The sequence below is a fragment of the Rhynchophorus ferrugineus genome, unplaced genomic scaffold, assembly GCF_030347505.1.
Source record: "Rhynchophorus ferrugineus isolate W39M unplaced genomic scaffold, kcgeb_rfMv2 rfM2, whole genome shotgun sequence".
Classification (NCBI taxonomy): Eukaryota; Metazoa; Arthropoda; class Insecta; order Coleoptera; family Curculionidae; genus Rhynchophorus; species Rhynchophorus ferrugineus.
In genome coordinates this window covers 80789762-81003768 of record NW_027472581.1, presented here as the reverse complement: position 1 = coordinate 81003768, position 214007 = coordinate 80789762, and the positions used below count along the sequence as shown (strand labels likewise).

At 31.2% G+C, this 214007-nt stretch overlaps 1 protein-coding gene across 1 annotated transcript; it reads right to left on the bottom strand.

Moving 5' to 3' along the window:
- Positions 1 to 12439: 12439 nt before the first annotated feature.
- Positions 12440 to 187439, bottom strand: Gyc88E (Guanylyl cyclase at 88E). Its single transcript, XM_076396476.1, has 17 exons — positions 187300 to 187439; positions 118220 to 118398; positions 114529 to 114810; positions 95637 to 95842; positions 86297 to 86420; positions 80095 to 80230; positions 50035 to 50161; positions 49767 to 49971; positions 44820 to 44966; positions 42397 to 42529; positions 39995 to 40070; positions 36461 to 36612; positions 21705 to 21938; positions 18577 to 18787; positions 15561 to 15741; positions 12869 to 13012; positions 12440 to 12718 (listed from the first exon to the last, which is right to left on the bottom strand). Exons 2-17 carry the CDS (start codon positions 118385 to 118387, stop codon positions 12578 to 12580), a joined length of 2667 nt encoding a protein of 888 aa, XP_076252591.1. The 5' UTR covers positions 118388 to 118398; positions 187300 to 187439; the 3' UTR covers positions 12440 to 12577.
- Positions 187440 to 214007: the final 26568 nt, after the last annotated feature.

Sequence of the window (214007 nt, the reverse complement as noted above, 5' to 3'; positions counted from 1 at the left end):
TTTTTTTTTTTTTTTTTTTTTTTTTATAACATCTTTATTAGATGTAGTTCAGTTCCAACCTTCGTAAGGTGAAGACGTATTTTCAATACGGTCCAAGCTATAAAAAGATACCTTTCTTTAAAAAAACCCAGTATTTTATTACGGTTATTTAATTGAGTGTTAAAAACGCATAACAGACGCGGCTATCCGTCTCTCAGTGGACCTAAAGTGTAGTGAATACGTGTTTACGTGACCAGACAAAAGGACTGCATCTCATTTTTATTAGTGTTTAAAATTATTTCATCTTATTTTACAACAGTCCTTTTGAAATTCATTTATAGTATTTATAGTAAAAAACTAGTGCTAAAATAACGTAAGTGGAAAATGAAGTGCGTGAAATAAACAATGTATTTATTTTATTTTTTTTATCCTCTGGAAGTAAATTAAATAAAATATTAAAAATTAAAAAATGGCAAACCATAGTGATTCAACCAAATCACCTGCACACTTTGATATAAGATTAGAACAAACAGCAATAACGCAAACTCCACCATCAGAATGGACTACAGTCATTAACAAAAAACGATTGAGAAGTCCAGAAGAAGAAATCGCGAGGAAACAAACAAGAATCAGTGACTATTGGTTGCAAAAACCGATAGAGACAAAAAACAGTTTTAGCAACCTGTCGGAAGAAATTGAAGAGAACATACAACCAAGCCCTGAAAAAGTTGTTCCCAAACCACCACCAATAACAGTCTATAAGGTAGGAATAATAAAAAACATCCATGACTTATTGAAAACCATTACTACGAACTACACAATTAAAACAGTGAGCTATGAAACAATTAAAATCCAATTGTTCGAGGCGGATCACTTTAAAGTTCTTATAAAAGAATTAGATGAAAGAAACACCCAATACCATACATTCAGGCCAAAATCCGAGAGAACATTTAAATTCGTATTAAAAGGATTACATCACGGGACGGACTTTAACACCATCAAGGTAGCACTAGCAGAAAAAGGCCACGAGGTCGTAAATATTCACAATATACGACATCACACGACAAAAAAACCTCTGCCTATGTTTTATATAGACATAAAACCTAATGGAAATAATAAGGCGGTGTATGAAATCACCAAATTGGAAAATAATATTATTAAATGCGAACCACCACATATAAAGAGAATTATACCACAATGCACAAGGTGTCAAGCCCACGGGCACACAAAGACTTACTGTCGCAAATCATATAGATGCGTAAAATGTGCAGGAGAACATAAGACAGGAGATTGTACTCGTAAAGTTCGCGATGAAAAAGTGAAATGTGTTAACTGTAATGGAAATCATCCAGCGAACTACAAGGGTTGCGCAGTTCACAAGCAACTACAGCAGAAACTCTATCCTGCCTTAAGGGAAAAAAGGCATCAACAAAAACAATCCACTACTACCAATCTACCACTACCCACCAGAACAAGTCAACCAGACATAACTTATGCCCAAATAGTTGAAAATGGTTCAGCACAAAAACGAGAGACAATATCTCAACCTACTGAAACTAGCAACATCTCAAGATTAGAAAATATGATGGCCAAACTAATGGATCAAATGAGTACGATGCTTGGTCTACTCACAACCGTCGTAAGCAAACTTGCCTAATGCCTGAAACCAATAGCTACAAAATCGCCGTCTGGAATGCCAATGGGCTCCAACAACACGCCAGGGAACTAAAAATGTTCGTAAATGAACAAAATATTGACGTTATGATGGTTTCCGAAACACACTTTACGGACAAGAATTATCTGAAAGTTCCTAAATATAAGCTTTATCATACAAATCACCCTGATGATAAAGCACATGGAGGTACAGCCATAATAATTCGAGATGATATAAAGCACTTCGAAAAAGAAAAATTCCGCAAAGACTACCTGCAAGCCACCAGTATAACTATAGAGGAAGCCCATGGACCATTAACAATTTCTGCGATTTATTGCCCACCCAAACATAACAACAAGGCAGAACAATTTCAAGAATTCTTCAGTACGCTAGGTAATAGATTTATAGCAGGAGGAGATTATAATGCAAAACATTTAATGTGGGGTTCAAGAATAATAACCTCAAAAGGTAGAGAACTGCTTAAAGCCATAAGGAAAGATAACTTACAACATATCTCTACTGGTGAACCAACATATTGGCCTTCAGACAGAAATAAAAAACCAGATACAATAGATTTCTGTATTACAAAAAATATTGATCCAAAAAAGTGTCAGGCAGAATCATGCTTCGACCTGTCTTCTGATCATTCACCAATAATAGTAACAATTTCTTCAAAAATTACCATCAAAGATAAACCCCCTTCCCTGTGCAATAATAGAACTAACTGGCCCTCATTTAGAGAAAACTTAGACCAAAATATCTCTCTAAATTTACCGTTACAAACTGAAATGGATATAGAAATAGCAGCAATAAATCTTACAAAAAATATACAGGAGGCAGCATATTCCGTGACTCCCAACAGTGAAACATTTCCAAGAAAAAATACACAGATATCATGTACAATACAGAAAAAGATAGCAGAAAAAAGAAAGTTACGACGAAATTGGCAACAGCAAAGGACTGAAGAGAATAAAAGAAAATTTAATAGGGCCATAAAAGAGCTGAGAGATCTAATCCAAATTGAACAGAACCAAGGCATTCAAGAATACCTAGAAAACTTGACATCAACTGAGGCTACAGACTATTCGTTGTGGAAAGCAACAAAAAAGCTTAGGAGATCCCAGCAGCATAACCCACCTATTAAAACAAGCGAAAATAATTGGGCGAGAAGCAATAAAGAGAAGGCCGACATTTTCTCAAAACACTTAAAAAATGTTTTTAAACCTTTCCAGTCTCAGCTACATAAAGATGACGAAAATAAAATTACTAGCTTTCTAGATTCGCCATTTCAAATGGATTTACCGCACGAGAAATTAACGGTCAAAAAAGTTAAACATACAATAATGAGAGAGATTAATATTAAAAAAGCTCCTGGTTATGACTTAATTACTGGCAAAATTTTAAAAGAACTATCAGAAAAGGCTATAAAACTATTAACATATATATTTAATGCTATGCTACGAATTAATTACTTCCCTAGTATCTGGAAAGTAGCTAAAATATTAATGATACTTAAACCAGGAAAAATACCAGAAGATGTGACCTCCTACCGACCTATAAGTTTATTACCAATAATCTCGAAAGTTTTCGAGAAATTATACATAAAAAAACTAAACTATATAATAGAAAAAAGAAAAATTATTCCAGAACATCAGTTTGGCTTTCGCAATAAGCATGGGACCATAGAACAAGTGCATAGACTTGTAAACCAAATAAACGCTGACCTAAATGCCAAAAGATATTGTTCGGCTGCTTTCCTAGACATATCTCAGGCTTTTGACAAAGTATGGCATACGGGCTTGCAGGTTAAACTAAAGAAACTTCTCCCTCATCCGGACTATCAGCTACTAAAATCTTATCTCACTGACAGACATTTTATTGTAAATCAAGGCGATGAATATACCGAACTAAATCCCATTTATTCAGGAGTTCCGCAAGGTAGTGTACTGGGTCCAGTACTGTATCTTCTGTATACGGCTGATCTGCCCACCACAAAAATAACTACTGTGGCAACATATGCAGATGATACAGCAATCTTAGCATCCCATGAAGACCCAGTCACAGCATCAATAAACCTACAAACCCACCTGGAGCAAATACAATTATGGTTGAAGACATGGCGCATTAAAGCCAATGAATCAAAATCCACGCATATAACGTTTACCCTGCGTAGAAGAACATGTCCACCAGTAAATATCAATCATCGTCAACTCCCCCAAGCAGAGCATGTTAAATATCTTGGTATGCATTTAGATCGACGCCTAACCTGGAAGAAGCACATACTCTCTAAACGGAAACAACTAGGACTAAAATTATATCAAATGTATTGGCTCATTGGGCGCAAATCCAAGTTATCATTAGATAACAAGGTATTGCTGTATGAGTCTATACTCAAGCCCATTTGGACATATGGAATTCAACTATGGGGTACCGCTAGCAAATCTAATATATCCATCATTCAACGGTTCCAAAATAAGGTGTTGCGTGCCATTGTTGATGCTCCATACTATATTTCAAATAAAGTGATACAACGCGATATTCCTCTAGAACCTATAACGAGTGTAATCCAACGTGTTTGTGTGAAGTACTTCGAAAGAGTGTCAGTGCATCCCAATGTACTCGCTAATCAGCTAAATATGCGACGTGATAGTGAAGTGCGTAGACTAAAACGTTTAACACCACCTGATCTGATTACTGGACATATGTAGAGTTTAGAATAAGCATTAGAATAAGACTAATTAATTAAGATAATATTTTATACAGAAGATTGCTTAAGGAAGTGATTTTCTACATGCCATGTATATATAATATAAACAGAAGAAATACTTATTGCCAATAGGGCAGATTGTGGACTCACGAAGAGTAATAAAAAAAAAAAAAAAAAAAAAAAAAAAAAAAAAATCTTTATTAGATACGCTTAGTACAATCTTAATTATAAATTAATTTATTACTACATGTGATTTATATTTGGATTAATTCACAAGCAAGACGAATAACTTATAACTCTAGTTTACACTAAAGGTATACACTTTATATAAGTTCGTATGGTTTGGTTCGTTTCAATCTCCTGACGTCCTGCGCGCTGTCCAGCAGTTGTATTGCTTCCACGTTAGTATGATTTAGTATTCTTCTTTCCTGTTTCAAGGCGAAATCTTGGATAACCTCGCAAATCCATTTGATTTCCAGGTCATCGTGCAGTTCGTCGTTGGTTACGTAGCGATAAGCATTGGTAATCAATCGAAGAACCTTGTTTTGACAGCGTTGGATAACAAGTTGATTTGAATTTTTAGTGCAACCCCATTTTTGCACCCCATAGGTCCAATTTGGCTTTATAATTGTCTTATAAATCAACCTCTTTGAAGTAAAAGACAATGAAACAACACGTGATAAGAGGTTATAAATTGGCAAACGTTATTTTAATGCTTTGCTTGTTGTGAAAAATATCAAACTGCTGCTTATTATTACTCTCAGTGAACATTCCGAAGCCAGACAGAACAGATTGCGTCTCAAATCAGTTACTATGAACGGGAACGAGAACGAGATAATGGAGGCCCGCTCTTGCCAGTAAAATTCATTAGAGAGGTACGCATTTTTACTGTTAAACATTAATTTCTTGCTATTTTTATTGAAAATATTTTTTGCGTGTTGCAGCTACACTTAATATTATTATGGACGCGGTCACTGAGATATCTCAAATAATCAAAAGTATAACCTTGAATTCACCGAAGAAATATCGCCCTCATACGAATCAAGATCAGCTTGATGTTAGAACTGTCAGGGATTAAATATACGAAATGTATAAAAACAGTGAGTAGTTTTTAAATACAAATACAATGTAATACAATTATTTGAAAGGTAACTGTTGGTCTGAAAATTATCGATGAGGTCTAATGGAACATTCGGATATTGTTTTAAAAAGAATACAATTTTTAAAAGCGCATATTAATATGAAAGAAGACTTATTATTCCAATTTATGTATTTAGATGAGAAATGGATATTTCAGAATGGGACTAACCCAATGGTTACTAATGACAAATAAAAAAGTGCTATGACAACAAAAGTTGATGGAAAAAGGTTGATTAGATTTTATTAGTCATAACATTAATTAAAGATTCATTGCAGATATGTTGTACTTCATGCTGGTAACAGGAATGGTTTATAATACCTTCGGTTTGGATGAAATCGATAAGACAGATTGAAAAATAATTTGAATGCTGGAATTGTGAACAAATGTTTGACATATTGGCAATTAACAGCTTACTTATTCAGTTGAGTGAAACTTTCTGCATTTGATATCATTCAATGCTGCCCATTTCCAAGACTGAATGATGAGAGTGGGAACAAGTAAAGGTAAACTTATATAATAACGTATAATAACTGTAGGAAATGTGGCTGAAAAGTGTAAAAGATTTATGAGCAAAGATATGTGTGTAATTGTTCAGAATGCATTCATTAAATGTAGTTTTATCAAGAAATATGCATACAGGTATTAACACAACAAACTAAGAAGAAATAAAGTGATATCAGAACGTCTTCACAATGAAACAGCGTACCGAAGGACACAAGAACAAAGCGTAAAATGTAAAAATCCTCTCTAATGGATGTAAAATATATTACAATTGTTAATTAGGTATATTAGGCCTCCAGTAGATACAACTACATAAATAACGTGCTTAGGACTCTTAACTCATATGTCCTTCGATAATATATGCATTAGAATTACTATAATGTTAAAACAAATTATATAGGATAGCACTGTTTTTGTGTAATTATTTTATTTAGATTAGAATTCTGTTGCATCAAAGTCAGCATTTGTTTTGACGTCACAAATTTAGATGACGTATGTATAAAACTTATTTGGATAGACTATACAACTGCTTTTTGCACGTAATAAAATTTTTATAAATGAAAGGAAACTACGAATTATTAAGAAAAATTATTTATTTGAAACAATTTTTCACATACATCATATCGTTCGATAATAAACCGAATCAACTGATAAACTAAACATAACAAGAACCTATATATTAATGTTCCCGGTTTACCTTGATAAGGGTATAATTGAAACCCAACACGATCATCAATGATGTGAATTTTACAGATAAAATCTCTAAACAGTATTGAAAATATATTCCGCCGTCGCATCTCTTCTTCATTTTTCATTTATAAATAAATAAATCTTTAATCATTATTATCACATGATGTTCTGAAAAAACGTTACAGATCTATTTAGGCGTAAAAAGTTTTTGTGATATCTTCTTTTATGAATAGTTCTTCTGTGTATATACGCCAAAAAAATATTTGCCTTTATTCTCTTCTATATCTTCATCGAGTAATATCTATCTTGTTTATTGTACTATAAAATATTATGCTGAAAATCATGTTATCGTGGTGTTTTTGCTGTTGTATTTATTGTAAAACTATCTTAAAATTATATTGTTCGCATTGCTGGTATTCATTTCTATCTATGTGTACTTTATTAATTATTATTATTATTATTTATGAGACTACGTAATACACACAAATTAAAGTGTACTAAGAGATTTTTCAGGTTCACATTTTTGGTTATGTTTGACGTTAATGACATTGATAAATGTCATAATTGTCAGTGGGGTTTAATATGTTATTTAACAAAGGAACATAGATTAATAACTACATATTCAATTTTATCGGCATTTTTGATTAATTGTTTCCTATTGTCCGTTCATTAGTGGCACTGTTTTTATATCTTTATATCATTTAACGGGAGTTAAAACTGTACGCAACCAGTCAAGCCGTTATTATATATTTAACATTTCCTTGTGTAACTTTTACCCTTTATTGTTGATATAAATATTGGATTTCAAATAATTATTTGATTATATTTCTTTTTGACTTTCTTTTGCATCTAAAACTAAATAAAAAAGTAAGCAAATCTGAAAAATTTCAGAATTTTTTAAATAATAAGCTTTAGCAGTGATATAACATTTTGATTATTATTTTTACATTACATTTGACATTTATTTGAAAGTATGTTTGTTGAGTTCTATTGAATAAAAACATTCAAAAGTTAGGGAAATGAGATAAATTAAACTGAACAGTGCGAAGTGATGATTCATTTAATCAAAGTAATACTAACTGAAAGATCTAATATCTCTGATTAATGAGTCTGTTTTCTTTCTGGCTTCTTACTCTACTGGCAGATCTCTTATTTTCTCTAATATTTCAAATGGTTATTTTTATATCATTATAATAAAATATACTAAGTACTTGTTATTAATTAGTTAACAATATCTGTTAATCTGTTATTTCAAGTAATTATATTTATATTATTATAATAATAAAACGTATTAGATACATTTTAAATTTTTGAAGATTTATTTTTGTTATATTAACATAGTATGTAATTTTTAATGAATTAATTAATTTTAATGTCTCTATGTCAGAGGAACATCTTTTATAAATCACCATATTGCAATAATGCCTTTTATTCTTGTTTGAACCATTAATTGACAGTCTGTCAAAATTTCATAACAAGCGGAAATTAAGAGACTAGTTATTTTTTGTATTTGACATTGTTAAACAGAATAAAGCCCCAACATTAAAAGATAGTATTGAAAACTGTCTTTTGAATAAAGTATAGTAAGAGCGTTTATCTCGTACTAAAGTTTTGTTGTACGCGAAATTTAAAGCTGATTATGAAGACATGGATTAGTTTTCTTTGATTATAATATCGTAATAATAATACCCAGCATTATTGAACAACACTTATCGTTAATTATTTCATTCAATGAACCCTCAGTATTTTTCCGATTTAGTGCCATGTGACTTTAAATCATTCTTAAAATTGATTTACAACATGGCATCTTATCCAAAAGGTATTTATATTTTTATAATCGTTGTCATAATATTTTTTTTGGTTGCATATCTAAATCGTATTTCATCGAAATTGCTAAATCACTGTATATATTCTAAGGGAGATTAACTGAAAGTAGATGAAAAATTCATCTTAAATTTAAACTCTGTTTGTTTCGATATCCACCTCGTATGTCTTTGTGTCTTAAATTATATCTTTATTGTCAATAAAACGCGATGTTACACATAAATCACGTGACTTTCTAATGAACCAATCAAACGTCGTATATAAAACGATATCAGTGCCACCCATGGAGGTACATAGAAATGAATTCTCGACTTTCCTTTTTTTAGGACTAACCATTCTAATTTATAATAATATGCCAATAAAATAGACGTTATTTGTTACGGTAACGTGAAAAATGTTTTCGCTTTCGACCAGAAAAATCAACGATATCAACAACAAAAATAAACAAACTAAATCTAATCAGCTTTGAGTACTTAAAATACTGTATTGGGTTGTACTTTGTATAATAAATATTATAGAATAATAACGAAGATGGTAACGCTAATATCTACACGAACACGCAATGTTTGACAGTTAGAACAGTTGTTTCAGTTTCGAATAATTGTGTCACTGTCACTGCCCCACCCTTCTGCGCCCCAACCGGCCACCTATATACTATATTAAAAACTAGTTGTTTTAGATTTAGATTACGACAACAAGTAAGAATCTTGTATTAATAGATATGATCACATGGATATTATTAAGTTGATTTCTTCTTCTTTATTTGATTAAGCCTAAAAATGATTTATTAATGTTTTTTTTAGTTTAGTTCCGGTTTTAATTTAATATATCTTTGATGGGCGCTTATATCATACGTTGGTCGCAACAATTCTATACATGAGCTGATTGACAGCTAAATATATTTAGTACTAATATATTTAAAAAGTTTATATTCTTAGTTATGTGTACAGCAAATAGTGCACATGTATCAACATACGTTAAAATTCTAAATTCGGATCTAGTCGGCTACCCTTTGAAAATGATCTGCTTGAGTAGAGTCTGATTCCCGACATGTTCACTTCGTATTTAACAATTGCTGTTATTCAGTGACAGATAGTTGTTGTTTTTTTCAATGAAAATTGTTCTTTTTTAATTAAGGAAGTTATTAAGAGTAAAGATACGTATAGTCCTTCCTATAAAACAGTCAATGCCGTCAGTCATCAAAACCGTATTGCCAAATTAAGTTTACAAAAACGCAAAATCCTTTTTAAAGCGGGAACATTTTTCTGTCTCATTTTACTAATTATAGAGTAATGCTAATTAATTGTTAAAAAGAGATAGAATGAAGTCGAACACGATGCATCCGAACATACAATGTCATTTGTCAATATAAATATATTAAAAAAAACTCTAACCTACAAACTATTATGGCTGTTTAATTAACTGTAGTTTAAGTCCTTCAATAAATATGCAATTAACACTATAATGTTAAAATAAATTATATTTTATAAAGTTATTTTTGTTTCATTATTTTATTAATACTGGTATTTTGTTGTCAGAGTAAAAATAAACGAAAAATTAAATTTGCTACGTCAATCTTGCATTATACATTTTGATGACGTGTATTGGCTGTTTTATCGGAAGGACCATATATTATTCTTGTTTTAGCTTGTTAAAATAACAGAATAATTACTTATTTAATAGACACATAACTATTAAATAAAGACAGCAGATAATATAAAAATGGATTCAGCATTTTAAAGAAGTTGTGTAATTAATAAAATTTTGTATTATTTTGTCAACAAGTCCAAATATTCAAGAAAATGTCAATAAGTAGTATATAATCTTCACACAATTAATAATAATGTAAATGTAAATGTAGTGCAACAATAATAATGTAAATTTGTCATGCTTATATATAGCCCGCCCAATTAAACAGCCGACTCACGTTATAGATGACGTCGAATATATTGCCAGTTGCAGTTTGATGTGTTGAAGTATGAACCGAACCGAATCAGCTAATAAAACTCGATTGACTCGAGTATTGACAGATCATGTTGCCAAATGTCTGAAATATTCTTCAAAACACTAACGATAATAATTAGAGGTTATAAACCGGTAAATGTAAACCAACAATAAAATCGCTGACATTTTACATTTTGATGAGGTGAGTCGGTTTTTTTCTTAGTTTTGTCATGTTCAATGTATTTCTCTGATATTGCGGAAGGTATTATTAACTTATGAATGTTTTAAAGGAAGAACAATCGATCGTAGATGTAAATAAATACAAACAATATTATGAAGAGTAGGAGAACGATAATTAATTTTGAAAATTAAAAACAAAAACTATTAGCTGGAATAAAAAATCTATATATCAATAAAATAAAGTTGTCTTTTAATTATTTTAACTGTGTATATTAAATGATTAATTAAAAAAATAATAAAAATATCATTGAAAGCAACGCCCGTTTTTAGTAAATGACAGAACAAGCAAACAACGTGGTGGAAACTGCAACGTGCAGGAACCGATCATTTCCGAAGGATAAGTCGACTATATCCGATCAAGAGTTCTGATGATATATGCTCGTATGCGTTCGTATTCGTTAATAGATGTTATATAGACGATATTATATATCAAAGACAATACAGATGTTGTCATTTCAAGTATTTAAACATGTATATATTATGATGAATTTAAAGAAATTTGTTGTATATTATGTTTTGTTTCTTAAGTATTAATAAATAGATTAATGGAATCTTTTTTCTGAATGTTATAGTTATTAAATAACTGTTTTAAGAGTGTTGGTTAGTTGATTAGATTGCGAAAAATTGATATAGACAATAAAACAAATACCATAAGATATTCACAATATTATCCGATTAGTGATTTTGTTGTGATATATACTTATAGTCGGAAAATGTTTAATTATTTTGTTTAAAATGTACAATTATTTCAGAGGAATCTGTTAGGCTGGAAGGTATTTATAGAAAGTTTTGAGATATCCAGCTATATAGGATTTGGATGGCGTAAATATAATCCACGAAGAGGCCTAGTGAACCAGACATTGCATTTAAAAGAATACAATTTTTAAAAGCATACAATAAAATCATGACACAAACTAAGGAGAAATAGAGTAATATCAAAATGACCTTTTAAGGAAATGGTGTAACCAAGGAAACAAGAATTAAGCGTAATAGGTAAATATGCGCTCTAATGGAAGTAAAATACATTACTTGGATATGCAATAGTTAATTAGGTGGATTGTGCCTCCAGGGGAAACCACTAAATAAAAATGTGTTAAAAAATGAACATAAAAAATGAAAAAATGTTAATGAAGTGAATGAAATGTTAAAAAAATGAACTGTAGCTAATAAGGGGCGTGGAAGAGTTCAATGTAACTATAAAAAAACGCAAGACTGTATAATTAATTGTAGTTTAACCCCTTGGATAATATATGCATTAGATGCCCAATAGTAATAAAATATAATTTATTAACATAATATATTTATAATTTGATAACATTTTTGTTTCATTATTTTATTTGTATTAAATTTTTTTTGTCAGAGCCTGAATGAACTAAACCTAAGAGACAATGTGGCAACATTGCGACGTTTTGACCTCACAAATTTATTCAGATGACGTGAGTTCACTGTTTTATTGAACGGACTATATATGGATAAAAATTTTATAAAGATGGGTTTAATTACTATATTAAATAATACAATTGGCATTGTCTATATGAATTAAACAAACTTGCCGAATCTTTCATGATATATAAACTTTTTGAATTATTGGTTGCGTGCATATCATTAGAATTGTTACGGCCATGAACCTGTTGCGCCTATTATGGTAAAAAATGTTACGTTTCTTGACATTACAAAGCCTACTTCGACGATTTTGAACGAATTTCTAACAAATGACATTGCTCACTGCGATTGACAGTATCATACAATATTGGCAAGCATTCCCGATCGTTGTTATTCGAGTTGACAGTTATTATTAAACATTTAAAAAACGTACTGGGTCCGTTTTTCAATCGATACACGGAAACGACAAAATATTGCGTGGGTTTATTGAGATTTGTCCGATGAAGGGACTAGTTTATATTAAGACGCAGGCGTTGTTTTGTAGTTTGTGGCGGTGGGTAGCGCTGAAACCTGAACAACACTGCTGGTGATGTCTGTGGTGTGAGGGTTTGCTGAAGTTCGGTTGACTCTTGCTATTTGGTATGCAGACAGTCATCTGCAATAAGAACCACGGGCTAATTTTTTAACACATGTTGAACGAATGATGTTCCTTTTAGGAAACTATTATCTTGGAGAGAAAGAAGGAGAAAGAGACTCCAAGAGATTATGGATTATTTAATACATTATTTCCTGCTGGTTCACTTACCATTTCATTGGCCAGAAGGTCGCCATCACTTTTTGATTCAGGTATCTCCTTAAAGGTATGATTGCAGTTGTGCTTTCCCAACTTCTTCGCATATTTGTACATTGCACGTCCAAATTCTGGTGTCCTACTGGGGCTGGGTGTTTCCTGGCAATTTGATATAACCATTAGGTTCATAAAAATGTTATTTCAACTACTATAACTATTTATTTGAACATTTTAACATTATGTGCCTTAATTATATGACGTTGGCTGGAAAGAATTGTAAGATATGATAATTAGCGATAAGAAATATATATATATATATATATATATATATATATATATATATATATATATATATATATATATATATATATATATATATATACAAATGTGAACTAGTTTTTAAATAACATATGTTATTAAAAATTTATGTTTTAATTTATTCCTGTAATAAATAAATGTGGCGACCGCCACGACCCTTTAGGCCACCACGCATACACCTACAGCAAGTTGAAAGGTTGGCAACGCCGGTAGATTGGTACCATGCGGTTCCCGGTTATAAAAGACCACCACGACGACGTCTCGCTCTCTTTTCTTTTCTATACTCCCTTGTAAGAGTACCACTTCCACAGCGCTACCGTACTTCATTTACCTAACCCGGTCAATTCTCCCATCGACCACATCTATCATTCAATGTTCAAATAAACAAGTTTTATTCAACCAGTGTTTTCAGTTCTCGTGAATGATTCCTTTCTAAAAATAGTAGTGAGTGTTCGGACAAACAATCGTGTCGACAGCCACACATTCATACAGACTGATCGACCAGACGAACATTCCTACATAAACTCCTACTACTGGTTAAAAATGTACCCGATGAGATTTAATTTATATATATATATATATATATATATATATATATATATATATATATATATATATATATATATATATATATATATATATATATATATATATATATATTATTTTGTAGGATTTCATTTACTTAAACAAATGTGTATTGATTAAGATACTTATAATTCATATTTTGTGTTAGGATTTCTTAACCGAGATAGGTGGGATTTCTTGAGATATAGTCATGAAGTCAGAAATATGAATATTTCAAGTATGTTAAAAATATATACAAAAAATTAGATTAATACAAAATAAAATAATAAAATTCGTAGACCAACAAGGAGAGACTGATTTTATAGACAGGATAGTATGTCATGATTGTTTTCTTAATTATTTAATAGATCTTTAAGTTGTCTCTTCGTTTTACTATAACAAGAGCACAGCAATTATAGTGTATAATATATATATATATATATATATATATATATATATATATATATATATATATATATATATATATATATATATTATACACTTTAATTTTTTGTTGCTGTTCTTTAAACTATTAGTTTTTGGATTATTTTCTTTATTCTCACCTATACGAATATTTCCTCAATATATTTTTGTGTTCAACAAGTAAATAGTGTTATTTTACTATATTAATATAATAGTGTGAAGAAGTTCTTATATTAGTGTTATACTATATTTAACAGACACATACTTAGTATGAAGTAACAAAAAGATAGGAACTTTGATACATCTTATTAAAATTGATAGCACTAAAGAAATATGAAAAAGGAAAAAGGCGCTATAGATAACTTTGACAGCAGCACCTTTCTTATATTTACATTTTATCTTATCACAATTTTTTATATACATTATATGTTTATTTATTATATACATTATATATACTTATATTTTATCATTTTAATATTTAATACTCTATGTTCCATCGAAGGTTCTATGTTCGACTGTTTATTATTTTTATGTATCTTTACCGATTTCTCCGTCAATTATGCACCGATTTTCAAAGTTCTTCTTTTATTCGAAAGAGTGCATTTCCGAGGTGTTCCCATTGGAATCGGTGCCATTTAATTTGTATTTTATATTTGTATCATATACACAAAATTAAATTACCAACAAAACAAATCTAATTTGTTGGTCGTACCGACTTCAAACTGATCAGTTGGTGGTAATTAAAATAATACTGGAAATAGATAAAATGGGTAGGATTTGTGTTAAAAATCTAAGTTATTGTTTTTTTACTCTTTAGCGAGTTCCTTATTTATTTTTCGAGGACGGTTCAATTTTTTAAAAATATTTTATTTTAATGATTTTTTTGAGAAAGTAGGTTTTGTGTTTTATTTCAATTTTAACTGGGCAATAGAATGTGACGTCAGGGGTTAGACACGAGATACGTGAGATATCGCCAACCAATGAAAAGCCTTTCCATTAATAAATATTCTTTACTGTGACAGTCATTTGAACTAAACAATTAAATTCAGCGAAATAGCGATTTCAGCGCTTTCCTGCTGAGACAACACAAAACAATTATGAAATTATATGTATAAAGCTAATATTCTACATATAGTATTCTATGGATATATTATTTGTCAGGAACCTTGGTTTTCATCCGTATCAACTTTGTTCTTTGTGTTAAACTAAAATAAAACTGTATATTAAAATTCTCGACGTTTCTTCCTCGTAGTCTTTCGACGGCGACAACCGATAGCTCTTAGGAGTTGCATAAAACTAAGTTAGGGAAAGTTAGCATTATCTGCGCTCGGCAGGCGAGCCAGCAAACTATATCGTGCGACGTCAGCACCGTAAATGCAACTGAGCCGCCTATATAACTTACTTCTGTTCGAGATCTAACTTTGAAATTTGCATCGTTCCTTCGGGGACTTCCTGCGGGACTGTCTCTTGTTTTCGGAATGTGGTTGCAGCTGGGAGTCGAGCTTTTCTTGTCCTTCGTCGTTGATCGACTGGCCGAACTGTTACTGCTGCCGGTTGTTCGCAGTTCTTTTGATATTGCTTGTCTGAAAAAAGTCAAATCATCGTTTTCAGTGTAAAGAACAGCATTTTTTTAAAATGTTATTGGAGACCTTTCGGTTGGTATAATAGTTGCTTAGCGATTATCAAGGATATATTGACGTCATAAAAATGTTAGTGCTAATATAAATATGACTCAACAAAGTGGCTAAATCTATAAATTGTAATACACAAATTGATTATCTAGATCAGAATTCCATTGTAAATGTAACGTAAATACAAGGTGAGGCTTAATAAACTATTTTTGGCTATAATATCTTTATTACTAAATAATATCTTGCAATTTTACAAAAAATTTCTAATTCAACAATAGTTGTTCAATGAGTAATAATATGTAGTCCTAAGTTACTACAAAAACACTGAATATTGTTGTCGAATGTTGGTATGGTGCAAAAGGCTTTGCTCATTACTGTGGGTCAGTTTTTTAATAGCCTGAATAATGGTATTCATTTGTTTTTTCTTAATAACATGTTTAGGCGGACTATGGATTGTGAAGATAATTAACAGGTCAATTGAAAAGTCCCCGGCCTGACACATAGATGGCACTACTAAAATTAAATCAATATGTTTTTTAGTAAGTCCGAACCTTCAAAAGATACGTGTATAAATTTGACCGCTGTCGGATCATTAGTTTGTGAATTATAGCATTTTGAGTGAAGCAACTTTTGTTATTGTGAAAATGGATACAAAGGAATTTCGCGTGTTGATAAAATATTGCTTTTTGAAGGGAAAAATACAGTTTAGTTATAGCAAAAACTTGGCTTGCTTGCCATCAAAAAATCCACAAAATGATTTTGAATGACCGTAAATTGCAATTGAATGAAATAGCAGACACTCTATAGATATCAGCTGAACGTGTACATCATATCATTCACGAATATCTGTAGCCCTGTGCAAAAACAACGATGAGTTGATGATTTGGAGATTCGATATGTGACAATGGATGAAACATGGCTCCATTTCAGTATATCACTCCAAAGTCCAATCGAAAGTCACCCGAGTGGACTGCACACGATGAACCCGCTCCAATACGTGGGAAAACGCAACGGTCGGCTGGCAAGGTTATGTATTATGGGATGCGCATGGAATAATTTTCATTAACTACCTTGAAAAGGGAAGGACTATCAACAGCGACTATTACATAGCGTTATTGGACCGTTTGGGGGACGAAATCGCCGATAAAGAAAGTGCTGCTTCACCAAGACAATGCACCGTGTTACAAGTCAGTGAAAACGATGGCAAAAGTCTATGAATTGGGCTTCCAATTGGTGCCTCATCCACCGTATTCTCCAGATCTGACCCCAGCGAATATTTCCTGTTTTCAGATCTCAAAGGAATGCTGGGAAGAAATTTTCGTCGAATGAAGAGGTGATCACCGAAACTATGGCCTATTTTGAAGCAAAGGACAAATCGTACCACAAAAATGGTAATAAGAGTCGCTATAATCAGTGTATCACCCTTAAAGGGAATTATGTTGAATAAAAAGAACTAATTTTGCCAAAAAAAAGTGTAAATATGTAGGCCGAAGACTTTTCACTTGACCTGTTAATTATGTCATATGTTTTAGTTTTAACTTTTACGCAGGTAGAGGCCCCTATGTTTTGTATTCTATGTCTTCATGTAAAATCCGCAAATTGTTATCCCAAAATGGATATTCTAGACCCGATATCATTTAAGGTGGTAAAATAATTAATTAATTTTCTTGTTTGCATAATAAATCTTACATAATCGGCATACATTCATCTAAAATTCGAAACCATGGCGAGCGAAAATTAGAATTTTAATAGAGTTCTAGAGTTTTCGATTCACGAGTATAAAGTTAGGTGGAAAATTATAAAAAATCTGTTATAATCTATACATAGTATAAAACAAAGTCGCCTTTTCTGTCCCTATATCCCTATGTGCGCTTAAATCTTTAAAACTACGCAACGGATTTTGATGCGGTTTTTTTTCAATAGATAGAGTGATTCAAGGAAGGGTTATATGTATAATACATGCATAATATACTAAGGCAACATTGCTAATTTTAGAGGTTTCTAACGTGATGTCGTAAATTAACCTATTTTTTTAGGCTTATTTAGCAATTAGCAAAAACGCTGCCTAACCCTACAAGTTAGATCAAATTAATGTACTACAGTATTGTACACCATAAAAAGGTCTACAAAAAAGTCCGCCATGGTATATGTTTATCTTTTAGGAATAACCCACATTAACCATTTTTATTGTTTACTTTTTACGTAAGAAAATGGCTTACTTACGAAGCTATTTTAAGCAATACGGCATTAATCCTTATCGAATTAAGTACCTTAAATACAGTGTGCAATTAATATAGATCAATATGGTTCCTTACAGCATGTAAATTAAACAAATATTTTCGGAGATATTACAAATTTAAAATTTGCGTTTAAAAATGTGTAATGTAATAAAAATTGTATGAATTTAGATATTCCAAAGATAGCAGGAAATCTTCATAGTAAGTATAGGGGAAGAGGAATTGTTTTACTCCAAATTTAATGTGTGCAGGCCAAGGGCAGTAATGAATAAACCAAAAATACTGGATCGATTTTAATCATGTTTTCATTGAGTGACATAGGCATATATATTTTATGCCCGTGCAAAGTCGGAGCGGGCCGCTATGTTTTTATATACAACGTTCATATTTTTTCTGTGGTGTATTTAATTTAGTATCAGCATTGCACCCGTGCGAAGCCGGGGCGGGTCGCTAGTGAACATTATAAAACGTTTGGTATGTAAAAGACTGGTGAAGAATTGTTTCGTGAAGAAATAATAAATGATGAAGTGATAAATGTTTCGTATGTTACCTGTATTCTTTGAGAGAAACAGCTGACGCTTTAAGGGGCGTACGGCTTGGCGAGGTCCTGCTAGAGCTGACCAAGCTTCCGCTGTCATCTCCATCATCCCCGTCTTCTTCTTCATCCTCTATATCTTCTGATTCTTGCTTGGGAATGGGCGATCCGAAATATAACGTTGGATCCCAGAGAGGTGCCGCACCATCTGAGTTTGAACGTTTACCTGTAAATATTAACGCTGTATTATACATCAAATGGCTCTAAACATTTTTTATACGTGAATACGTATTGATATACTTGATATTTGATTGAATACCTTTTATAAAAGTATTCCATTCTTTTTCAAGTGTTGATAAGCTTGCAATTCATTGTGTGTCCATTAATGTCTGTCAGAATGGACAGTTTTAATTTACTTACTTACTTAAACTTACAAGTAATTTAATTTGGGCTGTGTAGTAATTTCTATAAATCAAATACAAAAAGTAATAAATATCTAGTACGCAATGCTATGTAGTTTATTTATTTAAATTATATTTATATTCCATTAATATTATTAAATTTAAAACATCTTTGTAATTAGTGTTATTTTATATGAACGTAAAAAGAACAGAAATACTAGAAAGTCAGAAAAAAATTAAATGAATATTTGGTTTAATAGTGGATAAGAAATTGAAAGAATTAGAGAGAAAAAAAAAGATAAAAATATAAAAATAAATAAAGAAAACCATGAGATGTTGTAACAAAAAAACATGAGGTAGAGTATACAGAGGAGAGAACCAAGAGACCACTGTTAGTAAAATTGTTAACAGAACTTTGACAGAGGTACAAATAAGTGATGGACGATGGCGACAACCGTGAAATAAAGAATCATATATTAATAGGGAAGAAAAATTGAAAAACATATTATAGAAACAAGATGGAGAGTGATCCACTCGAAAGGATCTAGAAAACTTCTTTATAGAGTCATTCCTTCCCTTCTATGCAATTATTAAGTGTTGGAATTAATTTCTCAGATTTGCCAAAGTTGGGCCAAGTAGTACATTAGCCAGTTGCGCTCTTTAATGAAATGAAATAAAAGGAATAAAGTAGTTTCTCTAACGAACTGAGACTTATTGACTGAAATTAGAGTGTATTAGCAATCTACAGTGATTCTACCAACTTCACTTGATGGGATCGAATTGTTCACTGAAAAACCAACGGAATAATACGACTTTACGAAGTAACAAGAACGACTTCGCAAGAAAATGAAAAGAAAAAGAAATGCTTGATGATTGAAAATTGAGCTTAGTCAGAAGAAACGGCTGACACAACACTAGACAGGAAAACAGTGTTAAGTACATAGTTAAAAATATTTTGATGATGGAAAGTAAGTTTTATGGATTGACAAGGGCTGATCTTCGCAGAATAGCATATATATAGACAGAGCATAACAACTAGCAAAATACATTCCGTGATAGTAGGTAAAACATGATTAAGATTATTTATAAAATGACTCAAGATAAGCTGTCACTTAGAAAGTCTACACGAACGTCATTTGCAAGAAAATTTTTTAAAAACCTTTGGACGAGTTGTATGAGCAAAATTAAGGCAAAGAAGAGAAAAAATTTAGAAATAAGAAAACAAAAAACTATAATGAAGTGATAGACATTGAAGATGAACAGTTGATTTAGACACTGAGTCAGATACCATAGTAGGAAAACAAGCCACTGGCTCTGTAAATGCAAAATGTATGTTCTGCCAGCAACTTTTTTCAGAAAACACAAAAGAGTAAGACTCTGGGTTATATCTTGAGGTGTGGGTTTTGGGTACATAATGACTGTGCAGGGCCAGAATTTGACACCTGGATATGTGATTTTAGCTAGTAAAATAATTAATTTCTTTACCAAAGTTATTTGATCTATTTTGCAATTTTTCTCAATGCACAATTTTGATAATATGGTTTATCAACAAAAATATAAAAAGATTATTGTGTTATCTAAAAATATATGACTGATTAATACTAAGTTAACAAAATGTTGATTTTTAAATTATTTTTTACTTTTGATCCGAAAAAATAAATGGTTACCGTACCCATTTTGAGATACTTTCGTCTACATTTTCCTATATTTTAACTCCAGTTTATTGTTCTTTAACATGTTCCTTCCAATGAAGTTTTGCATGAAAAGTTATTCTGAGATCAGATTTGGTTCTAATTATTTATATTGTCACAGGACTGGTGTAATTTTTGGGTTGTTTCTTGCCTATTGACTCCGACAACAAAATTCGCAGTATCATCAGCTAATGTAGCCATAGTGATATTTTTGACACAAGTTTGCATCCTTATGATAGTGAAGGCCTGTGCCAATTTAAATAACTGTAGCTAAATTTTGTAGTCTTTTTTTATTGTAGTATTGCTAGACCTCCTATTGTTGGACTATGAAGAATCTGACTGTGTGTTTCTGTATTCATTCACTTTTATATCTTCATAATTATTCTTAACCTGATTAGTTCTTGAATGTTTGTTAATAAACCCAAACTGGTGTGTAGTATTAGGTTTTTTTCTAAAAGGCATTTTATTTGCTACTTCAAGTTTATAAATTTACCAGATGTCAAACTGTAATAATGTAGAAAATATGGATTTTAGACTTGATTGTAATATTCTTGTCTTACCATAATTAGTGATTAATATTTTTAACAGTCACATGTTTATAATTCCCTTTTAATGATTCTTTAACAAAAACCCATGATATAATTTCAACGTATAATAATATTTTATCCACATTTATTTATTTTTGTAGGATAATATAAATAAATTAAAAATGAAAAAATAATAAAGGAAACTTCTATCAGTACTAATACAAACATTTATGTTTTGAAACCATAGATGGCGCTAACATCGCCATACATATTAAAATATATTCTTTCCATTACTATATTAACTATCAGACATGATGTAAACTTTAAGAAGACGGAACTTATTAACCGTTATATAAACCGTTTAATTATAGTTACGGGCGATTCGAAACCAATTTTTTCTCGGATGCTATGTTCGGAAAACGTTTTTTTTTATAATTTTTAAGTCCCTCATTTTCGGGTGGTCGTTATGGAAAGTTATGGAAATTTATTCGACGGTGGTGGCGGATCATTTTTTTTTATCTTACCTCTGCTGGAAAGGTTCGATTTGTTAGGGGAGCTGACGATACTTCGTCGGGCAACGTCCTGGAAGGTTATGGGGGAGTAGACCACGGGCCTGCCGACGGTTTCCTTCTGGTTGGATGGTTCGGGGTTCGAACTTTCGACTCTCTCGATTTCCTGGTTGGTGGTGAAGCTCTCCTGCAGCCTGGGGACGGGCGTTCGGCATTCCCTTCCTTCTAGCCAGTACGTTTTCATTGTTCCTGTATTGTAATCGTAATATTGAATTACCGTATTGAATTACCTTGGGTAGATATTTATTTTGGTTATTGATAATTCTATTAAAACTACACTTTATAACATTTGTTACTTTCGAACAGTTAAATTCGACTATTTTGGCATATCTCTACATAATATAACTGTTTTCTATTTAATATTATTGAATTTATTTTAAATTAACTGATTAACTTTTGATTTTTAAAAACTGTCTGAATGGTGAACGAGTGAGACGGTTTGGTCTGTTTTCTAATAAACTCTCTCCTCTTCTTTACGTAAATAAAACAGTTTTTTAAGTAAAATAATTTTTCTTTCTTTATAAACCCCTTTCACATTCTATAATTCCAGTCATATCAGTTTTACGACCAGAAGAGGAACACGTTCACCAGTCTATATCAATAATTGTCAAATCCCGCGAGCAGACGATGCTAAATATGCACCTATATCGATGCCTAACTATACCATATTTATGCCATAACAAATACTTATTGCCCTCGGGGCAGATTGTCCTCGGGGTTCAGTTTTTTTGATAAAAATATTTTATTTTTCTCTTTTTAGTATTAGATATTTACTCAATAACCTATGCAGTTATTTTATTTAATATTACAATGGGTAGGAAAAATAAAGTTGCAGCCGTATGAGGAAAATAGGTGATTTGACAATTGTGTTAACAAAAAGCTATTCTCCCCGCCGGGAAACGAACGCGCGAACTCCGTGTGGAACTAAACGCTCTAACCATTACACTATAAAAGCAGTTGTATACAATATACCTACGACGTTATATATGTTATAGTTTGTACTTAAAAAGCAAACTGAACGGCTATTGCACTGAACGACTTCCGATTTTCCATCATATCTGCTCAGCAATAACATTATACACATATGTATGACTATTATAGACAAAAAGTATGTGAAAACATTGTATGTGCCTGAAATTCGGGTGTTTTCATCGATTTTCTCCCTTCCCCCCAACAGATCCTGATTTGGTTCCAATGGGACCACCTCGGAAGTGCACTCTTTCGAATGAAATTTAATAAATAAAAAATATAATGAAATTAAAAAAAATCATTTTGAAAATTGGTCCGCAATTGGCAAAGAAATCGAAAAATTAAAATATATATATATACATCCGAACGTAAAACCTTCTCCTTTTTCGAAGTCGGTTGAAAATATTAATAATGGCGGATAAAAAATCATTCGGGACAGACAATTGATGAAACTATTGAAATCGAGTGCGATTTAAGGGCTTAGGCGATATGAAATATGTCTCTGTATATTCTTCCAATATGTTAAATCGATTAGAGTAAAATTTTAAAAGTGCGGACTAAGCGTAAGACTTTGTGGAAGTACAGTCCATCAGGCCATGCCAATCTGCCACGCCGCCGGTATATTTAAAAGCAGTTGCAGCTGTTGTTTGTTTTTCTCGCTTGCCCTCACTTCCTCAGGATAACTTGTCTTAGACTAGACTAGGAGAACTTACCAATGAAGTTCTTTGGAGCGGTGGGTTGGTGGCTTTACATAGAATACTGTTAAAAATTTGAACCTGCTAATTCGGAACATTGCTTCAAACATGCTTCCAGCTAATCCAAAAATAATCGAGGGTGCTGCATTGGTTGGTTGCTAAAACCTTCAACGGACCACCTTTATTGCTTTTTATATACGGTATGGGTTTGAAACTTGGTCTGACTGTTAAGACGAGTAGGTTCCGTACTTTATGCTTTACTTTAAAAAAAATTCTGCATGTTTGCAACGGAAAATGTTTACACTTCTTCAAAATAACATTATCTGGTGATTGAATAATATATTTTTCTAATAATTATTATTTTATCGCAACTTACTTTAAGAGGCAAGACGTGCTAAACATTTCATCAAGAATTGCGAGTTTTTGTTAACGCCACCAAAAACGCGAATTAATTTTTTTCCTTTGTTGTAATACGAGCTCTATACATATATCTGTAAATAACACTTGGTTTTTTAATTTTGATGAATTATACAGGAGTTATCCTGACTACGCCACAATATTTCAAAAATTATTTGTTAAATATGTTACTTTGATTTACTAAATTGTTTGAAATACATCTGGTCTATTCAAACTTTTTTTTATAGATACGTCATCAAAATATTTAATGTATTTATTAATAAATTCGTTTTCGAATCCGTTAGGTTCGTTTTATGATATAGAATATTTTTCTTCTCATTTTATTCTAGTTAAAAAGAGACATAATGCTGTCTGATTAGTTCGAACACATAAACGAATGAGCCTGTCAAAGTCGCCGGTTTGTCAGACGTATGCAAATTTCTTGAAAGCAATAGTGATAAGAGATTATGACTCTAACCTATAAAATATTGTGGCTGTATAATTAAATGTAATTTATAGATGTACTATAATGTTCAAATAAATTATGTTTGATAACATTTTTGTTCAATTGTTTTATTTAGATTAAAATTTGTGTGTATGTCAAAGCCAAACTGAACTGAAACTCAGAGTTGATGCGGCAACATTGCAACGTTTGGATGTCACAAATTTAAATGACGTATGTACAAAATAATTTTGAATAAACTGTATGTCATTTTATATATTAAAAAAGACATGCATATTGATAAAATTGCTGTTAGTTAAAATACATACGTTTTTATTAAGTTAAAATGAGAGCGTCTCAGTCGTTTGAACAACATTAGTCAACAATAACAATTCCATTAGTCCACGGTCGTTTAACTCCTCTAGAACATACTTCAACTGACTTATAGCCCTCTTAACACCTCCGTTTATTAAAAACCGAAAATAATGTTCCAATATTGGTTCTGGAAAATCGATTTCAATTTCCATTCGGCGGACGGAATGTCGTCGATGCCGTTTTAAACAAACCGTCGTCATTTTTCTCTTAATTGGATCCGAAACATGGCCAAAGAGAGCGCGACAAAACTGAGGGACGGTTTTAAAAAATGTCATCACAAAAGACATCAAAGGTTAACGACGACAAAGAATGTAACTGTAATTTAATATCTAATTTAATTTAGTCAAATAGAAAATAGACGTAGTAATTTTGTTGTATCTTAGTTTGTAGTTGTATATGCATTTTGGTGTACACAAATGGACACAATGAAAAAAAAAAAAAATCTCATCTTAGGCAGGAACTAATGGTATAACATGAAACAAGAAACTACAAGGGCGGTCCGATAAATATGTACTGCTGGATGACGCCACTATCGCAAGACAACTTTAGTATCGTGTGGTACATTATCGTAAAATATTACTGTCGAAATTTCAGTTGCATCGGGTGTGTCCGCGGATTTTAGAAAAATGGAAAAAGAGCGATATCGGTCGGTGATTCCATTCTTTCTTTTTGGAAGGAAAATTGGGCAGCGAAATCATAGAGCGTTTGGATGCTATGCACGGCGATTCTTCTCCCTCCAGGGTGACCGTCAAGTGGTTTACCGAGTTTTAACGTGGTCGAACATGGTTTTTATGACCCACGCCCAAGTGTCTCAAAAAGACCTACCACGGAGCATTGGCAGACGTCCGGTTGAAGTAGGCATCTCAAAAGACTGCGTGAGTTATATTCTGCATGAAATGTTGGGTATCAGAAAGCTGTCGGCGCGATGGGTTTCGCGTTTACTTTCTCCGGACAACAGGCACAACTGCGGAGCGGCTTCAAAGCAGTGTTTGACGCTGTTTTAGTGCAATCCGATGAAGTTTCTGCATCATTTCGTAATCGTCAACGAAACATGAATCTTTTGGTACACACCAGAGGCCAAGGAAAAGTCGAAACACTAGACTTTAGCTGGAGAACGTGCTTTGAAGAAGCCGAAGACTATCCTATTGCCCCAAAAGGTGATGTCCATCGCTTTTTGAGATTCACAAGGTGTGATTTACATCACAAATAGAGCATAGAGAAAGACAAAACTGTATTGTTAAACTTTTAAACTTTCAAACAAATAAATAAAACTTATTTGTTTTTCGGTCATTGCTTGTTGATCTCTAGTTTTAGAGATACCAGTGACATTATATAATTTCTATATTTTCAATTTTCAGTTCATGAGAAATCAATTTTTCAATATTGACACATCAGTTAACTGTCCGACTACAAATGATTTAGTGTAAAATAGTTTTACTGTTGGTGACTGCTGTTTTTGTTTGACTTCTTCTATAGAAGGTGGAATGCTGGTGTATAAAGGTTGAAAGCAGTGAAATAACCAAATCTTCCAGTTTTTATTCAACAAATTACATATTCAGACAGTTTGCTAGTTCTATTCCACGAAAACGAAGACAGCAGGGAAGAAGAAGTGAACAACCCTTAAAAATCCTAAGGGTCACATATTTCTTTCTGAGGAATGAATAATTTTTTCACAGACATCACTTATCAAAATTAATATTACAGCAAAGTAATTTGGTAAATATTTTAAACCGCTGATAAATATTAAGATTATTTACGGTTTATGCAATAATATATGTAAGTATATGACAATTTTATCTTTGAACCTTTTATCAATTGTTTATTGGCATCAAAATTTTAGCGCTACTTTTGCTTCACATTGTATTAATGCAAGTATAACAGAACAATATCAATAAATTAATTTATAAATTATGATTGTACTAACCATATCTGATGTGTAACAGACTTTTTTGGTAAAATAAACCTTTCTTTTTACGAAAAAAGTCCATTCAACAAGTAAGATATTCTGAGAGTAATAGCAGTTTTTATGTTTTAAAAATTCCGCCTAAAACATTGCGATGAACAAGAAAAAACCCCGCGATAAATTTGCGATCTGCTTATATCGCCAAAGATATTTAAGACCCTTTCGGCGCGGTAATGTTCATAACCGGACGGTAACGAAGAGAGCGTCTTTAAAATTAACGATCTCGAATCTGACGCCGGGGCTGGTTATGGCGGCGTGATAAATGGTCAGCGAATGGGTGTGGAAAGACGTCCTTAATGCAATTTATTTCTTTTTTCGTCGGCTTCGATACTGTTGCACTCCGAGATAACTCTGACGGATTAAACGCGTGAAAATATCGTCTATCATTTTTCGTCTAGTTGGGAAAAAAGTATCACGTGGTCTCCGAATCTTTTCCCAGTTTATTATTTCACTTGATGTAAAAACTATAAATTTATTTTGAGAGATTTCTTCGTGAAATCATTAATTTATTGTGCAGAATTGCAAACATTATATGACAACATTATTTATAGCATATTTAATAAAATTATGATTATTTAATAAATTATGTTGTTTAATAAATTTGATGATAATCGCCAATTTTCCAACAGTATTATGTCTTTTCATAAATTTTGGACGGTATATCTAGCGGAAATGCAATCGACTATTAAAAAACCTAAACTGTAAGAAAAATCACGATATTATAACAGTTTATATTAAACTCTATTAGTTATTATAGTTACTCACTATATGTAGATCTTAATATTGCCTAATATAAGGTTGGGCAAAAGTCCCACTACCATTTTGATTGTGCGTCATCTTGGTTATGTGATGTTTAGCTCAGTTTCACTCACCATTGTGTTGAGTTAAAATTTTGTTATGGGTAAATATACGCCAAGAACGAGCAGAAATAGTGACTGTTTTTATAGAAGATTTTTCGTCTAAATTAATAAGGAGCGATGAAGACCATTTTCTTTTCAGTGGCCATGTCAATAAACAGAACAGTCGGTTTTGGGGAACACGGAATCCTCAATTAATTCATTAAATATCATTACATCCACTAAATATGGTGTGGTATTCAGGGTGAAAACATCATTAGTTCCCATTTTTTTGAAAATGACGAAGGTGTTGCAGTTACTGTTACTGCTGATCGGTACCAAGACATGATTCGAAATTTTCTTGTGCCGGAAATGGAAGAGCAAGGACTAGGGGACATGTGGTTTCATTCAGATGGGGCAACAGCACATACAGCTCGTTCGACAATTCAATTATTCAATGACGTTTTTCCACGAAGCCTAATTTCGCGAATTGGCCATTTAGCAGGGCCAGTCAGATCTCCGGATTTAACAGCACCAGATGTATTTTTATAGGGTTTTTAAAATCAAAAGTTTATGTGAATAAGCCTCAAAGAATTCAACATCTTAAAGACGATATTCGTCACGAAATTGAAGACAGTTTAGACACCGCCTTAAATGTTGCAGTTTGTTTTTATGAAAACCAAACATACTTATATTTTCTTTGAGCAAAGTTATAGGCAATCAAAAGGGTAGATATTTTAGATCTAGTTTCTTCTATATATTAATAGTCTTATCTAAGAATTTTTCTCCGTTATTGTGGAGACGTGGCACGGTTAAATCTTATACATCACGTAAATTTATATTTTACATTTTTTGTAGAGAGAGGAAATTAATGTGTCTAATCGTAAGGTATATACAGCTGTGAGAGAAAAACCCGACACACGCGAAAATTTCGCCCCAACATAGATTAAAAAATTTCGACAATAACAAGAATCGTCTGCCCTCTTTGTTTACAAGATATTGAGATTTTCAAAATCAGCTATTGATTTAGTTTGATGTCCGGTGAGCAGAGAACTATAAAAAACGTTTCTTAAATTAAGGACTGATATGGTTCTGGAGACATAATATATAGTAAGTACTAGAGGTAATTCTAAAGGTTAATAAGATTTTTCTGTAAATTTTGGAGTATTGACTTCTAATTCATTTCAGGTTTCATTAGTAAATGAATTTCTTAACAATGCACTAACCCAATATTGCAGGTAATAAATACTTTCATTTGTGCATCAAGACTTAAAATGGAACTTACAAAGAATATTAACAATTATAAAATAGCTTCATAGAATTTTAATTCCTCATTTGTTGGTAAGTTGTTAGTCTTCACACGGGACATAAGACAAAGTGGAAACCAGCAAATTAAAGAAAGCTAGAGAAGGCAATTTGAAGATGAATTATCTGCAAAGGTAAGATAGAACAGTGAAATACTCGCATATAAGCAAAGAACGATGTAATACTATTTAAAAATTTAGGTAAAAATATTTTATTAATGAGCTTGGTGTATTTATTGTTTGCAATATATATTTTATGTGAGAAATATGGATAATAGATAAGGACTATATGGATACATAAATGAAGTAATGAAAAGTTGGTTCGAATCCTGCTGGGGCATGGTCGTAAATTTATCGGACAAGGAAACAGATCCCAGTTACGCCAGTAACCAGTCTGGGTAAGACCGGATATTTTATGGGATGATTTCTAAAGTTGGTTACTCGCCAGTCGGTAGGTTTAATGATGAGGACCGTGGTTCGGAGCCCACGTTAAACTTTAGGAAAAGGGCAAATAAACCCATAGTTGGTAAAAGGAGACTTTAATATATATATATATATATATATATATATATATATATATATATATATATATATATATATATATATATGCCTTCTATATATATATATATATATATATATATATATATATATATATATATATGTATATAAAGTAATGAAAATATGCAAAGCACTGATAAATATTAAGGTGTTTAGCGATTAGTGTAAGATATGTGACTATATATTTTATTCTTTGAACATTGTTTCAATTGTTTTGATTATTTACTTTATAGACCTAACTTTAGAAAAATCAATTGTTAATTTAATGATTATTAAAGGAATGTGTTTCTTTAATATACATTTCTAAAAAGGTAAAAATAAATTACCTGGTTTTATTTGCTTTTGTTTTAATATCTATGTTAAAGTTAAATATCAATTTCAAAATTGTTTTATTCATATATCCTTTTCTTTAATATACATGCACGTATTACTTTATTTAATATTCCACATTTATGGTTATTACAGAAAAGTAAATAAAACCCAAATATACTTAGATTTGATGCTCTGAAGTTGTTGCAGTTCTGAAAATAATTTTACTTATTACTATGTTATAATGTTCACTGGTGTAGTAATTTAAACTTATTAATACTGTTTATTATGTTTTAGTATACAGACATTTATTATTTTAATTAATGTTATTTATCAAATACATTTCTGATCTTATATTGGAAATACTGTGAAAACAAGTTTTAGTAACATATAATTTTTAAGTTATTCCCTTTAATCTGTTATGAAAGAAACACGACTAACTTAATAAATTGTGGACGAATTTCGACTACAGGGCGATGACTAGTATAAAAGAATATGCGCATATTTGAATGAGATGCTGGGACGAAAGAATCCGTAAAGAACTTTTTATTTTATACAAACGAATATTTACATTTTTATTTGTAATATATTGTCAAACTTACTCCACAACGATGGTGTAGAATAATTTTCTGTTTTTCTACAAAACTAAACACAGTTTTTTTTGTAAACATTTTGTTTTTTTGCTTTAAATATAGAACTTCTATAGCTGTTAGTATTTCTTGGACATGTATATTTCAATGTAGAGTTATATCGATTCATTTATTTTTGTTTTCGCCACATTTACCGAGATTTCTTCGCTCTATCTATTGTTGGTGATTCACTTCCGTTTGTTTTATTACCTTGTTTACATCGCGTACTCGTATTTGCTTTCCAATCGAACCTCCAACCTTTCTATCTCACTGAATCATATCCGGAGTATTTCTTTTCATTACTTCGCTTTTAACATCTGAACTGGTTAAAACTAGTACAGTATGTACAGTAGGAAATTTGAATTTTCAGAGTATTATAAATAGAACAAAGGTAATCGTAGAAAAGAATTTGTATAACCATAATGATTTCATATCAAATAAATATATGTGCTCATTTAATTTTATTTATGTTTTTCAACAACTTTAAAATTTTCAAGTGCACGCATAATGTTATAATATTTATCAGATTTAGCGTCCAACAATTTGTTCATATTTTAAATACTGAAGAACTTTACTTGAAGACAACAAAATGAACGACATGAGTGAGGAATTTTCAGTACTGGCTATTTCTGGAGAATCCCAACCGGTATTTGACAAACTTCGGTAGTTTTCTGCCTGATTATGTGACGTTGTCATTTAGATCTTGAGGTTGAAGTCAATGTATTATAGCAGCCGCTTTGAATTTGTCTCTGGTATTGGTCGCTCTATTTTATAAGATTAAGAATTGTTTATAATTTTTGTCGTTCTTGCATTCTTCACATTTCAATTATAAATGGTAGGCAGAAATGGGTCATTGATGTGTGAATATTGTCAAAAACTATTATAACATTTTAATTGAACATACATATGAGGACATCCATCCAGGTACGTATCCATTCAATTTTAATTTTAACTTCACTAATTGGATTCAATTGTACGCCGAATTATTCATATTTTAGGCATAGTTAACTGCGATAATACAGATAAATATGTCTCGATGTTCCTATTTTGGTAAAAATAACAGGTCAGTTGAAAAGTCCCCGGCCTACCATAGTAAAACAAATTTTTTCGCAAAATTAGTTTTTTTATTCAACATAATTCCCAAGGGTGATATACTGATTATGGCGACCCTCCAACTTTTCGATACCATTTTTCTAGTACTATTTGTCCTTTGCTTTAAAACACGCGTCAGTTTCGGCGATCACCTCTTCATTCGACGAATATTTCTTATCAGCGAGCATTCTTTTGAGATCTGAAAACAGGAAATAGTCGCTGGGGGACAGATCTGGAGAATACGGTGAATGAGGAAGAAGCCCAATTCATGGATTTTTGCCTTCTTTTTGACCGACTTGTGACACGGTGCATCTGCATCCCAAAATACAGACGCCATAATATTGTCAGCCGACTGTTGCGCTTTCCCGCGCCTAGGAGCCTCGGAGCCTAGAATGACTGTCGATTGGATTTCGGAGTAAAATGATGGAGCCATATTTCATAAAACTCTTGTTTATTACGCCTGATCATATTCAAACACTGCTCCGAATCATCAGCTTGTCGTTGTTTTTGGTCAAAAGTGAGCTCACGCGGCACCCACTTTGCACAAGGTTTTATCATACCCAAGTATTCGTGAATGATATGATGTACACATTCAGTTGATATCTATAGAATGTCTGCTATTTCATTCAATATGGTCATTCAAAATCATTTTGTGGATTTTTTAAATGTTTTCGACGGTAACAAACTCTTTTGGTGGTTCACTACGTTCACCGTTTTCGGTGCTCATTTTGCCACGTCTAAAGTTAGTATACCAATCCTTGATGGTTGATTTTCCTGGGACAGTGTCCGGAAACTCGGTATTAAGCCAAGTTTTTGCTTCAACTGTATTATTTCCCTTCAAAAAGCAATATTTTATCAACACGCGAAATTCCTTTTTCTCATTTTTTTTCACAATAACAAAAGTTGTTTCACTCAAAATGTTATAATTCACAAAGTAATGATCCGAGAACTGTCAAATATATACACGCATCTTTTGAGGGTTAGGGCTAACTAGAAGACATATGGATTTAATTCTAGTAGCGCCATATATGTGTCATCCCGGGGCATTTTTATTTGACCTGTTATTACTACTTCTACATTTGAGCGTGATCGATCAGGAATTCATAAGGGAGTATCAAAAAGTGAGAGGTGAGAATTATTAAAATCAGTTAAAAACATGATTGCTGCCAAGCTAGCTGTTAAAATTCCAATGGATGCTACATTGGATGAAACACTTGATGCTACATTTGATGAGCTAATTTAAGTAGTGACTATTTGAAAAGCTAGATATATTGACTTGACTTATAAAATATTGAGCAAGCAAACTAAAAGTGGGGCTGTAAGTGTTGAAGCATGGGTAAATGAGATCAAAAATACAGGATGTGTGTTATGTAGCCACAATCCTAGTTTTTGAGTATCTAACTTACATTAAATAAAGAAGACTTCATGTTATGTTAAAAGTTACTTTATGTTAAAAGAATATAGCCATGAAAGTATAGTTTATTCAAAGTTATTTTAACATTATAGTATATCAAAAAATACAGTGAGTTATACAGTCACGATAGTTTATAGGTTAGATTTATAACCTCTTGTCAGTATTGCATTCAAAAATTTTGCATATGTCTGACAACCGGACGACTTTGACAGACTCATTCGTTTACGTGTTTGAGCTAATCACACAGTACTGTGTCTCTTTTTAACTAGAATAAAATGAGAAGAAAAACATTGATTCATTCTAAAACGAATTTACAAATTGCGGCAGGCAATATATTAAAGATCTTGATGATACATTTGTCATCAAGATCTTTCAGAAGAACTTTGAATATACTATAGTATACTTTGAGTATACTATATGTATATTCTGCACACAGGCTTAGTGCATATCGACTTGAATTGCATTCCTTTTATTGCAAGGATTGAGAGACGAATTTCCATGCTGTTGTTACATATCGAAGAGATTCAATGAGAAAACAATGAAGACATTTTTTAGTGCTGTGCAAGATATATTAATAAGTAATTTTAAAGATAAATGGATGCCTGTATTTTATATATTGATAAATAAATTATATTTGTTAGTTTACATGTTGTTTTATTTTTTATTTTTAAAATAAAATTTATTTAAAAAATATTAAATAACTTACTCGTAATATATAAATTAAAAATGATAAACAGTAAATTTAGTGAATTTTGAACTTTCAAGTTCGATTTGAGCTTCAAGTGAGAATTTAGTTTAATTTGTGAATTCCAGAATATATACTGTATTATTCAAGTACAGTATATATTCAAGTTCAAGTACTGTTTAAGCATAAGAAAATTACAGTAACTGTAATTTTGCTTTTTTAATATAGTGTGTATATATTGCTAAATAATTACATATTGTTTTATTTTCTCTTTCTTCTTTCCAAAATTATTTTAAAATGAAAGATATTTATAAAAGATTCTTCATTTTATATTTTCTATATTATAGAGGGCGAAAAATATACAAAAACATTTTAATTTGTGTGTCAATAGAAATGTTAAGTTAGTTAATGCATTTAAGATAATTTATTTATATATCTATTTATATTATATTCTTTTAATATAGGTATAATTTTCAAGAAGTGGCGTTGCAAACTTAAATCCTTGTATGTATGCGGGTATTCTCCAGAACTAGAACTAGATTCTTGTTTTTTAAAAGATTAACTAGATTTTTTTTTGTTTTGAATTTATGGACAAGTTAATTCTGGAATGTCGAATAGAGCCCCACAATACTGATACTTGTTATGATTTTTAAACGTGCCAGCAGGTGTATTCTGTTGACTATCGTTTTGATTTTTCTCACCCAAAAGTGTACTGTACCAGTAATAATATAAGTTTGTTGTTTTATCAATTCAGATATATTCCATGTGAAAAATTCCTTTACATTTCAACAAACTGATCATTTTAATTTAAGAAAATCGTTCTGGATGCGAATAGAATCAATATTTTAAGATTTAATTTTATTAATTTTATTATTAAAGCTTATATTATGAAAGGTTGGATACTATTAGGTAAGTTTTCGCATGTAATCTGATCATTCAATTTATAAAGCCTTTTATTGAGAAAAATTGGTGGCACAGTTAAAATATGTTCCATCGTTTCAATTCTCTCCCATCTTTCTGGTAACATGGCGATACCGTGTCGAATTAACGATGTTGGATTGACAGCGATACAATCATCAATTTGTTGTGGCAATTCTTTGGACCCTTCTTAAAACCGTGTGCCAGCCAAGACAAGCTGAATTGATCTGAATAAGTGATGAGCAAAAGTTACTGTGTCTGGTGAACTTACCGGGAGCTGTAGAAGATCATATTCAAACTTAAATAATATATTCTTCACAAGTCCCTTCACAACCAGGCTATGCTGCATCTGAAGAAATGATAATCAGAAGGCGTTGATGATATTTAGTGGGTACTCTGGATATGGCAAAGCTTATTCTAAAAGCAACAGTGTATCCTTCACAACTCATTACAACGTAAGGTCGAGTATTGTCATGTAAGAGAAAGACCTTGCATCTGTTACTCGCTATTGTTGCTCTTTTTTGATTCGATATGTCGCTCAATTTATTCAATTGAGGTTGATTGAGATCTTCAGTTTTATTCTGTTTTACAAGCTCAACATATTACTTGTTAGATAAAACTTGGTTGTCTTGTCGATATTGGAGAACCTCTTCGATAGCTTCGGTAATAAAATGCCTTCGGAGCCCTTTTATCAATTTGTAATGTTAGCACCAGCGACTCATAGATTGAAGCTAACTTCAATTTGCCTTGATTACTCACAGCTGACGATTTTAGCTAGACTTGAATGTTAATAATAAATCACCCTCTAGTACTTACTAATGATTTATTAACTAATTAAATAGTTCTTTACTAGATCTTTTGAACGTGAATATATCTGTATCGTAACGTGGCGGGTATACAACCCCACCTGAAGAGAATATTATATTTTCCAAGAACCTTACCCAATCAACGGATTTACAAATGTACTGTGAGTAATTACTCATTAACCTTGGAAAGAAATTTCCATGAAAATACTTAGATTCCGGGTACAGCGGCGGTGGTAAAATGCCCCAAAAAGGGTACTCTTTGCCCTAAATATAATTTTACAAGGGTGGCTGATAATTGCTGTTGGTTCATTAAAAAATTCCCTAACCGTACTACGATAATCCCACTATATACTTTCTAACCATAAATAATCTGCTTCATCATCGATGCGGATGACTCTTCTGGACTATTCTGTACCTTTTAATACTTGGGATTGCCAAACCTGACGTACATTACAATGTTAGTTCTAATACGTCTCAGAATGTTCTTCCTTGCCTGACAAGCAATAAATCCGCGATGTTGAAACGGTTCCAAATGGAATTTTTACTCAATTCCTATAGCAGCTGTTTTGGGGTTCTCCCATGGCATGTAACCATTTGCAAACACTTTTATTTGTTAACTGTTAAACTGCCAGATATTTTTTTGAGAGATGGACGGATTTTAATTTAATAAGTATTGTAATTCATTCCCTTCCAAATCTTTTGCCTCTTCAGATCGTTCATTGTCATTGACATAAAACATGATGAAACCAAAATCGATACATGGGATATGGCGGCGAGCAGAATTACTTAAAATAAATAACCCAATGATGAAAATAAATAACCACCTGACATATTTATTGTTGACCTTTGTCGATCTTTAATTTTTTAAATTTTATGATCAATTTTTATGATTTCTAAAATGTGTAGTTTTGTTAGATAACATATAATATTATAATCAACTGCAGTGGTTCATCCAATGGCCTTGAAATGTTAAACTTTCCTTTTTGCAGTCTCCTTTCTGCCTCTAAATAGGTTACATGCGTCATAAAATGTTGTTTTATATGCTAGATAGACAGTCAACCACCCAGACGATGCGGCAACTGTATCTTTTCACGGCGGCAGAGACATTTTATTTCGAACGGGAAGAGCCCTATATCGATAGCCATAAGTTTCAAAGAAAATTGCACAGTGTTGCCGATGTTACCTTAAACGACAAGTATTTTCCCTACGGACAATATCCTGCTATCGTGGAATTTTCTGAGTAAGCTGTAAGTGGCGTGTATGCTATATGGACGATTTCCCCTGACATACTCAACAATCAACAAGAACTAATTAACTCACCCTTTCCTTTGATCTGGATTTCCCCGCGTTCTTTGACGTTATAGGTTGTTGGTAACCGCTCTCTGGTATACTGAGATATGTGGATCTTCATGGCTTCGCTAGTTGACTCCATTCGAGAGGCTGTGTTTACACTGTCGCCGAAGAGACAGTACCTGTCGAATTATTAGATTTATAATAATTTTAGATAAATAATTAAATCTTTTTAGTAATAAATGGCGTTGGGAATTATCAACTGAAGTCAGTAATTATCATTTTAGTTAAAAGCACACTCCGACTGTTTTTCTAATCGTGATAACAGACGGAGATGTAGAAATTCCTTCCCTTGTTAAGAGAGAGGAATGGACGGAGATAATCACTTGATTCTCTATGCTGTATAGATCAGTTCATTTGAAATAATTCATTGGCAAGTGGCAGTATCAAAAAGGAATGGAATGATGAAATTAACAATGACATAATGTATTAAAAGTAATTGGTTTATTTCTATTTCATTTCAATATGTACTTACGGATTTTTTTATCCGTACAATAAGTGAGACAGAGATGGACGTTTTCGATTTTTCTTTCGAATAAAATGTAAGAAATAAATACTGCATTTTATTACATTCAAAATAATAGTTTCATTTTGAATGTTGTAAAATTATTTATATATTTTATACATGAGGTAATGACCACTAAATATTTATATTATATTTTCTCAACCGAATTTTATCAACTATTTAACCATTACAACCTATTAAATAATATTAATAATTTTATTATTATTACGATACTAATCGTTAATTAGGATTATTTCAAGATTATTATCAGTTGAAATTTCAAACAATGAAAGAAGCTTTAATATTCAAAAGGCTTGAATAAACATCGAGAGATTTAGAAAATAAAAAAGAGGCATAATAGTTGCCAAGATAACATAAATGAAGTCAAAATTATTAAAGTAGTCGACTAACAGTGAGTAGCAGTAATAAAATGTAACCTTTCTGAAATTCATATTCATATTTTTAAAGCCTACTCCTTCGTGAATATATTTTTAAGAAAATTTTTCGAACTTTAATTAGTTTCGGAGAATTTTAAGCGTGTTTTTCTCGAAACTATTTTTTTTCGAGACGCTTCTTCTTTTGAGAAGTTCTAAGTTCACTTAAGTTCTACCAAATCGATTTAACTGAAATTTGGTGAGAGCTTTCTTTATATATTCCTCTATCATCGTATATCAAAGTCAATATATCAAAGTAGACTATAATAAAATTTAGAGTTGTACTATTTAAAAAAAAATATAAATAAGTTTGTCGTTTCTTTGAACAGCCGTATTTATATTTATATTTATATTATTTATATTTATTTTATATTACAAAAATAATATATAGTATATCCAAAGTTATTTTGTCCTTACATCATCAAGATGCTTAATATATTTCCTGTTATAATTTGTAAATTCGTTACAAAATGAGATAATATTTTCCGTTTCATTTTAGTTTAGTTAAAAAGAAACACAATATTGAATGGTAAATACGAACGTGTAACCGAACTATCCTGTCAAAGTCGTCCGGTTGTCAAACTTATACAATTTTTTTTTAAACAATAGTGATAAGAGGTTATAAACTGGCAAACGTATCTTTAATGTTTTGCTTGTTTTAAAAAACTTTAATTCGCTTTAAACCGAAGTCAGACAAAGCAGATTGCATCAGTTATTTTGAACAGGAACGATATAATAGAGCCCCCTCTTGCCAGTAAGCCAGAGAGATAAGCATTTTTACTGTTCTATATCAATTTGCTGCGTTTTTTTATTGAACAATTTTTAGCGTGTTGCTGAATAATTAGCTGGAATGACTATTAATATGAAAATGGTCACTGAAATATCTCAAAAAATGCGAAATATAGTCTTGAATTCACCAAAAAAAAAACTTAGGGCGACGAATCTTGATCAGCTTGATCAGCTCTAACAGAGATTAAATATATGAAATGTATAAAAACAGTGAGTAGTTTTTCAATACAAACGTAATTTAATACAATTATTTCGGAGGAAACTGTTAATCTGAAATGTATCGAAAAGGTCTAATAGAAATATTATTGTAGGAGAGAAAGAATAGTAACTGTTTTGCAGATATGACAAATTCATTAAGGAGAATGCAGTGATTAAATCTAGTTTTATCAAGAAATATGTGTACAGATACAACAGAACAAATAAAGGACAAATTCAGTGATATTAAAATGCCTTTACGAGGAAACTCTGAACCGAAGGACATAAGAAGTAAGCGTAAACTAATTTATAAGCAATTAATAATTAGACGGATTAGGCCTACCGGGGATATAACTACAAACGCGCCTAGAAATCTAAATCAAAGGTGGTATGGAAAAGAGTTCAATATAAATATAATAACAGGGAAATCTGACCTACAATCTTTATAAGTGTGACTTAATTGTAGTTTTAAGTCCTTCGATAATATATGCATTAGATTTACTATAATGTTAAAATACATTATATTTGAACAATATTTTTCTTCAATTATTTAGATTAGAATTTTGTTGTATGTCAAAGCCAAACTGCGACGTTTTGACGTCACAAATTTAGATGACGTAAGCACAATATAACTTTGGATATACTATATGTGCCTTTTTTACTTTGATAAGATAGAAAAATCTATTATAGAGCTTTGAAAATATGAAAAAATAGATATTTTAAAAGGTTTCTAGACTGAAATATCTCCTTAATAAAATATATTATGATTCCTTTATTTGTAATTTATTATCTAAATTTAATTTTATGTTATAGTTTTGGAGAAATTAAGTAAACATATTTTCCTATTTATATGGTTTAGTTAAGATTAATTTAATTTAATTCAATTAAATTTAATTGAAATTATGTAATTCACTACTGAATTATTTTAAATTTGATATGATACACATAACTTAAGTTAATGTAATATTAATAGGTCATTATCTTTATTATATTTGACTGATTTAATTGATGTAATGTAAAAATTTATTCAATTTAATTTAATTTAATGTAGGCCAGTGTTATTTAAAAATCATTAATTAATTTTTAATTGAAATATATTGACTGATTGGTTTGTTGTTATTTTTTAATTTAATTTTATCTTATAGTTTTGGAGAAATTAAATAAACATATTTTCCTATTTATATTATTTAGTTACGATTAATTTAATTTAATTCAATTAAATTTAATTGAAATTATGTAATTCACTACTGAATTATTTTAAATTTGATATGATACACATAACTTAAGTTAATGTAATATTAATAGGTCATTATCTTTATTATATTTGACTGATTTAATTGATGTAATGTAAAAATTTATTCAATTTAATTTAATTTAATATAGGCTAGTGTTATTTAAAAATCATTAATTAATTTTTAATTGAAATATATTGACTGATTGGTTTATTGTTATTTTTTAAATTTAATTGAACTTAATTTCATTACATTACATTTAAACCTAATTTAACTTAATATTATTTCGGAAATATTAGTAATTAAAGCAGATATTATATTGCAGTTGTTTTTATATGATGATTGTTACCTGGGCATTTTAAGTCCTACTATACCAGCTACAACAGCTCCAGAATGTACCCCAACCCTAATTCGAAGATGGTGACCTAAAATTTAATTAAAAACGTTCAAAGTTTATTTTTAAATCATTTTGCGACTAGACTAAATATTGATCTTTATGGTAAAAATATCTTTTAAGTAAAGAAGTAAATTAAAAGTTATTCTGTTTTATAAAAATCTATAGTCTATTTAAACATTCTGTCTGGGTAATTATGAATTTTTATAAGCTGAAGTTGTAGAAAATTACTCTATATCCTAACATATTAAGGGAATAAGCCTTAAGATTTGATACAAATGTCTGCGTGTCTGAAAGCTTTGTGAGTAAAATCAAGTTCGTGTATAGAACAAGATGAAACGCGCTTAATCTTAGCAAAATCGTTAACAACAATAACGCTGTGAACAGACCGGCCCAACGGAACACAACGGATAGGTTTTTTGGGATATTTTTAGTTCTGTTTAGTTCTGTTCTGTACGCAGTATAAAATTGAAATCTGTTGATTTTCCCATATTACAAATGGTAGGTTTTGATGTATATATCTCTAAAATCAAAATGTGCTTTCCGATAACGAGTATTGGATAAATGTTGATAATTATATCTGAGGTATATGCTTATTTTAATCTATACTATGTTGAGAAATAATATAGGATATATTATCTGTTATAACAGATCAATTGAAAACTCACCATCCTGAGAAATAGATGGCGCTACTAGAATTAAATCCATATGCTTTTCAGTTAGCCTTAACCATCAAAAGATGTGTGTTTAAATTTGACAGCTGTCGGATCATTAGTTTGTGAATTGTAGCATTTTGAGTGAAGCAACTTTTGTTATTGTGAAAAAGAAATGGATAAAAAGGAATTTAGCGTATTGATAAAATATTGCTTTTTAGGGAAAAAATACTTTTGAAGCAAAAACTTGGCTTGATGCCGAGTTTATAGACACTGCACTAGGAAAATCAACTATCAAGAATTGGTATGCTAAGTTTAGACGTGGTGAAATGAGCACCGACGACTACGAACGCAGTGGACGCCCAAAAGAGGTTGTTACCGGCGAAAACTTTTGAAAAGTCCACAAAATGATTTTGAATAACCGTAAATTGAAATTGAATGAAATAGCAGACACTCCAAGGATATCAACTGAGCGTGTAGATCATATCATTTACGAATATTTGGGTATGAGATAGCTCTCTGCAAAGTGGGTGCCGCGCGAGCTCACTTTTAACCAAAAGCAACGACGAGTTGATGACTCGTAGCAGTGTTTGAAGAAGATCAAGCTTAATAAACCCGAGTTTATGCGTCGATATGTGACAATGGATGAAACATAGCTCCATCATTTCACTCCAAAGTCCAATCGACAGTCATCCGAGTGGATTGAACACGATGGACCTGCTCCAAAACGTGGGGAAGCGCAACAGTCGGCTGGCAAGTTTATGGCGTCTGTATTTTCGGACGCGCATGGAATAATTTTCATTGACTACCTTGAAGGATATATAACAGCGAGTATTATATAGCGTTATTGAACCTTTTTGAAGGACGAACTCGCCGAAAAACGGCCGCATTTGAAGAAAAAGGAACTTCTGCTTCACCAAGACAATTTACCGTGTCACAAATCAGTGAAAACGATGGGAAAATCCATGAATTAGGCTTCGAATTGCTTCCACATCCATCATATTCTCCAGATCTGGCCCACAGCGACTATTTCCTGTTCTCAGATCTCAGAAGTATGCTCGCTGGGAAGAAATTTTCGTCGAATGAACAGGTGATCGCCAAAACTGAGGCCTACTTTGAAGCAAAGGACAAATCGTATACAAAAATGGTATTGAAAAGTTGGAGGGTCGCTATAATCAGTTAATCAGTGAATTACCCTTGATGGGATATAAGGGTTGAATAAAAAAAATATTTTGCCAGAAAAATGTGTTTTACTATGGTAGGCCGGGGACTTTTCAATTGATCTGTTAAAGCTAAAATTGGTAATTTTTTTTACAAATAAAGATAGTTGAAGAGCAATTTGTCATTTCAATATTAGTATATTTCTTCATATTTTTATTCGACATATCCATTAAGACCGAATAAAATAAATAAAACGTCAGATTTTGTTTCGCAGATATTTGCTATATACACGTATATATTTGACATGAATACATGAATTAATTATTCCAAGATATATATTTTATCTTCTTCGAGTTTTTTTATACGTAGACCGCGTTTGTGGAAAAATCTTCGCACTACATCAGAATTTCATTGATGTTAACATTAGGCTTAAAAGAAGTAATGCAGGTTATTAGTGTTTCAATGTTTAAATATATTTGTTTGGTTTTGGTAAACTTTGCATTATTAATATTTTTAGAGGCTGTATAAAAAATTGCTTTTCACCTGTTGATGGATCCTTAAGATCCGTTATTGCTTCTACCATGTCGAGGGCCATGTCACACACTCTCTCGGCGTGGTTACTTTCTTTTGATGGTGCTCCGCTGACCACCATATAAGCGTCTCCAATTGTCTCCACCTAAGATCGAATTTAAATCATTATAATAGTAACATATAACAAAATATTATACCTTTAGTATTTATAGAATATATTATATCAACATTGTTGAATATATTGAATCAATATACCGTTTTAGTGTCATATATTTGTAATTTAATTTACGAGCTAATATGAATTATATCAATTTTGTTAAGAGATAGTTGTTTCTGATACCGATGCTTGTTAAATATGATATTTTTTTTATTTTTTATATTGTAGATGGAATATAATACATATTTCAACTTCAGGCAAGTTATTAGCTTAACTAAAACTATAATTGATGGTGTTAAAAGGGTTTCAGGTAATTTAATCAGGTAGGTGATGGAAATTAATTAGTCAGCTTCAAATTACTCTGTGTCGAATCTCTGAACAGTTATTTTCTAATTTTTATATTTTTTCACGATGAAAAGGTACATTCTTGAAACTTACGGCAACAAACCTACAAAAGTTCAAACTATATTAATTGGGCAGTGTTTAAATTCTTATGAAGCTACACCAACATTACTAGAAACTTGGATGGAGCCAAGAGTCTAATGACGAGAAATACTGTTAGTGAACTTTTTAAATGAAATATAATGTTTTAACACAATTTTGCAATTTATTTTTTCTAAAATAAAATTGAAAATAGAACAAACAGCAGCATATTATACCTTTAGTATTTATAGAATAGAGTATATCAACATTGTTGAATATATTGAATCAATATACCGTTTTAATGTCATATATTTGTAATTTAATTTACAAGCCAATATGAATTAGATCATTTTTGTTAAGCGATAGTTGTTTCTGATAGCGATGCTTGTTAAATATTTTTTTTTATTATAGATAGAATATAATACCTATTTCAACTTCAGGCAAGTTATTAGCTTAACTAAAACTATAATTGATAGTGTTAAAAGGGTTTCAGGTAATTTAATCAGGTAGGTGATGGAAATTAATTAGTCAGCTTCAAATTACTCTGTGTCGAATCTCTGAAGATTTATTTTCTAATTTTTATATTTTTTCACGATAAAAAGGTACATTCTTGAAACTTACGGCAACAAACCTACAAAAGTTCAAACTAGATTAAGTGGGCAGTGTTTAAATTCTTATGAAGCTACACCAACATTACTAGAAACTTGGATGGAGTCAAGAGTCTAATGACCAGGAATACTGTTAGTGAACTTTTTAAATGAAATATAAGGTTTTAAAACGATTTTGCAATTTACTTTTTCTAAAATAAAATTGAAATTAGAACAAACAGCAGCGTATTATACCTTTAATATTTATAGAATGGAGTATATGAACATTGTTGAATATACTGAATCAATATACCGTTTTAGTGTCATATATTTGTAATTTAATTTATGAGCTAATATGAATTAGATCAATTTTGTTAAGCGATAGTTGTTTCTGGTAGCCATGCTTGTTAAATATGATATTTTTTAAATTTTTTATATTGTAGATGGAATATAATACATATTTCAACTTCAGGCAAGTTATTAGCTTAACTAAAACTATAATTGATGGTGTTAAAAGGGTTTCAGGTAATTTAATCAGATAGGTGATGGAAATTAATTAGTCAGCTTCAAATTACTCTGTGTCGAATCTCTGAAGAATTACTTTATAATTTTTATATTTTTTCGCGATAAAAAGGTACATTCTTGAAACTTACGGCAACAAACCTACAAAAGTTCAAACTAGAACTAATTGGGCAGTGTTTAAATTCTTATGAAGCTACACCAACATTACTAGAAACTTGGATAGAGTCAAAAGTCTAATGACGAGGAATACTGTTAGTGAACTTTTTAAATGAAATATAATGTTTTAACACGATTTTGCAATTTATTTTTTCTAAAATAAGATTGAAATTAGAACAAACAGCAGCAGGATCTGCTGTGTTCAATCAATTTACTGGAATGTAACCATTTTTTCCATGTATTTGAAGTTGATTAAAGTATCATAGTTTTGTAGAATTCTCTAATTTGTACAAATCTTAGTTCGGGAGTCTAATTGTACTGTACTGAAACTATATTGCTGTACATATTTGAAACAAAATGTTGAATTTTTGTGCGTAAAAGGTAAGTAGTAGAAAATCACCAAAGCGAAAGTAGTTGTTGAAGCAATAATCACTACTTCCATACTGTTGTTGGAGAACGCCCACATTGCGTTACAACACTGATCAATCTCACTCATTTTTTTAATAATATATTTTCATTTAATTAATATTAACAATACAATTTCTTAATTATTTTTTATTTATTGATGTATACATTTATTAAATACTGACCTTATAGACCCTGTTTCTTTCTGTTAACCTGTCGAATATTGAATACATCCCGTTCAGCATTGAAACCACTTCCATCGGCGTAATCCTGCTGCATATTTCCGTGAATGTAACTACGTCACTGAATAAAATTGATACGCTGTCGAACATCTGAAAAACAACGGGAAAAATGCCTAAATGTTTTGCAGTCGTACAACTGAAAATAGCTACATTTCCGATGATGGATATACACGAAAAATATTTGTTCCATATTTTTTTGGATGTTTTATTGGCTTTTAAATAAATTTATTGGATTTTCTGTGGAGAGACTGGAATAAAAAAGTTTTCGGTACTTTTAACGGATATACAATTGGTTTATTATTTGTAATTGTTCATGTAATCTAATTAGCGATATCTATTGGTTAAAATGCGAATTGTCAATGTTAATGGCTCGACAGGTTTGATATTTCTCTACATTGTTATTTTTTATCAGACATGGCATTATTTGGTTGATTGATTTGAATATATCTGCAGCCGAAACTCATCAAGCACTTTGAGAAATTCATGGGGATGCTATAAAGCGTTCATTAAAGTAGTAGTTTTGATTTCTATGACAAAAAATAGAAAATAATAAATTGTAAGACTTGGCTAAAACCTAGCTCTGATTATCAAAAAAAAAAATTCAGGTAACTTAGCAGTTGATGAATAAATTGTTTCCAAAAGTTTACAAACGATAGGAAATTAAGAGAAAATGGCATTTAGAACATTGAAAACATAGAAAACTTTTCTTGATAAATAACCAGTGTATAAGTTTATAGGTTATATATGAGCTCAACTATAGATGAAAGCTTTTTTCAATATTTTTTGGATGAATATAACCACGTATATCCATTACGTTATCCATTATATTAAGATCCTGAAAGCTTTCTAGTGCTTACTATTCATGGTGTTTACTATGAACTTATAATTATTACTATTTTTGATTGTACAAGCGTAATCTCTTGGGTTCTGAAGGATTTTTTTAAAATATATTTTATAGTCTCCTTTTACCAACTAGGGGATTGTCTGGACTGGACTTACAGTTTAACGTGGGCTCCGAACCACGGTCCTCGTTATTAAGCCTACCGACTGGCGAGTGATTAACTTAGAAATGATTCCAGAAGACATCCGGTCTTACCCAGCCTGGTTACTGGCGTGACTGCGATCATTTTCTTTGTCGGATTTTACACTCTTGCCTAGGACAATCACAAACATAAATTTACGACCATGCTCCAATAGGATTCGAATCCGCGACTATCGCAACAGTAGATGGACCGTCTTGCGCCTTTACCACTGCGCCACGAAGCTGGCGAAGGATTTATTGGACGATTATTTTTCTAAACAAACAAAAAAATACTATAAACCGTAGTAGTAAATCTATTTTCTCCCTTGAATAAAAATTATTATTGGTTTATTTATATAGGCTCATCTTATTATGTAGCATTTTATAAATGTTAAGACTTTAAACTGAACTGTGTTAAATTTCCCGAAGAATAATGGAAAACAAAACAAACTTCTTTCCATATCCGCTGCCGTTTTATCTAGGTTAACACTTAAAGAGAAAGTAGTACAGAGGAAACAAACTGCCTAACTAGATTCTGCCGTTTCCTTAACTTTATGTACGAAACGAGATATACTTCTGAACATTAATTCTGACCTATTTCATCGTCTATAATGGGAAATCTTTTAGAAGCAACGGCTACGTGTTAGAGGGGGAATATCGTTGAATGCCTGTTTTTGAAGTTTAGCCAGTGTTTTTCCGGAGATGCATTATGGAACATTGAGATTTCGTTAAAGAGTTTATCGAGAAATTATACGGCGTTTGAAAATTATTTATATTTAGTGTAAAAATATGGTTCCGCCTTGTGTTAATTAAATAAAATGAACTTTTATTATATTCATTTATCTCTGTCAAACAAATTTACAAATTATTTCTCTGCACACATATATATATATATATATATATATATATATATATATATATATATATATATATATATATTTTTTTTTTTTTTTTTTGGTGATGGTAAACTGTTTACTTTTATACATAATTGTCATTTTACAGATATACATGACTGCATCTATTTGAACAATGGACTAAAGGTATTAGTTTTTCAATGTTGCTCTTTTAAATATTTAGCAAAAGATCTAGTATCAGGAGGTTTAGTATTGTCACGAAACAATTTTTTATTACTCTTAGTCTTCAATTTGCCCAGAGGATATTCTCTTTCGAAATAATATTTAGCTGATAAGCACATTGGGATGCACTGACACTCTTTCGAAGTACTTCACACAAACACGTTGAATTACACCCGTTAATTGTTCTGGATGATTGTATCATTTCATTTGAAACATAGTACGGAGGATGGACAATGGCATGCAACACTCTATTTTGGAACCGTTGTATGATGAATATATTAGCTTTACTAGCGGTTACACATAGTTGGATTCCATATGTCCAAATAGGCTTGAGTATAGATTTATATAATAAAATCTTGTTATCTAATGATAACTTGGATTTGCGCCCAATAAGCCAATATGTTCGGTACAGTTTAAATCCGAGTTATTTCCGTTTGGCGAGTATATGCTTCTTCCAAGTTAGGCGTCGATCTAGGTGCATACCAAGATATTTAGCATTCTCGGCTTGTGGCAGTTGACAATTATTGATATAGACTGGATGACATGTTTTTCTACGCAGCGTAAAAGTTATATGACTGGATATTGTTGTGTTGGTTTTTATAGGCAATCTTTTCAGCCACATTTGTATTTGTTTTAGATATATCTGTAGGTTAATTGATACTATAGCTGGATCATCATGACAGGCTAAGATCGCCGTGTCGTCTGCATATGTTGCCAATGTGATTATTTTTGTTGTAGAGCTGTGTACAGAAGATATAGTACTGCACCTAGTATACTACCTTGCGGAACTCCTGAATATATTGCATATAATTCGGTATGCACATCGCAAAATGTTAAACAAAATGAAATTATATTATTTAATAATTATATTCTTCTTTTTTCTAATTCAACAGCATTTACAAGTAAATGTGACAGTTAAGCTGCAATTAATCAGAACAGAAAGATACAGACAACTATAAAAAAAACAAATGATAGTTATACAAAATTGAAAATCTTTTCCCATCATTTTAGTTTACTACCTGTACATCAATTTGATTTGATCAAACAAGCAACAGTTGACCAGGTGATTTGATATTTAAATTTAATTAATTTATTTAAATTAATTGATATTAAATTTATTGTGTTAAAGCAGTAATAGTATGGGGCTAGCAACTTAAAGGAAAAAATAATTTCAGGTAAGGCAATCTTTTAACATTTCATTATTTTCACTTTCTTGGTCAGCAACCGGCCCATCTGGCTGGCGACTGGGGTTGCTTAAAATATTATTTACGTATCAAAATACGTTCGGAATATAAAATAGGTGTGTCGAAAGGTCAGTAGGGGTGTAAAAAATATTAGTATATTGATATGTCGGAGAAAAGATAATATTAATATTTTTTACAGTTTATATTGATATTTTAATAAATCCTTCAAATTAAGTACCATTTTAAAAATTGTATTAAAAATAATTATATGGTTTTTTATAATGTTTAACGAATATACTCAATTTTTTTGAAAACATATCGAAAAATATCGGCTAACAAAAATATCGATATTTCCAAATGAGAATTTTATATGAGAAAACTGTATTTTTTGTGAACCGTATCTGCCTATCAAAGCTTCTGAAATAAAATATTAATAAAATTGTAATATGGTCTAAATCTAATATTATTTCGTATTTTTAGTGTTTACATTTAATTATAATAAAATTAAATTATTACGAAACATAATTTAAGGATTTTTAAACTGTTTCTTAGCCTCTACTTTGCAAACTATCTCTGTCACTACCAGCGTTACACTGGGCTACTTTTCTGGATTTCATCGGTGTGTCTTATTAATAAATAATACAATTATTTTTTGGCATATTAATATTAGGTACTTTGATACTTAAATAATATCATATAACAATTACGGCTATACTAACATAATTGGAATTTTTTTTTAATAAATAGAGTAGCGTCACAGTCACATTATAAACAATCATAAAGGTGTCTAGGAATGATCTAAATACATTTTTAAGCCTACAAAATAATTAAAAAAATATCCATTCGTAATTAATTTAAAAATTGAGTATTTTTAGCTATAGGCGCGATGCGCACTGGTAAACGCAACCCCTGTAGTGAGTGGTCTGGCGCTAACCGAGAGAGTGAAAGAGGTGTTACCTCAAAAGGTCACCTTACCTGGAATTTTCTCTCAAAAACATTGCTAGTTCTTAGACTATAATATTCTATATTATCTTTATTTTTTATTTTTTCATATTTTAAAGTCTCCTTTTACCAATTATGTGTTTATCTGGACTGGACCTTTTAACGTAGGCTCCGAACCACGGTCCTTCGAATTAAACCTACCGACGTGCGAATGATCAAGAAATCATCCCAGAAGACATCCGGTCCTATCCAGCCTGGTTACTGGCGTAACTGGGATCATTTTCCATGTCGGATTTTACACTATTGCCTAGGACAATCACAAATATTAAACAATTACAAACATACATTTGCGACCATGCCCCAGCAGGATTCGAACCCGCGGCTATTGCGACAGTAGGAGGACCGTCCTGCTTCTGATACCTTTAATGATCACCTTTATTTAATTATACATTTTGGACTAAGGGTAATATAAATACGCTACTAATAAATGTGATATTTGCTCTTGTTTTTATATATAGAATAAATAATGGGCCATTTTAGTTAAATAGAAAAGTAGTGTTGCCCAATTTAACAGGTGCAGATAACACTATCTTTAGCGAATTTTCATAAAAAGGCGAAAGCATATTTGTATATTGAATATGTTATTTGAAATGGCAGGATAGCTTACCTCACAAGTATCTATCGGATTTTCACCCTTGCGTAAACGATCGGCCACCTGTTTCGGTATCATCTGATACAACAGCTCATCAGTCCTTTTCATTTCTTCATCCAACTTTTTCATAGACTCCTCCAGTTTTTTGCTCTTTTGTTGTTCCTGATCCAGAGCTAGTTTCAACTCGACCGACTGTTGCGTGCCGGCTAACATGAGATCTCTGAAAATGTCCGTGTTATTTAGTGTAAAGAACAAGTTTGTTTTTCTATATAGATTTACTCACCGACTGAAGTCATGCATGGAAAGGTCGTTGATGTACAAGCCGGAGTTGATTAAGGAATTCAGATCAGGCATCACGGGAGTACCGAGGTACATCATCATCTTCCAGTTATCCATGTAGATCATCTGACCTGAAAATAAAAATTACGAGATATGATTTTTAAGTCCAAACCGAAAAATTAATTTGCAAATAAGAGCAAAGGAAGCAGCAAAAATGTTATAAGGGTTTATCCTCATCATCATCATCGTCAGTCCATATGCCTCCGACAACGTTAGTCTTCTATTTTTCAGATCGCTATATATGTCAATCTTGCAATCTTGTATCATTTCTTGCGACTTTCTATACTTCTAATCTTGTATGGCAAAGTCGTCGAAATAATTTTTTGTTGCAAGTTGAGACATTTTCCTAGAAATTTATTGTATTAAAGCAATAATAGTATGGGAGCTAGCAACGTAAATGAAAAAATAATTTCAGGTAAGTCAATCTTTAACACTTCCTCTCTGTCACTCTCTTGGCCAGCACCCGGCCCATCTGGCTATATCGTCATCATTGTCAGTACATATGCCTCGGACAACGTTAGTCTTCTGATTTCCAGATCGCTATATATGTCCATTGATTCATGCCTTTTTGATGTTGCTCACTGCATCGTTCACTGAAAAGGTCTATTTCATCACAGATGTTAATTTAATTCAAACTTCAACTTTCACTCGAGAATTATGTCCAACTCAATGTCACGTTTCTATTGAGTAACTCCATTTCTAATATGATTTCGAATAGAACCAGAACTAAACTTTTTCATTTTAGCCTTAGTGCTTCAGAGGGTGTTGGAATACAATGCTACCCACCACAAAGTTATTTTAGGCAAATGTCAATAGGCATAAGCCATTTTCATATATTTCACAAATTTCTTAGTGTAATAGAAGTAGTTCTGACTATAAGCGTATGTGTGTTAAAGTTTGTAGCTAGAATCAATGTTTGGACTAGAAATCAGTGAAAGAACTATTATTTAGACTGAAATCAATGCTTATCAGTCTAAATAATAGTTCTTTCACTGATTTCTATAAAATAAGACCATTTCATCGATGGTTGGTTAGTTAATGGAGGTAGTTTGTCCTTGAAGCATTGTGGTTTTTTTAAAATTTTAGTATGTCCAGTTGTTTTGTATGTTTTAGGAAATAAGTTTCAGGTTCATTTTTATGCGTTAATTAATTAATTAATTAATTTACCCACTGGAAAATTATTATTGGTGCAAAGTAATTGTATATACACGTTGGTTTTAGTAAGTTCGAGTTTATAGAAGTCAGTTTTCAATTAAGCAAAGGAAATAGACTTAGACTGTAAAATCACCTAATCTATTAGTTGAAGTAGCTTCAATATTTGAATTATTTGAAGCTTATAGACTTTTCGAGTTAAATTATTTGGAGTCTATATTGTTATGAACTTGGAATGATACATACTTAACATTTGTATTTTATTCAAAATGGAACAAAATAATTCAATTTTCTATACTGGAAAAAGGGAAATTGTCAAGTGTTAAAATAATAAGTCTAAGCAGCAGGTGTTTCTGCTTCTCTAGGAAGAAGCATGTGTGTAAAAGGTTTCAAACGCTTATTTTGCTAATTTTTCTGGCTTTATTCAAGATATAATTCAGATTGATGTGTTCTTTTAGAAGGCAATTATTACATTACATTGTATCGACAGTATTGACTGTACATTGAGTCGACTCCATAAGGCAAAATTCCAAAATTACTGTTGTTTAAGCATGTTTGTTGAACAAAGTGACTTGTTATAGACTTTTGTGATGAAATTTTCATTTTCAGAAATTTCATTTCAGAAATTTTTCGATGAAAACCACAATAATCAAGTCTATGAAAAGATAAGAGAACGATCTAACGAATTACAAGATGAGGTCAGTTGTAGTGAGATTTGAGAAAAATGTGTTTGCCTGTGGTCACCATGATCAGCGTGTTTGTTGAGAATGAGACACTCTTTCCGATCTTTTGCCATGGTTTCATGATAATTAATTTAAATTCCAAACAAATAAAAAATTATAAAAAGCGAAATAAAAAAAAGTAAACAAAAGAAATAAAAAAATATTCTAAAAATTAACAGATAATAGAATAAATCTCAAATACTTATGCAATAAAATTTTTGTAGCTTTTAATTATTCCTCTATTCTCACGGCCTATTAGCAGATATTTTACAAATCTTAATATTGTATATGACGGGCCCTATTAGGCAACTTTTCATCGCCGAATTAATTATTAATTACTTTCTGCTTGGCGCTGAATGACTTCTAATTAAATTAAGACAATGGCCCTGGACGATCCTCGTTGAAAAATAAGAGAACATTGAAGTAATAAATAGGGTGGAGAATCCCCTTGGCATGGATAAATTAAAATGTATGAGTGAGCCCAAGTGAAATGATTTTCCTATAAAACACCTTTTTTTGCTAATAACAGAACAAATTAATTAACATCGATTATTAGAAGGACTAATATTACTTCGAAACTTGTTTTGAGTAACGTTTGTTTATTTTTACTATGAAAATTAATTTTATTTAGAATATGATCCGTCTGAAAATGCTTCAATAAAGCAATTTATTTTTTTGTTGAGATTCATTTATTCCCCAAATTATGGAAACGACCGAACTAAAAGATTTTTCTCACAGGATGGATTTAATTAATCAGAAAAAATGAGGGTGATGGTATTTAGAGGTTACTATAATCATCATTAAGTTATATGAGTAGCCGGCGCTTAGGAAGATCGCTTGCTTCCCAAGCAATATTCTGTATATTATTTATCAAATTTTGTTTTAATCTTTGTGCTCTTGATTCGTGTCTTTTGAGGAGCTACTGACTGCCCCCTCCAAATTTAAAACTACTACTTTGTGATTTATCTAAATATCTGGAGATAGAAAAAAAAGTAATTGGAAGCCGGGGAAAAGAAGTTAATGCTATTTTAAAATTCATTAATAAAAAAGTAAATATATAAACCAATTGTAAACGTCGGTTTCAAGACATGTGTAATATGAAAATATAAGATGAGAACAGTGACAAAGATGGGAAACATTGAAATAGTAAAAGTCCTCAATATAGAACCTTCAAAAGAATACAAAGAAAAGCAATAGCTCAGATTTTGGAGTATTTAAGAGCTTAGAAGAAACAAGACAGGTTAAGAAGATTTGCACAGCAAGGGCGGAAAGGAGAATAACTAGAAGTAAACATACAATTATATAACTTATAATAATATACAGCTTTATATATAGTAAATTCAGAAATATATTTAACAAATCAAATGTTATCTGGGAGTAATGAAAGTTGCCTATTAGCAACATGTGACACGAAACAGAACTATACATAAATTATAAATTGCCATTAGTTCTGTCCACCAATACTTTTCAATAATCTCCATTCAGCATATTCACAAATTGGTATTTAATTAAACAATGCGCCGTCAATACGAATACGTGTAAACCACTAACTCACCAATCGATTTTGGCGAAATTGGTGCAACTAGGCAAAAACTCGACCGCTGGTAAACTGAATGTGTTTTTTGCTTCATGATAAATAGTAATCATCTTTACGTTATATGAGTAGCGGGCGCTTAGGAAGATCGCTTGGTTTCCAAGCAATATTCAGTATATTATTTATCGAATTTCGTTTTAATCTTTGTGCTCTTGATTCGTGTCTTTTGCGGAGCTGCTGACTGCCCCCTCCAAATTTAAAAGTATTACTTCAGCAGAAGGTATTGCTGATCCTCCTGTATTGCTGATCCCAAGCACTAGAATTGCTACATTTGCTTTATTCTTTTTTTACTTTTCTTTTTTAATCCTCAAGTATAGCGACCTTAAGTAAGGTTCTGCAATTCGACCTATATCACGAAGAATGCCAGAAGACGAGCCCATAAATTGCTATCATCAGCTGTCATTAGTGAAGATCGATCAAGAAGTTAGCATAATAAACATATTATGTGAGTCCGATATACAGATGATTTCAAACTCGACTGTACGAGGAGGAGCGTGTTCCGATTACCGCGGTGAACATAACTAGGAAACCAAAGGAACTAGTCATGATATCACTGGTTTTATATGAAGATTATAGCGGATAAATTACTATTTTTCATTAATGTCATTTTAAATACTTTGATTTATTAATATAAATAATATTTTAAGCTAGCAACATGAGATGCCTGTTGTTCTGGTGCAAATTGAAATATTGAAAATTTCTGTAATGTTTGAAATGTTATCTTCTTTTTTGAATTTATTTCAGCAGCTTACGATAAATGACACTTTTCTGATCTCAACGATTATTTATTTAATATTACCTTGACGCTATAAATATTATACTTTGGTAGTATTTTGTGGTATGGCACTTTGGTCGTATTGTATCAATATTATTTATTATATGATCTATCACAAGTTGCTGTGAACATACGCTATCAATATGTTTAATGCATTGCCTGCCGCCTCTCGTAAATTCGTTTTATAGTCAGACAATATTTTCCTTGTTATTTTATTTTAGTCAAAAAGAGACACGATGCTGTCTGATACGATCGAACACATAAACAAACCAGCCTGTCAAAGTTGTACGGATGTCAAACGTATGGAAAATTCTTCAAAACAATGGTTATAAGAGGTTATTAACTGCCAAACGTCGTGTTAACGGTTTGCCTGTTTTGAAACGCTGACATTTTTAAACGCTGCTTATTATTACCATGACTAAAAATTCCGATGGCAGACAGAACATATTGACTCTCTAATCTGGAACAGCAACGTTTTAACTGTTATATATTAATTATAATATTAATTTGCTGCGGTTTTTATTGAAAATATATTTTAGCGTGCTGCAGCTTCTCGTAAGATTATTATGGCCACGATCACTGAAATATCTCAAAAAATGAAAAATATAATCGTGGATTCACTGAAAGGAAATTGTCCCCATACGAAGCGGGTGAGCGATCAAGATCAGCTTGATGTTAGCACTATCAGAGGTCAATAATATGACAGGTATAGAAACAGTGAGTAGTTTTTTTCAATATAAACATAATTTAATTCAATTATTTCTGAGGAAACTGTAGGCCTGAAAAGGATCGAAGAGGTCTAATGGAACTTCTGGATATTAAAAGAATACAATTTTTAAAAGCATATAGTAAAATCAAAAAACTTATTATGTTATTATAAAACCACATGTTTACTTGTTTTATTTAAACTAGAATTTTGTTTTATATCAAAGCCAAACTGAACTGAAACTCAGACCTGATACGGTAATATTGTGAACTTTTGACGTCATAAATTTACATGACGTATGTTCACACCAACTTTGGATAGATTACATATAGTTTGAGTATATTTGGTTATTTTGGAATTATTGTTAATATTGTAAAGTTATAAAACCTGTAGAGGTTAGAAAAAAACTGATATTTTATTTTGAAAATCTTTTTTATTTTAAGGTAAAGAAGTGGCGTCTACTGGGAACAATTGTACAGAATGTCTCTCCAATTCTGTATTAGTATTAATGAATCCCTTAATTCTAAACACTTTAATTATCACATAGTGTGACTGTTACATCACTGTAATATCATTGCTACTCAACATTTATTAGGAAAGTCCAAAATTCCATAGATTTTATCTTATGGAATTTTTTAAAAATACATTACAGTTCAAAGAATCATCAAAGATGAACAGGTGTCTGTCAGTCAAAGAATGTTGTCATAACAGAAAACCATATATTAGTAAATTTTAATACGTAGGAAAAAAATTAAATAGGTTAAATAAAATAAAGTTGTTTTTTATCACTACAACTTTCTCAAGATAAATATCAATTTATCGATTTTATCTTTTGTTGTTATCGGAAATATTATTAAGTAAAATTTACTTCAATGGCAACTTTTAATTGAAATTGAGATACTTGCGTTACTATTTGAAAATTATTGTAATGTGTTATAAATTTTTCGAATTGATTGCTATAAATTTATCCACAGATCATTTTCTTATATCAAAATGCGGATGAAATATTGAAATATTTTGGAGAATGGACATTTTATTCAGTCATTTTGGTGCAGTATTTAACTATTCATTCAAAATCTCACGGAAGGTTATCCACAGTAATTGGATATAAATAAAATATGATTTTTTGTGGTTTAATTAATTCAGTGAAGTCAAAGTATCCTTGAAGTGTTTTTTTTTCTTTTAGTTTAAGAAGTTATTAAATTATCGTCAAAGATGAACAGGTATCAGTCAGTCAAAGAATATTGTCATAACAGAAAACCATATATTACTAAATATTAATACGTAGGAAAAAAATTAAATAGGTTAAATAAAATAAAGGTGTTTTTTATCACTACAAATTTCTCAAGATAAATATCAATTTATCGATTTTATCTTTTGTTCCTATCGGAAATATTATTAAGTAAAATTTACTTCAATGGCAACTTTTAATTGCATTTGAGATACTTGCGTTACTATTTGAAAATTATTGTAATGTGTTATAAAATTTTCGAATTGATTGCGATAAATTTATCCACAAATCATTTTCTTATATCAAAATGCGGATGAAATATTGAAATATTTTGGAGAATGGACATTTTATTCAGTCATTTTGGTGCAGTATTTAAATATTCATTCAAAATCTCACGGAAGGTTATCCACAGTAATTGGATATAAATAAAATATAATTTTTTCTGGTTTAATTAATTCAGTTGAGTCAAAGTATCCTTGAAATGTTTCTTTTTTCTTTTAGTTTAAGAAGTTGTTAAATTAAATTATTTTTGATGAAGATTTCTATAACCAGTTTTGGCGAGATGCTGGAAAGTCAACAGATATCGCCCCATAATTCCTCTAGTGATGAATTTATAATGAATAACACTACAATTGATATATATATATATATATATATATATATATATATATATATATCCAGGTGTTACCTGGAGACGAGGCTTCGGCAGTCGATAGTGGCACGTCTAAACCAAACGATGGTCGGTTACTGAATGATCGAATTACCATTCAATAACATCCCAAATAAACGTTTCGGGGTTGCCAGCTATTCGTTATCGTGTTCTAGTTGGCGCTGTTGACACCCCGCCCGTGGTCTCATCATCTGGGTTTATATTTCTGGGTATATTGTAGACCGTTATTCCACGATATAAAATTCGACATGCCTCAAGGTCGCTACAATATATATTATTTAAAATATTTATTATACAAAATGGATTTTGAATATATTTAATAAAACTTATTGAACGACCTAGTATGAACTCTTTAATCCAATGACTCCCTGGCATTTACGAATCGATTATAAAAGGAAATATAATGGCAAATATACTGAGGTTCAAATATCTAGAAATCTGAGAGCTCCCCCAGTAAAATATTAACAATATTGGAGTATTTTCGAACAGTATCTTCAAAGCGTTGGGACTGATTTATTTATCGATTATAAAACGATTCGAAACGACAGCATTATATTCTTTCCATTGTGCGAGGAAGTCGTAAAGGTAAACGGTATCGAAAGAAAATAACGAGACGCGTGAATTGAATCGGAAGGGCAACAGACAAATAGGATCACAATAAAGCGATTTACGATGTTTTGGAAGGCGTCAGTGCGGGAAGAGTCGCGCTTAACAACAACGTACAATGAAACAAACAAGTAAACGGTAAGAAGTATCCAGTGTTTTTGTTTTTTTTTCAGAAACAGACGCTTTTTTCTTTATCGTATTTTCTGCGTTTTATTCATTAAATGATTGACGGGTTTTTATCAAAATATCGACACTCAGTCAATGGATTCCATCATATAATGTGTGTGTGTGCGTGTTAAGTGTTTTTCCACATCCATTTAAAATATTTATTGAAAGCATTTGGATACTATACATATAATCATATAATTTAAATATACGGAATGGTTCTTAAATTAAAGATATTAAAAACAGAGTTTTTTAATAGATTTTAAAGTCTCCTTTTTAGCAACGAGCTTTTTACGAGCTTAACGTGATCTCCGAACCACGGTCCTCGGCATTAAGCCTAACTGCTGGCGAGTGACCAACTCAGAAATCATCCCAGAAGACAGCCGGTCTTACCTAGCCTGGTTACTGGCGTGACTGGGATGGTTAATTTTTCAGCGTTGTCTATAATGTTTATAGGTTGTTTAGTCAGTTTTGCTAAATGTATATAAGAATAAGGCAATAAAACGGTGGAGAATAATCATATACCGCTCTAGGATTTATATGAGTATGATTTTGATTCTGTTTTGATACTATTGATTGCTGAATGTGTATAAATGGTTTGAGCTGATGTTTCTGGGCGTTTCTGATGCTGAGAAGTTTAGATTAAAAACCTCTTTCTGTATCCAGATCCGGTGTTATTTCTAGAAGGGTACTTATCTAACGATGGCTTTTTTCTCGACCATATTCTACTTTTCCTCCTATTTTTGTGTTTATATTTTCTAATATGGTTACAGCACATAAACAGGGTGACAAATGGAATGCTGCAAATCCATATAATAAGAGAACCAACACTTCCAGTGGTCAAGCAAAGAGAGGCAGAAAGTCTCAGCCTAATATTGTTCTTAAGATTTATAGATGAAATAACATTAAGAATATATATATTTACAGTACATATGAGCGCAAAATTACAATTCCTAAAAATTGATGTCGATTTGGAAAAGGTATATTGAGAAACAGAACAAGAAGCAACAGGAAGAGTAATATTATGGATGGCGTTGAAACAATGAAAAGAGAAATTGAAATAGAGGAATAAATGACAAAATGAAAAAGCTGATCCAAGAAATATACAAGTTAAGTATAAATGCTGCAAATCCAGATAATAAGAGAACCAACACTTCCAGAGGTCAAGCAAAGACAGGCAGAAAGTCTCAGCCTAATATTGTTCTTAACATTTATAGATGAACTAACATTAAGAATATTATATCGAAAAGACAGATTACATGAAACTGATTACCACTGATAAGGCAGGTGAAAACTAAGAAAGTTAAATAGATTATGTGTAATGATGTTGAACAAAAAAACAATTTGTGGCGATGAGAGATTCAGAAAAAATAAATATACAATGTAGAAATATAAGAAAACCTTCTATCTACTATTTTGTGATTTATCCAAATATCTGGAGATAGAAACAAAAAGTAATTGGAAGCCGGGGAAAAGAAGTTAATGCTATTTTAAAATTCATTAATAAAAAAGGTAAATATATAGACCAATTGTAAACGTCGGTTACAAGACATGTGTAATATGAAAATATAAGATGAGAACAGTGACAAAGATGGGAAATATTGAAATAGTAAAAGTCCTCAATATAGAACCTTTAAAAGAATACAAAGAAAAGAAATAACTCAGATTTTGTATTTAAGAGCTTAGAAGAAACAAGACAGGTTAAGAAGATTTGGAAAGCAAGGGCGGAAAGGAGTATAACTAGAAGTAAACATACACTTATATAACTTATAATATGCAGCTTTATATATAGTAAATTCAGAAATATATTTAACATAATTTAATATTTAACAAATCAAATGTTATCTGAGAGTAATGAAAGTTGCCTATTAGCAACATGTGACACGAGACAGAACTATACATAAATTGTAAATTACCATTAGTTCTGCCCACCAATACCTTTCAATAGTCTCCATTCAGCATATTCACAAATTGGTATTTGCGATAAACAATGAGCCGTCAATACGAATACGTGTAAACCATTAACTCACCAATCGATTTTGGCAAAATTGGTGCAATTAGGCTAAAACTCGACCGCTGGTAAACTGAATGTGTTTTTTTGCTTCATTATAAAACTTTGTATTTATAATTAAATAATATCTCAGCGAAATTTCTAAAAATTACACTCTGAATTATACCTATGAAATGTGTAATATTATAAGATTTTTGCATTAAAATCTCTTAGTACACTTAATCTAAATGGAGCTCACTATTTCAGAGTTACCAAGGGGCATTAACAGCACTAATTATTATTTTATGAAACTGCTGAATTATGTTCAGATTGTTCTTCTTGGCACATCTCCATATTAGTATGCTATATGCCCATATGTGTCTAAGAATTTGCTTATACAGCAGTATATTACTGTCTTTTGATTAGGTAGAATTGAGGGTAGAATTTTTCCAAGTGGCCAATAGATTCTTCTAAATTTATATTCAGTATTTCTCCTTTGTTACATGAGCCTTTCAGTGGAGCTTCGCGTCCAGTATCATTCCTAAACATCTTTATGTATTAGCATATGAAACTTGGCGATAATTTATTCAGATAGAGATATGTTGAATAATTCTTGTATATAAAATTGATGGATCAAATTTAGTTTTATTAAAATTTATTCTCCATTGGACTATTTATTTACCGTTTATCGATATTTGCAAAATCATCGCTGCTTCTTAGTGGTGTATACCTACACCTACAGCCATTACACCATTTTGCAAATCAGGAACATCACCAACATATATCAGGTAAAAACTGGTACCAATATAGTACCTTGAAGTAGTTCTTAATGCTTATATTTTTATTTTAATACCGAATACTTAATTCTGAAGATTCTATCCAAAATATAAGATTTTAACAATTCTGCGAACTCTCTGGGTATATTTGCTTATTTAAAATTAAGGTCCTCAACCTTAACAAAATCAGCTTCCAATCCACATCGTTTTTTCCTTCGAGCTCAAGTTGATGTGCTGGGAATGTATTGTTATACTCTACTAGCAGCTTCAACATTTTATGTGGTAGTTGGAAATTACTGGCAATAAGGATTAGCTTGTAACATAAATAAGATCATTTGACGGCTTTCCACCTTTAGATACCATTTTCATTTTCGATACTTTTGTAATAAAATAATTCAGTAATACTTTAGATTTTTTTTTAATAACAACTTTTCCGTAATATTATGTTATCAGTCAGATGTAAAAGTATAAAAATATGAAAGATACTGTACAGATGAGAAAAGGTGAAGAAAGTACCGAGAGTCCCAATAATTATAAATTAGATAAAAGACGAAAACATCTGTAGAGGAGACATTATGTATTATATTGTTAATATGTCCCCAATATTTGTTATATCACGCGACTGATGACGGCCCTGACTATGAAAACTATGTATTCCCTTATAGATAACATAATTTTAAAAGTGAATAAAAAGTTTCGTTGTTTAAGAGAGAAGATTTGGAGAGATCATAAGCCTATTCTCTTTTAAATTCATTCGGTCAACTCGAATAAAATTAATTATTAAGGAAAGAAGAGGCGTTGACTTTGGAGTAGCAGTTACTCGAAGCATTCCTGGGTGTTGCTAAGTGGAGTTCACTCAAAAAAAGAGCAAATGAAGCCGTAACATTACGAATGGGGGTTTGAAGATGCTCAAAGGACCTATCCATGGACTGTTTCAATTTGGAAACATTCAAGCTTTGAGAAATATCTCTAGCCCTTGGATTACCAGCACACGCATCGCAGTTCAGGATTTAAAACAAACAAAGAGGCGTGAAGTTGCTGCGAACTAACATAGTCTATTGGAATTTCGACAGAAGACAGATACAGTTGAGGGTGACGGACCCTAACAGCGAATTGTAGTAGCTCAGTTTATCATCTGTAGACTATTTGATGGTAATTTGAATAAATTTAAGAACAAGTCGCTTCTTATTGACACAAAATAAGATATTTCTTTTAAAGTAAATGAAAAGTTTGATGATTTTAAACAGTTTCACATTTTATAACTTATATTCATCTATTAAAATAACGTGGCATTACTGTACATAAATCTTTTAAAGTCCTAAACTGCAATCCGAATCGCCCCTACATAAATGTATCCAAAGTTAAAGTTTAATTACCTTCAAGCTAATTCTCCTCGGATACAATGCATTTAAGTCAAAGGTATGTTTCAGTTTAGTCAACAGTTGTTGAATTTGATTTCCGAAATATCCTTTAAAGCCAAGGAATTGACTCGACTTTAATCAATAAGTATAATTAAATTTTACTAATTAATTCAATTACTTCAGCTATGCTTTATGTTCTTAAAAGGTTTTCTTTCTCTTTTAGTTCGGGAACTAGCTAAATGACATTATTTTTTACGAAAATCTTTTCTATAACCGGTGTTGAGTGAGAAACCGAAAAATCAAGAATTATCGGCCCATATTGTTAGCTCTTACATTTTTTTATCAGCGTAATAGGTGTTGAAGAAGAGGGAATAACTTATCTTTAATTTTATATACAAAGTGGTAAAAGTCCCGCTATGATTTTGATTGCCTATAACTTTGCTCAAAGAAAATATAAGTAAGCTTGGTTTTCCTAAAAAAATTACTTGGTATTTATATTTCTTTTTGGTTATGATTCAAAAATTATATCGGCTAAATCGCGACCGCGATTCGCTATGCAAATTTCGGCTCTTTTAAGGTATTTTTCATGATATCCTACAACATCTGAGGCAGAATTTCTTCAATTTCGTGAGGAATATTATTCACATAAACTTTTGTTTTTAAAACAACCCATAAGAAACAGTATGGTGCTGTTAAATCCGGAGATCTGGCTGGTCATGCTAAATCACCACTTCACAAAATTAGTCTTCGTGGCCAGCGTTATTCAATAATTGAACGAGCTGTGTGTGCTATGGCCCCATATTGTTGAAACCACATGTCCTCTAGTCCTTGTCTTCTATTTCAGGCACAATAAAAATTCGAATCATGTTTTTGTACCGTAACACTAACTACAACATCTTGGTCATTTTCAAAAAAATAGGGACCAATGATGTTTCCAACATGAATACCAAACCATACATTTTTTTTTAGTGGATGCAATGATGTTTCATGAATTAATTGAGGACTCTGTGCTTCCTAAAACCGACTACTCTTTTTATTGACGTGGCCACTGACCAGAAAATAGGCTATATTGCTTATTATCAATTTATACGAAAAAGCTTCACAAGACAGCCTTCAGACACTATTTCTGCTCGTTCTTGTGACCTATATTTATCCATAATATAATTGGAGGCCTATATAATACAATAGTTAAAGCGAAACTGAGCTAAATGTCACATAAACAAGATGGCACACAATCGAAATGGTAAGGGGACTTTTGTCTCACCCTATATAACTTTTTATATTCATTAACATTTAGTCTATTTACAAAAACACAAAAAAAAACTATCCAACAATCTTGTCAATTGTAACTTGCAACTGATATAAATACAAACATTAAAAAAATTGATTAGTTTGTTACATATTTAAGAAGATTGTTTCAAATAAAACAAAAGCTCGTTTACTTTAATGATCTACAACCTACAATATATTCCAGCGGAATTTTTCTCTTCGGACGCTGACCTGACGTCTAGGAATTGTAAAAGTATTTGGGAAAAATGAAAACCGTGCTGAAATGCGCGCCTTTCTGCAGCTGGTCGGCTGTTAGATCGTCTAATTGCAATGTTCTTAAGTGTTCTAGTGTATGCGGAATTACTCCCAAGGCATCGACTATTACAAGAATTATTTTGACTAGGTTTTCTCGAGAAGCGTTGAATTCCAAACTGTGGGTCTCTGTACTTGGTAATTTTCCCGAGATCTTTTTCATTGATTATACAGTGATGTGTCTGACTATTTAAGCTATTACTAGATTGCATTTTCTTTTAGAACTCTATGACAACTTTTTTGAATCACTGGATAATATTGATCGAACAACAATTAATCTACTGAAATTATTTTGTGTGATATGGCGTATATACAGTATATTCTTTTTTACAATTTAATTTTGAGATCATATATTTGTTAATGAAATAATTACGTCTATCTGCCAAAAATAGGTAAGAGCTGTTTAGGTTTTGTCATGTAATTTTTATGTTTTTCGGTGTGATGATGGGCCTTTATAGTTCCCTAAAATTTCTGTTAAATCTCAGCTTTGTTTATAAGAAGCCCATGAACTTTGAAACCATATATTTCAAACAATCTCAATTTTTTTGAAACAATTTTAAGCTCCCTCGGCGGCCAACTCTGATCTAATGATTTGCTCAGCCTTTGCTATGCCATAGAAACAAAAAACAAAATAAGAAAAACAGAAGGAGAGAATTTGGTAAACTCAGCTTGTTGCCTCTACCTGCCAACCATGCCCTCGATGTTTAAATTTGCGAATAACTAATATCAAGTTCTTGTAGGTTTCTGTCAGGCATATAGAATTACTTACAGAAATGGAATATAAACTGAAGAAGGGATTGTGAAGCAGAAATGCTTTAAGGCTCCTATTTTATGCATTTACATTAAAGACGTCATTGTGTTTTCGGTAGTCCAATATACATGGAAATCAGTTGAAACAGCTTTTTTTAGACTATGAGTGTTTTATTTACAATTTATTTCAAGAATTTAGCAGTTGTTTACTAGATTTCCCAGTTAATTCTTTGAGATTTTTTATACTATGTATAGCATTGATGACCAAAAATTGTTGCGTTTAAGGCTAGAGGAAAATACTTTCATGACAATTTTAATTATAATTTATTCCCGTTATTTAAAAGGCCGTAGTTCATCTATACTAAATGTTCTGCTGTGTAAAATAAAATAGTTGGAGTTGGATGACTGAGTGTTGTTTATTTACCTATCCATGATCCAAATAAACGACACTACTATTAAGGATCGAAAGGGGATTTGGTAAATCATATAATACCCTCTAGGTTTCCTGTTAAACAAATATTTCAATGAAGAGAATGGAGGTGTGGGTATACAATTTGAAGATGTAGTGCTATTTCTTACTATTTAAGCTTTTACTAGACTGTATTTTCTTTTAGAACTCTCTGTTAATTTTTTTGAATCGTTGGATAATATTGATCGAACAACAATACATTAAAGTCGTTTTGTTTGATATAGTGTCTATAGAATACTTTGTTATAATTTTTATTTTGAGGTCATATCTTTGTATACTAAGCCACTGTGTTTTACAACTTCTCAACTGTTTGTTTGTTGTATTCTTTATTTTATTATGGGAGAGATTCCTTTACTACCATCCTCCTACCTGCTTGCAGAGACTGTAGATGTCAGATCTCTCCAAATTCGCGTGCTGTTATCTTTCTACCCTCCTCAGTGTCAGTGCCAGTTGGTTTGTATTTTGGGAAAATCTCCTTTGATATTTTATATTATGCCGGTTTATCTCCTGCTTCACCACTCTCATATTGAGATTTAAATATATGTACGTGTTGATAATGCTTTGTGTAATATTCAATATTGCTGCGTTTGCTGTGTTTTATAGTTAAATGTCATATAATGCTTAGTCATATAATGCATAAGTACAATAAAATATAAAAAGTGTAAAATAAAACACCTGGAGTTAGATGACCATTTCATAACCAATCTCGTTGATTTATTTATCCATGACCCAGATACAAGAGGTTTCTCTGTCTAGAAGATGTATAGAAGATGAAGAAGATTGTATAAATTAAAGCCTTGAACTAAAATTTAAATTTAAAATTTGAATTTTTTGAACTCCTTTAAATATTGATCATGAATAAACTAATTCAAAAATAACTTAATTCTAAATATTGTAAGGATGATTTGTTGAACCATATAATGCCTAGGGTTTCTTTTCAGAGAATGGAGGAGTCGTAATATAGTTTAAAGAAGCTATTTAATAAGCTGTAGTGATGGTAGAGAACCTCATACTATCAAAACAAGGGATACCTGAAACCTGAATATTCTGAAAGAACCAGATGAAAGACTATCTGAGTGTTAATAAACTGTTTGTCGTAGAGTTTGGTTAACTTTGAGAGCGGAAAGGGTTCATCGATGAGTGGAAAAAGTCGGAAACACTATATTTCATTCAAAGGAACAAAAACTGTATATATAGATTAATATTCAACTAAAACAAAATGAGGGAATGGAGTTATAAATGACAAAAATCATGTTATTCATTTAATTTAAAGGTAAATTAAAATTGTTCTCGTAATTGAAATTAAATAATGATGTACACGTGTTAAATTCTATAACAAGCGCACAAAGTAAAATAAATATCGTAATTTATATAAGGATTTCTCTGCTCGACTTACAACTTTCCCTTGGTTATTATTTTCCGTTTAGGTCGAATCTACAGCGGTTTATTTTAATTAATAAATAAAACGATACATACTCCAGCTGTTGGCAACTCCATACCAAAAATTTTTAGTTAATAAAATAAAAAAAATAATAAAAATTATTTACATAATCGATATAATATTATTAATTTTAATGCGCTATGTTGGATGTGCATAATACATCTGCATATACGTGTTGAAATTATTTCTGTATGTATTACTACTAAATTTGCTGGGACAAATATATTTCCTCTATTAAAAGTAAAAAATTATAAATATTATTTTCGATGTTTTCGTACAAACAAAAAAGTGGGAAGATGACGATTTAAAACTCCATAATAATATTTCTGTATATTATTTGTATTTATTAGGATTGTTAATTAATACATAAGCTAGTTGAACAACTTTAATTTTATAGATATTTAAATTACACGAATTTTATTAATGGATCAAAAAAATATAAAGAAGTAATATTTGTCGCGATGAAGGCTCGAATTTATAAAGGAATCTTTTAATATTAATTCAGACATCTTATATGTAGGCTTTGGGTTTGGCATTTGGGATTAATCTGTAAGATCAGCAAATTGTTACCACGTAACTATTGTCAATTGCTGTTAGAGTATCTCACGAAATGGCGTTCTCGACATTTAAAACTATTTCGGGCGGAGTTCCACAAGGTAGCGTCTTAGGACCTCTCCTATATCTGCTCTACACTGCTGACATTCTAACAACAAAAGAAACTCTACTTGGAACCTTTGCTGACGACACAACTATTATGGCAAACGACATATTTCTGCATAGGTCAGTAGAAAAAGTACAAGTGGCAGTCAACAAAATCTACAAATGAGCGAAAGATTGGATAATTCAACTTTATAGCTCCAAATCTGTCCATGTTAATTTTGCATTGGGACGAAGTAATAAAAACTTAATTATGTCACTCAATGGATGCCCGATTCCTCAAACAGAATCAGTTAAATACTTTGAAATCCATCTTGCTGGTAGATTAAATTGGAAACATCACGTTAGACAAAAAGCAAAACACATTAGAACCAAAATAAAATAACTATACTGGTTAGTCGAAGGATACTCTCTTGATCTAATAGCGAAGAGGTTAATCTATAATACAATTATAAAGCCACTTTGGATCTATTTGGTGCAAATATGGGTTTGCACTAAAAATGCAAATCAACTAATCATACAACGCTGCCAAAACAATGTTCTTCGATTGATTACCAATGTCTATCGCTACCTAGCCAACGAACCAATGCACGATTACCTGGAAATCAAATGGATTTGCGAAGTTATTCAAGATTTCGCCTTGAACGTGAAAGCAATTCAACTGCTGGACAGCGCGCAGGATGTCAGGAGATGAAGCGAACAAAACGATACGAACTTATATAAGGTGTATACATTTAGTGTAAACTATAGCTATAAGTTATAATTTTATAATGAGGAATATATATTGATATATTTTCTCGCACTCGTCTTGCTTGTGAATTAGTCCAAGTACATAGGAAAAGTAGTAACAAATTAATTGTAAATTAAGATTGTACCAAGCGTATCTAATTAAGATATTATATAAAAATATATTTAGGCTATATTTCAAGAAATAACGTAATAACACTATTGCTATTGGTGATCTGGATATTTTATTGATGCAATAAGGAACATGCTGAGTTTTAAATATAATAAATTCTACTCCAGCCTTGTTAATGTCTAGAACTGTCACCTTGGTCAATCTGCAAAGTTTTGTTTACTGGATACTATTTCCGTAATACGGAGTAGTGTTTATAGTTTCAAAACAAAAAAATCCAAATTCTTACGTTTATTAATTAATAATTTGCATAGGATACAGTATGAAAATAGTTAAAAATTCAAAATATAGGTAACATATATGAAGAATATATATCTCTTAGAATTTTACCTTTAAAACAGTGAAACGGCCTCCGTTACAAATATTTCCTAAAAGCAACCGCAAGAATTGAAGGTATAATATTATTTTCCTGAAATTGTTGATGAGCAAGATCTATTAACAAATAATGCACTGACTAAAATTTTAAAATTTTTGCACTGTTCTGTTAATAATTAAATAAATAATTTTTGTATCAATATTGAATATTTATTTTTCAATTAAATATTTTTTTTTAAATGTTGATCCTATGTACAAGCTAAATTCATCCACTAAGAGAGAATATTTACAACAGAAAATTTTTACAATTAAAAAACAACCATCAAGAATTATCCTAGTTAGAACCAAGACTTTCTATTTAACAAGATGTCGAGAACGAATCCTGAAATTATATATTTCACTAATTTTGAAGTATATTATTTTATTAACATGAATTTAAAATTATCAAATATACAGTAGAGGTTTATTATTTCCAAGTTATTTGTATAGCCGTTGAAATCTATAATAGCCTTTAATAGTTTCGAATGGTTAAAAGATTCAATGAATCTACAATAGAAAACTTAGGTTCAAAAAATGTTACGAAGCTCATAGGAACATTTTATTGAAGTGAAGGAACATTTTGATGAATTTGGTTATAGTTTAGCTCGAACAAAAAAGTCTTTTGTCATATGTGAAAAACAATTAATACCGTTTAAGGAAAGAGACATTTTCCAACAAGACTGCTTGTCCAATATTATTATTCAATACAAAATCTACATAAATCAATTAATTTATATAAACAGAAATAAATTGGCAAAATATATGTACGCGCTTAATTTCAGAAACACTACACCAAGTTGGAAAATTAATTTTTTGGTTGGTTTGACAAAGTCATGATAAAGTTTGTATAAAAAAGACCGTTGACAAAATATTGACAGAAAGAGGAAAAAGAACGAACAGGATTTACAAGTGTAATTAAGGATAAACAATTAAAACAAGTTGATTCAAAATATTGTCAATATTACACTGCATGAATAGAAGTGCCTTCAATGATTTCCTTGTTGATTAGGATATTGTCTCAGAAATGTTTTTATGTAAGGTTAGTAAATTTAAATTCTAGGTTTCAAATTCAGTAGTAGCCGGCTTGGTTAGCGCAATGGTAGAGGCGACAGGGCGGTCCATCTAGTGCTGCAATAGTCACGGTTTGGAATCCTGCTGGGACATGGTCGTAAATATATGTTTGTGATTATTTATGTGTGATTGTCCTAAGTAAGAATGACAAATCCGACAAGGAAAAAATGACCCCAATAAAGCAAGTATCCAGGCAGGATAAGACCGTATGTTTTTTTGGGATAATCTAAAAGTTGGTCACTGACAGTAGGCTTAATGCCGATGACCGTGGTTCGGAGCCCGCGTTAAACAGTAGGTCCAGTCCAGATAAACTCTTGTTGGTAAAGACTAAAATATTCAAAAAAAATCCAGGAGTATCACTTAATTTATGTTACGACCAGCCAAACAGACATCAGCTATATTACATGCAATCAGTTCATTCAAATTTTATCTGTATCTTTATTACTGTTTTGAAATTAAGAATTTTGTTCATTCATCTAGATTCCAAAATAATTTTCCATATTCTGCTCATCCAAGTAGGTCGGTATCAGATGATACTAAAAAAATATAAGCGTAATAATAACGAATTGAAATTGGTTTAAATCCTATGAAATAAAGTATGGATGATAGATGTTTATAATTATTTTTAATTGTGATTCTCCATAGGTGACAATGTATAATTGCACAATAAAGGAGTATCCCAGACACGTCAATAATAAAGCCGTATTAACGTACGTTTACTAAATGCCGGCTGGGTAACTTATTAGAAGGTTGCTAGGCTTAATGCCAAAGACCGTGGTTCGGATGTCACGTTAAGCAGTAAGTCCAACCTTCAAGTGGCTAACTACATAAATATCCAGGTATATACTTAAATAATATCATGGGTCCTACTGATAATTATCATACTCATATTCAAAAATTATCACAGAGCAAGATATGTTGCTCAATTGAATAGAATTCGTATTTGAATCAAATGTCTATTTTCAGAACAATAAGAATTGTTCTTATTGTTCTATCTATTGAAAATAATGTTATTCTGATTATATTATTTCTTAAATGAAACTCTGTTGGTAATTGAATTGTGATTTGCTATATAAAAGCTGCAATCTGATAATTGCTAATGGTCAGTACATCCTTGATACGAGATTCCAGCTACCTATAAGCGAAAGTTTTCTTTCTCTTCCTGACCATTGTCTCCCCGAGTGCTCCTGTTTAATCGTTTACTGCGCGACAGTGGACGCCATAACAATTTGTTCGCCGTTTTCGTAGGAACGATAAAGTCGAAACTGGCCATGGACGAGGAGAAAACACCGAATGGGAGAAAAAAAAACGGCCTACTTAAAGGAGAATATTTTACGGTCAGTCGATTTCCAACTCTGGAAACAAAAGAACGGGGAAACGGGTTGAATGATTATCGTTATTGGTACAATAAAAAAGACGTTAAGAGTTTTATTTTACTGGTCCTCAATAAAGTGCCTCAATACAGATACTGCTCGTTGAGAACAACGTAATTTATTATTTTATAATACTTGGTCTTTCGATGCGGAACAAGTTTAAGAGTTTCAGATATTTTTCTTAAACTGACGTTCGAAAGTATTTTTGGTTGTCTGGGTTGCTAACTTACACATCTAATACACCGTATTTTCATTGATGTTTACCGAAGAACTTTTAAAACTGTTAAAACTTAATGTCTGATATCCATCAAAATTCATTTTATATTCTATTAATTTAAAAGATCAAAATATTTGTCCAAAATGTATGGAAAATGTATGGTTTATGTTTAGCAATTGACAAAAATAAAACTAATGTACCTAAGTTTGACAATGGTATTAGGTTTATTCTTTTATCGACATCAGATGGGAGCAAATCTATAATATTTTGTTATGTGTCTAACGGTGCATTTATAATATGTTGCTTAATTTTTTATTTGACGATGAAGTAGGTATCGGATACCAGAGGGTCGGTATGTTATGACCACGGAAAACTTTTCAAGAAGATATTACGTAACGTTAATATATCGTCAATTAACATAATTTAAATAATTCGATCAAATCAAAGCTTTAATTGGCCAACTACAGAAAATTTTAATTCTTACATTAAGCGTTTTTTAAACAGATTCTAAAAAAGTCAATTTCAGTTAAGATTTTTTGACATTGAATACTTAGGAATAAATATTCATAATTCGCAAATTTATGATACGCACTTTCTATTATTACTATAATTTTTATAATTGTTTCTGCGTCTTTGGTGTTACTACTCAATGAATATGATACGAATTAATTAAATACTAGATAACTTAATATTTCCTATTTACGATAATATATGTTTGAAAACATTTAATATGAATATAAGAAAATATTTATATGGATGCAGTTGAAATTACTATGAAGATATTGAAGTTAGAAAAAAGTAACACGGTTCAAGGTTTACATGTTCTTTTGATTATATTCCAAAAAATATTTAAAACTAATTTATTCCTAATAAATAACGTTAAGAACCTTTTGAGTGAAAACAGTTGAGACAATCTATAGTCGCGAACGGAAAAGAGTAATTGCTATTACGGTCGGATATGTACAAGTACCTTCTCATATTAATTTTGAAAGAAGAAAGGACGGAATTAATTGTTTGATTATCTGTGTTATACGGATCAGTTTATTGTAAATAATTTTAAATTGGCAAATTGTAGTGCGAAAAAAACAATGGAATAATGATCCTAAATATGCATCATTACATTTTAATATTAGGAATGTAATAATGAAAATATTATAAAAGATATGTTTATGTTTGAGGTTTACGTGCGCTTACAAATGATTTTTTTTTTCAACCTTGCCCTAAGTGGAGACGGATTTATAAGTTTTCCTTCCCATACTTTCTTTGGGAGAGAGAAGAAAAAAATTACTGGATACTTTTACGTCCAAAAGAACAGTTTCATTTTAGTGACCACCAAGAAACTTCAGCGATAGAACAAGATGTATGGCTTGGTTAATAGAATTTATCAGTAAACAGTTAAATAGCTAAGAAAATAACTAAGATCAGAATATCAGGATTGGCAATAGAAAAGTGAGTACAGAATTATAGAATTGACAGAACAGTCAAGTGTCGAGAGCGAGAACAGAAACGTCCAATTAAGAAGAGCAAAAAATAATAATAATCGAAGAACAAAATCAGAATAGTTAAGTAATTGTAAAGAAAAGGAATCACTATCAGCTAAACCGGACATACCATTTAGTAAGTCATATAGTTCATAATTATTTTTAACAATACGTATCGATTTTATTTCTTTTAGTTTATATATTTTTATAATATTTCATTTGAATGAACAAACTCCTCTTTGTGCATTAATTTACGCAAAGATGAGAGAAAATAACTTATTTTTGTTCAACATTGTTTTCTCTTCTCAACACAAACATTTTACAAAAATATACGATTCTTCTAATTTAATAATGAAAGTTCCATACTTATGAACATTTAACGTGTTTTATTTAGTATATGTTTGTAATGAAATTAGGTATAATCGTAGTTACTGTCTGGCTGAAAGATCGAAAGGTTTCAATTTCCGCGATCGAAAGTTCGATTCAGCGGCTTTAAACGTAAATTCGCACGGATTTGTCTAATGCCGCGGTAAAACCCGATGCCAGAGGTGAGAGTTGCCATTAAATCTTTTCCTGAATTACTTTCGAGCCATCCGGCTTCGGGTCCTCCGCATTTTCAACTTAATTTGTTTACATTATGTCCCTCCCGGTGTCCCGATCTAATAATCGTGGATGCAAAACTCGATCTTTCTTAATTTGTAAAAATGTTCAGAATCGTTGTTTTTAATATGACATAAATATAAATTATTTCAATATATTTCCTCTTACGGCGTCTTATAATGATTCCATTGTGTGAGTGCATAATATTTTGTCAAATACGTTTAACGTCCAAGCCAGAGTTTACCTAGGAGATGCCTCTCCACTGAATTTAAACAATTGTAGTTTTTAAAAACATATACGGCGTTCAATATAATGTTACAAAGCCTCTGATCTAATGTTCGCTCTTACATATGTTGATTCTTATGATATTCTTCATAATATGACCAATACTGAAAAACCATAGAGTCTATGTATTAACGAAGAAATGATCATAGCATTTACAACTCACTGAACCTTAACGAGATCCAGTTTGAGTTAATACAGGAGCATTTGGAATGAGTAATACGGGAAAAGAAGGTGGCATCTATCGCCGAAGTAATGAATTGGTGTGACATTGTATTAGAAATGAAGTAATTCCTTTAAGATGCGGTAATTGATTCACAAATTAAAACCATATCCAACGACGCAGATTTCAATGGCGTGGACAACATGTCTGTCGCACAGACTTAGGTAGTGAAATAGACTTTTATAGACGCATATCAACGTTCTACAAAATAGGAGATTTACATTGTTTGAGATGGCAGTTGCAACTAACTGGCAACTGCGGCGAGATTTAACTATAAATATTCAGTCCTGCGGCAGTAGCAGAATATTGGGTGAAGAACAGACACTACCCCAAGCGCAGGCCATGCATTGATAATAATGTTGTTGATATTCAAATTAGTAACCGTTTATAATAATCATGTATCTCTTCTTCGGATAAGAAACATTTTCTTCCTTACATTTTTATACTTATATTCTTTCAAAGAGCAGGAACGAGAATATTATGTAACTATTATTTTGTTTTTAGTTAAATGCTGGAGAATCTCTTTTGTATTTAATTATACAAAATCACGATATATATGATTCCCGTTTTTAACATTTAATTACGTAACGTTACTATGTAGAGTAGGCAAATTATTTTCAATATCATATTTTGCGCGAATTGTCTTCTTCTACATTAACTTAACTACCACTGTATAAGCGGCTCTCCGAGTATATTAACTTACCATTAAGGTTCATAAAGCCGACATGGAATTGATAAAATGGAAATTCTAAGACGTAGGCTTCACAACATATTTACAATTCTGTTGAATATTTAATTTCGGTTGAAGTCACATTGTTGCCACAGTTAATCAACACTTCTATTTTAAAAAATAAAAGCGAAAATCAGTCTAGTATTGAATAGCTTGAAAATATTCGGTATAGAATTTAAATTATTTAGAAAACAATAATGAGAAGCAAAAAATTATTTTTCATAATACATTATTTTATGACGCTCCTTTCTTATATTAAAAATAATTGTAGAACGAATAAATCTCCGCTGTTTGTTAAAAACGACGCTAACAGTAGGAACATCTGTCAATAATTTTCCTCACGAAAATATCAAGCAAATAAGCGTAATTGGTAGAAACTACTGGCTTACTTTTTTAATTTAACTTGAAAGAGAAAAGTTGGGAATTATTTGAAAAAGTTTAAAAAGTCTGAGTCTGATGTCGAAGAAAAAGAAAGCTACAGAAGCCAATAAACGCCCGTTTATGTATAAATAAGGGATAAGTTAAGACATTTTAAGATTTTTGGATCGCTCTAATTTGAAGGACTAGACCTCTTTGTAGAATCTAAAGGGCATTTTTTAAGGAAGTTACAATTTTATTATAATTCTGACGCCTTAGATTCACAATTTGGTTTTTGTTTCAAATGATCCGTTAATCGTTTAGTTCAAATGGTGCTTTTGTTCTTGAGCTTTAATGCTCTAAGTAACTAAACCATTTACAATCATATATTCGGAACGTTGGCTTTGGACAACGGAGTTGATAATGGATGATTTGATAGCAATATCAAATATGGAACAGTTGCTAAAACGAGTAACAACTTTTAGCAAATTTTATCATTAACATCATCATCATATTTTAAGGCAAAATCTTGGATTACTTCGAATATCTATTTGATTTCGAGGTCATCGTGCAGCTTTTCGTTGGTTACGTAATGATAAGCATTGGTAATTAATCGTAGAACTTTGTTATTGTAGAACCCCATATTTGCACCTCATAGGTCCAAAATGACCTTACAATTGACGGATAAACAAATATCTTTGGTTTTATTTCTAATTACGTTGTATTTGCTAGTTGCTAGTTGAATTTTATTTCTCTATTTTTTGTCTGACATCTTGTTTCCAATTTAAACTACCATAGAGATATATACTGATGTATTTAGCTGATTCTGCTTGAGGAATCAGACATCCATCAAGTGATATAATTAGGTCTTCCTCATTTCGCCGTCACGCAAAATTAACATGGACAGATTTGGAGCTATTAAGCTGTATTTTCAGTTTTCTAGTTCACTTGAAGATCTTGTTCACCGCTACTTATATTTTTCTACAGTCTTAGGGATATAAATCTTTTGATATATATATATCCATCATAACTGTGTCGCCGGAAAATGTTGCAAATACTGTTTATTTTGTTGTTGGGATATCAGCAGTATAGATCAGATACAGAAGATACTACCCTGGTGAACGCCAGCCTAAACGGTATAAGTATTGGGAATGCCCTTTCATACGAGATTCTAAATTTTCTTTCAAAAAGATATGTTTCCAGAAGTCGACAGTAATTTCGAGATAGCAATTTGTTCATTTTGTGGACTAATCCCAGATATCATACTCGGTAAAAGCCTGTGAAACGTCCAGGAATAGTGCAGGGTAATATTTCCTTTCTTCGAATGCCTTTTTAACAACCGCTGTTAATGTATACACTTGGTCAATTGTCGAGTGGTGATTTTGAAATCCAAACTGAAAATGTGGTATTTCTATAACTGTATATAATAGGTCTGTAATATCAAATTTGTTCTGTCAGTTTGTCAGATTTTTTAAGCATAATTATTGGAGCAACCTTAAAACATTGCGGGACATGCTTTATTGTCAAACAGGCATTAAATATATATGTAAACATGATGATTGCTTTTTGTGATAGTTTTTTCAATAACCCACGTGAAATATCATCAATTTCAGGAGCCTTTTTAGCATTGAGGTTACCATTTTTTGTGGTAACTTCGATTGGAGAAATCATTATTATAGCTATATCGGGTTTATAAACAGGATTTGTATCTATTGTAGATTCTATATCATTCAGTTAGAATAGATTAGCTAAATATTCTGCGAATAAGTAAGCTTTCTCATCATTGCGTCAAACCCATTAATTATGATCATTTTAAAAGGCGGTACTCCAATAGTTGGTCTTTTAAACCTCCGAGTTGCTTCCCATAGCGAGTAATATTTGTTAATAAATAAAAATAAAAAATTAAATAAAAAAAATAGCAATTTGATTGCTTTTTTAATGTAGGCCTTGACATCATAACCTCCGACGATTTATTCCTCGGAAAATTGAAGGCGAACTTCTCCGAACTTTTACGATTATGTTATTAAAGTGGCGAATGCAAATTTTTATTGGCGATGAGACTTCGGAACAACGCCAATTTATTATAGGTAGGCGGGCCGGGACGAATTTATTTGTTTGTTTCTCGTCGATTTTAATGGCGATCGTCATTAAAGGTCCCACTCAAATAAAAGGACGGGAAACCATCGGAAAACTTTCGCTGCTCGAAAATCGTAAACAAAAGGTCTTCCGAGAAGAAGATATTCGCAAGAGGGGAAGGGCCGCGTTGGCCAAAAATTACTTTATTGAAGGTCATTTTCGGACTGAAAAGAAAAGAGGAATAACCGTAAAGGACGTATACGACGCAGTATAGACATTCTTTTACGTATGCCGTTGAGTGTAATGGGACGTAATGTTATTCAATGTTTTTATGATATTTTATCAATATGCTTTTATGTAAAACAATATGTCATAAGTAACTTTGCAGTTGCGATGTTTTCTTTGGTACGACGTTGTTTTTATGACGTTTTTGGAATATAAATATCTCGATGGTATACCAACATTGTATTTTTATTATAGAGGTTGTTTCTCTAATTTAAATATCAAATTTTCATACAAAACCAAATAAAGTCTTTTTATTCTGATATATTAAGGTGTTTGATAAATTATAAAATCATGTTATTCATTATGAATGTCTTCCGTTAGGCAAAACTCTTAAGTGCCTAAAAAAAAACTCTTAAAATATGTTGGTTGTTTCTAATTGCACTGCTAAATGCTATACCAACATTGTATTTTTATTATAGGGGTTGTTTTTCTGATTTAAATATCAAATTTTCATACAAAACCAAATAAAGTCTTTTTATTCTGATATATTAAGGTGTTTGATAAATTATAAAATCATGTTATTCATTATGAATGTCTTCCGTTAGGCAAAACTCTTAAGTGCCTAAAAAAAACTCTTAAAATATGTTGGTTGTTTCTAATTGCACTGCTAAATGCTATACCAACATTGTATTTTTATTATAGGGGTTGTTTTTCTAATTTAAATATCAAATTTTCATACAAAACCAAATAAAGTCTTTTTATTCTGATATATTAAGGTATTTGATAAATTATAAAATCATGTTATTCATTACGAATGTCTTCTGTCAGGCAAAACTCTTAAGTGCCAAAGAAAACTCTTAAAATATGTTGGTTGTTTCTAATTACACTGTGTGATATATATTTTTTGTTCTATATCGTTAAATAAAACGTCTATTTTGTCAAATGCAATTTGTACCATCTGAACACAAGAACTTAAAGGGATTATTGTTTGTAACACGTACCATTTTAACACTCCGAGAATGGTTGAAATAAATTACTCAGAGGGTCACCAAAATTATTAGCTTTCCCATTATTTGATCTTATCCACTTCCTTACATCTTCACTACCTTCACTACATACCTTGCATGCTTTCATTATTTCATATTTGTTATTATATAATTATCTCCATATACAATATAAAATAATTGTGGCTTGGCACATCAAAGGAAATAATAAAATGTATTCATGTAACTTTAAATTTCCCTAAGAAAGGCACATTCATCGGTGAATATAAACAGTTCAACAGGTGTAGAATCTGGACCGAAGCCTAACTTGAATAAAGAATTGAATTTCTTTTAAGATAACAACTTATTGGGTACAATTTAATTTAGGCCTACTTGGTCATATGCAATCCATCCATGGGATTAATTAGCAAGCCTAACACAGCCATCACTAGACGGATATAAAATAAAATGTTGCGTCGCGTATTGCTAAGTAATTCGAAAAATTGATTCCCCAATGTACCTGTTAGTTTGAGGTGCGTTATGACATCCATGTACACCGTCTAATCACAGAAATATTATATTTAGAAGAGGATCTTACATGGGTGACCTTGAGACCATGTTTGTATATGTTTCAGAAGAATTAGGTGCCGCTTAAGACAGGTTTGGTGACATTCTTTAAAAACTTTTATTAAGAAATTATTATCGTTAGATCGGTATTATATTACAATATGTATCTAAAGGTATTTGTAGAAAATGAGAATCTAAAAGCACCAGTTAAGTAACAATAATATGGGTAAGGATGAAGTCGAAACTAAAATGTTCCGTTCCAGACAGCGAAGCACTCTTTTGTTTTCCAAAAGATCTAGCTCTAAGCCAGTAATGGTTTTAAAAAGGTAACAATGACAAATTGACTAACTGCAACAATTTAAATAGCAAGTCTTTTATTATGAAGTTTATTTACTGAATTTAAATACACAGTTTGGATATATTCATAAATAGTTTACCGATTTGAATAGTAAAAATAACGTCAAGCCCCTTATTACTTCAATTTTACATTTTATATATCTTTATACTGGAGTTACTAGAACTTGTTTGCACATTAAAATTCTAAGATGAACTTAGGGATAAGTACGAATATATGTCCTATAACTAAGTAAACTGAGGTATTTTAAAATTGAAACGAACAATTTAACATATGCTTCTTTATAAATTATATGGCAACTTTTTTGGAAGTTAATCATGATGTATTAATTAAAACGAAGTCTTAGTTGGTATTTGTTACGGACAAATGGTGACATTTTTAATACAATCAACTAAGTAGACTATTCTGAACAGGACACTGTTATAATAAAAATAATAATCAGATGTTGTTTGTTTTGGTGGATGAAAAGAATCAATAACTTTAAAGAGGAAAAATGAAAAAATCTGCATTGAAAATATATTGATAGCAAGTATACATTTTTGTGACATATATAGGAAAAAAGGTTCAGAAAGGACAATTCTGATGCATAATATAATTAAATATATTTCCTTTTCAAATATATTTATTGTGGCAATATAGATTTTTTCATGTTTGTTGAGTATAGAAATTGTAGTATAAAAATAAATAACAACACTTTCACATATGTATATGAAATGGATGATGATGAGGATGATGGTGATGAAAATGGATTTATTGTCCTTATTAATAATTAATATACATAATAGTTAATGTGGAAATGAAAAAAATAAGTTAAACCTTTCTTTTTTGATTAGTTTTTAAATTTTATTTAATATCGCCGTCGATATTTAATTATTGTCTAATATTAGCGGACCTATAGATACTTCATAAACTGACAAAAGTCTGTAAATAAAACGTGTGTAAATAAAAAATAATCATAAATAATACGTAAATTGTTGAACAATTAAGAGCAATGAAAAATTACTGTACAAATGTGTTTTAACGCTTCTCACTTTGTAGTTCAATTTTACTTAATTACAGTTTCATCGCTGCTGATGATTAGGTATTATTGCTGTATGCTATGTCCAAGTTAAGTAGTTAACATTGAAACTGAGCCTTCAATTCATAATAGTTGTAAGTAAGCGCTTATTGCGTAAATGCTGCAGATATTTTAACTAATGCGATTTTATTAAATAAGGGGACAAGAAAATGAGTATCGTATAACGCAAAATTATGATCTTTAATTTACAACTTTGTGCATAGTAAATTGTTTATTTACAGCTAAATGCAAACATAGATTCGGAGATGGTTTTTGATAGTTTTTCAGATTCTCAATTCAGAGATATATATACGGGATTAGTAGAACAAGTTTACTGAAGTTTTGGAAGATCCCGTTCCCTAGTGTATTTTGAGTCTTAAAAGATAATTTTCGTTCACAAATTGAAAAACAAAACTAATAAAATATAATTTTTTTGAAATGTTATTAATTACATCATCTATATCATTATAAAAGCAGAATATGATTCCTACCTTTGAGTCGTAGATTCCTATCTTCCAAGTTATCCATTTCATCGCTGAGCATCAGTTCTTGGTGACTGGTAGGGCTGTCATTCAGTATGGGTTCCACCGTCACCAGCTCAAAAATGTTGTTCGTACGATTCAAAATCTGAAACAAAACTATTCAGTCTGTAACAATTATAGAGATATTTCGTAATGATTCTTGTCTCCTACTATCTGTTTATAAAATATATTATCTTTTAGTTAGATTTCGTTCATATATTTGGACTTATTTCAGTACATTTTTATTGAATATATTTGTTGTATATAAAGTAATATACCTACAATGAATGTACAATTATATATAGAAGATGGGTTTTTATTTTATCACAAAAAACATTTTTACCGCAAACTTAATTTGGATATGTATGTTGCGGAAAACTGCTACAAGAATTAAGAAGTTACACAATTTTAGTTACAGTTACAGTTACAATAATTTTGCTGAATGCCATACATAAGAAATCTTTGCAGAATCATAAAATGTCATGTATAAAATCAATAAACTCATTCCAAAATATTGAAAAATTATTGGAATGATTCAAAAGCAAGGATATGATAATTTTATGATAAATGTGATAATATCATTTTAAATTTGATCAATTTACTCCAAATAAATATTTTTTATACTGGATTGAGGATATTGAACTTTTTATACAGAATACCATTATTCTGCTTCATGTTTTATGTCTTATTCCTCATGTCTTATCTAACATTCACTTTCCATTGAGAGCATTTAAATGATGACCCTCAATATTTTAATTTAAGAAATAATGAAAAATTACCAAACATTTGAGTATATATCGAGCTTGAATTAAGTAATCAACAAAATCAAAATTTATTACTGTATTATATACAACTCAACTGTGCTTCACAATATCAATTAAAGGTTGGAGAATGGGAATTGATATATTTATTGAACAAATTGGAAATTGGTTGAGAAAGTTTAGTAATTAAAGAAAGTTTAGTTAAATGTTCATTGTGTCCATATAATAACATATAATTCACTATATTTGATCGAATGGGAAGTAGTGTTTCACTATACCATCATATTTACCCAACATCGGTGTTTCAGATGAACATTAGTTTTGCTAAATGCTGTGAATCTGAAGGACGAATGAACTACAGTTTTAGAAGGCGAATTCTTTGAATAAAATTGTATTTCATCACATATATAAACAAAAAATAGTTTGTTATTTAATTAAAAAGGAGGAAGCATAAAAATGAAATAGTATATGAATGGTAGAAATAATTGAATGTAATTTTATATAAAATCAAACAGAAGCAGACACATTTCAAGCATTCCTTGAGTAAATTTTGTTGTTGTTTCGTATAGAGAACACATAATCAAGAGCAATTTTCTGCAATTCTCTTGCTTTCGAAACAAAATTACGACAAATTCCGGGATGAAAAGCTCCCTATTAATCTCATAACACTTCTAGTTTGTCGACTAATCTGGATCAAAGGAAAATATTTAATAAATCTTGTGAGAGCAGCAAGAGGGCATGATTAATTAGAGAATAATCGCAATTTCGAGTTAAAGAACCTTATTCATTCTCTAGGGATAAAGTTGTATGGTAGGTGGCGCTGGTTGATGAAAATATATCATATTTTTCTAGGTATCAACATTTTTTATGTTCATTTTGATGTAACCACTCATACACTTTTATTGAATCTAATTCACAAAATATTGTGTAACTATATTTTATAGTCTAGTCTAGCAGTGAAATCACTTAAACTTTTACATATTATAACATTCTAATGCAGATAAAATAATGAGAGAAAAATGAGATATTTAATGTTTGTGATGAAACATCTTTCTATATCGCATCATACATTTCTATCATGCTCTCCAAATAGGTTTTTCTCTTTTCTAATTTATGTTATTTTGTTATCAGATATAAAAAATATATTTTTGTCAAAACTCCTTTTCTCAAGTCATAGTTTACGAAGAAGCTCAAACCGACTGACCTCCTCTCAGAGGTGCATGATCTTTTAATATATTTTTTTTTGCAAATTATTAAAAAATTATAAGATATAGAAAATCTGTTAAATCTATAATTATTTTGTCATTCATCTGTCAATCTGTATATATTTAGTTACGCGTACAATAAAAACAGTACTGGAAATATAGCGCATAACGTAAACCATTTTAGTTTTGATGATGTATACGGTGTTTGCATGTATATTGATCACCAATATTTATTAGTGAATTTGCGAAGTATAAATGTAAGGAACTGTTAAATAACCAAATCTAACTGCTACATTCGAGGGATCTGTCATTTATCTACATAGAACAACAGTTTCCCATTGACATCCAAAATTCAATTTGAGATTCAAGACCTTTCAGACAGGTTAACAGTTTATAAATCAACTGTTTTTAGACATTTTTTAAGCGTAGAAGGGAAATGGTTGCTACACTAATTAATTGAATATGAGAACCGTTTGAGTTTTCATTGCATGCCAAGCCTAAAACGAAGAGTCTTAAAAAACTACGGTAATTTCAATCATATAAAACTGTCTGTAATTCACAGGGAATATTTCTGGCCATATAATCTTGCTCTTCATATGGTGGGATCTGCGAGCTACCAAAATTGAATAAAACGGGTACTGCAGATATGAACTGAAAAAATTTATCGACATTGTGTTGCAAAAAATACCATTAATTACTAGTAATAGATGCAAAATCATCCTTTTATTTGATGATACCTGGCTATACATTGAAAGAGCTATGAAGGATACACTGTTACAGTCTGAATGGGAAGTTCTGTTTGACCCAACCTGGTAGCTAAATACAGAGCCTTCTGATTACCGCTTGATTAGATCGATATTGCACGACTTGTTGACATACTTTAGAAATTCTGAAAAAGTCCAAACATGGACCGACTAATAGATAGTTTCCAAAAATACATAATTTTTTAGGCACTGTTTTGCAATCTATCTAGAACGGTAGAAAATACTTTAATACATATTGTACCAATTATTCTCACTAGAGGTCTATTTAAATTGAAAACGTAATAGAATACCTATGAGCACCTAATAATATATTTATGAAATAATGAGGGATCTATTGGCCACATGTTAAGTATAAAAAACTATGGAAACAATGACACCAAGAAAGTATAAATATATACGAAATAATTTATATAGAATTGTGCGTGGACAGAATGGTAGTTATGAAAGATACACTATTACAGTTTGAAGTGGAAGTTCTGTTAAACCCAGCGTAATTCCTAGTCTTCTTATTACTTGATCAGATCGATATAGCACGACCTGGCTGCCAAATGTTTTCAAAATTCTGATAAAGTCCAAACATAGATCGACAATAGATAGCTTCCAAAAATACATAATTCTTTAAGCACGGTTTTGCCATGTACCCATAATGATAGAAAACACTTAAAATATTAATAAATGTTGTACCAATTATTCTTACTAGAGGTCTATTTAAATTGAAAACATTAATATAATACATATGAACACCTAAGAATATATTTATGAAAGAATGGGAGATCTATTAGTCACATATAAAAGTATAAAAAAACTATGGAAACAATGATATCAAGAAATTACAAATATATACGAAATAATTTATATAGAGTGGTGCGTTACCACAGACGCCATAAAAGTTATTTATGTGTCTGGTTTAGGTAGTAAACATTTATAAAAATTGTGCTTTTAAATTACGGCGTCAGATTTAGCTTAAAAACACAATGGCAATAAATGTCCAACAATTGAATTAGAATTTTTTTGTTCAGTTTGCTCGCGATATTTTAAGTCGTCCTCGTCCTTGTTACCAGCTATACGATCATATTTAATATTAATATTGTGAAGGTACTTTCACATTTTAGGAGTATGACTTTTTACAGAATTTTCAACAGTTTTATTTTATAAAAAATAAGCAACAACGAACTTAATCTTGTAAATATTGTCCATTGGTTTCTACGAATTTGCATCGTCTCTCAACTAGCATACGAATATCATACTGAACGAACTTGTAGGTTTCGAGACTATAGAATCAAGGACCTATTATCGCATATCGGTACCAGTGCTTTAAAATAGTTTTCGTAATATTTCAAAAGTGGTAGTAAAATAACACTCCGGATCTCGCAACGTGAGATTGACAGTTATTATATCGTAGTATGATTAACGAAGGATTTATAAATGATTTGAGTTTCATAGTTCAACAAAGGAAACATTCACATTTTGAAAAACATCGTTTACCTGTAAATTCCTTTCAGAAGGTAAGGCCACAATAGGCAGACTGCAGTTGCTATGAACTAACATAATCTACAGGAATTTGGACAGAAGCTTCTAGTTCAGCTGATTGGAGAATTTGGAGACATCGAAACTTGGAAAACCATTCACTGGTAATCATATGCACTGGTACAAATAATTGTAACTGTAATCTATCCAAACGGGACAATTATTGCGAAATTTCTTTGGTCATTAGATTAGGTGGAAGACGTTTTGTGTTTACATTACAGTGGTTTTGTTTTAATTAGGACAATTATTATGAATTTAAAGAAGTAGTAAATTTAATTTAGTTTTTAAGTATATTTTTTATTTTTAAATCCCAAAAGTTTAATAAATTCGTAGGAATCTGCAGACATGGGAAATTTTGCACTTTACAATGGTCGTTTACAAAACATCCAAAAAATATTATCCCAGATGTTAAGCGCTGGAGCCAGCAGCGAAAAAAAAACAAAAGATAATGAAAATATGTTAACTTCGAAATATTGAAGGGTACTTTGGATCCTTCGGTTCAGACGTACTACGACAGAATTTCCAATGGTATCTCAGTTAACACTGCCTTACTCCTCTTTATTTCTGTATTTCCTTGTTTTTTTAATTAGGTCACATAAAACCACATCAGCTAATATTAGGTCACAGGTTAGGTTCCTGCCTGCTTTCATCGAGCCATAACGACCAACACTTGAACTGAGAAATCAGTAAATCCATATTGTACTATTACCCCATTACTATAGTTAAACACTTTTTCAAAATTAGTATTTTTTATTCAACATAATTTCATTCAAGAGTGATACGCTGATTATAGCGACCCTTCAACATTTCGATACCATTTTTGAAGTGCAACATGTCCTTTGCTTCAAAATAGGCCTCAGTTTCGACGATCACTTCTTCATTCGACGAAAATTCCCAGCGAGCATTCTTTTGAGATCTGAGAACAGGAAATAGTTGCTGGGGGCCAGATTTGGAGAATACGGTGGATGAGGAAGCAATTCGAAGCCCAATTCATGGATTTTTTCTATCGTTTTCACTGACTTGTGACAAGGTGCATAGTTTTGGTGAAACAGTACTTTCGTTTTCTTCAAATGTCGCCGTTTTTCGGCGATTTCTTCCTTGAAACGGTCCAATAACGCTATGTAATAGTCGCTGTTGATAGTACTTCTTTCTCAAGGTAATCAATGAAAATTATGGATTTCGGAGTGAAGTATGTAATACGTGTCCATCTTTTGATCTAGATTGTATTTAGTCAACACCTGAACACACTCATAATACTTTACAAATTGTTCATTTTCTTCCATCTGGGGAAAATCTTGGAAATATCTATTTAGGGAGTTCTTAGATCCTTCAATTTCCGGAGGCTGTTCAAGTAATACCTTAGCGTGAAGAGCGACATCTAACAGAAGAGCGAAGAACTAGCAGTTTCGTAAGATAAAACTTTGAGATTAAGAATTGATTTTAATGTTTGCCTAAGACCTCATCGGTTGATGTTTTGAAAACTTTCATCCGGTTTTATTAAAATCGCAAAAAATCCCGAAAATATGTTTTCTTTCAAATATAATTTAAAGCCTAAAGAAAATATAAAGTTATACGTTTAATAGTTACTCGTAGTTAATTGGAATTTTCCAATCTTCTTAAAGATACCTTTTTATAGGAAAATTTCAATCTAAAATTTCGTGGTTATTTCATCAGTTAGTTTAGTATCAACATGGACTAGCTCTAAATATTCAATATTAATATTCAAAATTATGGCACCGTTACATTATTTATCGCGAAACAAAACATAAACGTCTCATTATTATCGAAACTTTGGAGTAAATTAATCTAAGTTAAGCGCCAGCTAATGAACAATAATCAATAATTATGGATATTAAATAGATAGAGATTGGTTTTGTTGGATTTATAGTAGAGAGTATAAAATTAGTCTACTTACAGAACTAAATTTGAAAGGCGTTAGAGGTCGGACCAAATCGAACCAGTTCGTTATCTTCTTTCCTAACAGATCTGGTAATATAACCATGAGTGAATTTCCTATACTACGAACTATCATGTCTGATCTGGAAAAGAAAAATAATAAAATAAGTATAACATAATTTAAATAATAATATTTTAAATTACATAAAATAATATTTTTATTTTGTCAAACATTAGAAGATATAAAATGTTCATAATACTGAAAATATTTCTTTTATACTAAGGGCAATACTTGTATTAGCAATATTAGGTATAGATTTATGATCTTCTGTTTAGGAGCATTATATTGATGCATTTTTTTAGTAATTGGTTCAGTTGTAATTCTTTGCGGAGTATAAACTGTAAATTTTGATTAAAGACATTGGTTAAGAGATAACATTTGATTGCATTGTCTGACCTTACTGGATATTATAAAACAAACAGATTGGTATATTGTAAAATATAATGGTAGACTGATTTACAGGTTCGGATATTTGTGGTTACTTTTAGATACAAGAAAACTATATCTATAAATATTTTGACCTGATTGTATTTGTATTTCAAAGGGTACGGATTATCAATTACTTAAGATTTTTCTTATATCTTTGAGTAAATTTAAATTGTTGTAGCAACACAGATTTTCATAAAAAAGTTCAAAAGTGCATGTACTTTCGGCCTTTTTTTTCTTTTTTTTTTTTTCTTTTTCTTGTTTTCTTTCTTTTCTTCTTTTTCTTGTTTCTTTCTTCTTTTTTTTTGTTTCGCTGCTAGTGTAGTAATTTGAAATCTTGTTGGACTTAATATTAGCTCAAATCAGGTTGTTGCAACACAATAATATTTTAGTTATTTTCTCTCTGTGTTTGTGGTTTAATTCTTAATAACAGGTAATTAATATAAAATTAGTATTATATTAAACTAGGAAAAATGAGATAGGGCGCGCTTGAGTATTCAAGCTTCGGACAATCTGCAGGAATACGTTGATTGTACAAAGTTACAATTGGTTATTTGTTTAGTTCTTTCAAGATTTTCAAAGATCAAAGGACTTTAATTTTTTTAGCTCAATCTGGTGAAATACGAATGAGAAGGAGTATCACGAATAAAAGCTGATGTCATTATCTACTCAATACCAGTTTACGATCATCGCAATAATTTTTGGCAAACAAATCAGTGTGTGGTCATTAAAATAGCCTCATATTAATTACACACTGAGAAGAGAAACAAGAAGCAAACAAAAATAAGAAAAAGCCAATGAAATTACATAACGAAAACATCCCACAAGAATATTATGCAACTTGGGTTAATCTACAATTTTCAATTTGGCAGAAGCATCAAGCGTAAATAACTCGACATCAAACTTTGTAGTCTGCAACAGTCAAGAGCTACTTTCACTAAAGCAATGAGTATACAATAATGGTGTACAAAATCATTATCAAGCCAATCTGGACATATGACATTCAACTATGGAGCATAGCAAGCAAGAGCAATATCAAAATATTAGAAACATTTCACAGCAAGGCTTTAGAGAAATATTCTCAATATATTTCACAGCATGAGCAACAAACAGTTTAGAAGTGGGATAACAATGACAAGAAGTGACCTATTGTTCTAAGATTATTATGAGATGTTCTGTTCTCACGAAATGATATTCTGGATGAACGAATTTATGATCTGCTGACACAGGATATAAAAGGGTAACAAATTGTTTCGTAAATAAATACTTTTAAGTTTGTTTACATATCATAGATTAAAATGCGTCCAAAAATATGATTATATGAGGAGAACCAATATCTTCAATATCTTCCAATGCTGTTTAGAAGTAAACCTATCCATTTGTTGCAGTGATATTTGCTCCTCTCAAAAACGTAGAATGAAAAAAACTTTATACATTATATTACCATTGTTGTTTATTAAGAATTACTTACGCTGTGCCAGTTATAAAGAATAGTATTTCAGAGTTAATGGTAATTTGACTTTATTCCTGTTTTTTCGTTAGGATGCTGCTTATTTTTGCATAGCATTGATTTTTGGTTAATTACTCATAAAAATGTCACTCCAGGTTTTTCAAAACGTTTCTCCTCTCCTGATTTAGTTCGGTGGGATTTTTGGTTATTCCTTAAATACAAAAAACCAGTTTGAGTACATTATTTTTAGTCAAAACCGTTATTATTTATTAACTGCTTCGAATACTGGAAGAAAAGTTTATATAAGAACATTGAATTCAAGATAATTGACTTTGAAATGGACGAAATAAATCCGAAAAAATAGAGAGCTGGTTTATTTTAAATAATCCTACCATTTTTTTAATCGCAATCGTAGATATTGAGATATATGTCGCCGGATATACCCTATTGCTATATTGCCAATACACTCTGCATTCGAGTATGAAATTTCAATAAACCCATACTGAAGAATATAATAACGACCGCCTGACAAAAGGAACGTAAACCAGCCGACTCGAAAATTTGATGAATTTCCGGCGATACCGTTCTCCTCCCCCCGTCGACCCGTCATCCCCTCCCCGAAACGAACTTAATTATTTTCGCGAATTTATTTGCGCTGATTAGATCGAACGAATGATTCAGAACGCTTTTAATACCTTCCCCTTTTCCGTTCGTTTTTGATGTTTCGGATTTCAATTAAAAGGGGGATATTTTACAGTAAATAATTCAATAACAACCTTGTCCAAAATCAACAGAGAGTCCTCAAACATGTATATCTGTAAATATGTAATACGTCTGCTAAAATGCCTTTGGTTTGACCTTTAGATGGTATTTGTGTAAAACATATTATTGGTAATAATAAAGTTTCATAACGTTTCATTCATTAAACGGTAATAAAGAAAGCAATTTATTTTCATATTTACATTAAACGGACTTATATATAAATTTTAAACAGTAAAACTTTTAATACTTCTGAGTGACAAGCTGAGATTAAGCTACATTTACTTCATCAATAGTGTTTTGTAGAGATCGGTACAAATACGAAGATACATTAAGACTTCTCTTTTAATTTTCTTCCGAATTATTAAAGACGTGTGTGATCTGGAGTTGTCATGATGGAAGATAACAGGTCAATTAAACACATTTTTTTGCCAAAACTAGTTTTTTTATTCAACATAATTCTCTTCAAGGGTGATTATAGCGACCCTTCAAATTTTCGACACCTTTTTTGTAGTACGATTTGTCTTTTGCTTCAAAATACGCCTCAATTTGGGCGATCACCTCTTCATTCGACGAAAATTTCTTCCCAGCGAGCATTATTTTGAGATCTGAGAACAGGAAATCTAGAAAATACAGATCTAGAAAATACTGTGGATGAGGAAGTAATTCGAAGCCCAATTCATGGATTTTTGCCATCGTTTTCACTGACTTGACACTGTAACATGGTGCATTGTCTGCAGCAGCTCTTTCTTTTTCTTCAAATGTGGCCGTTTTAGGTGATTTTGTCCTTCAAACGATCCAATAACGCTATGTAATTGTTAATACTCCTTCCCTTTTCAAGGTATTTAATGAAAATTATTCCCTGCGCATCCCAAAATACAGACGCCATAAACCTTCCAGCCGACGGTTCATCGTATGCAGTCTACTCGGATGACTGTTGATTAGACTTCGGAGTGAAATGATGGAGACCTTTTTCATCCATTGTCATATATTGATGCAACTCGGGTTTATTACGCTTGATCATATTGAAACACCGCTCCGAACCATCAACTCGTCAAAAGTGAGTTCGCGCGGAACCCACTTTGCACAGAGCTTTCTCATACCAAAATATTCATAAAATATGTGATTTACACGTTCAGTTGATATCTTTAGAGTGTCTGCTATAGTCAGTTTCAATTTACGGTCATTCAATATCATTTTGTGGATTTTTTAAATATTTTCGTCGGTAACAACTGCTTTTGGGTGTCCACTGCGTTCACCGTCTTCGGTGCTCATTTCAGCACGTCTAAACTTAGCATACCAATCCTTGATGGTTGATTTTCCTGGTTCGATAACTCGGCATCAAGCTAAGTTTTTGCTTCAATTGTATTTTGTCCCTTCAAAAAGCAATATTTTATCAACATGCGAAATTCCTTTTTATCCATTTTTTTCACAATAACAAAAGTTGAGTGAAGCAACATGTTAGAAAAAAACAGTGAACAAATGTCATAATTCAAAAATAAAGGATCTGATATCTGTCAAATGTATACAAGCATCTTTTGAGGCTTAGGGCTAACTAAAAAACATATGGATTTAATTATAGTAGCGCCATTTATGTGCCAGACCGGGGACTTTTCAATTGACCTGTTATATTCTCAAAATAGTAAGAAATTTATTAATTAAGTTCAGGTCTTCAACAAGTGTTTTATTGAATTACCATTATGGTTAGATTACAAAAAGCCAATACCAAATATTTGGTTTCTTGTACATCAATTATTTCGATGAGCTATGCCTAACCAGGTACAGGTGACACATATTTGATTGAAGAATGAGATTTTATTGAGTTTTTACAGCTTGGTTTGTGTATGTTCCGGCATCCAAAATTTTCAAACAGTTCGAACAATACTAACATACAGACCTAAATATTTGTCACTGAAGTAAAATTAAGTAAAACAAACTAAGAAGATATCTAGCCTAAGAATTCACAGCAGAACTTGATATGTTAAAGCAGACATGCTTTAATATAGATTTTATAAAGTACTTGATGTAACATTGCAGCTGCCGATGCTTATGAGTTTGTAAAGCTATCAACTAAATTATTAAATGCAGTCAAAACCACATCATCTCTCTTGATTTTATTAATTTTTAATAATAATTTTAATAACAATTCATTAATAAAATCAAGAAAAAGTAATATTTATAAAATAAAATTAAAATAGTTTTATCTGATTTAATCAGTGCGTAGCTGAGGAACTAATACAAATATTCCAGATCTAGATACAATTATATGTATATATTTTTGGAACAGCTTCTTCAGATATTGCTGTATGGAAATTGAACTTTTGGATGGAGGACGCAAGGAGCAAATCCAAAAAAGGAGACTTACAGACAAGAAATAAAGACATAGAGGACTAAATTTATCTGAAGCCGATCGTCAACAATGGCTATATTTGATGAAGACAATTTCTGCAGTCCTATAGCACCAACAGCCAGCTTTGGTTTAATTTGGTAGACCTTTAAATGAGCATATGTAGTAATAACAGAAATGTTATGAATACTTCGAGAAATATTTTTTAAATATGTGTGAGTAGAGCCAACAGTTATTTGTTCTTAGTAAACGTTTCTTAATTTCTACTCTAAATTGGAACAAGAATTTTCGTTTATTTAGTGAAATTAGAATTTTAAATGGTGATATATAGTATGTTTTTATTAAATTTAAAATATCTATTCCGGTTAAACATGTCCGTAGCTTCGGGACCTAAAAACGAAGTGAGTGCGTCTAACTAAAATCTGAAAAAACCTATATGATAAATCATTTTATACGAAAAATTGAGTGGAAAAAATATCTTGTTGAAAGTTGTGTACTGCGTTTCTATTAGATACAGGATAAAGGTAATCGCGTAGATACAAGTGATAGTTATAAGAGTATTTTGGTACATTTTTGTTGCAATCCTGATCAGCGAAACAAAGAATAAAGATCAAAATTAAAAAAATCACTTGCGTATCAAAATAACTTTAACAATTTTCACCACGTTCATAAATTATTACTTCAGCGTAACAATATTATTGTAAAACTTAGACGTTAGATTCAAAGACTTATGGTCTTTTGTTTCTTTAACCCTAAATACTTCTAATTTCATCTTGTTTGTTTATTTTATTTAAAGTATATTTAGATCAAAATGTATTTTGGCAATCATTCACATGCAATTTTCAAAGGCATCCGTCAGTTTATAGCTTAGATTAATAATATTTAAAATGATATTTAATCGGAATATAAAATCTATATATCAAAATATAATATAGGGTGTATAAATACGTTTTGAGGGCTCTTTTGTAATATTTTGTTAGTATTTTTACTTCGTATTAGTATTTCTACTTAGTATTTTTTATTAATATAATTACAGCAAGTTTAGCACGTCATTCATTCAGGTTTTACTATTAATTTATAGCGATTTCTCATAATGATTTTGTTCTGTGTGAACTTTCAATGTGACATCTTCAAACCCTTTTGGCTTCTCACTAAATTTCTTGCCTTCGACAACTTGTTTTACTTAAATTAGCATTGAAAAGGTTTGTAAAATGAACTTATATGTTTTTATGATAGATATCTGCGGATTTATTCTTTATTTATATTTATTCTACAGATCTTGCGTAGAAAAGGAAAAATATCTAATATTTGATGATGCTATGGTGTTAACAGATGTTCAATCTATCAAATTACGTCAATGAGTGCCGGTCAAATATTTCAGAAGGTGCCTGCAAAATCAAAATAAATAAAGATTTATACAAGTCATTTTTATACATTTTAAAGTCTCCTTTTAACCAATGAGGGTGTATCTGGACTGGACATACTGTTTAACGTGGGCCCCGAACCAATGTCCTCGGCATTAAGCTTAGGGAAACTGGCGGGTGACCAATTTAGAAATCATCCCAGAAGGTATCCGATCTTACCCAGCCTGGTTACAGGCGTATCTGGGATCATTTGCCTTGTCGGATTTTACACTTTTGTCTAGAACAATTACAAATATAAATTTACGACCATGCCCCAACAGGATTCGAACCTGTGACTGTTGCAACAGTAGGTGGACCATCTTGTCGCCTTTACCACTGCGCCAACCAAATTGGCTAGACAAGTTAATGTTTTATAGCGAAATTCTAGATAACTTCGTCCATCCCTTTGATTTTGAAGTCATCGTGTATTCCCCATCATAATCAACCCAAAGTATTGAATCTACCATCGAGATGGATGCGTAGGTATTCCATTGACTCTGCTTGATGAATGGGGTATCCTTCAAGTGATATAATTAGGCTTCTGTCTTTTCTCCTCAATGCAATTTTTTATTTTACATTGTCTAATCCATTTTTGGATGTTTTTGTCTGCCACTTGTAGTTTCTCTATAGCTCTAGGTAGAAAAATATCTTTTGCTATACTGGCATTTATTAATTTCAAAGTATTTAATTGGTATTTTTCAGATTTAAGGAAGGGATTTATTTTTACACCCAATACTTAATATGTTAGCACTAACTAAAGTTTATTATTCTAGTAATTATAATTATATTTCGATGAAAAGGTGAAATTATAAAAAAGAATAATTGAGAACAGGGTTCTTTATTACCTCTACACTTTATTGCCCCATAATTGCTCAAAGTATATTAAATTAGAAAATATTAAAGGGCGAGCCTGAAAAATTGAAATATAATTGAGATTATAAAAAATTGTCATTTTACAGGTTTCTCTTTTAGATGTTCAGGTTTTTCTTGTCCTACAAGAATCAAACAAACAATATATATTTTTGTATAAGTGTTTAAAGTAGATCCAAAAATAAATTATCGCCTGATAAACTTCCGTGGAGTATAATAAAGACACTTTTAAGACAACAAAATATACATTTTGAAAACTAAAATTAAGGATATATAAAAAATATATAATATTGTAATCTTAAAAAAGGCACAACAAAAACTATACCTATTAAAATCATTTAGCCTGCTAGATATGTTGTATTGGTAGCTTTGGCGATTTTATAATAAACATTTTCAAAATAATGAAAAAAATGGATCAGATTTTGTGTTAAACATTAATAAACTCAAAGATTAGGTATTTTAATGAAGGATATCATGTTATGTAAGCCAATAATCGAAACATTGGCTAGATTTCTTGATCCAAATTATTTCAAACTATAAACATTCATGAGCTATTGAAGCACTGCTTTGGGAAATAGAAAACAATATAAATTTCATATCATTTAATCTTCTAGATATATTATGTTGATAGTTTTAACGTCTTTATAATAAACATTTTCAAAATAATGAAAAAAAATAGAATAGATTATATGTAAAACATTAATTAACTTAAAGATCACGATTTTTAATGAAAAATATCATGTTATGTTCAACACGTAAACATTCGTGAGCAATTGAAGCACGGCTTTGGGAAATAGAAAACAATATAAATTTCATATCATTTAATCTTCTAGTTGTTGTTGTAATCTTCAATGTTGATAGTTTTAACGTCTTTATAATAAATATTTTCAAAATAATTAAAAAAATAGATTAGATTATACGTAAAACATTAATTAACTCAAAGATTACGATTTTTTATGAAAAATATCATGTTATGTTCAACCCGTAAACATTCGTAAGCTATTGAAGCATTGCTTTAGGAAATAGAAAAACAATATCAATTTCATATCATTTAGCCTTCTAGATATGTTGTGTTGAAAGTTTTGACGTCTTTATAATGAACATTTTCAAAATAATGAAAAATTAAATAGAATTGTTTATATGTAAGACATTAATCAACTCAAATATTAGGCTTTTTAATGAAATATATCATGTTGTAATCTGAAACATTGGCTAGATTCTTTATCTAAATCGATTCAAACCATAAATATTCGTGAGCTATTGAAGTACAGCTTTAGGAAACAGAAAACAATACGAGCTATCACTGACTAAAACTAGATTATCTTGTATTTTACCAAGATGGTTACTAAAATATGATCAAGGTTATAGTTTATCACAACCTAGTAAAGATGTTGGTATTAAGTGAGATCATATGGAATATAACATTAAATTAAAATAAAATTATTAACAGAGCTAAAATATATCTCAAAACCTCTAAATATTCTATAGAAGTATTAACAATTGGACGCTACCACAGTATATCACCTATATACCCATCAAAAAATATAATTGAATCACGTTATATTCTAACAATATAATTTCATGATTTAAAGTAATTCAAGCACCCATCTAAGTGTAAATTTGGAAAGGATTAATATGATTTTGCCTGACGCTCTATTATTATGTATGAAACTCTCAATCAAAATCAAAAGTTTTCCAAAGATTTCGAAGAAGAAGATATGACAAAATGAAAAAATATGATATGATAAAAGATTGAGACAGATTTAAAATTTTAGAACTTACTATTCATTTCATTTTTTATTATTTGCAGCTATTGATCGCAATAGCCTAATATAACTGATTTCATTAATCACATAAACTAGAATAACACAAGAAGATGGTAAGAAAAAGGAAAATAGGAGATAATGGAAACAGATATGCGAAAAAAGAACGGGAGAAGAGATTATTATACGTATAGAGTTAAAATAAAATGAAAAAACTAGAACTGTTGTAGCGCTAAAGTAGAATATAAGAAATATATATTTTATAAATACTCATGCTTACCCAAATACTATACAAAACGGAAATATTTCGAATAAAACTGATGCACTTATGGGCAGATGTTTTTCCTCTCTGGTCATCGTCAAAGACGCCAGGGTAAAGGCTCTGTTGTCGAAGGTCAACTGAAACGTCACGTGCACCATGTCGAATAGCAGTTCTTCTCTGACGAGCTCGATCTTCATTTCTTTGTGGTAAAAATGGCGTGCTACCTGTAACAAGCAAGAAATTATTATATTAGGAAAAAACTAATTGTTTTTCTAGTTTGGGTGATGTTTGACTCTTAGTACCCATACTATAGACCTATAAGTTAATTTGTAGGGATTTAAAAAACAGATTGTGTTAGTGTGTATTAAATTGAATCGAATATATTTGTAACTGATTTATTACTGAAGCTTTAATTTTAAATTCGTGTCATTTCAAGTGCGAGCAAAGATATTTTCAGTGCATTGAAAATGTCTGAATTTGTACTTATTTATTTCAATTTGAAGAAAAAGGGGGCTCAGAGTCACCAAATGATGTAGGAAGTTCATGTCTAAGCTCCATCGATTTCAACATGTGAAAGTGGTAATTTTGAGATCAAAGACAAAGTTCTGGACAACCAAAACAATTCAAAGACGCGAATTTCAGGGCATTACTCAATAATAACCCATAAAGAAAAAAAGAAAAATTATGCGGTATTCTTGGGAGTAACACAAGAAATCATTTTCAAGCGCTTCAGGAACGTGGGTCCAAATGCTTTGATATTTTGTGACGTATGAATTGATGACAAGAGATATTGAAAGGCGCTTGGTCATATGTGAAATGATGCTTCAACGAAAAAATCGGAAAGGTTTCATGCATTCTATTGTTAATGGCGATGAAAAGTTGATCCATTACGATTTAATTTAAAAAGAAACGGATCAAAATCAAGGGCAAAGCTATCGACTGGTGAGGTATATGAACTGCTAAAATCTAATGAAATCACCAATGGGAATCGCTATCAACTACAATTAAGGCGTATTAGCTGATTGCTAACCAATTCACTCCTTATGAAGACACCAAAAATGTATCAATTTGTGGATAATTTGGAATTGATGGAATCCATAAATTGCCTAAAAGATTGAAAAAAAGTAACGGCTATCAATGGACAATACTTTAAATAAAATACATTGTACCGATTTTTCGCAATGAAGCTTCAAATTATACAAAATCTTTTAAAAGGAATTAATAGGCCTATAATAATTATTATCATATTCAAGACCCTATAACAGGTTAATTGGAGTATGTCGATGTTGAGACAGCTGAGTTTAAACAGAAATTCAACAGGTCTTTAGTCGTTTTGGCAATATTCATTAAAGCATAGCTTATTTAATCCATTGGAATAATTAACCGATTTCGTCAACAGTTCATTTATATTACAAATCTAATTATTTAACTGAAATAGTATTTCCTTTAATAAAATAATTATATTAAATTATAAGTTGGTAAATAGGAGACTTGGTAGTTGAAATGATTTAAGGCAACAGTACTTCTACTACCGTGAGTAGAAACTCCGACAAGGTATAACCATTCCAGCATCCATCCATATTCAGAATATATATACATATATATATATATATATATATATATATATATATATATATATATATATAGGGTTTATCTGGACTGGCTCTACAGTTTAACGTAGGCCCCGACCACGGTCCTCGGCATTACGCCTACCGACTGGCGAGTGACTAACTTAGAAATCATCCCAGAAGACATCCGGTCTTACCCAGCCTGGTTACTGGCGTGACTGGGATCATTTCCCTGTCGAATTTTACACTCTTGCCTAGGGCAATCACAAATATTAAACAATGACATTCATAAATTGAACCTGCGACTATCGCAACAGTAGATAAACATTCATATCATTTAGCTCTCCAGATATATTATGTTGGTAGCTCTGACATCCTTATAAAAAAATTTTCAAAATAATGAAAAAAATGTAGAATAGATTATATGTAAAATATTAATCAACTCAAAGATTACGCTCGTTATTGAAAAATATCATGTTCTGTAAGCCAATAATCTGAAATATAGATTTCTTGATTTAAATCGCTCCAGCCCGTAAACATTCGTGAGCTATCGAAGTACTGCTTTAGGAAAATAATATCAATTTAATATCATTTAGCCTTCTAGATATGTTGTATTGGCAGCTCTGATCTCTTTATAATAAACATTTTCAAAATAACAAAAAAAAAAAGAATAGATTATATGTAAAAATTAATTAATATTTTACCGAATGAATTGTTGTTTTACCGAATTATTTTCCTCGACGGATTTTGCAATCTTGCCTAGGACAATCACAAATATTAAACAATCACAAACATATATTTTAGGCCATGCCCCCGCAGGATTCAAACCCGCGACTATCGCAACAGTAGGTGGACCGTCCTGTCATCTTTATCACTACGCCACCAAGCCGGCTTTATCATTTTTGTGTGTTATTATCGGAAAACTTAATTGTTGATCACAAAAATACTATCGAAGTTACTGCTAAGATATTTTAACTCATTTGCTTGCGTCTGTTCAAAGATTTTATTCTTTGTTTATCACTGAATAGTCCTCCCTTTTATTTGAAAACAATATTTTTAAATCAGAATTTCTATATTTTCATACTCATTCAAAAGTAATCAAACAGACTCTAATTTTTGGATCTCTATTTGTAGAACTTTACTGTGCATCTCTCGTTGGAGAGTCTTTTTGAGGACTGTATTATAAAATACAGTTTTGTTTCTCAGATCTGGGGACTGTAATTCTGTTCTGAATTAATTTAAACATTGTTTCCACTGACTTAATTTGGTACAATACTGTCATATACAATATTTGGTATTAATAATTTTAATTTTCTCCAAATAGCCTATGGCAATATCCCATCCGCGTTCCAAAGTAGGAAATCCCTCACTAGGGAATGCAATCCCAAGATTTCGAGGAACCTCGATCTCATTTTACAAGATCATAAATTGAGCGATATCTCGTAAGATTAACAACATAGGATGGCATACTAATTTAGCTATAAACTAATTCAGTACATGCATAACATGCGTTGTTGCATTTCATAGCTCGCTAGTTATAATATCTGCAGATCGCGCTGTTAAAAAGCTTGCCAGTTCGATGAAAAAAAACCTACCTTAGAGCGCCGAATCAACACAATCGCAGGTGGTTATTTCGAAAAATTGGTGTAAACTTTATTTAATCAAATTATTAGATATTTGATATATATCTAGCCTACCTCTCAGGAAATTCATGGGTGCCATTTCAAAAGAACAGTTTCTCCTTCGAGGAGAAAGATATTCCTTCATTGGTCGAGCCGTTTTTTAACTTCTTCAAAATCGACGAAGGGCGCAAAGATGGTAGTCGAATGAAGCTAGGTCTGGAGAGTATGATAAATGCGATAGGACTTCCCATCAAAGTAATTTCAACATTTATTTGATTGGTTTTATTCTATGAAGCTTATTTTAATAATCTGATGTGTTACCATTTTGCGGGCATATTTCGACTAATGTGCAGTTCAAATTAATTTTTGTTGTTGGTAACGATCATTTTTAACTGCTTTTCAGATATAATTAGTTCATAATATATGAAACCAAACTGATCTTACCGAATACGTAGTATAGTCTTGTGATTATAGCGATTTGATGACAAAATAAATACATTTTTCAGTACCGGTTGGAATTACATGTAGAATTAACATTCTTTCATATATTTGGAGCAGCATGTCACTGATAATCGATGATGTCATTGCCTGTCATTCAATTCATGTGGCGCTCATCTTTCCATCGTCTGGATCTTTTTCATCGCTTGCAATCGTTCTCAAATTGCGACTTGCCTCAAACTCATCTATTTTTGCCAACTGTTCTTGAGTTTTTGTTAGGTCTCCATTCAAAAACACCTACAATTCTATATCTTAAACGTTTTCAGCATACCTAGACGTTCCTTGTCTTGAACTTATAAATTGTTGAAAAAAGCTTTCATATATTCTTATAGTTAGAGCGTGTTTACCGTATGATTTTCGGCAGCTTTTTTCTTTTGATGAAACACGAAATGTAATGTGTGAAGCAAATGCACATTTTTACTTGCCTACGCAAAACGCAAAAACTACTTTTGACGATAATGTCAGTAGTATAAATTGATGTATTTATCAACAACATTAAATACTTATGACTAACGATACATTTACAAAAACTAAAAAGTAATTACATCTAGTACTCGAATTTATATGAAACTGACACTTTTGTTGATTAGTAATAGCTAGAAATCATATGGGTCTTTCAATAATCTATGTGCCAAACAATAAACTGATTAAGCAACACGCTTGTATTAAGTTGGCATTTCAATATTTTTATTATAATTCCCCACTAATTATTTTATAAGACAGTCTCCAGCGGTGTCAGATATTAATCATAATAAATAAATTTAATTGTAATTATATATTTTACCAGAAAATGCCTGTCCATTTGTCGGTTCGTTATCTTCATCGCAATAAAAGTACTTCCTAACCGGTTTAGCAGCGAGGGCTGCCGGAGAAAGCAGAAATAATAAATAAAAGAACTTTTTATGATATGCGGTGATAAAAAGGGAAAACGGACAAAGCTTTGTTTCGTTCTTTCGCAAAATTGCCCTTTTCCCTTTTTATATTTGACGGAAAATTTCAAAATGAAAACAGTCCGTGGATTTAAGTGAAGTTTCAGGTTATTAAGGAAAGAGAAAGGAAGCCGGGGAGGGGGTAGGTTGACGTCTCGGCAATGAAGACGGCTTCAGAACGACAGGCGCGAAATTTGTTTATTTCTTTCGCGTGATAAATGTTTATTTTTACAGTTTTCTTAATCTTTAATAAAGGAACCAAAGAGAAATTAGATCAATGTGTTTTGAGTTAAAAACTGTACCCCGGGCAAGGTCATATTAAGCTACTAAAGGAAAGGTGTTTTAAATGCCGCGGTTATATGGAACTGAATATATGTCGGAGAATTTTACTGTGTATGATGTTCAAAATATAGCTATTTTGAACATTTGGATGTTTACATTTTAATTTAACCTACACATTAAAGAAGTTAATTGGTATTTGCAAAACAGAAAATTATATTTAATGTGTGTATTTATTATTTGATTTTATCTTACAGGGCTTTAATATACTTATATCAGTAATATTCCAATTTATATATTCCATTCTTAATGAATCCTGAAAATCTGAAAAAGATTCGACAGCCTTTCACAGCTATTCTATCCATAAATGCCATTTAGTAATAATAATAACTCAACAATCAAAAGTCAGAAGTAGCTAAATCTGGCAAATGGTGTGAATGAACATGAATTACTATTTTAATTTCTTGATTCTTATCTAGCTTTTTGAGCTATTTGGAATGCATTGTCTTGATTAACAATTATTTCTTCTTTATTTTTTTCTATAGAACAGGTCTACTCCCACGTCCTTCCACAATCAACTAATCCCCGAGCTATTAATCAACTTTATTTTGCATTGCAAAAAACTGATTCTATACCCTCTTGGTTATTTGCAATTTAATTTATAGTCGCACTGCTATCTTGATGCCATCCCCATCTTGATTTGGAATCATGATTGTAAATAATAGTGTTATTTTAAAGTCTGATCTTATGATCAAAACACGTGACAACACTAAGTGTTGAACTAAGTTGATATAACTATATAATGAGTATATAACAAACATGTCTTTTGTTTATCTATCTGTTTCAATTGAATTTAAACGTTGATTTTTGGTTAACTTCTACCCTTATCTAAAAATGAAACAGGATAATATTAAATGAAGAAGCGATGGTTTTGAAAATAACTTAAAAAGCTCAAATAAGAACTCAATTTAAAATACAACAACAAAAGAAGATTCTGAAATTCAGTTGACATTATAATATATAGACAAATATGTGGCCATTTTCTAGGATGAGCTAAATCGTAAAATTAAAAATCTCCAATAATTTAGCAAGAAATTGTTCAAAAAAAATAGCAATGGAAAACTGAATATATGTGTGAAAATAATTTTACTATATATAATGAAGGTATTTACCGTTTATGTAATGTCCGGTTAAAAACATAGCTCTTTTGAATATTTGGATGTTTAGATTTTAATTTAAGCTACACATTAAAGATGTTAATTGGTATTTACAATACAGAAGATAATATTTAGTGTGTCAGCGATTAAAACTTTGGCGGAGTTATATCTGATGAGTGGGGAGAATCTACAATAATTCCTACTTTAGTTCACTGATTTTCAGAAAGTTGAGTGTTGTTTGGATTGCGTTGTCTTGATTAACAATTATTTCTTCTTCAAAGTATTCCTCCATAAAACAGTTCTACTCTTACGGCCTTTTACTATTAGTTAGTTTGGAGGTAACTAACGAACTCAATTATTTTTTATTACAAGAAGCTGATGTTAATCCCAGCTCCACACCATTTCGATATTGATTTAGCAATATGATAACAATATTATGATTAACACGACAAAAGTTTTATTTATAATGATGAAGGCTTGTCAAAAATCAATTAAAATAAAAAAAAGTATTAAAAATTTACTTGACCTTTTAATTTATAGACTAGATTAATGAAGACACTTTCAGAAATAGTTAAAATATAAAATGAAAAACCTGGACATTATATCAAGAAATACTTTATACTTTATATACCTAAGTTTTGGAGAACCTGCAGTTTGTTTAATGAATATAAATATGTTTGTTAAATATGCATTTCCAAATTGTACAAAATAAATTTCCTGTTGTGTTTGTAATTCTTTTCATATACATACTAGAGTCAAATATCAATTTCAAAATTATTTCGTTCATATATTCTCTGTTTTAATATAAAACATGTATAACTTTTTATTATTATACTAATTAATTAATTTATTATTCCGTGATTATTTTGATAACACAAAAGTAAAGAATGATCATATATAGTTATATATGATGCTCTGAAGTTGTTATAGTTCTGAAAATAATCTTACTTATGATGATTTGTTATAATGCTCAGTTAAATAATGAAAGTTAACGAAATTAGAAAGAAATTAGATTTAATTAAGCAATTTAAAAAATGTTAGTTCTTGAGATATTTTAATATGTTTTAATATAACGATTTTTATTGTTTTAATTAATGTTATGTATCAAATACATTTCTAATCTTACATTGAAAATACTGCAAAAACAAGTTTTAGTAACATAATTTTTAAATTAGTCCTTTTACTCTATTATGAGAAAAACATGATTAATTTAATACAATTTGGTCTAATTTAGATCAGAGGGTGTCATTTTATATTTCATGTAATTATTGTAAATTTTTACACATATAGCGGTACCTACCAAAAAAAAATTACATGATGAAATTGAAAATATCGTAAAGACAACCCACACACACCTGATTTATATATAATAAAAGAAGTTCTAAACCATAAATTCGGCTACATCCAGGGCGAGCAGTAAAAAACCAATTTTATTTTTCGATTTTTAGAAGATGTCGTTTGACGAAATTCCATTCCGACTCTCCGTTCCTTATTTAATATGGAAAGTTTCTCCTCAGGTTAATTTTTTATGTATGTGTGTCCCTCCGCCCCGACGCCATACCGGCGAAGACGACAAATTACCTGTGATTTCCCCCCGCAAATTTACGACGCAAGAAAACTGAATCTACTTTGTTTTTTTTTATTTCGTATATTCTCGTATATCCGACCGAGAAACTCGAGGGCTCCGGAAAAAAATTTAGAGATCTGGCCGGAGACAGTCATCAAAAGTAAATAAATCGCGAAAGATGGAATGAAAAGGATAAGAAGTCAAAAACTATTTGTCACTTTTGAACTGGAATAAACGAAGCATCAGGTTGTAGTAATGGAATACATCAATATTGCTGTTGTAAGGACGTCTGAGTGTATTTATTAAATAAAGTTCGTCCATCGATCGATGGACGAACCTAATTGTGTGTTTTTATGCATAGAAAGCATTAGAGATGTATAATCAGGGTGTTACGTATTGTATATTTAAGGACGCTGTTTGTATTCTTGGTTTATAGGCCGATGGGTAATACTACTTTCTTGATGTTTTGATATGTGTGAAGAAAAGTGAGTTTGAAATAGATTATTAAGAAAAACGTTAAAATATAGAAGTAGTATGCGCGAAATATAGAATACAGAGCCTATTCAAAATAGTAGTGACGCTAGTCATTAATATTTGCCTGTCGAAAGTTGTAAATTCCTTTATAGTCAAACAATATTTTCCTTCTCATTTTATTCTATTTAAAAAGAGATGGAATACTGTGTGAGATGCTCCAGCATGTAACCAAATGAGCCTGTAAATGTTGTCCGTTTGTCAAATGTCTGAAAAATTCTTGAAAATAGTATTATTACGGGTTATAAACCGATAAATATTGTTTTAAGCCTTAAATTCACCAAAAACAAACCGTCTTTCGAATTGTATGAAAACAGTAAGTAGTTTTTCAATCGAAACATAATTTAATACAATTGTTTCAGAGAAAATTGTTAATCTGAAAAGTATCCATAAAACACCAAAAAATATGTAGCTATTTGAGGGTAGTAGAACATACCTTCATGTACTGTTGGATAATATAGTATTTAAGTGATGTAAAGATAACCTATGATGGGAGTTAATGGAACTTTCAGATATTGATTTTAAAAGAGTACAAATTTTAAAAACATACAACAAAATCAAAGAAAAATTATTCAATTTGTATATTTAGATGAGACATGGATATTTCAGAATAGTACGTTGGGTCACTCATGGCAAGATGATAATAAATATAGTGTAAAAACAACAAAAGTTTATGGAAGAAGGTAAATAATGGAATAACTACCGATTAGGTTTTGTTAGTCATAATATTTATTAATAATTCATTGCAGACATAAGGTTCTTCATGATGGAAATAGGAATCGTTTATTTCCTGGTGCAGAATTAGTAATTTCCTTTAAGTCCAAGGATGACTACCATGGAGAAATTAACCATAACTTGTTTTTACAGTGGTTTGAAAAATCAGTTTATAAAGAACTTATGTTAAACAACTATATTATTATACCACCATATCATAGAACACTGGTGGTGAAGATGCCAACAAGTGCATCAACAAAGGCTGCAATTAAGGAATGGCTTAAAGTATATAAAATAAATTTTGAAGAAACCATGTTATAGAATAAACTATTTTAAATTGTTACTTCGGTAAATATAAATGAAATATTTAAGTGCATTTTATGTAATTTACTTTTTTATAAATAAGCTTAAAAAAAAATATATATATATAAGGTAGATCAGATTGCTGCGGCCACAAAATACGTCTTCCTGCCTATCACTGCATATTTAATCCAACTGAGTTGATATGGGGTATTGCAAAGAATTATTACAATAGATATTCAAGTCGATGGGGATATTCAGACCAGAACTGTCACGGTTTGGATGAGCTCGATCAGACACATTGAAGAAGAAATTGACAAATGGTGGAATCGGGAGCAAGTTTTTGATAGATTGGAAATAAACACACAAACTTGATTAGTGTTTCTGAAAATGTAAGTGATTGTATAAAACTTTATGAATGTTGATTTATGATTCAATTCTGACAATTACCAAGACAGGGTGAAAAATATAATTGATATACTTTAACTGTAGGACATTGTATAATAGAGTGTGAAAGCTTTATGAGCTTGTAGTATGTTATTGTTCAGAATATACATTAATGTTTGGTTAAAATGTATGACGACAGAAATAATACTAACTGTTTGGCGGATAGGGCAAATGCATTATGGAAAATGGAGTGATTAAAAGTAGTTTTATCAAGAGAGATGTATATAGATAGTAGCAGAACAAACTAATGAAAAATATAATAATATCAAAAGACTTTAAAAGCAAATATTGCATCGATGGAAACAAGTACTAACCTTAAAAGGTAAATATGCTCTCTAATGAATGTAAAATACATTACTCAGATATATAGTTGTTAATTAGGTGGATTAGACCTTCGAAAAACTCAGAGTTGCTGCGGTAACATTGCGAGGTTTTGAGAGATCACGTGGCTACACTGCTATGTTGAATTGACTATACTCTGTTTTTCCTATTTCGCATTTTATTTTGTCGTATATCCAACCGAGAAATTCGAGCGCTCTGGAAAAAAATTTAGAGATCTGGCAGGAGACAATCAGCAAAAGTAAATAAATCGCGAAAGATGGAATGAAAAAATAAGAAGTCGAAAAATATTTGACACTTTTGAACCGAAATAAACGAAGCATCAGATTGTAATAATGGAATATCATAAATATTGTTGTTGAAACAAAAGAAGGTCTGAATTTTGAGTATGTTAATCGTATAGGACGCCATAGTTTTATATATAGGTTCATTTCATTTTCAAATATATAATTATATTTTATTAAATTTCATGGAAAATAATAAAACGCCTTTAACGCTTAAAACGAATTTAATAATTTATTTTTCTTACAATTTCCAAAAATGCATTTCTTTCTAAACTACCTTGTATTATATAAAATGTAATACAAAATGGTATCCGTTCTTTCGATTTCTTGCCTCATCTATCTAGTTCTGATTACAGCTATCCTAATATCTTCTTCTAGGATAATTTCTTTGCTATATCTCCTCTATAAACTAGTTACTTGGTCTATATTTTGCTAATCTCGTTATGTTGATATCTTCTACTTGCCATGCTGGTACTTAATTGTTCATTGGTTGTTTGTTTTTTGAAACTCTCTTGACCTTTTTTCCTTTATATATTTTTCTTTCTCAATATTTAGGTGTTTCATTAAATTTCAACAGCTAACACCTACACTACACTACCGCCGCATTATCAATTTGTAAATTTTCAATAAAGCGATTATGTCGATATTTTCCCGTACAGTACGCATCCTATTGTTATGATGCCTTTTATCCAAATCCCAATTCATGGATATTTGCCATCGTTTTCACTCACTGGTGCATTGTCTTGGTGTAGCAGCACTTTCTTTTTCTTCAAATGCGACCGTACTTCGGCAATTTCGTCCTTCAAACGGTCCAATAACGCTATGTAATAATCGCTGTTGACGGTCCTTCCTTTTTCAAGGTAATCAATGAAAATTATTCCATGCGCATCGAAAATACAGACGCCATAACCTAACCAGCCGACTGTTGCGTGTCTGCAGATAATGTCACTAGCATATGGCAGGCGTTATATTACATAAAATTGCCTTGTGGGGTAGCTAAAACATCGACACTATTCAAGTGAACGTTGTAACCTCTATCCGTTCAGTCCTCAGCCAAAGCTTACTGGACCGTGTATCCATCTCTAACTACTCGTTGTACTTATCATATTTCCAGTTTCTTATATGTATAGTTTCCTATACTCACAGATGATTTTGAACACGCCCGTTACCTTTAGCAGATCCTTTTTAGCTTTGTGCTTAGGGAGTTTCTGGGGGTCTTCCAATATGGTTTGAATATAATTTTAATGTTGCCTTTTTCCAATACCTTTCTAATAGGCCTATTAATATATTATTCTAGCAACATAGCAATAGTGTCTAGACAGAAATATTTTATCATGTTGTTCATCACGCTGTATATTTGATACTAATCTACTACTTGGAGGTACTAAGTTTAGTGAGTAGATATGGACGAAGATTTCGCAAGAGAATTACCACTGTTTCAACTGTCACAACTTTTGAATTTGCACATATCTGAGCGATGTGGAGATAAATATTAACTTTAGATTAATTTTGAAATATCTTAGAGGTATATATCCCTGTGGTAAAATATTTACAGTTTTGCTGAGTTTAAGTAGATGGTAGGACATCAATTATTATTCGTTCTTATTGATTATTAATTAATTTTTTATTTAATTGTTAACTAATTAAACGTAAACATGTTTAAGACAAAAGTAAGTGATGTGAGTAAGCCCAGTGGTTTATTTGTATTGTCTAGTTACCGGTCAGAGTATTTCCAGTATTTCATTAACGAATGTAAGGAAATATGAGTAGAACTGTTGACAGTATATACTGGATCCGTAGGGTGATTCATCAAAAAAAATTATTGAGCAAGATCAGGGCATAGAAAAAGGAGAATAATGCTAACTTAATAAATGCCCACTAGTAGTGGAATGAAGATTAAATAAAAACATTGCAGTTCCGAAGGTCACTAATAGAGAACTATGTTGCCATAGTGACAAGTGAAACTGAACTATGACATATCTGCTTCAGGTGAGGGGAATTATGTCATGCGACTGTTATTGATTGGACAAGTTCACATTAGTATCGTATAGCCATAGGATCTTTACTATATAGTTTTCCTTCATTAACAATCTAAGAAATTGTTACTTCAGTTTTTAACAATTAATTAATATTTTTAAAATTGTGTTTTCATACCTCACCCTTCAAAAGTTTTGTATTTTATTATTATTTTATTAAAAAGCGAAAAAAGTACAAGCAAAAATTCTTTCTGTGTAATCGATTTTCATCCAATTAAAAGTACGAATTTAAGGTCGAAGCTGATGGAAATTAATTTTTCTTTTCGCAAACTTATTCGTTGAACAGCCGATCTTTTCTGTCGTTAAAGTAGAAGAAAAAGAGAAATTAAGCGGCGTTTTTTTTTATCAGCTTTGTATGGGAATCATCTGTCGGGACAGCGGGCTCTGGCTGCGAAACATTTGTGAAATTAATATTCGGATTTATTGTATTTTTATTTCGCTTTTTCTTCCTACGCTATCAAGGTGACGAAGTTATGTAATAGAATAGTACCTTATATAATTTGTATTATATATAATTTAATTTTGAGAAACGATTTTTTGTAATTAAATTTTTATTTTTTTTAATCAATTAGGATTAATTTCTCATAGAGAGAAAAAAACTGATACCAATACACCAGTTTGGGTTTATTAACAAGCAATCAACAATTGACCAGGTCCACAGAATAGCAAATGTTATTGAAAAAGCCAACGAAGGTAAAAAATATACTTAGCTATATTTTTAGGTGTAGCAAAAGTCTTCGTTAGGGTTCGGAATGAAGACCTTGTTCATAAACTACAGAAAATATTACCAAAACAACACACCTATACACCTATACAATACAACTATTAAAATCGTACATTACATCCAGAATGTTTACAGTCAAACAAAAGTAAGCTTACTTTATAATAAAAGAAGCTAAAGCAGGTACACCACAAGGAAATTTACTGAGGTCAATGCTTTATCTACTTTACACTTGTGATATACCACAAATGGAGAATATTACAAATACTGCGATTATAGCTGTCGGAGACAATAGTGAAGAAACCTCACGAAAATTACAACAGGCAAGTGACAATATAAATAATAGGATACAAGCTTGGAAAATATAAATTAAGGAAAGTAAATATGTGCATGTGCAGTTCACCTGCAATCAGATCGTACAAGCACCAATAATATTACATAATACTATGACTCCATATAAACAAAAAGTTGTTGGTTCCTCATTATACATAAGCGTTCGGGTAATTTGTATCCACAAGTGCGTATAATTTTAGTTTATGATATTTTAATTGAGTTACAAGTTAGTATTTAGAATATAATGCAGGTTTCATTTTTTCGGGGAAATTGTTAATTAAAGAGTGTTAACCTTTTAACTAAAAATCATTACTGTTAGTCTGGAATAATACAAAGCAGAATAAATATAAATATAAATAATATTATTCCTACAAGGCTAGTCTGACTAACAGCCAATACAAACAAATTATCTAAAGGATTCATAACGTCCTAGATGCAGAATATTTGAACATTAAATACTGTCACTCAAATAAACAATTGATCATAATTGACAATGTGCTCAAACTGAATATGTCTGATGTCGACTGAAAACTGTTGAATAAAGATGAATTTATTAAGACATATGAAAATAATTGCTATATAAACTGGAATATTCTCTGGAATATAATATACTGGTAAAAAGAGAATTATAAAGAATTAACTATATCACAATTGTTATATGTTTGAAATATGTTTTAATACAGAAAATGTAGTGATACATCAAGGCAATATGCTTTTTACACCATGGGATATTATTTTGTATCTAATTTTACGTACAATTTGATATTTAATAGATTAATATAGCATTTAATGCAGATTATCAAAATTTTAAAATCCTAGATCACTTTCTTTTTGTAGTTATTGCATAGTGCGAATTTTATTGGAAAACTATGTTTGAAAATCAATGCGACTCTTACAAACAGAAGACCTATCTAATAATTATTACCGTACCCTTTAGTTAATAAAAAATAATAAATTTGACTAGAGATCATAAACATTTCTACATACAAATCAACACCAAAATATGTTCTTCATGGCAAAGAGAGGCAAGTTCGAAATTCGAGAATGCCTGATTACACACATGCCTGTGAAAAGTTGAGAAAAATGTGTGGCCAAGAATAATGATTCTGCCAACGCTTCTAACTAACTCTGACATTATAAATATTCCACAATCATCATGGTCTGTACTCTCATTATGTATATAAAGAGTGTCAGTTGAGATCTCACCACGTTAGTAAAACAACATAATATATGGATAGAAAACAGATATAGGTCATACTCAAGACATTCAACGGTATTGTTAGAGCACATTGATGATGCTCAATTGCTGTGTGCATGTGATCCGATCCGAAGTATTCTATGTTGGGTACATTAATTGATCTCAGATGAAAAGTAAAGTTTTGAAATGCGGGTGCACTGTAATATGTGGTAGAATAGTCCAGTAGTAACTTAACCAGTGAAAATAACAAAGATATTCAGACGATAGACAAAACAAAATGAACACCATGCAAAATAGTGCATTTTGTGACATGTTGGCAACACTGCTTTCGTGTAAATAACGAGACGAGTACGCAGAGCTCAATTTAGAAATCTTGTTGAGTTAAGGGACGAAGACCAATGAAAACTAGAAAGGATTATGGCTAGATAATACGATATTATCGGGACAAAAGTGACAGCAGATCACTTTAGTCCCATAAAGCTGACATTTATAGAATGGTTAACGATTCACACTACCTGATTCTTATAGTGAAGCATGGTGGAAGTTCTGTTATGATTTGCGCAGCGATATCATGATATTCACCTTGCTGCCCTCATTTAAATCACTGGACAATTTACTGCAAATGAATATATTGATATCCTTAATGAAGTTCTTACTATGGCTATCATATATCTGGCTGCCAAACACTGCTATATTCCGAGATGATAATGAGCCTATACACAAAAAAGTCCAAAAAGATCCAATCTCGGATTGGGGAAAGTTCAAATAATATGACACATCTTTCCTAGTCAGTACAACAACTAGACCTCAACATAATTAAATCGTTACTATAGCATTGGCAGTTCAGCTGTTGTATTCTTAATAGTTTTACTTATTATTTAAACTATTTTCCTTCATATTAGAATAGTAACCGATGTCTTGTAATCATTACAAAACTGCATTTTCATCATAATATGTATATTAAGAAATAAATATGTATTACGGTTTGATCGACGGGCAAAAGGGCGTTCGATAATAATTATTTTATACCTCACAGGCGTTTCAAAGTTTGTGATAGCCATTACATTTTATTTTGTATTAAACATTAATTTGTTTGTTTTTTAACCTATATACTTTCAAAAGAAAGAAGCTTTATAGCATATCCCTTGAAAGATAATTTATTTTCATGTAACACCTATAAAACAACCTTTTATATTTCATAAACCACTACAAATGATCCAGAATATCCGACGATCGAATATTAAACCCTAATAAATCACAATCCTCTCCTTCTACACAACGCAAAAAAGAGGTTCTCGAGTCTCCTTGGTATCGTTAATTGATCACTTCATTTATTTTTCAGATTAATATATTATATTACCATTGGAGCTTCCAAAGGCCCGAACTTTAAGCTACTTATTTCGTTATCCGCAGAGTGAAAGTAGCGTGAAATATTCGATTTTCCCCTGAATATATTACGGTTTAGTCTATTTGTTTTTGCGGTTAGTTTATCGTTAACGTGAGGTTTATTCTTGGGATTAAAATTAACTGAAACGTAATTTCTCGGAATATCTTAATGTGTTTATTGAAGCGAGTTTTTTTTTCTATAAACTGCCTTAATTTGTATTTGCTTATTATATTGATCGACTATATACATATATATATATATATATATATATATATATATATATATATATTAAGTTTGGTATTTATTCTTAGATAATATCTTATAAGGGACGGATTAGTACTGGCTATGCTTGAAATTATTTAATTGACTCCATAGCACTCAATTTCTCGTCATATGCAACTCAACTCAACCAAGGTCATTATACAAGGTCATTTGAAGTTAGTGGTTATAGATAGTATCCTTTGATTATCCTTATATTTAAACTGACATCAATTTTGGTCGATTAATGAATATGTTAACGTCACAAACGCTATTGGCGAAGCCATCACTTTCAATGGCAATCCCTATACAATTTTTGTTGTCTTATATTTTAAGATCACCTTTTTATCAACTAGGATTTATCTAGGATTGACCTACTGCTTGACGTAGGCTCTGAACCACGGTCCTCAGCATTAAACCTTCCTACTGGCGAGCGATCAACTTAGAAATCATCCCAGGAGACATCCGATCTTACCCAGCCTGGTTACTGGTGTGACTGGGATCATTTATCTTGTGAGATTTTGCACTCTTTTTTTTGGAGACTAAATGCACCAGCAGGATTCGAATCTGTGACCATCGCAACAATGGGAGGACTGTCCTGACCAGTGCGCCAACCAAGTCTGCAATAATTAGTTTCCTAATATCAAAACGAACGACATATACTTGAGAGACAGGTTTTAACAAGATGACGCTACGTGCCATACAGCACTACAATGAATACAGGTACTACAATGAATATTCCGAGTGAGCAATTTCTACCTATAGACTATCCAAAACAACAATGAACTCACGTTATCAATATGTGCATGTGCAATATTAATATTTGAAAATTCGTTTTATATCCAGACAATATTTTCCTTCTCATATTATTCTATTTTAAAAGAGATGGAATACTGTTTGATAAGTTCGAATGTGTAACCTAATGAGCTTGTAAAAGTCGTCCTTTTGTAAAACGTTTGCCAAATTTTTCAAAATATTATAATTACGGGTTATAAACAGGCAAACGTTGTTTTAACGCTTTCTTAACTTTTAAAAATGTTGAAAAGACGTTTTAATAAATTTCAACAATTTTTCAGAATGATATATTGGGTCACTAGCAAGATGATAATAAATATAATGTAAAAACAACAAAAGTTTACGGAAACAGGTAAACGTTGGAATAACTATAAATTAGGTTATGTTCGTCATAACATTTATTAATAATTCATTGCAGAATTATAGTTCTTCATGCTGGAAACAGGAATGGCTTTATTTCTGATGTAGAATTAGTGTTTTCCTACAAGGGCGATTACCATGGGGAAATGACTTCTGCGAGTAAATATCTCTGTATCTCTAAATTTAAAATCAATCAAGTATCAAAACAATTCTTCATGAGCAGTGAATGGACATTGAAGACATTGAGGAAACCCTAGACCTATATTCTATCAAGATAATTTGGCACCAAGTCTATATCAAGCCTCCAACTATAATGAACGAATTTCTAGAAAATCAACTGCATGCAAAACGTTATAAACCAATTATTAATTACATTAAGTTTTAATCATTAGGTTTGCCAGTATAAATAAATGGAGTATCTACGAATTTCCTTATCGAAAAAATAGTTTATGGAAATATAACATTGTCATAATTTTCTCAGTTATCACAGATTGTCTTGTAAGATAATCTTGAAAATTTTGATTAGCCATCGCATGATATTTATCTAATTTTTATCGATATGAAATCTTCAGTAGTCACAGTGGAGAATCAAATAAAAAAGAGTGGCAAAATAATTTAATTATGTCAATATAATGATTCATTCAAATTAATTAGTGAAAAAAACAAATAATAATTGCTACTCCTACAAGAATGCTTGAGATTAGATCGACGAAAATGTGATACCAATATTTCCAGTCCCTTATCTAGGTTGGTAGTTGCCAAAGCAATGATGTAAACTGGGGTAGAGGGGGTAGTGAGATGTAGAACGTGAAGAAATCTCACTCGATATAAAAGAACTTGATAGTGGTGATATGAAAACTTCAGTAGTTACAGTGGATAATCAAATAAAAAAGAGTGGTAAAATAAATTATTTATATCAGTATAATGATTCATTCAAATTAATTAGTGAAAAAAACAAATAATAATGCCTACTTAGAATGCTTCAGATTAGATCGACGAAAATGTGATACCAATATTTCCAGTCTCTTATTTAAGTTGGTTGTTGCTAAAGCAATAAGACAAACTGTAGGAGAGAGGGTAATGAGATGTAGAATGCGAAGAAATCTCACTCAGTAGTTACAGTGGATAATCAAATAAAAGAGTGGCAAAATAATTTAAATATGTCAGTATAATGATTCATTCAAATTAATTAGTGAAAAAAACAAATAATAATTCCTACTTAGAGTGCTTGAGATTAGATCGACGAAAATGTTATACCAATATTTCCAGTCCCTTATCTAAGTTGGTAGTTGCCAATAATGTAAACTGGGGTAGAAGGGGTAGTGAGATGTAGAATGCGAAGAAATTTCTCTCGATATGAAAGAACCTGTTAGTGGGGCGGTCGAATCAGCAAGCTCGAGTAGTTTTTGATATAGTCAACAGTTATAGAATCATCAGTTTTAAATTTTATGCAGATGTATTGTCTGAGAAAAATCACATAAACACATTTATATTAGCAAATTTATAGTTTTACAGTTTCACAGGATCCGATATAATATATAATGAAGCAAATATACTGAAATAAAAATAATGGCGGTATTTACTTACTTCACGTATCTGTCCCATCGTATAATAGACGAACCCTCGTCTTTTACTCCTATAATGTAAGGTCAGCCCGTGTTTCGTTTCGTTTTCACAAATAAAACTGGGCGCTCGCATTCGAGGATAGGAGAACTTCAGGTACTCGTGCAAATTGTCCAGACCGTTGAGAAAATCGCGCATATGACGACCGAGTACCGACAACACCCTGTCGTAGCCGTACTGACTCACAAAACTGATGAAGAACACGCCCATATTGTCGAAGAAGTCCCGCTCGCTCACTTTTAGTATCTGAAAACAAAAAAGGGATATATTAAACAGACAGTTTCAAAAACGTTTAACATCAGAGTAAAACTAATTTTTTAGATTACTGGGCAACTGAATTAAAAATACTGCACATTTATGCCAAGATTTATCCAGTTTTCGAAATAAGTTGAATTATTGATGAAAATGAGCGAAAAATAATGCTATATAAGAAGACAAATTATCATATTGTAAATAATAACAGTTGGTTATCTCAAATTATATCAAGTAATCTTGAAATAATTACACAAGTTTACAAATTCGGGTCAACTTTTCCGTATCCGATCCGATGAGAACTATTATTGAAGTTTTTGATGATACCCTGAACACAAATCTTCAAACCGTGTGGCAAGATGGGTGACCATCATTTGGAAATTGTTTTTGTGCTTCGGAACGTGTGAAAGTTCAGAGACCACGTTGCAAAGTCGATTTAAAGTATTTTTGTTGCGTCTGTAGGTATTATAGGCTCAGTTAGTGTGACAAAATCATGATATATTTTGAAGCAATAGCACTGGTATCGTTTCAAGGTTTTGTTGATTTCACGTCTTGATTATTCCCACAAAACTTACGCGACCCAAGCTAGACATACCAATATACAGCAAAAAGCGAAAGGCGATACCAAGGATTTTGGGACGAAAACATGATCAGCGATTACTGCCAGACATTAATGTGCGACATATAGTCTATTCAAAATAGCAGTGAACTCACGTCATCAATATGTGCCTGTTCAAAATTGTAAATTCGTTTTGGAGTCAGATAATATTTCCATTTTCACTTTATTCTATTTAAAAAGAGATAGAATGCTATCTGATTAGTTCCGTTAGTTTTAGACAAAGTCGTCCGGTTGTCAAACGTCTGCAAAATGCTTCAAAATATTAATTGTAATAACTGGAGGTTATAAGCTGGCAAACTTTGTTTAACGCTTTACCTGTTTTAATAAATTTCAAATCGCTGGTTATTATTACTTTGATTAAGAATACCGAAGCCAGACAGAACATATTGTATTATATTATATTTACTATTAATTATTTTTATAAATTTCTGCGGTTTTTATTGAAAATATTTTAGCGTGTTGCAGCTGCACTGAATATTAGTATGAATAGGAGCATTGAAATATCTCAAAAAAATAAAAAATATAACCTTAAATTCAGCGAAAAGAAGCCGTCCTTATATGAAGGGGCTGTTGAATCAAGATTGCGTTTAAAAGAATACAATTTTTAAAAGTATATATTAAAACCGGGAAGACTTATTATTTCATTTTATTTGTTAATTTTGATGAGACATGAATATTTCAGAAGGGGGCCAATATACCCTATGCTCACTCATAGCAAGATGATAATAAAATAGTGCTAAAACAACAAAAGTTCATGGAAAAAAGTAAACGTTGCAATAAAAATTGATAAGGTTATATTATTACTAATATTTATTTATAATTCGTTGTAGAAATATTATTCTTCATACTGCAAACTGGAATGGCTAATAACACCTTCGGTTTAGATAAACTCGATCAAGCACATTGAAGAGGATATTGACAAATTATGGAATTGTGAAAAAATATTAGAAAGAATGGAAATTAACAGCTCAGTTATTCACTTGAATGAAACTTTTTGAATATGGGATTGTGATTAAATGCCGAAAATTTCCAAGACAGGGTGATACGAATGGAAATAACTATAAGTGTACTTATAGTGACTTATAGAAACTTTTGTATGCACAAATAAGTTTGTAATTAAATGTAAAGTAAAGGCATTCGCCAGAATGCAGATATTAAATCTAATTTTATCAATGTGTAAAAGTAGCAACAAAACAAACTAAGGAGAAATACAGCGATATCAAAATGACTTTACAAGGAAACAGTGTACCAAAGAAAATAAGAACTAAGCGTAAGAGGTAAATATTCTCTCTAATATTACTTTTATTGGATATATAATTATTAATTAGATGGATTTGGTCTCCAAGGGATACCACTACATAAAGAACCCGCCTGAACTCTAGCTATTAGATGGTATGGAAAAAAAATCAATGTAAATATAATAAAGCGCAACCCTAACCTACAAACAATTATAACTGTATAATTAATTGTAGTTATATGTGCTTTGATAATATATGCATTAGATGTACTATAATGTTAAAATAAATTATATGTTATAACAACATATACTAAAATTCAGAGTTGATGAGGAAATCAATGACGTCATCAATTCAGATAACGTAAGTTCACTGTTATTTTGAATGGACTATAGATTCCAAGCAGTATATAAGATTCAGTTAAGCCTCTGTTCGTTTCTAGTTATATAATATACTCTAATAATATACTTAATTCAAAATAGTAAATTAATGAATCGATATCTTAACTAGAATCAACTTTTATTTGCTGTTGATTTGAATTCGGCGCTCTAAATTTCTTTATAAACAGCTTTTGGTTGCTCAGGTCATAATCGTGTATCCTTGTGTTATGTTTACACTGGGATAATATTCCTCAATGTCTAATTGGAAGGAATTCATAATTAATAACAGTACGATTGTCATGTACTTATTTTTGATTACAGCAGTGTTGCCATCCATAAAAAGAGTGCTACAGAGCAGGCTTAGAAAGGGAATTTAATTAAGTCAATCTAGTAGAGATTGCTTCAATTTAATTAATAGGAGATACATTCCTTTATAGAAAGTTTGGGCATCTTTATTACACTTTATAAAGTTAAGGTAAAAATGCAATTTATAATATTATTTTAAATGCAGACAACTTTGTCCAGTAATACATAATAAACACGATTTCGATGCAGTGCTAAAAAGTATGAAAAACTATTCGAAAATACAGAATATACAAAATTCTACCGCTATCAAATGAAGATTTATTCCAAACACAATCAATATTGAGTGAAACATTTATATCTTTAAAATAGATTGTTAACGTATGGATACTATTAAAGAACGTAAGTTTCTAGAATATAGTAAATTCAACGTGTTATGAAAACCCTAAGCACAAAATAATATTTTATAAAGCCGGATAAACCAGGTTCACCGTAGTTAATGCCCGATATTAAATACATAAAAGCAATCCTATGAACTTGGTATGTTTAGGAAGGTGAATTTTTTTTAGAGTTTTGTATCTATTGCTTGGAAATGCAACCAAAGATAATTAATGCAAAAAATATGTAGAAAATGAATGACCAGCACAGCTGAATATACTCAAATAATGTTATTTGAAAATACATATAAGGACGATTATCGATTGTACCTTTAAATATAGTAAGAACAGTTAATTTATTTTTGTAATATCCGAAGATGGATATAATGTAAATGGATTGGATAAAGACGAATTCGTTATCTGTAAGTTTCAGACAAAAGCAAATATATTTTTTTACATTCGGAGTATACTAGTATAAATGGTAATTACCTGTACTGCTTTTTTCGATAGGCGAGGAATCAAACCTTCCGGGTACACCTGGTGCGTACTGAAACTGGGTTGGTCCACGCCCGCGGCTCTTCGGATTTCCTCCCATTTCTCTTCCCCGTAGGTTTGTTTGATGTACTCGGACATATTCTCTATGATTAGCCCATACATGATGCATTGGTCTGCAATAAATAAGATGTATAAATATTTTGATTTTAACCCTAATATGTTGTTTTTAAATTCGATTAAGATTTTTTACATCTTCATTTAATTTTAAACTACTTTAGATACAGCTGTATCTAGTCACGTATTGCTCTTCTCCGGTTTGTTAAGATACTAGTGGATTTATATTATTTCTTTAGTTTATGTAGTTACAGATATTGTCTGATTTTTAAGTGACCCTAAAACATGTGACACACCTATCTCATATCCACAGTATATTCCCATTCCTCCAAGTTATTAATTAGTATGACAGAAAATTAATTTTTAATTTCTCTTTATATTTTTCTTTCAAAAATCATAACCTCATCTACAGTTAAATCACTGAGTCTTAGGATATATTGCTCAAGACTCAGTGATTTAACTGTAGATGACACTCATGTTTTGTAAATACAATAAATTTCTTCAGGTTTTATGATATTTAAAGTAATTTGGTAAAGTATTAAAAATTAGTAAAAGTAACAATTACAAGCAGAAGGATTCTTGCAACACTCAATTTTACAAAAAAAAGATGACGATCATTTTCCCAATTAAACTCATGATGCCAATGAATATCTCCCAATTACCAATAACTCAGAAAATGTAGATTAGAATGACAACAGTAATGAGAGAGTGTCAAAAATCACAGAAAAGGCTAGAATCGTCTCGGGAAGAATTTGCGAAATGTGTTTGGCAGGTGTAGAAAAGAATCGTCTACCATTAGCAACTTTCATCTGCTCCTATCTAACTATTAAAGTCCGCCAGTAAAAATATGGCACTGGAATCTTGATTGAATAGTCTAGAACTCTCAATTGTTTTAACGTTTTCGTGACATGTTTGTGAAAACCGAAATATGACAAAATATTGTCGATAATATTGGTTTATATAATTTCAGTGTCACACTCTAAGAAAACCAATTGTTCTAAATCAGTCTTAATAAAGAACCAAAAAAAATTCTTAGCCCAATATATAATATTACACCATTATTTTAATGAAATCTTTAAGGCCATCTTTATCGCACACTCAAATGTAACTTTGGGTCAAAATTTTAATGAAATCGATGAAGAACTTTTAACATTTTGATTTTATAGAAACAAACATTAAGGTCTTTATTTATTATTAGATCAATATAGACCATCTGTTATCTTGTCTTATAATATTTATTCTTAAATAACTACACTTTAATAATGTTTAATAATATTAAACAAAGTGCCGTAAAGTAATAATAATAATAATAATATATAATATTAATAATAATTTTATCCATTATTAACCACATTCCTAGTAAACCGCTCAGCCTACTACGATCCTGAACATTTCTCCCCTACCTAATCCACCGAATTTTATAATATCGTATATTAACCTTTTAGGTTGCCCGTAGCCGTTATCACGTGAGATTCACTCGCCGATTATGATATTTGATGTAATTTATGTAAAAAATAAAGCGGTCATATCTTTGATAATGGTATAAAATTTTACTCAATAAATTCATAAAAGTGTCTTTATAATTTATTAAGCTGGCAATATTCTTCTTCTCTAATAAACTTCTTGTTTTCTTTTGTTACAAATTTGGTTTTGTCTTAATAATAACACAAACACACATTATTATTATTATTATTCATTGTGCGTCCACAGCTATACATTTGTTCCATTGAAGCATTTTTAAATTTAGAATTGCACTGAATCAATGTTTATTCATTTAAATGAACTAAAACATACCATAGTAAGGGCATTCTACATTGATGGTAGATATAAGAAGGTGTTAAATCTGGGATATATAACTATATACACGCCATCTATCCACCCAGAGTAGAAAATTGCGTATATTATGATTTTATGATGATCTTATGATTTTATGGTGGAGCATTGTTATAGAAAATTAATAATGCCTTTAAATTATTCCCATATTGATAAGCTCTTTTCCTTGTATTTAACATAAACTTTGAACCCTTCCAATTCATCGTTTTAATCTGTTTTGTGACCGATTCCAATTTTCTCTACCCTTTGCGTCAATATACTGATCTAGAATATGTTAAAACCAAGATCTACAAGTGCTTTCCAATATAATAAGCAAACTGATAAACTTTTTCATAAAATAATAAACTTCAGGAACATCACAATTACACGTGTTATGATATACACATTGTTACGCAAGAAAAAATCTATATATTGTAGTATGTCTAACATACCAAATAAAAATAATAGTTTGTAATGTTTAAAGAACTTATTACGAATAGAGTCATCTCTAATTTGAAGAATCAGTATCATCCAAAGCAAATCAGGAAACTGAAAATAAACAAGCTGGATTCCTGAATTGGGATTGAATTATTAAGAATTAGTTCACCAAACGGAAATGTAGTCTAAAAATGTATATTTTTATATGCTCTATGTGAGTGTTTTGGGTAATTATTGTTTATAAACCATTTTGTCTTTCTAGATTCCCAGAGGTAGTCGTGGTAGATATAGCCAAAATATTATTTTCTAATAAAGAAGCCATTTGCCTTAAAAAACACTTTTACATCACTGCTCCAATTACAAGCCAAGCGACTAATTTTTTTTATGGATATATTTATCTAGTTACTTTTTATTTTTATTAATATATTATTACTACTCGTTGCTCACTACCTTGACCCATTGGTCCTCACTTAGGTTTTAATAACATAAAATAAAATAAAAATTAGTAGTAATTTTTGGTTTTTTGCCATTTAGTACACTTCACTAAATAAGTACCCAAGACCACACAGTTTGGTCCTCTGGAGTTCGCGGCCTAGTTCAGTGTTATCCAACAGTTGCAACACTTCGGTGTTAATCCATCACAGTTATGATCCGAAGGTCTCGTTGTAGTATCTGGGTGCATCCACAATACCTCTCAGGACTCAGACGACTCAGGATTTTGAAATATTTGTATTATGTTGGCCCATATAGGTTGTAATATTTGTTTGTACAACTGAAATTACAACAGCAAAAATTCAACCCAAATTCAACCCAATATTCACTGATTTATTCTTGTTGGATTTTATTCTCTATATCTGAATCTATTTAATTATATATTATTACTTAAATGCTGTAATTTTTGGTTGCTTTTTCGCTATTATCTGCAATAGCAACTTTCGGCAATTTTCTATGGTTTTGGTATGTCGCATGTACAGAATAGGTAAATAACAGGACCAAAAACTCTTCCTTGTGGTTATACTAAGTCCTCAATTATTTTCATGTTAGTATTCATAATTGTTCTATTACACTCCACATTATCTTAATCTATAAATTATAGAATGAGTCACTTTTGGAAAAGCCGACAATAATACAGTGTCTTAAGATGTTATTGAAAATATTATCAATAAAAATTCTGACGTTTATTTTGAATGCAATAAATATGTTAAACCATTCTGTCGGAAATACATGATATAAAATGTTCCGAAAGTTTGATATCTCCAATTTATATCAGAATATCTTTTCCCTTTTGAAGGGTATCGATATTTCCATTCCGATTTATTTGCTTAGACCCAAAACCCAACATTGTGCAAGCTCGTTTCCTATCAATCCTATGTATTGAACCTGGAGCCGTATCGATTGTTCCTCTTTAGTTAGCCATCGAAATTAAACAGATTTAAAGTTTGCTTCAGGTTTCTAGTTGAAGATTTTTCCATATTTTAATGAAAAAAATAAGTTGATGATGTATTATTATAGTATTACTTCCATTTTACGAGAAATTATAACTTAAGAAGCCATTTGTCCATCAACTCAATAATTCAACATTTCAATTAACAGGATATATAATAATTGTTGCAGCAAAATAATTGAATATGGTCTTATTTTTGTTAATTATTACGAAAATGGAAATGCTAAGGACATATATAGAAACGGGGGATATTGATATTCAGGGACTAGATAAATATATTAATCATCTTGTTGTAGGCATTCAGACTAATTAATTGCATTTTAAAGAAAACAGAAAAGGAAGAAGAAGAGGCAAATAATTATGTAAAGCAAACTGTTTAAATGAAGAAAATTTTAGGGTCAGTTTTTGGATGTTCTCGCTGTTTATCTTGTTCTGTATTTATTATTTTCAATTACCATGTATACACATATATCCACTATAGATTCTCATTTTTTCAAGTTATTAATTTCAAGTTATAATTAATATTACATTTCTAATTTGTCTTCCTCAATGATTAAACTAATGGTTTTTCTTGTTGAGAACAAGGCTTCTAGATAAGTAAGCATTTCTAGTCTTAACAATTATTTTTTCATCTAGAATCAGACCAAAGAACACTAGAAAATAATCCTCAACAATTATTTTGTAGTGTAAATATTAATTTGCTTAATATATCACAGTGTCAAAAGTTGTCAAAGCATTAAAAATTAATAACGGAAACAAACGAAACGGATTTTACGGAACTATTTATTGAATTGAGCTATTTTTTAAGGCATGATAAAGAGACTACAATAATGTTGTAGATATTTGAATTAATTCATAGAGGTTTTAACAATAATTAGGAGAACAAGCGGAGACTTTTTCAATAAAGAAACTTTTAATGTCTGCTTTGGGATGTTCTTATTTTAACACTATTATAGAGCTACTGAGTCTATCTGTTTCTACCGGTCTTTGTATCTAACACAAATTCTTTAAATTATACTTGTTGTCAGATTAACGCAGTCTTTTAGCATTTTTGTTATAGTTTTTATTGTTAATGTCCCAATCTCTGTGCCATATAATAATATAAGCCAGATAGGCTAGTCACGAAAGCTTTTCTAACATACTCAATACGGTTCCTAATTTTCAGTTCGTGATTTGCTTGTTCATCAATTATTACTCCAAGGTCATTTGTCTCTAACACAAATTCTTCAAATTGTACTTGTTGTTGTTAGATTGACGCAGTCTTTTAGCATTTTTGTTGTAGTTTCTATTGTTAGTGTCCCAGTCTCAGTGCCATATAATAATATAAGCCAGATAAGCTAGGCACGAAAGTTTTTCTAGCATACTCAATATGGTTCCTAAATGTCAGTTCGAGATTTGGTTGTTCATCAATTATTGCTCCAAGGTCATTTGTTTCTAACACAAATTCTTCAAATAATACTTGTTGTTGTCAGATTGACGCAGTCATTTAGCATTTTTGTTATAGTTTTTATTGTTAATGTCCCAGTCTCTGTACCATATAATAATATAAGCCAGATAAGCTAGTCACGAAAGTTTTTCTAGCATACTCAATACGCTTCCAATTTTCAGTTCGTGATTTGGTTGTTCATCAATTATTACTCCAAGGTCATTTGTCTCTAACACAAATTCTTTAAATTGTACTTGTTGTCAGATTAATGCAGTCTTTTAGCATTTTTGTTATAGTTTTTATTGTTAATGTCCCAGTCTCTGTACCATATAATAATATAAGCCAGATAAGCTAGTCACGAAAGTTTTTCCAGCATACTCAATACGGTTTCTAATTTTCAGTTCGTGAATTGGTTGTTCATCAATTATTACTCTAAGGTCATTTAAATTCGATACTTACTTTAGCCTGCCCTGGTTTAGTTTGATATAAATTTTCGTTGGAGTGTTACTTACTTTCTTCAATTTTGTCAGACTCTGTATTTTATTTCAGTATCAAACGTAAGTTGTTGATATAATACCCATTCATATTTCAATATTCTCTTCAACTAGGATCTTGTCAAAAATGCTTAGTCAATTTCTCAGAAGATGATATATAAAATAGGCGAATGCTTCATCTAAAGCGTTTTCTTGTTGAAATTAGATTAGTTACGCCATGTTATCAGTCTCGTGGTTTGATTCCAGTAGAGAGTTCTGATAAGATTGATATATTTGCTGTGAAACCCGATTTTCCAGAATTATTGGAAATGAATCTTTCTTGATAGGATAAAAACATTTCCGCAGATTTTGGGATGCAAAATGACTTTTATCCATGATCTACCTTTAAGCTATAAAACAATAAAATCAGATTACACATTTGTACACGGTTTGGGGCAACCAAAATCTGAATCCAAATCAGCAGCACATTTTTAAAAATTTGTTCTAGTTTTCGAAATATTCAATCAATTCTCTATTTTACTATTTTTGCTCATTAATTGCTATTTATTGAATTAAAAAGAATAAATCAGAAATAGAGATTCAATTGAGCCTTTTATACTGCTTGGGATCTGTTTCATGTTTTAGGCTTCAGCACTAATCGCTCATCATGCCTTCGTTTTAAAACCCTTTTTATTGCTTTTCGATTTTCGCTACATATGCGACACATGCACTTTTTTACTCATCGCTCGTGTAGTCCAAGTTTTGTTAACTTGACAAATTGGCAACGAATAACTGTCCGTACGTGGAAATGGCTTCGGCACTGATGATACATCAGGATATTTGTACTATGGTATTATTTTGCATTTAAACCTTGCACAGTTTTGCTTTGCACGAGCTACAAAACAATTTCGGTGTCAATGTTTTTTCAGTGTTTATTACAGCAAAACCAAAGTACAAGAAATACGCATCTTTGAACGCATTTGTAATGATTTCTCCGCGTTTATAGAGCACATAACATCTACAAGCTTAACAAGAAGACTGAGTCGATGTTTCAACATTGCCTTGATATTATCACAGGCTCTAAGACAGAATATCAGCACGAAAAAGTTCGAAACGATGTTTAATGCAAGGTAATCAGATGAAAACCGTAATAAGGGCGCAGTGCTGTCATGTGTGAAATCAAAAATTGGAACTAATCTTGACAGATGGATTGGGGATCTGAGCTCAGGCCGTTAAGTAACATGACGTTAGGACTCGCTCTCATCTGGTCGGGTTCAAATGTTTACCCGTATTTATAAACTTATGTTATTAGTGTAAACTTTCGGAACACAAGTATCGAAAAAATCGTGAATTTTTCATCAGAATTAAAGAACTATTGTATTTACTCAGGTTTATTTCAAAATCCAGCTTACTCCCCAGATACATGTCGCACTGAGTTTTAACTAGTCTCCATAGTAAAGCATCATATAACTGTAACTGTTGTAGAACACACACTGTTAGCTCTTAGTTTATTTCCTATCTAAGAGCGACATTATTCCATGAGAAAGTAGCCACCACAAAAAGAGCATGTAAGCTATTCATCTCCATAAATCAGATATATTTTGACGTACTAAATATACCCGAGTAATAAACTTTAAGCGAGATTTAAAACCCACGCCGAATTATCTCCGAAATACACCGTAACGACAGGTGAGATTAGGATCACGTGAAAAACAAGGAGGATTTTATGTTGAGCTAACCATAAAGTGATGCGTTAATTTGGAACTGGAAGGGCTTTAATTAATACCCATCCTAAAGTCTTCTTCCAGACAGAATCGGCCTTATAAAGTTTCTGAAATTAATTTTGATAATCTTCACGCTTATGTAGAGATTTAAGTCATTCCAACGAAAATTGCTCGCCTGCGACGAGTGATGGAAAGGGTGAGACCGCGTCTCGCTCATTACGTATTCATTATGCAAATATATTGATTTATATTAGGTTGAGTATATTACGCGAGTTTATTTTCACCTTTTATCATTTTCCGCTAGAGAAAACGGTAGCGAGAGTCATTTAACACATTTAGTTTGTCAAAACTACAGATTTTATTATTTTAACTAAACTAACCCTAAGATTTATATAATTTTTTCAAGAAAATCAGTATTTATATAGGGATTTAAGTCTGTCCTGTCTTTAATTTCCTCTATTAATATTATACTTTAGCTTTTCAAGGAAACAATGTTTTCTCATTCTAAGAAGGTATTTATTTTTATTTGAAGGTAAGAATTTTTGCCTTTTCCCATTATGCTTAGTTAGTCTATAATTCTTCATTCAATAAGCCCATGACTTTACTGATATAACAAGAACTTAAAAAAAATAATTTATTCAAAATTATAGCTATCTAGATCATCAATATGTGCCTGTCGAAAGTTTTATTGTTAATTTCATCAAAAAGAAACCTTCTTTATTCGAAACGCGTGATGAATTAAGATCAGCTTAATAGTTATATTAGAGATCAAATATACGAAATGTATAAAAACAGTAAGTAGTTTTTTTTATCGAAAAATAATTTAATATAATTATTTGGGGAAACAAAGATATACAGCTATTTGAGGGATGTAGAACATCCCTTAATGCACTGTTGGGTGATATAGGATTTAAGTGGTGTAAAGATAAAACATGAAGGGGTTTAATGGAACTTCCAGACATTGTTTTTAAAAAAATACAATTTTTATAAACATACAACAAAATCAAGGAAGTATTATTATATCAATATGAATATTTAGATGAGACATGGATATTTGAGTATGGTACATTGGGTATATAATTTGCATTGCTGACATATAGCTATTCGCTCGATTAGTATTTCTAAAAGTGCTTTAATGCTGATAATTACCAAGACAGGGTAATGAAAAGGGAAAGAACTAAAGGTCAGTATATAAATAATATATTTTAACTGTAGGAAATTGTATTATAGAGTGCGAAAGCTTTATGAGCATGGGTGTTATTGTTCAGAATATATTTGAAGGTTTGGTTAAAATTTTTGATGGGAGAAGTAATACTAGCTGTTTTGCAGATATGGCAAATGCATTAAGGAGAATGCAGTAATTAACTGTAGTTTTATCAAGAAAGATGTATAACATAGTAAAATAACAAACTAAGCAGACATATAGTAATATCAAAATGAATACAAGGAAATATTGCATCAAAAGAAACAAGAACTAAACCTAAAAGGGAAATATGCTCTCTAATGAAAGTAAAATATATTACTTAGATTAGGTAGATTAGACCTTCGACAACTGCATAAAAAACGCGCCTATGACTCTATCCATACTATGTAAATATAATAAAACAACCTTTGTTACATACCAAAGTCAAAATATACAAAAACTCAAAGTTGCTGCGGCGACATTGTGACGTTTTGACAGATCAGCGCTGTTTTGAATTTACTATAGGTTGAATCTAGCTCTCTAAAATTTATTTATGAATATATTATCCTTCCTTTAACTATTTATGTTTACTTTATTTGTTACTTATTAATTTCAGACCTTCCCTTAAGCATTTTTGAGGTATAGATGACGAAAACATTCAGTAATTACTAGGGACTAAATATGGACAATAAGGTGATTTGAAAATGAATTCAAAGCGCAATTTGTTCAATTTGATCTTCGTTTTCATCGACTTATCACACATTGCATTGCGTGCGTTGTCTCCTTATAAGCGCTAATTAGACATGAAGCTTTGGCGTTTTAAATTTAAGGAAGATTAAGATTTGGCGTCACTTATGACAGACTTGTGGTATGCTAAAATGACACCAATTAGGAATTATTGCTAAAATTCAGTTATACAATACGTAATATTTTAATTTTAGAGACCTATTAATAATATAATCTTGAAATATATATAGAAATATTTATATCAGAATAATACAGTTTTTCTATTGAAATTCAATAGCGTGTTTGCAATCAATTTACTATAATTTTTGGAGCTTCCTGACTGACTTTAATTTAAGATAGCATAAGATATTTGCAAAAGTTATCATTTGCAATTATAAAACTTAGAAAAAGTAACATAGCGAAGGGTGATGCACAGAAGGACGAACCTTTTAATTGAAACATATGACTTATTTTACATATATAATAAGAACATTCAACTAATAAAACATTGTTTTTTTCAATACGTGCGATATCTGGAATCATCTAAATTTGTTTAATTTCGAAGGAACCTGTAGCTGAAGTCTGCCTATTACATCTATGAGCATAAAGTATTGGTAGAAATTCTCATTTATATCTAATGTTCAAAAATGTTGAATTTTATGTTTAAAATTAAAAAAAAAGACACAAATATTATTTACAGTTAGGTACTATTAATAAAAATTCACCAAAATAAATTGTCATAGATACTGAGTATTTGTTATATAACTCATCATATTTTATTTAGTTAGTTTATTTTAGTTAAAAAAAGATAGAACGCTTTCTGATGTTTCCGATCATGAACAGTCAATCGATAAAATTCGATTTGGGTTGATACTAGCTGGCCATATTCAAAATGTCTGCAAAATTATTGAAAACATTATTATTTTGTAAAATGTCACATCAAATTCGATGCGACAATATTGCGACGTGCTGATAAGTTTTGATGACGTGCATTGGCTGTTTTATTGGACGAGTTATAGAAAAATTAATTTAACAATTTATTACTGCCGGATAATCCCAACAGCTTAAAATTGTGCTTTGGTCATTCAAAATGTTTTCTCTGTTTTAATATTAACATTATATCTCATTTATCCCCTCGAAATACCATAGTTAGGTGTTAATAATACTTGTTACAAGTACCGATAACAAGATTTATAAAATAATTTTATATAAATAAAAAATGTGATATCAAATTCCACCTTCGAAGGAGGAGGTTTTCTATCCTTCCCTCGTTTTCGAGCTTCAAAATAGTATTTGATATTGTTAACAGTATTTATTTTTTATCAAACATGCTTTCAATTTAATATCCACCAATTTTCCGAAGACTGGACGCCTTTTTAATGGTGCTCACCATGTTACGTTTTTTTATCTAAAATTCAGATTTTGCCAACAAAAATTGCATTAAAATAATTATTGCTAGACTATATTGTGCTTGTATCAATACACAAGCAAGGCTAGTACGGGATAAATTCATCACCAAGTATTTCCCACATGACAATAAAATTACTTAGCTACTAAATATTTAAGCCAAAGTTAAGAATAACCCTTATACACTATACAAATTCGTGTTGTTTGATTCTCTTCTACTAATTTTCTGCGTATTGTTAAGTAGCTCTATTGCCATGATAACTGTGTCGTCGGCAAATGTTCCTATTCCTAGGCAAATAGTTCTTGTTTCTTTTGTTGGCGGACTATACAATACAGGAGCAAATACAGAAATAGTCCCAAGAAACTACCCTATTAAATATCAGCTAGAGTACTGAGGTTATAATTTCTTTGACAAGATCCATTAGAGAAAGCAGATTTAAAACTATATCAGTCCGACAAGCAGGGGTTTTAACCATTGTAGATTCTATATCGTTCGATTGGAATACGTCAGGTAAATGTTTTAGAAAAACTAGTGAATGGCAACGAACCAATATTGTTTTACATTCTTTCACCAGGCGAAAATATCAACAAGTAATATTGCTTAAGTGTTTGTGATCATTTATTTAAAATTATTAATCTAAAAAATAAATTATAGGCTAATTGCTCATCGATGACGACGAATTCTTGATCAAAACTATTTCTCATATCTGATTTAGCTTTATCGGAGTTCTGGTTATTATGTAAATTTAAAGAAAACCGCTTCAGGGGTATAGATTCAAGTCGATTAAGAAGATCAAAATAAAGAAAGATGGTTTCTGAAAACCCAATTGAATGAACAGTAAAATTTCAGAAAATAAATACAAAAATGTTAATGTAAACTCATTGTATCCAAAGGGAGTTTTAAGCTATCCTTAGAGGACGAAAAAATAACCCTTGCTAATATATTGCATATTTTTAACAAACAGTAGTACAAGCGATATAAAATCAACATTGAGAGGTAAATATTAATTATATTACCTGACTATTTACACAATCAAAACCATCGATAATTAAATCGGTAATAATAATTAATAAATCTTTAGGGCGAATATAAATTAATTAATCACCCCCTGAAGCATGGATTTATTTAACGCGCATAAATGCCGAAAATGGAAAATCAAAAGTTTAACCAGAAAGTTAAAATCGATCGTATATTACATAAAAGGCCTGTTTACGTTTAGATATATTTCTAAAATTAGCATTCAGCTAAATGCCTCTAGGTTTACTTTAAAAAAATTGTTAATATTGTCAAGCTTTGAGAAAAACATCCAGCCACGTACAAATTGAATAAAACCTAAAAACTAAAAAGCAAAAATCCCAATATCAACCCACATTATACGGAGGGAAAAGTAAAAAAAATCTATTAATACATGGATAGACAATAATGGTACGAAAAGTAACAATTATGCCCTAAGAAACATTTCGTGGTCCATTAAATGTTTTTTGAATAAAACATACACAATATACTGCTCATTTATAAAGCCATATCAAATAACTCCAAAAAATTTATCAATTGTTGTTTTGATTACTTTAATAATTACTAGGGAACAAAGTACCATTGTTTCTAAAAATAGAAAATTTGATTGCAACAATGGGTAAAATACAGAAAAAAATACAGGAAAAAAATAGAAATGAAAATGATGATCTCTTGATGGATTATAAATCTCTATTACTGCTAAACTGGTACCACTAAATAAAATGTTTTTAATGAGTAAATATTAAAGTTTGACGATGAGCCATCATGTAACAATAATATATTTTTTTATTAATTACATCTTACATGAAATATTCTTGTAGTTCAATACTAATTTACAAATTAATTTATTGCTCAATATCCAAATTGAATAACGGAATATAGCAGAGCAACATTACCATTATGTTTATAAAAGTGTGTGATGATTGTAAGTTGTTCAAATCTTATCAAATTACATCTTTAATTAGATATGCTTAATAAAATCTTAATTTACAAATTAATTTATTACTACTGTTCTGTTGTATCTGCATCAATACACAACCAAAGCGAGTACGGGATAAATACATCAGTATATATTTCCCAAATAACAATAAAATTAACTACTTAGCTACTAAATATTTAAGCTGAAATTAAGACTAACCCTTATACACTATACAAGTTCGTGTTGTTTGATTCTCTTCTTCTGATTCTCTGCGTGTTGTCCAGTAGCTGTATTGTCATGATAACTGTGTCATCGGCAAATGTTCCAAGAACTATTTCTTTTGTTGATGGAATATCAGGAGTTTAGAGCAGATACAGGAATGTTTCCAATAAACAAACCTAGGAAACATCAGCCAGATTGTAATCAATTTATCTGGCAAGATCCATTAGAGAAATAAGATTTAAAACTATATCGGTCTGACAAACAGGGGTTTTAACCATTGTAGATTCTATATCGTTCGATTGGAATACGTTAGGTAAATGTTTTAGAAAAACTAGTGAATGGCATCGAACCAATATTGTTTTTCATTCTTTCACCAGGCGAAAATATCAACAAGTAATATTGCTTAAGTGTTTATGATCATTTATTTAAAGTTATAAGTCTAAAAACTAAATTATAGGCTAAATGCTCATCGATGACGATGAATTCTTGATCAAAACTATTTCTCATATCTGATTTAGCTTTATTGGAGTTCTGGTTATTATGTAAATGTAAAGAAAACTGCTTCAGGGGTATAGATTTAAGTCGATTAAGGGGATTAAAATAAAGAAAGATTGTTTCCAAAAACCCAATTGAATAAACACTAATATATATCAGTAAATTAATACAAAAATGTTAGTGTAAACTCATTGTATCTAAGGGGACTTTTAAGGCTATCCTCCAAAGGACGAAAAAATAACCCTTGCTAATATATTGCATATTTTTAACAATAGTAGTACAAGCGATATAAAATCAACATTGAGAGATAAATATTAATTATATTACCTGGACACAGTCAAAACCATCCATAATTAAACCGATAATATTAATTAATAAATCTTTTCGCCAAATATAAATTAATTAATCACTCCCTGAAGGATGGATTTATTTAACGCGCATAAATGCCGAAAATGGAAAATCAAAAGTTTAACTAGAAAGTTAAAATCGATCGTATATTACATAATAGGCGTGTTTACGTTTGGAAACATTTCTAAAATTAGCATTCGACTAAATGCCTCTAGGTTTACTTTTAAAAAAATTGTTAATATTGTTAAGCTTTGACAAAAACATCCACCAACGTAAAAAATTGATGAAACCTAAAAACTTAAAAGCAAAAATCCCAATATCAACCCACATTATACGGAGAGAAAAGTAAAAAAAATTCTATTCACACATGGATAGACAATATTGGTATGAAAAGTAACAATTATGCCATAAAAAGATTTCGTGGCCCATTAAAAGTTTTTTGAACAAAACATACACAATACACTGCTCATTTATGAAGCCGTATCAAAGAAATCCAAAAAATATATCAATTGTTGTTTTGATTACTTTAATAATCACTAGGCAACAAGGTACTATTGTTTCTAAAAATAGAAAATCGTATTGCTACAATGGGTAAAAATACAGATAGATATCTATATTTGACCATGAAAAAAATAGAAATGAAAATGATGATCGCTTGGTGGATTATGGATCTGTATAACTGCTAAACTGGTACAATTAAATAAAATTGTTTAATGAAGAAATATTAAAGTTTAATATAATATATTTTTTTACAAATTAATTTATTGCTACCATTCAGTACCAAATCTCAATAATGTAATATGACAGAGCAACATTAGCATTAAGTTTTTTAAAGTGTTCGATGGTTGTAAGTAGTTCAAATCTTGTCAAATTACATCCTACATTAGATATACTTAATAAAATCTGAATTTACAAATTAATTTATTACTACTGTTCTGTTGTAGTTGCATTAATACACAAGTAAGGCGTGTACGGTATTAATAGATCAGTATGTATTTGCCAAATTAAAATAAAACTAATCTACTTAAGCTAAAGTTAAGAATACACTTATACATAAACAGTTCGTGTGGTTTAGTTCGCTTCAATTTCTGAATGAGTAGCGGTATTGCTTCCATGATTTAGCAATCTTATTTCATGTTTTATGGCGAAATCTTGGATCACTTCGTATATCCATTTGATTCTGAGGTCATCGTGTAGCTCTTCGCTGATTACATAGCGATAATCATAGGCAATTAATCTTTGTTTTGAGTGCAGTAATCTTGAGTCTAATCTGCTCTATTTTTTTGAATAATATGATGTTTCCAATTTAACCTTCTGTTGAGATATATTTAGAGGTATTTAGCTGATGCTACTTTAGGAATCGGGCATCCATCAAGTGATATAATTACATTTATGTCACTTCGACGTAACGCAAAATTAGCATGGACAGAGTTGGAGATAGTAAGCTGAATTTTTCAAATCTCTAGTCCATTTATAGATCTTGTTGACTACTACTTGTACTTTTTCTGCAGCTTTAGACAGAGATACATATATTTTGCCATTATAAATATTTTGTCGGAAAATGCTCCAAGTACTGTTTCGTTTGCTATTGGGACATCAGCAGTATAGAACTGATATAAATGTGGTCTTAAGACACTAACCTGTGGAAGTCCAACAGAAATAGGTTTAAGTGTTGGGAATTCCCCTTCATGCGAGACTCGAAAAGAAAAAAAATTCTTCTATCTCTAATTTGTTGGTGAGTTATTAGTGCTCATGTGAGACACAACGCAAAGTAGCATACAGTAGATAACGAAAGCCATAGAAGACAAACTAAAGATGAGCTAACAAATTTACTGACAGCTACTGTTCTAAAGATTGAATAGTGGAATAAAAATGTAAAGAATAATATATATAACAATTTTATATAAAAATGTAGGATAAGAAATTATTCTTTTATAAAATATGCCTGGTTTTTTATTCAATTTATTGTTCTTCAATATATATTTTAGGTGAAAAATATTAAAAGATAAAAATTATATTATTAACTAATTAAAATATATAGATAAAGTGGGACAACACATATATATTTATATATATATATATATATATATATATATATATATATATATATATATATATATATATAATAAATAATATATATAAATAATAAACGGTCCTCAGCATTAAGCCTACCGACTGGCTAGTGACCAACTTTAGAAATCATCCCAGAAGACATCCGGTCTTACCCAGCCTGGTTACTGGCGTGATTGGGATCATTTTCCTTGTCAGATTTTACATCCTTGCCTAGAGCGTTCACAAATTATAAACAATTACAAACATAAATTTAAAACCATGCCCCAGCAGGATTCGAACTCAATAATTTTCATTGACTACCTCGAAAAAGGAAGGACCATTAACAGCGACTATTACATAGGGTTATTGGATCGTTTGAAAGACGAAATCGCCGAAAAACGGCCGGATTTGAAGAAAAAGAAAGTGCTGCTTCACCAAGACAACGCACCGGGTCACAAGTCAGTGAAAACGATGGCAAAAATCCATGAATTGGGCTTCGAATTGCTTCCTCATCCACCGTATTCTCCAGATCTGGCCCCAGGGATTATTGCCTGTCCTCAGATCTCAAAAGAATGATCGCTGGGAAGAATGTACACATCGTGCTACAAAAATGGTATCGAAAAGTTAGCTATAATCAGTGTATCACCCATAAAGGGAATTATATTGAATAAAAAAAACTAATTTTGCCAAAAAAATTTGTTTTACTATGGTAGGCCGGGGACTTTTCAATTGACCCGTTATGTTTTACTTTATTTAATATTACATATTTATGTTTATAACTGTAATATATTAAAGTAAAGAAAAATCGTATAAACTTATATTTGATTATGTGAAGTTGTTGCATAATGCATCAATACTTTGTTGATTATTGTATTTTAATCGAAATTAGGTTTAGAAAAGGTTAGTGATGTTATATATCATATATATTTCTTATCTTATATAGACATTATTTTGAAAACAAGCTTTAGTAACAATATTATAACATTTTTTTTACTTGTGATATATATTTGATTAACTTTATAAATAGTGGTCGTATTTTGACCCGCCCTGTGGTCACTACTAGTAACTAATGCGGAATAATTGTTATGTCTTAAAATTCGAATTAAAATATATTTAAAAAAATTAATTATTATTTTTATTAACTAGAAAAATGTTGATTTTTTTTTGGGTAACAATAATTTTTCAACACTGAATATTTAGTTAAGACTAAGTGGATCTTTTAGACGAAAAACACGGTATTTTATTGTTTCCGAGAAAGAAATCACTTTTTCAAGTCTCCGGTCGGCCCGAAATTTAAACATTCTCGCGCAAGATAAATGAGTTTGAATAATTCTTGGGCGGCCTTTCGCGCCAACAAAATGTAAATTAAACGTTGGCAAGTTATGTCAGGACCAGACAATTTGTCGTTAATTTCGTCTGCGATTTTCGCCCCCCAAAATACCGTTTTGGAATCCCAGCGGTTTCCCTTTTGGCCCTTCCCGATAATTCAGCAGTTTTACGACGAGAAAAATAAAATGTGATTTTTTTACAACAAATATTATTCGGTGAGATTTTTCGATTTCCGGCTATTGAAATTTGACAAACTGAAAAAGACATATTATTGAAAAACATTTCATTTTTTCAGTACTTTAAGCTTCGGTACTAACTGAATTATTTATTAAATTTATGGAATTCACGCGTTGTTAGAAAGAAAGTATATTTGTATATGATAGTTCGCAATGACTGGTGACTAGTGTATCGTTTCTTTGACTGATTTTGGCCTCCTTGGTCTTGCCCGTTGGACAATCCCAATTATAAACAATTACAAAAATCAGGATTCGAATTCAGGACTATTTCAACAGCAATATATTGAAAGGTTCTCCATTTTATAAATACAAACAAATTTAAGTAAAGTTTCAAGGGAAATTTTAGATTAATTGGTGATATTCTTCAAATATACGTATAATATGCAAGAACTGGCAATGTCGCAAATTTAGATTTTTGTGCGCATGCCAAGATCCTCCAAAATTAGACGACTTATGGTTTCATGGAGTTGCAACATTTTGTATTTCAAATTATCTCGCTTTTTTCTTTTGATTCCTTAACATTTATTAAAATTTTTGTTCTTTAACATTAATAAATATCCAGTTAAAAATTGATAGCAAAAATATTGTTTATTTTTATTTCATCATATAGAGAAAAACGTAATACCAACATACCAATTTGGGTTTATTAACAAGCATTCAACAACTGACTAGGTCCATAGAATAATAGACTTTATTGAAAAAGCCTATGAAAGTAAAAAAGTATGCTCAGCCATATTCTTAGATGTAGCACAAGACTTCGATAAGATTTGACATGAAGGCCTTGTTTATAAACCACAGAAAATGTTACTAAAACAACTCACCGAAATACTAGATCGTACATTAGAGCCAGAATGTTTTAGAGTTAAACAAGAAGAAGCTTACCCTACAATAAAAGAAGCAGGTGTACCACACGAAAGTGGCCAATAAAGTGGGGCCAATGCTTTATCTACTCTACACTTATGATATACCACAAAAGGAGAATATTAGGATAGCTACATTTGCTGATGATACTGCGATTATAGCTGTCGGAGACAATAGTGAAGAAGTCACACGAAAATTACAACAGTCAAGTGGCTATATAAATAATTGGACACAAGCTTGGAAAACAAAAAACAACGAACGTTAATCTGTGCATGTGCAGTTCACCTACAATCAGACCGTACAAGCACCAATAACATTAAATAATACTACAATCTTTCCATATAGCAACAACGCTAAATATCCCGGAATGAATCTTGATGCAAAACTTCACCGGAAGGAACATAGAAAGAAAAAAACAAAAGAAAATCACAATTATTAGTACATAATAAATTGCTATTATATAAGCAAGTACTGAAACCTATATGGACATACGGAGTTCAATTATGGGGATGTTCTGTAAAGACCTAAACAAAATACAAATTTTTTAGAACAAATTCTTGAGAAGTATTGTGGGCGCACCCAAATACTACAGGACGGACTACCTACATCGAGACCTTCAAATACCCACGGTCAGCCAATAAATCAAGATCAATCAATCAAGAATAGCAAGGGGGCATGAGGAAAGACTCCATTCTCACGCGAATATTGAAATATTGTAGCTTTTGGATACCACCAGAATAGGACACAGACTCAAAACAATCAAACCATCTGATCTTGTGTAGTGTTGTCTAGAGATGAAACGATTAGTAACAATGTAATAATTAAATAAACATTAAAAATTAGTTGCCATTTAATTGAATCTATTAAATAACCTGGTACAAATCGTTCATTATATATTCGTTATATTTTCAAGATGGCTTACTTTATATCCATAAAAAGCTTTTTTGCTTAATTTTAGTATTCATCGGCACTTCATATATCCTTCGGTTTCGTTAAAAGATGAACTGATAAATATTTAAGACCACCCTCAAGAGTTTCGACTCGGTTTGTTACGCGAGAATGAACAGCGGGGCCGGGAGGCGGTCGGACGTTGGACCCAAACGACGAATATATTTTGTTTGCTGCGTTGTTTACGAACACGTATACTCGTCTTTCGTGTATATGGTGCGTTTTGTTTGGCACTCGACAAATTGGACGCCTTTATAGTACTCCACGACGACCTTGCGAAAATATATCTAAGAAAAAATCGACATACATCAATAACTTTTCCTTGGGTTTGGTTTGGTCCAGTATCTATATATTAAAAGGCTTAGCGAAAATATTGCCTCCTTTTTTGAGGTAAACAGGGACACCAAGGGGCATGTAATTTGGCACGGTTAAAGCTTATGCTGTAGAAAGAATTTTAGGCCCAAAATGTTTGTGTAATATGATCTATAAATGAGTAATTCCCAATAAAAGAAAAATCGGCCAAATCAAGCAACCAGGAATAAACATCAGATCGGTGACACAATATACTTTAGGCTCTGGCCGACGCAGTGCCAACTCCAACTCTTATAAGGTAGATTATTCACCATTTCTGATGTACGTAAATCAGCCACGAACACGTAATTTTGAAAATCATAAACTGGCAGCGCTGTACCGTTAGGCAATTTTGAATAGGTAGACAAATGCCTCAATTTTTCACTAGATTTTGTATTACTTTCGGTAATTCACATACTGTTAGAACCATTAAAGGGTTATAGCAAGTTTAGATAAAAGCAATTAAGATTAGTATGAAAGAGAATAAATTAATATGTCTTCTTTATCGGAATGTACATAACAAAGATAATAACAAATTATCAAAAGAAGAAAAACAAGAATTATCCGTCCTTTTGTTTTACAAGATATTTAGATTTTCGCAACGAGATTTTGATTTATTGTAATTTGATGTGTTGTGATAATTTATTGTGTTGTTAACACAGAACATCTAGGAAAAATTGTTCTTGTTTAAGGACTGGTGTACATAGTGTCTAACATATTATATCATTATACTAGAGGTAATTCTAAAGGTTATAAAGATTATTCTGTAAATTTAAGTGGTATTAAGTTTTAGATCTCATTAGTAAATACATTTTTTTGCAAAATGCTAACCAAATGTTGCATAACTTATGCATATAGTAAAATGAACGTTGCAAAGTATTTGAAAAAATATAAAATAACTTGATAGAATCTGAATTCATCATTTGTTGGTGAGTTGTTAGATCCATGTAAGATAAAGTAGAAAGCTGTAGAAAGACGAAAGCCATAAAAAGCAAATTAAAAATTAGCCATTTGGTAGGATGAGGTCGAAGAGTGAACTAAATAAGCAAAAAATTATATAATTTTATACAGAAATTTAGGTAAAGAAATTACTCATTTAATCAGCCTGTTATATTTATTACTTTTTCAATATTTTAATATTTTTGCGTAAAAAATATGCATAAAAGATATAGACAATATAACTACATAAAAGAAGTGATGAAAATATGCAGCAATTAAAGTGAAACTAATTACATAATTTGCATAGATGGAATACATAGGACAAATATAACTTCTCGATTATTAACAGTTAATTTGTACATTTTAATGCGTTGTTAAATATTGAGGTTTTAACGGTCAACCCAATAAAATATGTGACTATAGGACATTTTATTCTTTAAACCTTGTATACATTATTTTTCATTATTTACTTTACAGGCCTAAGTCTTCTTTAATAGTTCATTTAATGATTATAAACATATCCTTTTAATATACACTTATAAACAGTTAAAAACTAAATTATTTAATTTTGTTACTTATTTTTTAATTATACATGCTAATGTTAAATATTAATTTCAAAATTGTTTTATTCATATATTCACTGTTTTAAAATACAAACATGTATTACTTTATTTATTATTTCATTTATATATATATATATATATATATATATATATATATATATATATATATATATATATATATATATATATATATATATATATATATATAATATACATATAAATTCTGAATCAATCAATATCAATCTCAATTTGTTACAGTTCTGAAAGTAACCATACTTGTGATACCTTGTTATAATATACAATGGTACAGTAATTTAAACTTGTCAATATTTTGTCAATTATTGAAACCTAATGGACACTAGATTTAATTAAATATCATTTAAAAGTGTGTTAGTTCTTGAGATAGATTGCATATATTTTAATATAATTTAATATACAGAAATTTATTATTTTACTTATCAAATACATTTCTGTTCTTATATTGAAAATACTGTGAAAATAATTCTTAGTAAAATATAATTTTTAAATTAATCTACTAATTAATTTACTTTGTTATAAGAGAAACATAATTAACTTAATAAATTGTGGTCGAGTTTCGCCTATAGTGCGATAACTGGTATAAATAATGAAGAAGTTCATGTATTTTAAATTTATTTTGATTTGATCTGCAATAGCAAGAAAAGCTGCGAAATGAGCTACGCGTTGAATGTTCTATTGGCAGTTTTGATGTTAAACAAGAAGACGAAATCTTCTGGTGAATTTCAGGAGGCGAAACTATGTAATAAGTAAATGTTAAGGTAATATTGTGTTTTACATGTTGTTAATTGTCATTAATTGTCAAGAAAGTACAAATTCTGAGAGGTATTGTGGATGCACCCAAATGCTATAGGAGTGATTACCTACATCGGGACCTTCAGATACCCACAGTCAGTAAAGAAATCAAGAGAATTGCAAGGGGGTATGAGGAAAGACTCCATTTTCATACAAATATTGAAATATTACAACTATTGGATACCACCAGAACAGGACGCATACTCAAAAGAATGAAACCATCTGATCTTGTGTAGTGTTGTGTAGTGAGGTGCATATATTAAACAATTCAGCAGTGACATGTATAAACATTATTTCACCAGAGACTGAGTTAGGGCCGATCGGTCCTCCTAGTTATATACCTAGATTTAAGTTAGCATCTTTATGCTAACAAAACTTTGTCTTTACAAATGGTAGGTTAGACTGAAACGACTAGTAACAATGTATTAATTAAATAATAAATAATAATGATGTTAATAAATAATATGAATGTCTTATTTAAGTGAAGCTATTGATCTATAGAGCTTACAAGGATGGAGAGGTAATCTTGTTTTCCACTGAGATAATGCTTCTTCTCATTGAATCTTCTTGGCTTTTTGACAAATTGCAAAAATATCAGTTAATTGGGAGTACAATGAATCTTCCACTTAAGGACCGTTCTAGATATCGATTTTTTTCAATAATATGAAATAAATATGAGCTTTTTTATTAACTTAACCTGTTTACCTTTTACCATATATCAAAAGATTTGTTTGTTGTTTTGTTTGGTTCTTTGAGATATATCAAGAACTAACTAAAACGCTTATATGCGATAATTACATTTTATTTATATTTGTATTTAATTGCAGTTAATAATTTCTAATTAATTTTAATTTAATTTTAATTAGTTATTTTAAATTACTAAAAAACAAAAAAAAATTAAAATTATTTTTCATATAAAATATATAAATTATTCTATTTATTCTACTCTATATATTTAACCGACTTCGAAAAAGGAGGAGGTTCTATGTTCGGCTGTATATCAATTATGGACAGATTTTCAAAATTCTTTATATATATATATATATATATATATATATATATATATATATATATATATATATATATATTTTTATAGTTAATAAACAAATTCTATATAAATTGTAAATAGCGTCATAACTTTCGTCTAGATAGATACCGCAGAACTACATAACTCTATTACAAAATGTATATTTGTTTGTAATAGATCAGGTGAAATTGTTGGGACTGGTGATGCATAAATATTTATTCCATGCAAATACAGAATAATTCGAATTCCCAATAAATATACCGACTGAGCGAGCAGCGGCGATAAAACTTTTTTAATTAAAAATGTGTACAAATATAATTATTACTGTTTTTAATATATCATCGCCTCTATTCCTGTACTACTCCATAAATATTTTTTGCTATCTCAAATAATGCCTATGCATTAAAACTGAGAACTTGCAAATATGCAATTTATCATATATTCCTCTTATTAAAAGGTCAGAAAGTTTCCATAGCGATTTTTCGATACTTAATTAAAACATAGAATAGAGAAAAAGTATACTAGAGTACTAGATTATTATACTAGATTTTTAATGTTTTGAGTAAAGCAAGAAAAATGGACAAGTCAAAATTTTCAGTAAGTTTTACTAGATATATATATATATATATATATATATATATATATATATATATATATATATATATATATATATATATATATATATATATATATATCAAACGTAAGCCATTGAAAAGTTATCAAAACATGAAATTATTTCATACAGGGCCACCATGGATACTTGGCTATGTGCCATTTAGAAGATATTCAACTGGAAGAGGGATCAAATATGTATCTATGGTGGCCCTCTATGAAATAATTTCATGTTTTGATAACTTTTCAATGGCTTACGTTTGAGAAGGTGAGCTACTACAATCCGTCTTTGGTGGCCTTTCATCCTGAACTGCAAACTTCTGTCCAGATACCAATAGACTATGTTAGTGCAAATTAACTTCAGTCCATCTTTGGTGGCCTTATACGCCGAATTATGATACTAAGGGTCCTTGAGTACCTTCAATCCACGTTTTGTGACCTTACAGCTTCAGTAACGATACTTATGGACGAACTCGACTTAACTACACTAAATAATACTTCGAGCATCTCCGAAACGATTGTCAATCCAACATAAACCTGTCTTATTTTCTTGATAATTAATTTTATTCCGGTTAATCTGATCAATTAAAAAAGAACAGCTTTGACTTTTCTCCATACAATGATCATTTTGGTATCAATAATGAAAAATATTCCAAAGCATTAAAAAATTCCAATTCAATAAATTGAAAGACAGCTTAATAATTAATGAGTCAATTGTCTCCAGACATTTTCATACGATGGGAAAGTTTTAAAAGGAGAGAAAATGACTAGAACAAGAATTGACTGAAATAAAACCATTTCGAATTTTTTCAACATCTTCCAGCTTGCAAGTAAAAAACAAGAAGAATTTTCAAGGACTTGTTGAAGAGGTACCTACATAGGCACCGAAGCGGAATATTTATGGTCATGTCTTGGTGCGTATACGGTCATATCATATACACCCGAATAATTCTGTCATCAATTAAACAAGTTTAATGACGTATTGTTGCAAAAAGATCAACAACAACGAGAAACAGATCCGGATAATAATGTTCGGTCACATGTTAGAGAAAATATGAAGGATACATTGTTGCAGTTCAAATGGGATATTCTGTCGCACGTAGCGTACTCGCCATATACAATGCCTTCTGATTTTGAACGCTGATTTTAAAGAAGTTGCATTATTGAACAATGATTGGATCGCTGCTAAACCAACATTATTTTTTCGACACGGTATCGCTATATTACCTGAAAGTTGTAGAAAATGATGGAAGCTGTTTAATCATAGGGAGTCTCAAAAAATGCATAAAAGTTCAATTTATCCTAAGAGGCAAGTATCCGTTAATCTCCGTTTATGTACCATTATGTTAAGTTTCGACTCTATACTAATTAATTTTGTCGTGTTTTTCGGACTTCAAACTAATATAGTGCCATTTTGAAGCAGCTTCGCCAAGGAAAATGCCATTGTGAAATTGTTTGTTTGATCAATGTTACGTACTAACTGTTTCTCGCGCCATCAATAATTTCAAATCCATGGCAAAGGACTGCACCACCAATGCTTTTGCTAGCAGCAAGATCACCAACAAACTAGGGCAGCAGAATCTCCATGAGGAATGTCGCCCGTGAGTCTGGTAGGACCAAGTAGCCTGTTAATGGAATACCCAAACTCGCTACTCGAATGTCGATAACTCAAGCGTCGGACCTCTGCTTAACAATGGGAGCGCATTTTCATCATGGACGACAGGCTGTTCACCGTTGAGCAAGATCACCTTCAAAATGAGGCTCCCGGCACGTCGGCCATCGTCGTCGTGGCGGCCTGAGAAGGAATTTTGGGCCAGCAGCTACATCTCTCTCGTTTTTGCAGATCAAGTGGTCAAGATCAACCAAGAAGTGTATAGTCGCAACATTCTCGAGGCTTTCATCCTTCTATGGCGATGTGAATTGAATGTTCCACCAGGACAGGCGATAGATTACAGCATGTAGTCGATTTAAAGGGTCAAGGCCTGTGCCAAAGGCCGAGTATATTTTTTAAAGTGAAAACATTATCAGAATATAGCAGGCACCTAATAACAGTCTTTTTACAAATTAAATGATGGTTTATAGTAAAACATAGCAATAGTACATTAATACGGAAGTTCTAACGATTACGATGCAAGTCTGGCTCGGCTATTTTATCGAAAATCGAGATTTGCATATTCGCCGTATCTTTCCGAACAAACGAAAATGGCCCGTTGAAATATCCCAGCTGTACAGGCGGGAAGCGATTAAAAAGCGGGCTGATTTTGTAAATTGAAACAGCAGAAACCTAGTGGTTTTAATAACATTTAGCAAGCTTGAGCTGCAAATCGATACGTATAAATAAAAACTGATATAAAACTATGATTTTGATAGATGTTAAAAGAGTTATGTAATGAAGGGCAATTTTGTGTATTTAATTTAGAGAACGTGTGTGTGCTTTTTCTTTAATATTATAACACAATTTATTAAAGTTCATCATATTAAGACTATAATCCATAACTCATAGTAATTTATTTTATTAAAAGTTATTATACTGTTAATATATCAAACTTTCCTCTTTAGTTGGCTATTTTTGAATGGATGTTTGCACTTCATTACGCAATTTAATACACTGCGCATGGGATGCACCATTTGCTTTTAAAAACCAGTTTCCAACGGAATAGTGTTCTATTCTTGTACCAAAACATCCGTCAATTGCTTCAATGGTGTTTTAAATGGAAATCTACTCCTCACTCTGTACTCTAAAAATCCCCATTCTCATAATTATGGTGGCCAGTGAACATATCCTGATTCTCCTCGAACCAAGACTGAAGCTTTTTGCTGTGCTTATGGGCGATTTATCATCTTGGAATATGGCAGCGTTTAACAACAATATGTCATTGAAAATGTCGAGATAATCATTCGTAGTGGATCAGTCAGTGATGAGAATGACAGGACAAGCTGAATACCACTATATTGTCGTCTAAATGATAACTAAATGCCATGCTTGGCTGTAGGAAACAGACAGTCTGGATCATATTCTTCTTTTGAATTCTCACTACATAAACGTTGGGTTTTGTTATACTATATATATATATATATATATATATATATATATATATATATATATATATATATATATATATATATATATATTGAGTGTTTTAAATGTCTCGTGAATACCCTCATTGTCGCTCTATTTACTAGATGCTCCCTTTCTTCTTTCGAAGTCTGAAAGATCAAATATTTCACTCATGGCTTGTTTTAACCGTCGCAGAACAATGCGTATAATGTACTGAAATATAACTTACAAGACTTGGCATGCAACCTGATCAATACACATGCGTCCCTTTAGATAACAACAAGAGTATTTATATTATTTTATCTATACCATGTACATATTGTAATAATTGTAAAACATTGTGTTGAAATCATAGTTGCTACTGCATCATATTTTTAAAATATTTTATGAAATGCAATGCAATAGGGATAAGGAGATACATGTTGTAATTTTCCTAAGACATTTTGTTTGACAAATTGATAGTCGCCGGTCTACAAAAGATGGCCTCAGTGGAAAAGGAAAGGCCCGAAATGACGAATGGAAATTAAATATATCAAGGTACAACATTTGTCCATAATTTCTTATCATTACATTTGTTAATTAAACACCACTTGATATACATGTATATGGTGAACAGTACATTAGTGTGACGGCGTGTCTTTATATACGGAAATTATTGCCAAACTCAGCAGGAAGTTGTCCATCGATTAAAAGCCTCTGGAAGGGTTCAAAGAGGACATTGACTAACATAAAAAGTTAAAGTCTAAAGACGCTGAAGGTTTTCACATGCCAGTAACTATCCCAACGGCAGATAAAGAAGATGTTTTGCATGGTATAATTCAAATATATTCATAGTGTGAATATCTGGTTCTGTATATGGTAGGACCAACCCGATATGGTGTACTATAGTCTATTCAAAGTTATTTTGTACATACGTCATCTCAATTTGTGACATCAAAACGTCACAATGTTGCCGTACCAACTCTGAGTTTTAGTTAAGTTTAGTTTCCGCATACAACAAAATTCTAATCTAAATAAAATAATTGAAGAAAAATGTTATCAAATAATAATTAATATAATTAATATTATAATACATCTAAAAACTACATTTAATTATACAGCCACAATAGTTTACAGATTAGAGTTATAACCTCTTATAACTATTGCTTTCAAGAATTTTGTCTGATTCTAAAACAAATTTACAAATTGCGGCAGGCAATTCATTAAATATCTTGATGACGTGTGCACAAGAAAACTTTGAATAGACTATATAATTTGATAAAATCGAACAAAATGATTACTGGAGACTGCTCTCGAACAAAATCTAAAAGCAATCCTGTTCCATAACAACACACCCACAAGAAGGTAACTTATCTCGAAAGACACCCCACCCTCCGTATCCTCCAGATATTGTTAGAAGAATATGCCTAGAAGAACAGCAGTTAAGAAATAAAAAAATACGTCGATTCTTGGACTGGCTTATTGCTTGATTTGGTCAATCCAAAGAAGATGCATTATACGGTATCGATCTCCAAAATTGGGAATAGCGATAGACAATATTTCCGCGAATAAATAGGTAATAATCTATATATTCTAAAGCTGTGAAAATTAAGAACTAATAACTGAAATAAAAGAAATTAAAAAAATTTTTATGAAATATTTTTGATCAACAGTATACATAACCATACTGCTGAAATATCACCGAAGGGTCATATATGTTTCTATTAGGTGGCCTTTTTACAAGTTTTATATTTTAAAATAGCTGCTGAACCTGGATGAGATTGTTCCCAATGCAGCCATTATTATCGGTAACGTATACAGGTTTATTCCAGAGTCGGGTTAGTTTCGCTGGTGAGCAGTTATATTTTCAATTTTATCATGTTCGTTTATTTTTAACGCTTTTGTCCCTTGCACAGTTACATATGTTTTTCGAGAAAATGTTCATTATCCAGAATTTGTGAATCAAGTAAAATGAAATTCATTATTTTTGGATGGAATTTAAAGCTTTTTAGGTGCAATTTAGGCTAAAAATACGTCGTTTTTTTCGATAATTTAGTACCACCTTGAATTAGTTCCATTATGCCTCTCCAGTCCTTGATTCAATTCTCAACAAACTATTTTCACACTCCCCTCAAGGTGAATTTTTCACCAGAAAAATAATTCACCGTGGACAAAAACAGTTAGTAATCACTAGATAATGGGTCCGTATAATGCTGGTTCGGAACATATTCGAATTAAAAGTTTAGCCAGAGGGCAGCTCATAGTACATGTTTCTTTGCTAAACTCACCAAACGCACAGCAGGACTTTTCTTGCCATCAATTGTGACTTTGCCACCATCACCTCGCTTTGGAATCGACCACGTTAGCTTGATATTGTTCCAAGTGACTGCCTGTTCATCGCAAATCGAAACAGGCTTCAGATAGGGGCTCGATTTAGCTGCAATTACGGAAATAAATCGATCCATGATATTTCCTTGGATTAATTCACGTACCATCCATATATCCAAAACTTGAATCTTTTTACAAACCTCTATTAACAAGAACAATGTTAACGTTTATCATACAAAAAAAAAACTTGAAAATAAATTATACATATTTCTTTATAGCAGACGAAAAAGCAATTCTTGCTTTCATCACGTGCAAAATTTATAAGAAACTGCCACTTTCAAGTGCCGAAACTTTTTATTATTGTGAAGTAATAAAGAAGAAAAAATACTAATTACTATATAAAAGTATTAGTTTAAAAATAATTTTAAATACTAATTTATTTTATTTTTATTTTAAGTCTCCTTTTATCAACGAGAGTTTATCTGGACTGGACCTAAAGTTTAATTTGTTCTCCGAACCACGGTCTTCGGCATTAAACCCACCAACTTGCGAGTGACCAACTTAGAAATCATGTTAGAAGACATCCGGTCTTACACAGCCTGGTTACTGGCGTGACTGGGATTATTTTCCTTGTCGGATTTTGCTCTCTTGTCTAAGGACAATCACAAATGTTAAACAGTCACAAACATAAACTTACTACCTGCAGGCCCTGCAGGATATCGCTACAGTAGGGGGATCGTATGTCGTAATGTTTTATTATCATTAATAGTTAGTATGGATTAAAAGACAATATAAACAATAGTTTTATAATACAGCACATAAACGGCCTCACTTTCCTTCATCTCAATTCACCATTCTGTTGTCAAAATATTGTCATCATCGTAAGACAACAAACAATGCAGGTCAAATTATCATTTTGCAAGATTGCAAGATCATTGCAAGAAGCATATGATAAGTGGTTGTTATGATGTACAGGGGATAGACAAAATAATACGAACACACTGTACTATGATACATTTTGTCGTATGTTGGCAACTCTGCTTCCATGTAAATAATGCAACCTGTATGTATTGTTCAGATTACGTGCTAACTCTTGTAGGTTATATTTTAGTGCATTGTGTACTTTGTTTCTCTACGGTTAAAATAATTATCGGATTAGTCCGAAGTAATATTTCGATATCCTCAATGATGAAGTTAAATACTGCCATATTGCTAGAATATAATGCAGCCAAAATAGATCACAGAATATCAACAGATCAGTCAACAGAACAGTCTTCAGAAAATCAACATCTTCTCTGGCTAGCATAATGATGGCAGATTTCAACATAATTGAAGCGTTATAGGAAGTTTTAGAGCAGATATTGCAAAGTAGTTTCCAACAAAATTGAAGTATATCTTGTATATTTTTGTACATGAATGGGACAACATTTCGTTGTCCAATTCAGACACTTTGCGAATCTATTTCGTGAAGAATTACCCCTATGTTCGAAGTAAATTTATGAAGAATTGCAGATGTGTTCATATTATGTTGTCCGTACCCCCGTATCTTTATTTTTTTCCGAAAAGTTTAATTAACATTTATGTCTTAGAAAGGATTTTATCAAAGTAAGAAGTATTTTTCGAAACAAAACGAAAATGACCAAGCCAAATCACATTTTTACCATAACTAATTTAGCTCCATGTGAAATCTGCATATTTAAAAAAATAGGTTAAGTAATGAAATATCATTCATTATGGTAATATAGAAGCACTTCAATAAGTTTAAGTTTAGATTATCAAGAACATAAGGATTAAAATACTCGTTGTGTCATAATTTTTACAATGCCTTTTTACTTTAAAATACACCTTGTATAATTATATAAATATGAAAATAATTTGTAGAAAATTAACTGTCGATACCAATTTATTTAGGTCGGAATATGAAGGATTATTAACCAAATTACAATATTAGTTCACGGTTCTTTTTTGTGCTCTTCTTCTTTACCTTGCTTTCTCCAAATTGCCATTTCATAGCCATTATAAAAAATTATCCGAAGAAAATTCTAACGATTATGAATATTTCCATTGTATCAATACTTCGACATTACCGAATCAATGAGTCGAACTTCTATTGATAACGCTGAACGACGACATGATTAACATAATTTCCAAATAAAACGCTATTCATGTTTTAAACGCTAAGATAACAGATCACGTATTTTCATTAGTTGAGTAAATACCATATGTATCGAATGGTTTGTGCAGGATAACATTTAAAGTACAGGGTATGACTTATTTATTTATGATATTGGCCCATCAAATGCTTTTAAATGAGCTGTAGTTCTTCGTTGAAAACATATTCGTAGTGTCTGAATTGTTTCAAATCAAATATTGACCCGCTATTGGGTTAAAACATCCACCAATTGATTCAATTGTGTTGGAGATGGAAATCTATTTCTCACTTCCTCGGCTCTAAAACTCCTGTTAACGATTAAATTATGTTGATGCCTAACGATAAACTTGCCAGGAAAGACGGTTTATGATATCCTGATGCTTTTCAAACCATGACTGACGTGTCTTTGAGCGAACTATAATCTTGGAATATTGTAGAGATTCAACCTATTGACAACGTGCGGCACATTCTACTACCCACATCTACTTTCAACTACTGAAATCATACCTATCAATATATCCAATATATTCAGGTGTTCCGCAGGTCAGTGTCCTTGGTCCATTGTTATATCTATCTTATACAGCCGACCTACCAACCTCAAGAAATACTACTATTACAGCTTATGCGAGGTGTTGTCACCACACAAGGCTATCAATCAGGTATAATAGATAGTATAATAGATAGAATAAGTTAGACTAGTCCCTACAATAATGTTTAGATTATAAGTTTGTATAGAATATATCTTACTGAAGCGATCTTCTATATGTCAGTATTATTATATTATATATCGCATATCATAAAAAATATTTATTGCCCACTGGTAGATTGTTGAAGTTCTAAGAGATTTATAATAAAAACGAACTAACACACATTATAAATCGTAAAGCCTAATTTTGAGCTTCAGTATTGACACGATACATATGAATATAGTTATAGGCATATTTCTAACGATATGAAAATGAAAATATCGTTTTGTCACACACTATATCAATAAATATCATGTCACTCTAACGGATATGTTTACTTCAAATAAATTAAGTAAATTGGGCTTGTCAGCGATGTAAGTGTTAAAATCGATGAAGATCTGTTAGATATGCAAAACTCGTACCATCTGCGAGTTTAACTCAGAACTGTAGTAGTTTACAACAATTTGAAACTCCCACCATCTTAAAGCCTCCCTACGTGACAAACAGCCGTTTATTTTCCACAAACAGTCTTGATATTATTTAACCAACTTGAATATTCCTCGAACGGAGGATATTTTTATTAAATTTACTTCGTGTTTTCTGAAATTGAAATAAAACATGAATATATTCTTTTAAGTCGATATCTTCTCTGGAACATAATATATTTTATAAGTTTAGGGGAAATTTCATTTTTTTCTAATAAATATCATACTTATAGTAATAATTATTCTATGAAACCATACTTTAGCCCATTTTAACCCTGATAATCCATAGAATATTTTATATATAGTCTATTCAAAACAGCAGTGAATCCACGTGATATGAAGTGGTAACGTCAAAACATCGAAATGTTACCGCATCAAATCTGAGTTTTATTTTGACTTTGACATATAACAAAATTCTAATCTAAATAAAATACTGAAAAGAAACTGTTGTCTAATATAATTTATTTTAACATGTTAGTAGATCTAATGAATATATTATCGAAGAACGAAAATTACAATTAATTATGCCACAATATATATATATATATATATATATATATATATATATATATATATATATATATATATATATATATATATAATTATCAATTGTATATCTGAGTAACATATTTTACTTTCATTAGAGAGGATATTTACCTTTTACGTTTAGTTCTTGTTTCCTTGTAAAGTCACTTCGATATTATTGTATTTCTCCTTTATTTGTTCAGTTACTATCTGTAAACATCTTTCTTGTTAAAAATTGTATCACTGCATTCTCCTTAATGCATTTGCCATATCTGCAAAACAGTAGTATTTCTCTCCTCATATATTTTAACCAAACGTTCATGTATATTTGAAAAAATAACACACATGCGCACAAAACTTTCACACTCTATAATACAGTTTCCTACAGTTAAAGTATATTAATTATATACTGAACTTTAATTGTTTCTTCTTTCATTTCTCATGTCTTGGTAATTGTCAGCAATGAATTATTAACCAACATTCATAGAGTTTTATTCAATCACTGTCACTATCAGAATCACTACTCTAGTTAATAACTAAGCAGTTTATTTCCAATATATCAAAAACTTGCTCACGATTCCACCATTTGTTAATTTCTTCTTCAATGTGTCTTGATTGAACACACCCAAACCGAAGGTTAACACCTTTTCGACAATGCCCCTTTTCATCCAAATCCCGACAGTTCTGGCTTGAATATCATTCTCAACCTGAATGTCTATTAATATAATATAATAATTCATTACAATGTATCATAACAACTCAATTGGATTAAATATACAGTGATAAGGAGGAAGAAGTAATACTCTTAGGCCATAACGTTGAGCAATCTGATTTACCTAAGTTATGGTTCATTTCTCCATGGTAGCCATTCTATGACTTAGAGGAAAACACTAATTATGCACCAAGAATAAAACCATTCCTGTTTCCAGCATGAAGAACTATATTTCTGTAATGAATTATTAATAAATGTTGGCTAACAAAACCTAATCGATAGTTATTCCACCGATTACATTTTTCCATGAATTTTTGTTGTCTTTACACTATATTTATTATCACCTTGCCATGAGTGACCTAATGTACAATTCCAAAATATCCATATCTCATCTACAATTACACTTATATACAAATATAAATATACAAATTGATATAATAATTCTATCTAGATTTTGTTATGTTTTTAAAAATTGTAATATTTGCAATGTAAGCAATGTTTGGAAGTTCCATTGAATCCCTTCGTGGGTTATCTCGACACCACTTAAATCCTATATTACCCAGCGTATGAAGGGATGATCTATATCCCTCAAATAGTATCAAATCAATCAAATATCTTTCAGCTTTTATGGATACTTTCCAGACTAACAATTTTCTCTAAAATAATTGTATTAAATTAGGTCTCGATTGAAAAAAACTACTTGCTGTTTTTATACATTTCGAATAATTGGTATCTGACACAGCTAACATCCACCTGATCTTGATTCGTCACCTGTTTCGTATAAAGACGGTTTCTTTTTGGTCAATTTAAGGTTATATTGTTTTTTATTTTTTGAGATATTTCAGTGGCTCTGCCCGTACTAATATTCAGTGCACCTGCAACACGCTAAAAATATTTTCAGTACAAACCGCGGCGATTTGAAATTTATTAAAACAAAGCAACAACAACATTTATCGGTTTATAACCCGTAATTATTATATTTGGAGAACTTTGCAGACGTTTGACGAAAGGACGACGACGACGAAAGGATGTTCGAACTTGTCAAATAGTATTCTATCTCTTTTTAAATAGAATAATATAAGAAGGAAAATATTCTCTTAGTGTAAAACGAATTTACAACTTTCGACAGGCATATGTTGATAACCTCGTTCAGTACTCTTTTGAATAGACTATATATTAGATGTAAACAGATACTAATCCTGAAACATTCGAAACGAACGCAGCTGGAGAAGCTCGTCAAACATGTTTAGAAAATTATATTTGCTCCATCAAATTCCATTTGTCAGTTTTGATTTCAATGATTTAAAAGGGCCGAAATATATGAGAAAAAAGGGTGTAGAGCACCAAAACAAAAAAAAATTAGGAGTAAATGAATTGCAAGATTTATTAGACAAAATTCCAATCGAAAGTCTCCGAAAACTTTGAGACAGGTTCGCAGTTGATGAATTAACTATTTGCAGACATTTACATTCACATGAGAAAGATTAAAAATGAGGCGAAATAGCTGCTAAGCGGATCGATCGGAAATATCATTTCGAACTGTTCAAAATCTCAGTGTCATTGCTTGCAAAACAACTGTAGAAGAGTTTACTATAGCGTACTGTAACTGCTAATGAAAGGTGTGTCAACTAAGAGAATCCCAATGGCAAGGAGCAATGGATTAGTACAGGAAAAATATCCAATATTAATGGCAACAAAATCTTGCTGTGTATATGGTCGGATCAAAAGGATGTGTATTTTGGGATATTAAACCCAGATGAAACAATTAATGCAGATGCCTACGAACGTCAATACTTAACCTTCAATTAGATTGCAATACTTTTTACAAATGTTAACTTATTAAATATATTTTGTAACCCGAGAAAAAATAATTGCTGAATTGTCTGAATCAGAACATCGACAATTTCCATATCATTTATAGAGGGGCTTTTAATTCAAACTCATCCGTTGGTACACCAAAGTCCTTAAGGCCCAGGGGCATCTCGACTGAATCGAAGATAGAAAAGAAGTTTACCAATAATTAAAATATATTCTTCAGGGTCCCGATGCCAGGACTTAATGAAGGAACCTTCTTCTTCTTATAAATACCATCAGCTTAACAATCGCAAAACCAAAAATTAAAGTAACAGCCCTAAATTAACTTTCCTGCATAACAACGCTCGGTAGCACGTTGTTTACGTACGACAGCTGGGATCCCGACATGAGCAAGGATCCATACCAGTACGATTTTGTATCCTCTTAGTGAGAGGGAGTGCAGGAGAATTGGATATAAGGGGATGGGTTCATTGTGCTTGCTTGTGTATTTGAGAGAAGACCTATATCAGGGCTTGAAGAATGGCGTAAAGCTCCGATATTAGAATTGATCCCCGTTCGGCGAGTCTGAACAAAGGAGTGAGCTCCTCTTTTTAGAACCATCGGTATTTTTGCTTTTGTGCTCTAAGTAGCTAAAAAACGAAAAAGGAATGAAATCAATGACCTTCGACAACTGATGGGATGTACAATTTGTACATTATGGATGCACCGTACACGGTGAAAATGGAAGTTGTAAAATAGTTTCAGAAATGTCCGTTACAGAAAATGGATAAAACCCTCTAACAATTCACAAATTGATTAACGACCACAATAAAAGCAACTATGGTGTCGTCCGGGAGACAATGAAAACCCCATTGGCGAGTCACGAGCCTCGAAGCGGCGTCAACAAAAAACAAATAAGCGAAATTCGAATTAAAACGTTTCTTGGTAGTTTAAGGCGAAGAAAAAAATATAACAATAATTAGCCCTAAGCGATGTCCGGTGACAGGGCACGCAAGTTCATCCCGCAAAGGAGGTGTTCATGGACTGTTCGTGTCGCTCTTTTTATTAAAATACTTGATCTAAATGGACGATACCTGAAGTAGTTAATTAGTTTTAATTACCAACGATTTGACTTCCCTTGACTTAGGTCGATGCATAGGAATTATGAGTTTGTCGAAAGTTTTGACAATTATTTATTTTTCCGAAGATAAATTATATATTAATTCTACATGGGTAATGAGGACTAATGGTTCTTGAGACTGTGAATTAATTTTAAAGCATTACTAATAGATGACGTAATGTGTGCTCGCTCTTTCTACCATGAATGTAAATATAAATGATTTTATAATCAATATATATATATATATATATATATATATATATATATATATATATATATATATATATATATATATATATATATATATATATATAGAACTTATTGGAATGGCAAGTGACAATATAATTAATTGGACACAAGCTTGGAAAATAAAAATAAACAAGAGAAATAAAAAAAGTAAATCTGGACATGTGCAATTCACCTACAATCAGACCGTATAAGCACCAATAACATTATGCCCTCCAAAACTATCATTCCATATAGCAACAACGATAAATATGTCGAAAAAAATCTTGAAGCAAAACTTGGCTGAGAGGAACATATAAAAAAGAACAGAAAAGAATCAGAATTAAATTATAGGAAAACGTATTGGCTAATACACAGACATACAGAGTTCAATTATAGGGATGTCCTGCATTACATAATAGTAACATAAACAAAATAAAAAATATTCAGAACAAAGTCCTGAGAAGTATTGCGGACGCACCCAAATACTATAGGACTGACTACCAACATCGAGACCTTCAGATACCCACACTGAGTCAAGAAATCAAGAGAATTACAAGGGAGAATGAGGAAAGACTCCATTCTCATGAGAATATCACCAGAGATTAGTTTTATCACCAGATTTAGTTTAGATGTTTAGGTAAGAATATCTGTTCTTAATTCGAATTTAATCCAGTCCGATAAAATGTTATTCGATTTCATTGGAGATTCTGTTTTATTAGAACGATTACAATATGCTGCTTTATAGAGCAGGCCATGGAATGCTTTGTGTGCATACTATTGTTGATTGTATATACACAGCTAGAACGTAGACTCTAGTGAAGGTGACAGTGATAAACACATCGTATTTTATCCTTAGTACTCTTCTCTCATGGTTTTTCATGGTGGCACAGAACAGAAAAATGGTTAACCATCCTTTTCTGCATCCTGGTATATGGGCTTTTCTATAGAAGAAAATATCTATCCTACGGTGACTATTCTTGATGAAAACTTAAGCTAGTATAATCGTAAAGATTAATATTCCCTATGTTTCCAACCACACGTCAGCTGTTGATGTTTAAATATTGTAAAAATCGGGAATGCTTCATCTAATTAAAATCGCGATATATTTTTCGTTTTTCGGAATCTTCACACTGATTATCTCGAGTGCTTTCTCAACCAAAGCAATAGCTTTTATGTTAGCAAAGTTTGTGCTTCCACCTAATGGTCATTTTTAACTATTATCTAAAGGTAAAAACATTAGTAACTAATCCAATACATTGATTGTGACTATATGTGCGAAAAGCATTTTTGACCTATTGGGGAAAAAAGTTCTTATTAAAATTGCATTTTTTTTCGAAGAATAAAGAATTGGAAATGTTCTTCCGAAAAATTACAACACAAGTTATAGTTTCATAAATATTTCAAAATAATTTTAGGTATAATTCCACCTGCATGATATTTAAACCATTGTATTTAATGTTGAAAAACATATCCTTATACGTTTTACTCTTCTTACTTATTGTGCTATGTAAAGTCTGAAGCATAACTTTCTTGGTTTTTTTAAATCTTTCAAGCCTCTTGGCTTTCTAGTTCTATTTTTATATTTGTATTTGTGACCAGTGTAATTTAAAAGATAAAAAACACGTTTTCAGTCAATACCTGAAACATTGTTCGCATAAAAGGTTATGTTACATGTTAGAGAATTATACAATAGGCCAAATATATAGTAATTGAAAAACATAAGAAATGACACAGCGTTGGCAATATATTGAGAATCAACGTTAAAAAATAAACGAATATATCAGTAGTACCACTTCGAAATATTTACCCTATTTAGTAGAAGCTTGCATGTAATATGATTAGTGAAAATGTGCAGTATCAATGTAAGCAGCTGACAAATAGCTTAACGTAACTATTAAATTTGATGACTTTGACATTTCTGTATAGAGATTTAGTTTTACAGAGTAACAATTCTACAGTTTTTGTTGAGTTACTCAACGTATACACACGCTAATCATAAAACGCCCAAAGTGCATTTATGACATTCATTACATTTTTAATATTACTCTATTTACAGAAACCTGTTGCCAATATTCATCAAGCACATTTAAAAACTTTTAGTGATGTTGGTCTCTCATATTTCCATTAACGGTTTTAGTGTCAAATATTACTGCTGGTCCAGTATTGTATCTTCTGTATACGGCCGATCTTCCCACCACAAAAATTATTACTGTGGCAACATACGCAGACGACACAGCAATATTGGCATCCCATGAAGATCCGGTCACAGCATCAATATACCTACAAACCCACCTGGATCAAATACAATTATGGTTGAAGGCATGGCGCATTAAAGTCAATGAAATAAAATCCACCCATGTAACGTTTACCCTGCGTAGAAGAACATGTCCACCAGTGAATATCAAGCATCGTCAACTCCCCCAAGCAGAGCAAGTTAAATATCTTAGTTTGTACTTAGATCGACGCCTAACCTGGAAGAAGCACATACTATATAAACGAAAACAACTTCGTCTGAAATTATATCAAATGTATTGGCTCATCGGGCGCAAATCCAAGTTATCATTAGATAACAAGGTGTTGCTGTATGAGTCTACACTCAAGCCCATTTGGTCATATGGAATCCAACTATGGGGTACCGCTAGCATATCTAATATATCCACCATTCAACGGTTCCAAAATATATATATATATTATATTCCTCTAGAACCTACAACGAGTGTAATTCAACGTGTTTGTGTGAAGTACTTCGAAAGAGTGTCGGTGCATCCCAATGTACTCGCTAATCACCTAAATATGCGACGTGATAGTGAATTACGTAGACTAAAACGTTTAATACCACCTGACCTGATTGACTGGACATATATAAACTTTAGAATAAGCTTTAGAATAAGACTAATTAATTAAGATAATATTTTATACAGAAGATCGCTTAAAGAAGTGATTTTCTGCATGCGATGCCTATATTGCCTATAGGACAGATTGTGGAATCTCAAAGAGTAAAAAAAATATTACTGCTGACATATCAATGACAAAGAAGAAAGGAGCAGTTTCTAAATCCAGTGTTACCTGAGGAAAAATGACTGCTACATAAATTTACTAGAAAGGTAATTTCGAATAATTACAAAATTCCGTTTCATTGCCTACTAGACAAAAGAAGAACCGATAAAAATGCATGCTACCACTAGCTACATACAGTTATAAGATTTGAAGATATAGTCCTTCCAATAAAACATCCAATACACGTCATCAAAAATTTTAATGCAACTTTACTCTGAGCAGAAAATACTAATCTAAATAAAATAATGAAACAAAATTACGTTATAAAATACAATTAAATTATTAAAATAATATATTAATAAATAAATAAATCCCTGCTAAAGCATATTTATTGAAATACTATAGTTAATTAAACAGCCACAATTGTTTGTAAGTTAGAGTTGTTTTATTATATTTACATTGATATATGACAACTGTGTCGTCCAGTACCAATACAAATCGAATTTCATATACCGATTTGTAGACCCAAACAATTCAAAAATAATAATAAATTACCAACAAAACAAATCTAATTTGTTGTTCGTACTGACCTCAAGCTGATCAGTTGGTAGTTAAAATAATATTACAAATAAATAAGTAGGTTTAAGTAGGTATTAAGCTAAATTGTTCATATAGAGTAGAATATGAAATACGTGTAGTAGATAGGTTAAGTAAGGTTTTTGTATATTTTTATTTACTTATTTCAACGATTATTACCTACATATTTTATTTTAAAAGGTTTTTTTTATGTCAAAAACCTAAGTTTGATTTTTTTTTACTTTTTGGTGACTACCTTATTTATTTTTTGAAGTCGGTTAATTTTTATAAAATATTTTATTAACTACAGTAATTCTTAGCAGTCACCAACTGTGACTTCCTTGCTTTCCAATTATTTAAATAACTTTTAAAAATACTGAATATTATTACAACAAATATTAATTAACTCTGCTAAATATATACCACACATTATTATCCAAGTAATCTACAGTAATATATTAACTACAGTAACCCTTAGTAGTCATTTACTGTGACTTCCTTGCTTTCCAATTATTTAAATAACTTTTAAAAATACTGAATATTATTACAACAAATATTAATTAACTCTGCTAAATATATACCACACATTATTATCCAAACTGGACGTGAATATGTATATAAATAAACATTAAAAGGACTATAACGCGCTCGATATGAAGATCTGCTTGCGTCAATGCCATCACGTAGTTACAATTAACTTAGACCAGTCGGGCATAATGGCTCCGAATTCATTCAGCAAACTGTTGTAATCGTTCTACACCTACCTGTCGCCTGAATCACCTGATCAGATAATTGTACAATTACTTGCACATATTCAATAATACTTTTTGATCTTTATCTAAATGTATTTGTCTCTCGAAAAATTAATTTTATTATTCTAGTATTGTTTTGATGATATTCCATTGTTATATCATATATATCAGATGGCTAAATAATAATAATGTTATGTAGTTATATGTAACTACATAATATTGTGCTGCTCCATGCAACTAACTCTTGCTCTGATCTCGAAATAACTGATGCTACGATAGTGAAAAATTTTACAAGGAACAAGTACTATTTTAGTAATTCTAACAAACATATTGAGTCCTAAGATCACTGAGATTGTCTCAGAGAACTATCTGTGAGAGATTTAGTCCAACTAAATACTAAATGGAAAATATGATATAAAGCTGCTGTGATTTGAGACTTCAGAAAAGAATATTCAAAATCAATAGATAAAAATAATTCGTACATGACAGTAAGCTGAGAAAAACAGACACAACAAGACTCATTCAAACAAATTTACTCATTTATCAGTCAATTATAAATTCTTATTATCAGGATTTATAAGGTGCAAATATCGAGTTGCGTTAAGACATCAAATCGACTAGTAACTAGTAACTTCAGAGAGAGAAAATATCTAATGCCAACACACAATTTGGGCTTATTAACAAGCATTCAACAATTGACTAGGTCCGCAGAATAACAGATGTTATTCAAAAATCCGACGAGAGTAAAACAGTAACAGTAAAACAGTATGCTCAGCTATATTCTTAGATGTAATACAAGCCTTTGATAAAGTTTGGCATGAAGACCTTGTTCATTAATTACAGAAAATGTTACCAAAAAAAAACACACCGAACTACTAAAATCATACATTACAGCCAGAACTTTGAGAGCTAAACAAGAAGAAACTTACTCCACAATAAAAGAAGCTAAAGCGGGTGTACCACAAGAAAGTGTGGCCAATGCTTTATCTACTCTTCACTTGCGATATATCACAAATGGGGAATATTACGATGGCTACATTTACTGATGATAGTGCGATTATAGCTGTCGGAGGCAATAGTGAAGAAGCCACACGAAAATTACAACAGGCAAGTGACAATATAAATAATTGAACACAAGCTTGGGAAATAAAAATTAACGAAAGTAAATCCGTGCATGTCCAGTTCGCGTATAATCAGACCGTACAAGCACCATAACATTAAATAATACTATCATTCTATATAGCAACAATGCTAAATATCTCGAATGAATATTGATGCAAAACTTCGCTGGAAGGAACATATAAAGAAGAAAAGAAAAGAACTGGAATTGAAATATAGGAAAATGTATTCGCTAATTGGAAGAAAATCACAATCAACAGTACATAATAAATTACTATTATATAAGCAAATACTTAAATCTATATGGACATACGGAGTACAATTATGGAGATGTCCTGGAAAGAGTAACATAAACAAAATATATTTTTTTCCTGAGAAGTATTGTGGGCGCACCCAAATACTAGAGGACTGACTATCTACATCGAGAGTCAGTGAAGAAATCAAGAGAACTGCAAGGGAGCATGAGGAAAGACTCCATTCTCATGAGGATATTAAATTATTGTAACCTTTGTATACCACCAGTGCAGGACACAGACTCAAAAGAATCAAACCATTTCATCTTGTGTAGTGAGGTATTGTGTATAATCATTATTTCACCAGAGACTGAGATGATAGGGCCGATTGGTCCTCCTAGTTATATATATAGATTAAAGTTATCATAAAGACAAATTATAGGTTAGTCAGAAACGAGTAGTAACAATGTAATAATAACTTTTACGCGTATGACAAGAGACTAAGGACAGAGGAAACTAAACCTAGTAAATAAGCCGAATGGCCAAGTCACTCCTACTTTAGTTTACTGATTTTAACAATATTTTTGAATGGTGCGAACATATCCCTCATCTAAATGTAAAATTATATATTTATTCAGTAAAATAAGTGTTTTTTTCGAGAATCTCTGCATAAAATTTGTATCTTAAATCATTTATTTTAGCACTTTCTTCATTGATTCTAAAAAATTCAATTTAATTCACTATTGTTGATAAAAGTGCTTAGTCATAGTCTGGAATCACAGTGATAAAAATGACCAAGAAAATAATTAAATGTAAATTACTAAATTCAATAAAATAATATTTATTCCAATTTATAGTCATTGGAGACTCGTTTACGATCTTAAGAATGACTATTGGAACCAAAATATCCATGTAATTTTCTATAAAATAATATACTCCTTCAGTCTCCTTCTGATTTAGCCGCTCTAAACTATTGTCGACTGCACATAGAAGTTTAGTAATTCGTGTTGTTATAATCCGTAACATCATAGATAAAAATCTGAGCAGATCAGATTCAAAATCAAAAAACTATACTGGTTAATGTATTCCCAGTTAAGCTTTTCCAGAAAACAATAGCTGTATTGGACTGGACAACACGCAGGAAATCAGAAAATTCAAGAAAACCAAAATATAAGAGCTTTTGTATTATATAAGTGTTACTTAACTTTAGCTAAGTTAGGTTCAAAAAGTTTCGGAAATAAATACACATACCCCTCAAACAAAAGGCAATAACTTGCTAATTGTAAAAAAAATACCAAAAAGATAAGGAAATATATAATATATAATTTTATACCACAAATATGCCCGTTAAATTCTTCGAAATACCAATTAACGTGAAATCTATTTCTGATTGAGGAAAGATATATTTAGAGTTCGATTTGGACAAACCTCCTGCATAAATCGTACAACGATATAAAGTAGCTTAAATTAGCTACATATTTTTAAATTTGATTACTAATTATAATATGCCATTTTTAGATTATATTTGAATATCATTAATTTGTTTTAAAAGCACATGGAACCTGTATTCGTTCTGTTTTAGTTATATAATTATTTATTATATAACTATAACAATATAGTTATATAACTAATCATACTATACTCATATATAAGTAATTTATAACTAAATATTAACAGATATAAACAGCTTTTGAAATTCTGAAAAAAACTAAACATACACATTGCATATCGGCACTGATTACAACAAAGGGTAGAGAATTGTTAAAGGTTATTCAGGCATATTGCTGTGAAACTATTTCGACAGATAAACCCACATATGAACCCACAGCTGAAGTACAATAAAATGCTCTGCTTATTGGGTAGATATTCAGCCCTGTCGATATATAATAAGCATTTTCTTTACTAACTGGGATTGTGTCAGGAATCGAAATATCATAGAAAGATACCAGTAGAAGTTACTGCGAGGGATCGTTATCTGCATAAGGAACTGAAAGCAGATACTGTCGATGACGTTATTAAGAGCTATGCCTATAGACATGAACAGAGGTTCCATCAGCCTATAAATGTTCAAGCTTTCCAGCATGTAAATAATGATAACTGAGTCAGAAGATTAAAGAGAATAAAACCATTTGATCTAATTCAATGAAGTTATAATCATCATAAATGCGTTTTGCCTAACGAATATGAATTTAAAGACAAAATTAATTTAAAACATTAACTAACCCATTTGAGCTTTACTCCAAAGTCTTAGAGTTTTTGTATCAGTATATTACCAAAATTTTTACAACAGTAAAATAGCTCATACCCAATTGTTGGGTTAGTTATCATTCCAATTCCATGCCAATATTTCTGATACACGAGTCCAGTAAGTTTTAATATCTTACTTATGTAGGCTCATATTTTATCTTATTCTTCCTTCCTTCATTATTATTATTATTCCTTTTATCTAGCTTTCCATAATATTATTCTTTCGGTAATAATTTTGCTTTTGTAATCAATTTATAGCCTTTTGATTATTAAATGATATTATGTAGTTTATTGTCTCTTTACCATGCCTATCCACTAACTATTTTCATACATGAAGATTTTTTATGTTTGTGTTTATCATTATTTTTATTTTATGTTCTTTCAGAATGTGTTCTAACTTAAAGAAGTTTAAACTTTTATATATACTATTATAGGCTCTGTATTTCTAAAATGCTCCAAATAACAATTTGTTTTAAATTCTCATCCTTACGACATAATTACAACCGGAGAATGCTAGATAAATTATTACTTTTATATCATTCAGTTATCAATAATTCTCTATATGATATAACTACCTTATGAATAGCTTACGTCGTTAAGTATACAAGAAAATTAAGTTTTGTGTTTTTTACTAAAACCATCAGTCTACAATTTTGTGCAATCTTTTAAATGACCTTAAATCACAGACAATCTTATATATCCTCTTGCGAATGCTAAGCTGTAAAAATAATCCTCTATCGCAAGGATAACGCACAAACCTTGCAGAAACTACATGAATGTACAAGAATTCTACGATATTCTGTGGAAAAATATTGCTAAAAAATCTATAAAAACATGAAAAAAATTGTTTATCGATTTATAGAAATATTTCCCCTACCACCGAATTCCTTTATCCTAAATTTACTGCATATTTCTCTCAAATTCAATGGAAAAATGCTAAAAATCCAAAACGATACCCTTCGTTACGGTGGAATATTATGGCTAACTTTATCGAGAAATTTTGCTCGAAAAGGTTCTGCTTTGTCCTATAACTTTTTATCGATTGATTTCATTTTGTATCGTTAGTTTTTTTAATAAAATTTCAGGAATATTTTGTTTCAATAATGATAATGATATTAATTGGCATAATATAAAATTAACAAATGATGTAACCAATCAAACTAGATGTTAGAAGTTTCGTAGATTCAGTTACTATTAACGAAAACTAAGAAGTTAGTTGATAACTCACCCGTGCGGTGAATCTGTTAGAATAAGTGTAGAGTCCTTACTTCCAAAACAACACTCGTATAACCAGAAATCCAACCATCAAGTGATTAAGTGGAAATAACTAAGTTTAATACAACTTTTTACATTTTAGAGTTAAAATAAAACAAATTTTATTTATATAAATTGGTTTTTGTAGCATTTTGCATACATTTTTAGCAATGTTTAATTAAGAAACGAAATAATTACATATCTATCTCGATCTCAAAATAAAATAACTGAAATTATAAGGAAGCAGAAACTATTTATTATTAAGTTTCATTTGTCTAATTAAATTTAGTTGCTAAAAAGTAGCTTCATATCTTAACTTAGCACTAACATTTGTGCGAATAATTTGGTCTTAACCAAGGAAATATTTTTTTATTATTAGGAAAATGCAGATTGTGATGTGAGCTAACCACCCTCAGAGGATCTTGTCATAGATTCCATGCAGTTTGTAGTCGCTTATCGCTGGCTTTTCCACCGATATACACCCCCGAAGATAGATTGTCTCCATGGCGACTATCGCAGGTGACTGTTGATCTCACTGTTGTCTACCAAGGGATAATTCTGACTTTAGCAATATCAGCACCCAATTCAATCAATATAAAACTGAGAAATATCCTGAACACCTTTCTATATTCTTGGACTGTTCCAAGAGCAATGACTACGTGGGGGCACATTTATATTGGTGATGTCGAAAGGATACTTCGAGCTCCTCGTTTCATTGAGTGTATTGACGGATGACAAGATGTGTAAGACAAACGATTAGTTATCGCCTCCGATTCAATGAACTCCTTAAAGTGCCTCTACACCTGCTAGGAGTGCCTATGCTTGAACTAACCTTTAAATTGGAAAAGGGGATTCTCACTCTGCGATCTCACTCTTAGATAAGAAAAGGGAGGGATCACTTACGGAAAATTTCTTCTTCTGGAGTAGAGATATGAAGCACCACTCTATTAGAATCTTTAAACATCTAGACTCTGACATCTATCATCAACAACAAACTTTGGGAGGTGAAAAAAGAGTATTATCAGTCAAACTGCAAACTGACCAATGAGTTTCTCATTAAGGGAAGAAGTTCACCACTATGCGTCGAATGTGATTCCTCACTGTATTAAATACATACTAATCAAATGCCGAAGATACAACTCGCAAATACGGTTGGTCAACCTGGGAGTGATAATGGACCAGTGTTTTAGGCTGAAGAACCTGGACAAGCTGATTAATTTTTTAACCGTAACAGAACTACTAGAAATATAATAGTGTGCATCTATCTAATATCATAGATGTTCGTTTACATTTTTTGTATCCTGTATCCTTATCACTGTCATGGATTGTATTGTATCTGTATTGTATGTGTATATTCATGTATCTGCATGCTTTTACATATTTTACTTGTCATCTTGCAATATGTATTCTTTATCCCACACATTTACACATTTATATTATTTTTAAACTAATGTCCATATAATACTTAAAATTTAGAAAATGTTTGCCCATTGGCTATAATATATTGTATGAATAATAAAATTTCGCATCTTATCTTGATTATTCTGTACTTTTTTATCAAAAATCATTTACTTTTTGCCCATGGAGATTTAATATTCTGAATAAAACATGACTGTTACGCTGTATATAATTAAAGGTTCGAAAAATTTTACAACTTTCCAAACATGTCAAACTTTCTGACGTGTTTTTTTTTTCGAGCCATCAGTCAAATACAAAGACGTTAATGAGACTTTTATCAGAGAAAAAAATGAACATTTTAACAACACAAAAATTGTATTTATTGACAGATTTTTATCAAATCATAACTGGCCAATGGATATTTGATATGAAAAGATATTCAGTTCAAATCATCAAAACCTTAAAACAAACCAATAGCTTATACAATAACTGCTAACAAAAATGTATGTGAACTAATAAAAAATTTGCCTAAATATAAGAACAAATAAAGTATTTAGTTAGTTTTGTATAGTCTACAATATTTTTTATAATACTGCTAACAATGTTTATGTGGTAACACCGCTATTTTCTTTCTATTTGCTTTCTATTTTATTAAATGTACCTCTATCCACTACAATACACTACATAATATCAAATGGTTTGATTCTTTTGAGCAGTTGTACTTTCTTAGTGTTATCTCATTTCCCCTCATGTTCCCATGCGATTTTCTTGATTTTCTGTGACAGTCGGTAGTTTTAGAAAGTTTCGTGTGAAGGTCTCGGTATAAATAATGGGTCCTATGGTATTTAGGTGAACTTACTATGCTTCTTAGAACTTCCTTCTGGAAAACTTGTTTTATATTTATATTTCTTTTAGTGGAACACTCCATAATTGAATTCCGTAGGTCCAAGTAGGTTTTAATATTTATTTGTATAATAGTAATTTGCTATGTACTGATAATTGTGATTGTCTTTCAATTAACCAATAAATTTTCCTATATTAGAACTACTGTTCCTTCATTTTCCTTTTAACATGCTCTTACAAGGAAATTTTGAATCAAGAGCTATCCGACCCAGCATTATTGCTACAGAGAATGATATTATTTATTGTTATTGGTGTTTGTGCAGTCTGAATATCGGGAACTGCACATATACAGATTTACTTTGGTTCATTCTTATTTTCCAGGTTATCGTCCAGTTACTTATATTGTTGTCTTATATTTATTTGCTATCATCGATTGGTATATTGTATATTATTTTTTAATTACCATTATATTATTTCAGGTTACTTCTTCGCTATTGTGTTCGACAGCAAGAATCACAGTATCATAACATGTGTAAAGTAGAAAAAGTATTGGCCCCATTACAAATTCTTTGTCGTACACCTGCTATAACCTATTTTATTATAGAGTGGCCTTTTTTGGTTTAACTCTAGACATTCTAGCTGTGATGCAAGATTTTAATAGTTCAGCGTATAGCTTCCGTAAGTTCTTTTGTAGCTTATGAACGAGGCTGTCGAACCAAACCTTATGCTACATCTAATAGTATATCTGATTTTTTTTTATTCTTATAAGCTTTTTCAATTGTCTCTTTTATTTTATGCACCTGATGAATTGTTGAACGTTTGTTAGTAAACCAAAACTGGTATGGTTGTATTATATATCCTCTCCCTATAATTATATTGATGACAATGGTCATACATAGAGTAGTTTACTCTAACGACCGCATCTAATTTTTTTCAACCCAATTTTTTTTTATTTCTCTTTTCTATTTTTCTCTTTACATATCATGCCCGTATATGGGCTTTTAATTCAAGTAATTTTGTAAACTTGCGTACATCTTATATATTAATTTTAACTATATGCACCTCTTCTTCATATAAACTTTAAACACACACTCAAACCTCCCTCGTGTGCACGATATTCTTGAAAAGGAGGCAAAGTTTTGGCTTATCGTATTAATATTATGATTCCTGAAAATTAGCCTCTGCTAGCTTGTAAAGTTTTTCCAGGTAACGTTTGATCATACGGTTTATTTTTAATAATAAAGCCTTGAGTTTTCAAGAATCTTCTAAAACCAATTCACAGTCTTGATAGTGTAAAAAATTTATTTATCTATAAAATAATATTGAAACTATTATACATTTCATATCTGGAATGTTATGATAATATTTCCTAGAAAATTTATAAAATAAAAGCTCAGAAAATCAAACAAAACTTCGATGCAAACCAACTAAATGAGAACTAACTTTATCCAGTAATGTTTCAGATTAATTGTAATTTTATCTACTAATTACTACTTGTTTCTCCTTTTAATTGTTGCTTGTTTCGATCAAGAACACTCTCAAATTATATATACTCATTATATGATCAAAAGTCTTTCTAATAAATGTACGTTAAAATTCCTTTAAGATATTATAAAAACGTCTAAAATCCGAACCATCCGTTCCATGTTATCCAAACATGAAAACTAACTTTACCCAGAAATGTTATTAGAAAATCTTGTGATAATTCTCGTTCAATCCAATTTCTTGACGATCAGATTCCGTTCCATCCGGAGCAAATTGTTTCAAATGCCCTATAGCTAGGATTAATCGATCCAAAGCACGGATTTCTAATAGATGAAGCTCCTAAGTCTCAATTAGCGTTACTTTTATACTTCGATTAAATAAAAAAAATCATTAAAACACATCGAGTTCTATAAGAAATTTGATTTAACACTAAACAAACTCTGCCGGTATGAGAATTTTATAACATTATTTTTAATTTTTAAAATTTTTTCACAATGATACTTCAGTGATTTCTGACATTTAACTTAGGTCTTTTAATCAAGTCTTTTATTAAGTATCAATAGTCAGTATTGAAAGTATACCACAGAAGAAGATCCCTAACCGCAAAGCTAGAAGGGATTTGCTGAAGGGTTTTCGACAATTCACAATAACACTTCTTTCTAAATAGAGAAAATATTGAGAACCTTTTGAGATTCATAAACACCAAATAATCTTGTTAAGTACAGTACAGTAAAATTGTTATCGATAAAATAATATTGCAACCATTAGAAATTGGATATCTGGAAAGATATGATAATATTTCCTAGAATATTTTATAAAAAGCTCAGAAAATCAAACAAAATTTCCATGCGATCCAACTAAATGAAAACTAATTTTATCCAGTAATGTTTCAGATTAATTGTAGTTTTATCTACTGATTATTACTTGTTGCTCCTTTTAATTGTTGCTTGTTTCTATCAAGAACACGTAACCTCTCAAATTATATATAATCATCAAATGATCAAAATATAACTAACCACTGCTATATATCATACTGAACAAAGCGATAGAGTTTTTCTCTTACTACGGCTAAAATTGATAATTATCAGTCTTTCTAATAAATGTACGTTAAAATTCCTTTAAGATATTATAAAAACGTCTAAAATCCGAAACATCCGTTTCATGTTATCCAACTACATGAAAACTAACTTTACCCAGGAATGTTATTAGAAAATCTTGTGATAATTCTCGTTCAATCCAATTTCTTGACGATCCGATTCCGTTCCATCCAGAGCAAATTGTTTCAAATGCCTTATAGCCAGGATTAATCGATCCAGAGCACGCATTTCTAATAGATGGAGCTAATAAGTCTCAATTAGTATTACTTTTATATTTCGATTAAACTAAAAATATCGTTGAAAATCATCAAGCTCTATAAGAAATTTGATTTAAACCTAAACAAACTCTGCCGATACCTTATAACATTACTTTAATTTTTCACAATGATTCTTCAATGATTTCTGACTTTTAATTAAGGTTAATTAAATTATCTTGTTAAAGGTAAACTATATATAACACCCTATAATATCGACTGTAACATAAACATTACGAGAATGTCTATTATAAAGTAATTTTTATTCAACTCATCGAGTCGGGTGTCAATATTATACCTTTTCAGCTACGCCTGACTAATAATATAAAGATTACTTTTCTATTTCAATACTGAACATAATTTTTTGGATTTATATTATTTTGATACTTTTATTAATTTTAAGATGTTAACATTTAAGCTATAGAATAAAATGATTTGTTATATAAATACTAATATATATATGCTCATCAATGAACATGCTATTAAAAGTAAATACATTAAAAGTCAATTGACGATATTAAAAGAATACTAAAAAAACACATAAAATCTCTATTCACGAATACTTCAGCCTAAATAAGCTACTTTCAACTACAAGAACGCGTTGATGATGAGAACATCATTTGAAGATCTTCAAAATAAAATTAAATTAGAAAAATTACGAAAATAAAATTTTAAACTGAACTTTGTATAAAAAAATAAATAGGAGTATAGAAAAGCTATAGATCTACAAGTAAATATTTACTATTATTAACAACAAATTATTTTACATAAAAGACATTTGTTAGACATTGAACTTGTTAGATACACTACACTTAGTAGTAGTTAAAATAATATTGTAAATAGATAAATATATTTTGATAGGTATTAAGTTAAATGGTGTGTATACAGTAGAATATAATATAATAACTTTTTTGTTTATTTTTATTTAGTTATTATAACGATTATTATGTACATACTTTATTTCAAAACGTTTTTCTTTCGACGAAGGTTCCTTTAACGTCTTTTATCATATGGTTAATGCTTAAAAAGCAAACTGACTAACTTATACACTGAACTACTTCACCGATTTTTCGCCACATTAGTTCAGCAATAACACTATACACCAATATCTGGTTATTATAGAAAAAAAAAAGTGAAAACAGTGTACGTGCCCTTCACCCCGATAGATCCTGATTTGGTTCCAATGGGTCCACCTCAGAAATACACTATTTCGAATAAAAAAGAATTATGAAAATCGGCCCACAATTGACGATAAAATAGGCGGATATATATTAAAAAAATATATACATCGGAACATAAAACCTCCTCCTTTTCGAAGTCGGTTAAAAACTAGATTTCTCAGCTTGAAATGGTCCAGACAGCTTCCTTATTAAAATTGACAAATATTTATTTAAAAAAAAACATCACTAAGAAAGAAAATAATATAAGATATTTTGGCTCAGTATAATAAAATTAATTCCAATAAGTTCAAGCTCTTTTGATTCCGTCCATTTTATATTTCTTGAAATGTTCTTTTTTAGGGAGCTTTACTTTTTTCCCAGTAAAGGGTGTTTACTGATAAAAAAAAGAAATAAACTTACACAAAGCGTTTACATTTTATGACTGCCTATTTTAGATAATATATTGAAGCTAACGTCTCGCCCTATTTTTTTATTCCCATGGTTTTATCCTGAGCTAAGGCTTAATACATTGTGTTATTTGAAAGATATCTATCGTACCATAGAGAAATAGAAAACCTAGTTTTGCCAGTTTGTGCCAGAAATTAGATAGAATGAAATGGAAATTCGTCCGTAAATGGTATTTTACGCTTTTGATGTGTATATCAGATTTATTTCGCTGGTCTGACCTATAGATGGCGCCTTTAACAACAGATCCCCATATAAGGTCTGCGAATGTAATTAGAAAGATTGTTTCAGAAAGTTAATTGAACAGGGTAAAATTAGAGAATTAACTTCATTCAGCGTTTAAGTAAGCGTTTGAGTAATGTAACGCTTTGTCAATGTCTAGATGGCACTACAATCGCCTTATCGGTCAATTTTTTGTTGGTTTGTTTTATTATAGTATTAATTTGATTAGATTATTTAATTTCTATGGTGCGTTTCGTTATTTATTTGTTTTGGGCGCCATATTTTCCGTCCAAGACATATTAAACGTTATCGGCGAAGAAGAATAGTGACCAAAAGTTAACCGACAGAGATCGACGAATATTAAAAAGGAATGTGATAGGAAAAAGCGGCAAAAGTGACAACAGAACTCAATATTCATTTGAGTAATATTGTTTTGGTAAGACCATTATATAGCGGGGGTTCCACAAAACTAATATTCATGCAAGGATTGCCATTGGAAAACGATTTATGACAGAAGCTAAAATTAGAGTAAGTGGTACAGCGATCATAAAGCCTAGACTTGATGATTGGAATAATGTGATATGGCCGGATGAATCATCGTTTACATTGTCTCCTAGAGACACATAGACCCCAAAAGGAGCCTACGATCTGGACTGCTTGCTTCCTACAGTCAAGTATGAAGGATGTTCCGTTATAATTTGGACGACAATATTGTGGTATTTAGCCTCTCTTTCATATATTACATATTATATAACAGGTCAATTGAAAAGTCCCCGGCCTACCATTGTAAAACACATTTTTTGGCAATTTTTTTTTATTTTAAATATCACCCTTTAGGGCGATACACTGATTATAGTGACCCTCCAACTTTTCGATATCATTTTTGTAGTACAATTTGTCCTTTGCTTGAAAATAGGCCTCAGTTTCGGCAATCATCTCTTCATTCGACGACAATTTCTTCCCAGCGAGCATTCTTTTGAGATCTGAGCACAGAAAATAGTCGCTGGTGACCAAATCTGGAGGATACGGTGGATAAGAACGCAACTCGAAGCCCAATTCATGGATTTTTACCATCGTTTTCACTAACATGTGACACGGTGCATTGTCTTGGTGAAGCAGCACTTTCTTCTTCTCCAAATGCGACCGTTTTTCGGCGATTTCGTCCTTCAAACGGTCCAATAACGCTATGTAATAGTCGCTGTTGATGGTCCTTCCTTTTTCAAGGTAGTCAATGAAAATTATTCCATGATCATCTCAAAATACGAAAGCCAAAACCTTACCAGCCGACTGTTGCGTTTTCCCACGCCTTGGAGCGGGTTCATCATGTGAAGTACATTCGGATGACTATCGATTGGACCTCGGAGTGAAATGATGGAACCATGTTGCATCCATTGTCACATATTGACGCAAAAAGTCGGGTTTATTACGCTTGATCATCTTCAAACACTGCTCCGAATCATCAACTCGTCGTTGTTTTTGGTCAAAAGTGAGCTCGCGCGGCACCTACTTTGCACAGAGCTTTCTCATACCCAAATATTCGTGAATGATTTGATATACACGATCAGTTGATATCTTTAGAGTGTCTGCTATTACATTCAATTTCAATTTACGGTCGTTTAAAATCATTTTGTGGATTTTTTCAATGTTTTCTTCGTTAACAACCTCTTTTGGCATTTTCCTGGGGCACTGTCCGAAAACTCGGCATCAAGCCAAGTATTTGCTTCAACTGTATTTTTCCCTTCAAAATGCAATATTCTATCAACACGCGAAATTCCTTTTTATCCGCTTTTTTCACAATAACAAAAGTTGCTTCATTCAAAATCACAAACTAATGATCCGACAGCTGTCAAATTTATACACGCATCTTGAGGGTTAGGGCTAACTGAAAAACATATGAATTTAATTCTAGTAGCGCCATCTATGTGTCAGGTCAGGAACTTTTCAATTGACCTGTTATTGATATTTGCTGCCATATAGCATATTTCTGATACTGTGCATGGACGCACTGCCAAAAAGATACAGTCTCGGTTTGAGGAGAACGCGACAACATTCCGTTGAAAACAATTCCAACACTATTCCGCAAATATCTGCAACTAGATGTTCAAAAATAAATAGTAACTTAACACCTTATTCACAAATAAATGTTGTATTACTGTATCACCTGTCTATTTGCAAATTAGACATGTTATGTAAATCTAACTAAACAAACGTAACAGAAGAACAGCAGTAAAATCAAAGTATTTCAAAGTATAATACAAAGAGTATCTCGATGCAGTAAATAAATTCCAAGTCGCCGAAATGCGAGATCTGCTGGTCGAATATTTTTGCCAAACTCATTAATAACTTGCCCAATCATTAGATATTCAGGTAATTTCACATCGACTAAAAGCATTGGAAATGATACAACAACAAGAAAAACAATGGCTAACTAAAGCCTCAAGCTGAACTTTAATAGACAGAAATAGCCACTATATCAAGAAGGGCTTGACCCAACATGTGGCGCATGAGATTAAAGATTGTCTTGAAACGATAAAATGGATCATCGTACCCCACCCGCAGTATTATCCAGATATTTCTCTTTCAGTTTATGTCGAATATTGAATAAATATTTTCAGAATATATTTATTTTATATACTTAAATCCTTATTTTATAATCTAACTTCCTATCAAATAGATTAATAAAAATTATAATATTTTTAAAATTATAATTTGGGTGTTTTACATAATATTCACCTTCAATATTTCATGAAAAATTACTTTTTAATTCGAAACATAAATATTAAAAACTAATTTTCAGCGAAAATCTCAAGGAATATCACAACCATTAATTCAAGTTTATCTTTCATTTTCATAAACCGGCAAATGTATTCTTTCTTCGAGAACTTCGAGCAATCTCATTTATTTTTGCGGACCGATTAGTTCGTTTTCTTCATTACTAAATATAAGAGCATCCATTTTAACCACCACAAGATGATTCGCGCAAAATGTTAGTATTTTTCTTAAATTAATGAATCAACAAAGGTTTCAGCTTAATTTGGTTTGTCGATGAGAAGCCATATTAAACAATTTTTTTTAATTATTTAATTATTACATTGTTAGTAGTCGTTTCCGTCTAACCTACAATTTGTCCTTATGATAACTTAAATTTAGGTATATAACTACTGGAGGACTCATTGGTCCTATCTCAGTCGCTGGTGAAATAATGTTTATACATGTCACTGCTGTATTTTTTATTAAATGGACCATCTCTTGACTGACTGTGGGCACCTAAAGGTCTCGATGTACGTAATCAACAACAACAGCACCCAAATACTATAGATTTGGGTGCGCTCACAATACCTCTGGAGACTTTGTTTCGAAAAATTTGTATTTTATTTATGTTACTCTTTGCAGAACATCCCCATAATTGAACTCCGTATGTCAATATAGGTTTCAGAATTTGCTTATATAATAGTAATTTATTATGTACTGATAATTGCGATTTTCTTCCAATTAGCCAGTACATTTTCCTATATTTCAATTCCAGTTCTTTTCTTTCCTTCTTTATATGTTCCTTCCAGTGAAGTTTTGCACCTAGGTTCATTCCAAGATATTTAGCGTTGTTGCTATATGGAATGATAGTATTATTTAAAGTTATTGGTGCTTGTATGGTCTGTTTATAGGTGAACAGCACATGTACATATTTACTTTCATTAATTCTTATTTTCCAAGCTTGGTACCAATTATTGATATTGTGACTTGCCTGTTGTAATTTTCGTGAGGCTTCTTCACTATTGTCCCCGACAGCTACAATCGCAGTATCATCAGCAAATGTAGCCATCATAATATTATCCATATGTAGTATATCACAAGTGTAGAGTAGATAAAGCATTGGTCCCCATACTCTTTCTTGTGGTAAATCTGCTTTAGCTTCTTTTATCCTAGAGTAAGCTTCTTCTTGTTTGACTCTAAACATTCTGGTTGTAATGTATGATTTTAATAGTTCGGTGTGTTTTTTTGGTAGCATTTTCTGTAGTTATGAAGGCCTTCATGCCAAACTTTATCGAAGGTTTGTGCTATAACATCCGTTATTCTGTGGACCTGGTCAATTATTGAATGCTTGTTAATAAACCCAAACTGTAATGTGGATATTAGGTTTTTTCTGTCTAATATTAAACAAAATGCTACTCTATACTACATAATACTACTCTATACTATACTACATAAAAACTACTGCTACATACTATAGTTATTGGCATTATGAGTTATTCAATAGGAATTACATCATCAGCATTATTTATTGACCGACTTCAAAAAGGAGGACGTTCTATGTTTGTCTGTATATATATATATATATATATATATATATATATATATATATATATATATATTCGATGATTTCTCCATCACTTATGGACCGATTTTCAAAATTCTTCAAAATTTCAAAGGCACGTACAAAGTTTTCACATAATTTTTATCTAAAATAATCAACCACAAAGCCATTGTTTGATTTTAAGAACTAACTGATTTTAACTATTATCAACTGATCACTCTGAAGTCGGTACGAGTAACAGTAATTGTATTTGTTTTTGTGTATATGTCACAAAATTATATTATTATTTTTGTATTGTTTTACTTTTTAGTGAGTTTCTCTTTTATTTTTTGAGGTCGGTTAAATTTTTTTTTTTATTTTTTTTAGTATTATATATTTACTTAATAAATTACGAAGTTATTTTATGAAGTATTACAATGGACAGGCCAAGTAAAGATGCAGGCCGTAGGAGGAAAGATAATTTAACAGAGAAGAACAATAATTGAAAATAAGGAACGCCTCACGCCCAGGATATTTGAAAGATGTGCTAATTAAACTAGAAAAACAACAAAAAGTTGTTGTCCCCTACCCGTGACCTACGCGAGTTACCTGAACGCTCTAGCCGTTACACCATAGAAGAAGTTTCTCCAATATTTCCACGGGTTTTCATATGATATTGTTAGTTCTTAAAAGCAAATAATGGCTTTGTGTTTGATTATTTTAGATAAAAATTATGTAAAAACTTTGTACGTGCATTTGACATTTGACGACTTCTCTAGAGAGAGTTAACGTTTGAAATTATTAGACTAAAAGTTAAATTTTATTACAAAAATAACGTTATAATAATAAAATATAATAACTAACATCGCTAGTATAAATATTGATACAAATTTCAAAATTCATTACTAGTTAATTACATGTTTTAATTGAAAATATACTATTCCAAAGATTCATGTCCAAAATATCTATTCTTCTGACTTGTCTAAGCGTTTACCCACACATTTTTAACATTATTAAAATTTTTTGTGATCACTAAAAGTTACTGTACAATTTCATGAGAAATATTGTGTTCTTTTTTTAATTTAAAACAAAAAAGAACCATTCATTTGGAATCTAATGTTTGTTTCTATGTAACAAAAAATATACTCTTTGGGCAACAAAAAATAAAAAGCAATCTGAAAAAGGTTTTTTTTCGAAATCTACGTTTATCTTTAGGGCAAATTACCTATATTTACATACTTCATACGTTAAATTTTAATTAAAACGTATAATTAAATGGAGCGGTGTTAAGGAACCGCAAAACAATATAGATTAAGACAGTTATTTTAATATATATTAACTAAAATACGATAAAAGATAATGTGTTGTTTAATTCAAAATAATGCTTTGAAATATTTCTGATGCAGCGTATTAAAAATGTTGATCAAAAATATAGATCATAAATTCTAAAAAGTCAGACCAGTATCACCAGTTAAAATACGCCAAAGATTTTTTTTCTTTTTTTGCCAGTGACAATCAATGAAGCAGCAATATTGAAATGACTCGAAATGACTGCATAATAACTTTCTGATAACTTTCTCAACCGCAACCTCTAGAAACAGTTGATTTATCAACCTACTAAATTGTCGCAGCTTCTTCTGTTGAGATATGACAGAGCAGCACTAACATCAGTCAAAAAAGTATCTTATCGGCTTTGTGAACATATTTCTTAAAATCAAACAGCAAAAGCAATGAATGCCAAAACTGCAGTTTTAGGTATTCCATATTTAGAGCATCTATTTCCATATGTTTATTATTGCTCGTAAACCATTGGAATAATATTTAACAAGGATCAACTTTCCGAGTAATGCCAATAACCCGGTTCGGTAAGACTGAAAATCTTCTGGGATGGCCTCCAAGTTAGTTTTCCCACCATTCGATAAACTTAGTCCCGAGGGTTGGAATTGGGAGCCACATTAAATAGTAAGCCTGAAGAAAAGGAAAAGAAGACTACAAATTATAGCAAAAAAATATTATTTATATATTAAGTTTGTATTTCGTACATGTTTACTATCGTACGCATAATTTAATTAAACACAATTATTCATAAACTTTAGAAATATGCTCTAAATTTATATAACATAAGAGAAATGATTCGTTAAGCCCAAATATGAAGACTAAAAATATTTAAAAGATTACACTCCTTTTGGGTAAAATGTAAAAAGTAACTCTATGGTTACGACCTAATTTTCGGGAATATCTTAAGCTGTATCAGGATCATCCATTCAAGCTTATCTTTCATTTCCATAGAGTAGGAAATTTTATTCTACAGTGATCTAAAGAAATTTACTTTTATTTTAGGTACGGCTTAATAAAAGTTTCCTCTTTTTGCAAAAATATGAACATTACTTTTAATTACCACAAGATGATTCACACAAATACCGACAAATACCCATTTCCAAATGAAGTAAGGGGAACCTTTCTGTCCACGTGTCAAATATTAATGAGATTTTTATTATCGTAGAGAAGAAAGCTGGCAACTGTTAATATGAAATTTGTGGGGAAATGTGAATTGATTGAATTAACTGATTTTAGTGTATTTTGCTTCTTGAGAATATTGTTATCTAATCTATTAATCATTACAGTTCAAATGTTAAGTAAGGATTCTTGATCAACGATTCCAACACCAACAGAAAAAAAAGTACACGTTGAGTGCATTCTTCAAGTGTTGCCTAACCACGGTGTTATCAATCAGAAATTCAATCATTTTAAATATTCTTACGTCACTTCGCTTGACCATGAAAGAAAGCTTTAAAAAAACATGATTTTGATTTTAGAAATTCTTATTCTAAGGAACAAAACATAAACACTAAAGCCCTTTTTTTTTAAATCACCAAAACTCCAAATACTGAGTCAATGCTAACTCAGAAGAAGAGAAACATGAAAGTTTTGTACACATCCTAGGCATAACTATGTGGAGTTCCATTTACTTTTGAATATTAAAATGGCCAAGAGAGAACACTCAGTATCGAACGATACTAATACATAATTGGCACGTATTTCTGTCCTGTTTTTGAGAGGTTATGATAATATATATTTTATGTGAGAAATATGGACTATATGAATAGGTAAATGAAGTAACGAAAATATGTATCTGTTAAAATGAAACTAACTATATAATTTACCAAAAGGCAATTTTAAGCATTCCTTGATTAGCGCTTGTATACACTAAATGACTCAACGATTCAAAATGATCTTAAGATATTTATGTTTATTATTGCTCGTAAACTATTAGAATAATATTTAACAAGGATCAACTATCCGAGTCATGCCAATGACCCGGTTGGGTAAGACTGAAAATCTTCTGGGATGGCCTCCAAGTTAGTTTTCCCACCAGTTGATAAACTTGCCGTGCCGAGGGTTGTAATTCGGAGTCACATTAAATAGTAAGCCTGGAGAAAAGGAAAAGAAGACTACAAATTATAGCAAAAAAATATTATTTATATATTAAGTTTGTATTTCGTACATTTTTACTATCGTACGCATTATTTAATTAAACACAATTATTCATAAACTTTAGAAGTATGCTCTAAATTTATATAACATAAGAGAAATGATTCGTTAAGCCCAAATATGAAGACTAAAACTATTTAAAAGATTACACTCCTTTCGGGTAAAATGTAAAAAGTAACTCTATGGTTACGACCTAATTTTCTAGAATATCTTAAGCCGTATCAGGATCATCCATTCAAGCTTATCATTTCCATAGAGTAGGAAATTTTATTCTACAGTGATCTAAAGAAATTTACTTTTATTTTGGGTACGGCTTAATAAAAGTTTCCTCTTTTTGCAAAAATATGAACATTACTTTTAATTACGACAGGATGATTCATATAAACACCGACAAATACCCATTTCCAAATGAAGTAAGGGGAACCTTTCTGTCCACGTGTCAAATATTAATGAGATTTTTATTATCGTAGAGAAGAAAGCTGGTAACTGTTAATATGAAATTTGTGGGGAATTGTGAATTGATTGAATTAACTGAATTTAGTGCAGTTTGCTTCTTGAGAATATTGTTATCTAATTTGTTAATCATTAGAGTTCATATGTTAAGTAAGGATTCAGTAAGGAGGGATCTTGATCAACGATTACAACACCAACAGAAAAAAACGTACACGTTGAGTGCATTCTTCAAGTGTTGCCTAACCACGGTGTTCTCTACGCAGAAATTCAATCATTTTAAATATTCTTACGTCACTTCGCTTGACCATGAAAGAAAGCTTTAAAAAAACATGGTTTTGATTTTAGAAATTCTTATTCTAAGGAACAAAACATAAATAGTAAAGACCATTTTTATTTAAAAACCACCAAAACTCCAAATATTGAGCCAATGCTAACTCAGAAGAAGAGAAATATGAAAGATTTGTACACATTTGACATAACTATTTGGAGTTCCGTTTTCTTTTGAATATCAAAATGGCCAAAAGAAAACGCTCAATATCGAATGATACAGACACATGATTGGCACTTATTTCTCTGCTGTTTTGGAGAGGTTAAAAGACAATACGTGGTTGGAACACACAACCAAGAAGGTTATGGACACTGTGCAAGTTCTTTTTCCAAAAAGCATTGTTAGAAGACAAGGCTCCAAAGTCACCCGATTTTAGTTCTTGCGATTCTTTTATCTTGGACTAAATCCAAACTGTGTTGCAATAAGGCAACCAATTAAGGCACGGGAACAAAATATAGGTCGGGTAAGAAACATTTTTCTTGCTTAAAGACTGATACTACTTGATATGGTTCTGAATCCATAGTATATCATCATACTAGATGTAATTAAAAAAGTCATTAATATGTTTCTGTACATTTTAGTGGTATTAACTTAAATAAATTCAACGAAAGAAAATATACACGTTGAGTGCGTTCCTCAAGTCTTACATATCCAATTATTAGTTCAAAACCAACAAAACTCCAAATATTGAACCAATGACAACTCAGAGAAGAAAAACATTATAGATATTTATACATTCTAGGCATAACTATTTGGTATGCTATTTAGAGAATTTTGGTATGCTATTTAGAGCACTCCTGTTTTAGAGAGGTTAAAAGACGAACGTGGTTGGAACACACAACCAAGAAGGTTATGGACACTGTCCAAGCTCTTTTCCCAAAAAAAGCATTGCTAGGGTTAGAGGACATGCGCAAGCCCGCTAGATCATCCGATCTTAGTTCGTGTGATTCTCTTTTTTTTTTGATCCACAAAAATAGAAGCACAGGAAGAAAATATACATTGCGTAAGAAACATTATTATTACATTAAATCATTATACTAAATATAAACGTTATACTAAATGTAATTATAAAAGTCATTAATGTTTTCCTGTACACTTTAGTGGTATTAACTTCTGATATCTGATATCTTCTTAATAAAACACTAACCGAGTAACCATGAAGATACGTACAGCGAACGCAACAAGTGGAATAAATGCAAAGAACAACGCAATTTTATATAAAATGTTAGGAAAATAAATTATTCTTTTAATAAGTCTGGTTTATTTATTATTTTTGTAATATATATTTTAAGTGAGAAATATGTGTAAAAGATAAATATTAATGCAATAGGATGTGTGACTATATGACATTTTATTCTTGAACATTCTATCAATTATTTCGATTAATTACCTTATGGACCTAAGTTTTTAAAAAACAATAGTTCATTTAATGATAGTAAATATATTCCTTTAATATACAATTCTAAATTGTATAAAATAAATTACCTAATAGTGTTCGTTATTATTTTAATATGCATCCTAAATTAAATATTCATTTCAAAATTGTTTTTTTCGTATATTGTCTGTTTTAATACACAGACATATACTACTTTATTTATTATTTCATATTTATGTTCATAACACAAAACTAAAGAAAGATCATGTATATATATATATATATATATATATATATATATATATATTTCACGCTCTGAAGTAATCAGAGTCCTGAAAATAATCTTACTTAAGCTGCGTTGTTTTATATTCAATGGAATAGTAACTTAAACTAATCAACACGTTGTTGATCGTTGCAACTTAAAGAAATATGGGATTTTCCATATATATTAATATGTTTTAATATACAGACATTTAATCATCATTTTAATTAGTGTTATATATCAAATACATTTTTGATCTTATATCTGAAATACTACGAAAACAATGTTTTTTAAAATTATTCTCTTTACGTTCTTATGACAGAAACATAATTGACTTACGTAATAAAGTGTGATCAAATTTTAACCATAGAGCGATCACTAGTATATTAAATTTTTTTAGTTTTATCTTTACTTGACTTTACATATCTTACTTTTATATTATATAGAGGATTTTATTATGAAAAGTTGCAACTGAATTTCTTAAGATGACTTATTTCAATTTGAAATTAATAATTACTCGCATCCATTATTTGGAGTATCTACGGGGTGATACAAAAATGGTACTGTTGCTTCTATAGACCCTACTAACCTTACATAAAACTTACAGCATTGTGAACGAAGAGGTCTTATAATAAATATGTTAAAAGAAAAATAAACTGTAATTGATTGTTCACTTTTTTTAAAGCTGAGTAGTTCTGAATATATTATGGCAAAACAATAGCAAAAGGAGATGTCGGAATAACTGATAATTAATTACAGAAATCTGAGGTGAATTCATTACGGAAGTATTGAATGTGATGTAGTCAACACGCCTTCATTAAATTCATATCAGTAGTTGATATATGTCTACATTTAAAAGCTAAGAAAAATAAAAACGAATATATTGTGCTATATATCGCGACATTAATAAAACAAAAAAAAGAAAACTAAAGTGATTTAACGATTTGTTCTGCTAATTTTGGACTTGAAGAAGGTAAAAATAGAATTATCATTGATGTTGATATGAAGCTTATCATAAGCCAAATTTTTTGAACCATTCGATACAAAGATAATTACAAAAAAAAGCTCTATGTATAAGCTTAGTGCGAAAAATATGACAGACCGAATTGACATCTAAGATGCCCTATTTACTGAACGAAGTCGAATTATCTCTGACAAGTATTGAAATCGGTGATGTTAGAAATAGAATGGAATCATATAACAGGAATTGTTTGATATATACACCATATAGTCCATTTAAACCACCCCTTAACTATAACTTGTTTTGATCTCTCTAAAACCCTCCCTGCTTAACTAATCTGTCTTCAAAAGCATTAGAAACAATTTAATTTGTTTAATTTTCAACCAGAAACTACAAACGTTCGTCGATACGCTTTGGTACTACTCGAAAAGTGACGAAACATATTTAGTTTAAATAAAAGGGTTCTTTAATAATCAATGGCCTTAAAACAACCAATTTAAAAACTACTTTGAAAAAGTATAATCTGTGAATAAAATTAGATTTAAATATTATTATCCGCACTCAATGTTAAATATTCAATTAAAGTGCGAAACACTTTGATCTATTGATCTTTGATGTTTAATATCTGACTGAAATAAAACAAATACGCAACCTTCTTCTTAGAACTAACCTGACAGGACTAGATAAAATTATGTTCTGTTGTCACAAAAGAAAATAGAAAATGATCGTTTATGGATATATTGATGATAACGACGTACTCGTGTATTTTTCGATTGTGAGTATGGTAACCAAAATATCCAAAAAATAACCAAAAATAAATAGCTATAAAATGTAAACTATTTTTTACCCAAAAATAATTCAGATTCAATCGAATTTTTAACAGTATTATAGATAATATTAATACCATCTAGTTTAGAAAAACCACCCAACAAAGGCAGATTTACCTGGGCTAGCTTTAAAAAGCTTGTTGGGTGAGTGAGTTCAGATTGAATATTCTAGCTACGGAATAAATTTATATTTATCTATGCAATAGTATAAAATATTCAAGACTTGAACAAATTTTTCCTGTTACATACTGGCATACTGGCAGAAGGCTTCAAGAACTTGTGATTCTAAGATTAATAACCCATAAAATTATTATTTATAATATATCATACCATTCAATAAGAGAAATAGTGTTTATATAATAACATAATAGAAGCACAAAATGTATAAAACGCTTGATTATTTTATATAAATTTAGAGCTTGCATATTTATTATATGTATATTTTTTTCTTTTTTTATGCCAGTCTTAACTGTTATGCTTGTATAGTGCTTATTCCAAATATTTTAACTGTGGTAATTGGAAAACACCACAAAACACAACTGTTTATACGATAATATAAAAACTAAATATGGTCCTATTATTACTGGTTGTCATAACTACGTGAACTAACAGGTCAATTGAAAAGTCCCCGGCCTACCATAGTAAAACACATTTTTTTGGCAAAATTAGTTTTTTTCATTCAACATAATTCCCTTCAAGGGTGATATACTGATTATAGCGACCCTCCAACTTTTCGATACCATTTTTGTAGTATGATTTGTCTTTTGCTTCAAAATAAGCCAAAATGTCTTCCCTGCGAGAATTATTTTGAGATCTGAGTACAGGAAATAGTCGCTGGCGGCCAGATCTGAAGAATACGGTGGATGAGAAAGCAAATCGTAGCACAATTCCTGTATTTTGCCATCGTTTTCACTAACTTGTGATACGGGGAATTGTCTTGATGAAGCAGCACTTTCTTTTTCTGCAAATGCGGTATTTCGGCGATTTCGTCCTTCGAACGGTCCAATAACGCTATGTAATAGTCGCTGTTGATGGTCCTTCCTTTGTCAAGGTAGTCAATGAAAATTATTCCATGCGCATTCCAAAATACAGACGCCATAACCTTTCCAGCCGACTGTTGCGTTTTCCCACGCTTTGGAGCGGGTTCATCGTGTGATTATCATATCCAAACACTGCTCCGAATCATCAACTCGTCGTCGCTGTTTTTGGTCAAAAGTGAGCTCGCGCCGCAACCACTTTGCACAGAGCTATCTCATACCCAAATATTCTTAAATGATATGGTGTACACATTCAGTTGATATCTTTAGAGTGTCTGCTTTTCGTTCAATTTCAATTTACGGTTATTCAAACTCATTTTGTGGATTTTTTAAAAGTTTTCGTCTGTAACAACCTCTTTTGGGCGCCCACTGCGTTCACCGTCTTAGGCGCACATTTCACCACTTCTAAACTTAGCATATCAATCCTTGATGGTTGATTTCACTGGAGCAGTGTCCGAAACCTCAAAATCAATATTTTATCAACACGCGAAATTCCTTTTTATCCATTTTTTTCACAATAACAAAAGTTGCTTTACTCAAAATGCTATAATTCACAAACTAATAATCCGACAGCTGTCAAATTTTTACAGGCATCTTTGAGGGCTAGGGCTAACTAAAAAACATATGGGTTTAATTCTAGTAGCACCATCTATGTGTCAAGCCGGTGACTTTTCAATTGACCTGTTACATGTCTATAGTTGACAATTAGATAAAATATAATTTAATCTAATTAAGAGAAATAATTTATTATATTTTATGATTTCTCACGTAAAGATTTCAAAATAAATTTCATTATAGTACAAAAAATAATAATTAAAAATAATAGAATAGACACAAAAAATTTATAATACAGTATAAGCTTGATTATTATATAAATACTTAGAGCATGCATAGATAGCGGAGGATGTACATTTTTCGAGATAGTTTTAAATGGCATGTTTCTATAGTGCTAATTCCAAATATTTTAACTATGATAATTGGTAAATACTTGATAATGCTTGTAACTTGTTGAGATACAATAATATAAAATTTGTAAAAACAGAATATGGTGCTATTATTATTGGTTATGACATATCCACGTAAACTATATGTCTATAGTAAACAATTAAAGATAAAATATACTTCAAAATGAGTAAGAGAAAAAGAGAAACAATTTATTGTATTTCATGGTTTCTTACTTAACAATTTTACCATAAATTTCATGATATATAATACAAAAAATAAGAGTTCATAATAATAGAATAAGAACACAATTTAATATATTATATGCTTGATTATTTTATAGATACTTAGAGCAAGCAGAGATAGCGGAGGATGTATATTTCTCGGTATCTATCCTAGAGTTAATTGGCTTCGTCTGCTTCCATAGTACTTATTGCAAATATTTTAACTGTGGTAGTTTGTAAATACTTGGTAACTTGTTGTGATACAATAATATAAAATTTGTAAAAACAGAATATGGTTTTAAACAAAATGAATAAGAGAAACAGTTTATTGTATTTTATGGTTTCTAACTTATAGATTTTACCAGGAATTTCATGATATATAAAACAAAAATTAATAGTTCATAATAATAGAATAAGATCACGAAATAATACAGTATAAACTTCATTATTTTATAGATACTAACAGAATGCATAGATAGCGGAGGATGTATATTTTTCGTTCTTTATCCTAGTCTTAGCTGGCATAGTTCTATAGTGCTTATTCCAAATATTTCAACTATGGTAATTGGAAAACATTTGATAACTATTGCAACTTGTTGTGATACTACAATATAAAATTTATAAAACCAGAATTTGGTCCTATTATGATGGGTTAGGTCATATCTACGTGAATTATATGTCTATATTAAATAATTAGATAAAATATAATTTAAAATAAGTAAGAAAAACAATTTATTATATTTTATGGTTTCTTACTTAAGGATTTTACTAGAAATTTAATGATATATAATTCAATAAGAACACAAAATAAGATAGTATATGCTTGATTATTTTTTAAATACTTAGAGCATGTATAGATAGCGAAGGATGTATATTTTTCGGTCTTTATCCTAATCTGAATTGGCTTGCTTCTATAGTGCTTATTCCAAATATTTTAACAGTGGTAATTGAAAAACCTTTATAATTATTGCAACTTGTTGTGATGCTATAATATAAAATTTAGAAAACCAGAATTTGGTCCTATTATTATTGGTTAGGTCATAGCTACGTGAATTATATGTCTATATTAAATAATCAGATAAAATATAATTTAAAATAAATAAGAAAAACAGTTTATTATATTTTATGGTTTCCTACTTAAGGATTTTACCAGAAATTTAATGATATATAATTCAATAAGAACGCAAAATAAGATAGTATATGCTTGATTATTTTTTAAATACTTAGAGCATGTATAGATAGCGAAGGATGTATATTTTTCGGTCTATATCCTAATCTGAACTGGCTTGCTTCTATAGTGCTTATTCCAAATATTTTAACAGTGGTAATTGAAAAACCTTTATAATTATTGCAACTTGTTGTGATGCTATAATATAAAATTTAGAAAACCAGAATTTGGTCCTATTATTATTGGTTAGGTCATAGCTACGTGAATTATATGTCTATATTAAATAATCAGATAAAATATAATTTAAAATAAATAAGAAAAACAGTTTATTATATTTTATGGTTTCTTACTTAAGGATTTTACCAGAAATTTAATGATATATAATTCAATAAGAACGCAAAATAAGATAGTATATGCTTGATTATTTTTTAAATACTTAGAGCATGTATAGATAGCGAAGGATGTATATTTTTCGGTCTATATCGTAATCTGAACTGGCTTGCTTCTATAGTGCTTATTCCAAATATTTTAACAGTGGTAATTGAAAAACCTTTATAATTCTTGCAACTTGTTGTGTTACTATAACATAAAATTTAGAAAACCAGAATTTGGTCCTATTGTTATTGGTTAGGTCATAACTACGTGAGCTATATATCTGTAGTTAACAATTAGATAAAATATAATTTAAAATAAATAAGAAAAATAACTTATGATATTTTATGGTTACTAACTTAAAGATTTTACCAGATATTTCATGACCTAATACATAAAATAAGAAATACTGTAGTATAAGTTGATGATGTGTATGTTTCGTTCTTTATCCTAGTCTTAACTGGTATGCTTCAATAGTGCCTATTCGAAATGTTAATTGAAAAACATTGGATAATACTTGCTTGTTGCAACTTGTTGTGATTCTTTAAAATATAAATACTAAAAAAATACAACATGTTTTTATTTTTATTGGTTATGTCATAACTACATGAACTATATGTCTGTAGTAAACAATTAGATAAAATATATTAATAAATGATAAACAGTGAACTATCCTACCTTTCTAGAAGTCTGCTGGTGAACGAAAAGAGATTATTCTTACGACACTAGGTAAAATGATGTTTTCTTATCACAGACGTATAATAAAAAACGTTAAATTCGATAGGGAAACGATCGTCTATGGGATCATTGTGCCGACAACGTCGTGCTCGCGTACTTCTCGACAGTGGGCATCGTGAAAAACGGGCGATGCATACGACCTGCCCACGCGACAACAACTGGCCGACTAGTGCTGGAAATTAATTTGGAAAAGCTCGTGTTCTGAGCGGCGCGGGACTTTTCCTGCGAGGATGCTGCGCTTTTCGGTACGCGTGCTACACGTGATCACGTCCCTCTCTGTCCAGGCGACGGCGACGGCAGCGGTATAGGGAAACGGGAACGAGACGCGGCCGAAGAACGGAAAGCAATTTGAATGGCTTCGGGATTTTCGGTTGATGACTTCGATTGATCTGTACGTGATCCAGGATCAGATATCGGTCGTTTCTTTTTTGTTTGTCATTATTTTCCGCTCAGGTAAGGTGTAAATGGACGGTACGTCATTAAACCAACTGCAAGAAATGGTCAATTTTAAATTAGCGGCAAAAAAGTAAACTTGCTTCTTGTACACTCTTGTTGTATAGAATTAATTTCAATCAATCCTATGGTGGGTTGTCTCTTATAATGGTGATGACTTTTGACTCTGGTACAAAACATTTTTTTATTAGATTCTTGCATGTATTTTGATCAGCGGTATAACATATATTGGTAAAAATGCGAAGTATTAATGTAAACAACCGTTAAATAACTGTCCAACTCGGTGGTACTCAATTATCTGCAACATACTGATGTATTTTCTCGTACTCGTCTTGCTTGCTAATTAATCCAAGCACATAGGAAAAGTAGTAATAAATTAATTGTAATAATAATAATAATTAAGATTGTACTAAGCGTATCTAATAAAGATGTAATAAAAAAAATTATCTGTATAAAATAACAACTGTCTATTCAGTACTACGGAGTTTTTCAGTATAGTTATATACAGATGCTAACCATGGAATGCCCAAAATTGCATTTTTAGTATTTAATGATTTTGTTGCTTTATTTCAAGACATCTGCTGCAAAAGTCCTTCATCAAAAATATGAAATGAAAATGACGTTTACCGGACCGGAAAGATTTAAGTCACAATTACGGTATATCGGACATAAAGAGATAACATAAAGAAAGAAATGTATGAGAGATATTCGTATAGTGTTATTGATGGTATCTTGGTATAATGGTATAATTTATTTATAAAATATACTTTTTGTATCTTCTCTTTCTTGGTATGGCTTTTGCTTTGATTTACTTCTGCGTCTAAATACTGCAAATCAAAAGTAAAAATCATCTCAATTTGTATTAATAAAAATAGTTAAATAGAAAAAAATTTGAATTATTTTTTTATAAATATATGAAGTAAATATTATGTATATAACAGGTCAATTGAACAGTCCCCTGCCTACCATAGTAAAACACATTGTTTTGGCAAAACTAGTTTATTTATTCAACATAATTCCCTTCAAGGTTGATATAAGTTGATTATGGCGACCCTCCATCTTTCCGATGCCATTTTTGTAGTACAATTTGTCCTTTGCTTCAAAATAGGCCTCAGTTTCGGCGATCACCGATCATTCGACGAAAATTGCTTCCCAGCGAGCATTCTTTTGAGATCTGAGAACAGGAAATCTCTCAGCTAGGGGCCAGATCCGGAGAATACGGTGGATGAGGAAACAATTCGAAGCCCAATACATGGATTTTTGCCATAGTTTTTACTGACTTGTGATACGGTACATAGTCTTGGTGAAGCAGCACTTTCTTTTTCTTCAAATGCGGCCGTTTTTCGGCGATTTTGTCCTTCGAACCATCCAATAACGCTATGTAACAGTGGCTGTTGATGGCCCTTCCTTTTTCAAGGTAGTCATTGAAAATAATTTCATGCGTATCCCAAAATGCAGACGCCATAATATTGCCAGCCGACTGTTGCGTTTTCCCACGTTTTGGAGCGGATTCATCGTATACAATCCACTCGGGTGACTGTCGATTGGACTTCGTAGTGAAATGATGGAACCATGTTTCATCCATTGTCACATATAGAGGCAAAAGTTTTTTTTAATGTTTTCATCGGTAACAACCTCTTTTGGACGTCCACTGCGTTCATCGTCTTCGATGCTCATTTCACCCCGTCTAAACTTAGCATACCAATCCTTGATGGTTGATTTTCCTGGGGCAGTGTCCGGAAACTCGGTACCAAACCAAGTTTTCGCGCCATCTGTACTTTTTCCTTTCAAAAAGCAATATTTTATCAACACATGAAATTCCTTGTTATCCATTTTTTTCACAATAACAAAAGTTTCTTCACTCAAGATACTATAATTCACAAACTAATTATCCGACTGCTGTCAAATTTATACATGCGTCCTTTGAGGGTTAGAGCTAACTTAAAAACATATTCTAGTAGCGCCATCTATGTGTCAGGCGGTTACAGTTATTAATTTTAATTATCAGTATTTGGTTTAACTAATCAATATTTTTGCTTGCAGTTTTCTGGCTGTTTGTTCGCTATCCCCAATAACAAGTAGCAGGGTATCGCTCGACATGTTCTTTTTCTTATTCGCAGAATAGTTCTTTTCGATTGTACACATTCTAGCTGAGACATAAGAATTTAAAAGTTCAATATATTGCTTTGATGACATTACTTGATGTCTCTTCATGACAAAGACTTTTTCGGTAACGTTTGTGATTATAATACCAAGCTAATAAACACATATTGAGTTTCTATCTGATCCGTCTCATAATTTTCTACAAGAGCTTTTCAAATATTTTAAATATTAGTGGTAGTAACGAAGTTGATCGATAAAGTTTCATTCTATTGGGAATATAATTCTGGATCGTAATAACTTTAGCCGACTTTGAAAAATCTAGGACATGCTGCGTGAAGTTGAACAGCAAAAGAAAATGCTTGAAAAAATATGTTTTTAATTACACGGTAAACAAACGTAGTTCACAGTCTAATGTTTACATTAACTGTAAATTATTATCGTATTAATTCCAAAGTTCCGTACCTGATATTCCATACTGCATATTTTGATTTCCCTTCCTTTGAAAATGACACAATATATATTAACTATATTATTTTTCTTACTTTTCTAAAACACTTTCCCATTTTCTTTCTGTCAACATGACAATACTGTGTCGAAAAATAAGATGTTGCAGCGATCCAATCATAGATCCACTTCAGCTTTTCTTTAGTACATTTTTCACTAATTCCAACATTTCGAAACCGTATGCGAACGAACTCATGCCTCATAGTCTGAACAAGTGATAATGAAAAGGCGCTTTTTCCGGTAAGAATGCTGCAATCTAGCTGCAACAGTGTGTCCTTCACAACTAATGCAGCATATGGCCGAGCGTTATAATGTAAGAGGGTGATTTTCGCGATTTCTGTCACCCAATTTATTCGGTAGACGTCGGTAGACATCGGAAGTAATAGTTTAATTTAGGTTTAGTATATAGTTATGCACACGTTACTGATCCATCCTAGATACATTTTTAATCGCCATTCACAACACTCTACAGAAAACTCGTTTTTTATCCAATAAGGAATGAAACCACGACATTGAAAAGGTTGGAAATTTCATTTCCAGTAAATTTGTATGGTGGCAATTCCCTCTTTATGAATCTTCGCCACTGCATGCTTCTTCATTCAACTTCTGGAACCAGTTGGTTTATCAAGTACTAAACTCTTTGAAAATTGCTTGAATCTTGAACTCGATTTGAATCCAATAAGTCTAATAATTATCTTCAAAGATTTTTAGTCTTCCAACTCGTTCTTTGTCATTTACAAAATCACCACTTTTTATTTTATTTAAATAGAAACACTATAAGTTACCAAAAGTATTTGATGGACTTCGGCAGCAGATTTCCTCGAATCAAACAAACAACAAAAGTAATGAATCCCGCGAAATGTAATTTTTAGTATTCCATAAGTAGCATCTATATACACTGAATAACTTAATAATACTAAATGGAAAACTGTGATTTTATATATTTATAAGTATTAAAGCCTTCGAATTTAATAGTTAGATTAGGTTCTCGCTCTCTCATCGATGTTCGATATACATGCAAATACCAGTAGTCCTCCTAAATGGTGTAATGTGCTAAGGCAAAGCTGATGTTATCCAGATAGACAAGAAAACAATAAGTTTGTTTCGGCTCATCAAGTACCTCTAAAATTCATCTTATATTTACCCTTGGATAAAGTAATAAACAGAAACAATAATAGAAAAACAACATTAATACCATGTTAATCGATAAGCATTATTACTAGTGTTGAAAAATCGTAATAATTAAGATATAAATATTCGTTCAAGTACAGTTAATATTAAAGTTTTATTTATAGTTCCGAAATAGATTGAAGAGTAAATAATAGCTTTGCTTCCTTACCGGGAATGAATATATAACAAGCCTTTAATCATTATATTGGTAGTACATGTGTGTTTTATAAAGTTACAGACCACACAATAAATAATAAAGCTGTACGGATTCGTATTGTTACACAGTTTCATCGCATGTTACTTAGTTAAAGAACTAATGAACAAAAATAATTAATTAATTAAAATAAACGTATTTACGAGGGTTTTATGTTAATTATCTATCTTTGGGAAGAAGAAAATATATTTGCATGTAAAATGTTAATACTGGGTATTAATTATTTATTACTTATTCACTCATCTGGGATCTTAAGAAATGAGAATAAGCTTTAGCACTTACAAAATATTCATCTGCTGACTTATCTTGCAATAACTAACTGAACGTTGTCGTATATTAGTAGTGGCTACTTTCAGTGACGGTTTGTCGATACTCGGTTAACTTCGGCAGTTTTCGCGTCGTTATATAACGTTGCTATTTTCAATGTATTGCCTAGTTCAATTTGTACATTCGTTTTAAAATCAGACCGTATTTTTACTACTCATTTTATTCTAGTTAAAAAGAGATACAATGCTGTGTGATACTTCCAAACATGTACATCAGCTATGTGAGCCAATAAATTTCGCCAGGTTGTCAAATGTACGCAAAATTCTTCAGAACATTTACTATTCTGACAATAACTATTCTTGTTTTGATGAATTCCAAATCGCTGCTTACATACATGTCATACGAATAGGTTTACATTTTTGTCACAATGTACATTACCTCCTTTTCTCTAATGACGAAATATTCGTGGATTCTTGCCATAATCACATTTTGATAATTCCAAAGTCATCTCCTCTCTATTGGATATATAATATTAGTGGTTGTTTTCAATATCTGTGACTAGCCGAAGTTTTTTTGTCATTAACAATAATAACATCATTTGTATATTTTTCAAACTTATGAAGCAGTATCACCATAAGCTTCCAAAAAATATTAATGGACATTGGCAATATATTTCTTTAAATGTATTTCATTAATACAGAAACACCAAGAAAATTTTCTCTTAGGCATAAAAATAAGCATCAAATAAGATTGGAGAATTTTAACAGCAAAGCCTTCAAGTATTATCAACTTTGTATCTGTATCACCTATTTTTTTAATATTCTTCTTATGAGATTGTGTTATTCACCAAGAAGTATAGTTAAAGAATAGCATGGTCAAAGAAACCTAGCTTTTAAAACTGATGAGTAACCTTCAGTTAAACACCATATTATGTTCGTTTCCTGTTAAAATAAGACAAGGAAGATTTAAATATTGGTTTAATCTCTAAATTGGTTAATCCAGATAAACTCTAAGAGTGGTAAGAAGGGAAATTAAAATATATAAAATGAAAAAAACTAATCATTACTATTGTATTCCAATATTTTATATAATAATTACATAAGCTAATAATTTCTTTAATTGTTTTTTTTTATTCTAAACTCGCCTTGATTAATTTATACGTAATGAAATATAGTCAGTTGTTGTAAAGAGTCATACGAAATCTTACTTATTTACAAAGCTATTTCATTTTCCTAATATTATTAGTGAATATTTAATATCAAATTGGGTCGGCCTCCTCTAATCTTCATCTAAGTTAAAGCGTCTTTTCATCGACAAAAGTAAGACACTATTATCACAAAGCATAACAGGCTGTACACATATTTTATTTTCGGTTGTCCTGGTTACAAGTCCCAAATGGCAATATTCCGCAACATTTACCCGGATATGAGTAAATCCCCCAAAAATAAAGCAAATCTTTAGGATTTTTTTTGCGACCCAAGAATGGTATTAAAGATAATTTGAATAAATTGTTAATGAACAAGAATATATATAGTATGTACACTGTCTCCATTGTAGTGGTGCAAATATATATATATATATATATATATATATATATATATATATATATATATAAAATTATACCATATATATACCATATATATACAATATATATAAAATTATACCTTTCAGTATTTGTATCAATACAATTCTAATTTATGTAGTATTTTTTCAATCAAAGATATATAAACTCCTAATTCACTCAAAAAATAGCTATTGAATAGATTTAATTTTTGAGTCAGTTGCATGATACAGGTGTATGAAAGATGCAAGATCTTTTCCAACCAATATTACACCCAGCTAAGTTTATTATTTTGCCAATCTGAAGACAAATAACTGATAATAATACTTTCTTTATGAAACCTAATAATCATTCAAAGACAGAAGGTCGCAAGACAGACTTACAGGCAAATCAAGATTCAAAATAAAACTATATTAACAGAACACTAACAAAAGAGGCAAACATTACTTTCTTACAGATACAACTTCACAAGTCATATGAAGTAGCAATTTATATCAAGAGAGAACTAAAACATTGTTTGTTTATGGTACTGTTATTCATGATAATTATGTCAATAATTAAAGGACATAAATGACCGTAATCTATGGAAAAAGGCTATCACATGAATTAATTGAACCACATCATCATAGTGGTTTAATTGCTGGCCAAGCAAAAAGAAAGAAAAGTTTTCTGGGAAAAGTATATCTACTACAATAATGTCAAACCCAAATGCCATGGGTGCATCTGGTGTGCATATGATGGGATGAGTAAGATGTAGTATATTACGAGCTTCTAAAACCGATTTAAACTGTTACTGTAAATGTCTACCGCTATTAATTCGACAAATTAAACGACCTATTGTTGGTAAAAGATGGGCAATCACGAGTAAGACGCAAACTTATCCTCTTCTATAGCAATAATCCGCCACACGTTGCAATAGTTATGAAGGAAACACTGTCACTGTCAAATGGGATGTTTTATCGCGTCCAGCATACTTATCGGACATAACGCCTCCATTTACCACTTTTTCAGATCGATGCGCATGGTTTTGTCAGTTTTCCCAATAAAAATAAACTTGTTAATGTTAAAAACCATGAATATTTGAAGACATTAATTTCTGCAAACTAGAAATGCTAATTATGAATTAGGACACGACGGGTGATTTAAAGAAAGGTTTCATAATAATTTGTCTTTATATTAACTTAAATCTAGGTATAATCTAGGAGGACCCATCGGCCCTATCTCAGTTCTCCTTTCATTTCTCTTGATTTCCTAGGTGGCAGTCGATATCTGTCTCAGTAATCAGTCCTGTAGTATCTCAGTTCACCTACAACACTTCTTTGACAGGACTTTGCTCTGAAAAACTTGTATTATACTTATATTACTATTTGCGGAACATCCCCATAATTGTATTCTATATATATATATATATATATATATATATATATATATATATATATATATATATATATATATATATATATATATATATATATATCCATATATTTTAACTCCAGTTATTTTTTTTACTGTTCTTTCCAGCGAAGTTCGTCGCGAAGTGCATCGAGATTCATTCCGAGATATTTAGCGTTGTTGCTATATGGAATGATAGTGTTATTTATTGTTATTGGTTAGTGAGTCGTCTGATTATACGTGAACTGCAGATACACATATTTCCTTTCGTTAATGTTTATTTTCCAAGTTCTGCCTTCTTCGCTACTATCTTCAACAGCTATAATCGCTGTGTCATCAACAAATGCAATCGTAATATTTTTCATTTGCGATATCACATGTGTCGAGTATGTAAAGAATTGCCCCAATACAATTTCTTGTGGTACCTACTTTAGCTTCTTTTAGTGTAGGGTACGCTTTCTCGTGTTTGACTCTAAACATTTTGTCTGTCTGTAATGTAAGACTTTAAGCTGAATGTATTATTTCGGTAACATTTTCTGTAGCTTATGAATAAAGCCGTCATACGATACCTCATAGAAGGCTAGTACCACATCTAAGAGTATAGCTGAACATAGTTTTTTACCTTCATAGGCTTTTCAATTACGTCTGTTGATGCATCATAATCTGTTAAATTTCTGAAGTTCAAAGAAAAAATAGTTTCTCCGACATAAACTATCGACCAGAAATATAATTATGTGTTATCGAAAACATGAGTAAAGGTAAGAAACTACTGACTAACAATAATTTCAACAGTCAGTTTTTCAATTATTTGTCATTCAACTAATTAAAAAAACCTGTCCAACTATTATTTACTAGAACCATTTCAGTAAATTGTGAATGTTTCAAAAAACATCATCAAGCGATATTTAATTGACAGTTATGGTTTTAACAAGATATTATCAATGGGTTCATCAAGAATAATTTTAAGGAGTCGTCGTTGTCCTCGTTTCCTTCCGATAAGAAAAAACGGGAACAATAATTAACGAGAGGCAAAAAAAGGAATACTAAACGTCATATAATCTAAACTAATCACTAATATAAACCCAGTTTTCTTTAGAACTGGATATTTATTGATATCAAACATATTTAGTTTTAAATAATAATTGAATTTGCATTTTTGTAGTGTTTGATATGAAAAAATCAATTAGCATAATATAGAATGGAAAATATGGGGGCAATTGACCTATATATTACGAGTTTTTCATCATATAGAAATGTTTCTTTAATATTGCTCGTCAAGTCCATATCACATAAGTTTAAATGCAGCACCACTTTCACACATATCTTAACTATAGCCGAATGCGCGTCATGATTGACGTCAACTATATTGCCAAAAGCAGTTTCTATAAATGTAAAATTCGTTTTAAACTCTGAACGAATTTTTCCTTCTCATTTTTGTTCTGGTTAAAAAAACAGAATAATTAGTAATAATAACTGGAGGACTGGACTGGACAAACCTATTAATGTTGTAAACCAAAATCCTAAGTTATTCGGCAACATTTCGACATTCTGACGTCATAAATTTTGATGACGTGTACTAACTGTTTTATTGGATAGGTATTGAGTGTAAACACGAAACCTGCAATCAATTTATGCCAGCAACTAGACAGAGAAAGATGAAGATGTCTTCTGGGATAGTTTCGGTTAGATCTCTGATCACTTGTTGAACGTGATCCGAAGATCGCCTCAAAAAGCCGCAAAAATGCAAGAACAGAAAGTAAAAAAAAGTAATACACACTGGTTCTAGGAATATAACATTTTATTCAAAAAGAAACATCCATTCATCAATCTTTCATAGGTCAAATGTTGAAAGCAAAAGAATCCGCACGCTTTAATGATGCAACTGGCAAAATTACGTCTTAAATAATTTAAAATTGAGTTAATTCAAAAGCAAGTTTATTACGAACGGATTCTAGAAACTTTTCAATGCAAGGGAAATATTATTTCAGCCTTTAACTAACTCTTTGCAGAATAAGCAGCTCAATTTTGTAAAGGAGGTTAAAATCTAATTCGACCCTTTCTTTATTTCTGAATACTTATATTTTATAACATGGATTACTTTGTCGTACACCCAAGTGAGCATTTTATCGGAAGAAATAGACTTTGAAGATCCTCTGACTAAATTAGGTCAGCTATATCAGAATGAGGGAAAAGTCACACTTAAAAGATCGGCAAATGCAAATCTCATGCATTATTTAACAATATAAAAATATGCTTTGGCCTTCTTGAATATCCTACATGAAACAAAATTAATGTTCTGTCTAGAAAAAGTGTTGTCAGTTTCCATACATTGTTTAAAGAAAGCAGAGAACGCTGGGCGATCGATGAACGTCCTGGTAGCCTGTTAAAGTTTACCTATGAAAACCACATTGCAAAAATTTGGTTTGATGCCCAGTTTCCGGACACTGCCCCAGGAAAATTAACCCTCAAAGATTGGTATACTAAGTTTAGATGTGATGAAATGATCACCGAAGACGGTGGACGCCCAAAAGAGGTTGTTACCGACGAAAACATTAAAAAAATCCACAAAATGATTTTGAATGGCCATAAATTGAAACTGAATGAAATATCAGACACTCTAAATATATCAACTGAACGTGTACATTATATCATTCACGAATATTTGAATATGAGAAAGCTCTGTGCAAAGTGGATGCAGCGCGAGCTCACTTCTGACCAAAAACAACGACGAGTTGATGATTCGGAGTAGTGTTTGAATATGATCAAGCGTAATAAAACCGAGTTTTTGCGTCGATGTTTAACAATGAATGAAACATGGCTCCATCATTTCAGTCCGAAGTATAATCGACAGTCATCCGAGTGGACTGCACACGAACTCGCTCGAAAGCGTGGGAAAACGCAACAGTCGGCTAGCATAGTTATGGCGGCTGTATTTTGTGCTCCGCATGCAATCATTTTCAACGACTACCTTGTAAAAGGGAGGACCATCAACAGCGACTATTACATAAAGTTATCGGACCGTTTGAAGGACGAGATCGCCGAAAAGCGGCAACATGAAGAAAAAGAAAGTGCTGCTCCACCAAGACAATTCACCGTGTCAAAATCGATGAATTAGGCTTCGAAGTAGTTCCTCATCCAATGTATTCTCCAGATCTGGCCCCCAGCGACTATTTTCTGTTCTCAGATTTCAAAAGACTGCTCGCTGGGAAGAAATTTTCGTCGAATGAAGAGGTAATCGACGAAACTGAGGCCTATTTTGAAGCAAAGGACAAATCATATTACCAAAACGGTATCGAAAAGTTGGAGGGTCGCTATAATCAGTGTATCACCCTTGAAGGGAATTATGTTGAATAAAAAAAAATAATTTTGCCAAAAAAATGTGTTTTACTATGGTAGGCCGGGGACTTTTCAATTAGCCTGTTATATCACGTAACGCCTCGTTAGCCTTTGGTTGTATAAAATCCCGATGGTAAAATGATGATAAAATCACAATTTGGCCAAATCTCGATTCTCGCACTCCGGTTCGCCGACCATTATTAAGCCTAAATATAGTTTCGCGCCGAAGGAAAATCAAACCGAATATTATCCAACAGATTCCGTAGGACGACGATTCGCTAAAACAAACAAACAGGCCCGCGCCTCTCGCCAGCTATCGGCAGGCGCGAGACGCGAACGAGAGTTTCGCCAAATTTCGAAAAAAAAAACGCCTCCTGCGAAAATGCGCCCGGTTTATTTTTAAGAAACTTGGCGTTTCTTATCCAAACCTACCGTGTTTGGTGTGATAATAAAGTGTCGTCGGTAAGCTGAACGATTTATCGTCGCGAAAGCGTTTGATCTTGGTCAGATAACGAAGCGTGTGTTCGTGCCACGCCGGGACAAAACGTAATTATTTTCGACCTTCGGCTGTCTATAGGAAACTGGGTTTATATCGATGATTAGTTTGGACTATTTGCCGTTTAATATCCCTTTTTTTCTTTCTTTTCTATTAATTGGTGTTCCTGTTTTCGCCAGGAAATAACGGAGACAGTTAAACATTCAAAAATTATGTCTGATAGATAATTATGGACAGTATATATGAACACCAAATATATATTGAATTTTTTTAAATAATTTACGAGGGATATAAACTAGTATTAAAGGTTTTTTTTATTTGAAGCTTTATTGTGAAAAATCAAATATAGTCAATCAGTAGCCACTACTTTTCCCCTGTTTCAGTCAATTTACGGATTCCATCTCAAAAGAACGATGTTTATTATGAGGCTCTCCGTGAATCAACCAATTTTCTTAGTATCTTCATAGGTCTGGTCTAGAGAATACGGTAGTTAATGTTGATGCATGACCAGGTCGACACGCGAATTTTCTCCTTCTGGATTATTGTAATGGATCCATGTTTCTATCCAACACAGGTAACAATACAGTGCAAAAAACGTTTCCGATTTTGTTGTTGAACCAGCATTCCACACATAACCAAGCTCCTTTCAATATCTCTTGGCTTCAGTTCACACGGCACAAAATATCGAAGCTTTTAAATAATTCCCATGTTGTTCAAGCTAATGGAAATAGTTTATTGTTCCTCCCAACCATTTTGAATATTCTTCTTGCGTTTTACATGGATTATCTTCGAGTAGCAGCTTCAAATCCTTGTCTTCAATTTTTTTTTGGCTGTTCAGCACGCTTTTTGTCATCAGTGACAGAATCACTACTTTTAAAACTTCGAAACTTTGTCTTTACAATAGCTTAAATCTAGATATATATTTAGGAGGACCCATCGGCCATAACGTAGTCCCTAGCCTAGCAAGCTTTATATCTTAACACTGCATTTTTTCTATTAAATGTACTTTACTATACTACTTGTAGGTCTTGATCTTGTGATCAAATGTTTTGAATCCTTTGACTCTGTGTCCTGTTTTGGTATTATGGTATTATATACCGATAATTGTGATTTTCGCCCAATTAAGTAATACATTTTCCTATAATTGAATTCTCGCTCTTTTCTTTTCTTTTTAACATATTCCTTCCTTCCAGTGAAATATTGAGCCCAGAGTAATTCAGTACTTATCGTTGTTGCTATATGAATGCTAGTATAATTTATTGTTATTGGCGTTTGTGCTGTCTGATCATAGCCTATTATAATTTTTAAGTTAGTTCTTCACTATTGTCTTCAATAGCAAGAATCGCAGTATTATCTATAAATACAGCTAAATTTTATAGCCATACTGATATTTTTCCTTTGCTTAATATACCACATTACCTACTTTAGTTTACTTTTTGTAGAGTAAGTTCCCTTGCTTGACTCTAAACATTCTAGCTGTGATGTCAGATTTTAATAGATCTGTATATTGTCTGGATAACAATTTCTATGTTATCATATATCGGACACGTGATTTAAAACTTCATCTTGATTCACTAAAGCCATCATTCATACGTGATTATTAATTCATGAGAGACTTATTTGTATGCACAACTCATTACTATGAGGACTTGAAAGGAATGCTTCAAAATTAATTTACTTTGCGAGAAAACAATACAGTTTTTAAATTTTTCATGAATTTAAATATAATGACAAAAAATACATAAAAAATAGATTTACTCGGCGGCCTCATTTATCCATTAATGTATTCCTAACATTTATGAGCTCGCATATACTATAATTCATCCCTCGATGAACTATATTTCTATTTTATTACAGCCAGAATAAATCTTGTAACTGCAAAGCCTCTACGTTTTCTTGAAACATACCAAGGTGCGCTCACTACGTTAGACAACAACTCGTAGTGAAATACTTAAATAATTCTTATACTCTATCCCAGGGACAACTCCAAAGCTGTATATTATACGTAAATCATAATCCCATTATGTAATGACATTTTGAATTTTCTCCCGTAAAGCCAATTTTACTTTATATATGACTTTTGATTATGTTTTAATTTCTACTCGACCAACTTCTTTTTATCATGTTTGATACTATATGATGGCGCTATTAAAACTAAAATGCGGTGGTATCCAAAAGCGCTTTAAAATGTATATTATATAAGGTGCTTGCATATGTTGTATTATGTTGAAACACTCACAACTCTTCGTTCGAACAAAACTGCATAGAAAGATACTCCAACTAATGTTAATACCTCTTTTATTGATATTTAAGTTTCACAAACAAAACACAAAGAGACGTAGTCGTACTGATCTTCTATATCCTTGAACAGCATATTTTCAGTATTTGCATATTCTATATTATAGTGGTTTAAGGAGTCGTAGCAGTCGCTACACATGTATTTTGATAAGCAATATATATTGGTGAAAATGCGAGGTATAAATGTAAACAATTATTAAACCAGATGACAACTGACAGTTTATACGGACACACATGATAGAACCCTCAAAATTGCCTATTCAACATTCTTTTTTCATTAATTTTGTTGTTTGATTTGATATATCGACTACCGAAACCCATGAAACATTTTCACAAGTGTTGGTGATGGTGTTCCGTCCCATCTCAATTGTCGGCTTTGGCTTGAACGTTTTAGTACTTTGTGCAGTTGATTTCAATAACAAAAAAAGGTCTAAATAAGTAAGAATGTTTGAAGGCAAAGAATTAGAAGACTTATTGGACGAAAATCCAGCCTATATTTTCACTCAAAACAAGTTTCAAACATCTTGGCAGTGATAGATGTTTCCGGATGTTTACATGCGATAGGAACGATCGAAAAGGAGCTAGAATAGCTACCACACAACAACTGAAAATACCATTTCTCCAGTTCGTTTAACATAACGAATAAAAAATGTAGTTTTCTCTAAATTATTACGACATTGAAAAGTGGATCTACTACAACAATCCCAATCTTAAAAGGCCATAATATAATTCATAGAGCCATCGTTATCGACCTAAATCAAAATATTCATGGTTTTGCAGCATATATGGTGAGATCAGCAATGTGTAGTGTATTACGAGCTACTAAAATTGTATAGCAAATATCTACTGATGTTAATTGAACAAATACAATGATGTATTGTTGCACACATGACTAGCAATAGACAGTAAATCACCAAACTAATCGGTAAGTGATTGTAAAGGTTTCTTTCCATAAATAATCCATAAATTGTTTTTATATAGTTTTTCGATATTGAAAAACAATCCTAGAAAAAATGCTTCAACGATTGTAAAAATCACTTGCACATATTTATCCTCAGTACGTTCTTTTAAAGATAATGGTATAAAATGACTCGTCTTCAATGCAAAACTATACGTTCAACAACAAGAACAGTTCAACAACACTTCAACCGAATGGAAACAGTTTCCACACAATGGAAATAATGGAATCTTTTAATTAAACCCCAATTGAATGGGATATTTTTAGTTTTGGCGTATCAGTGTTTTCCATTAAATTTTTTAAGGGCTTTAGCCACCATATCTGTATCTTGTACAGTCGGTGAATGAAGATATTCAGCCAATTAGCGACAATAATTCGATCCGTTGTTCCAGCGGCTTCGTCTCATCGAACCTTTTTCCATTATTCAAGTTACTGCGGACGCTCATTACTCTTTAGTGACTAATCGACTATTTCCGAACATTTACATCAAATGGAAACGATCCAAAAGAAGCGAAAATGGCTACCACACAACAATTACAAATACCATTTCTAGTCCGTTCAACATAACGGTTCCATTTTTGACAAATAAAAAGGTAGAATTCTCTCTAGATTATTATGACAATGAAAAGTAGATCTACTACAATAGTCCCAATCGCAAAAAGCCACAAAATAGAGCCGTCCTTATTGACCTAAAACATTTTGCAGCATATGTGGTGGGATCAGCAATGTGTTATTACGAGCTACTAAAATTGTATAGCAGATACATACTGATGTTAATTGAACAAATACAATGACGTATTTTTGCAAACATGACTAGCAATAGACAGTAAAGCACCAAAGGAATCGGTAAGTGATTGTAATGATTTCTTTCCATAAATAATCCATAAATTGTTGTTATATAGTTTTTCGATATTGAAAATCAAGCCTAGAAACAATCCTCAGTGCGTTTTAGTATAATTTGGTGTTCTTTTAAGATAATGGTATAAAATGACTCGTCTTAAATGCAAAACTATGCGTTCAACAACAGACGCCAACGAAAAGAAAAACCTAAACCTCTTCAACAGAATGGAAACCGTTTCGACAGAATGGAGTCTTTTAATTAAACTCCAATTGAATGGGATATTTTTAGTTTTGGCGTATCAGGGTTTTCCATTAAGATTTTAAAGGGCTTTCGCCGCCATATCTGTGTATTGTACAGTTGGTGAATAAAGATTTTCAGCGAATTAGCGACAATAATTCGAATCCGTTGTTCCAGCGGCTTCGTCTCGTCGAACCTTTTTCCGTTCTTCGATTTACTGCGGATGCGGCCCGAATACAAACCCTCTTATTAAATCGAATTAACCGATAGTCGCGTATGAATTATTAATTTTTGATATCGTACGATTTTCGATGGCCTTACTCTATGGAATGGAGACCACTTATCGCTGTTGCAGTCGTTCTATCGTCTCTCGGCGTTTGACTGAGTACGATGGCACTGTATTAAGAGCTGTATCGTTCCAAATTTATTTTTTAAATGTTTATAACATCCCAAATTTTATTAAATGCCAGTTAAAATAAAAGGGGTTAGTTTTAGAATAGAATAAGGAATATGGCAACATACATTTTAAAAGGTCACTTTCTAACAACAAGCATGCTTAGCCACACAGTAAATGAAGCATCTTAGAGCGTGTATATAACAGGTCAATTGAAAAGTCTCCGGCCTAGCATAGTAAAACACATTTTTTTGCAATTTTTTTTTAATCAACATAATTCCCTTCAAGGGTGATACACTGATTATAGCGACCCTTCTATTTTTCGATACCATTTTTGTAAAACGATTTGTCCTTTGCTTCAAAATAGGCCTCAATTTCGTCGATTACCTCTTCATTCGTCGAAAATTTCTTCCCAGCGAGCATTCTTTTGAAATCTGAGAACAGAAAATGGTCGCTGCTGGCCAGATCTGGAGAATACGGGGGATGAGGAACTACTTCGAAGCCTAATTCATCGATTTTGACACGGTGCATTGTCTTGGTGGAGCAGCACTTTCTTTTTCTTCAAATGTGGCCGTTTTTCGGCGATCTCGTCCTTCAAACGGTCCAATAACGCTATGTAATAGTCGTTGTTGATGGTTCTTCCTTTTTCAAGGTAGTTGTTGAAAATTATTGCATGCGCAGCACAAAATACAGACGCCATAATTATGCCAGCCGACTGTTGCGTTTCCCTACGCTTTCGAGCGAGCTCATCGTGTGCAGTCCACTCGGATGACTATCGATTATACTTCGGACTGAAATGATGGAGAAATGTTTCATTCATTGTTACACATCGACGCAAAAACTCGGTTTTATTAGGCTTGATCATATTCAAACACTACTCTGAATCATCAACTCGTCGTTGTTTTTGCTCAAAAGTGAGCTCGAGCTGCATCCACTTTGCACAGAGCTTTCTCATACCCAAATATTCGTGAATGATATGGTGTACACGTTCAGTTGATATCTTTAGAGCGTCTGCTATTTCATTCAATTTCAATTTACGGTCATTCAAAATCATTTTGTGGATTATTTAAATGTTTTCGTTAGTAACAACCTCTTTTGGGCGTCCACTACGTTCACCGTCTTCGGTGCTCATTTCACCACGTCTAAACTTAGCATACCAATCATTAATAATTGATTTTCCTGGGGCAGTGTCCGGAAACTTGGCATCAAGCCAAATTTTTGGTTGGTTCAAGAAAATCAACTCAAAAACTCATATTCAACTGATTTATGTACATTTTGGTATGCTGAAAATGAAAATAATATCCAAACAGTCCAGGACGTTAGAATTCCACCAATATTGAAGATTTGATCGATGTAATTAAAATCCAATACGGTATAGCACAATGAGAAAGAAGCCTTAAAACAGTTCTGGTTCACAAGAGCAATTTTTATGTTGTCATTCCTGCGGATTATTACTCATACCTTAAAGAAACCTACAAGAACTTAAAATTCATTCTTTACAAATAAAAATATGAACACCATGATTGGCAGATATTTTGAAAATTATCTGCATGGTGCTCGAACAACAAGCAGTGTTAACCAAATTTCCTTGTATTTTGTATCTATGGGATAGCAGAAAGCTAGCAATTCACTGGACTAAAAATTTGACGCCGAAGGAGGTTAAAGTTGGTGAAAAGAACGACCTTCTAGAGAGATTGGTATCTCCACATAATGTTGTTTAATAAACATTACAAATATGTATGCTATAAAGTTAAACTTTCTCATTGCAATAAAACACTTAATACATGCAAGAATAGATATCCAATTTTTTGTTGTGTCATGTTTATCGTTCTTTTTCTGCAACTTTAATAAACCTAATGGAAAATTGACCGAAACCTCTGCATTCGCCTTATGATTATTTCATGTGCCACGACCGTAAATCACTCGCATGTCCGAAACGATCGCTTACGATTTAGGCCTTGTATAAAGATCGCACAATTACGATATTAAAACGATATTTAATTGCGACCTAACATGCCCAAAAGAAGTAACGCTAAATCGTAACAATAAACGTTCGAAGGAAGCGGGCTCAAATTCAACGTTTAGTGAGACATCAGTCGAAACTGGAAGGAAACGATGTCTATTTAACTCGAAAATATGTAATACGTTTAAGTTTATTAAGCAGATTAAACCAACTATATTTGCTGAACATACGATATTTAGTATTTTTTACTTCAAGGTAGATATATTTATATTCTTTATGATTGTACTCCCTTCAAAACAATTATGTTATTCGGTGACTGAGAACAATGTGTTTGAAATATTACTGACAGGCTATAACTGATATATACTGAACTATACTAGGTGTATCAGAAAGTCATTACCGTTTTTCCGAAAAAAAAAGCTTTCAACAAAATGGAAAAATGTATTCCAGCCCAGCTTTCAACCAATTTATGGATGCCATCCCAAAAAAAATGTTTATCCTTTGAGCAAAACCATTCATCGAGCCATTTTCTAACTTCTTCGAAATTGGCGAAGTACTATTCGGCAAACGCATGTCTCATTGATACGAAAAATTGATAATTGGACCGGACAAGATCCAGAGAGTATAATAAGTTGCGAAAATATGCCCCGTCCAAGTGCTCTCAACGTTTCTTTGAATTATTTTACTTTATGAGACGGTGTCTAACGGTCTTCAGGCATTTTCTGGACGTTTTTCGATCAATGCATGGTTCAAATGTTTAAATGTTATTACTAATGTTTCGAAGAATGTTGTAAACATTTGAAAACAGGGTTACATACAGCAACAGACAGCATTCTGTATCTTTTTAACTAGGGTAAAATGAGAAGGAATAATCCGTTCCGAGTTTAAAATGAATTTTACATTTTTACAAACTGCATTTGGCAGTATATTTGACGTCATCTAGGACGTCCATTAGCTGTTTTGTTAGAAGGATTATATACTGTTTTGTAGTGGGATGTTAATTAACAGGGATTAACACAAAAATAAAAAGAAATACAACAAACTTAGATATGTGCAATATAAAGAAATCAAATGCAATTTTTGTTTACGTTCGGTAGAGTGACAAGTTAAAATAACTTTTATAGAGACAAGGTCTCATTAATTAAGATTCTTTTGTTATAGTGTTTGTAGATCTATGAGCTACCTCTTATTTTATTCTCCGACTCTGTCTATTACTGAGAGATACTACAGTCATCTTAAAACAATAAAAATTTTAATTGTACAATACATAGTGATTTTCAGGATAAGATTTTTCCGAATAAATTTGTTATATGTGTTAAGTTATATAAGTTATATATATTATACAATTAAAATGAAGACTCGTTGGTCTGCTTTTACCCTCAGTGTCGTTTTGTATCACCATTCAACCAGTCGCCTAAATAAGTTAGTAGTTTTTGTTTTCTAAACCTTTTCACATATTACAACAAGCGCAGTCGGTAATATTCCGTGAACATAATAAAGCTGTTCTCTTTTGAACTCATTTAATTAACCGAAATCAGATTGACTATCAAGAAAAGAAGTCGAAGCGAGAATGTTGAGTGTTGTATTGCCAATCGTTGCGCAGTTACTCGAAACTGCGTACCTTAGTGTAGATAAGTGGAGTTCGGGTAAAAGTATCGCAGCTGAAGCTGTAAGGTCATAAATGGTGCATTGAAGGTGTTCAACGAGCTCTAGCCATAAAATATTCCAACTATTCGAAGTATTTCTTGGTGTAGTTAAGTGAAGTTCGGGCACAGGTATCGCAACTGAAGCTGTAAGGTCATATTACATAGGTTGATGGTGGAACTATTCCAAGTAAGAAACATTCAAGCTTTAAAAAAAACCTTACCCGTTGATTCTGTGAATTAATATAGTTTACTGAAATTAGAACAGAACAATTACAGAATTTGAAGCTTGCGGTTCAGGGTCAACGGCCTCTAAATGCGGATTGCAGTAGGTCAGGTTCTTAGCCGTAGGCTATTGAAATCTGGAGTCACCAAAGCTGGAAAACCATTCCATAAAGAGATACCATGGAGATTTGAGTAGAAACAGTGCCATTTCAAGGGGCAGATGATATATTGAAACATAATTTTATAGCAATTATAAGCTGTCTAAACGGAATAACGACCACGTACATCCCTGTGACTATTTCTTTAGGAGGGAAGTATAATACGGCTAAGACTATCCCGTCATCTGTTTTTTGACTGCCTGAATAGTGAACGAGTAAGACAGATTGGTCTGTTTTTACCTTCACTATTTTAATAAATTTGTTACTTTTTTATTTAAGTTTTATTGGACAACAGAACGTGATGTCAGAGTTTGGTCAGGTGTTATGTCGACTTTATTTAAGAAGCGCCTTGATAACAAAATATTGTCCCTACAAATGTCTACAATAGAAATGTATACCAGGCAATAAAATTCATCAAGTACCAATCAGTTTTCTCCAAAATCCTCTATTGAATTGTATCTTTATTACTGTGTAGTTTTTGTCATAACTGACACTTTACACATTTTACAGCTGACACCACAGAGAAAAAGAGATTTAACTTTATAGGAAATTTTAGGGAAATGTTTCGCAACGCATGTTCAACATCTAGATGTCGCTAATTTTAGCTTATTACTTGCTTTAATAGCTATGCTAAGAGCCGCGACGGGATCTGATTGGCTTACTTCGTTTACTTTCGTATGGTACGTTTAGATGTTTATAACGTTTAGTCGGTAGTACAATAAGTAAAATGAATTCTCGATCTAGAAAGTGTTATTTACCCGGATGCACAGATAAATAATGCAATAAAGATATTCAGAATAATAATGTTAAAAATCCCAAAGTGACTAAGTAAGTTTAATTGGGGTAAGTTTATTCATATCAGTAATTATCAAAAATATTAAATTATCCGAAAGAAGCTATGCAAATGGTGATGAAATAATAGCTACTGAATTCAAACCTTTAAGAGATGATTAACCGAAGTTCAATACACTAGGAATTTTGGTACAAAGCGATTCAGGTCTTAAGTAGTCCTTATTGTCCAAGTAAGAACAAGTTTGTTAAAGTGCCATCAATTAAAAATTTAATATCTACCTTGAACCCCCTCATTGCATTAGAGAAATAAATGTGTAATCATCCCAATAAAATATATTGGCCTAAGTCTACTTAACCAAAATAGTTTGAAAATCTTTGGGATCTACTACAGCTCCTGTATTCAGGAATATGCATCGTTCGGCCAGTATGTTTGAGATATCATTTAAAGTGGTCATCATCAGTACATTCAATACTAACGGGGGATGTATTACCAGAAGTTTAGATATTACCACTTGACTCTATACTTTCAATTCCAAATGTTCCTATATGGACAAACGAGGCAAGGCAATCTCATGCCCCAGAAAATTATTTTATTCTACTGTCACTAAGTCTCTGAGCTATCTGTTTCCTTTACAGCAAAATTTTTCTCTTACAGGTGCCTATAATGGAAATTTAAATTAACTAATCAAATTACTTGAATTAGTTTTCTCTCGATTACTCTATGGTTAACACTAACAACTACATCGAACCAACATCACTATTATGTCAAAAAAATTGACAAAAGTGAAACACAATTGAGCTTAATTTGTTTATATGTAATCAATAGTTTTCAATAAATATATAGGCAACACAAAAAACGGCAAAGTTAAATCAAACTAACACTAAATCCTTCGTGCTAATCGTGCTAAATCCTTTCAAACATATCAATCCCTTTCCAGGACAATGAAAAAATCTGATAAGGTTATGTTCCCCTATTCCTACGCCGAATTTCCACCTTTGACGACACAAGACCATTCATATTAAAGCTTTTTCAATTTCGACAAAACAATTTAATTTCTCCCTGCGCCTCCTTTGTCCTATAAAGAAACATTTAATTAACAAGACGGTGGCAAATATTTTCCTCGAACTGGGTAGGCTGGCTGAAGAAATGGAAAAGAAAGGTGCGTAATCTCGGTAAAAGCCTCCTATGATTTTGAAAATGTCCCGATCAGTCGATTTCACTCTCCGGAACAGCCATGAAAACGTTAATCAATACGAATATTCTGGTTAATTGAGCTTGTTTCGTTGTATTGAGGTTGTCCGTATTATTTTTCTGTGCTTTTTTTTATTTAAATAAAAACGAAATGAAATATCCGACTCCGCATAAAAGAAAACGGGGATATGCTGGAAAAAATTGGGCTTTTAAAGTTCACCTTTGTAAAAAGTTCACGTTTATGCTTGTTTTTTTTTAAAGAAAATCTTTGAATGTTACTGTTTTATATCAAAGATAAACATATTTTTAATATGTTAAGTGCTTGCTTGTAGTGAACATATAGTTTATTCAAAGTTTTTTTATACACACGTCATCTAAATATGTGACGTCAAAACGTCGCAATGTTGCCACATCAACCCTGTGTTTTAATTTATTTTGTCTTTGACCTATAACAAAATTCTAAATTAAATAAAATAATGAAACAAAATCCAATATGATTTACTTTAACATTATAGTACATCTAAAAACTACCGTTAATTATACAGACCCAACATTTTATAGGTTAGAATTATAATCTCTTATTACTATTTATAGGAATGTTCGTCAGGTCGGTCGGTCGGTCGAAATGTGTAGCTGTCGATGCGATTATTTGTCCGAACACTCACTACTATTTTTGAAAATCAATTTGCACGAGAACTAAAAACACTGGATGAATAAAACTTGTTTATTTTAACATTAAATGATACATGTGGTCGACGGAAGAATGGGCAGGATATTAGGTTAAAGTGAAGGAAGTACCGTAGCGCTGTGGAAGTAATACTGTTACTAGGGAGTGGAGAAAAGAAAAGAGAGCGAGACGTCGTTGTGATGGTCTTTCATAGCCTGGAACTGCCTGGGACCAATCCACCGGCGTTGCCAACCTCTGAACTTGTTGTAGGTGAATGCGTGGTTGCCTAAAGGGTCGTCGCCATATATTGTTTTCAAGAAATGTGCATACGCTTGACAACCGGACGACTTTGACAGGTTGGTTCGGATACATGTTCGAACGTATCAGACAACATTGTGTCTCTAAAATATTGCCCGATTCTGAAACGAATTTACAAATACACTAAACATTTTGATGACGTATGAACAACAAAAACTTTGCATAGATTATATTATTACTTTAAAAAAACATTTATTGAGAAAAATTGGTGCAATATGTGTTGATTAAAATATTTTTCATCGTTATTTTCATTATCATTATCATCATTTTCTTCAACAATCACTTTCTGGCAACACAACAATTTCAAAACTGCGTGTCAGCCAAGCCATACTGTATGAATCAAGCAGTATTCAGGAAGGATTATGCCTAGTAAGTACAGGATACATTGCTCCACAACATCTCCGGATTTGGCGCATGTGCACTCACCTGCATATAATAAACTATATGAAACTATATTGTCTTCCTATTCTAATGGCGGTCCATTCTTTTCGAGTCCATCGGTACGGTTGATCAGATCAAAACAACAAAAAATCTAGGATATTTAGATGTTGTGTTACATTAATAACTCTATACTAATAATAATTAAATTATTGCGTTATTCTTGGTGGTCTAACATACATTGGTTTTAAAATATGGAAGAACAAGGGTAAGCACAATACCTCGCAGAAATCTCTCCAATAGCATGTAAATATCTGGAAACCGTGGATTCATCACCTGCAAATCTGGGTCAAGGTTCTTTGAGAATTTGAACTGATTTTTCATACTTCAACTTCAATTTTGAGTCATTGAAACCAAAACAAACAATTCGGATGAAGAAGCAACATCACCGTAAATACTAATAAACTTAGAAACTTAGAAAGAACTTAGAAATAACTTGGGCCAAAATTGTAAAATGGTCTTATGAAATACCGATTTCGTTCCAATTCACATTCCAATTAATATTCGGCATGCTAATTACGTTGTCGATTGTCAAATTGCATTATCTCTCATAGTTTCCGGGATATGGACTATCGATATTTTACGTTTTAGGCTCTGTTTCTAACTTGGACCAAAATTGTAAAATGGTCTTATGAATTAGCGATTTCGCTCCAATTCGCATTCCAAGTAATATTCGGCATGCTAATTACGTTGCCGATTGCCAAATTGCATTATCTCTTATAGTTTCCGAGATATGAACTATCGAAATTTTACAATTTTTGCTCTGCTTCTAACTTGGGCCAAAATGGAAAATGGTCAGAAGTTTCTTTCTAAGTTCTAAAAATTCCGTATAACGGATTTCGGCAGCAGGTTTCTACAAATTAAAAAGCAAAAGTAATGAATATCAATAAAGCAATCTGCGCATAATGAATAACTCAATGGTACTAAATCTGTTATTTTATGCAGATAAGTGTTAAAACCGTAGAATTTAACAGTTAGATGAAGTTGTTTAACAATTGCTCATATTAATACTTTGCATTTTCACCGATACATATCGCTGATCAACATAGTGTAAGTACCTAATATAAGATTCGGCGAAGGCATAAACGAAAATTAGTACGCACAGTATAACTAGCAAACAATCACTAACAAAATTATAAATATGATTTTAAACTCAAAAACTGTAAATATTTAAGTCTAATACATTGAAAGAAATATTATAATCACAAATTATAAAACTACAAGAAACTTTCCAAAATTGTTAATTAATTTGTTCAAAATACTGCTTGCAGTTTTTGTTTAGTTATAGCGAACTCTTTACGATGTCATTTCTGATTTTTATAATATTTTACTATCCATTTGATAAGGAACTTATTTTTCGATAACTTTTATACTGTTAACGACGATTTTTGATTTCTACTATGCTGATGGTACGTCCTACGATGATCAGTTCTACATAAGCAGCAAGCAGAACATTCCACTGAAAACTTTCGACCGACCATCATTGTTCCTGCTGATATATGAGCCAGTGCAGCAGTTCTATCGTATTTTAGTCATTTTATATTTTTCTTTGTTTATTGGTTATTCATATGTCGTCATTAAATGAAGCTAATGATGGAAATAATTATTCTGTTTTTATGAAATGATATTATCGACGCTATAGAAACCCTTTATTTTACTTTAAAAGCATTTTATTTCACAGAAAGTAGCTTGTTGATATAATGCCTCCCTCTTAAAGAAACGGTTAAAGAGATGTACGTGTAAACTATGTTAGTTCACAACAACTTCACTCCGCCTTTGGTGGTCTTACACCCTGAATAGCCATGACCGTGCCGTCAATTCACAGATGTATATGTATTTTCGACACTTTATGGATCTGAACAAATAGTAATCAGAAGGGATTATGTCTGGTCAGTACGCTGGATCAAGCAGAACTTCACGTTCGAGCTTCAACACTATACTTTCAGAACTTTTGCAACGTATAGCTGAGCATTGTTATACAAGAGGATAACTTTGCATCTGTCTTTTGGTATTGTTGGTTTTTATAACAACAATTAAATATAAATTAAATATTCATTATAAGTCATTAAATATTCTTGACAATTTGCACTTGGGATTATAGTAGTAGATCCACATTTCATCGCCAGTCATAATACCTCGCATGTAAATATCTGGAAACCGTCGATTTATTACCTGCAAATCTGTATCAAGGTTCTTTGAGAATTTGAACTGGTTTTTCATCCTTTAAGTCTTACAATTAATTACCTTCGAACTTGTTTGGCCCTCTCGGTCGTTTTTTTTTAAATAATCATTAATAATCTCAATAAGACTAAAACTATTATTTTATGTAGAGGTAAAACGATAGAAGTTAATAGTTAGGTGATGTTGCTTAAAAATTGCTTATATTGATACTTCGCATTTTCATCAATACATATAGCTGATACATGTAGCAAAAAACCTTCCAAAATTGTTAATTAATTCGATCGACATGATGCTTGCTGATTTGTTTAGTTATAGCGAGCTCTTTACGTTTTCATTTCTAATTTTTATAATATTTTACCACCAATTTAAATGGAAAGTTGTTTTTCGATAACTTTCATACTATTGACAAATTAAAAAATCTGCCATAATGATGGTACGTTCACCGATGACCAGTTTTGCATAAGAAGCTATCTAGCTTTCTACTAACCATCATTGTTTCTGCTGACTTTTGATCCACTGCAGCAGCTCGATCACATTTTAGTGATTTTATGTCTCTCTTCGTTCACTGGTTATTTATCTGTCGTCAAGAAATAAAGCCAATGATTGATTGATTGCCGAATAAAATGAACGAAAATAATTATTACCTTCTTACGAAATGATATTGTTGACGCTATAGTAACTATTTTAGAATTATAATAATTAATTAACAATAAAATAAGGACATATATGAGTTATTAAATTTGAACGATTTAATATAACAAAATCTTTTATTTTTCTTTAAAACCATTTTATTTTATGGAAAAAGTCGCTTATTAAGCTTAACGCCTCCCTCCTAAAGGAAGAGTCA

Coding starts and splice junctions, on each gene's coding strand:
- Gyc88E (XM_076396476.1), bottom strand. CDS start 118,387: ATGTATGGGCTAATCATAGAGAATATGTCCGAGTACATCAAACAAACC. Junction 42,530..44,819: donor AAAGAAACAGGGTCTATAAG/GTCAGTATTTAA, acceptor ATTCGATCTTAG/GTGGAGACAATTGGAGACGC. Junction 18,788..21,704: donor ATCGAACCTTTCCAGCAGAG/GTAAGATAAAAA, acceptor TAATATTTACAG/GTAAACGTTCAAACTCAGAT.